This window comes from Mercenaria mercenaria, chromosome 2, assembly GCF_021730395.1.
Source record: "Mercenaria mercenaria strain notata chromosome 2, MADL_Memer_1, whole genome shotgun sequence".
NCBI lineage: Eukaryota > Metazoa > Mollusca > Bivalvia > Venerida > Veneridae > Mercenaria > Mercenaria mercenaria.
Window position 1 is genome coordinate 43,657,409 of NC_069362.1, and position 288,358 is coordinate 43,945,766.

The 288,358-nt window shown below is 35.4% G+C and overlaps 10 protein-coding genes and 2 long non-coding RNA genes across 28 annotated transcripts; 5 read left to right on the forward strand and 7 right to left on the reverse strand.

The window, feature by feature from the left end:
• Positions 1–1,830: 1,830 nt before the first annotated feature.
• On the reverse strand, positions 1,831–5,737 carry LOC123563819 (uncharacterized). The gene is made up of 4 exons (XR_008369784.1): positions 3,557–5,737; positions 3,185–3,301; positions 2,595–2,731; positions 1,831–1,968 (listed from the first exon to the last, which is right to left on the reverse strand). It is a non-coding gene; the product is annotated as an uncharacterized LOC123563819 (long non-coding RNA).
• Positions 5,738–18,056: 12,319 nt separating this feature from the next.
• Positions 18,057–79,583, reverse strand: LOC123563814 (von Willebrand factor A domain-containing protein 5A-like). Of its 3 annotated transcripts, XM_045356852.2 has the most exons (18): positions 79,427–79,583; positions 73,969–74,171; positions 70,941–71,160; positions 68,927–69,096; positions 64,711–64,819; positions 63,143–63,247; positions 61,883–62,009; positions 60,886–61,030; positions 54,606–54,691; positions 52,253–52,367; positions 51,558–51,728; positions 49,492–49,675; positions 36,903–37,111; positions 36,235–36,273; positions 35,130–35,346; positions 33,491–33,556; positions 31,181–31,302; positions 18,057–25,052 (listed from the first exon to the last, which is right to left on the reverse strand). In XM_045356852.2, the coding sequence occupies exons 1-18, from the start codon at positions 79,488–79,490 to the stop codon at positions 24,873–24,875; spliced, it is 2,532 nt and encodes an 843-aa protein (XP_045212787.2). In that variant the 5' UTR covers positions 79,491–79,583; the 3' UTR covers positions 18,057–24,872. The 3 variants fall into 3 exon arrangements, with proteins under 3 accessions (XP_045212787.2, XP_045212788.2, XP_053392406.1); XM_045356853.2 differs by lacking the exon at positions 36,235–36,273; XM_053536431.1 differs by lacking the exon at positions 18,057–25,052 and having other exon boundaries at positions 31,176–31,302; positions 35,074–35,346.
• Positions 79,584–87,467: 7,884 nt separating this feature from the next.
• On the reverse strand, positions 87,468–88,238 carry LOC123562151 (uncharacterized). The gene is made up of 2 exons (XM_045354801.2): positions 87,969–88,238; positions 87,468–87,575 (listed from the first exon to the last, which is right to left on the reverse strand). The coding sequence occupies exons 1-2, from the start codon at positions 88,236–88,238 to the stop codon at positions 87,468–87,470; spliced, it is 378 nt and encodes a 125-aa protein (XP_045210736.2).
• A 6,259-nt stretch (positions 88,239–94,497) lies between these two features.
• LOC123563822 (von Willebrand factor A domain-containing protein 5A-like) lies at positions 94,498–128,804 on the reverse strand. 4 transcript variants are annotated; one of them, XM_053536428.1, is made up of 18 exons: positions 128,672–128,804; positions 120,579–120,781; positions 119,536–119,755; positions 116,585–116,754; positions 114,323–114,431; positions 112,986–113,090; positions 112,482–112,608; positions 111,499–111,643; positions 108,394–108,479; positions 107,561–107,675; positions 105,668–105,838; positions 104,691–104,859; positions 103,975–104,193; positions 103,347–103,405; positions 100,942–101,137; positions 99,753–99,866; positions 98,794–98,915; positions 94,498–97,456 (listed from the first exon to the last, which is right to left on the reverse strand). In XM_053536428.1, exons 1-18 carry the CDS (start codon positions 128,751–128,753, stop codon positions 97,277–97,279), a joined length of 2,592 nt encoding a protein of 863 aa, XP_053392403.1. In that variant the 5' UTR covers positions 128,754–128,804; the 3' UTR covers positions 94,498–97,276. The 4 variants fall into 4 exon arrangements, with proteins under 4 accessions (XP_053392403.1, XP_053392405.1, XP_053392404.1 ...); XM_053536430.1 differs by having other exon boundaries at positions 103,975–104,169; positions 104,691–104,862; XM_053536429.1 differs by having other exon boundaries at positions 99,753–99,860; positions 104,691–104,862.
• On the forward strand, positions 128,802–149,297 carry LOC123563823 (uncharacterized). 2 transcript variants are annotated; one of them, XM_045356861.2, is made up of 13 exons: positions 128,802–128,957; positions 136,011–136,136; positions 137,286–137,489; positions 138,747–138,928; positions 139,477–139,636; positions 140,031–140,154; positions 140,741–140,864; positions 142,118–142,292; positions 142,715–142,890; positions 143,807–143,941; positions 144,712–144,894; positions 145,436–145,549; positions 146,928–149,297. In XM_045356861.2, exons 2-13 carry the CDS (start codon positions 136,040–136,042, stop codon positions 147,090–147,092), a joined length of 1,839 nt encoding a protein of 612 aa, XP_045212796.2. In that variant the 5' UTR covers positions 128,802–128,957; positions 136,011–136,039; the 3' UTR covers positions 147,093–149,297. The 2 variants fall into 2 exon arrangements, with proteins under 2 accessions (XP_045212796.2, XP_053392410.1); XM_053536435.1 differs by having other exon boundaries at positions 128,844–128,962.
• LOC123563824 (ectoderm-neural cortex protein 1-like) lies at positions 149,287–154,517 on the reverse strand. Its single transcript, XM_045356862.2, has 2 exons — positions 154,376–154,517; positions 149,287–153,660 (listed from the first exon to the last, which is right to left on the reverse strand). The coding sequence occupies exon 2, from the start codon at positions 153,651–153,653 to the stop codon at positions 151,539–151,541; it is 2,115 nt and encodes a 704-aa protein (XP_045212797.2). The 5' UTR covers positions 153,654–153,660; positions 154,376–154,517; the 3' UTR covers positions 149,287–151,538.
• Positions 154,518–154,519: 2 nt separating this feature from the next.
• Positions 154,520–155,191, forward strand: LOC128555075 (uncharacterized). Its single transcript, XR_008369783.1, has 2 exons — positions 154,520–154,829; positions 155,103–155,191. It is a non-coding gene; the product is annotated as an uncharacterized LOC128555075 (long non-coding RNA).
• A 170-nt stretch (positions 155,192–155,361) lies between these two features.
• Positions 155,362–170,028, forward strand: LOC123563825 (ADP-ribosylation factor-like protein 16). The gene is made up of 5 exons (XM_045356863.2): positions 155,362–155,521; positions 159,202–159,263; positions 162,484–162,603; positions 163,480–163,598; positions 165,561–170,028. The coding sequence occupies exons 1-5, from the start codon at positions 155,455–155,457 to the stop codon at positions 165,727–165,729; spliced, it is 537 nt and encodes a 178-aa protein (XP_045212798.2). The 5' UTR covers positions 155,362–155,454; the 3' UTR covers positions 165,730–170,028.
• Positions 170,029–179,259: 9,231 nt separating this feature from the next.
• LOC123563826 (coiled-coil domain-containing protein 96-like) lies at positions 179,260–192,142 on the forward strand. The gene is made up of 11 exons (XM_045356864.2): positions 179,260–179,312; positions 181,260–181,392; positions 181,862–182,152; positions 182,590–182,765; positions 183,156–183,446; positions 186,047–186,200; positions 187,343–187,536; positions 187,782–187,901; positions 190,287–190,379; positions 190,984–191,121; positions 191,824–192,142. The coding sequence occupies exons 1-11, from the start codon at positions 179,298–179,300 to the stop codon at positions 192,067–192,069; spliced, it is 1,851 nt and encodes a 616-aa protein (XP_045212799.2). The 5' UTR covers positions 179,260–179,297; the 3' UTR covers positions 192,070–192,142.
• Positions 192,143–194,075: 1,933 nt separating this feature from the next.
• Positions 194,076–233,739, reverse strand: LOC123563827 (LITAF domain-containing protein-like). 11 transcript variants are annotated; one of them, XM_053536436.1, is made up of 7 exons: positions 233,587–233,738; positions 230,127–230,195; positions 228,375–228,404; positions 225,522–225,551; positions 221,966–221,995; positions 198,717–199,014; positions 194,076–197,943 (listed from the first exon to the last, which is right to left on the reverse strand). In XM_053536436.1, exons 2-7 carry the CDS (start codon positions 230,185–230,187, stop codon positions 197,835–197,837), a joined length of 558 nt encoding a protein of 185 aa, XP_053392411.1. In that variant the 5' UTR covers positions 230,188–230,195; positions 233,587–233,738; the 3' UTR covers positions 194,076–197,834. The 11 variants fall into 11 exon arrangements, with proteins under 11 accessions (XP_053392411.1, XP_053392412.1, XP_053392415.1 ...); XM_053536437.1 differs by having other exon boundaries at positions 233,632–233,695; XM_045356874.2 differs by lacking the exons at positions 194,076–197,943; positions 198,717–199,014 and adding exons at positions 206,659–207,871; positions 217,548–217,743 and having other exon boundaries at positions 233,587–233,724.
• Positions 233,740–246,141: 12,402 nt separating this feature from the next.
• LOC128555074 (baculoviral IAP repeat-containing protein 5-like) lies at positions 246,142–260,720 on the forward strand. Its single transcript, XM_053536445.1, has 4 exons — positions 246,142–246,399; positions 253,215–253,324; positions 256,473–256,590; positions 257,604–260,720. Exons 1-4 carry the CDS (start codon positions 246,211–246,213, stop codon positions 257,685–257,687), a joined length of 501 nt encoding a protein of 166 aa, XP_053392420.1. The 5' UTR covers positions 246,142–246,210; the 3' UTR covers positions 257,688–260,720.
• A 5,387-nt stretch (positions 260,721–266,107) lies between these two features.
• Positions 266,108–286,638, reverse strand: LOC128555076 (protein transport protein Sec24C-like). Its single transcript, XM_053536446.1, has 24 exons — positions 286,493–286,638; positions 285,270–285,428; positions 284,731–284,845; positions 283,826–284,042; positions 283,394–283,456; positions 282,450–283,110; positions 281,995–282,248; positions 281,200–281,308; positions 280,254–280,381; positions 279,724–279,862; positions 279,220–279,335; positions 278,690–278,817; positions 278,295–278,373; positions 277,693–277,805; positions 277,167–277,377; positions 276,119–276,289; positions 275,255–275,351; positions 274,292–274,576; positions 273,334–273,528; positions 272,431–272,534; positions 271,892–271,979; positions 270,969–271,072; positions 270,355–270,444; positions 266,108–269,805 (listed from the first exon to the last, which is right to left on the reverse strand). Exons 2-24 carry the CDS (start codon positions 285,412–285,414, stop codon positions 269,665–269,667), a joined length of 3,753 nt encoding a protein of 1,250 aa, XP_053392421.1. The 5' UTR covers positions 285,415–285,428; positions 286,493–286,638; the 3' UTR covers positions 266,108–269,664.
• Positions 286,639–288,358: the final 1,720 nt, after the last annotated feature.

Consider the following 288,358-nt stretch of genomic DNA (forward strand, 5'->3'; position numbering starts at 1 on the left):
TCTAAGTTAAAAACTTAAAGGGACATAAGTCTGTCAAAATTCAAATCAGAGTTATGGGAATTTGTGTCTCCTGGTGTAGACTTTGATAGTAAGTAACTATTTTGAGTTTCAAGTCAAAAGCTTTAACAGTAACAGAGATTTGACTTCTAACAAAAAATTCTAAATTAAAAAGGGGCAAGATTCTGTCAAAATTCAAACCAGAGTTATGGATATTGTTCCTCCTGGTGTAGACTTTAATGATAAATAAGTATTTTAAATTTCAAGTCAAAAGCTTTGATAGTAACAGAGATATTTGACTTTATCAAAAACTTTAACCAAAAATTCTAAGTTGAAAAGAGGCATAATTCTGTCAAAATTTAAACCAGAGTTTTGGGAATTGTGTCTCTTGGTGCATACTTTGAATGTATATAACTATTTTAAGTTTCAAGTCAATAGCTTTGGTAGTAACAGAGATATTTGACTTTATCAATATTTTTTTTAAAAATTCTAAGTTAAAAAGGAGCATAATTCTGTCAAAATTCAAATCAGAGTTATGGGGATTGTTTCTTCTGGTGTAGACTTTGATAGTAAATAACTTTTTTAAGTTTCAAGTCAATAGCTTTGGTAGTAACAGAGATATTTGACTTTATTAAAAACTTTAAACAACGGCGACGCGACGGACAGTTCAAATTTGAACACTATTAAAATATTTAAAATTTCAATTCTGAAACTGATTGTTGATACTGACTCTTGCTGGATATTTAAATGAGCATAAAGATATATTACCGTTTAAATCATTAGCAAAAAATTCAAAAAACGAGCATGCCTCGGACATAAGCATGCATTTTATCTCTAGAGAATGGAAAACTACATATTACAAATGCAGGATTTCTCAAGTGTCTTTAAAACCATACAAACAAAACGAACAATGGCTTTGTGTAAATTTGCAAAGGTTAAACCATTGTCGTCTGTATTTGTCGAACGATGTCAACATCATCGCTTTAACACATGCCGTCTAATATGTTTGATGGAATAATACTAAATTAAAGAAAGGGCAAATCTCCAAAAACATTCGAGTTGGACAACTCCAGAAAAAAAATGCGCTTGTATAATTGAAGTTGGTGATGTTTACTAAACATTTCACTTGAACTTGAGAGGAGTCGAGCACAGAATGTTACGCTGCAGTTGTGATATTTTTACAGGCCATAAAAAGAGCCAAAAATCGTTCATCAAAATTTTGATAATATACACATATCCACTTTATCTTTATTTCCTTTGAACTGACTACACTATGTTCTTATATAGCTGTAATGTTTCAAAGTCCGAAAATGGCAATGTTTTTTTTAAAAGAATCGGACATAAAACTCCAGACAAAATGTACAAGTGCACTTCACGTTGATGATGTACACAAAGTTTCATTTTTATTTAAGAAAAGCTGTAGGAGTTGAGCACAGAAAAAAATATGACTGACGGACGAACAGACATACGGAATGACGGACGGAAAGTTTAAACTCTATGTAACTATGTCTCGCGAGTGTTTGACGCCGTTGATAAAACTGATCCTAACCAGTACTTAAGCATATAAGACCGAAGTCAATTTTGTCTCTCACCATTATATGAATCGGCGACTCCAGACAACCGGTCAAATGCTCAACCATGATAACCACGTTACTTTGCCATTTGTGTAAACACATGTAGTTCACGAATATATGTGGCAAACATATACAATATGTATTTGCGAGAAGAACTGATTGCCACAATACCATGTTTTTGGAACTATTTTTAAACAGCTGCAGACAGCGCAATTCTAACATATCATACATATGATCTAATATTTCTCTTTACCTGAACAAAGTCTTCGTCCGAGGGGGTTTCTCCGTTGGTTGTGTACGAGGTGTGAAACAGCTGTCTACTATCAACAAGACGGGACAAATACAGAAGAAAGGTCCGCCAAGGCTTTGATTCCACTATAACCATGCACTATCTTGCCTGTCGAAAAGTGATGAAAAATAATTTCTTACATTTACAATTTTTTATTGCACTATATGAAATGAAAGAATATGACACTATTAACCCCAAGAGCAAGTTCATAAATTGCCAAAAAGTTCATAAATTGCCAAAAGTTCATAAACTGCCAAAAGGTGCACATACAGAGCACGCGCTTCAGTTGTTGTTTTTGTTATTTCCGCAAAAAACGGCTTATCAATTTAAATTGCCTTTGATTTGTACGTTAAACAATCCAATGTAAGTGTATATAACGTTGACAAATAAGTTTCAATATATATCTTATTAAAGGTTACTCTAGCCTTAAGTCTTTCGCTACCTGAGTCGTCTAATATAAAAGAGCATGTGTCGTCTAAAAATAAAGTTCTTGTCACAAAACCAGTTGTCTATACCAACAGTAGCTTTCGGTGTGCTTGTCACATTTATGTTGTTTCAAATACATCGACAGAATTCAGTTCTCTAACCCTGGGTTTCAAACCAGTACAGATTAGCTCTTCAACAATCACATGCTTAGGTCAGCTACAAAAAGTGTATCTGTCACCCATTTATACAAACTGTGACTACAACTCGCGTCGCATAAATCATAATTTTTGAGTAATTTAGTAGCTTACCTTGTTGATAACGGCTGATTACGATGGATACGCAGGGGTTCGATAGGGTTTCAATGCACATCTGGTGACCGGCTTCGTTAGGGCACCAGCAAGGAAGTTCTACTGCCACTATTGTTCAATCAACTAACAGTTTCTTCCTATTGATACAATAAAGTAAATAGCCACATTGTTTGTTTTTTCTTTGGTTTCTCACCAGTACTTATTTACATCAAATCAACGTATGGAAAGCTGGGCATTTTTTCAACTTTCTTAAATATGAAAAGACACTTTTTCCTGTTTACTCTTTACTGAATAAAATTTAAAGTTCGTATAAATATGTTACAATTTGTAAAACCGCGTCTGAAATTCACATAGCGGTGATCACGAATTCGAACCCCGTCTCAAGATAATATTGTCGCAAACCTTTGTCTGATTTAGACCACATCACTACAATGAGTCAAATAAAGTGGTGTTGACATAAAATTACACTAATAATGAAAATCTTCGAATTTATACATCTACCAGTTAATGCAGTGTAACCACATTGAATTTCTGTCATTCCCTATACTGACTTGTATCCAAAATGCGTGACAGATACAGTAAGTCCTTACGTGTATTATCCAAGAAATTGCTTCTCGTAGGATATTTTGAGTATTTCTTTCACCAAAACCAGGGTCCACATTCCTACGCCATTGGAATACTCCAATTGGAAAATTGACCTTTGCTTCCTAAATGTTAAAAGTTATGCTCTGCTGACTGAATACTGGTAGACAATCATTATACAATTAACAATAATCAGGTTTAAAATAAAAAAAAAAAATGAATTAAAACTATGTAAATTAAAACAATGTAGACCTACATAATAACTAGAATTTATCCAATTTATAGAAAATATATTGAAATGAAAATGAATGTGTGTAATTTGGCTGAAAACTACACTATTAATATAAAGCTAGCAAAAGATGTACAGACAAATTATATACCTCAGTGCGTCCGAGAAGAACCAATGTGCGTCGTCCGCTAAACAATTGTCGCATCTACAGCATGACATTTTAACGCGTGTCTGTACAGTCAACATCAGCTGCGCTATCTTCACCATCCATTAGACCATTGTGTCATCTACAATGTGACATCTTTACACCTGCTTGTATTCAACTTGAAAATTCTGCAAAGAGATTCATTCAAAATAGCATATAACATAAAAAGCAACATACGCACCTGTTCGTGATAAACAGTAACCCAAATTTTGTCTGGTATGCATCTTCAATATCCGTCTGCGTCTTCATTCTTCGCATACCCAATATTCTAGTAGAAAAAAACAATGAAAAAAATGAATAAAAAGCAGAAATAAAACAATGGCGCACGCTTCCCAGTCCAATCTGTCGTCTGCACATGATGCCTATTCGTCTGCATATATCTTGATATGTGTTTCCGGGTATCTAAAATTTGCTGGACAAGTAAAGAAATCATAACACAGTGTAATATTGAAATTAATCTAATAATTTTCTACAGTATACAAAGCGAGTAATAATACATTGGTAACGGCAGAAAGAAAAACACCATGACGAAGAACCCAATACAACAAACAAAACGCACAAAATACCCGTTTTCAACAAAACAATACAACCATCAAGAACAAAACCGAGAAGACCACACTGAAACCACCACAGACACCTCCATAAACCCAAAAACACCACAACAAACACAACGACAAACAACACCACAAAAACAACCAAGTAGTCACTGTAAACAAATCTCTGACAAAACAGCCAACACTAAACATACAGTATTACGAAGCGAAAATATACAAGACAGATTAGGTGCTCTCTAAGTGCATTCACTTATTTTGCTTTTGTTTCAATTTTGCCTGACATTCATTTTCAGGTCTTAGCAAGGCTTAGATTATTTAAAGCTAAGCCTGTAGCACTTTATCGACAGCTGGATTTCTTTCTTTGCCGGAGACTTGAATGTCGGTCATCAGTTTATACCATTGCCTAGATGAAGAGGTACGTTTCCATGGTAACTCTGTTGGGTGTATAGATAGAGAAATGCATGTGTAAGAACACAACGAAACATATACTAGTATAATCTTAGTACTACATTTATACAAATTACGCATCAAAGAAAAAGTAAATATACACACCCTTTGCTGTATAACTTAGTGCAGCTGAACGTCGGTCATCCATTTATACCATTGCATTGACGTGGACATGCGTTTCCGTGCTAAACCTGTTGTGTGTATAAGATACAGACAGGCATGTGTAAAAACAGAAACAAACATATTAACATAATGTTGCCAAAAGGAAGAAAAAGTAAACATACACACCATACATGTTTCACCTCCTGTAAAACTTTGTGTATCTGAACGTCTGCGGTCCGTCTATATCATTGCCTTTATGTATTTATACGTTTCCGTGGTAACCCTGTTGAATGCATAAGATACAGAAAGACATGTGTAAAGACAGAAACAAATGCATTATAGTGTTACAAGGAATCAAAAGTAAACATGCATACCATGTATTCACCAAAATATGCTGTATAACTTTGTAGATCCAGATTTCCTGGATGTATGTTTCCATGGTAACCCTGTTGAGTGTATAGATGTAAAAATGCATGTGTAAGAACAGAAATAAACATATCTACAGTGTGGCAACAAGAAATGAAACGTAAATATACTCACTTTTTGTACTCCAGAATCTGCCGTACAACTTTGTAGATCTGAATGTCTGTTTTCCATGTGCACCACTGCCTAGATGTAGAGGTACGTCTCCATGGTAAACCTATTGAGTTTACTGATACCGAAATGTATGTGTATAAACAGAAACAAACATATCACAGTGAAAAGAACGGAAAAGTAAATATACACACCCTACATGCCCCAACATCTGCTGTATAACTGTACATCTGGACGTCAAATACTTTTTGAGCTACATGTGTAACAAGGTGAAATTGTGCAGTTTTGACACTTTCAGGGAGGATAACTCTAACAAGAGCTGTTCGTAAGACAGCGCGCTCCACTATTCGGGGATTTGACAGTAAAATTAATATATGTCTTAATAAGAGACCTCTACTTTAAAAGGAAGGTACACCAAAGGGAATAATTCCATCAAATACACAAATTTGAGTTATAAGAATTGTTAAAACACATGCAGATGATGATGATAAAGATATATTTTGAGTTTCAAGTCATTATCTTATATAGCACCAAAGTTATGCCCAGAAAACGAAATTCGTAAAAAAAAAAAATGAGTATAAAAGGGGCATAATTCAGTCAAAAATACAAATCAGAGTTATGGGGATTGTTTCCACACATGCAGATGATGATGATAAAGATAAATTTTAAGTTTCAAGTATTTATCTTATATTGCATTAAAGTAATATCCAGAAACCTAAGATTGCACAACAGTTTAAGTATAAAATGGGCATAATTCTGTCAAAAACATAATTAGAGTTATGGTGTATGTATAGCCACACATGCAGATGATTATAAACAAACACGTTTAATTTCAAGTCATTATCTTTTAAAGTACAAAAGATATGTCATAAACAAAGCTTTCGGAAAAAAAAATTAAAATGAAAATAATTCAAAGTATAAATCCTTGGTGACCTTGACCTTGGGTATAATGGGCTCAGCCCCTACACATACTTTGTTTGTATCCTAGACAATGTTTATGTGAACTTACGGTATGATATAAGGTAACAAAGATATGACAGAAAAGCAAAGTTTGCCGAAAAGCTTTAACCTTAAAAATAACCGAAGTATAACACCTTGGTGACCTTGACCTTGGGTATAATGGACTCAGTTCCTACACATACTTTTTTGTATACTGGACAATGTTTATGTGAAGTTACAGTAAGATATAAGCAATAGTTACAAAGATATGGCAGAAAAACAAAGGTTGGCGAAAAACTTTAACCTTAAAAATAACCTAAGTATAACAGCTTGGTGACATTAACCTTGGGTATAATGGGCTCAGCCCATACACATGCATTGTTTGTATACTGGTCAATGTTTATATGAAGTTACAGTAAAATACAAGCAATAGCAACAAAGATATGACAGAAAAACAAAGGTTGCCGAAAAACTTGAACGCCGGGGCGAGTAGTATAGCCCCCTATTCTCCGAAAAGTGAAGCTAAAAATAGTGGGCGGAGCCAGACGGAAAATACGAGGTGCGCAAGTTCATATGATAAAGACTAATGCAAGGTTTCATCTATCTATATCAAAAACTTTTTTGAGCTAGGCATGTCACAAGGTGAAAATATGCATTTTTTACTATTTCAGGGGCCATAACTATAACAATAGGGGACGGAGCCAGAAGAATAGGAGGTGTGCAAGTTCATATCATGATAAAGACTCATGCAACGTTTCATCAATTTATATCAAATACTTTTTTTCGCCCCATGGTTACAATTTGAACAATCTTGGTAGAGAACTACACGGTAATGCTACCTATCGAATATCAATCGCCTAGGTCTTGTAATTTCAGACAAGAAGATCTTTAAAGTTTTTTTCCCATACAAGTCTATGTAAAACTTGGGACCCCCGAGGCGGGGCCTCTTCACCCCAGGGACATAATTTGAACAACCGTCATAGAGGACTATTAGATGATGTCACATGCCAAAAATCAAGGCTCTACACCTTGCGGTTTTGGAAAAGAAGATTTTTAAAGTTTTTTCTTTCGGTTGACATGGCAACCATAGTTCTGCATGGAATTCAAATCTTTGAACAATTTTGAAAGGGGGGCACCCAAGGATAATTCCTGTGAAGTTTAGTATGATTTTGCCGTTTGGTTTTCAAGAAGAAGATTTTTTTAGAAAATGTTGACGGACACACGACACACAACGGACGACTGACAACGGACGACGGACATTGAGCAGTCACAAAAGCTCACCATGAACCTTTAGCTCAGGTGAGCTAAAAACATGATTGTGTTAAACTTGAATATCTCACTTGCCATAAAACTGTTTAATAAAACATGTTTTCATGACAACCACTTTTATTAGACAAATGACTCAAAATCAATGAAGGCAATCCATGAACAATATTACAGAATCGGTTTCCATAATAACACTGTTGACTGAAAAAGGCATGTGTAAGAACAGAAGCAAATATAAATCAGTTTGCCTTAAAAAATCCAGACAAAAAAATGGGGAAATACATACATTTAATATTCCATATTTGAAAACCACATTCACCCGTGATCTGTTTCTTTGATCTTGAACTTTGTCACTTGAACACAACCTACATAGCAAGAGAACAGAAAACATAATGTTGCTCTGCCTAAATATATCTTCTTCTTTTTTTTGTTTTCGGTTTAACGCCATTTTTCAACAGTATACCAGTGTTCCTGGATTCTGATCAGTGCAAACCTGTTCTCCGCAAGTAACTGCCAACTTGCCTACAAGAATCAGAGGTGGAAAACGAATGATTTTAGACACCATGTCTTGAAATCATCAAAATTTGAAATCGTCACGGAGAACATACGCCCCCGTCACGACCCCGCGATCTGTAAACCTACGCTCTCCCTATCAAGCTAAGCGTGCGGGTTTCTCATTTTGTATTTAAAACTATTCTAAAGTATTTACTTCCATGGCAACGCCTCGACAACCAAAAGTAATACTAAAAATCAAATATAGGTCAAATATTAATTCAGCTGAACGTCGATCATCCATTTTATATCATTATCTAGATTTTCGTTTTCATAGTAACCTTACTAAGGGTATGAAATACAGAAAGGGGTGTGTAAGAACAGAAACAAATATTTATCGTAGTGTTGCCTTTAGAAATTTTAAACACATAAAGCAAGGCAACATACGAACCTTTTTACGTTACAGTAGAAATTTGAAAATGCGTGGTCCCATCTATGATCTTATATACAACACCTTATCTCTGCCACTAAGACGCAACCTAAAAAGCAACAATACTTTGTTAAACATAAATGTCTCAACTGCAATTAAAACTATCAAAGTTATTTTAAAACACTTGTTTTCATTGGAACAACACTTATACAAAAGGCTTGACAATCAGTAGAAAGACTCACAGGCTATGTAGATCAATCGAGAACAACCAAACTTACAAAAAAATAAATTCAGGACTGACCGTTTTCACATGCAGGATAAGAAAACCCTCAAGATTTGACCAAGATATTTTTGTTATTTGTCAAAATACGATGTGAAAGCTTCAATCAGTTAGTAATAAGGAAGTTTCAAATAAACATTTTCTTCGAATTAAAATATTTGCATTTTGATGATAGACAGGGGTTGGGGCAGGAAGTTATACCATGCGTCCCCAAAAACACTTTTTTATGGGTGCAAGGTTGTTTGCGCGATCAACAATGTTCCCATTAAAAAAACACATTTGTACTAAGCATAATTTGGCTGTTTCCATAGTTATCGTTCATTTCTGAAAATACGAACCTGTACACGCGAAAATTCCATCATATCTACGTCAGTCTGAGCATAATCATGGTCTCTTTCCCGATAATTTTCACTCTGAGTCAATCAATTAAAACTATGAAAATTCTGATGTATTATTCTTTTTTATCATTCCGCAGAACTGAGAAAGCAGTAGCATTAGCTATTTCTCTAGAAATAGTTTCCATTGTTTACAGCACAGTCGAATTTGCACGATTTTTATCACAGGTAAAAACATGTGGTGAACACAAAATGAATAACTAATAAATATAACGGAAGAAAAGAGAAAAAGAAGAACGACTGAAACAGAAAGAAAATAGAGAAAAAATTAGAGGAAGAAAAAATGTACATACCATTTTAGACGTGTCAGTTTGAATATCCTCGCTGGCGCCAACAGTAACAATATGTAGTCGTGAAAATCACATGCTAAGTGAACTGAACATAGGCATTGCCCCGGGGAAAACGCGTTGATTGATTTACAAAGGATGAGTGAATTGTGTAAGACTGTGTCAAACATGTTTTGTACGAGTTCATTTGACTTACCGGGTCGTTGCACCGCAACGCTGTGCTGTGTAACAATTTGAGCCGCGCTATGGGAAAACCAACATAGTGGCTTTGCGACCAGCATGGATCCAGACCAGCCTGTGCATCCGCGCAGACTGGTCATGATCCATGCTGTTTGCTGATGGTTTCTCTAATTACTATAGTCTTTGAAAGCAAACAGCATGGATCCAGACCAGACTGCGCGGATGCGCGCAGTCTGGTCAGGATCCATGCTGTTCGCTGATGGTTTCTCTAATTACTATAGTCTTTGAAAGCGAACAGCATGGATACTGACCAGACTGCGCGGATTCGCATGCTGGTCTGGATCCATGCTGGTTGCAAACCCACTATGTTGGTTTTCTCATGGCGCGGCTCATTTATGCCTTCCCCATTTACCAAGCTGATTTTCTCACGTTACATCATTTATGGAGAAAGTTATTACAAGTGCCGATTAAACTTGATGATGATATACTATGGCCAGTGGCTGTCCATCAGTCACAGTTGCTGTACCTCATATGGCAATAACTTTAACTGTGCCGGTGTAATAAAGTATTTCGACCCCCATAGAATAACGACCTCCGGTCATTATTCTATAGAAAATGTGACTCCTTTCCTGTAAAATATTGACTCCCCTTATAAAAAACTGACTCCCTTTGAAAACTCTATAGAATAACGACACCGCGGTCATTATTCTATAGAAAAACTGACCCCCTCCAAGTAAAATACTGACTCCCTAAAGATGACTCCCTTCGAATCTCATAGAATAACGACCCCGTTTATTATTCTATAGAAAACGTGACTCCTTCCCTGTAAAATACTCACTGCCGAAATTACTACATTCGAACTCTCATACAATATCGATTCCCGGACATTATTCTATTTAAAAAAGTTACTCTTTCCGTGTAAAACACCGGCTCCTAAAAGACTTTCGACGATAGTATCTATTAAAAAGTGATCCCCACCAAACCTAACGGACAATTTTACTAGATCTACAACTCTAATACCCACCATTGCCAATAGTTAACATTTTGATTGTACTACTACTACTGGTGCCGCTACTTCTATTGCTATTACTACATGTACTTCTTCTTCTTCTACTACTACTACTACTACTACTACTTCTACTACTATTACTACAACTGCTACTACTGATACTACTACACCTGCTTCCACTAATACGTCTTGTACATCTACCTCTTCTTCTCCTGCTGCTGTTGCTGCTGTCACTTATTCCTCTGCTGTTGCTGCTGCTTCTGCAACTGCCACTACCACTGCCACTACTACTACTACTACTACTACTGCTACTACTACTTTCTATTGTTGCCGCTACCGTACTTTACTGCCACTCCTAAGTATTGCAATTTCTATTAATACTAAGTTCTATGCTAGCAGTTTCTTGTGCAGTTTTCTTCTGAAGAATTACTTCATACCGAAGTTTGCAGGGATTATTGACACTGGTGTGTTTTGCGAACGTATTATGAATTGTTATTTTCTTGAAAAAAATATTTACACCAAGATACAGCGTCTAGAAATAGAATCCCTTTTCCTGTTGCGGAATGCTCTGATTTCTATGTCAAGTGATGGTATCTGGGGCTAATGGTCAAACGGAAGGACGGACGGACGGACAAGGGCAAATCTATATGCCCCCCTCCCCCGAGTGGGGGCATAAAATGCAGCAATTAGGCCTTAGATACATGAGTTATCACTGAATTTGACCAAATGACCGGGGGTCGTTTTTTATGGGAGTCAATATTCTTTGTGAGGTTCAGTTTACTTCACGTGGGGGAGTCATAGTACTATGATCTGGAGGTCATAATACTATGACCGGGGGTCACTTTTTCTATAGAAAAATGACCGGGGGTCATTATTCTATGGGGGTCGAAATACTTCATTACACCGGCACCTTTCTTCAATATTTAAAAATCCCAATTCATTAAAATCAACAGATCGTAAAGATGTCCTGCAATTAACATTATTAGCGAATCTTAAAACTTTGTTTTGTGCAACCTGCAGTTTACTCGTTGCTTACTAATTCCATTGCACCAAGATGCACATGCGTAGTCAAAATGACATTGAATAAGAGAATTGTACAGAGTAACGCGCATTAATTTACCCGGAAGCTACTCTGCCTGTACAATAATTACTTTGTCTACAATATTATTAACAACAGAATTTCCATACAAATCATTATCAAGTACAGACCAAAGATATTTAACTGAGTTTTGGGCCTTGATATTTTGATTATTGCACGTGACAGTGAATTCTGGTATCTTGAGAAGCCTTTGTTTGGAATCAAACAGAATACATTCAGTTTTGCCCAGGCGAAGGGAGAGTTTATTGTCAATCGACCACTCACTATAATTTTCCAGCTCTTTACCCAGTACTTCACTGATAATTTTGTGGTCTTTATGGGGAAAGAGAATGGCACTGTCATCTGCATATTGTATAAGTTTACATTTGGATCTTATACTCATATCATTAACATAAAGAAGTAGAAGGGGCACCGAGTATACCACCCTGTGGCACCCCGCACACTATATCTCTAAATTCAGATGTAGCATTGTTAATATGTACAGACTGACTTCTGCTATAGAAGTATGAGTGCAACCATTCCACTGAGTCAACGACCATGTTCTGTAATTTCTAACACATCTTTATAATGGAATGATCTAATGTATCAAAAGCTTCCTGTAGACAGAGCATTATCATTCCAGTAGGCCTAATATCAATTTATTTTATTAGTTTATACATGCAGGGTCGTAGTAGGGAAACTTTCTGTACGTTTTTAACTCATTTTTGTAAAAATACACTGAAAGAGGGTAACAGTAACATGACCAGTACACCCCTGGCAAATTGTTAGTAGTTCCCTGTCTTGACGTAGGGGCTCAATATGGTACCAAGAAGCATCTACCAGCAGGGGCTAGTCTAGTTCATAAAGCGTAGTGATTTGGCCCATTCCAGGACAAAATCCTGACAGTTTTGTTTATGTACCTCATTATCGTGTATCTGCATTTTCAAAATGAACTATCATTAATTACGAAACGAAAGTTATCAGGGTTAAATGTTTCTGAACGAACATCTTTCCAAAAATTATTTCTGCATGTCTTAAACCCGTTGACAGCGGCAAATTATTATTTATAAACAAAACGTACCTGGATTTCCATTTACCGTTTTCAAACCTAAAGGTTTACGCTTATCCTCCTTTTTCTCTGCCATAACTTATGATTATTAATTTGAACTCAAGGCATTCGTACCGGAAGTTTTTATCCAGTGAAATTATGACGAATAAAGATATTCGTCATCACCATCCACGTTATATATCAAGATACGGTTTGATTAATATAACATGTTAACGTATGCCCATTAGCTAAATTCCTACAAAAACATATAAAACAGAGATAAACAAAGATCAAGCATCTTAAAGGTGTGTTTAAGCATATTTGTCTACTGTTACATGGTCCACGCGAGGGGTTCTGCAGAGACCGGAATATTGATAGATGGATAGATATAAAACATATAAGTAATTTAAAACATTATAAGATTTACATTGAAATACTAGTATTTATGACAAGGTTGAATAAGACAATTACAAATCAAAGTATTGCAAGTACAAAAAGGCTGGCACCTGAAATTGACGAATCAAGGGTGAGTTTGCGACGTCTGAAACATAGTAGATTTTCCATATCAAACAATGGGCAGGTAGGGTACTGCTGAGAGGAATGATCTTAATACACTTGAGAGAGGTAGTGTTAGGATATTACATACTACGTATTGTGACAAAACAGATTGGCCAACACAATTAGTGAGACAAAACAAGTACATCACACCTGGGAATCTTAAAAACAAGGATTTATCCCATATAACTTCTTTTTTTTATTTCAATATTTAGGCTCATACATAATGAACAGCAAAGCATCACAGTAAAGAAAAAACATTACAAACAATATCAATGGCGGTAACATATGTATGTTTAGTGCAGCGATATATTAGGAAACGGCAGCCTAATTTATTATACACTATATAATTATTTGTTACATGGATCATAAATGTATGTATTGTTTCTGAAGACAATTTAGATTATTTACCAAAATTAAAATTTATTTGTTTACTATTGTAGCTTTCCAAAGGCTTTACAGTTTCCTTCATGTTGATTATTAATGAAAACTAGCTAGTATTAGGGAAACGCCAGATTATCTTCTGTTTAAATGGTTTCTAAGATTATGATTCATGTAACCAAGAACATTCATTCAAAAGATACATGTATACAAATACTTTTCAGTACATCACAAATTTACCATTACAATGATTCATGTTACCAAGGACATTGCTATAAAAGATACATCTAGACAAATAGTTTTTAGTACATAACAAATTTACCATTACAATACAATGTACTAACAAAACAATAAAATAATTCTATTTCAGCGTAAATGTATCAGACAATGAAATAGTATTCCAGCATATACGTATCAAACAATAGGGTACTTTTCACAATATATAACAATTATACAGTTTGCCTTAAACATTTATAGTTTTCATTATCTTATTCATAAATAAACTTAAGTTCCTAAGATCTTTATAGTTATCATTTGATAGTAATGATTCAAATTTTATGATATTTGGTCGTTGGTAATACTTCTTGTCTATATATTTCTTTCTTATATCATTAAAGTGTGAACATACTAATACATAATGTAATTCATCACCAATATCATTACAGAATAAACATTTTCTTTCGTTTGAAGGTGTTCCTCTCCATTGGTAAACGATGGTTTCTTGTTAAAAATGACATCATTCTTTTACATAAATATGTAGGTAAAGTATTGATATACGTGCTTCGTTTATATACAGTTTTATAGAGCTTATACATATTTGTATTTGATGTTCTTTCTATTTCCGCATACCATGTTTGTATGAAAATATCTCTTAGTTTTTGAAAACATGATTTAATTAACCACTTGGGATTTGAAAAACTTTGACTATACCATATTCCTGAGTATCCTGATGTACAAAGTATATTTTTGATATTCTCAATCCATTTGGATTTAGTTTCTTTAGACGCATGTAATTCATAAATCAACTGATAAATTTTAGATGATACCTTTTGTTGGGCTACATCACCAGTGTTTTCTACAAGTTTTGTCCAAAAAGCTACAATTCTATTCTTTATATCTACAGAAACTGGAGTGATGCCTAATTCACCATAGATTATATAGGATGGTGTCGACCTTTTTAAACTGAAAACGTACTTATAGAATTTTAATGGAACTCTTTCTATAACATCAATATTACCAAAGCCCCAGATTTCACTTCCATATAAAAGTATTGGTTTTACTGTTTTTTTCAAAAAGATCTATCTGCATGTCAAAAGGTAGTGATAAAGTTGTAATCTTCCTCAAAAGACAGAATTATGCTTTGTTTGCCTGTTCGGCAATATGTTTATTGGCTTGTAAAAAAAGCTCCGCTCCTGCAAAAATATATACCAAGATATTTATAATTATCGACTATTTCTACAGTATCATTTCCAATTTTAAATTGTAGATTTCTTGGCTGTCTTCCTTTGCTAAAGATTACAATTTTTGTTTTATCAACATTTATTGAAAGTTTCCATTATCACAATATATTTTGAAACAATCTTATGCATGTTGTATATCCTCTTTATTATCACTAAAAACATAAGAGTATGTATGGTTGTGTGCATGATAAACATATCCACAAAACATGGACAAAGGAAAACGAACAATTGCATGAACTCAGTCGGGCATCGCCTTGCAACAGTCAGTGGCAAACACACCACTGAACACGCAGTTATATGTATAGAAAACTATCTTAAAGACAGTAACATTGTTTACACTGTGAAAGTTGAAAGGGTTACAAGACTCAGAAAATGGAAAATATTGTAAAGCAATACAAACTCTCCTACTGGGCGGGAGTATTGCAACGAAAATAGGAATTATAAAGAACAATAACAAGAAGCAAAGGAATTAAAAAGGAAAAAGTAGCATGGAATGTAAAGTTTAAATATTTTTTAAACTACGTTCCCAAATCAAGCCTCTGTTTATGTAACTCTCAGCTTTTACTCCTGAACTTTGATAATGATTTTGCACATTTTACATAGGTAAATAAGTTCCATATTAAGGCTTTTAATTTTATGTGAAAAACTAATCGATGTTACTCATAATCATTGCATACTTGGAGCGGCCTTCTGCGCATGCCCGAAAGTGATTATCAATTGTAGCGCACGGCAAAAATATGCATATTTTTACATGTCCGCATGCATTTAGTGTACAATATGCTTAAAGTATTGACTAAAGGTTAGGGTTAGTATCACCATGGTTACAAAAAATATACATTTAAGATATTTTCATTCAAATTTAGTTAATCCGGTATGTACCGGAGTCTGTAATTTATACCGGCGCTCCAAGTCTGCATTGAGTCACAGTCAAAACTAATAACCTGTACGAAATTAGGACCTGTATTATACCTGTAAAACGTCTGTAAAAGACCTGTATTTTGAAATTACAGCTGTAAAATACCTGTAAGTGGAAAATGACCAGAAATACAATTGAAAACATGCAGGGTTTTTTAATACAGCCATAAAATAACAGTTGTAAAATGATAATGTCTCAAATTTACAGCTGTAACTTTTTTGGAGGGAAACATGAGTATTATGTCAGCCATCTTTAATGCATTTTGACGGGATATAACAGAAATTCACAGTGACACCACATCCTCTAATATATTGCAATTATTACCGTTAAGGAATAAATACAAGTGTCGGTAAAAAAGCTATACATAGCTTGTGTTAATTTGTTGAAATCTCTCCGACAACAAATAAGTTTTGATTTGATTTGTTTGATTAAATAATATTGTTGTAAAATGACATGTGTAAGTACATACATTAACTATTTACACTGCATTTGAAGCTGATAATTACAAGACTGTCATAAAATTATGTTTTCATGACAAATGAAGTTTTATAAACAAGATCTGATGCATAGTTTCTGATTAATATTCTATCCTACTCTTTCATATAGTTCTTTACGTACTAGATCATTTATTTTGCCAATTTTATAGTAGATGCTACCCTTTCTAGAGAAGTATAATTAATCCTAAATTTTTTATACCCATGCTTTCGTCCCTTAAAATAATGCAAATTTTCAACACATGTAACATTTCTGCAGCTGTAACTTTTTCATTTTACAGCTGGATCACATTTGCATAATTCGAACTGTTTTACCGTCGATCGTTTTACAGTTGTAAACTGACATATACAGCCGTAAAATCAGTGTTGTTATATAAAATCTACAGGTGTAAATTTGAAATAATCATGACTTTTTTTTAACAAGAATACAGCTCTTTTACAGCTGTAAAATTTGTACATGAAAGCAGCATGCTGTCCAAAAAGATGTTAAACATAACTACATCAGGTTAGAAAAGTACTGCCGTCAATACACCACATGAATTTATACAGTTAGAGCCATAAAAAGAGTTTATTAAAACAATCAAAACAATTTTAGTTTCTTATATATTTAATAGTAGTTTATCAGCATACGTTTGCTGAAAATACGATTCAACAAGAAATTAGTATATATTATGTCCCTAACAAAATATGTGACAGTCACGTTTTAAACAAAGGCATTATGACCTTTGATATAAATAACTTTACAGTCAAACTCGCTTTATACGAACTCATCCGGACCTAAGAAATATGTTCGTATCAAACGAAATTCGTATTAATGAATGTATGAGCAGATAATTTGTCCAAACAATTTTGGCAGTATCACCGGTATCATCGGTGAATAGATTTCGATATTATGTTACATGAAAATAGTTAATAGTTTTAAACTGATTAAGTTAATTCGTTCAGATAACATTGAAAATACTCAAGAAAAGTCATACTTAAACAGGTAAAACTGTATTAATTTAAATTTTAATGTGCGGTCGAGGTCAAGAGCGCCAAATTATATCCACCGCCAACATTGAAGCTTGTACTATATAACAAACATTCTAAGAGGTATAAAAGTTCGTATATTTTGTAAGAATCAACCTACCTGTATCGACACTAGAACGTCAATAATGTGTTTAAAATTATTTACACTTCTTCAAATTTTGACCTGTCAACTGATTAAATTGTTTTATATTGACATGATACACAAAGGACCGAGTGTTTGTTTGTGAATAAGTGTGAACTACTCCATTGTCCAATTCCCACGCGGCACAAGCTTGACCATATTATTATTTTCAACACATTTTATAACGGCCCGACTTCTAAAATTAATTCGTATCAAAAGATGGAAAAGTATAATATTTAAGCTTATTGGGACTTCCACAATGTGTTCGTATCTACCGATTATTCGTATCAAGCGAGTTCGCTATTACCGAAATAAATTTACAAAGAAAAAAGAAGGACTCGGCCGGGGAATTCGGACTTTGTTCGTTTAATCCGAAAATTCGTACCAAGCAAGTTCGTATTAAGTGGACTCGACTGTATATTGATATTTTAAATATAAGTAACAAACTCAACATTTATCTATACTTTAATATCTCATATCCCCGAAATTATATTGGCACATTAAACAGGTTTGAACAAAATTGCAAATTGTGATTGTGAATTGAATACAATAGTAATAAACTATTATCATACCAAAGCGTACACACTAATAGATAAGCGTGTCAAAATTGCATAATTTTGTGTCTCTGTCTTGGCTGTACTAATTTTATTACAAATCATTTGGTATTAGTCTTACACTGTGTAAATGCTTGGCTAACCAAAATTCATAATAAAGGACCAGTTGCATTACCTAATTAGTTGTGGGATAAGTTAACTGTACTTAAGTCTTAAAAAAGTAAAATCTGTATGTTGCCTATAATGCCCCTTTCAGTCACTTCTATGCTGAATTGTGATTCTTTTTCAACTGTCTTGATTTTGTAAGACTTGAACGTCGACTGAAATAAATACTTCAGTCATTGGTACATAACATTTTATTGCTTATACATTCAATCATAAATTGTCGCAAACTTTAACCACAAACGTTACCTTCATTAGCTAAATTATTTGGAAGTGAAACGAAAGTGAAAACTTTATATTTGCTATGAGAATTTCATCTCTGCGTTACGTTAATATATCTTTGATAGTTTAGTGTAGATAATAATATCAATTATTTCGCAAACAGTTTAGATATTTCAACATAATATAGGACTCAAAATATTGTTCCAATGTCACGTTTTTATCTGTGTTGTGTGTAAACAGTATTTCAGTTATGTAACGGCGGGCAGTTAACCTAACCAGTTTCCTGGATTCTGTACCAGTACAAACCTGTTCTCCGCAAGTAACTGTCAACTTCTCCACATGAATCAGAGGCGGAGGACGAATGATTTCAGATACAATGTCTTTCTTCAAATCGTCATGAAGAACATACCCCCGCCCGGGAATCGAACGTACGACTCCCCCCACCCCGCCCCACCCACCTATTGAGCTAAGCGGGTGGGCTGGACCTGGGTTGTGCGCCCTGTAAGCCGAAGTTGTAAACAACTGGTGCTAGTTTTATGAAAATTTCCCAGCAGATAAGAAAATATGGAGCTGACATGATGGACGGACGGGAGTTAAAGACAGTCGGACGGTCTAATGGCTCCACTATTTCGTATCTGTTGTATAAAAACTTGACGTTGGATACAGTAAAACGCCGCTTGCTACAGCATAAATGGCTGCCGATTTGCTAATTCAGTTTTTACAGTGCACCAACACAGTACAGGCTATAAGCGCCATAACAGGACTAAAAACTGGCCTCACATCTCATTTACATTAAGATAAAATATAACGTATGGAATTAACATTTTAAACCTGCTGTAATAAGTACTAATCACGGAGATAGAGCAAAACAAGGTGTTCAGACCGTATTAGTAGTCTTTAACAATCATGTAATTATAAGACAGTTGTTCCAATTCTTTTTATACACAAGCTGTCCCAGAACCACATGGGACGCATAGAATTCATAATGTACAAGTCTTTTTTCATAAATTTTCTACATTTACACTGCTCGGAACCATGGAAAAGTATTTTGCTCACTCTTTTGTGATCTCGACCCAAATACGTTTTACTGTACAATAAAACAAATGAACATCCACTCATAAGATATTCTCCGATAAACATTTAAACAAAAGGGCCATGGTGGTCCTATACCGCTCCCTGCAGTTAAGTTGCTTGCTTGAACAGTTAAAAGTTTCTACATAATAAATATAGGCAGGAAATGTGTATGTCTGTTTTTTTCTTTTGGTTTGCTTTTTTGGGGTGGGGGCAGGGGTTGATATTGGGGAAATGATGCTATATGACAGTATCAAACATGAAGATTTTTAAAGTTTTCACTACAGAAATAAGGGGTAAAAAGACCACACCTACTGATGAAACAGAATGATATAATTTCTACAATCTTCGTAAAGGGTCACTCAAGAAACATTTGGGTAATATTATTTTCAAATTGGGCCTGCTGTTTCTTACAAGACTATTTTTAAAATTTCCAATATATACACTCAGGAAAAAGAGGTCACGCCCCTGGAGGTCATGTTTTTGACGAAACAAAATAATCTGAACAATCTTGGTACAGGGTTACACAAGGAGCATTTGTATGAAATTATTTCAAAATCAGGCAAGCAGTTTCATACAAAAATATTTATTACGTTTTCGCTATATACATATAAGAAAGTAGCCTTACACCCTTGTGGCCATGCTTTTTTGCAAATCTTAACAATTAAATAATCTTGGTAAATGGTCACAAAAGGACCATTTGTGTGAAACTATTTAAAAATCTTACCAGCAGTTTCATACAAGATGTTTAAACTTTCCACTATATAAATACAGGGAAAATAGACCACGCCATGATTACACAAGGACTACTTGTAAGAATTTATTTCAAAATCAGACCTGCAGTTTCATAAGAGAAGATTTTTAAAGTTTCAACTACTTACATGTAGGGAAAAGAGATGACGTCCCATTTCGACCATGTTTTTTGGCGAATCGTGATAATTTGAACAATCCTAGCAGAGGGTTACATAAGAACCATTTGTGCGAAATTATTACAGAATCGGGCCAGCAGTTTCATACAAGAAGATCTTTAAAGTTTCCACTATAAACACATACGGAAAAGTGACCACGTCCTCTGGACGAACTGTAATAACTTGAAAACAACCTTGACAGAGGGTTACATAAGAACCGTTTGTGTGAAATTATTTTGAAATCGGACCAGTTGGTTTAAGAGGAAATGTTGTTAGAAGATGTTTCTATGTGCAACCAAGCGGAACCGTCTGAACAATTTTGAAAGATGACCACCAAAGGAACATGAAGGCCAAGTTTCATCAACTTCCACCAAATGGTTTCTTTGAAGGAAAGTGTGGACGGACGGACGGACAATGGACGATGAGCAATCACAATAGCTCACCCTGAGCAGAAAGTGCTCAGGTAAGTTTTAAACCAAAACAAATAAATATTACTGAAAGAAAAGATAAGCATGGTTGTGAAGTTTCATTACAATTTGAAAAATGTTTAGAAACTTCGATCATAAACTATATTGCATGGTTAAATGAATGCATAAAATGTACTATTACCAATGCTACACTATACATACTATATTATATATAAGCATGAAAATAGCAAAATGTAACTAGAGCTATCACTAAAGGTGATGAATGTACCCCCCGCATGCACTGACACAGTACATTGCAATTTGACGCACACAACATTGCATAGTTATGTGGACTGTATGTATACAGTATAGTAACAAAAAACAAAGTCCCATAACTATGCAGAATATTTATCTAAAAGAATGTAACGTGTACCATGCACAACTAGGGTTGGTACTGATCACTTGTGTGAAGTTTCATTAAATTGTGTGTAAGGGTTTGGTAGATTAGGCACGCACAAGATTGCATATGCAGACTATATGTACATAGTATGGTAACAAGAAACAAAGTCCCATAACTCTGCAATTTTTGTCGCTGAAAGAACCTAACATGCCCCATGCACAACTACTGTTGTTACTGATCACTTGTGTGAAGTTTCATTAAATTGTGTCAAGGGGATGAGGAGAGATGGTGCGCACAAGATTGTGTCTATGTATATAGTATAGTAACAAAAAAACAAAGTCCCATAACTCTGCAATTTTTTTTCTAAAAGAACCTAACATGCCCGATGCACAACTACTGTTGGTACTGATCACTTGTGTGAAGTTTCATTAAATTCTGTCAAGGGGATAAGGAGAGATGGTGCGCACAAGATTGCGTCTACGGACAGACGGACAGACGGCCAGACGGACAGACAACCTGAAACCAGTATACCCCCCTTACAACTTTGTTGTCGGGGGGTACAAATATAACAATGAAAGACATTGTAACAATAAAATATAATATCATATAAAACAACATAGATAGGTTAATTGCTAGAATAAAATATTTATTGTGGAACGAAATATTTCTAATATATCCTATGACTTACAAACTAACGCCTCAGTAGCCTTGTGCAGGAACGACTTTTCCTAATGCTGGAGGCCATAGATTCGCTCCCAAGCTATGTCTCACCAAACGCTTGATAAATAGTCACAGTATACCCCCTTGCTAGGTGTTCAGCATTGAAAGGAAAACTGGCTGCTCTCCTCTCACACTCTCAAAGTGAAAGATACAATCAAGAATGAGGTGCCAAGAGTGGTTAATAAAAGTCATAAAAGTTGTAGAACTCGATTCACCACTGACCTCAAATAAATTAGTATAAACTAACTGTTCACTTCCTGCACAATTGTGAAATATAAGGCCTTACCAAGTTTATCGAAATAAATATTTTAAGTACAGGTTTAAAAACGCAATAAAGTTTGCAACACACGCATGTTGCAAAAGTCAATGAAAATTATAGTACATGCACCTTTAATATAAGAGGTGAACAGAAACAAAATTTAAAGAAAAAACAAATATTGGGAGGTGTCAGGTGGGAGTGGGGGAAGGAGTGTGCGCGTAAGAAACTAAACGATTTTTTTTACGGGGGAGGTAATGGGGGTTCAATACATTGAATGGTTAATAGGTTATGTTCGGACACGAAATATGGCGGACAGGCCTTTGAGTTTGTGACCTTACTTTCGGACAAAAGACCTGGTTTATAATCTCTGCACATCGTGTCCTTTCCACCTACCTACATGCCAAGTTTGAATCAATACCTTGCATGGTTATTTAGTTATGCTCCAGACAAAAACATGATAATCTGTTTTGACCTTTTAGCTCATTTTGCGACCTTGACCTCTGACCTATAGAACCGGTTCAAGCGCTCTGCACATCGTCTCATCGTCATCTACCTATATGCTAAGTTTATAGTCAATGCCTCTCATTGTTGTTAAAGTTATGTTCCGGGCGTGAAATATGATAGACGGACAGACAGACGCACATGCCATCACATATTACGTCCGGTTTTTCTTATCAAAACGGGCGTATAAAAATGACAGTACATATATGCTTGAAACGTCACACCTTTTGGTCAATAAAACTTGCACATGTATGTTTGACAGTCTTCTAAAAAGTTTACACAAATGTCAAAAGTTCTATAAAAATAAAACATACAATTCTATAACTATAACATATGAATATACTATAAAACTATGACATTCATACAGTCAGTAATAATGCTGGAAAATATAAAACATTTACAAAACATTTATACCTGAACTGTTCTAGCAATCAAAACTTAATTTAAAATGTTTGTCAAAATTGCAACAAATTAACATAAGAAATGTCAAAAATGTCTTAAACATACGACACATTTGTTGGAATGTCTTTAAGAATTACAACATATAAACAAGAGCTCTCCGTAAGACAGCGCGCTCCACTATTCGGCGAGTTGACAGTAAAATTAATATATGTCTCAATTAGAGACCTCTACTTTAAAAGGAAGATACAAAAAGGGGCATAATTCTGCTAAGAACACAAATTAGAGTTATTGAGGTTGTTAACACACATGCAGGTGATGATGGTAAAGATATATTTTGAGTTTCAAGTCATTAGCTTGTATAGTACCAATGTTATGTCCAGAAAACGATTTTTTTTAAACATTTAAGTATGAAAAGGGCATAATTTGGTCAAAAATACAAATCAGAGTTATGGGGATTATTACCACACATGCAGATGACGATGATACAGATACATTTTAAGTTTCAAGTCTTTATCTTAAATTGTACCAAAGTTATATCCAGAAAGCAAAGATTGCCAAAAAACATTTAAGTATGAAAGGGGCATAATTATGTCAAAAATACAATTAGAGTTATGCAGATTGTAACCACACATGCAGATGATGATTATAAAGAAATATTTTAATTTCAAGTCATTTTAAAGATATGTCTTTAAACAAAGCTTTCGAAAAAATTTAACCTGACAATAATTCCAAATATAACAACAGATAGATATAGGCAATAGTAAAAAAGATATGACAGAAAAACAAAGATTGCCAATGCCGGCGCCGGGGCGAGTAGAATAGCCCCCCTATTCTCCGAATAGTGGAGCTAAATATCGTGCTGTTTATCCTACGAAAATTACAAGGCAGCTCAAATTTCTTAAGCATATTGCAGTGATACTTTGTAACTATGTGATAAGAAATAATTCTGATATAAAATAAATTAAGGGAGACATCTATTTATCTACAACATGCACCTGTTAAAGAAATCTGCTAAATGGCAACAGATATATACATATAGTTTTAAATAAATATAAACAAATAATGAAAATAAACATAAAAAAGACATGAAATTGATGAATATTGGAAAGTATATAATAAATATAAAGAAATAAACGTTAGAAAGTATAAAGTATATGATAAACTAAAATATATCACAACTAGTAGAACTATTTATCCAAAAGCAAACATGTATCAAAAAAATCTTTAAAATATTTTTCACAAATGATCATGGTTTGTAGCTATGAATATGTACACTAGACTCGACAACAAACATAAACAGCCACGGGTCATAACTCCAAAACTGATAAAATGTTAAATGCCAATTTTGAGAGAGTGGTCGGAAGTGGGGCGAGCATGTACAAACATAACAACATTTATATTTCAAAATATTTACAAACATTGCAATGAAATTATTCTATATCTTGATATATTTAACACTTTGGAAGAAACTTCAATGCCAAGATGGTCACATTTATTGCATATCACATCTTACTTTTTTATCACCATTTATCCAAATGTAAAATATTTGCAATACAAAAAGTGACAGAATACAATGATTCAGCAGTTCAAATTATAACTGAAAGTTTACTTGGAACATATTTTTTCTCGAACAGAATCTCCCTTTCAAAGTTTTTTTTTTCATTTTGACCAGAGAGACTGTATCGTCTGTTGTATGATGTCTTCTACTGACAAAATGAGATTCTGTGATGCCAGCCAGGCTAGCGCTTTAGTTTCTATCATCTGCCACTCCTCATGTCGGTGTGAAAACTCTTTCTTTAACCAACCTAGTACAATCACTGTACACACAACACTTGGCACCTGCAAACAAAAAGAACAAGAGTAATGTCAACATTGTATAAAACATGCTCCGTGAGAAATCTTGATAGCACAATATTATACGGTCAAAATTAGAACATAGCTTAAAAAAGCTGTTTGTAAAACATATTTTACCCCTTAAGATGGCCTGTCCAAGGCAAGTGTGTATGTAACTTTGTATGTTATTGCTTTGACCTTTGACTAATATCTCAAAAGATAACAAGGGTCGTCAACTGACAACAGGCAAACATCCTATGAAGACGGTCGGTTCAACCTATCTTTAAAAATCAAGTTGAAACAGTCTTTAGTCTAGGGTTCAGTGACCTTAATCTTTAAATTACTGACCAGAAATTGTGATCATCTATATAGGCAACCATCCTATGAAGTTTAATGACCAAAGGGCAAAGTGATCTTTAGTTATGGAGCGGAAACTGTTTCCAGTCTCAATGTTACTGTAACAACCTTTGATTCACAGACCTCCAAAACAACCGGGTGATCCACTGATCACAGGCAATCATCCTATAAAGTTTGAAGACTGCAGGTCAAAACGTTCATTACTTATTTAGTGGAAACTATTTTCATTCTCACAGGTAAAAAGATCTTGCCCTACAAACCACCAAAACTTCAGGGGTCATCTACTTGCCACAAAAGGCATCAACTACTGACCACACACAATCATCCATTGAAGTTTGAAGAAATATTTTATGTTCTTCTTTCCTTCTTTTTCTTTGATTACAAATCCCTGTACTGAAATTTTTCGGTCAAACAATTTCTTCGTCATTCGCGTTCAAATACCCATTTGAAATCTGTGAGGGAAAACCATTTATTATTATGTATCACTGAATGATACAGGACGATTTTTATTTTCTATCAACTGCTATTGCAATTTCGATATATCTTAATTATGGACAAAAGCTGTCGTAAGATATCAACGCTCGACTATTTAACAGCCTTGTAAGTTGAATGAAAGTAAGTTGAAAAGGGGACATAATTTTGTAAAATTGCAAAACAGTGTTACGGAACCTGTAAAATACATATCAGTTCATGACAATGGACAATGGTGTGAAGTTTCAATCCATTCCCATTAGTGGGTACTTATATACCGGTACCAGCTTACATACAAAAACTTAACCAAAAATGCTAAGTCAAAAAAGGGATAGATTTTGTAAAAATGCAAGGCAGAGTTATGTTAACTGTGAATTACATGTCAGATCATGACAGTGAACAAGTGTGTGAAGTTTCAATCCATTCCCATTTGTGGGTACTGAAATACCAGCTTACATATAAAAACTTAACCAAAAACTGCTAAGTCAAAAAAGGGGCATAAAAATGCAAAGTAGAGTTATGAAACCTGAGCAATGCATGTCAGATTATGACAGTGAATAAGTGTGTGATGTTTCAATCCATTCCCATTAGCGGGTACTGAGATACCAGCTTACATATAAAAACTTAGCTAAATCGGGATGCCGACGCCGACGCAGACGCCGACGAATGAGTGAGTCTAATAGCTATACCTATTCTTTCAATAGTCGAGCTAAAAATTCTACAAATAAATACACTTTAACTTTCGATATGTGTATCTATGACTCAAAATCTAGTGACCTTTCATTTATTATTTGAATCTCTCACTAGATGAATGTGGTTCGAGGGTAACTGTTTTGGCGGTAAAGAGGTTATGCGGAGTTACTATCAGAAACAGATTTCTAAGAGCTGACCATGTCCATTTACACATACAAACAGTGATAGTTTCTTTTTCTTGCATCCCAAACTCTTAAAGTAATGAAGAAATGAAATAAACAAGACTGTTTTCCGTTTGAGCACTAATTTTATTCCAATATGCACTCTTTCATAAATTATAGCTTTTACCCTTGGTGTTAGGCGAGTTTTTCCAGCACCAGTGAAAATGCTGCCCAGAAAGCAAGAATATCTTTTTCTATTATCAATTCTCTGTACAACTGGTTGTTTTGTTTTTGTCTGTTTCGGGTTTAACGCCGTTTTTCAACAGTATTGCAGTTAACCTTACCAGTGTTCCTGGATTCTGTACCAGTACAAACCTGTTCTCCGCAAGTAACTGCCAACTTCCCCACATGAATCAGAGGTGGAGGACTAATGACTGCAGACACAATGTCGTTTATCAAATAGTCACGGAGAACATACGCCCCGCCCGAGGATCGAACTCGCGACCCCGCGATCCGTAGACCGGCGCTCTACCTACTGAGCTAAGCGGGCGGGGCTGGTTGTTTTTTTTTTCTCTTCTTCTTCTTCTTCGTACGCAACTACACTGTCAGACCAGTAGCCTCAATGAAACTTGCGGTTTGCCGCAGATCCTCAATGCCTCCATACAGTTTCTGGTGGATTGAGGTATCTATGGCCAAGTCGCAGCACGCTCCTGGCCATGCCTTTTACATCTCTGGAGTATATGCTCCGTAGTCTGATCTTCCTCACCACACGAACAGGCTGGTGATGATGCCAGTCTGTATTTCTTGTACATGTGAACATGTTGTGCCCTGAGCCAAGCCTGACCAGCATCACTTCTCCAGACCGATCAAGGAGATAAAAAGCATATTCCTGTATCCTTGGTCTCGTTAGTGCCTTGATGATGGTGACTTTCTCCTTGTAGCTGATAGCTGTTGTTGGTTGTTCTGACTGAGCTCCTAGCTTAGCCAGTTGGTCTGCCTATTCATTGCCTGCAAGTCCACAATAGGATGGAATCCACTGAAGTGCTACTTTGCAGGTAATACTCAAGCCCTGCATTCTCCTGGCTCGCTGCGGAGCTTTATTGTTAATCAGAGATTCCATGACAGACGGTGCATCTGTGAGAAAGATGACTGAGGAGCTTTCTTCTGCGGAGTCTTCAATCATTGAGACGGCCTTCATGAGTGCTTCAGTCTCCGCCTTGTAATTGCTGGTGTTTTCTTGTGGCTGCATGTAGTGTTTCTCTCTTGCCAGATAGGTACTGAATGAAAACTCATGTTCCTCCATCTTTGATGGCGCATGTGGCTGATCCATCTGTATAGACATGAGTCCATGTTTCCAGAGGATAGTCTTCATTTATTATAGCCAGTGTGAGGCTCTTCCGAATACCTTCATCCTCTTGCTTCTCGCGGTCAAGATGAAGAACAGTAAGTCTCACAGTCACTGAGGACAGATCATTCGCAGGGGTTTTTTTATGTCTTCTCTACCTTGGGAAGTCGTTGGTATGCTCAGCTCAGTTTTGAACTCTCGATTGAGTTTCTTTGCCCCGTGAACGAAGCTGCTACGTTTGAGTCGATTTTTGACGTAGAAAAAGATTGAATTTTGTAAGATGCAATAATGAAATGATTTTGAAACATTCATATCCTATTAAAGTAAAATTTCGCTCAAAACATAATTAGTTTAATTGCTTGCTCATCCGAAAATCGGGTACAATTACCACTTGCTGCAATTTCAATTATCTAATTAATTTATACATGTGCTGAATCAATACACTTCAGTTTATTTACATAGTTTTAACTGAATGAACAATCAGTAATGCCACTTGATATAAACAAACAATAAACAATCAACTTGCCATTACTCGATCACTTATTTTGTATTTCACACGTCTGTGCCGCATGTCGTAAACCGTCCTTAGGTAATGTTGCAAAAAGATACAACAACAACAACAACAACATTTATTCAGCAATTAAGCATTTTTATAAATGCTTCTAGCCTAAACAGAGTTGACATGTAGCGAGACATATTTAACATTTAATATTATAATACAGATACTGAGAGAAGCATTGCAAGATTATCATTATTACATCCAGAATATTCTAACATACAATAACTATGTTAAATGGAAAATGGTGTTGCTTCTAAAATGAAACTAACTTTCAATATCTTGTCTTAGTCTATTCGCAAAATAAATAAATTTTGAGAGATTTAGTAATTCCTTTCTATTTTCCGTAGACATCAAATTATCAAATTTATTCAGAGTGGGCCATCTACAGTAATATGGTTTTAAATATTTTCTTCGTAATTCTATATATAACGGACATACAAGAAGAAAGTGATATTCATTTTCTAAAGAATTAAGATTACAAAATTTACATTTTCTATCATTTCGATCCGCGTTGTTATATCTACCTCTTTCTTTTTCCAAATTATGTGATGATAACCTAAATCTACTAAGAGCAATTCGAAACTTTTTATCTTCAATTATATTTAAGTACTTTTCAAAATTAAATGAATGTTTAAATCTACTGTAAGAGAGTAATCGTTGAGAATTGTTAATGTTAGCATACCAAGTTTGATAATAGTTGTCTAATATTCTCTGTTTTATAGTAGAAAAAGAAATACAGTTACTATCTTGACTTATCCATATATCCGACAATCCCAGGTTTTCTAACAATATCTTTATTTGAAACGCCCAGTTTGAATTATTATATGTAATATTATTATTCGCATCGTTACGCAGCATATGATAAATTCTTTTTTGTAATGGGTTTTCATTAGAATTCAGTAAACGAAACCAGTAGCGTACCATATTTATCTTTCTATATATTATTATGGGAACTCTTCCTAGTTCTCCATACAGACCAATCAAGTCGGTTGATTTATTAACGCACAAAAGTTTACGACAAAACTTGGTGTGAATAATTTCAATGTCTTTCCGATCATTCATACCCCAAATTCCAGAGGAGAAGTAGTTAAGAACAGTAGCAACTAATGAATCAAAAAGATACAGTCCATGCATAACCGCTAATTAGTTGAAACTCGATAATTGTTGAGCAGTCGCATTAAAGAGACCAAGTGGTCGTATTACGTAATAGCGGACCGGTCGCATTTTCGGACCTTGCGACCATTAAATTATAGAGGAAAAAAATCGGTTCTTTAAAAAACTGCCCTTATTAACAGAATGGTCTCATTTTCGGACCGGTCGTTAAGTGGAACTTTACTGTAAGTACACAAAGTTTAAAGAAATTCTGCCAGTAGGAAAATGTTTGCCCTATATACATATAGGCAACTGTGACATTTACCTTTAAGATTTAAAGTTTAAAGATGAAGTTCACATGAGGGTCAAGGTCATTTATATATAAATCTGTTTTAAGGTCCTGACACAAGAATTTTTCAGTGTGAGTATAAACTAAATTAGTTTATTAATGTGGCCTACAGACAATCTGGTTCGTACAGAAAGATGAAGGCCAAGGTCATCTATATATAGGTCAGTTTGCAGGCCTTACTACAAGGTTTGTCGAGTGTGAGTATGAACTAAGTTGGGTCATTTATGTTGGCCGTAGGAGCAAAATTGTTGTTCATTAAGGTTTTAAGTTTGCTGAGTGGGAGTATTAACTAATTTAAAATAGGATCATTAGTGTGGCCTGCAGGCGATCTTATTCGTACGAATAGATACCTGGACGTTCTTACGAACGGACCAATTATTGGATATTTCTATTGTTATCAATTACCAAACAAGTGCCAGTACCCACAACGACAGGAAGTACCCAATAAGCAATACGGAAATAACTGAATTTACCGTTACATATTGTCCTTAGTACTACCCAATAACTGTTCTCTCGTTTGCCCGGACAAACGGATGGAGTGACAGATCGACATTTAACACTATATGCCCCGGGGCATAAACTTCACATGCTGACTAAAATTCTGATAAAGTTCGATGGCCCTATGTTACTACATTTTCAGAAAGTGCAACATAAATTTTTATAGACACTTTATACTAATTCTTGACTGTCAATGGTCATAACTCTGCTCTTACTGAGTGAAATTCCAAACAAAATACCAGGTGCATTACATCACATTCTTATTAATAATTACAATGTTATGCAGTTTCATAACACTAGATTAAATTACTTTTTAAAAGATACATGACACAAATTTGGACTGACTGACGGACGAAAATCTTAACTGACGGACAGACATACGAACAAGGGTAAATCCAATAATTAAAAGCATGGTTATCTTTTTATATTTTCATATCTGCCATTCAAAACTAGTCCTATTAATATGCTTCTAAACACCTGATTAGCGATTTAATATTCTTAAGTTTCTTGTAAGCTCCTAAAATCTGTTTGTTTATTCATCAAATCATAAGCAATTGACAAACCTATGATCTGCTAATGTTTTATTCTGAAAACTTTCTTTATACTTACCTCCGAAAATTTCTGTTTATCAAATTCTTCTTTTGGAACACCCAATAGCTTTAACAGTTGTTCAGAAACCTCCCACTCGCCATTTAGTTGCTGTAAGGCTATTACAGACATCATCTTGTCATCTACAAACACATCAGATTTTTATACTGTGAAATTATTAATATTCACTGAGGACAATATTTTTGATTTCATGATTGCAGCAATCAAAGCAAGAAAAAATCCATTCATTTAAACTTCAAAACTGGAATTCCCTAAATCCATTTCCCTACGAAAGATCCGTTTTGGCCAAAACCATGACATTTCACATTAACAAAAATAAACATTTTACAGTGTTTATATGTATTTCTATATAGTCAGACAAATCTAATCGTGGACTGTGACCGAGTCGTATCATTACTAATGCCCCATTCAAGAGTCAAATTCTTGAATGCAGATTACTCTGCATGTAAAACACTCTGAAAACAACAGCTGTCAATATAAATTGACATATGCCACCACCCCACCCACCGGAAGTGCCGAAGTGTATATTTGATACTGAATAGGGATGCAATTTTTTTAGGTGACTTGATACACAGAAATTTATTTATTTATTTATTTGGGTTTTACAGCGCACCAACACAGTATAGGTTATATGGCGCCAAACACGACTACAAATTTTGGTTTCACATCTCAATTACATCGAAATAAAAACATGAGGTATGGAATCAAAATTTGTATATCTGCTAGAATCACAGCGTTACAGCAAAACCAAATGACCTTATTAGTCGCCTCTTACAATCATGCAAGGGTAAAGCAGTGGTTCCTATTCTTTCATACACAGATCGTCCCAGAACCACATGGGGCATTTACACAGCAAAGCGCTAAGCGATAAATAAACATGAGTAAGTAAATTGCTGATCTGGATTTTACGACGCACCAACATAGTAAAAGTAATATGGTGCTAAACAGGACTGAACATTTGGGTTTCCCACCTTATTTGCATTACAAAATATAATGTAAGGAATCGGAACTTTTATATGTGCTGGAATCACAGATACACGTATATAGCAAAACCAAGAGCCCCGACCCTTTTAGTCGCCTCTTGTGATTTTTAAGGGCATGACAAATTGTCCTGGAACCATATGAACGGACTATTCAGTAATGTATAACAAAGGAAGTACATAACGTTTCACTACCTTTAAGAAAATATAAAATCCCGTAAGGTTTAAATCTTGTAGGCCAGGGTGTTCTTCGTCAAAGGAAACCAATTTTCAGCTCAAGGTCACTAGTACCTTGAACTCTGACCAACTGAACCCTAAAACTACATCGCTCATCTACTACCCACATGCAATTTTCCCATGAATTTTGATGACTGTAACCCAAAATGTTCTTCAGTTATTGATCAGAAAACTATTTTCAACTCACCGTTACAGTGAACTTGACCTTTGACCTACTGACAACTAAAGCAAGAGCCGTCATCTACTAGCCACAGGCAATCATCCTATGAATTTTGATGACTCAGCTGAAGGTTACTGTAACCTTCACCTCCGAACTAACGTTTAGTCACAGCCAACCTGCCTACCAAGTTCAAGTTTTTGTGCCTTCATGTTCTTGTGTTTTAGCTGTTAACAACTGGAAACCATAGGGACTGACAGACAATGCCACTCCCTGTGGCAGGGGGAGTGGTCACAAAAATAAATGATGTTACGATGATAGTTCTGGTACAGTGTACACTCCACTCCTTCTCTTCATCGCAAGAACTATCAGCTTAGTATCAGTTATTTATGTGACCACCCCCCTCCCCACTGCCAGAGGAAATAGCATCTAAGCTTGAACCACCTACTACCTTTATTCATAGCTTGAAACTCAACTACCAGTATTCTAAACCGCCTCGGTAGTCTAGTGGTAATGCGCCCGCTTCGGGTGCAAGAGGTCGTGGGTTCGATTCCTAGCCGCGTCATACTAAGTACATGAAAAATGGTACCAGTAGCTTTCTTGCTTTGCACTCAGCATTTATAAGATAGTGCTAGGTCTTGTCAGCCAAGTGTGATACTCCACCAAAGCAGCACTATAAAGCTGAGTATTGTGCTCACTGCTAAAAGTAAATACCGTCGTTTATATGACTGAAATATTGTTGAAAATGACGTTAAACCCATAAAAATATTCTAAACCTGAAGCACCACCTACCTATGTTCCAAGCTTCGTGTGTTACTTCCTAGATTCCAAGCTTTTATTTCTTGCTGCCCTTCAGGGGCATAAAGATTTCATCAGAACTTAAAAATTATAGATAAATATGTTGATTCTACAGTACCAACTTTCAAGAAGTCTTACCTGAAGAAAATTCTACAGCTGAATTATCATCAGACTCGTCTTCCTCAAGATCATAATCTGCTTCCACTGAAAGTGTAAAATGGCTAAAAAACCATTGCAATAAGAATATTTGTTATACAAGTAATATCAAAATATCTTTTACCTGTGGATATCAGATTAGGGTATTTTGTTTGTTGTTTTATTGGGTTTAATGTCGCACTAAAACAATTATATGTCATTTGTCAACTTTGCAGTTTGATGACGGCGGCAGATCCCAGGTAACCCTTTGTGCATTATGTCACCATGAGCGGGCACCTTGGTAAAACCACTGACCTTAGGTAAGTCAGCTGGATGGCTTCCTCAAATAAAGAATTCAATGCATGAGTGAGGCAAGTAATTTGAAATTAGCGACCTTAATCACTCAGCCGTGGAGGCCTCTAAAGGCAAGCTTTAATTCTAACCACAATCTGTCCATTTAAATTAAGAAACAAAACTGACATGATGGCCATGTAATGCTCTCCTGAGCTAGTTCATGCAACTGATGACCTCCATATTTTGATCTCCAATTCGACCCAGATTTCATAAAAATAAATATTTTGAACATGTTTTATGTAAATTAGGCAGAATGTGTTAACCATGTTTTTCTATGATACTGACCCAGTGGCCTTTTTTGTTGGGTTAAACTTCGCACGGACACAATTATATGTCATATGGCCACTTTCCAGCTTTGATGATAGAGAAAGACCCAAAGTGCCCCTCCGTGCATTATTTCATCACGTGCGGGCACCTGGGTAGAACCACTGTCCTTCCATAAGCCAGCTGGATGGCAGCCTCACATGCAGAATTCAACGCTGCGAGTGAGTCTCGAACCCAACATCTTCAATTTGAAGTCAGCGACCTTAACCTCTCAGCCAAGGTGGTCCCCGATCTAGTGGCCCAGTCCAACATGTCTCAGTAATACATTCATATGGGATTTTATTGAGGATAACAGTCTAACCCAGTTTCATTGATATACAAGTGGAGACTGACTCTGATCAACTACTAAAATCACTTATAAAACCTGTTCTTAACATTGGTATACATGTGTAACACCATTTTTAAAAATATTTCATTTATTTACCTCCAGTAAACTAGTGTAATCAAATATCATAGCTCCCATACAAATGTTATGTTCTCTTTCATCTGACAAGTTCCCTTCATGAGAAGAAGTGAAGGACAATTGAGCGTCTGTTTAAAATCATCATACAGAATATTCACATCCCCTATAGACCGATCTTGCAGCTTCTACATTCAGATATTGATCTAATGGACCAAAATAGTTTGTGAGACCAGGCTCTGCGTATAAACTGGTCAGTTTCAAATTTGTGTTGAGAAACAACCAATCAGATGCTGGGATTTTGTGACTTGTTTCCAATTTCTGTTTCATAACATTCGACCATGGTTATTTGAACGAGCATATCTTGTAGATGTAAATAATGAGGAAGACATTTCAGACGAAAAAGGAAAACATTACAGGAAATGAAAACCCAGAATGCAATCTTGCCTTTGATCAATTCCCAATCTGTGCTGAGAAATGGGACTTTGTAATTAGTCTCCAAACTTACTTTTAGACCGTGTATGACTAAAGCAGCACACGATGTTTCAGAAAAAAAGGCATTACTTGAATCTTCATAATCCTTGTCCTTGCTCTTCTTTGAAAATAATCCACCAAAAGATGGAAACTTGAATCCTCCAAATCCATACCCTTTTGCCATCTTTTTACGCGCTGGTGCAGCTTTCCTGCTGTAAAACTGGTTGCTCCCCGCACTAAGTGCAGACTGCAATACCAAGTCATCTAATTTCTCCCCTCGATCCAAAACTGCGTCCATACTGCAACACTAGAAAATGTTCACACATACATATTTCAGTGTGCAGTGGGTGAATATTTTCAAGATTTCATCTGAATAGCAAAGTTTTTAGTACTAACCAACTTCACATAAAAGAAGTTCAGCTAAAAGTTTGAAGCAAATTGTATTCAGATAAGATTGTGCATCTCAGATACTTTAACATTCCTTTGACACTAAATTTCTTCACTTTGGCCTATTTTGTGGAATTAAGAAAGGGGCATAATTCTAGACGAAATAGCCACAGAAACAAGAGTGCTAGACTGTTACAAAATACGCCCGTCATAGAACTTTGACTAATTAAAGGGCCATAATTCAAGAGTGCCTGTGGCGATTTGGATTTGATATTATGCTCAAGAACATTGCAAGCAAGTTCGGTGCAGATCGAATGAAAACAATTCGACTTAGAGAGAGGACATACTTTTGGACGCCAACTGCCGCCCGCCTGCCACGGATGTTCACATAATATGCTCAGCTCTTTCAGAGATGGGGGTATAAAATGTTCATTATTTATGGTCATCCTCACATTAAGGTCTTTCATATGTTATACTTTCAAGCACAGTCTTTCAATAGTGTCTGAGGAGCTGGTGGCACACAAGCCGTTTCTCAATATTCTATATATCAAGACTATCAAAGGGCCATAACTGTGGTAAAAATGTCACAGAAAAAGTTCCTTCCTTTATGGTCATCTGCACATTAAGCTTGTTCATTTGTCAAAGTTTAAAGCAAATCAGGCTAAAAAGTGTGGAAGGAGTTAGACACACAAGATTTTTCTCTACGTTTTATATAGCAAAACTACCAAAGGGCCTTAACTATAAAAGCTTGCTATTAGCAATGCAGCACTTTCACAGCAGTATGAGAAATGTAAGTACTATACTTTACCATCATAGTCTGAGGGCTTGCATATGAAGCAAAAATTTTCTAAAAGAAAAATAGATAATATTGGTAACATACATAACAATGTCCATGACACATTGTTCTTTAATTCACTTGTTTAACAATGAATATGTTTGACATTTACCGATTCTGCAAAACAGTGTACCTGACAAATGGAATATTAACGACTTCGATGTTAAGATTAAAATTTTGCATTTCTACTGTTACAATAACTGTTAAGACTTTAATAGTTTGACAACCAACTCATAACTGGGCTGCATGCAAGTATTAGGTCTTAACATAAATGTCATGGTCACACATACTGGCCAAAGCTGTGAAACAGTAGATAATGTACAGTGAATTTTCTTTGACCTAAAAGTTTAACAGAGGCATATAATCTAGATCATGATCTGTACTGTTTGCCATTCAGTCAGTATCATTAACAGTTTATGAAACTGTCTAAATTGGAAGATGGACAAGTTCATTATAGAAATTTAGCAAGGTAAGGGTTAAAACCTTACTTAATTATCAAGAAACTCCAACCTTGAGAAATAACTTACAAGGTGTGTTCTGAAAGTTACTGTGATCAGTGATAACTAAAGTTTTCAGTCTAGCAACTAACTTCTAGAACACCCCTTAAAATGCATTCATTAACACAGTCCTTCAAAACTTACAGGTTGCAGTCCACTCATAAATTCTTCGGACAAAGTAGGTACTGGACATGGTCTCTCAACAGCTTTATCCTCAACTTTCTTTCCCTCTGTATCTATGGCAACGAATGCTGAATACTTCGATACAATATTGCCATGACGACTAAGATCAACAATTCTCTGTCTAAATGTTTTGATTTCCTGGCCCAAATCTGGAGAGATGTGATAAGTATCTGAAATAAACAGTGTTTGAGACTTCAATTTTAAATATAATACTATGAAATATTTTTCCTTGGTTACTACTTTCTGTGGAGTTTGTGGCTGGATCAATCCACAAAACTAAACATCGGCAATCTGAGAACATCTCCATATATCTTATCTTTAAAATTAACAAAATCATGTCTCCAAAAAGTATCATATCATTTTGACTAAATGAATGCACATGATCATCTGTGAACTTAGTACAAATTATACAATCTCAACTGCTCTAATACCAGCTTTTTTCTGTATGTTTACAGTTTATTACAAACTTGTGTAAATAAAAAACCTTTTGACTGGTGATAAGGAATTATGCTGAAAATGTCTGAAATTCAACCAGAATGTGTGAATGCACACAGTTTCACGACTAGGCAAAGTGAAATATTTTAAGACATATGCTCCTGCCTGGCTTAGTAAAATCCCAAACAGAACACCAGTTGCACAACTTCACATGCTACATAATAATCCACCAATGTTTTATGACTCTAAGTGAAAACTTGTTGAGATGCATGCTATACAGCCTTACATGCCCTTTATGCGTATTTTTTACTAAATCAAGAGCCATAGCTATGGTCTGACCAACAGAAATCCCAAACAGTAACCCAGGTGCAGAACTTCATATGCTGAATAATATTCCTATAATGTTCCATGACACTAGGTCAATTTGTTTTAAGGCACATGCGACACAATTTTTTTCTGCCATTTTATGCATATTTTTGAGTAAGTCAAGGGTCATCAGTCTGGTCTTGCTGAGTGAAATCTCAACAAAATCCAAAGTACAAAACTTCACATGCTAAACAATATTCTTTTAATGTTTCATAATTTTAGGTTGAATACTTCTTGAAATACATAACACACAAACTTTTTGGCCCTTTTAATGCATATTTTTACTAAGACAAGGGCCCTAACTCTAGTCTGGCTGGACAACTACACGTGCTGAATGACAATCCTGTGAGGTTTGATGACTCTTGGAAAAACATTGTTTTTGAGATTTGCATAGTATGCATGACACTACTTCGGACGGACGGACAGACATATGGACATGGGCTACTCCAAGTGCCACTATCACATTCTTGTGGTGGGGGACACAAAAACGGTTCAAGTTGCGTATATCATATGAAATTTAATTGGCATACTAGTAATATGATAATAATATAATGTGCATAACCATTTGAATTTGATGATAATACTGGTGTAAAGCCCCATTTTTACCCCAGTCAGTTTTTTCCCTTCATTTTTGTACACAAAAGGGGAGAAAAATCAAACTAGTTGGTTTTTTCTCCCCAATAATTATTTTTATGCCCTCCAAAGCTGGGCATATTAAATAAAATTGTATTGTCCGTCCGTACATCCATGCGTGCGTATGTGTTAATTCTTGTCCAGGCTGTTCCTCTACTATCCGTAAAGGGATTTTGAAGTAACTTGACATAAGAAAGAACCAAAAAGTCAGTTTCTTCCCCCTGCACTGTGTATTATTCAGCCAGTCATTTTCTTTCCCCTTCACCGCCTATTATTCACACATGTAGATACATACATACTAGGGGGGGGAAAGAACCAACCAATCAGTTTCTTCCCTCTTCACTGCCTATTATTCACACATGTAGACACATACATACTAGAGGGGGAAAAACCAACCAGTCAGATTCTTCCCCCTTCACCTCATATTACTCACACATGTAGATACATACACACTAGGGGGAAAGAACCAACCAGTCAGTTTCTTCCCCCTTCACTGCATATTACTCACACATGCAGACACATACGTACTTTGGTGGGGGGGGGGGGGACCAACCAGTCAGTTTCTTCCCCATTCACTGCCTATTATTCACACATGTAGATACATACATTCTAGGGGGATTAGTATTATTTTTAATATAATGATATTTGTATAACTCAATCATTTTTTGTTGAGCTTCTACATTTTGCCATCATCTTGCTAATAAGTGGAAGTTTACATGACCAAAAATCTAAAGAACTATGATAATTTTACTGCTTTTTTTTTCTGTGTAGTTTTGGATCATCCCTTCAATTTGATTAGGAAATACTTCGTTTTACTTGCTACTTGCACCGTGAAATCATTAATATTTCTGGGGAATTTATTGTGCAACCAAGATGTGGCAAAGTGAGATGATAATTATTTTTCAAACTTGCATTTTTAATGAATTTCAGCAAAATATATAATCGTTAATGCAAATCTTTAACAAATATGACAATACAAGAGGGTCATGATGACCCTGGTTTGCTCACCTAAGTAATATGAGCTACATGTTTCAAATGTCAAACTGATGATAAAATACTAAGAAAGTCAGCAGGTTACATTCATGGCCAATGAAATTCAGTTTTACGATTTGTGTGCAAAACTGTGTATGGGACCCCCAGGGCAGGGCCACTTTTCACCCAAAGGGTACAATTTGAACAATTTTGGTTGAGGACCATCAGACAATGCTACAAACCAAATATCAAAGGTCAAAGTGTTGTGGTTTCAGACAAGAAGATTTTTAAATTTTTTTTCCTATACGTCTATGTAAAACTTGGAAACCCCGGGGAGGGGCCATCTTTGATCCTAGAGGGTTAATTTGAAAAATCTTGGTACAGGACCAATAGATAATGCTACATACCAAATTTCAAAGCCCTAGGCCATGTGGTTTTGTACAAGAAGATTTTCAAAGTTTTCCCTATATAAGTCTATATAAACCATGTGACCCCTGGGTTGGGGCCATATTTGACCCTAGGGGGATAATTTGAACAATCTTGGTAGAGGACCACTAGATGCTACATACCAAATATCAAAGGCCTAGGTCATGTGGTTTTGTACAAGACGATTTTCAAAGTTTTCCCTATATAAGTCTATATAAACCATGTGACCCCAAGGGCGGGGCCATATTTGACCCTAGGGGGATCATTTGAACAATCTTGGTAGAGGACCACCAGATGCTACATACCAAATATCAAAGGCCTAGGCCATGTGGTTTTGTACAAGAAGATTTTCAAAGTTTTCCCTATATAAGTCTATATAAACCATGTGACCCCTAGGGCGGGGCCATATTTGACCCTAGGGGGATAATTTGAACACTTTTGGTTGAGGACTACTAGATGATGCTACACACCAGATATCAAAGCCCTAGGCCATGTGGTTTTGGACAAAAAGATTTTTAAAGATTTTCCTTTCAGTTGCCATGGCAACTAGAGTTCTGCATGGAATTATTCTTTGAACAATTTTGAAAGGGGGCTACCCAAGTATCATTACTGTGAAGTTTGGTGTAATTCTGCCCAGTGGTTTTCAAGAAGATTTTTTTAACAAGAGGGCCATCATAGCCCTATATCACTCACCTGTTATCATTGCACTTGGGGACAAGACGGTTCTCAGAAAAAAATCTAAGTCCAAAGGACAGAAACAACAAAGGGAAGAAATTTAACAAAAAAGAAAAAAAAAATCTTAAAAGGTACAGATATGTCAAAATACACCTAAAAATTGGAGGTACCATCCATGTTGTGTCACAGGAAAGTGGTCTCGGTTTTCCCTACGGCCAATAATAAACAAGAGGACCATGATGGTCCTGAATCGCTCCCCTGTCCCCACATGAACTGAGTATGCCGTCGTTTTTTCTATTATTTGACATAGTGACCTAGTTTTAGAGCTCACGTGACCTAGTTCTGAACTTGACCTAGACATCATCAAGATAAAAATTCTGACCAATTTTCATGAAGATCCATTGAAAAATATGGCAACTAGAGAGGTCACAAGGTTTTTCTATTATTTGACATAATGACCTAGTTTCTGAAGGCATGTGACCCAGTTTTGTACTTGACCTAGATATCATCAAGGTGAACATTCTCACCAGTTTTCATGAAGATCCATTGAAAAATATGGCCTCTAGAGAGGTCACAACGTTTTTCTATGTTTAGACCTAGTGACCTAGTTTTTGACCGCAGCTGACCCGGTTTCAAAACTGACCTAGATATCATCAAGATGAACATTCAGACCAACTTTCATACAGATCCCATGAAAAATATGGCCTCTAGAGTGGTCACAAGTTTTTTCTTTTATTTGACCTACTGACCTAGTTTTTGACCGCACGTAACCCAGTTTCGAGCCTGACCTAGATATCATCAAGATGAACATTCTGACCAATTTGCATGCAGATCCCATGAAAAATATGACCTCTAGAGAGGTCACAAGGTTTTTCTTTTATTTGACCTAATGACCTAGTTTTGGATCGCACGTGACGCAGTTTCAAACTTGACTTAGATATCATCAAGGTGAACATTCTGACCAATTTTCATGAAGATCCATTGAAAAATATGGCCTCTAGGGAGGTCACAAGGATTTTCTATTTTTAGACCTACTGACCTAGTTTTGGACCGCAGTTGACCCAGTTTTGAGCCTGACCTAGATATCATCAGGATGAACATTCTCACCAATTCTCATCAATTTTCATGCAGATCCCATGAAAAATATGGTCTCTACAGAGGTCACAAGGTTTTTATATTATTTGACCTACTGACCTAGTTTTGGACCGGACGTGACCCAGTTTCGAACTTGACCTAGTTATCATCAAGATGAACATTCTGACTAATTTTCATGCAGATCCAATGAACAATATGACCTCTAGAGAGGTCACAAGGATTTTCTATTATTTGACCTACTGACCTAGTTTTTGACCGCAGTTGACCCAGTTTCAAACATGACCTAGATATCATCTAGATGAACATTCTGACCAATTTTCATGCAGATCCCATGAAAACTAGAAAATGCTTTTGTAAAAAAGCGCATGTCTCCCCCAATGCAAAGTCCTATAGGCAAGAAGTCAATAGGGGTCAGGAGCAAAAGTCAAAGAGACACCGATGGTTGGCTGCAATAGGGATCATCTACTTTGCATGTCCAGTCATCCCGCTAAATTTCAACACTCGTGGCCTAGTGGTTCTCAAGTCACTGTTCAGGCTCCTGTGACCTTGACCTTTGATCAAGTGACCTCAAAATAAATAGGGGTCATCTACTCTGCATGTCCAATCATCCTATTAAGTTTCAACATTGTAGGTCAAGTGGTTCTCAAGTTATTTCCAAAAAATGATTTTACATGAACAGGCCACTGTGACCTTGACTTTTAATAGACTGACCCCAAAATCAATAGGGGTCATCTACTCTGCATGTTCAATCATCCTATGAAGTTTCAACATTCTGGGTCAACTGGTTCTCAAGTTATTGATGGGAACTGGTTATCAATGTTCAGGCCCCTGTGACCTTGACCTTTAATGGAGTGACCCCAAAAACAATAAGGGTCATTTACTCTGCATGAACAATCATCCTATGAAGTTTCAACATTCTGGGTCGAGAGGTTCTCAAGTTATTGATTGGAAATGGTTTTCCATGTTCAGGCCCCTGTGGCCTTGACCTTTAACAGAGTGACCCTTAAATCGTTAGGGTTCATTTACTCTGCATGACCAATCATCCTATGAAGTTTCATCATTCTGGGTCAAGTGGTTCTCAAGTTACTGACCGGAAATGGTTTTCAATGTTCGGGCCCCTGTGACCTTGACCTTTCACAGAGTGACCCCAAAATCATTAGGGGTCATCTACTCTTTATGACCAATCATCCTATTAAGTTTCAACATTCTGGGTCAAGTGGTTCTCAAGTTAATGACCTGAAACGGTTTTCAATGTTCAGGCCCCTGTGACCTTGACCTTTAATGGAGTGACCCCAAAATCGATAGGGGTCATCTACTTTGCATGTACAATCATCCTATGAAGTTTCAACATTCTGGGTCAAGTGGTTCTCTAGTTATTGATCAGAAATGGTTTTCAATGTTCAGGCCCCTGTGACCTTGACCTTTGATGGAGTGATCCCATAATCAATAAGGGTCATCTACTCTTTATGACCAATCATCCTATCAAGTTTCAACATTCTGGGTCAGGTGGTTCTCTAGTTATTGATTGGAAATGGTTTTCAATGTTCGGGCCCCTGTGACCTTGACTTTTGACGGAGTGACCCCAAAATCAATAGGGGTCATCTACTCTTCATGACCAATCATCCTATGAAGTTTCAACATTCTGGGTCAAGTGGTTCTCTAGTTATTGATCGGAAATGGTTTTCAATGTTCAGGCCCCTGTGACCTTGACCTCTGACGGAGTGACCCCAAAATCAATAGGGGTCATCTACTCTTCATGACCAATCACCCTATGAAGTTTCAACATTCTGTGTAAAGTGGTTCTCTAGTTATTGATCGGAAATGGTTTTCAATGTTCAGGCCCCTGTGACCTTGACCTTTGACGGAGGGGTCGTCTACTCCAGCAGCCCTACAACCCTATGAAGTTTGAAGGTTCTAGGTCAAATGGTTCTCCAGTTATTGCTCGGAAATGAAGTGTGACGTACGGACGGACGGACGGACGGACAGGGCAAAAACAATATGTCTCCTGGGGGAGACATAAATACTGCCTCTACAGAGGTCACAAGGTTTTTCTATTATTTGACCTACTGACCTAGTTTTGGACCGGACGTGACCCAGTTTCGAACCTGACCTAGATATCATCAAGATAAACATTCTGACCAATTTTCATGAATATCCATTGAAAAGTATGGCCTCTAGAGAGGTCACTAGGTTTATCTATTTTTAGACCTACTGACCTAGTTTTTGACCGCACGTGACCCAGTTTCGAACTTGACCTAAATATCATCAAGATGAACTTTCAGACCAACTTTCATACAGATCTCATGAAAAATATGGCCTCTAGAGTGGTCACAAGGTTTTTCTATTATTTGACCTACTGACCTAGTTTTTGAAGGCACGTGACCCAGTTTCGAACTTGACCTAGATATCATCAAGGTGAACATTCTGACCAATTTTCATGAAGATCTTGTGAAAAATATGGCCTCTAAAGAGGTCACAAGGTTTTTCTATTTTTAGACCTACTGACCTAGTTTTTGACCGCATGTGACCCAGTTTCGAACTTCACTTAGATATCATCAAGGTGAACATTCTGACCAATTTTCAGAAAGACCCCATGAAAAATGTGACCTCTAGAGTGGTCACAAGCAAAAGTTTACGCACGCACGGACGGACGCACGGACAGACGCTGCGCGATCACAAAAGCTCATCTTGTCATTTTGTGACAGGTGAGCTAAAAAGTTACTCAAAATAAGCTGTTTATACTAACGTAAAGGGAAGTAATTAAAAAGAAAATTATTGTAAGTGAACAAAAGAAGGATCTGCCAAATAAATCTGTTGACATAAATGAAATTTCAGATCAGTATCTTCGTTAGTTACAGAGATATACCCATTTTAATTTGAACAAGAGGACCATGATGGTCCTGAATCGCTCCCCTGTCCCCACATGACCCAGTTTTGAACTGAGTATGACATGGTTTTTTCTATTATTTGACATAGTGACCTAGTTTTTGAGCTCATGTGACCCAGTTTTGAACCTGACCTAGATATCATCAAGATAAAACTTCTGACCAATTTTCATGAAAATCTATTGAAAAATATGGCCTCTAGAGAGGTCACAAGGTTTTTTATTATTTGACCTACTGACCTAGTTATTGACGGCATGTGACCCAGTTTCATATTTGACCTAGATATCATCAAGGTGATTTTTTTTGTTTTGTTTGTTTTGGGTTTAACGTCGTTTTTCAACAGTATTTCAGTCATGTAACGGCGGGCAGTTAACCTAATCAGTGTTCCTGGATTCTGTACCAGTACAAACCTATTCTCTGCAAGTAACTGGCAACTTCCCCACATGAATTATCACAGGTAAAGGACTAATGATTTCAGATAAAATGTCGTTTATCAAATAGTCACGGAGAACATACGCCTCGCCCGAGGATCGAACTCGCGACCCCGCGATCCGTAAACCAATGCTTTTACCTACGGAGCTAAGCGGGCAGGCTATCATCAAGGTGAACAGTCTGACCAATTTTAATGAAGATCCATTCAAAAGTATGGCCTTTAGAGAGGTCACAAAGTTTTTCTATTTTTAGACCTACTGACCTAGTTTTTGATCGCAGTTGATCCAGTTTCAAACTTGACCTAGATATCATCAAGATGAACATTCAGACCAACTTTCATACAGATCCCATGACAAATATGGCCTCTAGAGAGGTCACAAAGTTTTTTTATTATTTGACCTACTGACCTAGTTATTGATGGCACATGACTCACTTTCAAACCTGACTTAGATATCATCAAGGTGAACATTCTGACCAATTTTTAAGAAGATCCATTCACAAGTATGGCCTCTAGAGAGGTCACAAGGCTCTTCTATTTTTAGATCTACTGACCTAGTTTTTGACCGCACGTGACCCAGTTTCGAACCTGAACTAGATATCATCAAGATGAACATTCAGACCAACTTTTATAGAGATCACATGAAGCATATGGCCTCTAGAGAGGTCACAAGGTTTTTCTATTATTTGACCTACTGACCTAGTTTTTGATGGCACGTGACCCAGTTTCAAACTTGACCTAGATATCATCAAGGTGAACATTCTGACCAATTTTCATGAAGATTTTATGAAAAATATAGCCTCTAGAGAGGTCACAAGGTTTTTCTATTTTTAGACCTACTGACCTAGTTTTTGATCGCAGTTGACCCAGTTTCAAATTTGACCTAGATATTATCAAGATGAACATTCAGACCAACTTTCATACAGATCCCATGAAAAATATGGCCACTAGACAGGTCACAAGGTTTTTTCATTATTTGACCTACTGACCTAGTTATTGACCGCACATGACTCACTTTCAAACCTGACTTAGATATCATCAAGGTGAACATTCTGACCAATTTTTAAGAAGATCCATTCACAAGTATGGCCTCTAGAGAGGTCACAAGGCTCTTCTATTTTTAGATCTACTGACCTAGTTTTTGACCGCACGTGACCCAGTTTCGAACCTGAACTAGATATCATCAAGATGAACATTCAGACCAACTTTTATACAGATCACATGAAAAATATGGCCTCTAGAGAGGTCACAAGATTTTTCTATTATTTGACCTACTGACCTAGTTTTTGAGGCACGTGACCCAGTTGCAAACTTGACCTAGATATCGTCAAGGTGAACATTCAGACCAACTTTCATACAGATCCCATGAAAAATATGGCCACTAAACAGGTCACAAGGTTTTTTTATTATTTGACTTACTGACCTAGTTATTGAGGGTACGTGACTCGCTTTCAAACCTGACTTATATATCATCAAGGTGAACATTCTGACCAATTTTCATGAAGATCCATTCACAAGTATGGCCTCTAGAGAGGTCACAAGGTTTTTCTATTTTTTAGACCTACTGACCTAGCTTTTGACCACACGTGACCCAGTTTCAAACTTGACCTAGATATCAACAAGATGAACATTCAGACCAACTTTCATACAGATCCCATGAAAAATATGGCCTCTAGAGAGGTCACAAGGTTTTTCTATTATCTGACCTACTGACCTAGTTTTTGAAGGCACGTGACCCAGTTTCAAAACTGACCTAGATATCATCAAGGTGCACATTCTGACTAATTTTTAAGAAGATCCATTCAAAAGTATGGCCTCTAGAGAGGTCACAAGGTTTTTCTACTTTTAGACCTACTGAGCTAGTTTTTGACCGCACGTGACCCAGTTTCAAACTTGACCTAGATATCATCAAGATGAACATTCAGACCAAATTTCATACAGATCCCATGAAAAATATGGCCTCTAGAGAGGTCACAAGGTTTTTCTATTATTTGACCTACTGACCTAGTTTTTGAAGGCATGTGACCCAGTTTCAAACTTGACCTAGATATCATCAAGGTGAACATTCTGACCAGTTTTCATGAAGATCCATTGAAAATTATGGCCTCTAGAGTGGTCACAAGGTTTTTCTATTTTTTGACCTACTGACCTAGTTTTTGGCTGCATGTGACCCAGTTTCGAACTTGACCTAGAATTTACCAAGATGAACGTTCTGACCCATTTTCATAAAGATCCCATGAAAACTGTGACCTCTAGAGATGTCACAAGGAAAAGTTTACGCACGGACGATGGACGCTGCGCCATCACAAAAGCTCACGTTGTCACTTCGTGACAGGTGAGCTAAAAAAAGGGAGGTAATTTGACATAAAATCAGTCCATAGATATCTACCCTGATTGGCTCAGTCCAACTAATGACAATGATGAAATTTCAAATAAGTCCTATAAGTACTTACTGATATAAATCCATTTTGATTACAATCAGGGGAGGTAATCAGATATAAAATAACTCTGGAACCTACGACTGGATCTGAGTTGTCATGGAAAAAGTCTCTATATGGCTGCAAAAGCCAAAATAGCCAATTTTGGACCTTTAGGGGGCCATAACTCTGGAACCCATAATGGAATCTGGCCAGATCAAGAAAGGAACCAAGATCTTGTGGTGACACAAGTTGTGTGCAAGTTTGGTTAAAATCAAATCATAAATGAAGCTGCTATTGTGCAGACAAGGTCAAAATAGCTAATTCTGGCCCTTTCAGGGGCCATAACTCTGAAACCCATTATGGGATCTGGCCGGTTCAACAAAGGAACTGAGATCTTATGGCAACACAAGTTTTGTGCAATTTTGATTAAATTCAAATCATAAATGAAGCTGCTATTGTGCAGACAAGGTCAAGATTCAAATCATATTTTGGAAGTTTGTATCAAATAAAACCATAAATGAAGTCTCTATATGGCTGCAAAAGCCAAAATAGCCAATTTTGGACCTTTAGGGGGCCATAACTCTGGAACCCACAATGGAATCTGGCCAGATCAAGAAAGGAACCAAGATCTTGTGGTGATACAAGTTGTGTGCAAGTTTGGTTAAAATCAAATCATAAATGAAGCTGCTTTTGTGCAGACAAGGTCAAAATAGCTAATTCTGGCCCTTTCTGGGGCCATAACTCTGAAACCCATTACAGGATCTGGCCGGTTCAACAAAGGAACTGAGATCTTATGGCGACACAAGTTTTGTGCAAGTCTGATTAAATTCAAATCATAAATGAAGCTGCCATTGTGCAGACAAGGTCAAAATAGCTAATTCTGGCCCTTTCAGGGGCCATAACTGTGGAACCCATAAAGAAATCTCACCAGTTCAAGAAAGGAACCATGATCTTATAGTGATACAAGTTGTGTGAAAGTTTGGTTAAAATAAAATCATAAATGAAGCTGCTATTGAGCAGACAAGGTCAAAATAGCTAATTCTGGCCCTTTCAGGGGCCATAACTCTGGAACCCATAACGGAATCTTGCCAGTTCAAGATCTTATAGTGATACATGGAATCCAAGATTTATTGTTGTTGAAGATATTTTGGAAGTTTGTATCAAATAAAACCATAAATGAAGTCTCTATATGGCTGCAAAAGCCAAAATAGCCAATTTTGGACCTTTAGAGGGGCCATAACTCTGGAACCCATAATGGAATCTCGCCAATTCAAGAAAGGAACCAAGATCTTGTGGTGATACAAGTTGTGTGAAAGTTTGGTTAAAATAAAATCATAAATGAAGCTGCTATTGTGCAGACAAGGTCAAAATAGCTAATTCTGGTCCTTTCAGGGGCCATAACTCTGGAACCCATAAAGGAATCTGGCCAGTTCAAGAAAGGAACCAAGATCTGATGATGATACAAGTTGTGTGCCAGTTTGGTAAAAATCAAATCATAAATAAAGCTGCTATTGTGCAGACAAGGTCAAAATAGCTAATTTTGGCGCTTTCAGGGGCCATAACTCTGGAACCTATAATGGGATCTGGCCAGTTCAAGACAGGAATCGAGATCTTATGGTGATTCAAGTTGTGTGCAAGTTTGGTTAAAATAAAATCATAAATGAAACCACTATCGTGCAGACAAGAAATTGTTGACGGACGGACGGACGCACGGACTGATGACGGACGAAGGGTGATCACAAAAGCTCAGTCACTATGTGACAGGTGAGCTAAATATGTCCAGTAAAAATCTAACTTGTATAAAACACAAAATTAATACAAATAATTTTGAATAATCAGACGCTCAATCTGCGGCTTGACCAAAATCTGAACAAAGAAGTGTTATAAAAAAACATTATATTTTATAGCTCTTTGATCTGAACAATAACATTTTAGACTTGAAATCCATGGCATTTTGTGAAGTCTGATGGTAATAGGGGCAGTACTTAAGAAGATAAAGTGAAACTAAGAAACTTGCTAAAAACCATTAATCTGAGTATAATGCCGATACCAGGGTACATGTAAAAGCTCTCCTTATTCTTTGAATAGTCAAGCAAAGAATTGGCTAACACTCACTGAATCACAATTTTTAAACTTAACAATTACAAATAAAAAAAAATCTTTTTCAAAAGCTTTTACATAAATCTGGCCAGCAGCTTTTTAACTATAAATACCTTCATTTAACTTTGCCGATTCCTCATCCTGTAGAAGCTTTATTTGCGCTTTTGTTGCTAAGCGATGAACAGGTGCTGAGACATTGACCTCTGACGATTTACCAAGGGCAAAAGTCAAACTGTATGTTACTGGTTTTCCATCTTGCTGACCTTTCAAGGTCACTGAACTTTCAGGATAATTTTTCTGCAAATAAATTACTTAATCTTCATTTAATACTGATATATTGCCGATCATTTACTACTGAAAACAATCACAATATTTCAATTTCTAAATATAAACCAAATTTCAAACAAGCATTCTCCAGTTTATAATAAGAAAATGCTAATATTAAGCCTATAATGTAACTGTGACCTTGACATTTGACCCCTAAAATAAAAGGGATTATCTACTAACCACAGGTAATTATCATACAAAGTTTGATATCCTACGAAGTATTCTCTAGTTACTTGAAGTCACTGTGACCTTGACTTTGAGCTACTGACCCCAAAATCAATGACACTGACCAAAGACAAACGAAAGTATATGGATTTCTCCATTTACAGATCTACAAAATGTTTTTAGTCTCAGGGTCATGGAAATCTTGACCTTTCACTCTACTTATTCCCAATTCGATAAGGGTCATCCGCTGACAACAGTCAATCATCCTATCAAGTCTGACAGTCCAAGGTTTCAAGGGTTCTCCAGTTATGAACCATTTTCAGTCTTGAGGTCAGTGTGAACTTAATTCTTTAACCTACTGACCCCAAAATAATATATATTATACCAGATTCAACGAGAACTGTGTCCACTGGACACGGATGTCCCCATATACTGTGCCATCCAAAGTTTTCAGTAATTACCATCTTCACAAGAAGGATATTCATCTAAAAGTTTGAAGCAAATTGTATTCAGATAAGGTTGTGCATCTGAGCAACTTTGAACCCATTCCTTCAAAAAGTGTACGAGGCACAAGATTTTTCTCTATATTCTATATAGCAAAACTATCAAAAGGCCACAACTGCAGTAAAACAAGTCACAGAAAAAAATCATTTCATTCCTTTATGGTCATCTGCATATCAAGTTTGTTCATCTATGAAAGTCTGAAGCAAATCAGGCTAATAATGTGGCAGAAGTTGGACACACAGGTTTTTTCTCTATATTCTATAGTGTAAAACTATCAAAGGGCCATAACTGTGGTAAAAAGTCAAAGAAAAAATCATTCCTTTTTAGTCATCTGCACAGCTAGCATCTATGGAAGTTTGAAGCAAATCAGGCTAAAAAAGTGGGAGGAGCTGGATACACAAGATTTCAGGACGTATGTACGGACAGCAGCAACGCTTTATGCCCCCACGTGAATGTGTGGGGGCATAAAAAGCACCCATTTCATGAAAAACACTTTCAAAGTAATTTGAAAGCAAGATAATAGGGGTCATCTTATGACCATTTGCAACCAGCCTATGAAGACTGAACGCCTACCAAGTTAGTCATCCAAAACCATGTTCCATTTAAAGATCAGTGACAGTGACCTTTAGCTTACTAACCACTAAAATGATAACGGTCATTTACTGACCACAGGTAAACCTAACATGAAGTTTGACAGCCATAGACCTAACTTTCTTCCAATAAATTAAATGGAAACTGTTTTAAGTCTTGCGGCCATTCTGACCTTAACACTAACAGCTGCAGGCTCAGGCATCTCGAGTTATTGGTTGGAAACTATTTTGAGTCTAGACATTGAACTTGACCTTTGACCAAAAACTACAGGGGTCAGCAGACCACAGTCAATCAGCATTGCAGGTTAGCAAGTATACGCCCAAGTGTTCTCCATTTACTGATTGGAAATTAAATGGTCTACTGATGGACAATCATGAAAGGGGACAATTTGATTGGCTGAATCGCTCAACTCTTTTCACCTGGCCTCAAAATGAGACTGTATCCAATATTCAAAACAAGTTGTAAGCATAAGGTATGAAACTTAAAAATCAGGAAAAATAACCCTGCTTTTGTGAAATCATATTGCCAATTGGAAGGCATGTACCTCCCGCTGTAATTAGGAAATTTGAATTTCTGTCCTGTAAAACCTCACCTCTTTATCAACTCCTTGCAAGATGGCAAATAAAGTTAGTCTTTCCCCAGCAGATATAATGGTTGGAGGTTCAGTTGGTATGGAAACAGGGGTCACATCAGGTGGCAGATGCCAGCTGATGGTGACATCTGTAATGGCTGGCTGCATTGCACACTTCAGTAATGAAACAACCTGTTGATGACAAAAATAACAGTGCAGAAGCAACTAAGAAAACTAAATTTAATGTATATTACACCTGTTTTTCATGCAAACTGAGATGTTAGATTTTACATTAGTTTTCTCTACATCAATACAATATCTTGCCAAGTACAGCCACTAAAGTATCTGAAGTTATGTTGAGGACAGTTATAGCTAAACTCTCTATTACATGGTATAACCTAAAATATAACCTAAACTTCAATTCGAAACTACCATTATGTTTTGGTTCATACATGCACAAAAACTTATAAGAACATGATGCCTGCAAAGTCAATGAACATTTTAAATAAACAGAATTTTTGAGGAAACAGTTTTAGGAAATGCATGTAACATATAAAATAACAAATTGTACAAAAACTGGATAGTAAACTCTGGATTTTCACAGATTCTCAAAACTATAATACTGTAAAATAAATTTCATGTTTTTGTTTATTTTAAAACCACTCATCATAATACATCCATAATACTAATACTATACACACTTCTGATAAACTTACCTTTGACTGCACACGGTCACCTCCAACAATAAATTCTGCCTTACCACCTCCATTTTTTGCTATTCCTTTCACTAATGCAGTTGACACTCCATGACCAATTCCAAGGGAGAATACTCTGGAATTATAAAGCAAAGAAGATAGTTTCTTGCGTACCAGACGAGAATTTCTTCTTTTTACCGGTGCTGGAAAAATCCATCTTACACCCCTGGGTGTAAGATTACTCTCGTGCAGTAAATGACGTATTACGAACTACATATATGTGGACGATTAATGTAGTATTTTATATTTAATTTCAAAAAACAGAATAAAAGTCCAATACCTTGACAGTTCCTCTGTATTCCTGATAGTGTATTTCTCAATTCAAAAAACATTATTTTATCAAAAATTCATAACATTACGCTGCAACTGATCAAACAAAACCGGAACTAAACATTATTTGTCTTTGAAACATCATGATGTTTTTCCTGTTTATGGATGTTGGTTTCCCACGCTTTGTTTAAATACGCTGCTGTAAGAAATAGTTCTAAAAACAAAGCCGTTCGATTGATTTTATTATTTCTTGAATATGATATGCAAGAAAAAGATTCTATCACTGGTTGTAGATGCAGATGGAAATATCCGGCTCTCAGGTTGCTATTTAAGCGGTAACTCGGCAGAGCCTCGTTACCACCTAAACAGTTACCCTTTAAAGCCGGCAATTCCCATCCTCACAAACAACCAGTGAATAAATCTTACAATAACTGCATCTGGGGTGCTTTTGCTGTCATTCAATGGCAAACAGTTTAAAAAATGGAATTGAAAAGAAATCCCATAAATTTCCCTTGATTTTCACTATATTTTCCATCAAATGCTACCAAATGCCATTCAGTTCCACAAAAAATAATGATTTTTTTTTAATCTTTTAGTAATGCTTCATTCAAATATTCTTGTAGAATGAGCGTCTCTTCATGCTTTTCCAAAATACAATGTATGTAAAAATATGGGTTTGTGACAAATGGTCAGTTGGCCATGTTTTACACCAAGTCATCAATATTATGTCAATAAGCAAACACTGCAAACACTAGGTAATATATATTGTCCAGGAAAGTGAACTATTTTACTGACATGTATTTGATTTAAAACAATTAAAAGTTATCTAGTAAAACTGTGAATTAACACATGTTTTCACACTGATCCGGTAACAGTTCAGTGGTACTTGCCCAAGGCTGCATGAAAATATATAAATTTACTCACATCATATTATAATGTTCCAAATCAAACCAGAGCTATCACTAAAGGTGATGAATGTACCCCCCACATGCACTCACATAGTACATTGCAATTTGATGTACACAAGATTGCATAATTATGTGGACTGTATAGTAACAAAAAACAAAGTCCCATAACTATGCAGAATATTTATCTAAAAGAACGTAACATGCACCATGCACAACTAGGGTTGGTACTGATCACTTGTGTTAAGTTTCATTAAATTGTGTGCAAGGGTTCAGAAGATTAGGCACGCACAAGATTGCATATGCAGACTGTATGTTAACAAGAAACAAAGTCCCATAACTCTGCAATTATTGTCGTTGAAAGAACCTAACATGCCCCATGCACAACTACTGTTGTTACTGATCACTTGTGTGAAGTTTCATTAAATTGTGTCATGGGGATGAGGAGAGATGGTGCGCACAAGATTGTGTCTATGTATATAGTGGTGTAACAAAAAACAAAGTCCCGTAACTCTGTAATTTTTTTTCTGAAAGAACCTAACATGCCCCATGCACAACAACTGTTATTACTGATCACTTGTGTGAAGTTTCATTAAATTGTGTCAAGGGGATGAGGAGAGATGGTGCACACAAGATTGGTCTATGTATATAGTAAAGTAACAAAAAACAAAGTCCCATAACTCTGCAATTTTTTTTTGAAAGAACTTAACATGCCCCATGCACAACAACTGTTGTTACTGATCACTTGTGTGAAGTTTCATTAAATTGTGTCAAGGGGATGAGGAGAAATTGTGCGCACAAGATTGTGTCTACGGACGGACAGACGGACGGACAGACAGACAACCTGAAACCAGTATACGCCCCTTACAAGTTTGTTGTCGGGGGATACAATAATTTCATATTTGCCTTGTTACTTGTCTGAGGAGGGTCGTATCAGCCCAAGGTTGAACGTCAATATGAAATCACTTGATTAATAATAATTTCATTATTCAATCTCAATTTAACCATTAGTCCCATTTTCTCGTATGGGCCCTGAGTTATTAGTTCAGCTGAGTTTGATACTGCCTCCATCTGTTTCATTATAATATGCACAATTGATAAAATACTGTGTCCAATATTGCACAGTTGAATAATAATACCTTGTACTGGTTTTCTGTGATTGTGTTTTCACAAGCCCAAGCACCTGATGTGTATTGCTCACTTCACCATCTGTTAACACAAACACCTGTAATTATAATTAAGAGAATCAATCAATATTATATAACAAGAGTGCAAGAATGTCACAATATACGCCCGTCACAGCAAATTTCTTTACTCTAGCACCTGTATTTGCAAATGGAATTTTAATTTTGTGGTTGTTTAGTAATAACTAAGTGTTTTGTTTTTCTAAGTCCACAAAAAAACTCCTTACCAGGTAGAGATACCTTAAAATACACCTAAAATTGGAAAGTAACATCTATGTTGTACCACAGAAAAGTGGTCTTGGTTTTTCCCTACGGTCAATTATAAAAAAGTTACAATATAAGTTATTTATAGTAAAAACTAAGGGAAGTTAATCTTAAAAAAAAAAAAAAAAAAAAAAAAAAAAAAAAAAAAATTGTAAGTCCACACAAAAATCTTTACCAGGTAGAGACTGGTCAAAATACACCTCAAAATTGGATGTAGCATGCATGTTGTACTACAGAAAAGTGGTCTCGATTTTTCCCTACGACTAGTAATGAAAAAGTTACAATATAAGCTATTTATAGTAACAACAAAGGGAAGTAATTCTAAAGAAGGGAACTGCGCATGACACTTCGTCTCATGATGGTGTATAATTGTGTCAAGTTACATCAAAATCCCTCCATGCATGAAGAAGAAATGCTTCGGACAAAGTCATTCTTGTATCTGACCTTTGGCCTCTAAGTGTGACCTTGACCTTAGACCTAGGGACCTGGTTCTTGCGCATGACACTACGTCTTGTGGTGGTGAACATTTGTGCCAAGTTATATCAAAATCCCTCTATGCATGAAGAAGAAATGCTCCGGACAAGGTTTTCATTCTTGTATCCTTTGACCTCTAAGTGTGACCTTGACCTTAGACCTAGAGACCTGGTTCTTGCGCACGACACTCGCCTCATGGTGGTGAACATTTGTGCCAAGTTATATCAAAATCCCTCTATGCATGAAGAAGAAATGCTCCGGACAAAGTTTTCATTCTTGTATCCTTTGACCTCTAAGTGTGACCTTGACCTTAGACCTAGGGACCTGGTTCTTGCGCATGACACTCCTTCTCATGATGATGAACAATTGTGCCAACTTTCATCAAAATCCCTCTATGCATGAAGAAGATATGCTCCGGACAAAGTCATTCTTGAATTTGACCTTTGACCTCCAAGTGTGACCTTGACCTTAGACCTAGGGACCTGGTTCTTGCGCATGACACTCCGTCTCATGATGGTGAACAACTGTGCCAAGTTTCATCAAAATCCCTTCATGCATGTAGAAGATATGCTCCGGACAAGGTTTTCATTCTTGTATCCTTTGACCTCTAAGTGTGACCTTGACCTTAGACCTAGAGACCTGGTTCTTGCGCATGACACTCCGCCTCATGGTGGTGAACATTTGTGCCAAGTTATATCAAAATCCCTCTATGCATGAAGAAGAAATGCTCCAGACAAAGTTTTCATTCTTGTATCCTTTGACCTCTAAGTGTGACCTTGACCTTAGACCTAGGGACCTGGTTCTTGCGCATGACACTCCTTCTCATGATGATGAACAATTGTGCCAACTTTCATCAAAATCCCTCTATGCATGAAGAAGATATGCTCCGGACAAAGTCATTCTTGAATTTGACCTTTGACCTCCAAGTGTGACCTTGACCTTAGACCTAGGGACCTGGTTCTTGCGCATGACACTCCGTCTCATGATGGTGAACAACTGTGCCAAGTTTCATCAAAATCCCTTCATGCATGTAGAAGATATGCTCCGGACAAGGTCTGTGGACGCCGCCCGCCCGCCCGCCCGCCCTCCCGCCAGGGGCGTTCCCATAATACGTCCCGTTTTTCAAACGGGCGTATAATTACTGACTCTTGAGCCATTTGATATTGTTAGTTACAGTTTGCTAGTGACAGATATGGGATATACCCTGTTTTGACAGATATGGGATATATACTCTGTAATCAAACAAGAGGACCGCCTGCAGGTGGCATCGCTCATCTGCAAGTGCTGGACAATATGTCAGAAAAGTGTTCTTGTTCTTGGCCTTCATACTCTAAGCTATAGTAAGTATTTGAGAAAAGTGAACATAAACAAAAAACAAACAAGAAATACTGATTTTCTAAGTACAACAAGAGCTGTCTGTAAGACAGCACACTCGACTTTTCTCAGTGCTTGACTCTAAATTAGAGCTTTGCCAGGAAAAGGGGCTTAACTCAATCAAATATATATTTAGAGTTATGGGGACTGTTTCTTCTGTTGTAGCCATTGGTAGTAAATAACTGTATTATGTTTCAAGTCAAAAGTTTTGATAATAACAGAGAAATTTGACTTTATCAAAACAAGAGGGTAATTGACCCTAAAGCGCTCACCTGTGTACAAGGCTTCAAGTGTGTTTGTATAACGTAATGGTACAAGTACAGAGTTAGGTTTCTTCTATGTTAGCCTATATTATATACATGTCACACACTTTTTTGAACCTATGGCAATAATTTGAACAGCTACTTATGGATTCAGAAAAAAAGATTTTCAAAGTTTCTTATATATAAGCCTTTAGTAAGTACATGTCATACACAGGGACGTGGCCATTTTTGACCTTTGGGCAATTATTTGGACAATTATGGTAGAAAGTCAAACCCTTATATCACATGCCAAATATCAAAGCTCTAGAGAAGAAGATTTTTAAAGTCTGATAGCTGAAAACCTATTTTTAACCAAAAAGACTCATATGTTCAATGAACCGGAACCATTTGAACAACACTGAAAAAGGGCTACCCAGAGATCATTTGTGAAAAGTTTCATCAAAATCCTTTCAGTGGTTCTGGAGATGTTGTTTAAAGAAATTGTTGACCAAAAGTAACCTAGCCCTTTGGCAACTATGCTTTTTAACTAATCAGAAAAATTTGAACACTATTTGTCCAAGGTCACACAAAGACAATTTGCGTGAAATTATTTTAAAATTGGGCTAACAGTTTTATACAAGAAGATTTTATAAGTTTCTACACTATACATACAGGTAAAAAGTGACCAAGTCCCCTAGCAGCCATGTTTTTTGACGAATGAGAATAATTTGAACAATCTTGGTAGAGGGTCATACAAGGACCATTTGTGTAAAATTATTTTAAAATCGTGCTAGCAGTTTCACACAAGAAGATTTTTAAAGTTTCCACTATATTTTTAGTGAAAAGTGACTACGCCCCCTGGTGGCCATGTTTTTGAAGAATCAAAATAATTTGAACAATCTTGGCAGAGGGTCACACAAGGATCATTTGTTTAAAATTATTTTTAAATCAGGCCAGCAGTTTCACACAAAAAGATTTTTAAAGTTTCTACTATGTACATATAGAAAAAGGTGACCACGCCCCCTGGCGGCCATGTTTTTTGACAAATCGGTATAATTTGAACAATTCTGGTAGAGGGTGACATAAGGACTATTTGTGTGAAATTATTTCTAAATCGGACCACTGTTTGATGTCATTTGAAGATTTTTCTATATTTAGCTCTATGGCCTCTATGTGCAACCAAGCGGAACCGTTTGAACAATTTTGGTAGAGGACCGTCCAAGCAACATCCAGGCCAAGTTTCATCAAAATCAATTCAGTGGTTTTGGAGGAGATATCGTTTAAACATAATTGTTGACGACGGACGACTTGACGCACGCACGACGGACAACAGACACAGCGTGATCACAATACTTCACTATCAGCACTTTGTGCTCAGGTGAGCCAAAAATCTAAAGTAAAAAGAAGCATAACTCTGTAAAAATTCAAAGTTAAAAAGTGGCATAACTCTGTCAAAATTCAAATCAGAGTTATGTGGATTGTTTCTCCTGGTGTAGACTTTGATAGTTAATAAGTATTTTAAGTTTCAAGTCAAAAGCTTTGACAGTAACAGAGATATCTGACTTTATCAAAAACTTTGGGTTAAAAATTCTAAGTTAAAAAGGGGCATAACTCTATCAAAATTAAAATTAGAGTTATTGGGATTTTTTCTCCAGGTGTAGACTTTAATAATAAATAACTATTTCAAATTTTAATTCAATAGCTTTGATAGTAACAGAGATATTTAAACCAACGCCGGGGCAAGTGCAATAAGCTCTACTTTTTGCTTTAAAAAGTTGAGCTAAAAAGGGCCATAATTCTGACAAAATGCAGGTTAGAGTTATGAGTATTGGTCTATTTTTTAACCTTATGATGATTAATAAGCGCACAAAGTTTCAAAGCTGTAGCTCTTACAGTTTTTTGGGAAAAAGTGGACATTAACAAAATTTTAACTAAGAAAATCAAATTTTCTAAGTACAAAACGGGCCATTATTCTGACGAAATGCAAATTAGAGTTACGGTTCTTGGCCTACATAGTCAGCTATTGATGATAAACAATTGAGCAAAGTTTCAAAGCTGTAGCTCTTATAAGTTTTAATAAAAGGTAGACCTAAACAGAAATTTTAACCAATGCCGATGCCGACGATCAAGTGATGACAATACCTCATAGATTTTTTTTTAAAACTCAGACGCCTAAAAAGGGAAACAAAAGTCTAACATGGATTTCCAATACAGGGTGTATCACATATCAAGTTACCAACAATTTTGTTTTGCTGGAAACTTTTGTTAATTATCTGACTTAATCCATCTACACTCGCAATGTGACAGCCATTTTGTTTAAATTAAAATCAATATATAGGACATTTACTAGCCAAATATGGCATATATCGGGTCAGCATGAGATGCCTTACACCTACAACAGGCAAGATACTATGTGATATTCACCAGGAGAAGACAAAGTTGAATTTGGAAGAGCCTTGTTACCGCTGAAAGAGCTACCCTCGATGTTCCCTTATATCTACACAATGCAAAATATTTTTATATTATGTAATACAGTATTTTGTTATTTAGTTTACACATTTGATGAAATATTGATATAATACACTGTAATTCCATATATATAGAGATTGCTATTGAATTCATCTTCAAAATCCATTTAAATGGAGGAAATTTCTCATGCAAGTATTGGCCTTTTATCATTTTTTTAGTTGCAATCTTGACTCCATTTGTAATAAAATTCTTTCATTACATCTTAGTATGGAAACAACATGCTCATACAAAGATTTTGATAACATTTTCAAAGCTAGAGCTTTAACTAGAAATGAGACACAGATGCCCCCACTACATAACAAAGGACACAAATTTTTTCCTAGGTCAGGGGCCATAACTCCTACAATACTGAATGAATCCGGATGCGAAACCCCAAGTGCACAACCGCAAATGCTGATAAACATTCCTATAAACTTTGGTGACTCTAGGTCAAATACTTTTGGAGCTATGCGCGACACAACATTAAAATGACCAATTTTTAACTAAGTCAGGGGCCATAACTCCTACATGACTGAATGAATTTGGACGCGAAACCCCAGGTGCACAACTGCATATGCTGTCCAACACTCCTGTAAACTTTGGTGACCCTAGGTCAAATACTTTTGGAGCTATGCGCGACACAACATTAAAATGATCAATTTTTAACTAAGGGGTCATAACTCCTACACGACTGAGTGAATCCGGACACAAACCCCAGGTGCACAACTGCACATGCTGACCAACATTCTTGTAAACTTTGGTGACTCTAGGTCAAATACTTTTGGAGCTACGTGAGACACAACATTAAAATGACCATTTTTTTACTAAGTCAGGGGCCATAACTACTACACAACTGTATGAATCCGGACGCAAAACCCCAGGTGCACAACTAAACATGCTGACCAACATTCCTGTTAAGTTTTGTGACTCTAGGTCAAATACTTTTGGAGCTAGGCAAGACACAACATTAAAATGACCAATTTTTACAAAGTCAGGGGTCATAACTCCTACACGACTGAATGAATCCTGACGCGAAACCCCAGGTGTACAACTACACATGCTGACCAACATTCCTATAAAGTTTAGTGACTCTATGTCAAATACTTTTGGAGCTACGCGCGACACAACATTCTCGGAAGGAAGGACAAGGGCAAATCTATATACCCCCCCAAAAGTGGGGGCATAAAAATGGTCTTTATATAGGTCTAATTTTCTTAATGCCAACATGGGTGAGTGCAATAGCTCTATCTACTCTTAGAGAAGTCAAGCTGAAAAGTTGAAATCAAAAATCTAATCACTGATACTAATTTTTTCAGGGAACAGCCAATATGTATGCTTGTTATCATTTAACATTTAGGATTGTTATAACTTACTCTTCTAGGGTGCCCTTGCATCAACTTCCTCTTAAAAATATCCTCTAATGGTGATAAAATCTCAGTCCCTCCCATGTCAGCATCCATTTTCTTTTGCAATTTAACAGCTTTTCCTAAGTTTTCTTTAGTGTACTCCTGGCTGCCACTTCAATTTAAATAATAACAACCTTATTTCAGAACTCTTATACACCTAACAAATGTTTAACACAGTAATATGCAATGATCTAATTTTTCACACAATCGTCTTGACCTACCTATATGTAATGCAGTCTATAGCCGACACTGAAAGCTTAAATGTTACATGTCACCTTGGTGAAGTGAATGTTTATGTAAACTTATATGTGTTAACACTAGATACAAATAAAAAAGATGCACAAAAAATCCCTTTAAGGATTGTTGAGTTACAAATGAAGTCCATTTGGCCTTTGACCTGTTAGTATGACCATTACCTCTGAGTCTAGTACATGGCACCTTGTCGTATTATAGTGAGTTTTCCAGTTCTCCGTCTGAAGTTAATATTTTCTGCTCCCTTTTTCACTTAGAAAATTTGTTGAAAGTTTTCAATGTAAGCAGATTTCTCAGAAACGCCTTGACCATCTATTATCAAATTCTATACACATCTTTAGCACCATGAGATGTTCTCACTTGGCAGGTTTAATTTTTAACATTTTGGCAAAATCATGCCCCTGTTTATACTTAGAAATGTTGGTGAAAGTTTAGCATGTAAGCAGGGTTCTCAGGAACTACTACTGAATGTTTTCAAACTCTTCAAGTCTTTGGCCTAAAGAAATAACCATTCTAAGCCAGGTTTCAATCAACTCCTACTTACAGTTTATAAAATACTGCTCCCATTTCAACCTAGAAAACTTTGCTAAAGTTTTTGTATGTAAGCCAGTATTAGGTGGAAGGGTCTTAAATAGATGAGCGTGCCGTTATTATACATGTCATGTTTAATCTGTTGAAATATTAGTTTGACATGTGCAATGATTTATCTTACTTGGAAAACAGGGAACTGTGAGTAGAACCAAAACTGACAATATTGAAATAACAACCAGGTGGCAAGCTTTTCAAAAACAGCAGGAGGGCCTCCTTGGCATTCTTTATTTCATCACCTCCCATACTGCCTGAAAACACAATTAATTGTAAATAGAGAAAGCCAACTAAAGGAAACAATAAAGGCTCCTGATATCAATGACTGTCTCTCTTGGAATTAATGCCTTGTTTTATTATGATGCTAATTAAACATCATTTGAGCCATGCCATGAGAAAACCAACATAGCGGCTTTGCGACCAGCATGGATCCAGACCAGCCTGCGCATCCGCGCAGTCTGGTCAGGATCCATGCTGTTCACTTTCAAAGCCTATTGCTATTAGATAAACTGTTAGCGAACAACATGGATCCTGACCAGACTATGCGAATGCGCAGGCTGGTCTGGATCCATGCTGGTTGCAAAGCCATTATGTTGGTTTTCCCATGGCACAGCTCATTTTACTAAGTACATACTTTCTAATCTTTATAAAGTCAGAATATCTGTGAAGTGAATTTTCATTTAATTTTATAAACAACTAGATAAAATTTGAATCTTTCTGAAGTTGTCTAATGTTCTTTATATATATTTGTAGATTTTAAGAAACACAAATAAATTTCAGCTATTAACATGAACACTATTTCATTACTTGCCTAAGAAAACACTGATCCATAATTTTGTTAACTGTTAGAATTACACTATCATAGACAGAGGTCTAGGCTTTCTTACAAGAACAGTTAAACTGGTCTGTCAAGAGCACCCTCTTGTAACAATTAAAGTATATATTTTTGAAAGATGGTCTCTCTAACAGGTAAATTTACAGTATCTATGTCTATACAGGAAGAGTTGATAATGGCCTTTAGGGTTTCATAGTAGTGCCCTATATTCAGCAGTGGAATAAGCACAGGTATAAAAGTATTAACTTTATCAAAGGTGAAAAATGACCCTTTTTTTTTTTTTTTTTAATTTACCAAACTGCAAAACAGAATATTTGAAAAAAAATCCCTGCTGGGTCCACAACAGGTGACATATTTACATCCCGAGCACACAGTCAAGATGACACTGCTGGAAACAGCACCAATGTAAGTGAATCACCCAGCACTGAAGACACTAGTCCAGCTGGTATCTGAGTCACACCTAGGAAGTCTGTATGAATTTAATATTGACATCTTTAGTCTTTTTCAACATAAAATATTCCAATACTTTTTTACAGTACACATCTAGCATACCTGATCTATCAATAACAAAGATATATTCTCCACTGGTTGCCATGGCAACCTCTTTCAGATCCGGATGGAAACTGACCATCAACATGTCTTCTTTCAACAATCCCTCTGAAAACATCAATGGTATAACCACTATGAAATGTACCAAACATATGAAGAGAAAATTTTCATACTGACAGACTACACTGCACACCAAATTTACAAAAAAATAATGGCTAAATCTCAAATATTAAGATTAATTTTTCATATTAATCTCATTTACTATGGCTTAATTGACCTGGTCAACTATTTATTATTAAACTTGTCCTAATTTGTCGTCTGCTGTCCGTAAACCTTGACGATGCATGCAAGTCACGTGGCATATAGGTATAAATGTAAGCAACACCGTCTTCTATCCTCTTTCAATACCGGTAAATCAGAGACCACCCTCCGCATCTAATTTTTTTATATTATTAGTTATACTAGTTTGTAACTGTATAAGGGAAATGTAGTTCAATTTTCTGCCGTTGAGATTTTGTATATTTCAATTTGTTTTTTCACAATGTATGGCAAACCCGGCATCTCTTGGCACTATAGTTGGTATACAAGAAGAAAGATGAGTTTATTTTGCTGGATCTCACTGAGAACATAATCTGCATACCGAAGCCGACCATAGTTGAGCAGTAAGACTCGTGGAATAAATACAACAGTGTCTCAGTGAAATAGGAACTGTAATATATTTAAATACTTAACAGTCGTTTAGTTCAGATTTCGGAGGAACTGAGGCAACAAGACATTGATATACCATTGTTATTCAAGGAAAGTATGTCTAACATTTGCAGAACTGTAGCAGAAAGATATTTTGTTTGGCCATTCTGTAGCAAAGCAGTATATTTTCATGTTGCACTCTTCGTTGGATTAATAGTTACTGCGGTGTACCTTGCAGTTATATCAATCGACGAGCGGTAGCGAAAGTAGCACTAATAATGCTTTGCAGTTCTATCTAGCGCCCTATCAATGAGTAGCAAAGCAGTATAGCAGCACGATTGCACTGGTGGTTGGATAAACAGGTACTGTGGCGTACCTTGCGGTTATATCAGTTGTCGAGCGGCGGCGTGAGTAGCACTAGCAATGCTTTGTATCTGGCGGTGTCAATGCGGTGCAGATTTATTACAGATATATATGACCCTGAGCGGCATCATTAGTACAACAGGGGTGGGGGGGGGCTTCCCGGGGTTCTTGTAATTAGTCCGCTCTTGGTCGCTCCTATGCGTATGTCTTTCCATAGTTATAATCTATGGATCAAACAAACTTCATCAGTGTCGTCTGATGAGGTTTATCACGTTCGTCATGACCATATACGCCATTCATATCTTCAATTGCAATCTTGTCAATACTTTTTAAAAGTAAACTTGCTGGAATTATTTATACGTGGCAATGCAATAATCGTCAATAGAAATATGAACTATCACATGTCGTTGTTGTCATTGATATTTATCAATTGAGTCCTAGAATATGTAAATACATCCTTTGGCAAATTTAATCAACTTGTTTATTAACATGTATCAAGTGTTAAAGAACCAGTTACAAACCAGCCTCTGGGTTTCCTGTTTCAAGAATGACTTGTGGTGAATATGGCATCTCATACTCTACAAGCAAACCAAGGTCATGGTCAAACTTGAACTCTTCATTTACAGCAACCTGTAATTCATTATAAACAGGTCATATTCACTGTTTTCTTTAGCGAAGATAGAATTAATTTAGTATGGTTTATATAAGACATTTGATTTGCTTCATTGATAGAACCACCAATCATAGTCAGGTAGATGACTTCTCCGTTTAAAGCCAAGTGTGACTTAAACCTGCATCAATCAGTAACCTTGACCTCCTGACTACAGATCCTACTGTCTACTGTGAGTACTGGAGTAAGAGCCTTTATACTAAAACAATACAGAATTTAGCAACATCCGTCAAACTTCTGCTTCAGTGTTCTACATAAAACCATTCATAAACATACTATTTTCATGAATAAATCTACAATTATAGCCAGATTTCTGGTCTTTTTTAAAAGGAGTTCTAAGGCCAAATGAATATGGCTGCTGCTTTCAAATCACTTTCCCCCCTTAAACACAACTAACAAGAGATCACAGAGTGATCTTGGCGCCCACCATTGAGCCATTTTTAAATGTTCCAAATTTCAAGACTAGCTCAAGGTCAAAATCAAGGTCAAAGGTCATTTCGGTACAGAGAACTGTGCCTGTGGTCAAAGCATGTGGTCCAAATTTAAAAGCTGTAGCTTGAGAAATGTGAAAGTAGGTCACTAGATTAATTTCAAGGTCAAAGTTTATTTCAGTACACAAAACTATGCATGTGCTTCAGGTTTGAAGGCTGTAGCTTGAGAAATGTGAAAGTAGGTACTAGGTAAAAAGCAAGGTCAAATTTCAATTCAGAACACAAAACTATGAATGGGGTCCAAATCTGAAGCCTGCAGCTTGAGAAATGTGAAAGTAGGTCACTAGGTAAAAATCAAGGTCAAATTTCAATTCAGAACACAAAACTATGCATGCAGTCCAAAGTTGAAGCCTGTATTGAGAAATGTGAAAGTTGGTCACTAGGTAAAAATCAAGGTCAAATTTCAATTCAGAACACAAAACTATACATGCGGTCCAAAGTTGAAGGCTGTAGCTTGATAAATGTGAAAGTAGGTCACTAGATGAAAATCAAGGTCATATTTCATTTCGGAATACAAAATTATGCAAGTGGTCCAAATTTGAAGCCTGTAGCTTGAAATATGTGAAAATAGGTTACTAGGTCAATTTCAAGGTCAAAGTTCATTTTGGTACACAAAACTATGCATGTGGTCCAAATTTGAGGGCTGTAGCTTAAGAAATATGAAAGTAGGTCACTAGGTCAAATTTCATTTTGGAACACAAAACTATGCATATGGTCCAAATATGAATCCTGTCACTTCAGAAATGTGAAAGGTCACTAGGTGAATGTTAAGGTCAAAGTTCATTTCGGTACACAAACCTATGCATGTGGTCCAAATTTGAAGGCTGTAGCTACAGAAATGTAAAAGAAGGTCACTAGGTCAAGAGCAAGGTCAAAGTGCATTTCAGTACACAAAACTATGCATGTGGTCCAAATCTGAAGGCTGTAGCTTGAGAAATGTGAAAGTATGTCACTAGGTTAAAATCAAGGTCAAATTTCATTTCGGAACACAAAACTCTGCATGTGGTTCAAATTTGAAGCCTGTACCTTCAAAAATGTGAAAGAGGATCACTAGGTCAATGTCAAGGTCAAAGTTTATTTCCGTACACAAACCTATGCATGTGGTCCAAATCTGAAGGCTGTAGCTACAGAAATGTGAAAGTAGGTCACTAGGTCAAGATCAAGGTCAACTCATGTCAAGGTTCATCTTGCCACTTAAAACTATAAATGTGGTCCAAATTTTAATGTTGTAGGTTATGGGCTAGAAGATTTTTAAGTTTTTCCCTATATAAGTCTGTATAAACCATGTGGCCCCCCGGGGTGGGGGTCATATTTGAACCAAGGGAATAATTTGAACAATCTTAGTAGAGGACCACTAGATGATGTCACATACAAAATATAACAAGAGGGCCATCATGACCCTATATCGCTCACCTGATTAGAGTTGTTTGCTAGAACAAATTGCTTAGCTAAAGCTTTAAAAACAAGAAAATTAGGACAGTGTGTCAAGGTAAAGATTATGCAAGATGAAATCTGTAAAAAGAAATATCAGGTGGTCCAAATCCTTTTGCTGTAGCTTAGAAAACAAGAAAGTAGGTCAGTAGGTCATACTGATAATCACTGGAAGTCTGTTTAAAGATCGGCATGCAAAAATATACATGTCATTCAAATTTCAAGGCTGTATCTTAAAAAAAAGAAAGTAGGTCAGTAGGTCACATTCATGGTCACTGAAAGTCAGTTTTAAGATTGGTGTGCAAAACTGTACCTGTCATCAAAATTTCAGGGCTGTATCTTAAAAAACAAGAAAGTAGGTCAGTAGGTAAAGGCTACAGTCAAGTGACCCCTAATTACTTGAGGTCATAAGGTAATTATAATAAAACAGTCTAGGAAATAAGAACAGATTATTTTATAATTATTTTTTCCTATATAACTTATATAAAAACTATGTTACCCTCGGGGCATGGCCTCTTTTCACCCCAGGGGCATAATTTGAACAATGTTGTTAGAGAGCCACTAGGCAATACTATATACTGAAATCAAACGCCTAGGCCTATACAAAACTTAGGACCCAAGGGCAGGGCCTATTTTTATCCCGGGGGCATAATTTGAACAATCTTGGTAAAGAACCAATAGGCAATTGTAGTTTCAGACAAGAAGATTTTTTAATTTATCTTCCTATATAAAACTTGGGACCCCCAGGGAGGGGCCTCTTTTCACCCCAGGGACATAAATTAATTTGAACAATCTTGGTAGAGAACCACAAAGCAATGCTACATACCAAACATGAAACGCCTAGGTCTTGTGGTTTCTGACAAGAAGATTTTTAAAACATTTTCCTATTTGTCCTATTTGTTAAACTTGAGACCCCCGTGGTAGGGCCTCTTTTCACCCCAGGGGTATTATTTGAACAATTTTGGTAGGGAACCAAAAGGCAATACTACATACCAGATATCAAAGGTCTAGGTCTTTTGGTTTCAGACAAGAATATTTTCCAAGTTTTTTCCTATATGTCTATGTAAAACTTGGGACCCCCGAGATGGGGCCTCTTTTCACCCAAGGGGCATAATTTGAACAATCTTTATACAGGACCATTAGATGATGTCACATGACAAATATTGAGGCTCTATGCCATGTGGTTTCAGACAAGAAGATTTTCAAAGTTTATGTAAACCATGTGGCCCCCCAGGGCTGGGCCATATTTGATCCTAGGGGAATAATTTGAACAATCTTGGTAGAGGGCTGGGCCATATTTGACCCTAGGGGAATAATTTGAACAATCTTGGTAGAGGACCAATAGATGATAATACTTACCAAATATAAAAGCCCTATGACCTGTGGTTTTGGACAATAATATTTTTAAAGTTTTTCCTTTTAGTTACCAGGGCAACCTGAGTTCTTTAAGGAATTCAATTCTTTGAAATATTTTTAAAGAAGACAATCTAAGGAACATCCCTATTTTCATCAAAATTGACCTGATGGTCTAGGAGGAGATGTCGTTTAAAGGAAAGTGTGGACGGACAGACGGATGCCGAACAGTGAGTGATCACAATAGCTCACCCTGAGCCACCATAGGCCCTGTGGTTTTGGACAAGAAGATTTTCAAAGTAGTTTTTCCCTATATAAGTCTTTATAAACCATGTGACCCCCGTGGTGGGACCTTATTTGAAGTTAGGGCAATAGTTTGAAAACTCTTGGAGGAGGACCACTAGATGATGCTACATACCAAATATCAAAGCCCTAGGCCCTGTTGTTTTGGACAAGAAGATTTTCAAAGTTTTTCCCTATATAAATCTATGTAAATTATAAAAATAAACTCACTCAGAAATTGTTGAACCAGTCTGCTTTTCAGGGGGACACAACTAGGGTACCAATACATCATTCTGACTTGGAAAAATCCCCCAATTAATTTCTAAGGAGATGCAACAATGAGAAATTGTTAACGGAAGGACAGAAGGACGGACAAACCATGGATGCAGAGTGATTTGAATAGCCCACCATCTGATGATGGTGCTATCCTGTGGCTGACTAATATAAAAAGATGATGCTGCTTATATCATTTTTATATCAGTTTCTTTCTCATTATAAAATCATACCTACCTTTGCTATCTTATTATTCTCTTCATACTTTACATCAAATTTCATTCTATCTGACGTCACAGAGGTAACTTTATGGTATCCCTTCACTGTGGCAGTCATACTAAATTCATACGGAACTTTGCATGGTGGGACATAGGTGGCGCCCTCTGCAGCTGTTAGTCCACCAACATCTACAATACAAAATGTATATTAAAGCCATGCTAATTTCCACTTTGTTTCTGACATAGGTACAGACTTGTATTAGGGGGGACACAACTAGGGTACCAATACATCATTCTGACAAAGTTTGGTTGAAATTCCCACAGAAGTTTCTGAGGAGATGCGATAACGAGAAATTGTTAACAGACGGACGACGGACCATGGATGCAGACTGATTTGAATAGCTCACCATCTGATGAGGGTGAGCTTTTAGTAGACCTTACTACTCAGATGGGTTAAAGGTCAGGTATGCAAGGGGTAATGATGATGATGGTAAAAATACCAGTACATATTTTGAGTTTCAAGTCATTATCTTATATAGTACCAAAGTTATGGCCAGAAAGTTTGTCAAAACAATTAAGTATGAAAGGGGCATAATTTAGTCAAAAATATAAATTAGAGTTATGGGGATTGTTACCACATGTGCAAATGATAATGATAAAGATACATTTTAAGTTTCAAGTCATTATCTTATATTGTACTAAAGTTATATCCAGAAAGCAAAGATTGCCAAAACACTTTAAGTATGAAAGGGGCATAATTCTGTCAACAGTACAATTAGAGTTATGGGGATTGTAACCACACATGAAGATGATGATTATAAAGAAATAATTTTAATTTCAAGTTATAATATTTTAAAGTACGAAAGATATGTCTATAAACAAAGCTTTCGAAAAATTAACATGAGAATAATTCCAAGTATAACACCATTGTGACACTGACCTTGAGTATAATGGGCCCGGCCCCTGTAATACTTTGTTTGTATGCTGGACAATGTTTAGGTGAAGTTACAGTAAGATATAAGCAATAGTAACAAAGAAATGACAGAAAAACAAAAGTTGCCAAAAAACTTTAACCTAAAAAATAACCTAAGTATAACACCTTGGTGACCTTGACCTTGGGTATAATGAGCCCAGCCCCTGCACAAACTTCTTTGTATGCTGGATAATGTTTATGTGAAGTTACAGTAAGATATAAGCAATAGTAACAAAGATATGGCAGAAAAACAATTAAAGGTTGCCGAGAAACTTTAACCTTAAAAATAACCTAAATATAACACCTTGGTGACCTTGACCTTGGGTATAATGGGCCCAGCCCCGTCACATACTTTGTTTGTATGCTAGACAATGTTCATGTGAAGTTACAGTAAGATATAAGCAATAGTAACAAAGAAAACAAAGGTTGCCGAAAAAATCAAAATAGCTCACGCCAACACTGGAGCGAGTAGAATAGCCCCCCCCCCTATTCTCTGAATAGTGGAGCTAACAATAAGTATCATATCTGTTAAATTTTACACTGACCATAAAATGGATTTTTCTTATGACTAACTTTAACTGAATACTACATGTATTGATATAATTAATATCACTAATTCAGATAGACTAGTTGACACTAAAATAAACTTTTCTATACTAGCTGAATCTTTCTACATTCTCCTCTATGAATTCAATCTACAGATGACCAGGTACTGTTTGTCATCTAACAATTTCCTCAAATAATTCAGAGAAAAGAATAATTGCATAATTGAATTTAGATATAAAGCCATTGCCAAATCATCAAAACTCATATTCTATGTTTTTTGCTCAAATAAATTAATTTGCTAGAAGGCAGGTTCAAGGTTATAAAACTGAATACTGGAACCAGTCTGAGAAAACAGTCTTGCCATTGGTTAATTCTAAGACTGAGCTGAAAACCAACCAATCAGATACTTTAGTTTTAAGACTGATCTCTAAAATTTTATCACAGCTTGCAATGTAGCAGAAACCCTATCTACATCCACACCACAGTTATGTAACAGCTTTTACATTACGATTACCTGGTGAGTATCTTGGATTAAGTACAGTGGGAAGTGTAAATCTCAGTCGACCATCCACCTCCTGTGGCAGTTCAATCACATATTTCATCACAAGTGAAGCCTCACTCTGAGGAGGAAGATTTCCCAGCTTGCAACTGAAGATATCTCCAGCAGAGTTGTCTTCCTTTAACAGCATGGCAGTTTGTCCATGTTCTATAGCATCTTGGTATGTCAATTCTGCCTGTCAGGTTAAACTCAATAATATATTATAATAAAATATTTCAATGACAGCTGCCATTTAAATACTAATAACAATTTTAAGAGGGCCATCAGGCCCTATATCGCTCTCCTGTTATCACTGCACTTAAGGACAAGGTCAAAAAATCATAATCAACAACAATCAAAAGAATTATGAGAAAATATAGTTGAAATTTTCTTAATCTTTAGCCTGCTGGGGGCAAATATTTCTGCCTTTGCGACCAGTGCAGACCAAGATCAGCCTGCACATCCATGCAGTCTGATCATGGTCTGCACTGTTCGCTGTTCAGTCAGTAAATTTTCAGCAAACACCCCTTTGAATAATAAGTAGTTTTGCCCAAATTGAATGACTGACCAGTCCATTTTAGAAATTCAGCAGGGTAAAGGTTAAAGTTACTTCAAATAAAATTATTTTCAAATCAGGCCAGTAGTTTCATACAAGAAGTTTGTTTTCTGTATAGCCATATGGGAAAATGAGCCCCTCCCCCAGGCAGCCACTTTTTCAATGAATCAGAATTATTTAAAGGAATTTGGTAGAGGGTCACCCGAGAAACATTTGTGTAAAATTATTTTGAAAACGGACCAGCAGTTTCTGACAAAAAGATTTTCAAAGTTTTATATAGGCATATAGGGAAAATAAGCAAAACCCCTTGGGGGCCATGTTTTTCGCTGAATCAAAATTATTTGAAGGAAGCGTATAAAAAGGAATCGAGATCTTATGGTGATCGATACAAGTTGTATGAAAGTTTGGTTAAAATCAAATCATAAATGAAGCTGCTATTGTGTAGACAAGGTCAAAATAGCCAATATTGGCCCTTTCATGGGCCATAACTCTGGAACCCATTATGGGATCTGGCCGGTTCAAGAAAGGAATCAAGATCTTAAGGTGACAAAAGTTTTGTGCAAATCTGATCAAATTCAAATCATAAATGAAGCTGCTATTCTGCAGACAAGGTCAAAATAGCTAATTCTGGTCCTATCAGGGGCCATAACTCTGGAACCCATAAAGGAATCAAGCTAGTTCAACAAGAAACCAAGATCTTGTGGTGATACAAGTTGTGTGCAAGTTTGGTTAAAATCAAATTATAAATGAAGCTGCTATTGTGCAGACAATGTCAAAACAGCTAATTTTGGCCATTTCAGGGAAAATAACTCTGGAACCCATTACGGGATCTGGCCGGTTCAAGAAAGGAACCAAGATCTTATGATGATACAAGTTTTGTGCAAGTTTGATTAAAGTCAAATCATAAATGAAGCTGCTATTGTGCAGACAAGTCAAAATAGCTAATTCTGGCCCGTTCAGGGGCCATCACTCTGGAACCCATAATGTTATCTGGCCAGTTCAAGAAAGGAACCAAGATCTTATGGTGATACAAGTTGTGTGCAAGTTTGGTTAAAATAAAATCATAAATGAAACCACTATCGTGTAGACAAGAAATTGTTGACAGATGCATGCACAGGTGACGGATGAAGGGTGATCACCAAAGCTCACCTTGTCACTTTGTGACAGGTGAGCTAAAAAGATTTAATCTTCCCAGTATGATATTTGATGGTTTTGATCAAAGTGACAGAATGGTGAATTTGAAATAAATAGAATTTTATTTGGTTGTTGGGATTTAATTTTTCAAAACTCAAAGCAGTCTATATTCCAACATAAAAATTGCTGTTCTTGTCACTTTTTTGGGGTGTTATAACAGGAAAGAAAACATGTGTTAACAGAGAGATTCTCGTGCTCACGTGCTGTTAAAACACCTTTTTATAAATGTGTGTTCAGTGGAAAAGCGGAAACGCATTATGGCCCCGAAATGGATATTCAAAAGGGAATGACGTCAACATGAAAAACCAACACTGACATTGCCATGCTTTTAATGGAAATATTATGACGTTAAGGGATAATTTATTTGTTTAATGGTTTTTTACGCATTTTATGTTAGAATAGGGTTAACACATGTTCTTTAAGTGTTACAACATCTACAGAATCCCTCAGGAAACGTTGGTACTCTTGCCCTACCGGGCTTGGGTACCAACCAATCCCTCTGGATTCTGCAGATGTTATAACATGAAAAAGCAAAATCCCCAAACAATAACAATGATTTTGAAATATGTCGAAGAATAAAAATGTAAAATACTAAATTTCACGTAACAGCAATAACTACAGATAACTTCTTTCAATTTTCACAGCTGGCATGGAAAATTTCTTTTTACTTTGTGTGAAAACATGAAATATTCTAAAATCATAAAATATGGTACAAATTCTAGCTTTGTTGTCTGTATATTGTCTGCGAAAAAGGCCACATTGAAACCAAATATTCATGAATTTTAGATGAAAAAGCATTTGACAAAAATTATTGTCTTACTCCTTATTTTTTCCTTCCTATTTGTTATAATAATGACATTATTGTGAAATAATTTAACTTTGCTGGCATTAAAATTTGTACAGTCAAACTTTGTTTGTTCGAACTCGATGGGACGGGCAAAATTAGTTTGAATTATCAGTAGTTCCAGCCATCGAACAATACAGTATATATTAATAGGGATTTTGGGATTTTCTGTAGTTAGAATTTGTAATTCCAGTAACTCTGGCAATTTTCAACAAAAAGCTGGGAACACTGTTACAGTAGTAACTGCACAAGCACATTAATAGTAGAGTGTCAATTTTACTGCATTTAAGTTAATTTGCAGGCATTATAAGGAAATCAGAACTTGTCAACCTAGAAAAATTTCATCTACACTCATGAGCCATCTATTCATGATTCGTCACCTCCATGTTAAATCAGCTCATCACTAGTACCTGTTCTTTTTCCTGAATTTCCGCCACTATGTGACGTCCATCAATATCAGCTTCAAACTGGAAAACTGCACTTCCATCATCGACTGGGAATGTAAACACTGCCTCAACTGGTGTTTCCTCTGCATTGAAATATGTCAGTCTTGACGAAACTTCAGCAACATAACCAATTATGTGTACATCCACCTTAACTGATTTTAATGGAACTGAAAAGAGAAGGAACAACTTCCCTAAAATGACCTCACTAAGAACAACTCTCTAAAATAAACTAACTGGGAGCATCCTCTCTAAAAGGATCTCACTGGGAACAATCTCCCTAAAACGTCCTCACTGGGGGGAAACCCCTCTAAATGACCTCACTGGGAACAACTTCCCTACCTCACTGGGAAAAAACTTCCTTCAACGATTCAATACTAACAACTACCCTAAACACCTTCACTCAGAACTTCTCTAAAATGACCATACTGCAAACAAACTCCTTGAAATGACCCATTGGAAAGATTGGAATATGTTTTTGAACGAAAAAAGAATTAAGTCTCTGAATAAAATTTTAAAGCTGTGCACAGGTGTTTTACTTTATGACACAGAGTCCAAAAACCATTTCAGTCTCCCGGACACAGTAATCTTGACCTTTGACCCTTTGGCCCCCAAAAAATCAGGCATCTTCCTCAAGTGGTGCTTAGTCATATGGTAAAGTTTGAAAGCCCTAGTTAATACATTTTGTTTCTTACAGCCCTGAAACAGAAAAAAAAATATCACAAAAACAAACTTCACAGAATTAAGTTACCACTTTCAAGCCTAGTTGTGTATAGTGATGGTTCTGGGATTTTTCCTGTAGTTTTGGCCCTTAATTTCTGGCTTTTTACAATATCTGCATTGTAAGCCGTGGGAGACTGGTCAGTCCAGGAAAGCTCTGATTTTCATACGATGACATGTAAAAATTAAGACAACAAACAAATATTTAAAACATACCCCTATGTCAGAATGTCTGTCTTCAAGCAAGTAAAAGAATGACATGATGATTTATCCAACAATTTTAAGTTAAAATGCAAAAACTATCAACCTATCCTCTATACCCTAAAATCTGCTATACCCTTAGGGCCATTTGTGCCTCAAAATTTAGTGTTCTGACACCATGGTTTTACTCCTTTTTATCATAAATACCAGGGCACTTGTTTGGCCATTTTTGGGGCCGAATATGGGTACTATTCCCCTCCTAAAATAATATGGTTTTTTCCCCTTTCTCAGAAGAAAATTCCCCTGATGATAGGTTGTTTGACACAAATAGATATGATTCTTTCTTTTAATATTATATAGTGCCTCTAAGGAAGATTACTGTTGCAATATAGTCACATCAGTTAGAAATTAGTATTAATAAGTGTGAAAAGTAGTTACATATACATGTCTTAAACTTCCCCTTTTCGTCTTAAAATGTAGAAAAATTCCCCTTCCTGAGGGTATGGGTACCTGTCCCCAAAAGTTGTCTAGTGCCCTGAATACAAGGAAGTGGCTAAGGAGTCTGGTAACCGGACTGAGTTACAGGTTTAGTTGTTTGATTAGGAAACTCACTTGCAGTGTGCACTGAATCTGAGCTGTTCAAAGAATAAGGAATGTGCAGGCTGATCTGTTTGCTATTCAGTCAGGAAATTTTCAGTGAGCGCCCCTTCAAATAATAAATGGTATAGTGGACGCAACTTGACCCCGATGGTTGACCTTTGTATTATAATACATAATGAGGCACAACCTATTATTGAAAAGGAGTGTACGTAAAACACAGCTGCATGAGAAAGTGGAAATATAAATGTGTGCAATTATAAATTAGTGTATTGGAATGTTTTAACTGATCAAATGCAAGTATACATACTTTGATACTGCACTGAATACAAATATATTCCATATAAATATACATGGCTACCCTCATCACCCTTTATTTCTACAATGAAATATTCGATATGAATAATCAGCCAAAGTTCAACCATCGCGGTCAAGTTGCGACTACTATACTGTCCAAATTGACTGATAGACAAGTCCATTTTAGAAATTAAGCAGGGTAAATTACAGAGTCTAAAGGTCCAGTAATCAATATACTTGTAGTATTATGTACTGTGTTACCTGTGTATATGATAATTGCAGGGGAAAAGCTATAATTCGTGGTCATAACGTTGCTGTTATGATGTTATTTTGTAAGTATTTTTGTAAACAGCCCTTGCTGGGGTTGGAGACATATTGAACATGAAATTTTAACGGCAATTTCAGTATATTGAATATATTGAACAGTATTGAAAATGAATTTTTAATGGCAATTTCAGTTAGTCATTAACTGTTCTTTATTTTATCAGTAATAAAATCTGTAAAAAGATCCTTTGGAAACAAGGAATGCAACCAAGAAGAATAATAGCAGACTCGGTTTGATTGAGTCTGTTGAAACCCAATTCAGCAAATTATGAGCACAATCTTAGTGTAAAATACTAAAGATAAAGCATACGTTTATATATTATAAATCCTTCAAAAATACATGCACAAATGGCCAGTTACAAGTAATATAATTCATTAATTTAAAATTCATGATCGTGTTTTTCTCAAGATTAAACGAATATTAAATACTTTTTAGTTTTGTTTCCGGTCTTTTGCAATGTATTTAAAACAATAAAAAAGAACGAGCGCAAATTTTTGAAATCATCCCCTAGCTGTATTTGACAGCTACATGAAAGTTTCCTCTCTGCAAATACGGGCCATTTTCAGTATTCATTTCGATTATCATACCTCTAGTCTAAATAACGAGACCTCAAGTAGACCGATTTTTTGTTGTCTGCCTTAGAAGGGGGATTTCGACCAGTCAAAAAAATATATAATCAAAATACTAAATACGTATTTAAATGTTACGCTTGGTAATGGGGTATATCATGCTTTCCAACTCTCAATTTTGAAACATAAATATACCTGATTATCATTCAAAATCCCCAATTCGAAGAAATTACAATGTTATGTATATCAGATAGACACAAGTGTTGATCTAATTCTGTGTTAAATAGGTTAAATAAAAAATGTTAAATTACATGTTTGAACAAAAATATTCAAATATTAAAAATTATCTTTTTAATTCATTAACTTTAAATTTATGATTCACATATATTTTTGCCCTTAAAAGATATAATCAAAAGATTTTAAAAACATATTTAAAAGTTAGGCTGAGTAATGGGACTAAACATGCTTCCAGACTCAAAGTCAAACCTGATTATCATTCAAAATCACCAATTTGAGGAAATTACGATACAATGTTATGGTATGCATGCTGCAAATTAACCTCGGACAAGATATAAACTCTGCTTGTGTACAAAGTTTCATTCCATGTGGTTACAATAACAAAGCCAGATTAGAGATATTAAGAAGAGATTACCAAAAATCAATACTCGCGTTAAGATGGACCCTTTCTGGCCCTTTTTTCCCCTTTCTACACGTTTCTTTCAGTGGTCTAGGATACAGGTACTTATTCTCAGGGGACTAGGTTTTTGTCGAGCCCGCTTGCATAAGAGTGAAGACATAGTTGTCCAAATGGCAGTTCAGTGTATATGCGTGTGTCAGTGTGTCAGTGCGTGCATGCGTTCATCTGGATTTCTTTGTCCAGACCATAACTTTGACATGCAATGCAATCTTGTTTATATTTGGCATGGATGTTAAGACGGAGTGTCATGCGCAAACCCCAGGTTCCTATCTCAAAGGTCAAGGACACAGTTGGAGGTAAAAGGTCATGTCAGATCTTGTCCAATCAATAACTTGGACATGCATTGAGGAATCTTGTTTATATTTGGCATGAATGTTAACCTCAGTGTGGCGGAGTGTCATGCGCAAACCTCAGGCTCCTATCTTAAATGCATTGAGGAACCTTATTTATATTTGGTATGAATGTTAACCTCCATGAGACGATTGGCGTGCGCAAACCCCAGGTTCCTATCTCAAAGACCAAGATCACAGTGGGAGGTCAAAGATCATATCTTGTCCAGCCCATAACTTTGACATGCATTGAGGAATCTTGTTTATATTTGGCATAAATGTTTAATTCAATGAGGTGGACTCTATATGTCAAAGGTCAAGTTAGGGGTCAAAGGGTGGGCTTCACATATGTTGCCCCTGGGCATCTAATGTTTTACACTTGTCACAATTACCAGACTGTAAACTTCTCTAATTTTTACTTTTCTGTTTTACTCCTATCAAGCTTCTTGTATCTAAATGTATCTTAAACTTATCTATTATTATCATTATTATATTAGAATTACTTTTATGTTTTCATTTTCTTTTCATTTCTTTATAATTTAAGCAGTCTTATGTATACTTTAAACCTTTCCATAGATACTAGATCTAGCTGTTTAAAATTATTCTAAAATCTCTTAATATCTTACTTAATATATATTTCAAATATGTTTAAGCACATTAGTATTATATTATTATGTTTTCCTTTTTAGCTGCTTTATCATTGTTAATCTCTGTTTTATATATGTTTGTCAGAAAATAGCTCATGATTGACATGAGCTAATGTTGACTTGTTATATTGTACCCAGTGTCACAGGGTGAGAAAAATGTGCAGTCAGTCCGGGGCTCGAACCCGGGACCCCTCGCTTACAGGGTGAGTACTCTACCGACTGAGCTAACCAGCTGCCTGTCACATCTTCTCCTCTAACGTGACTAAGTCCGTACTGTGACATACACCTGCACAGATTGGAAATTCGTCCTCGAATTACGGAGGTACATAATATTGCAAGTGTCATAAGACTGGCCAAGCAAGCATGCCACGGCCCTACGTTGGGCCCCAAATGTCACAGGGTGAGAAAAATGTGCAGTCAGTCCGGGGCTCGAACCCGGGACCCCTCGCTTACAGGGCGAGTTCTCTACCAACTGAGCTAACCGGCTGCCTGACACATCTTCTCCCCTAACGTGACTAAGTCCGTACCGTGACACCAGCGTAAAATAAAGCTTCTTGTATCAATCAAATTTAAAACAATTTGGCTTAATAATCAAGGGACAATACTCTTCAAAACACGGTCTCATTTCTGGACATGGTGTATGCACTACCTTGTCCAAATAATAGGACAGTGTGATAACTTTTGACTGTCACTGTCTCAGTCTCAGCTTAGAGGGATGACAACTATAAAATATCAGATCATAAATTAAGTTAAGCTAATGCACAACCCTCATACCTGACATTTCTCAAAATTGTATTTTTGGTTTTTTTTTCCAATGGTATAAACGCATATTTGTGGAATTTTCAATTTTACTGTATCTGCTCCCATTATCTTAAACCCCATTATCATGTTTCTACATTTTCCAAATAAATAACCAATTAATTATAATTAAGTATCGGGAAAAAAAAAGAATGTGAAATGTTTTGGAACGAACATATTTCTACAAATGATAACTGCAAGCCTTAAAACTGTTGACAGCAATAAACTATAGCAGAAATACGTACCTGGATTTCCATTTTCTGTTTTCAAACCCAGTGGGTTACGCTCATCCTCTTGTTTCTCTGCCATAACTTATTATTTTGATCCAAACGAAGTAAACAACTTTCGTACCGGAAGATTAAATCCGGGAAGTTATGACGAATAAAAATATTTGTCAACATCATCCGCGTGTCACAACTCATTTCTATTAATAGATAATTTGTACTGATTACTGGACAACTTGTCTTAGTATGCCCACTTTTAAGCTGGAGATTGGTGCTTATCCTACCATTGACATTGATTGTAAAAAGACTGCGTGATAGTTTGGTACTGATCCTACAAAGGGCCGGGTCTACATTTACATGTTTCAGCCTAAAAAGCCTAAAAAACTTCTTTGTTCATTCCAGTCGGATTTTTTTTTTTGGATTTTTTATATTATGTGAGACTTTCCGTAAATTATTTTTGTGTCAAAAAATGAATACAAATAAGGGGGTTATGCCTTTAGAGCATCAGTAAGTTGATTTCTAACATCACTGACCATGTTTAAAGCATACAAAGTGCAGTTTTTGCAACTTTTTTGTTAAAAAGTTGAACAAAATATTCTCCAAGGCCATAAAAACACTTAGGGTCGGGCCAAAAATTTAGGGTAGGTCGGGATACCGGGAACAAACAATTCTGTTTACCCCTTATACTCCCGTGCAGTCGTTCACGATTATGACTGGTAGACGCGAGTCTGGAAAAACAGTTAGTCAAAACAATTCGACGTTCAGATTGTTTTATATTTGTGACGGGCGGGTGGGGATATTGCCCATATAAAAAAAATATCTCAATATTTCCTAGGACCGCGTTAAATTAGTTGGACTATAGAGAGTTGCTGCTATATATGTCTGTAACAACCGCTTTTCTGATAGCGTAACTAAAATGATTCATTACCAACTTTTAGTAACATCTCGAAACCGATAAAGCGGGACATATCTACCTATCATAAAAATCAATAAAACCAATAATCCAATATCATCGCTACCGGGCCGATTCGTTGATTTCCGTACTAATTGTTGTTGTTGTAGTAACACGGGGGAGAAATCGATAATTAACATCCTTGGTCATTATCTGCTGCATTTACAGGCGGGCGGTTTGCTAAACGATATGTAATAGTTATAGTATGTGTGAGAGTGTGTTACCAGGATATATCAGAGCTAGGGGTACATCGAGGGTATTTTTCTCTGCACATATCGTCGAGGCCGGTAGGCCGAGACAGATATGTGAAGAGAAAAATAACGATGTACCCCTAGCTCTGATATATCCTGGTAACACACGAGCACTACATATTATAACTGTTTTATCGCATAGTTTATCATTAAAATTTATATATCATTTTCATTTAAATTTGTTTATTATTATTTTTACTATTTTGATTCCCTTTCTGCGCCTCGCTGACTGAAACACTAAAACTTCTGTTTTAGAAAATGTGTTCCCCAGATAAAAGTACCCAACAAATTTCTGCATTGGTTTTAAATCTTTGCATTTCATTGGCCAGACATATTGTAAAACTTGTTGTTTTGTTTGTAAAAAAAAAATCAAAGAAAAAGAAACATTTGAGAAATCTCAGAATTTCATATATTTCATGTATTTCTGAATTTGGCAATAACTATCAAGTTTTTGAAATATTCTAGTTTATTTATTCTTTTACTTTATAAATGTAGGTGTTTGTGACAATTCTTTCTCTGTGAACTGTAAATTGGAGCTAAAATCATCTTTTCTTTGAAAGGAAAAAATTATACTCCCATGATAGGGCCTCAATAGAGAAAAAGTGTTCCGATATATATCGGAACAGTTTTACTGTGCTGATAAAATCGGAACACTTTTTTCTTATGAAACTCCATAGAGATTTCCGTGTTGATATATATCGCAACAGTTTTGTAAGATATCAGCACAGTTTTGTAGTAATAATGTGTGTTACTATGTATAACATGCTGCAAAGATCAAAGGAAAATTGCCGCACTATGCGATAAGTAATAGTTATAGTATGTGTGAGAGTGTGTTACCAGGATATATCAGAGCTAGGGGTACATCGAGGGTATTTTTCTCTGCACATATCGTCGAGGCCGGTAGGCCGAGACAGATATGTGAAGAGAAAAATAACGAGATGTACCCCTAGCTCTGATATATCCTGGTAACACACGAGCACTACATATTATAACTGTTTTATCGCATAGTTTATCATTAAAATTTATATATAATTTATTTTCATTTAAATTTGTTTATTATTATTTTTACTATTTTGATTCCCTTTCTGCGCCTCGCTGACTGTAACACTAAAACTTCTGTTTTAGAAAATGTGTTCCCCAGATAAAAGTAGATCTACCCAACAAATTTCTGCATTGGTTTTAAATATTTGTATTTCATTGGCCAGACATATTGTAAAACTTGTTGTTTTGTTTGTAAAAAAAATCAAAGAAAAAGAAACATTTGAGAAATCTCAGAATTTCATATATTTCATGTATTTCTGAATAGCACTTGTACGATATCCAGGTATGCATACGTCACAAAGCGATGCGGTCATTCTAATTATAGTACAAAAGGTCACGTGGTCAAGATTTCGGACAAACATTATCTCAGAATTATCAACAATGGCAGCGAGTGAACCTTTTCAATACATAGAATTAAATGAAAACGAAGTGCCTGGGGCAAAGTTTGTTTATGAGTCTATTGAAAAACATTCAAATACACAATTAAGTAGGTGGCTGGAATGCCGAGGACTACGTAAAACTGGAAATAGGAGTGAAATCTTGAAGCGGTAAGTCAACTTCTTTGTGTTAACTCTATGCCGTGTACTACATCTGTTAGTAGACTGTACATTGTTAATGTGATGTGTATTGTGGATGCAATGTGAACTTGTTCATTGTAAGGAACAGGCAAGTGTAAATTAATGATCGTTAATTAAAAATTACATGAAAAAGCGTAACTCTCGTGTATATGCATGTGTATTTGTCTGGAATATTATATTACCGAAACAGTAGTGCGAACTGAACCGAAAGTAACATATTTACAGTACTGCAGTAGGGTACAGTACTGTAGATTTGTTTGAAATAATGCGTAGTCATTTGTGGTAAATGCTAGATCATTTATTCAGTTAATTTCAAACAAGTGCCATCCATATATTCATTGTACCTGTTAACTAGTATGTATGGATGGGCTACTTTGACACACTTACTCAACTTATATGTTCATTATGGTATGTATATATATTAAGCCGGCTACCTCGACCAAATATGGCATTCGAGAACCCTGAACTTGACTTACATGTTCATATACGATGAATATATAGAGCCAACTACCTAGCCACTGCCTACATTAAATTAATCAGAGATTTTTGACAAGCGTTAGGTAGTTTGCCTCATAAATTTTTACCAGTATTTTTTTGAAAAATTATTTCTATTTTGTTTCTATTTGCAGAGTTCATAGTTGTATCAGTGCTGGCAAAGACAAGGAATTGATGTCGGGGTAGATTGTGGGAAATGGTATGAACTGAAAAAGGAAAGTAAGCTACAACTTGCAGGAGTGCCTTCTCGTTCCTCTGCTACCATACTGTGGATGGGGAAAGTTCCCATCTTGTCAGGAGAAAATGCCAAAACTTTTCAATAAGGGCCACATTCACCACCACATTGTGGAATCAGTTCAGTTTGTGAATGCCAAAGATGTAAGTGATGAAAGTGATGATGATATTGAAGATCTTCACACTGCAAAGCCAATGCAAAAGGGGTTAAGTTTTTTGAGAGCGGACATGTGAAGAAAATGCAGGACTGTGTCAAATCTGAGCACTATTTTTTAAAGAGCAAGGTAATGGCTTCCATGCGGACAAATGTGGAATATGATGTGACAGTGACATTAAGTGTACATTCTGGCTTTGTTAAAGATGCATCTTGCACTTGCATTGCATCCGCTATGGGACGTTGTAGTCATGTGATGGACTGTTGTATGCGTTGGAAAATTTCTTGTCATTATCGGGTAAAGACCTTACCAGCTGCACTTCATTACCCTGTACATGGAATAGAGGTCGTCAAAAACAGAAAAATCCAAAACGTGTACAAGAATTATCATATAGCTCAAAAAAACGTAAAATTAATTCTGTAATTGACTTTGATCCAAGGGGGCCATCAACAGTAAACAAAGACAAAGATAATGTCAAGGACAATTTTTTGTGGAACTTGCAAAATAAAGAATTAGTTCATCAATGTGGAATTCTATTCTAGAATTCAGTTATGAGGATTATGAAGTGACTAGTGATCAGATAAATGTAATCAAAGAGTGGAGAGAAATATTTCTAGAACATCTCAAAGTGCCTTCGCAAAACAGTTATCCAACTCTTTTGGTTGAGGATCAAAGGAGCGATCGTTGGTTTACCGAAAGAAGAGTTAGGCTAACTGCGTCAACTTGCCACACTGTAGTTCACCTCCAGTCAGGGATTGCCATAGGGAACTTCCTGTACAGAAAACTCTGGAGTACAGAAAAAGTGACATCAGCAGCTCTTAGCTATGGTGTCAAGAATGAGACAGAGGCTATTAAATGTTACAAAGACTTAAAAACAGTGAACGTCTGAAAACAATAAACACAGGTCTTTGGGTAAATGGTACAAATCCTGAACTTGCATGTAGTCCAGATGGATTAATTCTAGATCTGGATGAAGCCCAGTGCAAATATGGAATTTTAGAAGTTAAATGCCCCAAAATTTTGGAAAATCTTAAAATTTCTGACTTCAAGACTGTGCTTAAGCCAGCACAGGTGAAAACATTCTGTTTAGAAGATTGTAACGGGGAAATAACATTGAAAAAGAAAATGCGTACTTCTATCAAGTTCAGATGCAAATGGGGGTAACAGGCTTAAAGTATTGTGATTTTGTTGTTTGGTCAAGCAAGGAGACTTTTATTCAAAGGATTAGGTTTGATGAAACTTTCTGGTTGAAATAAAGGAAAAGTTAATAATTTTCACCACTCTTACATTTGTCCGGAATTATTCGAAATGAGGACACCACGTGAGCTTAGCAGCTTAAAATTATATAAACTTGACAATGAATGTTCTGTTCAAGTGAGGAAGTTGTTAAGTACTTGTGGAGAACAAGTCAGTACTGGTGCAGAATCTATGTACACTGGTTAAGTGCGGCTCGGACACTTGTTATCATCCTTCGGTATATATGCATAATGTTTATTTTTTTTACAGTGGAAGTTGTTAAGCACATATGTTTATTTAAGAGTGGAAGTTGTTAAGTACTTGTGGAGAACAAGTCAGTACTGGTGCAGAATCCGTGCACACTGATTAAGTGGGGCCCGGAAAACTTGTTACCGTCCTTTGGTGTATATGCACATATTTTTATTTTAGAGTGGAAGTTGTTAAGTACTTGTGGAGAACAAGTCAGTACTGGTGCAGAATCTATGTACACTGGTTAAGTGCGGCTCGGAACACTTGATATCATCCTTCGGTATATATGCATATATGTTTATTTTATTTTACAGTGGAAGTTGTTAAGCACATATGTTTATTTTAAGATGGAAGTTGTTAAGTAGTTGTGGAGAACAAGTCAGTACTGGTGCAGAATCCGTGTACACTGATTAAGTGGGGCCCGGAAAACTGTTACCGTCCTTTGGTGTATATGCACATATTTTTATTTTAGAGTGTAAGTTGTTAAGTACTTGTGGAGAACAAGTCAGTACTGGTACAGAATCTGTATACACTGGTTTAGTGCAGTTTGGAAAACTTGTTATCATCCTTCGGTGTATACGCACATATTTTATTTGAGTGGAAGTTGTTAAGTACTTCTGGAGAACAGTCAGTACTGGTGCAGAATCTATGTACACTGGTTAAGTGCGGCTCGGAACACTTGTTATCATCCTTCGGTATATATGCATATGTTTATTTTATTTTAGAGTGGAAGTTGTTAAGCACATATGTTTATTTAAGAGTTGAAGTTGTTAAGTACTTGTGGAGAACAAGTCAGTACTGGTGCAGAATCTGTGTACACTGGTTAAGTGTGGTTTTGAAAACTTGTTATCATTCTTCGGTATATGTGCATATATGTTATTTTAGAGTGAAACTTGTTAAGCACTTGTGGAGAACAAGTCACTACTGGTCCAGAATCCATTTACACTGATTAAATGGGGCCTGGAAAACTTGTTACCATCCTTGGTGTATATGCACATATTTTTATTTTAGAGTGGAAGTTGTTAAGTACTTGTGGGGAACAAGTCAGTACTAGTGCAGAATCTGTATACACTGGTTTAACCAGTATCTGTTATACATTATAAGCAATGTATGAATATAGTGAAAACAAATATTTATTATTGTTAACTTTACACATGATTTTATTAGTATTGTAGTATTAACTGAAATCATTATTGTAACATATGTAAATACATGAAAAGTAAATACAAATTTAAGAGTGATCATTGACTTTTCTCTTTTCAAACGAATTGCCTGTGTTTTTATGGGACAAAAGTTGAAACTGCAGATCATAAGGCCAAAAAAATTCTTGTTTCCGGTAACATGCTCAAAAAATTAGGATAGGTAGGTTGGAAATCTTTGGGGGAATTTTTTTTTATAAGAGACTTTTCAGAAATTATTTTTATGTCCAAAAAGTAATTTTTACAAGTAAGGGGGTTATGCCTTTAGAGCATTTATATAATAAGTAAGTTGGTTTCTAACATCACTGACCATGTTAAAGCATAAAAAGTGAAGTTTTGCAACTTTTTGTTAATAAGTTGGAAAAAATATTCTCCAAGGCCATAAAAACATTTAGGGTAGAGCCAAAAATTTAGGGTAGGTCGTGATGCCAGAAAACAAACAATTTTTTTACGCCTAATTGTCATTTAACTAGTGGGTCTTGAAAATTTACTAAGCAAGCTATAACAAAAACTAGTTGTGAGAAAACTGGCTGCAAAGCCTGTGGTATAACTCGCTGAAGAATTTTAAACTTTTTTATTCTTTCAATTGAACGCTCGACATGAATTCTATGTTTAGCAATGTCTTTTTGTCAAAGCTTCCTCCTGCGGCGTAAACTGATGCCTAGAACCAAGAAATGGTGGTCTAATCAACTTAACTTGACATTCATTTCACATATCGTCTATCAGAAACCACGATCTGCCATTATAACATCACCTGGTTCAAGAATTCTAAAAAATCTGATTGTTTTACAATCTCCTTGTCACTTATACTGCCTTCAAACGCATCGCTTACATAAAGTATAGCGCCATTTGGTGCAACTGCAACAAGAAACTTATATGAAGTGTATCCTTATAAGAAGAGTACTGATTTCCCTGGGCTTCAAAATTTCCTGGGGATTGCACATGAACTTCAGTACAATCTATTATACAGCGTATATTTTTATATTTCTTAAAACATCTTGGCAAATGTTTTCGGACTTTCCTTCTGGAAGCAAACATAAATTCCTTTAACATCGAAAACTGTTTATAAAGTAATTGAACCCAGGTTATTATTATTGTGGAAACTTGTCTCGTGTTTGTTTCGAACCTGTACGCCAAATCTTGGTGTAACAATCCAAGCCGAACTCGCATGAGAAACATAAAACAACTGATTCTGTGGTGAAATAAGCCGCTTACGCCCTGGTCTACGGCTAGGAGTCTTGTCTGGATTGCTTACACTGGAATTCCAAAAATTTATTTTCTGTGTACTGTCTCCCAAGAAGTCCCACAGGCACAAAAACTGAATGCATGTCAAACCAGTGTAAAACTTAAACGCTTTGTCATCGTTCATATAGGTGTCCACACTGAAGGCCTCAGTGACTCTTGCCTTTTCTTCAACTGTATTTTGTTTCTTTGGCTTCTGAATCTGGAACAGATCTTGAGATGAGACTTTGAGATTGTTTTCTAAAATTCTGTTCTGTATTTTAACCGTACAATATCTGATGACACAGTTTTTTCTGTCTGACTTTCCTTTCCTGTACATCTGGTTTACAATTAACTCCTGTACTTGTGAACAACGTTTTTGGAGCATTATTTGCAACAGTCTCAAAGCCCTCATGTGCATTTTCACTCACGACAGGACTGATAGTATCAGTCATTGGTAACTCATCATTGCTTGGGCTGCTTCATTTCTTTCTGTACGCTGCTGTTTTGGTGTCTTGTATGGCAGGCGTTCAGCAGGTCTTTTTCTCTTTCTGGTAACCTGTACATATAAAAGTGGAGTTCAGTTAAAATCATGCACAACAGAATCTGAGTGAAATATGCCGCGTACGCCCTGGTCTACGGCTAGAGTCTTGTCTTGATTGGTTATACTAGTAAGAATTTCAAAACTTGATTTTTAACAAGGTAGTCTACAACACCCCACCCACCCACCTTCTCAAACTTTTAGTGGCATCCATTGATTATTATTATTTCATTGTTTCATTACTGTGTATTCGATTCAGTATTGGTGCATACACATTCTAAGTACATTATCAAATAAGATTGTATTATTTCATTATTAAAATCAACGCGTTTTCATATGTTCGGCAGACGGTCATTTACATAATACTGACTCAATACTCAGTAATAGTCTGTAAATGAAACACGGTTTTACCTCTGTTCCACATTTGATCGGGTCTGGATTTTCTTCCGTCGGACCTTTCTCGCCGACGAAATGCAGTGAACATATATAAGTATCCTTGTTAACATTGGCGATGGTAAAATATTTCCGTCCACAGTTTTGCACCCAACGCATGCACTTTTCACGATCTGTTTTGGGCTTTGGAAATCCATTTCCAAAACCAATGAAAAAAATTCCATCATTATTCAAAGTCCTCGAGTCACTTTTACAATCTCCATAACAACAGTGTTTAGTTGTTACCATGATTTATCCATTAATTTATCTCCAGAAATATTTAATCTTGAGCTTTGTTTACATGTACATTACAGTTTACTCAGTGCGATTCCGAAATGTTTGTCCGAATCTCCTGACGTCACAGACTGCTGATAAGAGTGCCAGCTATAAATAGAAACGGCCTAGATATCGTACAAATGCTATTTGGCAATAACTATCAAGTTTTTGAAATATTCTAGTTTATTTATTCTTTTACTTTATAAATGTAGGTGTTTGTGACAATTCTTTCTCTGTGAACTGTAAATTGGAGCTAAAATCATCTTTTCTTTGAAAGGAAAAAATTATACTCCCTTGATTGGACCTCACTAGAGAAAAAGTGTTCCGATATATATCGGAACAGTTTTACTGTGCTGATATATATCGGAACACTTTTTTTCTTATGAAACTCCATAGAGATTTCCGTGTTGATATATATCGCAACAGTTTTGTAAGATATCAGCACAGTTTTGTAGTAATAATGTGTGTTACTATGTATAACATGCTGCAAAGATCAAAGGAAAATTGCCGCACTATGCGATAAATTTGAATTGAATGAAGTTTTGATAATTATTAAAGTGAAAATCGGAACAAGTCGAAAATTTATATAATACTTTATTAATTGTCAAATAAAGTAATATTTATGAATATGTTAGGCTATCTAAAATATTTAGAAATCGTTACATTTTATACATCGAACACATAGATTTACTTTCTTTTTAATACATGAAACATCATGCTAACGTATATCTATGTACAGAAAAGAAATATTTACGCACCAGAAACTGTCTGTAAATAAAATAAATATTCAAGAATATGAAAATGTTATCTAAAGTATATACATCCTCTATACGCGCTTTCTTTCACATATTATGAACATTAGAATGTGAGCTTTTGATTCTAAAATATTTTCAAAATTCTAAACCACTAACGTTTTTCGATTTTCATCGTAAAAGGTAGTAAAATCAGCAAATTCTCATGTATTACCATAACATAAAGTTTGTCAGTAATTTAAAAGTTTTGAAGCCTTCATAAAAAACATAGCTTTTTTTTTCAAGATATCTAAAAGTATTTTTGTTCGCGAACGATCTGGAGGCCGGTTGCTGTAAAGAAAAAGAAGTATAGAAATAAGACTTATACTTTTAAAAGGAAATACTTAACCATTACCATGCTGGACACGACTGGTTCTTCCTTTGTAATCAGTGTAGATCATAATCAGCCTGCACATCCGTGCAGACTGATCATAATCTGCACTGTCTGCCATTCAGCCAGTAGGGTTTTTGGTATGCACCCTTTTCATAATTAATAGCACTGTCCAAATTGAAAGATAGACAAGTTAGCATGGTAAGGATTAAGTTTCTTATATCGTGTCTAAATAGAAATATCATATTTGCGTGACTTGAATAGGTACTGCTGACAAATACTACTACAACATTAAATAACTTCATCAATATCTCAATTTTAGAATAGCAGACTTAACTAAGTAATAACTTAATATTTTTCGTGAACTTTGGGCCAGGATCTTTACTCAGTAACTATTTACGGATCAACTCTGTTAATTAACGATGTGAATTCTAAATGTGTACTGATTCTTTCTACTGTCATACGATTCATGAAATAAGGGTAAAAATCGTAAAAACAAATTTCATGAAAGAAAGGGAAAATACTATATAAAGACAGAAGAAAGTGAAAGACATATATTACAACGTAAAAACCATAAAACCATAAAAATACCTATCACTTATAGTAAGTGGGGTAACATATCTTTTATGACCCGCCTTGAAACAACACTGACCGGATATTGTTTACCCTTAGGCAATATTGTAATACACAATAAAAGTCAATGGGTAATTTTAAGTTATTTGTTACAATTAAATCAAATAATAGATATCGCATTTTTTTTAAAACGAATGATTAAAGAATGTACCAAAACATGCATTAATTTAAGAATACAGAATAATATATATAAAGGAGGTTCGGAAAGAAGCAGAATTATCTGTACATCATGGCTATCTTTCAAATTAACGTTTGGTCATATTATGAATAATAGAAAATGATTATTTAAAAAAAAAAAACTTATTAAAAAAGTCCTATATGAAGAAAAAATGAGGACCGCGTCGGAGATCGGACCCGGACCGCCGCGGCAATAAAAATGTCTCCAGATCCTTCGGCAAAAAATAATAAAGGTAACTGGAAATTAATAAATTAATCGTCGTTATATTTCCTAAGAATGCTTTGAAACTCAATTACTGACAGACTATATTTTACGGAAAGACATGAGAATTAGTTGCTTTAAGTATATTTTGCGATGAAAATTAAAAGCATTTGTATATTTAATGCGAATTGAACACTAAATCCTCCCTAGCGTTATTTTAAACAACAGCGGATCTAGGTTTCGGCGTTACTGAGTTCAACAATCAATTTGTTTTAAATTGTGTAATTACAATTTCTTTTTTTTTTTTTTTTTTGTCAATGTGAAGTTGCCTACAATTTATAGGCTTTGACCTATAACAATTTGTACCGACAAAGTCAGACTAGCAGACGACAATATTTTCCGTAACAGCTTCCGAGTACTTACGGATGACGGCGGAAAAAGCCGGAATATTTTAAGAAATGCTCACTGTACACACTAAAATGCAAAAAGGACCAAACAAACCATTATAAAATTTAAAACAAATTACACATAACGAAAACTGAATAATTTTTCTACATTTTTAGGGGTATCGAATTTTTGATTTTTTTGCGGAAAATATCTCATTTTATCTGTTATATTTGAAAAAGTCAGCTTCTTTTTACCCGTTTCCTACAGAGTCTATATGAACTAAGGTGGGTCTATTTAAAGCCAAAAAGGACCAACCAAATATTAAAATATTTTTTTTTAAAAAAAAAATATTCATAATATCCGGAATAAATTAAACTTTAATTTGTGGGGTATCGAATTTTTTATTTCCAAATAGAACTTTTCTATTTAAGTATTTTTTTCCTTCTTTGTTTATATAGGCAAAATTATCGATTTTCCAATAGATCGATGTTACTAAAAGTTGGTAATGCAAGAACTCCAGTGGAAGTCTCTAGAACATCGTAGAATTCAAAACTTTCTTATCTTTTTATATAAAATTCAGTATAATCTTGTCTTTGTTGACCACAACCACCTGATACAAACAAGAAACCTAAACTTTCTCATACCCCAATCACGCACCCAGTATCACTCAAATTCTTTCTTCCCCAGAACTATCAGATACTCTAATGCTCTTCCCATATAATATTATATTCAGTCAAGCCCCAGTCTAAATGTCTTTCCTGACAGACTGGCCACGGTCACATACTAGAGCTCAGTCCCCCCTTGTTTTTATCCTTCTTTTAGCACACTTCATAATGTTACGTAACTGTTTTAACTTTGCATAATTATTGTAAACTAACACACTGTTTTTCTAGTCCAACTAATTTGACGCGATTCTAGGGAAATATTGAGATAATTTTTTCATATGGGTAATATTTAGGGTTGTCAGACTATTCCCCCACAAGACAATTCCCCCTCAAGACAATTCCCCCCCCCCCCCCCCCCAAGACAGTTCACTCCCTGACAATTCCCCCCACAATGTTATGTAAGGGTGACAGTTTCCCCCCATATTAAAATATGATTAAAGGGTTGTAAATTTTATTAAATACTGAAAATATATTCATATTGATAACAAATCAGATATATGTCATAACTTTATTTTTACTTTTCTTTTATAGTTCAGGTTATGTAAAAAATATAGACATAATAAAAATTGTTCATATTAATAACAAATCAGATATAAGGTCATAGGTCTTTTGCGATTGTTACTCCAAGATAGCTGAGTCGGCAGTTTTTAGTTCTAAGCAGAGAGTGATTGGTTCTACCACTGAACTGATGATGGTAAAGCCCTATTAAGCTTTGATATAGTTTGGTACTGACAATACAAGGTTTAGTTCGGAATTGATATTTATCATATCAGTTAGTGTTGTCCATTAATTGGTGCCAATCATAAAAAGTGTGAACTTGAGATTATTTCAGTTCCTACTTAGTTGAGCTTAAGATTGGTTTGATTCTACAGAGGTTGAACAAGGGATTAGTACAGATCCTACCCAGCTTGAACTTTGGATTGGGATGGATACATTGCGATGATACTCAATATGGAATGAGGCAAACACTCAATCAGTCACTCTGCTTAGTGTTGATACATACTACAAAGACTGAGCTTGGGATTGCTACAGGGCCCGGCATTGGTATAAATCCAACCAAGTTTGAGTTTGGAATGGGTACATCTCCTTATTCGATCTATTCGCGAACCACGAAAGGCTGAAAACTTCTATTCACTGTTGTTGTGCTTTTCTGACGGAAAGTGCGTTACGGAAATTTAAATGGAAAACCCCATGCAAACCAGATGTTAGCATTTTCCGTAATAGCGGGTCTAACCGCACCCCCCCCCCCCCCCCCCCCCCCCCCCCCCCACAAAAAAAAAAAAAAAAAAAACGAAATATTTGAAGAAATGCTCTCTGTGCTCACTAAAATGCAAAAAAGGACCAGACAGACCATAATTAACTTCAAAACATAACACACATAACAAAAAATGAATCATTTATCTACATTTTAGCCTTTAGGGGTACCGTTTTTCTTATTATTTGCGGAAAATATCCCATGCTATATTTAAAAAAGTCATAGTTTTCATCCCGCTTCCTAGAAAGTCTATATTAACTAAGGTGGGGTCCATTTAATTAAAGACAAAAAGGACCAACAATATTAAAAAAATATTCATAAGATCTGGAAAAAATAAACATTAATTTATGGGGTACCGTGTATATATATATATTTTAATAATTTCCAAATAGGCCCTTTTCTATTCAATTTTAATTAATTTTATCCTTCTACAGTTGTATCAATTTACCATAAGTTCGATGTTACTAAAAGTTCGTATTGTTTGTTTTAATATTAATTTAATTTTTTAAACATGCGGCATGTTTTTCTTTTATTTATACAATTATTAAAGTGTAGGAAAGAAATCGTCCTTTAATTAAAGCATACCGGATCAGGCACGAAGTGTGCCGAAGTTGATTTCACATGACAGATACCGCTCGTTGCGGATGATAACATTAACACGGCAATATTTTGGCACTTTTAAACAAAGCAGCAGATGAAATTTAATGAAATCTAATTTAAAACTGGACGATATTATGCTCTGTCAAAAAAGTGGTCCGGGCCCAGCCGGATCGTTCGCGACGGCCTTGTCCTACCATGTTTGAGCTCCTACAAAGATCAAACTTGGAAGTTGTATGGGTCCTACCAAGACTGAGCTTGAGCCTTGCACAGGTCCTACCAAATTTGAGCTTGAAATTGGTACAGGTCGTACTAAAATTGAGCCCGAGATTAGTAAAGGTCCCAGCAAGACTGAGCTTGGGAATAGTACATGTCCTACCAAATTTGAGCTTAGAATTGGTAAAAGTCCTTTCAAGACTGAGCTTGAGTTTGAATTTGGTACAGGTCCTACCAAGTACAAGCTTGAAATTGGTACTGGTCCTACTAAATTTTAGCCCGAGATTAGATAAGGTGCCATCAAGACTGCTCATGAGCTTGGGAATGGTACATGTCCTACCAAATTTGAGCATGGAATTTGGTACAAGTCCTATCAAGACTGAGCTTGAGACTGGTACAGGTTCTACAAAGCTTAATTGACTTTGAATTTGGTAAAGGTCCTACCAAGTAAGCTTGGAATTGGTACAGGTCCTAATAAGTTTGAGCTTGGGACTGGTGCAAGTCCTACAAAGACTGGGCTTGGAATTTATACAGATCCTACAAAGTTAAAACGCGGGCCAAGTTTTAGCTTGGGAATGGTACAGGTCTTACCAAGTATGAGCTTGGTACTGGTCCTAAAAGTTTGAGCTTTGGACGAGTATTGATCTTACAATATGTTTGACTGAGCTATGGATTTGCTTAACCTAATATGGCTATCAGGAATCAATAAGTAAGTGGCAGTAGCATCAAGGTGGGTAGCAATTGCAGCACCAAGGTTATGAGCAATTCAAGGTTTGAAGAATAGTAGCATCAATGCTAGAAGCAATTACAGCGTTATAGTTAGGAGAAACAGTCAGGGGAAATTTTGCCACTGTTAAATAATGATGTTATATCTTGCTTTTTTAACAGCATGAAATAAGCTGTTAGAAAGTAGTTAAAATCTTCTTTAAGAATTTACCTTAGCGAATAACACTGATCCAGGAAACAACAACACTCCTATTCAATGTCACAATTTTTTATTTATTTTTAAACTTTCAAAAGTTTTAGATTTCTCAATCATACAACTTTTTATGTTTTCATAATACAGGCTAAAAACAAAACAATGTAAATCTGTTAAAACAAAACATATATAATTTTTTATTGTATAAATATCTAAAATGATTTTATTGCACTTTACTGGAACACCATCTTAAACAAGGGCTCTGTGGTTTGTCCCCCACCTATGTGGGTTCAAAATTCTTTGAGAAAGCCATCCAGCTGGCTTATAGAAGGTCGGAGGTTGTTACCCAGATGCCTGCCCCATGCCTGAAACAATGCCCGAAGGTGCACCTGAGGTCTTCCTCCACTATCAAAAAAAAATATAGAAAAGTTGCCATATGAACTAAATTTTGTCAGTGCAACTCTAAACACAACAAAAACAAACAAAAGGGCCATGAAGGCCCTGTATCGCTCACCTGACCTATTGACCTGAAGATCATCAAGATAGTTTCATTAAGAAATGGTCATAAATGTGACCTTTTCAGCGTTAATTAAAATTTTTCCTTTGATTTCACCTTGTGACCTAGTTTTTGATCCCATATGACTCAGATTCGAACTTGACATAAAGATCATCAAGATTAACATTCTGACTAAGATTCATGAAGATACAGTCATAAACGTGGTCTCTAGCATGTTAACAAGTTTTTCCTTTGATTTGACCCAGTGACCTAGTTTTTGACCCCACCTGACCAAGATTTGAACATGACGTATAGATCATCAAGACTGACATTCTGACCAAAATTCATTAAGATATGTCATAAATGTGGCCTCTAGAGTGTTAACTAGCTTTACCTTTGATTTGACCTGGTGACCTAGTTTTTGACCCTACATGACCCAGATTCATACTGGACTTTGAGATCATCATGAGTAACATTCAGACCAAGTTTCATGAAGATACAGTCATAAATGTGGCCTCTACAGAGTTAAAAGGCTTTTCCTTTGATTTAACCTGGTGACCTAGTTTTTGACCCCAGATGACCCAATATTGTACTCATCCAAAATTTTATTAAGGGTAACATTTTGACCAAGTTTCATTAAGATTGGGCCAAAATTGTGACCTCTAGAGTTTTAACAAGCTTTTCCTTTGATTTGACCTGGTGACTTACTTTTTAACCCCAGATAACCAATATCTAACTCGTCCAAGATTTTATTAAAGGTAACATTCTGACCAAGTTTCATTTAGATTGGGCCAAAATTGTGACCTCTAGAGTGTTAACAAGCTTTTTCTTTGATTTGTCCCAGTGACCTAGTTTTTGATCCCAGATGACCCAATATCAAACTCACCCAAGATTTTATTAAGGGTAACATTCTGACCAAGTTTCATTAAGATTGGGCCAAAATTGTGACCTCTAGAGTGTTAACAAGCTTTTCCTTTGATTTGACCTGGTGACCTAGTTTTTGACCCCAGATGACCCGATATCAAACTCGTCCAAGATTTTTATGAGAGTAATATTCTGACCATATTTCATTAAGATTAGGCCATAATTGTGACCTCTAGAGTGTTAACAGTCAAATTGTTGACAACTGACAGACAGACGGACAACGACGGACGACAGACACAGGGCGATCAAAAAAGCTCACCTTGAGAGTCAAACTTGACCTAAAGATTATCAAAGTTCACATTCTGACCAAGTTTCATGAAGACACAGTCATAAATGTGGCCTCTTAAAGTGCTTACTAACATTTCCTTTGATTTGACCCAGTGACCTTGTTTTTGACCCCACATGACCCAGATTCGGACTTGACCCATAAATCATCAAGATTAACATTCTGACTCAGATTCATCAAAATAAAATCATAAATGTGGCCTCTAGGGTGTTAACAAGCTTTTCCTTTGATTTGACCAAGTGACCTAGTTTTTGACCCACCTGACCCAGATTTAAACTTCACCTAAAGATCATCAAGATTAACATTCTGACCAAGCTTCATTAAGATAAGGTCATAAATGTGACCTCTAGTGTGTTAACTAGCTTTTCCTTTGATTTGACCTGGTGACCTAGTTTTTGATCTTACATGGCCCAGATTCAAACTGAACCCGAAGATCATCAAGATTAACATTCTGATTAAGTTTCATGAAGATACAGTCAGAACTGTGGCCTCTATAGTGTTAACAGCTTTTCCTTCGATTTGACCTTGTGACCTAGTTTTTGACCACAGATGACCCAATATCAAGCTTGTCCAAGACTTATTTGAGGGTAACATTCTGACCAGGTTTCTTTAAGATTGGGCCTAAATTGTGACCTCTAGAGTGTTAATAGTCAAATTGTTGATGACGGACAGACGGACGGACGATGGACACAGGGCGATCACGAAAGCTCACCTTGAGCACTGAAGTGCTCAGGTGAACTAAAAAATGTATAAAATTTTAATTTTCAAAACCCGTAAGAAAATAAGACAAATCTGGAGTTTACTGCTTTGCTGAGTTTTCATTTCTTTGGTTGATACAACTATAAAATCCACAAAAGTTAATCTCCCAAGCATAAAAATGACTTTAAGTATATCAACATTTTACTACACTGTCCAATCAGAGCACATAGAAGTTTTTTCTTATCTGCAAGTGCAAATATAAATGCCAAACTTTGTCATTATACCTAGGAAGTTTCCTTTCATTTATTACTTTAATCAAGCTTGAAAACAATCCATCCAAAGATATACTATACAACTAGTTCTGGAAACCATCAAAATATTGTAATATTCAAAATCTTTATATTCTTCATATTTTTCACAAAAATGTATTAAGCTAATCGCGCCAAAGAGACTTGGTTGTCTGCTGAATGATATCTTCTTCTGATGGAGAGAGATTATGTGATGCCAGCCAGGCTAGGGCTTTAGTTTCTATCATCTGCCACTCCTCTTGTCTGTGTGAAAACTGTTTTCTTAACCAACATAGTACAATCACTGTACATACAACATATGGATCCTGGAAAAAGAAATAGAAAAAGTATGAACAACATTAGATTTTTTTACAATGATTGACAAAAAATCTTAGTTCTTTTGAGAAAGTTCCCTTGTCAAACTGCACCATGTTGACCATGTAAGAGACAGGATTATGTGCCATTACTGACTTGTTTTCCACAAGTAAATGACAACTTCTCCATCAGAGGTGCAAGAAGAATAGCTCATTTAAACTTTCTTATGTCAAAACATCATGTAGAACATTTGTCGCAATTTGACAGTAAAATGAAATTATGTCTCAATATGAGACCTCTACTTTGAAAAGAAGATACACCAAGAATATAACAGGACCCTACTACTCAGAGGCGTTAAAGGTTAAGTAAGGGGTACTGATGATGATGTGAAGATATACTTTGAGTTTCAAGCCATTATCTTATATAGTACAAAGATTGCCAAAAAACTTTAAGTATAAAAGGGGCATAATTCTGTCAAAATACAATCAGAGTTATGGGAATTGTACCACACATGCACATGATGATTATAAAGAAATGTTTTTTATTTCAAGTCATTATCTTTTAAAGTACTAAAGATATGTCTATAAATGAAGTTTTCGAAAAATTAATATGAAAATAATTCCAAGTATAACACCTTGGTGACCTTGACCTTCGATATAATAGGCCCTGCCCCTGCAAATACTTTGTTTGTATGCTGGACAATGTTTATGTGGAGTTACAGTAAAATATAAGCAATAGTAACAAAGAAATGACAGAAAAACAAAGGTTGCCAAAAAAATTTAACCAAAAATAACCTAAGTATAACACCTTCATGACCTTGACCTTGGGTATAATGGGGCCAGCCCCTGCACATACATGTACTATGTTTGTATGCTGGACAATGTTTATGTGAACTAACAGTAAGATATCAGCTATAGTAACAACGATATGACAGAAAAACAAAGGTTGCCGAAAAACTTTAACCTTAAAAATAACCTAAGTATAACACCCTGGTGACCTTGACCTTAGGTATAATAGGACATGCCCCTGCACAATGTAAGATATAAGCAATAGTTACGAAGATATGACAGAAAAACAAAGGTTGCCGAAAAACTTTAACCTTAAAACTTACCTAAGTATTACATATTTTGTTTGTATGCTAGACAATGTTTATGTGAAGTTACAGTAAGATACAAGCAACAGTAACAAAGATATGATAGAAAAACAAAGGTTGCCAAAAACTTTAACCAAGAAAGGGCACGCCAGTGCCGATGCCGGGACAAGTAGAATAACTTCTGATTCTCTGAATAGTGGTGCTAAAAACTGTGTGTATCAATGGGAGTATAAATGAAATTATGTGAACACTTACATCTGAAAAATTCAGTTGTCCAAAGTCTTCCATAGTTACTTCCAGTAATGTAAGGAGTGTATCAGAAAGCTCCCATCGTCCGTGTAACTGTTGTAGTGCAATTACAGACAGCATAGCATCATCTATAGAATAGAAACAGAAATAAACCTTGGTCGTTTCATATCTGTCACAGAAACACTGGTTTTCAGTTGTGCTGTTACAGAATAAACAAAACGACACAGAAAAGAGCCATTCAAATATCTACAGTGACTGTCAAACCTATATTAATCATTAGCCTGCTGGCAGCAACTGATTTTTCCTTCACGACAAGTGTAGACCAAGATCAGCATGCACATCTGTGCAGGCTGATCATGGTCTGCACTGTTTGCTATTCAATCAGTAAATTTTCAGTGAACACCCCTTTGAATAATAAGTGGTGCTGCCTAAACTGAATGTTAGTCCATTTTAGAAACTTAGCTGCACAAAGGTTAAGCAGCAAGATGTGGTGACAACTTAAGGGCTGAAAAAAGACCCCAAAAACCATTTAGGAAGTTAGCTGACTGGCTGTTTAAGACAAGTGACTCCTTAATTGAGATGGTCATCAAGGCAGGCACAACTGTATATTGATATTTTGGAGTACACTGTTGGGAAGATTTCTATGGGTTTTTTTAACAGAGATTGTTGCTTTGGACAAATTTGTTCACTAAGGATTAGAAAATATCAGTCTTAAAAGACTGTTAAAAGTTATTTTCTTATGTCTTTAACAGGTGTTATACACTCATTTGAAAATACTTCAAAGCCAAATTGCCAATCTGTCTCAATATATGCCCATCACAGCAAATTGCTTTTTACTTTTCAAACAGTCTACTTACATATCAGACTAGTTGTAAAATTTTTCAATGACTAATTAAAGGGCTAAATTGTTCAAGGCATACTTAATAGAACAAACAAAAAGGTAGCACACATCCACAGCTTTATACCTGATGGCAGTTTACTAGTCTCTGTCTTGTCCTCTGGTACGTCTGTTACACCTGAAGTACTACTGCATGCTTGGGCACTATCTGAACTACCCACAGCTCCCATTTGTTCTGCAACTACAATTGTGTTTGGCAATCATTCTTCAAAAATCAAATTGCAATCATGTTACATTTATGCTAACTAACACATATTGAAACTTTTTTAAAACTCCATCAACAAACAAAAAGAAGGTACGGTATGTATGACCTTTGACCCCTATGTCTGACTTAGATCTTAAATCATGCCATCCGAACATGCCTCTAGGTGGTGAACACCTGTGCCAAGTTTTTTTTAAAACCCTTCAAGCATTTAAAGAGTAACATTGCAGACACAAAACAAAGTCATATGACCTTTGACCCATAAGTTTGACCTTGACCTTGAAGCAAGGCATCCAAGTCATGCTCTCTCACATTGTCTCGATGTCGTGAACATCTGTGTCAAGTCTCTGTGAAATCCTTCAAGGGGTTCAAAAGTTACAGAGTGGACATGAAATTGCTAACGGACAGACGGACACCGACTTCATAAATAATACGTCCATTCGGGAGCATAAAAAGTTCCCTCTGCATATGAATTGTATGGTCTCATGATTTAAGAGCAATCAAGGAATCATCCAATACAGAAAAGACCACAGACATAGTTTTACCTCTACTAATACTGTTAAATTATTTCAATGGAAAAAGAAGGTAAGATATTATTTTAAATGAAAAAGGCCTAAATATCCATTAAATTTTAATTTTAAAGATGTCCTATGGTTCTTTTCTTTTGGTGTTTTTCTTTTACTTCCTCGAAACTGTCACTGAATTTAATACTATCAACATTTTTATTGTAAAATATGAAATTACTTATATCTATATGGGAATTATTTTCATGGCTGAGTAAATATATAAAACCAAACCCCAGCAAACAAGTAAAATTCAACTCATTTACAAATACACATGGTTCTGGCCTTAACCGCAAAACTTAATGTCCAAAGAATTTAAAGATGTACATATGACAATGAATAATGAAACAAATAAAATCATAAATAAATATCAATGAAAACATGTTGTTATTGCTATGGAATGGAAAGAAATATTTGAAACTTTCTTAAGAAGCTAGTGCAAATGTGTAAAATACTCAAAGTAGTTTAACAAAGCAAATTTCTTCACTCACCAGATTTTTTACAAGATACAGGCTCTTTGCTTTTTCTCTTCTTTGAAAATAATTTACTGAACTTCGGCAGCTTGATATTAAAGCATGAAATTCCTTTGTTCTTCCCCGTTTTTCTACCAAACCCTGACCTGCTGCCATCTTTCACACACCAGTCTTCATCATCATCAAGTAACTGACAGTGTCTTTTTGTCAATTTCTGTTGTAAGAAAAGTAGAGCAAGGACTTAACATTCTTCTTACATCCTATTGGCATGAATAATTCAATGTCCTAAAAATAAAAGTTCTTAACTGTTAATTATGACCTTATATGACCTATAAATTTTCTGAAACTGCACTGAAAAGGTCATCTTCTGAAAACAAGGCAGTCTGAAAAAAAGCTAATTACCACGCCACTGTTACGGATAGTGAAAGGGTAAAGCTTTGATCTTTAGCTGTGACATTGACCTTAAACTGACGTGGCTGTCTCATGAATTCTGCACAATGTCTTGATGAAGTTTCATGAAAATCCGTTGACTTTTGCATCTGGTGACCATGTAGGAAGATTCTTGACAAATTTTATCTATGATGATGACAGCAAATAATTCTAAGTTATTGACCCTCATTCATAAATTCATGAAAATCACTTGCAAAGAGTATCTTGTGAGAATATAGAGCGGACAAAAAATGCTAATTAAGGCTCACTAGATAGCTAAGTAATTTGCCACTTAGCTGTGACATTGACCTAAGTGTTCTATGATCTCAGCATGGTCTGATAGAAGTTATGAACTTGACAGGATGGTACTTGGTTCTGCAATTGTCTGATGGATCATTTGACCCCAGTTCATGAATCTTCAAAGATTTTAGGATATAGACGACACAAATGGAAGCTCAAACTTTGACCCTGTTGACCTTGACTTTAGTCATGTGATGAAGTGATCATTTGACAGTCAACAGGGTAGTAGGACACAAAAGGTTACAGACGTGGAGGAGAAGAGGATGGATGAGACCATTCTTATACCCCCACCATTTGTGGTGGGGAATTAATAAAACCATTGTGGTGGGGAATTGATAAAACCATCTAATGAGCCAAAATAACATTTACTTACAATCCAGATTTTGGTAGATTTTAGAAATATTTACTGAAGGGAAAAAGGTTGTTACTGCCATGTACTACCTTTTAAGATTGCATATGATGTGATGTTTGGATACAACAATTAAATAGTAAATAGGAAGTAAGTAACAAACCTGACCTTTTATTATTGATGACTGTAAAACAGACATGTAAACAATTACTTAAACATTGTCAACTCAGTAAGTATATCACTATCGGTAGGTTCCTGTTTAAATGCTAAGAATTTTAGTATGGATATAAATAGATCCGGTTTGAAATCCTTGAAACAAAATATAGAGTTTTGTTCAGTTTTCTCAAAAGTACTGTTTTTCACTTACATATTTCATTTCCCGGACGCCAAACTGGGAGTACAGGTAAGGTTTGAGATAAATAGTTCTGTCTTGGGATTATTCAAGAGAACAAAGCCATTTCAGAAAAAAACTTTAGTAAATCAGTCTGACAAGTGCATCCTACATGCTTGATTACTGGAGCACAGGTAGGGCTGAGTATTCAGTATCCTCCCTGAGAAACTTTGAAATTCTTCCAGGTGAAAAATGTATCTTTTGATAAAATCTATTAGTATATGAAGATCCTTTGGAAGCAAAGAATGCAAGCAAGCAAAACTAGAAGGTATTTTTGTCACAAAAACATGTCTCCCTCCCAGCCAGAGGTCACAATTTTGACACAATCTTAATGAAACTTGTTCAAAATGTTACTCTCAATAAAATCTTGGACTAGTTCGATATTGGGTCATCTTGGTTCTAAAACTATGTCACCAGGTCAAATCAAAGGAAAAGCTAGTTTACACTGTAGAGGCCACATTTATAACCATATCTTAATGAAACTTAGTCAGAATGTTAATCTTGATGATCTATAGGTAACAATCAAATCTGGGTCAGATGGGGTCAAAAACTAGGTCACTAGGTCAAATCAAAGGAAAAGCTTGTTAACACTCTAGAGGCCACATTGATGACTATATCTTCATGAATCTTAGTCAGAATGTTAATCTTGTTGATCTTTAGGTCATGTTCGAATCTGAGTCATGTGGGGTCAAAATCTAGGTCACCAGGTCAAATCAAAGGAAAAGCTTGTAAACATTTTAAAGGCCACATTTATGTCAATATCTTAATGAAACTTGGTCAGAATGTTAATCTTGATGATCTTTAGGTCAATAGGTCAGGTGAGTGATACAGGGCCTTCATGGCCCTCTTGTTTAAATGGAAGTTATTCTCAAGAAAACAGCTTGCAATCTGTGCATTTCAGTGTGAGTATTGACAAATACTGCAAAAATATGTAAAAAATTGGAAGGCCCTTACCATATGTTGTACACAAGTTTTCCTTATGGCTGTTGAATACTGGCTTGGGTCTGTCACCCCTATGTAACATGGAAAATTATTTTATAACAGACTTACGTCATGAACCAAGAAAAACCAAACATCAAACAAGTATACCTTATTCCATTTAGATTTTAATCTGGAATTAACTTTTAAACTGAAATATTATAGGATTAAATTTCTAATTTCAAAACACTTTCAATACTAATATTTCAACAGTATTTCAGGAATCTTCACCTAGCCTGACTGAAACAAACAAAAAAAATGATATGTTTTATTGTTCAAAAAATGATACAATGAATTTACAGACATTTGTCACAAAACATTTTTCTTAGCTGAGACTGAGTTTGAAATTTTGACATCAATATTACTAAAACTGCATGGTTAAATTCCAACTGGGCCTAACCATCAATACTGAACAGTCACTTGGAAATACTTGTATGTTAACTTCAAATTTAGTTTTAAACATGCTATTTAGATATGAATAGCATATAAAGTTTTATTATCAAACTCAGCCGAGTCTGAAAATGTTTTGTGAATGAGGAGCCTGACAACTTTGAAACTTTTTATGGGATAGGTTGTTAAGTAAATTCTGAAGAAAAAACAATACCTTGTTTCATTAACCTTGCATCATACATGCCATCCTTATATTCCGTTGAAACCATGGGAACTGGACATGACCTTTGACTTAATTCACCGCTCACTTTCTTCCCCTCTGTATCTATGGCAACGAAGGCTGTATACCTTGACACAATATTGCCTTGACGACTAAAGTTAACAATCTTTTGACGTAGTTCAGCATCTTCTATTGGATTGAGAAGTAAAATATCTAAAATAATCAACATTTTCATTTTTCATAACATGTCCAGTGCAAAGCAACATGAAACAAAGGTTTACAAAACATGTTTTCCAATGGCAACCTGTCCTAGTCTACAGGGTATTTAAACTGTTGAGAGATCAAGTCACCTACCAACCATAGGCAAATAATGTACCGAGTTAACTATCATACACCTAAGTGCCCTACACTTCTGCCAGTCTCCATGTCACAGTAAGTGATCCATATACCAAACATATAACGGAAAATGGCCATGGACTGCAAAAAGTCCTCGAGTTGGTCTCGGTAATTTTATAAGCCATCTATATTTAGGCACGCTGCTTTCAATGTAGTTATTAGCCTCAAGGTCACCAAAGTCACATGAGAAAATCAAAATAATTTAGATATTATATACAGTATAAATGATGAAAACATTTCCTGCAGAACCAGGAGCATCTAAACAAAGTATGTTTAAGTAATAAAATATATAAACTTTACCAATGAAAAATCACCTTCAGCCTCCATATCCTGTAGCAGTTTAATTTGTGCCTTGGTTGCCAAGCGATGAACAGGTGCTGATTCACATATTTCATCTTCCTTACATAAGGTGAAGGTCATTCTGTATGATACTGGGGAACCATTCTGCTGACCTTTCAAGGTAAGAGAACCAGCTGCAGTGCTCTGCTGTAGAAATAACAGTATGTCTGTAAAACCACTTATTTCCTCCTATCACACAAGGTAAATGTCACTCTATATGATATTGGGAATATATATAATGTAACAAAATTAACTGCCTAGCCATCAGTATTTCTGCTGCTGTCCAACACAGAGTTCACCTTCAGAGTACAAGGGAAAGGCCATTCTATAGAGATAGACCATAAAACTTTAAAAAATAGAAATACATTAAAAAGAGTCTAGAAACGGATGTCTATTTAGAGTCCTTCAAATAACCAAAAATAATTTACAAATGTGAAAATTATTAAAGTTTTGTTTATACCAATATTATTAGTTTAATTTAAAGTTGAGATCTGCAAAGAATGACAACTCTTGCCTTTAATAGTCCAGTACTTACAAGTGTTTAATTTACCCTTCCAAAACTGCTTCTTATGTTTTTTGTCAGCTTACAGTAATACTTACAGTAAACAATTAACAGTTAACTGGACGACAATAAAATGAAATACCAGTAAGTATTTTATAGCAAAGATAATACAGTTTTACTTGTATTAAAATGTCACAATGGAACACAGGACAGGTAGGATTAGCAAATTATATTTATCTCTATTTCCTATGTCTACATGTTAGATGGTACTTTGGCACCTTTAAACCACTAGTCTGCTGACCCTTTCATGGCAACAGAGGTACAGTCCACATTGTACATTACACCACCTGTATTAACCTTATCATGCTGAACATGACAGATTCGCGACCAGTGTAGATCATGCAGTCTGATCAAGATCTGCAAGGTTTTGTTGTGTAAGAATTTACTTACATTGGAACCAAGTCCTTTTAAGATGGTAAACAAAGTCAGTCTCTCACCAGCATATATGCTGCTGGGAGGTTCTGATGGTATGGAAACAAGGGTCACACCTGACGGAAGATCCCAGTCAATGTTGACATCTGTAATAGCTGGCTGCATTGCACACTTCAGTAATGATACAACCTGTGTAAAAACATGTAATTGTTATAAATTTGATCATGACTGTTTGTAGCCATTTACTGAAGCAGAAGTATGCAGGGTTGTCAAGAATTAATGGCACATGGTGATAGTATGTATAACAGCTTGCCAATATCTATAGAATATAATATTCTTTGGTAGCAACTGACATCTTCCCCACATGCATACAATATAAAATTCTCTGGAATTAGCTGACATCTTCCCCACATGTATAGAGCATATTATTCTCGGCAAGTAACAGATAACTTCCCACATGTATAAAAATAAGGGAAATAATGACTTTCAATGATCATTTTTATTTGTCAGGTTAAATTCTGTTTAATTCTTTTGCTAGAACAGACTTTACGTAACACGGCAATATTTCAGCTTTAGCCTTGAATGAGAATTCAGGTTGCTCTCCAAAAGTTACTTCAGGTACAGCCAGGTGCATAGGTAGAACCAAGATAGGTTTCTTATTAGAAAGAGTTTTACATTCCCAGACTCCCAGTAGGATTTAAACCCACAGAGGCCCCTAAAGTCATAAAAGACAACAATCCCCTTGTAGGTATGGGATTGAACTTTATTGGTTAAGTAGTCTGTACAAAAGTACAGAATGTCTGACTAAATGGCAAGATACTAAAATTTAAAACTTGTGTTATACCTCTTAATAAAAACATTTCCATAAGATATTTTGCTTGACTATTCAACAACCTCTTCATGAAACATGGGTCATATCTTGACAAGACTCCTGTAACTGAGTTGTTTTATTACTATTTAATGCAAATTAAAATTTTATTGTGACGATGATAAACTTGTATGCAAAACTTCGCCAAGTTTTCAAATTAGATTCATAATTAAAATTGATTTCCTCAAAACTTCTATTACTTGATTATATACAGTACAATAGCAATTCTACGAAAAGCCAAGGGACCGGCCGTTTTTTCGTAATATCGCATTTTTGTTCAAGTGTAGCATAGGAAATTTCGCTATACAGCACCTTAATATCTTCACGTAATAACCCATGATATCTAAACATGAGATTTTTGTATCGAAGTACATGTATACCAATTTTATATATACTACAAATCTTATTCACAGTACATAAAACATATACAGGGTACATTGTTGCACAAGAACAAAAATCAAAATTGCATATTTCGATACCCTCAGCTACCCTTTACTGAATTGTTTGGAATAATAAAACGACAATATACAGACTTAAATATTTTTCTATTTTCTTTATGAAGTGATATAGACGTATAGATATCAAAGCAAGTGTGACTGGTATGCCATCCGATCTGATAGTTATAGGAGAAAAAATTAAACACTAACTTTTGTCACACAGTGTACAACGTATGTGTTTCAAATTTAATTACTAAGTTTTCACACTTTAATTACTCTGTACGCCCAGCTAAATGACTGTGACACTTTCCACTCTAAAGCATTTTCATGCCATTATGGAAGGTGTGGAAACTTAGAAGATACAGGTATTTGTAAAATCGCAACTAAAACAAGTTGGAAACAGGCTTTAGGGGCATCAAAATACATTTGTAGGAGCACATTTTTCGTAAAATTGTATTTTTGTAAAACCGCGACTTTGTAACATAGAAAAAAGAAGGAAGCAGCCAAGAGAACAACACCTTTTCGTAGTATACCGAAATACACTCGAACAGAAGCTGCACGCAAAATTCGCTGTTCTCAGAATGGTGAACTAAATGTCTGATTTACCTTAGATTGTATACGTTCTTCTCCATCAATGATTTCTGCTTTCCCACCTCCATTACTAGCTATGCCTTTTACCAAAGCTGTTGACACTCCATCACCAATACCAAGAGTAAAAACTCTATATAATATAAACAAAGAAAAAAGACACTGAAATGATTTAAATGTACAAAAGAATATCACTTCTTTTTTTAAGAATTTAAATGTAAACTTGTTTTATAAGGGGGTCTGCAACTTAATAACTGGGTTCATGTCCATGCACCTCATATATCAAAAGTAATTTTTTTTGTTAAGAAAGTACTGTAAATGCACAAATTTTTGATGGGTCAAAATTTTATGAATTTGAAATTCTAATTTTATTTCCGAGGTTTGATATTCGCAAAATTGAAAAACTTGGTATCCTGCTTGAATTTGCATTACACTAATGGTGAATATTTAGACAAGGATTAATTTTTGCAACATACAGGGCCTCATGAATAAAGCAAAAATTATACCCTCGCAAAAATTTCTGCATTTATAGTAAGTCCCAAAAGAGATTCATTTAAGCTTCAAGCTAAAATCTGACTAATAAATATATGTAAAAATAATCCGACACAAATTTCTTTAATGTAAATAACTAGCTAGCATTGGAAAAATGTTTTTCAGACACATAGTGCTGCCATATTTGTAATGATTATATACATGTAATACAAGAATCAAAGTTGAGTTTAGAGACCAGTCAAAGAGCTCCAGCATCTGACTGGTTGATTCTCAGCTAAATCTGAAACTGACCAATCATCAAGGTTCCAATCTTAGTCTGGTCCACAACTCATTTTATAATCTAGGAATTTGTAAAATACCTTGTGTCTGTGTTCTGTGTGTTTTCTTTGACCAATCTTGTCACCCATCTTATGTCATCCACCTCACCATCTGTCAATACAAACACCTGCACACACAATGAAACAGTAAATAGCTTACTGACAGTCATAAATAAACATTTTTTTTATTCTAACTTAGCTCCATTTGATTGCCAGTTAAACAAGAGCTGTCACAGGAGATAGCCGCTCAACTATTTCCATGCTGGATAGTGGAAATGGGCACAATGAGGAAACTGAAGCTGTCACTGGATTGTTTAATGACTCCATTGGTAGATGAAGATATTGCACAAAAGCTTGAGTCTGTGTCAAAAATATTAAGAAATAAAAAAGGTAAAGATAAAGTGTATCAAAACACTATACAAGTATAATTCTAAGAAAAAGGGGGCAAATTCATAAAATATTGGTGCAAGAGTTATGCACCTTGCGTCATATGATGTGGGTGATGATGTGGAACAACTATTTCAAGTTTGAATCAAATGTATTTTGTAATAACTGAGATATAGTGATAAGTGAAAATGCATCAAAATTAGCCTTAAATTCTGAGTAAAAGGGGTCATAATTCATGAAGAATTGGTGCCAGAGTTATGCATCTTGTGTCAATGAGTGATAAGGTAATAAGAGAGGTAAAGATAAAGTGTATCAAAACACTTTATAAGTATAATTCTAAGAAAAAGGGGGCAAAATTCATGAAGTATTGGTGCAAGAGTTATGCACCTTGTGTCAATGAGTGATAAGGTGAAAAAAACTATTTTAAGTTTGAATCAAATCCATTTAGTAATAACTGAGATATAGTGAAAGTGCATCAAAACTTTAACCTGAAATTCTAAGTAAAAGAGGGAACAATTAAAAAAATACTGGTACCAGAGTTATGGGCCTTGTTGTCATGCAATGTGGGATGTGGATGCGGAACAACTACTTTCAGTTTGAATCAAATCCATTTCGGAATAACTGAGAAAGTGTGAAAGTGCATCAAAACTTTAACCTGAAATTCTAAGTAAAAGGGGGGATAATTCATGAAATACTGGTGTGAGAGTTATTGCCCTTGTGCAGTATGATGTGGCTAATGATGAGGAATAACTATTTGAAGTTTAAAGCAAATCCATCAAGTGATTACAGGGCTTAGGAAAAAAGAGAAAGTGTAAAAAAAAAAATTTAACCTAGGTGGGGATGTGGAAAGACGCCAATGCCGATGCCGATGTCAGGGTGAGTAGGATAGCTCTCCATATACTTCGTATAGACGAGCTAACAAAGTTAAATGTTAAGCTCTGAATATTCTGCAACAAACAAGGGTTGATGTACAGATTGGTAAGAGAGCTTTATGATGTCAATTATGACATCAAATTGCCCCATGACATCCAGTTCATTACTACTCGGATAAAAGATACCCAGCATAATTTCTAATCAAAATATTTTAAAGAATATGTAAGAATGGAAACAATCTTCTGTGGCTTATAATCTAATATATGACAGTTCATCAATTTCTTCAGAGGTTCAGATATTTAACTACTTGGATTAACACCCTTGTGGTTCAATTCCTGTATATCTGTACTCTGAACCAGGTAAATTAGATGACAAAGCACTTGAAGGCCTTGATAATTAGTTATACATATGATGGCCTGAATAGTTTGTTTTAAGAGTTCTTTTAGCTGCATTCAACAAGTCAACCTATCTGCAGCATGAGCTTTGCCTTGCTGTCACTCAGGTTTGCAAGATGTAAATCATTAGCCTCCAGTTTTCAAAAGCAATTATCACAGGAAGACCTAGAGTCATACCTTCTAGGACAATTTAATTCAATTTGCTATGAACTTTATGTATTTTGAATAGAGACAAGACAATCTCCCATAAAATATTAAATTTTCACAAAACATGAAAGACACACAGCATTATTTGTGTATATGAAGGGTGTTTGAAAACTCTTGCAAATGACATTTTCTCCGAGATATTAATCAAAAGTTGATAATTATTTATCATGTTACTTTGAAATATTCACCTTCAGCCAGAACACAATGTTTCAATCTTTTAATCCACTTTTTGAAACAATTTTCATACTGATCTTTGGGTACACCCAAAAGAAACTGGTGAGCTGCAGACCCAGTCGCACATCTGAACCTATATCTCTTACCAGATAGGTGTTTTTTCAAATTTAGTAAGCGGAAAAAATCACAAGGGGGAAGGTCTGGACTGTAGGGAGCATATTTCATCATGTATAGGGAGAGTGCAGCAATACATTGACCTTTCCTGACTTCAAAAACTGTACTAAGTTGAGGATTTGTGGGCTGGAGCATTGTCACGTAACAAATGGATATGCTGGAGACAGGTTTTTGGACGTTCTTTTCTCATTTCTGTTCACATTTTTCAGAACCACATCACCAGTTATGAGACTATCAAATACCTTTATCTGATAATTTGAGCATTTCTTCAGAAGTTGCTTTGCCATTTGCACCCTTATATGTTTCTGTTCATGGGTAAACAAATGCGGGATCTAGTGAGCACTTAACTTATCTTCCTAACCTTAAGAATTTTTTTCAGAATGAAGTGGACAGATGCTTAACCCAAGTTTGTCATTTGCACCAGCTGTTTGACAGTGAAACACACATCTTTCTAAATAATGGACTTGATCTTATCATAATTAATGTTAGATTTGGCAACTGCAGACCTGGGTCTTCCTGAATTAGGGGTATCTTTGACTGATTCCCGATGGGAACTGAATTTTGTAAACCAAGTGTAAACAGTGGAAAAGACATGATTTTGTTTATCCCCATAAACAACACATATCTTATAATGTATGCTTTTGATACTCAATCCCAACTTACAGTGGGCTTTTATATAACCTCCGATTTCAGCAACATTTTCCTATCATTTTCTAACCATTTTCATGGCAGTGTTTATGAATACATATACACCTGAAAACAATCGAAATTGCAAATGAACCAGTTTGTGGATTTCAATATATATACACAATATACAGTGATGAGCAGCCATCCATTTCATATTGGTTTTATACAGGTAAATTGTGATATTCAAATTTACAGTGCATTTGCAAAAGTTTTCAAACACTCCTTGTATAATTTGTCATAAAGCACCTACTCTTCTAGGGTGTCCTTCTATAGCTGCCATGTTGAAGACATGAGTGAGAGGTTTCTGTATCTCTGTTCCATACATATCTGCTTCCATGCTCTTTTCCAGTTCAATAGCTTCCTCTAAACTTTCTGTAGAATATTTCTGGCTCTCTCTGAGTTATAAATCAAAATAAAAAGACATGATTGAGAGGGTGTAAGTCCTGTATGCCTGTCTTATACACACTTGCATTCAGCAGTTTCTTGTTAATGAAACGTTCTTCAATTATTGAGCAAAAACAGTTTTCAACCTCAAAGGCATTTTGACCTTTACCTCTGACCTACTGACCCACAGTTAGATAGAGGCCATCTTCTAACCATAGTCAATCATTCTATTAAGACTGATGGCTTTAAAGCATTCTCAGTTAGTTATAGATTTTAGCCTCTTGCTCACATTGATCTTTGATCAAATGATCCAGTAACAATTGCAAAACTTTGGCATGTTAAAGGATATTATAAATATAAACAGATGAGTCATAGGTTTCAATAATCCAAATGAATTTACTGGTTGCCCTGGACTAAAGAAAAAAGGATTTCTAAAACTCTGACCAAATGCCCTATATACAATGAACACATGAGTCATTCATATTGATTCTGGCTGCCTTCCTTCTATGAGCAATGTCATGTGAAAACCAACATAGTGCATTTGCGACCAGCATGGATCCAGACCAGCCTGGGCATCTGCACAGTCTGGTCAGGATCCACGCTGTTCGCTAACAGTTTCTCTAATTGCAATAGGCTTTGAAACCAACAACATGGATCCTGACCAGACTGCGCTGATGCCCATGCTGGTCTGGATCCACGCTGGTCGCAAACACATTATATTGATTTTCTCATGGCATGGCTCAATTATTTTCTATGTTTCGATCTTTTCATACTCTTCTCATCAATTAAACAGTTACATGTAATTTCATAAATAGAAATAGTCATATCTAAACAACTAAACAAACTTACATGGGAAAAAGTGGTTTGAAAATTGAACCAAAACTGATGATGTTAAAGTAGCAATCAGGTGGTAAACTCTTCAGAAACAGCAGCAGGGCCTCTTTAGCATTCTTTATCTTATTTCCAATCATACTGCCTGAAAAAAGTGAACATTCAATATGGCTGAAAGTAGATTACTAGCTATAAGTATAGTCCAATATACAAACATAAACAAACTGTTGAAGCAACAAAGGTTATAGGAAAAATATCAAAAAATGCAGTTTTACTGTATTTAAACGAATGTATTTTAGCTATATTGTGAAGGAATTTTGAAGATAATTTGAATAACTCTCTAGACTGTTTCCTGGGAAATATGAGTCATGACCTCAGTAGGGTTTGAAACCACTGCTCCCCTACAGCATTACTGACATAAAAACTACAATTTAACCAGAATCAATTCATAAAGCATGGCTGTCAAGAAAAAATATCAGTTAAAAAGCTGAAGTTTAAGTAAAAAAACAAAAACAACTCTACCTGATCTATCAATGACAAAGACATATTCTCCACTGGTTGCCATGGAAACCTCTTTCAGGTCTGGATGGAAACTGACCATCAACATATCCTCTTTTAACAATCCCTCTGAAATAAATTTTAAAGACTTTCAATACCTGTGTCCAATCACTTGAGATTATCTAGCCATCTTGATATTTTCAGAGTGTTTATTCCATTCAGAGAACTTTCTTATATCTGAGTGGTTAAGTTTTCTGGCCACTAGCCTACCAATGCTGTGAGTTAGAGTCTCACCAATTATGTCAAATTATTTTCATTGAGGGAAGCCTTCCAGCTGGATTATGGAAGATTTGTGGCTCATTACTTAGGTCTTCCTCTACCAATAGCTGGTTTGTTGCTGTATAACCTAAGATCTACATCAGTATCAGCAACCCAACAAAAACAAAATCAGTAATTTTCTGCCTGCTGCTGGTTGGCTTTTTATTACAAAATCAAAGTATATCTTCATAAGACTATGTTAAGTATACTGATAAATCAATATCACAATACATAATGTGAACCCTAACATAAGGGCTTCCTAAAACATACAGAAATACCAGATAATCTAGCAGTAAGCCGGCTGTTAAAAATTCTGTTCCTGTTGGATAAAAGTGATGTATTGCAGTGCCTTTTCTTCCTGACAATTTTATTTTCACAAATATTTGCAAGCACTTTACTTTGCAAAAAGTTAGAAGAGTCATAAGTATTAACCATCATTACCTGTATCTCCAAAAATATAAGAAATCAGGAAATAAAAGTGAAGCAAAATACACAAAATGTTATTTATTTATTTGGTTTAATGTCACACTGACAAAATTATAGATCATTTGGTGACTTTCCAGCTTTGATGGCGGAAGAAGATCCCAGGTGCCCCTCCGTGCATTATTTCATCACAAGCGGGAACCTGGGTAGAACCAGCAACCTTCCATAAGCCAGCTGGATGGCTTCCTCAAATGAAGAATTAATCACCCTGAGTGATGCTCGAATCCACATTGATGAGGGGCAAGTAATTAGAAGTCTGAACCTCGGAGGCCCCTAAACAAAATGTACATCAGATAGTGTACTACATGTACTTCTATGTTCATCCAGTGGAACACCCTAAACAGAACAGCACCTGGATCAAAGGGAAAGTTGAGCTTTGAGAGGTGGTTTTTTTCAGTTTTGAGTTGAAAAACCTTATTCTAGACCAAAACAATTGTTCAATTTGGATTGATTGGGGTCTGGATAAGTGAGGTGACACTGTAACATTAAACTAGTTGGATGTAACTGATAAACTACATGTGTTTAATACACATCAAAGTAAACAGAATCATCATTCCTACCAGCTTCAGGATTTCCTCTCTCCAGGACAACATGTGGACTATACGCATTCTCGTACTGCACAAGAAAACTGAGGTCATGATCAAACTGGAACTTGTCACAAAGACTCACCTGTGAAAAACAATGTCATCAAAATGTTTATCTTTTCTTTAACTAAAATCATTTTTTGATTGTACAAAAATGAATAACATATTCAATTATATCAAAGATATAAAATTAGAAAAAAAATATCTAAGTTTCTTTGATAACGAAAAATTCAGCTTTTTTGGTAGCTCATACTGTTTTTTAGCAATGGTTTCTGCTATGTAAGGCAGTCAGTCAAATGACTCCACATTTCTTACTGATACTAACTTCTTCTCGCATATAAATTGAATTATACAGAACAGAGAGAAAAAAAAAAAGACTTAATATCATTGGCAAATGCATTACTCAGAATATCTATCCTGTCAAAGCTTTACACTCTTAACATCTGTTCTGACCAAACTTTACACTCTCAATATTAATCCTATCCATGATTTACACTTTTTAAACATCAATCATGTCAAACCTTCATGCTCTCAACATTTATTCTGTCAAAGATTTACACTCTCAACAGCTATCCTGTCCAATGCTTTAGAATCTCAACAGCTATCCTGTTAAAAGCTTTAGACTCTAAACATATATCAAGTCCAAGCTTTACACTCTCAACATCTATCCTGTCCAAAGCTTTACACTCTCAACATCTATCCTGTCCAAAGCTTTACAATCTCAACAGCTATCCTGTCCAAAGCTTTACACTCTCAACATTTATCCTGTCCAAAGTTTTACACTCTCAACAGTTATCCTACCCAAAGCTTTACACTCTTATCACCTATCCTATTCAAAGCATTACACTCTAAACATCTATTCTGTTCAAAGCTTTAAACTCTAAACATGTATCTTGTTGAAGCTATACACTCTAAACATCTATTCCGTCCATGCTTTACACTCTTTCAAAGCTTTAAACTCTAAAGATGTATCTTGTTTAAGCTTTACACTCTAAACATCTATCCTGTTCAAAAGTGTTTACACTCTTAACATCTATTCTGTCCAAAGCTTTACACTCTCAACAGTTATCCTACCCAAAGCTTTACACTCTAAACACCTATCCTATTCAAAGCATTACACTCTAAACATCTATCCTGTTCAAAGCTTTAAACTCGAAACATGTATCATGTTGAAGCTTTACACTCTAAACATCAATCCTGTCCATGTTTACACTCTAAACATCTATCCTGTCCAAGCTTAATACTCTAAACATCAATCCGGCCCATGCTTTACACTTTAAACATCTATCATGTCCAAGCTTTACACTCTAAACATCAATCCTGTCCATGCTTTACACTCTAAACATCTATCCTGTCCAAGCTTTACACTCTCAACATCTATCCTGTCCAAGCTTTACACTCTCAACATCTATCCTGTCCAAGGTTTACACTCTTAACATCTATCCTGCACATGCTTTACACTCTCAACATCTATCCTGTCCAAGCTTTACACTCTAACATCTATCCTGTTCAAAGTTTTACACTCTAAACATCTATCCTGTCCAAGCTTTACACTCTTAACATCTATCCTGCTCATGCTTTACACTCTCAACATCTATCCTGTGGAAGATTTACACTCTAAACATCTATCCTGTCCATGCGTTACACTTTCAACATTTATCCTGTCCAAGCTTTACACTCTCAACATCTATCCTGTCCAAACTTTACACTCTCAACATCTATCCTGTCCAAACTTTACACTCTCAACATCTATCCTGTCCATGCTTAACACTTTCAACATCTATTCTGTCCAAGCTTTACACTTTCAACATCTATCCTGTCCAAGCTTTACACTTTCAACATCTATCCTGTCCATGCTTTACACTTTCAACATCTATCCTGTCCATGCTTTACACTTTCAACATCTATCCTGTCCAAGCTTTACACTCTCAACATCTATCCTGTCCAAGCTTTACACTCTCAACATCTATCCTGTCCAAGCTTTACACTTTCAACATCTATCCTGTCCAAGCTTTACACTTTCAACATCTATCCTGTCCAAGCTTTACACTCTTAAGATCTAGCTTAGCAGTTCATCAAAATCTGATTTAAACTGGCTGAAAATGTTATGATACATTCAAAATCTTTTGTAAAACAAAAGAAAATCAAACAAGTAAATAATACTATATTTTAAAATCTTTTTTATTATCTACAAGTTTTTTGTGTACTCTATCTTCTGATAATAACTTTAACCTTCACCTTTGCTACTCTGTTATTCTGTTCAAACTTAACATCCAGTGTAACTCTGTCTGAAGTCGCAGAAATAACTTTATGATACCCCTCCACTGTTGCGGTCATACAAAATTCATATGGAATTTCGCATGGTGGGACGTAGGTGGCACCCTCTGCAGGTACTGTACCACCAACATCTGTCAAAATAAAATCATACTTGTATGTTTTCTACAAGTCTGTAATAATAAATTTTATCATACTTCATTTTTGCCAGGTTTTTTCCCCATAATATTAACACATAGATCTTTTTTTTTTCAAATACTATGAATATATAAGGAATACTGTCTTTATTTTGGCAAGTTATTGCCCTTGTTCTATTGGAAGCATGAAATAATGGCCGGTATTCTTCTCATGCTAACAGTATACGTTGTTTCACTAATTTCACAATGTAATATCTATAAACTAGCCCATGCATATAACACACACTTTTTCAACTTTGAAACAAAAGAAACAATTTTATTCAAAACTAAATTTGTTAAAACCTTTTTGTCAGTGAAAAGGCATGCTATGTCCCAACCTTTACAACAAGCCAGGCATCTACATCTGTATTCCAAGGTTTAAAGGTAATTTATAGAGGCCATAAACAACACTGTTTGTATTAACTCTTATCATGCTAGACACTATTTATTCTGCCTTTGCGACCAGAGTAGATCATGATCAGCCTGCACATTCATGCAGTCTGATCAAGATCTGCACTGTTCGCCATTCAGTCAGTATTTTTTTGGTAAGCATCCCTTTTAACAGTTAATGGTACAGTCCAAACTGAAAGATGGACAAGTTCATTACAGAAATTTAGCAGAGCAAGGGTTAAACCATAAGTCTGAAGACCAGTCTTATAATGCTCCCCCTTACCATTGGTTAGTTTCAAGATGGAGCTCAGAACCAACCAATCAGATGCTGGAATTGTGAGACTGGTTTACTAATAAAAATTATCCCCGGAAAATATTTTGTATTACCATAATAAAAATATCAGCTGCTTCTGAATAACTGCTCATCTCTATCTGTGTTCAATCTGTAGTCAAGCATTATTTGGCATCACGCTGGCAGTAAACAGCATTTTTGGCAGTATTCAGACAACAATTTAAAATAGTTCTTGAAGTCCTGCAACTAATGTTTGTTAATTTTCACAGAATGTCTCTGACCACAGCCTCAGCTAAACAGCAAAATGCTAACACACAAGACAGCCAGGTTGGCAATAAGCCACTCACCACAGTTTCACAGTGCAAACACAATGAACTGGTAACTAGTAACATTTCTGCCAAATTACTTTGAAAACTGGCCTGCAAATTCACAGAACATTTCAAAGATTCCCATATTGCCATAAAGGGAATATTAGACCATTCCCATGCAGCCACACTTTCTTCTAACAAATCTAAATGTTTTTTTTACAAATTTAGTAGAGGGTCATCCAAGGGACATTTCTGGAAAATTATTTCAAAATTTGACCAGTGGTTTTGGTAAGGACAGAGTTTGAAGACTTCTATTTTAGCTCTGGCAGCCATGTTTTTGACAAAAATAGATATTAAAAAGAACACCATTGGCAAAGAAACATGTGTTTGAAATTATTTTTAAATTTGGCTGGAAATTTTCTGACAAAAAGATTTTTAAAATTTCAATGCTACACAAACAGGGAAAAGTGACCAGACCTTCTAGTGGCCATGTTTTATTACAAATATGTCCACTCTGAAACAATTTAAAATGGACACCTAAGGAACATCTGTTTGAACTATTCTTAGAAAAAAATAATCTAAAAATCTTAAAATCAGGCCAACAGTTTTCTGACAAGATTTGTTATTGTTCCCACTGAATAAATACAGGGAAGCTAGTTGCCATGTTTTTTGACAAATCAGAGTATCAAAAACCCTGCTGCGAAATATTTCAAAATTGAGCCAGCAAGTTTTATCATAAAGACTTTACAATTTCCCACTATAAAAAATTCATTAAAGGGAAAATCACAACCATGCCTCCTAGCAGCCATGTTTTTTGAGGAATCAGAATAATTTGAATGATCTTAGGAAATGGCTGCATAAAGGACAGATATCTGTAACATCATTTAACTTTATTTCAAAAATAAGTGTGAGTACCAATTGTTTTTATCTTCCAGGTCAATTTGTGGGTACATCAACCTATATCTCTACAAAATGATAGTGACATTTACCCATCTAGAATAACTGTGAAAACACCTTTAAATACAAAATTTAATATCTGAGAAGAAAATATTTTGAATACCTGAAGAATATGTATGTGGTCACCATAGAGAGTTAAAAGGTAAAGGTAAAGGTAAAGTTTCTTGTTTAACGTGGGTAGTCGACGAAAGTTCCCACCTGGAATGGATGGAACAACTTATTTCCAGCCGAGCCCACGGCAGGTGTCATATTTACCTCCCAAGCATCCAGTCTAGGCTGATACTGCTGGAAACAGTACCAATTTAAGCAAATCACCCTGCACTGAACACCAGTCGGGATATCAGCCACGACCGGGAATCGAACCCGGACCGCTGGCGTTGTAGTCCAACCTGCTAACCACTGTTCCACTGACTCCCTTAAGTTGATTGTGTAACTGCTGTGTCACTTCTTCACTGGACATGCGTTTACTGGTTAGTCATGCAAACAGTAAAATAAGTTAGATGAAACAGTAGGCATTCATGTATTTAGAAATTAATTAAACCAAGTACACATCAAACAGACAGCTATATATGAATGTTACTATACAAACAACATGTATTTTCAAAACCTCAAAATTATGCATATTTCCAAAGTCTTTTTTTGCAACTATGACAGCTTAGAGCTGCAGTGATATTTAAGATTAGTGAAAAGTGGCAATAAACTTGTTATACTGTATTAAATAGTATCTTTCACTAATTCATGATTTTTTATTTAAGGTTTTATGCTTTTAACATATATGTTTTTTTTCTGTACCTGGTGAGTATCTTGGATTAAGTATAGTGGGAAGTGTAAATCTCAGTCGACCATCCGCCTCCTGTGGCAGTTCAATCACATATTTCATCACAAGTGAAGCCTCACTCTGAGGAGGAAGATTCCCCAGCATGCAACTGAAGATATCTCCAGCAGAGTTGTCTTCCTTTAACAGCATGGCTGATTCACCATGATTTATTGCATCTTGGTATGTCAGTTTTGCCTTAAAAATTAAATCCCATTGTAAATATATGTTACAATGAAGAAAACGTATAGATATGTGGAACACAGGACAACATTAGAACAAGAACGTTCATAAAATATGTACTACGAGCATAAATGAGATTCCCGCCCAAACCTAAAAAGAAAATTAATGCTACTGTAGAAGGCTAATTATACTTTGTGAAACAGAAATGAGCAAACATTGAGGCACTACTGTTTCTTGAGCCTTTTGCTTTCATTCTTTTTTTTCCCCTGTATTTCATTCATATATTTTAAATTTACATTTCAAGGAATATGTTAACTCCATCAAGCATCATTCAACCAGAAAGTACAATATACACTGCTAAGTATTTTACTAATCGAAGTATGTTTGTTCATTCTTCATCAATGAATAAATATCTTGTAAAAATTAGGTTCACATGTGCATGCCATCATATATTATGTATTTGTATGACAATGTACATAACGATGTACTATGTATAAGTCTGTAATAATATTTTGTTCTGTTCTATTCATATCCAATAAAAAGTATTTTTTGCATTCAGGTTTCAGTTCGTGGGTTGATAACTTTACTTGATAGTCATCAGTCATATTGTTGTTGTAAAGACTGTGTCCCATAGCTGCTCATATTTTTAAAGATAATGGTTGTTCATATTCACAACAATTTCAAATCTGCAAATAGAAATGTTCTAAAATTATCAATATTACCAAAATTAAAACCATCCTATCAAGAGTATATACTGGCGAAGTAATCTAGAAAAAAAATTTCTGATTGACAGGACAAAATAAAATTGTCTCCCTCTAAAAATGTATGTTTCATATACCTGTTCTTTCTCTTGAATTTCTGCCACTATGTGACGTCCATCAATATCAGCTTCAAACTGGAACACTGCACTTCCATCATCGACTGGGAATGTAAACACTGCCTCAACTGGTGTTTCCTCTTCATTGAAATATGTCAATCTTGATGAAACTTCAGCAACATAACCAATTATGTGTACATCCACCTTAATTGATTTCAATGGAACTGAAAATAAAACAGTATTAAAAATAATTATTTTATATATCATTTCCTCAATAATCATTGCAAAGAGTATTGTGAACTTTTAACTACAATATGAAACTAGAAGATGCTTTTGTAGAAAAGCGCATATCACCCCCAATGCATAGTCGTATAAGCAAGAAGTCAACAGGGGACAGGAGCAGAAGTCAAAGAGACACTGATGGTTGGCTACAACAGGGATCATCTACTTGGTATGTCCAATTATCCCACTAAGTTTCAACATTCTGGGCCTAATGGTTCTAAAGTTATTAACTGGAAACTGTTTTCCATGTTCAGCCCATGTGACCTTGACCTTTGATTGAGTGACCCCAAAATCAGTAGGGGTCATCTACTCAGCATGTCCAATCATCCTATCAGGTTTCAACATTCTGGGTCAAGTGGTTCTCAAGTTACTGACTGGAAAGCGTTTTCAATGTTCAGCCCCCTGTGACCTTGACCTTTCATGGAGTGACCCCAGAAATAATAGGAGTCATCTAATCTGTAAGTCCTATCACCCTATGAAGTTTGAAGGTTCTAGGTCAAATAGTTCTAAAGTTATTGACCGGAAATGGATTTCCATGTTCTGTCCGCTGTGACCTTGACCTTCAATACAGTGATCCCAAAATCAATAGGGATCACCTACTCTGCAGGTCCAATCATCCTATGAAGTTTCAACATCTTGGGTCAGGTGGTTCTCAAGTTACTGACCGGAAGTGGTTTTCCATGTTTGTGCCCCTGTGACCTTGACCTTTAACAAAGTGACCCCAAAATCAATAGGGGTCATTTGCTCTGCATATCCAATCAAAGTATGAAGTTTCAACATTCTGAGTCAAGCGGTTATCAAGTTATTAAGCGAAAATAGTTTTCCATATTCAAGTCCCTATGACCTTGACCTTTAACAGAGCGACCCTAAAATCAATTCAATAGGGGTCATTTACTCTGCATGTCCAATCATCCTATGAAGTTTCAACATTATGGGTCAGGTGGTTCTCAAGTTACTAACTGGAAATGGTTTTCCATGTTCGAGCCCCTGTGACCTTGACCTTTGATCAAGTGACCCCAAAATCAGTAGGGATCATCTACTCTGCATGTCCAATCATCCTATGAAGTTACAACATTGTGGGTCAAGTAGTACTCAAGTTATTGATCAGAAATGGTTTTCCATGTTCAGGTCCCTGTGACCTTAACATTTAACAAAGTGACCCCAAAATCAATAGGGGTCATCTACTCTGCATGACCAATCATCCTATGAAGTTTCAACATCCTGGGTCAAGTGGTTCTCAAGTTACTGATCGGAAATGGTTTTCCATGTTCGGGCCCCTGTGACCTTGACCTTTAATAGAGTGACTGCAAAATCAATAGGGGTCATCTACTCTGCATGATCAATCATCCTATGAAGTTGCAACATTCTGGGTCAAGTGGTTCTCAAGTTATTGATCAGAAATGATTTTCCATGTTCAGGCCCCTGTGACCTTGACCTTTGATGGAGTGGCCCCAAAAACAATAGGAGTCGTCTACTCCATAAGCCCTGCCAACCTATGAAGTTTGAAGGTTCTAGGTCAAATGGTTCTCTAGTTATTGATCGGAAATGTAGTGTGACATACGGACGGACGGACAGGGCAAAAACAATATGTCTCCCCCAGTGTTTATTATTGTTGCTTGATGGAGACTAATTTTCATGGATTTTATTATTGAACCAATACATGACATCAACTTTCAAAAAACACAATCATATGACAATGCAAATACAATAACTTTGGACAGAATACAAGTTCTGTTTATTCCCAGTTTAATTTCAATGTATATCTTAAAACTGAAAATAGCAGTAGTATTCTTTAGGATTAGATGTTCTCCTTTCAAGGGTGGACTTCAGGACATGTTTAACTATAAACACACAGTGAAGAAACTGACTGGCAAACATAATAAAAAGGTTGGCAGCTGTAACCTTTCTGTTACTTCCTGGATAATGGCCAATAATGTCTAAGTACAGAGATATTATCTGTTGTAAACAGAGTTCACCTTGAAAATTACAGAAAAACACAACTTATGTTCCTTCATTTACTGTCTTATTCAATTTGTGTATACCTGGATGTTTAAAGATAACACACAGTATACAGATATTTGTGAATAATAAAATATTTCTTAATACTTAAAAAGTTTAGTATTTTTTCTGAATTTGAAACACTACCTCTATCTAGGGTTTGACAAAGTAATTCTAAATGTTAAAAAAAAGAAACATGACTATCACAGCAGAAACACAGGTACAGCATAGTACATATTGTTGTTAATACCAAGCAGAATAATTTAATTCTTTCAGATTTAACACAAGAAAATATATAAACATTTTGACAGTTTAATCATTTAATAAAGGCTGCTCTAGCTAATGTCCACTCATTCTAAATTTAAGAATCTGATATTTGATAGCAGTCATCTCTTGGGACAGAAACTGTCAAAAGTTATCACCCACTAGCACCGCAAATTTAGCTTTGAGTGGCCTATTTTTATAAAAAGTTGCCTTATTTCTCTTGAGACGTAAAAAATAAGAAGGCACCATTTCTTTGATATTTCTTTATAAATTGAACAATAAGGCATAATTTTATAAAAACAGGCCACACAAACAGACAAACACTCATTCTCACGGGAATTGGGAATTTGATGTCGCCATACACTAAGTCCAACATGTGAATGTTATAATATTGATTTTGAAAAACAGATATCAAATACAAGGTGCAATCGACCCACTGGATGTAAAAAATTGTCCCAAAATCTATTAATGCATTAGAATTTGCTACATTACTGTGCAAAATGTAATGTTCGAGACTGTCGCCATTTACATTATTCTTCTTTGGGTAGATGTACTGATGTACAATTGGACATTTTAATGATGTATTTATCTTTGTTGCATATTTTGATATGTTACAAACAGAGTCTTATATGATTTCTTGAAAGAAATTGACGAAATAAATAAAAAATATGCCAAAACATGATGTCGCCAAATTTCTTGTTGCATTGTAATGTCCGCGATCAGTAATCTTATGTAATGCACAGTCCATTATATTTACACAACAGACATGCGAATTTCGTCACAAAAGGTGGTAAATTGATATGAAATATCAATTTAAAGAATATTGAAATATTACGACAAATTTTAAATCACAATTATAGTTTACACTGAGGCCTGTTAACTCAATAAGCTATATTACTGAACATAATGTAATGACCGCGATCCATTTTCTATGATAAAGGTAAATCTTGGACGTTGTATTTATTTCATCACTGAGTTACATCAAATGGCTGTACGGTGGTAGCTTTTGGTAAGTTAAAAACGCAATAAGGCTGATTTGTCAAGCCAATAACAATGGTGTGTAATGTACGCGATTGTAATGTTCAATACTATACTCATTAAATTGCAATTAAAAGACATTAAAAACACCTGTTAACTACGTCATTAATAGTGACGTCACAATTCTGTTCCAAGAATTTGTTTACTGCTAGAAAAGTACCCCGGCAGCCATTTTTTGTGAAGTTTGTTCTACGAAAATAAATACGATTTGGTAAGTAAATTCTTCTGCTTTCTTTTATATATTAATAATCGTTTATGTCTTTTGCAAATTTGTAATGTTGTAACCATATAAATCGGGTAAGCGATGCAAATATAAATGATGAAAATATGTGAATAAATACATGCTTTGTATGGCGTGTAATGTACGCGATCTTTGGTATCGAACATTACACATTTATATATTATTTGAAATACTTTAAGTACTTGTTTCTTTTGTGTTATATACTTGAATAAACAGCATCCCTCCCCTTTAAAAAGGTTTATCTATTCAGGGAAAAATATTTTTGATGAACATGAATGTTGTAGAAAATAATGCGTCGTAAAACATGTGTTATGTTTGGTATATTGTTCTAGCATTTGTTTAATGACATAATCCAAAAGGGGATATTTCTTAAGCAATTTATTACAATTTTACTAGAAACCAAGCCTTAAACTTGCATTTAATAGTTTTAAAAGCATATGATCCGGCGCTTTTATTGTAAAACTTGGTCTCGAACATTACATTATTATGTATCGAACATTTCATTGAAAATGGTAACGTTTTTCGTTTATATTTCAGGTGAATATGGTAAAGTCACGATCAGAAATATGTAAAGATTACAGAAAAAGGCTTAAAGAACAGGATAATGAGGCATATCTAAGAAAGGAACGAGAGAGGCGTCGAAAGAACTATGTCCCTTCTGGTGTATTAAGCTCATCTGAACGAGCTGTAAGACGGCATAAAGTACGTGAGGCCGTAAAACGATGTCGCGAGAGGAAAAAGGTGATAGCACAAGAAAGAGATAGGGCTGATCAACGTGAATCATTAAGCACAAGTGGGTATGAAAGTGCAGGTGGGTCTGCGGAAAATAGCGAGAGGTTTGTTGTTGCGATGCGGTTTTCAAATAGAGCAGTCGGACCAAGGAATCGAGTCACAAAGGAGTTAAAACGCGCCAACCAACAACTGAAAGAACTGAAAATGGCTAACTTAAACCTAATGAGAAAGTTAAAAACTGAACAGCGGAAACGACAAAGAATCGTCAAAAGACTTCATGGTTCACCGCAAACCCCAAGAACCAGTACGGAAAAGCTGATGAATCGAGCTGGACTTTCTAATATTCAGAAGAATAAAGTCAGAAAAGAAATCATATTTGGTCATGTAGTAGCTGCTGAGCTGAAAGAGAATGCAAAGGTTTGCAATAAGTCAACAATAAAGAACACTCACCGACTTATTGCGGGTAAAATAGTCAAGAAATATAAATGTCGTTTCGCACTTGGCAAAAAAATTGGACTGAACAAAAACACTGTAACCAAGTACTCAGCTAATGGTGTACGAGTAAACAAAGAAAGCCTGAAGAAAACAAGAAAGTTGGAACAAGAAATAACCCAATTCCTCGAACGCGATGATAACAGCCGAATGCAACCTGGGAAAAAGGACACAATAAAACATGCTGGAGAAGTCAAACAAGCAAGGGTTCTTACAGATTATCTTCAAAATCTTTATGAAAAATTTCTAGCTGAAAATCCAAGGAGCAACATATCGTTTGCAACATTTTGTAGAATCAGACCTAAACACATACAACTTTCCGCATTCATTTCAAGAAGTAGTTGTTTGTGCACTAAACACCAGAATATGGCACTAACGGCCAAAACACTGCGACGAGAAGGGGTCTCAACATCAGTCAACCCAGAGGTATTTTTAAAAGAGAACCACGATAGACAGGAAGTACTAGACAAAATATTAGAGACAATTGCTGTACCTCAATGGAAGAGAGTTGAAATTGAGGATAGAGGGAAAAAGAAACATGTAATGAGGATAACCAACACTGATATGAAAAGGGATGAATTCGCTGATCACATTGATAAACAGAAGAATGATTTTGGTGAGCATGTTGACAGAGTCAAAACCCAGTATGCCCAAATAAGGACACTTAAGCAAAACCTACCTGTAGACCACGCGATAATTCAGATGGATTTCGCCGAAAACTATGCCTGTAGATGTTCGGAGGAAATTCAATCAGCATATTTCAACCAAACTGGTGTGACACTACACCCTGTAGTGTTGTACTTCAAAGAAGACAACGAACTAAAGCACAAAAGCATCGTAATTGTGTCAGATACTATTTCACATAATGCACAGACTGTTGTTACATTCATGAACAAAATTGTTCCAGAAGTAAAGAAGTTCGTTCCTAACGTGAAGGTGTGTCACTATTGGACTGATAGTCCTACGTCTCAATACAAGAATAAACTGATATTTGACACAGTGGCCAATCATGAGAACATATACAACTGCGCAGCTGTGTGGAATTATTTCGAGGCGGGCCACGGGAAGGGCCCGTGCGACGGGTTGGGCGGCACGGTTAAAAGAATGGCCGATACAGCCATTAAAACAGGACGAGCCATGATTCAAGACGCAAAAGATTTCTTTACGTGGGCAAGTGAGGCATCTACGTTTGAAAATGTATCATTTATATTTGTTGGAGATCAAGCCATAACAGAGAAGGTCCGTGACATGTCACACATATTTGAAGATCTTCGACCGGTCAAAGGAACAATGAAACTCCATGCAGTTGTTGGAAATGGACAATCTAGCGTCTTAGTGAAAGAAACAAGCTGTTACTGTCAGCTTTGCTTGTCAGGTGAACGCTGCAACACATGGAGACAAGAACGAACACGTAAACGGAATACAGAAGTTGGAAACCAAACTGAACCCGAAAAACATTTGGACACACATATTGCAACACATACACATATTACCATTGATGATTACGTTGCAGCAGTGTATGAGACCGGGTGGTATGTTGGGAGGGTGGTGGATATCGATGACGAAGATGACGAGGTTGAAATATCCTTTATGGTGAAGAAAAAGGAATTATATCAGTGGCCGAGGCAAGCTGACAAGATATGGATTGCAATGAGGGATATTTTGTGTGCTATTCAAACACCTATAGGAACTGGAAAAACAAAGCGAATGTACAAACTAGTAGATACTGATGAGGAGAAATGTGAGCAGTTATATGCAAATAGAAGTTAGATCTTATAAAGGTCAGGTTAATTGATTATATGACCAACAAAACAACATATCTATTAATTTCTAGAATTAAGTAATGTCCGATACCCCAAAATTTTTATAAATGTTTAGCTTGTATTCATATTGATAGCTTTATGATTGAAATTGTTATTATTGTTGATTTGTTTGTTCGATGTTGTTGGCAAACCTGTTTCTTTTTAAAGTTTATAATGGAGTAGAAAACATAAAATATGTGTTAATTAGTGTAATAGTGTGTATATTTGCATTATCCAAGAGAATTCATGCGTAAAATGTTTACCAATAATGTTGCAAAACATATGTTAAACAATTGATGATATCATAATAACCAAATTTATGTGTTTGAATGGATATATAGTAATTATTAAATGGAATAACCGGTATAGTGTCTGTTACATAATCCATGTAATGTCCGATACAATTAGATCTAATATCAAAACGTATCAGTACAGTATAGGATACGAACTTTCAAGTATTCAAATGTTATTATATTCAATTATAAACCATATCCTATCTGTTTAAGAGGTTATTTTAAAAATTATGTCACATTCATCTAAATCATATACATTGAAACAAGGTAACTTTCAAATGTACACAATATTTTTATCAAGCACATTATATACACCTTCTTTGGATATTTCTAAATGAATATTATATAAATGTTTATTGTAAGATATCTTGTTCCACAACAGGCGTTGCTATACCTTTCGTTATTACAGTCGTTTATAGCCTACAATTATATGCTTCAATTACAGTATAAGGTATTCTTGTCAATACGTGTACATGTAGCGTACATTACTGGACGCAAAATAGGCAATCTCATGCTGTATTTTCAATGTGTCATAATTTTTTTGTTTTCTAAATGTTGTTCGAAAGTTTTTCACAATGTTTTATTCAATGTTCGATCAGTTAGTTCCATATAAAATAAATATATATGGAACAATTCCATTTTGTTGTTTTTAGGTATGGCCGTTTTCCCAATTCTCGTGAGAATGAGTGAAAGCAACATTTGCAGTCCTAGTGCCAGTGATATGGACCTGCAAAACATGTGATGGAAATAGATTTCTCAGTCTGACTGATAATAAAAAATAAAAAAATGATACAGAAACGTTGTATCATTGCCTTGTTATTCTGAGATTGTACAAGTAAAATCAAACCAATTAACTGCAGGTCTAACTTGATTATCAGATGATTACAGGTACGTAACGTCTAAGAACGAAACGCATAAACATAAATTATGCCTTATATTGCTATGACATAAAATGTCTTGGACAAGAAATACCTATTCTTCTGTTGTCTGATAATAATCCCAAACATCTGAAGGCATTTTTATCATCATTAGCCTTCAAAGTATTTTCTGGCATGGAAATTCTTCCACTGACATTGCACAAATTTTCAGATAATTTCGTACCCGGATGTTTACGTTTGGTCGGTGTTATAGTAAAATTTTCCTACACTTGTGCAACAATTACAAAATTAATTTCATTGATACAGTAGAAAGAATATGCTTCAGAGCATAATTTTTTATTAAATTGATAGTGACTTTATACGTCGGAACTGATTAATTTGTAAGGTGTGTGTTTGAGAGCGAAATTTTTAGTGATTTTAAATTTTTATTTTATCAATATCAGTTTATACATGTATTTCTCTGTTGTGTTCAAGTGTGAAAAATGTATCTGTCTGTCTGTTTTTTACAGGATTATTCTGACAGACGTATATTGTGACAGTTTGACATTCTTGTTGATTAAAGGGAAAGAAATTGTCCCTAAATCTTTCCCAGTTTCCTACAAAGATTTGTAAATTTAAAGGAAGTGGCTATTCGTACGGCCCCGTCCGAATAGCCTCTCAGGCTATTCGTATGGCTCTCCCATACAAAATAGTGAAATAGCCCACAGGTAGCTATTCGTACAAGCAGTTTTGTATTACATTGTACTGAAGTCATTCAACCAATATATTTTTCAACCGATTTCTTTACTTTTCAGCCGCAATTATTTCAGAAGTATTTAACAGGTCGGAGACTTCCCCTTGATTGAGAGACATTCTCTTGATCGAAACAACGTCTCTTTTCGAAAGGCAAAATGTCTTTCGATCGGAAGACTCAAATTAGCTTAAGCAATGAAAATCAATGAAAGAAAAATTAAAACTCTCATTTTAGAATGCGCAAATTTATTTCAAATATAATTTCCAAAATCCAAATTACTTGGGAATTTTGTTTAAGCATTATAAAGCTTTAAGGTGGCAGGGGAGTACAGATTTGCGAATTCCACATTGACGTGTGGGTACCAGTGTTGAAATATCCATAGAAATCTCGTTTTTGCTTATTTTTCTTTGAAACTACTATGGACTTTTGCAGACACTATAGACTACATAAAGACGACCCTCCGGTCCTATGCACCTGTCGCTTTCCATGCCAGATGTAGTGAAAATTGGCCAAATCACCCAAAATTTATAGACCAAAATTAGCCTAACCGGGCCTCACTTTGAACTCTGTCATTCATCCATTTTGTATTTTTAAATCCAATTTCGTAGCATATATGTATAGTGCTAACATAGATGCATACCCAGGTGGTGTGGAATGTGTCTCCCAACCACCACTTTATTTCCCTAATTTTCACTTGAAAAAAAGTGGATGGATAACAGCCGAGCGTCTGGTCGACTTTTTGTTCTGATGTTTATGTTTTAGCCTCAACCGGAAGTACGGAGCTAGGAATTTTAAAACACCCACCGTGTAGAATCATTAACCGTTCCTCATTCCCCAGATATATTAAAGAATTAATAATGATAAATAACCAGTAAGATAGATATGCCTTTATATCTACCCTGTCCTGTTTATACAGAAACTCGACCGGGGCCAAACTACGAAACCGCTCTCCTGCCACCTTAAGTTTTTAAGATGTTTAAATGAAATAAAATGTAACCTGTCCTGAATCCTAAGACACTTATAGTGATATCAACTGAACAAAAAGTGTTGCCGTACCTTGCAAGATAGCCGGTGAATAAGCCAACAAAAGTACCCACCCCTCCACGCAAAAGTCAGCCAAAATTTGCATTCTGAATCAAAGTAACCCCGAAAAACTACTTACTGCCTTTAAAGTTAATTTCACATGATATTTACATTTTAAAGCCTTTCAAATGTTTAAAAACCATGTACTTTTAACATAATTGTTGGTATACAAATGCAGATTACCGTAACTTATCCTATCGGGAAACCTTTAAAGGCCACCCATCCATCCTTTGGGGCCACCCCAGCCACTATATAGCTTAATGGCATTGCTAGATATAGACACATGTTTGCTTTTAAACAAAATAGCATGAAAAGTCATTATCTAGGCACTAATTTTTCTTTTGGCCGTTTTATGATACGAATCCTACTGGCTGGGGGTCCTTAGCTTCATTATTATATGGCCACCTACTGCCATTTTGGGACTCGCTAGCCGAATTTAGTACTCAGAAATGAATAAAAACCACTATAGGTTACAGTTTCACTCCGTAATGGGTTTAAATACATGCAAAAAGTCAATATTGAGTGGTTTGGAAATTTGTCTATTTTCCTTAAGTTTTTAAGATGTTTAAATGAAATAAAATGTAACCTGTCCTGAATCCTAAGACACTTATAGTGATATCAACTGAACAAAAAGTGTTGCCGTACCTTGCAAGATAGCCGGTGAATAAGCCAACAAAAGTACCCACCCCTCCACGCAAAAGTCAGCCAAAATTTGCATTCTGAATCAAAGTAACCCCGAAAAACTACTTACTGCCTTTAAAGTTAATTTCACATGATATTTACATTTTAAAGCCTTTCAAATGTTAAAACCATGTACTTTTAACATAATGTTGGTATACAAATGCAGATTACCGTACTTATCCTATCGGGACACCCTTTAAAGGTCACCCATCCATCCTTTGGGGCCACCCCAGCCACTATATAGCTTAATGGCATTGCTAGATATAGACACATGTGTTGCTTTTAAACAAAATGGCATGAAAAGTCATTATCTAGGCACTAATTTCTTCTTTTGGCCGTTTTATGATACGAATCCTACTGGCTGGGGGTCCTTAGCTTCATTATTATATGGCCACCTACTGCCATTTTGGGACTCGCTAGGCCGAATTTAGTACTCAGAAATGAATAAAAACCACTATAGGTTACAGTTCACTCCGTAATGGGTTTAAATACATGCAAAAAGTCAATATTTGAGTGGTTTGGAAATTTGTCTATTTTCCTTAAGTTTTTAAGATGTTTAAATGAAATAAAATGTAACCTGTCCTGAATCCTAAGACACTTATAGTGATATCAACTGAACAAAAAGTGTTGCCGTACCTTGCAAGATAGCCGGTGAATAAGCCAACAAAAGTGCCCACCCCTCCACGCAAAAGTCAGCCAAAATTTGCATTCTGAATCAAAGTAACCCCGAAAAACTACTTACTGCCTTTAAAGTTAATTTCACATGATATTTACATTTTAAAGCCTTTCAAATGTTAAAACCATGTACTTTTAACATAATGTTGGTATACAAATGCAGATTACCGTACTTATATGGCCACCTACTGCCATTTTGGGACTCGCTAGGCCGAATTTAGTACTCAGAAATGAATAAAAACCACTATAGGTTACAGTTCACTCCGTAATGGGTTTAAATACATGCAAAAAGTCAATATTTGAGTGGTTTGGAAATTTGTCTATTTTCCTTAAGGTGGCAGGGGAGTACAGTGCACCTGTCGCTTTCCATGCCAGATGTAGTGAAAATTGGCCAAATCACCCAAAATTTATAGACCAAAATTAGCCTAACCGGGCCTCACTTTGAACTCTGTCATTCATCCATTTTGTATTTTTAAATCCAATTTCGTAGCATATATGTATAGTGCGAACATAGATGCATACCCAGGTGGTGTGGAATGTGTCTCCCAACCACCACTTTATTTCCCTAATTTTCACTTGAAAAAAAGTGGATGGATAACAGCCGAGCGTCTGGTCGACTTTTTGTTCTGATGTTTATGTTTTAGCCTCAACCGGAAGTACGGAGCTAGGAATTTTAAAACACCCACCGTGTAGAATCATTAACCGTTCCTCATTCCCCAGATATATTAAAGAATTAATAATGATAAATAACCAGTAAGATAGATATGCCTTTATATCTACCCTGTCCTGTTTATACAGAAAATCGACCGGGGCCAAACTACGAAACCGCTCCCCTGCCACCTAAGGAGGTAGGTGACCTTCATATTTGTATGTGCGCATGCCCAACCGGAAGCTAACGTGACGATTTACGACGACATTTACGACAAACCAAATGTGTTTGATATCCATTCTTCAGGAAAAAAAATCATGAACCTGTCTCCGATCTGATGCTTAATAGTTTAATAATGCAGAAATAATCAATAAATTGCTACAGAAATGCTTCAAAACATTGTTGCTTTAAAATGACGTCATGACATCACGTGTCAGTTACCGCGCAAAATAAATAGCTTTTATTTTGAAAGTACGTAATTCTGTGCATTTTTTTTATTTGAACTATTTTTAAACAGCCATTATTTACTGAAATACTTTTTTATGTGTCTTTCGCTCTGAATAATAATCAATATTTTGCTTCTTCTATATAGTTATATTAAAATGTTATGCGGAATGTAAGAAAATGAATGGTGGTAACCAATGTTATTGGGAATATAGCTGGGTGAAAGGTTACTTAATACGGCCATTTTCAAATAGATATTGGGCAGTTTGATTTGTAATACCTATTTTTCAGTTTCCGTTGATAATTTGTTACTTATTTATTAAAACTAAGTTCTAAAACTGTTCAAATTTCACTAGAAAATTGTGGTTTCATGAATTAAATTGGTGTTTCCATGGAAACGAAGCCCGTGACCTATATATCTAAATATAAAATTCAAAAGCGTCGACACTGGTCTATTTAAGGAACACAGCTTCGGCATTTTATTTTCATTTCAACAATGTCCATAATAATAATAGCAACATGCAGAACGGTTTTTCCATAAAAAATGTCAGACGAGGGGTACTGCTGTTAGTATTTTAAGCTGTGAAATTTGTTTAAATAAATGCAAATAACACGAAAATATTACTTACGTTAGAATTAACATGTTTTAAAGCTACATTAGCAAGAAAGATTAATCTTATTTAATATTTTTTATAAGAAATTATGATAAAAAGCAAGATATAAGCTATTTTAAACACCTCTGTTGCTATGGTTACTTTAAACTTTAAGAAAAATAGGGTACCATGTAAAGTGCTTGGTATGTTGTTAATAAGATTTCCCAAATATTCCATGTTGGTCATTTACAGAATGGCACTGAAGCCATCGAAAAACCCGTTTTCATACATAGTTGTTTAAAAATGAGAGAAAATGCGTTACCACGGAAACACGAATCCCGCGACATACCAGTATATATTTTAAGCTTATATTAGAAAGCTAGCGCGCATGCTAGTAAAATTATTAATTATGCAGACTTCTACGGATAACAATGAAACCAAAATGCACTGAAAACTGTAAAATATACGTATTTTCCTTCTTCTTTCTATATAAAATACCTTTAGAGGGTCATGTTCTTCAAACCTGTATAAAAATTGTACTTGAAAGGGCCAGAGATAAAAGAAATTAAGTTTGTAGCACTCAAAACATTAAATTACACGAAATACAAAAAATTGCTGCGGTTAAACTAATTTGAATTTACCCTTGTAACAAGGTAACCTACCTCCTTAAGGTATTAGGGCACTAATAGTAATGTTTACAAAATGGCCTTTGCTTGGTATATTCTGAAAGGAAACCGTGTTTTGCACTATTTCGCAATTTTTAAACAACTTTTACCGTGCCGTTTTTTATAAATTTTGTATAACTTATGGTATCTCCTCAAGCTCAAGTAGAGACAAATTTCAAAGAGATAGCCACTATCCAAAACGTTTGCAGAGAACTCATTTTACCATTAATTTTAATAAAAGAAACATCAAACTGTTGGTAAACAATTATAAAACACAAAATAAAAATGTCAATGTCATTTTTTCTATGGTGCCTCAAGTAAACGAATTTAATGAGACAGAATTCATACTTCAACATTGAAAAAATAAGGTCGAATGCTGTGTTCTGTTTTGAATTTTGCTTACTCCATTTAAAAATAACCTTAGGGCAGACGTAAAACCTACCTAAATTTCTTCCACAATATATAATCTAAGAGTGAAAGCAAAATAGAGAACTTTCACTGCGTGTAACTCAATATTTTTAAATATGTATAACTCTACCCCTTCTGTTTAAGTAGTAAATTCACTTTGAACACCAAGAAATCGATTATAAGATTCATCTTTTTCCATTTTTGTACAAGAAATCAATAATAAGTCTTGAAAGAAGTAAAAACTTACTAGAAAAAAAGGAAAATAAGGAGAAAAAAAATTTGGTCCCAATAGGGCTTGAACCTACGCACCCCTAAGAATTGCAGTAAAACTAGGTTTAAAGTAGGAATTGAATACTCTTCAAAAAGGAGGTTCCCTATTAGTGATCTAATACCTTAAGCAAACTTCTATGACAAGTTTTGTTTAAATGAATAAATAATGCGACTGTAATGAAATGATTGTTTTTATAATGATTTCATGTTTTTTCAACACTTAAGCTAAATACAGTCTTTCGATTTTGTCTTTCAAACAAGAGACAGTGCTTAGATCGTGTCTCTCAATCCAGGGGAAATATCCCACCTGTTCAAAACTGTTTAATCTCAGGGAAAAATACGATCATAAATTCGATAAACAAAAATTGCAGTTTGTACTCTGAAATTGGAAGCTTTTATCAAATTCTCGCTTTTTTCGGGACCGATGAATTAAAATTGTTCTTGTGAAAAAAAGTTGCCATTATGTTACGTGTTTTTGTAAATATTTTATTTATAAATAGCTCTCACTCGGGTTGGAGGCTTGTTGAATATGAAATTTTAATAGTGTTTTATCGTTTTAGATTGTAAATGACAGAAAATAGGAAACAGAATTATTTATAATTATTTAATCCGGAGAAAAACACAATAGCAAATTTGATGAATTATTCATTTATTGATAGTAATTAGCACTTTGTATGCTGTAATCAGAACTAGATTTTTATTTTTTCGGTTTTGTATTTTTCTCAAGACTGAAGAATTTAGTTATTTTAATATGAATTGTGCTCATAAATTGTTGAATTCATTTTACTACTTGAGTACAAAGCTATCTATAAATAAGTTTTAATATTTCAGGGATTAAAGAGTTATAAATACTTCTGAAATACTTGCAACTGAAAAGTAAAGAAATCTGTTGAATGACTTCAGTACAATGTAATACAAAACTGCCATACGTATAGCCACCTGCGGGCTATTTCACTATTTGTACAGGAGAGCCATACGAATAGCCTGAGAGGCTATTCGGATGGGACCATACGAATAGCCACTTCCATATTTCAATGTAACAGATACTAAATGGCTGTATTTTCTGTACAAACGGGTAAAATTCCAGAAATATGTTAGTTTGTATCAACCATTCAGGTGTAGACAGCTCATTTTTAGGGAACTTATACTACATAGAATTAGTCTTATGGAAATGAAAAATGAAATTCTAAAACACTTAAATAATCTTTCATTAACAGTTTTTTATCTTTCAGAGTTCTAATTAACTGTTGGCAATAAACAAATGGATGTGAGTGTTGGAGCAAGTTGTGAAGCCCTGCAGGCAGTGGAAAGATTATATATTCATGTGAAACAAAACAAAGAGCAAATAGATGACACAGGTACATGTATATGAAACATTTACGTAGTACAATTGTACTACATGAATATTTAAAAAGTATTTGTGTGTAAGGAATAAACAAGTAGAGGAGAATGTTAGAGCAAGTAATGAGACAATTTGGGCAGCTTATATACTCTGGGGTATGAAGCCAGGGAGAAAATAGCTAAACAAAGGACATACATATATTTTAATACCTTTCTTTGTCCAGTTAGACTCCCTGCTCCCAAACTGCAAGCTGCAGCCAAATGGCTAAGTTAAGATCTTTTATATATGAGCCGCGCCATGAGAAAACCAACATAGTGGCTTTGCGACCAGCATGGATCCAGACCAGCCTGCGCATCCGCGCAGTCTGGTCAGGATCCATGCTGTTCGCTTACAGTTTCTCCGATTCCAATAGGCTTTAAAAGCAAACAGCATGGATCCTGACCAGACTGCGCGGATGCGCAGGCTGGTCTGGATCCATGCTGGTCACAAAGCCACTATGTTGGTTTTCTCATGGCGCGGCTCAAATTTTTGTATTGATTAGATTCTACAATGGCATTCAATTAGTGTCAGTGAATAGCTGAAACAACTAATTAGTCAGGATTTGAATTTCAAATTTTACAGGAAAGTAGATATCACTTTTTCATTAAAATCCAATTTTGTGGATTAACAAAGCAACAAAATCCTAGCAGATTAATCTGCAGAAATATCAGTGACTTCACAATTATTGTTAGAATGTAGAGAACCACTTAGTTCAAATAATGATCACACATAATTCTTTAACTCTTTTCTGTTTTTATTACATAAACATGTATCTTTTCTTTATCCTAAACAGGAAAGACATTAACAGTCAAACTTTGTCCGCTCAAACTCGGCGGGACTGTCAAAATTTGTTCCAGTTATCAGTAGTAGGAATCATCAAACAATTCACATTATATAGGGACTTTGCTGGGACCTGACGATGAGTTCAAGCAAAAGGCAGTGTTCGAAATATCCTAATTCAAGCAATTCAAGTTGAATTGTAGTTAAATCAGACCAGTCTTGTTGAATTGTGAACAGATTGTCAGGAGCGTTTATGTATTTGTGAAACCGAAATCTAACAAACCACTGAAACCAGTAATCTGATTTTTTTCCTAAACCTAAAATAAAATGACTACATATTTTGCAGTATTTCAGAAATGTGTGGACACACTAGAGAATCTGAGGTCTATCAAATCCAGCCTTGAAGGGTCAGAGGTCAAGGTCACAGCACCAGAGGTCAGCCAGTCATGGCTTCAAGAACTGAAACAGTTGACCTTGATGCATGTTCCATCATCTTTAACTGATACTGTCAGAGAAAATTTTACGCAGCTAATCAAAAAGTCTTTTCAGGGTAAGAATCTAAGTACACATTAAGTGATTTGCTGATTAATCTTTACCCTGCTAAATTTCTAAAATGAACTGATCCGTCATTCAATTTGGGCAATACCAGTTCTTATTCAAAGGGGTGTTCACTGAAAATTTACTGGCTGAATAGCGAACAGTGCAGACCATGATCAGCCTGCACGTCCATGCAAGCTGATCTTGGTCTGCACTGGTCGCAAAGAGAAAACAACTTGCCGCCCTGGCAGCAGCAGGCTGAAGGTTGATCACTGATTTGATAAGTCATCGTTCAATAGTTTTTTACATGACAAATTCTGATGTCTTATCAAATCATTAGATTTCTTTATCTTTTTTTCAGGGATTTTCTGAAATCACAAAGTGGCCAAAATAGACAGACCGGAATTTAACCTTTAGCCTGCTGGCAGCAAGTAATTCTGCCTTTGCGATCAGTGCAGACAAAGAACAGCCTGCTCATCTGTGCAGGCTGATCATAATCTGCACTGTTCGCTACTCATTCATTAAATTTTCAGTGAACACCCCTTCGAATCTAAATGTTAATGCCCAAATTAAATGATTGACCAGTCCATTATAGAAATTTAGCAGGGTAAAGGTTAAATATCGAAGCCAACAGTCCATGTTCATATTGTATCCCATCTTTGCAATTTATGATCTGATTATGACAATATGGCACAAGGTTCTGAAATAGTTTCCTACCTGGTGACTATAATTTCATCAAAAATGATCTTGAACAAAATATTTTTGGTTGGAAATGACCATTTAGCTTAAAGATAATGAAAAAAATATTTAAGTGGAAGAAGCCCTGATATTTTGTCTGCATTCACTAACTTTTTAATAAGAAACAGTTTACAATACGGATTTTATAGTGGATTTATTTTGTATATGCAATGTACATTTATGCTACCTTAATATTTGAAGGTCTTTGTAAACAGAATACTTCATTGTTTAAATTGAAAAGCTGGTCATTTGAATTATAAATCCAGTGATTTTCAGTCCATATTCAAGAGCAAGGAAATGAAACACAACATGCATACTGTTATCAGATTAAAAATTTTAATGGAAAATCCAGTGACCAGCTTATAAATTTAGTGAGGCCTTGAACATAAGTGAAAAAGAACGGAAATGAAAAGAACTGAAATAGCAAATGAACAATTTAAATTATAATTTACATTGTAGTAACAGTTTTGTTGATATTCAAATGAAATAAAATTTTGACCTTTTTATAAATATATGAAAAAAATTATTTCAGATGAAGAAGTAGAAATTGTGTTCGCAGCTTTGATAACTTGTCCTTGGTACGGATGCACCCAGAAGGAGCGAGGAGAGCATGCAAAATATAACAATCTATTTATAGTGTACCAATCAACACTTGAAAGGTTCATGGCACCGCACAGTGCTCATCTTGTAGAGCAGACCAATGTTGTAGATATGGTAACATAATTTCTTAAACTCACTTGTTTTATAGTTTGAAAGGAGCTAAGCCAGAGAATATTTTATATGCCAGTGAATCAGAGATTTATAAATCAAACTTCGAAGATTGTGTAAGTAGCAGTGACTCAGTTGTTAAGATTACTAATTTCTGATCATTTGCCCCCAGCTCTGTAAGGTCCTCATGTAAAAACTCATCAGGCTGACTTGTTGAAGCTGGGTGGCTCTATCCAGGCCCGCATGTCTGAAATAATGCCTTTAACCTTTGTCCTGCTAAATTTCTAAAATGAACTGGTTCATCATTCAATTTGGGCAGTACCATTTATTATTCAAAGGGGTGTTCACTGAAAATTTACTGACTGAATAGCGAACAGTGCAGACCATGATCAGCTTGAAGTCTGATCTTGGTCTGCACTGGTCGCAAAGGCAGAGTCACTTGCCGCCAGCAGGCTAATGGTTAAAGAAGCTAGATTGTACTAAATGACCCAAACTATGTTCATGTTAACTTCAAAAATAAAACAAAAACAATCTTTGGGGATTATTTATTTCAGAATTGGATGTATGCCTGTGAACTTTACCATTTTGTACAGTTTATTGCTAAGGGTAGAACTCGTAATGTTGAAGCACTCTATTGTCCGCAATCAGCTATTTTGTTTGAGACAGAACAATGGAAACAGCTGCGGTCTAGACTACATCATAGTAAAGTTACAGGTAAGATAATTTGTAGATACAGGATCCGATCCATAACTGACAGAACAATTAGAGGAGTGTCTTGGATTTTTTGTCATCAGTGTTTAAGATGGAAGGTTGCAAGTTTTTGTGGGACTTTAAATCCTGTTGAAACAAGAGCATTTATTTGTTCTTTTATATGGCTGTCATAAAATATCTGCCCAATATGTAATGTTGTCGTTCTTAAATATTTATAAGGTAAGGGACACTTGCCCGTGCCACAAACAGACTTGTCAGCTTAATATTTTGGCAAGTATCTGGTTTCTGTCATTTATTATATTTCAAGAAAATAGTGTTCTCTTACAGTAGCAAAAACTTAGATCGTTTTACAAGATTTAAAGGCATGATTTCTTACCGTGTATTGTTCATTTTTCAGGATTGAGGGGTTTTCTCGAGGCATGTCGGGGTCAGTCAGTTGGTGGTATTGGCAAAAAGGGGAAAGATGGAAAATTCCGAATGAAGGATTCTACCACCTTTAGAGAGCTGTGTGACTCATTCAGGTTTGTACTATAATCCAGCTCAATCAAAATCTCTGATCCATACATTTCGGATGGTGTTTACATATAAACTGATTTGTCTAAAAATAATAATTCACAGCCTCTTATGAGACTTATGTAATCTTCGTAGAGGTTTCTTTTGTTATAGTCTTCAATCAGTCAGTTGAACGCAAAGTCAAAAATGTGTACCAAAGACAAAGCAGTATTCAAAAACTTGTTTTCTGGTAGAAATTGTAAATCCTAGTTTTCGCAAGGATTCATTTTTGCCAAATTAATCAGAAACAATCAGTTAGCAAATGTTAATATGATGCAACTATTTCTGATTTTAACAGAAAAGTAAATGACCAATTAGGCAGGTCACAAGAAGATGAGCATAATGCTTGAGATACCCTGGATTTTGAGCAATCTGAACATAGAAAAGGAAAATGGTTGGAGACCAAAAATTGCTCCAGTGAGCCCATGTGCTGGAGCAGGCAGTGTTTCTCTGTAATTTTGGACAATTATCAGTGATACTCTACCATATTGTTATATGAAAAAATATTTCAGCAAACTATTTGATAATGTAGGAAATTGATTTTTACTATTTTAGGTTGATGCATCATGCACACAATAGTGTGAACAATCTACCTCCATGTACTGAAGAGTTTGAAGATCTCAATTCAACACCAGAAATAGCCCATAAGTCATTAGATATTCTGAAGTCAATGTATCAGGCAAGTTTTAAACAAATTCAATGTAAGATGTAACTTTTTTTAGCTATAGAGCTCAAAGTCAGATAAAGAGCTCTAATAGTACCACATTTTAAAAAGAGTTACTTCCCCTGATGTAATGGAGCTATTGAAATCACTTATTTTCAGAGTTAGATTTAACATTCCGCCTAAAACATGTAAATTGAATCACATACAGATATCAGTATTGACAATTAGCATCCTGGGTTAGTTTAATAAGTAAATCAGTTGTATTTGAAACAGTCACAGGTAAAGAATGTTAAATTCATCAAACCATTGTTTACAAAACTTAGGCAGATTCATAATGACCTTTCCAACAATAGTCATTTACCCTTTAATAAGGTATTTCTATTAACAAATGAGCCGCGCCATGAGAAAACCAACATTGTGGCTTTGCGACCAGCATGGATCCAGACCAGCCTGCGCATCTGCGCAGTCTGGTCAGAATCCATGCTGTTCGCTAACAGTTTCTTTAATTGCAATAGACTTTGAAAGCGAACAGCATGGATCCTGACCAGACTGGTATGGATCCATGCTGGTCACAAACCCACTATGTTGGTTTTCTCATGGTGTGGCTCAGATGTTAATGGTGTCAAAGTAAGATGCCTGATATTTATATGTATCAGTCTAGTCTTATAATCATGTGCAGTATATACCATACTACCTGCTCATCCTGTTTTGCAATATTATCACTCTGCAATCAGTATGTGTACATCCTTTGCCAAAAAGGTCATTTTATTCTATACATGCCCATTGTGATCAGTTGTTTTTTTAACCGAATTGCCAAACAAAAGTAAACTAGTCAAAAGTTCATTTCAGTGATTAATAATTGCTGTTGGATAAAATGAAATATTCCTATTCACATCTTTTATTGGTGTTAAAACAATTTCCTGTGTCATAAAATCTTGCTTAAACTTAAACATGATTGACCACCTTTATTACTGTAAAAGCAGAAATTTTTGCGAGTGTTTAATTTTCGCTTTATTCGCGAGGCCCTAAATCTCATTCAAATTAATCCTGGCATAAATATTCACCATAAGTATAGTTTAAATTCAAGTATGACACCATTTTTACAATATCCCGAATATTAAACCTCACGTACGTACTCAAATTTGCAAATTCGTGAAATTTTGACCCAGCGAAAATATTTGCTTTAACAGTATTAAATCAAATTGATGACAGACAGTGCTCTGGAGTGTTCTATCAAAATACTGTAATTTACTTTGAAATCTTTTCAGAACCCTGATGTTTCAAAGAAAGATGCTTTTGTAAAACTCTGTGAATGGAAAGAGGAAGTAGACAAGCATTTGACACCAAAATATAACTTTACAAAACCAGAGGAAGTTCATGGCATTGTGGGAAAGTGGCATATGGAAATGAGGCTGAAGGGCAGGACAATCACTCCAAATACATGTAGGTTCTGGTCTATCTTCAACATTTTCTTGATCCTTGATTTGTTTATATAGAAGTAAGCAACCAGTCTTGTACTGAAAATGAAAGGAAATAGTTAATTGCTTTGAAAAAAAAACATTGACAAAGAACTAGTACTGCATATAAGTTTATCATTTTACATTGATTGTAGAGAAAAAGTTTTTGCTATTTACATGAACTGTGCTCTATGACTGCTTCCTTGCCTTCTGATCAATACATGTGCCATGCTCAGGGATTATGGAGACCACAGTCAAATTCCACACTCACTGGGATTCAGACCCGCTACTACTTGATTGAACAGTCTCAGGCTCCTCTCCTGTACCACTGTGCCTCCTGTGTACTTGATGAAATACAGAAGAACTCATAGTTTCAATTCATTTTCCAATAAGTTTGATTTTTACCAGGTGTAAAAGATGGAATATCGGAGATGCTGGGTTTGTTGGAGGAGATTGGAGGACAGGTGGCAGGCCTGAAACCAGAGCAGATACTGATGATAGCCCGCGCTGGAAGCTACATGTATGGTCTCTCAACACCAACCAGTGATATAGACTATGTTATCATATATGCTGAAAATACGGAGGTATTTTACCGTTATTATAAACTCATGATGAGTCATCTCTATCATAACTACAGCGCAACTTCTGAAAAGCAAGCATTGCTTGGAATATTAAAATGAGTTAATTGTACAGAGGTTATCATGGGAAAGAAGACATCTGTCTTTGGAGAATGGAGTTTGTTCTTGAACTATGTCCTTACCGGCATTATACTGTTATTTCTGCACATCAATAAATACATAGTTCATAAATACAGTCAAACCTGTATTAAGCAGCCAGCTATGCTGCTTAAGACAGGTGGCCACTTAAGACAGATTGAAATTAGAACAGAAAGTCATTTTGGAAAATAAGCCTATTGCCTGCTTACACTGCTGAAAAATGGTTCCGTATACGGGAGTGTACGCATTCCGTATACTCCTAATATACGGGCATATACAGAAACATTTTTCCCGTATATGGAACATTCCATATACTGGAATCCCATATTCTTTAATTGGACATTCATGTTTTTCTCACATGGATCCGTTCATTCATACTTAGCATCAATACATTTCAACAGTTTATGTCAGTATTCAAAGTAAGGGATTGTCAAGGTCCAAAAGTATGTTTAAGGCGTAGGTTTTGATCATACTTTCAGGAAAGATACCTTTTATATGATATTCGTATATTAGACATATTCGGGACCGTATACTCCCGTATATGCACATATTTTTCGCAGTGTTAAAGGAAGCGACTGCTTAATGCAGGTGACAGCTAATGCAGGTTTGTAGTCAGTATGATAATCTGTAGCATGGTAAGCTTGTAATGCAAAAGTTAGAAGGTCCACTAACTTAATATAGACAGTAAAAGACCATGTAGTTCTTACTTAGAGATTTATGTTATATTTTATGTAAGTTAAAGTTACCAGTATACATATATTTGCATTTATTGATTTTTTTACAGACATATTTGACAGCTTGCAAGCAGTTACCAGAGATTATTGAGAACAGGGGACCAAATAAGCAAGTGGAGTATGGGGCATATGAAGCCAGATGTTTTGCTGAAATGTTGCTGAAGGGCAGTGTTGTCATCTTAGAGGTAATACATATTAGGAATCAGTTTCAAGGTTTAATTTTGATTTGTGGATGACAAATGTTTATAGATTTCATGGTTGTTATAAACACAATTCTAATATGCTTGCCTCTGTTAAAACACACTTACACTAGAATGATGTCACGTTAACATGCGATGACGTCAACGTTTTTGTTGTGACCAAGAACTCGGGCAGTAATACGTCGTACAAATAATTTCACCCGTCGTATAACAACCCATCATGCATAAATAGTGTTAAGGCACTCTTTTGCTATAAATTATTTCTTAAATAAAAGTCATTAAAAACCACTCATTTTGGTTTTTTAACTGTTTTAATCGATTAATTTTAACATCCACACAAAATACTGTAAAATCATTAATATTTGTGGGAAACTAATTTACATGGTTGAGTCAATCCACAAAATTAAGTCCCAAAAAACGGGTAAAATTCCGACTTATTTATGTTCAAAAGTTGAAAGGCACAAAATGTCCACCTTGGCTTAAATCATAAAATTGCATGCCTACAAGATTAAAGGATTTGTCTGTCTAATAAGTAAGTTTTTTGTGAAGCTGTCAGCTTGCTTGCGAAATATTTTTGGTTTTACTCAGGTGTCTGCCATATTGCCTGAATGGCCATTTTGGTTCTTCATCCATCATATAAACTGGAGACTTAAAATCACCATATTCTATGAATTGTGGTGGAGGCTTAAAACTTTTAAAAAGTGTAATCAAATTACATAAATACCAATAATAATACTTTTGTTTATGCATTATAGTTAGTTTACAAAGACGACCACAATTACATGAGCCCAGCATGGAAAGCATTGTGTCAGCAGAAAGAGAAGTTTATATCTGAGAGAGCCATTCAACAGTACATGGGCCTCATCAAAAACAACATAAGGATGATCAAAAATGAAAAACATAAAAATGCACCACAGGAAAGAAAACTTTTCTACCAGGTACAGATTTAAGCTCCAAACTACTTTTCAGTATGATAGTAAAATTACAGATTTATTCAAGTGTATTTGCAGATGATTCATTAGCTCTCTGTAGGTAGAGGGGATTGATTACCTGGCAAAATGAATATTCTCCTTGATGATTAGTCTTAAGGTAGAGGACCAACAATGGCAGTCAGTAATTTTACTTTGTTGCTTTTTTTTATTATTTGAAGCATAGCCGTTCAAAGTTGTCCAAAATCAAGTACTGTAAAATCATTGATATTTATAGGGCACTATTTTTTTTTGTTGATTTAGTTGCTGCATCAGTCAACAAAACTATAAGTGAAAATCTATGGTTACCTATGATAGCCTTTTGTGGCAAAGCCACGAAATTTCATACCCACAAAATTAAATGATTCCACAGTAAATTAGCTTTTTAGAACTGTTGTTTGCCCATAATTGATATATCTTACTTTAGTTTTAATTAATCAACAGTCTGAATTTTAGTGATAAATCTATTTTGAAAATTTGAGTGATTACTCAGCCTACATCTTTATTTCAGATATACCACAAACTAGACAGTATAGAGTATATGATGAAGAACGTTCCACCTCCGGTCAAATGTACTGGCTCAACTAGAGATTTTATAATGAGGGTCAGAACTGCCTCGTTAGAGGTCAGTGAAAAACCTGTAACAAGGGCTTTGCTGTAAAATTACTATTTAGGGACATTTGTTTACAAGTATATCACCACTTGAGTGTTTATTATACCTCAAGGTACAAAGTATTAAAGGCTACATAATGCAGACAGGTATGTTAATCTGTTGGTCTGTCTGCCTGTAATAATTTTCAAAAGGCATATCTCAGAAAGCATGTAATGGATTGTTCAGATAACTACACAAACATTTTACAAAGAGATACTGTCAAAACCTAGATCATTAGGTCTAAGGTAAAGGTCACACTTTAGGGTCAAGATTCAAATATTTTTCCACTCATAGCTCCTAAATCACTGGAAAGATTTTCATAAAACTTGCATCAATTATATACATATTATAGAGCACACATGCAGGTCACTGAGTTCAAGGTCAAGGTCATACTAGATCAAGTAGTTTTATTTTGTGTTCTTGCAATATCTTCTAAACTGCTGAAAGTATTTTTATAATACGAGCATCAGTTGTTTAACTCTTCAAGATGATACTAAGGGTAAAATCTTCAAGATGATATTCAGTGAACTTAACTTCCCTTTATCAAAGTGACATCATGGGGTATTAATCAGTTTCAGTGATAACTTTAGTTTTAACTGACACCAATTTGATTTTGCAGTGCAAACTCTTTAGAGTAAGACTGAGGTTTGTTTGTTGTGCACAGGTAGTTACTAAGGAGAAGTTAATTTTCAAGGAAAATCTTTAGTGTGTCCATAACATTCAAATTAATTTACAGGTTTATTCCTTCCTTTCATGTACTGTGCAATATGTATGTATGTACATAAATTACACAAGGGCCACCATCCAGCTGGCTTGTAGAATGTCAGTGGTTCCACCCAGGTGTGGGCCAGTGCCTGAAATAATACTGGGAAAAACACCTTCTCCATGAAAATCTGGAAAATCACCATATGTCCTATAATTGTTCGGTCATGATGATAAAATAACCAAAACAAACAAACGTAATTTACACACACAAAGTCTAACCACAAATTCAAACCTGCAAGGTGTGACTGATAGGAGATTGCCTCTGTACAACAAATATAATTTGAGCCGTGCCATGAGAAAACCAACATAGTGGGTTTGCGACCAGCATGGATCCAGACCAGCCTGCGCATCCGCGCAGTCTGTTCAGGATCCATGCTGTTCGCTTTCAAAGCCTATAGCAATTAGTGAAACCGTTTGCGAACAGCATGGATCCTGACCTATGTTGGTTTTCTCATGGCGCGGCTCATTTGGGCTTACAAGTGATGTTGCTCTAGAGTGGTTGCATTGTTTTTCTGCAGAATATCTCATTGCAAAACTGATTAACATGATATCGCAGATATTTTGATGCAGAGTATTTTTGTTACAGGGTGATCTTGACAGAGATGTGCTGTACAAGGACTGTATAAGCAAGGTGGATGATATCAGGGACCGTTTAGCAAATAGACCTACACGACTGAGGGAGAATTGTGATTTTGAATTTATAATGGACTGGATTATGACTGTTAGAGGCATAAGCTATAGAGTGACATAAAATTCCTTATACAGTTGAAACTGTGATAAAAAGCCATCTATGAACGCAGACAGATTGGTTCATTTCATTGTCGATATTATCATTTATATCGTAACTAGTGAATATTTTGGCTTCTTAGGGCATGGTGTTTGTATACGTATTGATGGTATTTTAGGTTAAAACATAAAAGTATAATATTTTTTTTTCATGAAAGTGTATACATTTTCAATGTAAAAACTGGTTGGACAGCACTTATAATCAGAACTTTAAGGAATGATGACTGTTAAGATAGGAAAAACTATTTCATTTAATAGCTTCATATTGTAAAAGTCTTTTGTTTCACAACAAGATTAACAGAGAACGGGTTTTACTGTATTAATCATGTCGAAAATATTTCAAGGTACAGTCTGTCTTAACAGTAGATACTGCAAAATCATAAATTTTTGCTGGGGACTAATTTGCATGAATTTCGTGGTTGAGTGTGAAATTGAGTCAATGCATGAAATTTAATCCCAGTGAGGCAGAAAAAATCACATTAATTTTATGTTAGAGGGGCCTCCGTGCCAGAGTGGTTAAGGTCGCTGACTTCAAATCACTTGCCCCTCATCAATATTGATTGGAGCCCCACTAAGAAAGCTATCTAGCTGGCTTACGGAAGGTCGGTGGTTCTACCCAGGTGCCCGCCCACGGATGGGCACCTTTGGTCTTCCTCCAACGTCAAAGCTGGAATATGACCTATATTTGTGTCGCCGCGATGTTAAACCCAACAAAAACAAATCAAAGGCCTGAATGGCCTGAGTCGGCTGATGATTGATGTACTGACAGTATAGTCTACCAGTTTCAGTTTGTTTTTAGTTTTTTTCTCAAAATTTCATAACACAGCTCGATATTTACCCAAAATATTATATCCGGATACGATTACACTTTTCTCCAGTTTGAACAATATATTTTACAAATTGTGATGATACGAAGACATTTAGCAGCAATTGGCAGTATCTGACATTGAAGTTTACGGTTAAATTACCTCTTATTTAAATCTTTTCATAAAAAAGTTATTTCGTTTCGCAGCCAAACATAGACGATCTACTTTCGATTTCAAAAACTACAAGAAAATACAATTTAATGTTTCGCCGATTTGTTTATTTCTCGAAAAATAAGAATTAAAATCATTTTTAATATCTGTAGTAACTAAACAAACCAGTAAGAGCTTCTTCTTCCGATAATTTATCCGTTTACTGACTGCAAAATTCATGTGTGTGTGTAGAAACCCATGCAAAGTTTATAAAAAATCATATGATGCGTGTATACGTTCAATGTGTGAGAATTAAGGCTGATCGGGATCGGCTATGTTACCTAACGCATCTAGACGATTCAGATTTTGTTTTTTTAAAAGCATTGTGTGCATTTCCGTAATTTTATATACGTTTTTATATGCTTAGAAATTATTAGACATGCGTATTTGCATTATTTCTATACGTAATTTACGCTAATACGCATCTTATCTGGAGCCCTGTGGAACTATTTTTTGTCTTTCGCTGGATGTTACGCAAGCTTTGTAAGCCTGCGCAATTCATAAAATGCACATTTATGCTTAATGAGTTACATTCGAGTATTGCACAATTACAAGTCATAAATATGACAGATTACATCGTATATTGGTCATAACAAAGGGAATTCACACAACTTAACTTCATTCATGCAGTGAACTGTTTGAAGTTTGAGAAATCTAATGGAACTACATCCCTTCACTGTGTTATTTGGTCCGTTTAGACTTAGAGAATCGTTGGATAGCAAGGACTCGTCAAAACGATTTCATCGTTTAGCCGACTCAAAAATCATTTTATATTTGTAATTTTATATCCCAACAGAACAGCCATTTTGACCCAAACCAGCAATTCTAGGCCCAAGATGATAAAATTGAGGAAAGAAGATACAATATCTGGTGCAATATATTAAATAAATCTTGCTTACATTACTGTGAAATGTTGACCAAATGATATTGTACAATATTATGCATGTGATAATAATCTACTATATATTGTTAATGTTTTTCTCAAAGATTTTTTAACTATTGCAGCTATTGTTGTGACAATATACGTTTGAATCTATGTAATTAATGTTTTTGCAATTTTTGTATTTATTGTACTTTATATCAGTGTAATACCTCCAAAATAGCTGTACAATTTTGATTTTAAACAAAATTAATATTAAAGTGATTTACATGTGTGCACTGTAAGTTGGTTCTTTTTTCATTTCAAGGGAACACCATTGCAGAGTAGTTAGTGGCTGACTTTGAATCTCATGCCCCCACACCATGGTGAATTTGAGCATGCTCAGGTCATCATGTTAGGATGTCAGCCAACTGGCTTGACAAAGGGGTCAGTGGTTCTACCCAGATGCCTGCCCCTGACTGAAAAAAAATGTACGGAGGGGCCTCATTCTCCGCCATTAAAGCTATAGCTAACATAAGTATGACTAAATTGTATCTGCATGATGTAATATGCAGTGCAAGTCAAAAAATGAAGCTGTTGTCATTTCAATGTAATCGTCCTCCTCTTGCCTGCAAAAGAAATAATCATACAAAATACATAGACTCAGTGATTATGAACAGTTTCTCATTGAAAGTTGTCTTGGTTCAGGGAAACTTAACTTTTACACAAGTGTTTAGCTACATTTAATTAGATGTCATTGTGACTGTTGAGTGCATGTCCAGATCATTGGCAAGGCTTAATTCAAAGACAGGTCTGAAAACCCAGATTTACAACTATGGACCTTGTTGATGGAACCTCAAGAAATATGTTTATGTTAATTAATGAAAAATTGCTACAAAGGGTTATAAAGCCTAGTGGTTTTTATACGCCTGTCTGAAAGACGGGACATATTATGGGAACGCCCTTTCCGGGCAGACAGCATCCACAAACTTTGTCCAGAGCATTTCTTCTTCATGCATGGAGGGATTTTGATGTAACTTGGCACAAATGTTTACCATTATGAGACGGAGTGTATTGCACAAGGAACAGGTCTCTAGGTCTAAGGTCAAGGTCACACTTGGAGGCCAAAGGTCAGATACAAGAATGACTGTCTGGAGCATTTCTTCTTCAGGCATAGAGGCCTGAGGGATTTTGATGTAACTTAACACAAATGTTCACCACCATGAGATGGAGTGTCATGCTCAAGAACCAGTTCCTAGGTCTAAGGTCAAAAGTCACACTTAGAGGTCAAAGGTCAAATTGAAGAATGACTGTCTGAAGCATTTATCTTCATGCACAGAGGGATTTTGATGTAACTTGGCACAATTGTTCACCATCATGAGACAGAGTGTCATACGCAAGGTCCAGGTCTAAGGTCAAGGTCACACTAATAGGTCAAAGGTCAGATACAAGAATGACAACTTTGTCCGGAGCAATGGAGGGATTTTGATGTAACTTGGCACAATTGTTCACAATCATGAGACAGAGTGTCATGCACAAAAATTGGGTCCCTAGGTCTAAGGTCAAGGTCACACTTGTTATCAAATATGTAACAAACAGCCGGTTTATTAAATATTTTATAAACACACTGATTTATGAAATGGCTTAAAAGCACATTTGTTTATCAAATGTCATAATAAACACACTGGTTTATTAAATATTCTGTTATGAAATATAAACACACTGGTTTGTCAAATATAAACAAACTTGTTTAACAATTTTATAAACACACTAATTTATTAAGTATCTTATAATTCATCAGTTTTTCAAATATGGCTGGCATGCCTACAGAAAAATATACAGATAAATGGAACAGTTCTTGTAACTACGTGTCTAGTCAATTAATCAATGAAGCTGAATTTGGCACGCTGTCTCTATACAATATGTAAACACCAGTACTATTGATGTCTTGAATATTTGATGAGGTACTGTAGATCACCTTGGGATATACATTTGTATTTTGTTTAATACCATTACAGGGGGAGTTAAGATTTTTATGAAATGCATTGATACGTATGTCTACCATTTTACTCAGATTAAAGAAAAGCACAGTCATTTTATTAAGCAATAACTTTCCACATAAAAGATGTTATCTGACATTTAATACAATATCAGAAAATATTTGGCAAATCATTCAGTCAATGAATTGAATACCTGGTAATGATAAGTACAATAAATTAAAATAGATTAAATTTGTTGTAAATGGCTTTCTACTGATGAAAAAAGAAGAAACATAATATTGCACACATTTTCATGAAAGCACTGACAGCTTTTTAACTGAATCTTTATTAGTTTAATAATGAAATTAATTTGGATCCGGAATTTTTATTTGTATTTAGCTTCTAAATTTTCTCTGAATGACAAGGGCACAAGGTTATAGACCCAGTTTGATTGGTTGATTCTGTTAACAATTTTCAAATTAACCAATGGGAGGGCAGGATTTAGAGACTGGTCTTCAACCTCTGTTTTATAACCTTGGACCTTGGTATTTTTAAGTTCAGTTTCTCACATTTGTCCATCTTGGACTGTAATTTTTTCTCATGGACTCCTCAACTGTCATATACTCATTAGTTAGAAACTTTCTACTGACATGCATTGAGCTTGCAAATAATTGATTTGTCTCCTTTTTGAATGGCAGTTTGAACTGTGATACTTTCACTTGCTTTTTTGTGTTAAGATCAAATTTGTGAATGGCGTCAGTTTCTCCAATCATGGAATAACCACCCATGATGTATATGGCATTTTGATGATACAAAGTAGCAAAACCCATAAGCTGAGACCCTTTGGTTTCATTGATAGTGCTTGGGGCTGAGTCCTCGTTGTAGTGAATCATTTTGCCATTTGGACATGTTATGTACACGTCTCTGTTCGAACTGCATGCCATCGCTAAACTAAGGGTGAATGGAAGATTATGATACAACTTTGTGCATGTCTGGGTGATAGTATCAAAACACTGAATGTCCTTGACATAAACTCCTGCTAAACTGCCAATTGAACCACCAAAAGTATAAACTCTGGACTTGATTGTTGTAAAGGCGGAGTCATAGGTCGGAATTTCCATGTTTCCAACTTTCGTCCAACATGTTTGTTTAATATCATACTTTTCAATACTTTGCAATACAGTGAAAGCTTCTGAAGACACACCTGAACCTCCAAGGACATAAACAGCGCCATCTACAAACCCAGTTGCATGTGAATGTCTTCCTGTTGTCATGTCTGCAAGCTGGGTCCATTTATTTTCAGAAAGGGAGAATTTGTAAAAACTGTAAGGAATTGAGGTCCCCCCTGACATGTAAATAGAATCTTCTGTTGAACAAGTAGAGAACCCTGTTCCACCTGCACATTTAGTGTTTGGTTCCATTGTATACCATTTCTTCTGCAATAGGCTATAGCACCCCACCTCTACGCCAGACAACATTGAACTTCTCTTTAACACAACAAAAACTTTTTCTTTTCTTGGATTACAAGTTGAATCCCCTTTCAAAGTGTTTGTATTTTTCTCTTTTAAAGCATTCTGAATCAATTTCTGACTTTCGACTTGAGATTTCACAAGTTTATTACTCTTTAAAATTTCCTCTAAGTATGTCCTATCTACCAAGGACAGTCTTACCTCGAGCAACAATTTACCAAGATTTTCTGGTTGATCATTGTTTGAAACCCAGCCAAGTGCAAATTGCAATACTTCTTTTTCATCATTTATGTTCAGATTATCTTCTCTCAGTAGGTTCTGAACATCTGTGACATTCATGTTTCTTTGTAGCTTTAAATGGTTTATGTTGTTGTAGTTTTCAACGAGAAATTTCCATGCTCCATTAGCAAGTAATGAGCAGTTGTATGCTGTCCCAAGTTTCCAGATATCAACACAGTTACTTGTGTCAATTTGCATTAAAAGGAATTCTTCGCACAAGTTTTGTAAGGTTTCTACTTGCAAATAAACTGCTGCCAAAAGCAGATCTTGTGCATTAGATATGTTCAGTGGATTCTTCCCAGTGTATATATAATTGAGCACAGTAGAAAATGTTTCAGGTTCAATCCCTTGCACAGTAATCACTTTGTCAGTTTCTTCTTTCATTCCAGAAGTGAACATTACTTGGAAATAAGAAGACATTGCAGCCAGCATGATTTTGTGACAGACATACAGTTTAGTTCCTATTCTAATAGTTACATCTGAACATAGTCTAGTGTCTTTCAATAATTTTGGAATTTCCATCTCGAAAACTAGATTCCGCAAATATTTTAGCTCAAGATTTACAACATTTTGTACAGACTCTCCTTTAGAAACTTTCTTTTTACGAATTCTTTGATCAACACATAAGTCAAGATGCAGTGATTTTATGATTTCTGTGACCCTGACTCCAATTTCAACATCCCCATCATACAGAAATTCCACCAGATTCTCAATATCTGATTCCCCATACCCATCTGCTGAAACCTCCCACTGTCCACTGCTGTTTTTATTAGACTCCCGAATGTGGGATGAAAATATGGCAAGTACAAGTTTATGAAGAGCGACAGGTTTTTGCTGGGTTAACACTTGTGCATCCAGAAGATACTGATCATGTCTTCGATCAGCAAGCTTCTTTGCTAAGTATCTGAAGTGTGAATTTGCCATCTTTATGCTGAAAATAAAATTGACAGATGAATTTAAAGTGGTCATTTGCTATAATATGAGCCATGCCATGGGAAAACCAACATAGTGGGTATGCGACCAGCATGGATCCAGACCAGCCTGCGCATCCGCGCAGTCTGGTCAGGCTCCATGCTGTTCGCTTTTAAAGCCTATTGGAATTGGAGAAACTGTTAGCGAACAGCATGGATCCTGACCAGACTGCGCGGATGCGCAGGCTGGTCTGGATCCATGCTGGTCGCAAAGCCACTATGTTGGTTTTCTCATGGCACGGCTCATATACATCAAAAAGTATTATAAATACTTATTAAGAGGTTTGGTATGTAGTCGCAAACTAAATTAAATTTCCTGTTGGAAATAAGCCATAAGGCTTTTACAGGTTATCCTGTGTTTCATAATAGTACACTATAGTCACCAAAAAATGGTTGTGATATCTAAACTGTGTTATGATATGTGCTATAGAAATGTGTGATATTTGTTGTGACAGTATGACCTATATATTTGCAAGAATAAATCTTATCTATCTATCTATCTAACCTGTGCAGCATTGTCTAAGATGAACCCATATAACCAGGAATGTCTAATACGTATCATTTGTTCCAGATATAACTGATGCAATCTATATGACTAAGTCTAAGTATTTCACCAATATTTAATTAATAATTAAATGTCAATGATAAATAACTTCAAAAAATATATTTGTTTACCAAAGTAAATATGGAGTTTATCTGTTTTTAACGTTTCCCTTAACACTAAATTCTGTTTTCTTTCTCTTTTTTTTTTTGTATTAAAACAAGCATGTAATACCAGAATTATCAAAACCGGAAATTTGACAGCTATTTGTTGACATAATCACCTAGGAGGCAGTAAACAGTTTTGAGCTGTTAGTGTCGAATTGGCCGGGGTGAAATTTACAAATAAGAGGCAATTTACGGAATGAAGTGCATATTTGAACTTCTAAATAATAATAATTGCTAGAATTGAAGTTTCAGCGGCTAGAATTGAGTTTCACTTATTTAAAGAAAATCAGTTGAGTAGCCTTGATCTTGATAGTATGACGTAATGACTTGCAGGAGCGTATACATGCTTCCTCTGAGCTAGCTGAAAGTGGGGTTGTCATTTTAGCAGGTGCCTCAGGAAAAGTGGAATAGTGAAAAAACGGTACGGAGGGCCCATATATTTCAGCTTATTTTCAGATTTTACAGTGTTACTGGAGTACGGAACAGTGTAGCAATTGTGGCTATCATTTTCAGGGAATTTTCTGCAGCGATTGAAAAATTGGCAAATTTAGCTTTTTTCGTCATCAGTTTCCGCGACCGGGAGAGCACAAAATTCAGGTCTTGTAAACAGAAAACTAGATATTAGAGATGTATTGCAGATGGTTTGTAACGATAGACATACAGTGATGTTAATGTTGCAATATCTTTATTTCAGGTGTGTGGTTACAGACTTTTGTGTGAGGTTTTGAAAGTTAGGTTGGCGACTCTAGGCCGAGAAGCTCAGAAAACTGTTTACTGCCTCCCTAGCACAAAAGGGGCGTAACTTTTCTCAATCAAAATATATAAAATACAGCCAATTTCCAAACCGATTGAGTATACAACACGAACTTTTTATTTCAAAGCAATTGTCAAAATATGATATGCAACTGCTTAATTGTTAAGGTTGTTTGGTACCAAAAGGCCCGCAATATTTTGTCAGTTACACAAGCAATATGGATTTTCACTTCCGGGTTACTAACAAAAACAAATCTTGTCGCATTCGTTGAAAATAACTGTAATTCTGGAAAATGTGTTTGGTTTTAGGTGCAACAGGAGTTGGCAAAACCTTGCTTGTGAAAAGACTAGAAAATTCTAGTATCCTTTACAAAACTGATGTTGTACAATACCGGTTTAGAATTGTGAAAGTAATATATTTCGGATACAGTTTTTTTTCGGATACAGTGTCGTTTGAGTCCAGATGTTTTCTCCAAAACTAATGCAGATGCTGGATTGAAACTCTGTATATATTTTTTACATTTAGGGAATATTCATGCTTCTGGGACAACAATTCATGCATATTGAAATGCTAAAAAAATATTTGCTAAAATTAACCAGGGGCAGAGGAGAGTGTGGTGCATATGGGGAAACCTGACCACACTTAGTGTCTGTTGCTCCACCCCTATTTCCAAAGTAATGGCCCCAAAATTGTCAAAATATGCCCATTTTCACCTAATGACATGCCTAGCTCAAAAAGTATTTGATGTAAATTCATGAAACCGTGCATGAGTCTTTAGGAAGTGTCGATCGGCATGACAGTCGTGCCGATTATTTTTTATTCGCATGATGGTCGTGCCGATTAGTATTCTTATCCACACGACGGGTGTTTCAGTAGCGTTTCTGTTTTTGGGGTAAGGACTGTACGAATAGCCAGAGGACTGTACGAATAGCCACTTCCAAAAATTTAAAGGCACGTACTGGCCTCCAGAGTCCAGGTCGTCGACAACAAAAAAAAGAAAGAAAAAATGGATATCAGGAAATTCTATATTTCTTGAAGCTTTGAAACTTAATTACTGACAGACTATACTGTTATTTCATGTATGTTATGGGAACATATTAGAATTAGTTGTTTTTGCTAATTTTTACGATGAAAATCGAAAAGCCTTTGTAACGCATTTCTCAAGGTCACTTAAAACTGCCTTAAAGGGAATTCCGATAGTTTTTTATGCGCATCTTTCTGCGCAGCCGACACTTTCTATGGAAAACTGAACTGAAGTCAACATTTGTTGAGACATGTTACAGACAGTCTTAAATATTAGGAATCTTGAATGAAATAACATTTTTGATAAGTTTTATCAGTAATCAAATGTTGATACCAGTTAATGTTGTATTGACAAGTATCATGCCTGACAGGTATCTTGCTATTTTTGTGGTTGTGTTTTCACATCGCATTTTAGTACAAAGACAGTGTTGTTCATATAATGTAAGATATTTGACTTAGTACTGATAAGACAATATCACCTTTCAGATTATTTAGTATACAATTATAGAAAGAATAAAGAATTTTTAAAACTTTTTTTAACTTCTGGCAGACATACATGTAATCAATTTGGCCAGGTTCTCGCCATTTTCCGTCCGAATAGGTGTTGTATTCTAGCGGTCTTAACATAAAAATTAGCCTGGTGACCCATACATTTTTAGCCATTTTTAGCTCATCTGATTTTTTGAAAAAAAATGATGAGTTATTGTTATCACTTGAGCGGTTGTCGGCGTCTGCGTCGGCGTTGCCTGGTTAAGTTTTATGTTTAGGTCAGCTTTTCTCCTAAACTATCAAAGCTATTGCTTTGAAACTTGGAATACTTGTTCACCATCATAAGCTGACCCTGTATAACAAGAAACATTACTCCATCTTGCTTTTTGCAAGATTTATGGCCCCTTTTGTACTTAGAAAATATCAGATTTCTTGGTTAAGTTTTATGTTTAGGTCAGCTTTTATCCTAAACTATCAAAGCTATTGCTTTAAAACTTGCAACACTTGTTCACCATCATAAGCTGACCCTGTACAGCAAGAAACACAACTCCATCCTGCTTTTTGCAAGATTTATGGCCCCTTTTGAACTTAGAAAATATCAGATTTCTTGGTTAAGTTTTATGTTTAGGTCAACTTTTTCTCTTAAACTATCAAAGCTATTGCTTTGAAACTTGCAACACTTGTTCACCATCATAAGCTGACCCTGTACAGCAAGCAACATAACTCCATCCTGCTTTTTGCAATAATTATTGCACCTTTTGGACTTAGAAAATCATTTTCTTGGTTGAGTATTATGTTTAAGGCAACTTTTCTCATAAACTATCAAAGCTATTGCTTTAAAACTTGCAACAGTTTTTCACCATCATAAGTGGACACTGTACATCAAGAAACATAACTCTATCCTGCTTTTTGCAAGAATGATGGCCCTTTTTAGACTTAGAAAATCATTGGTAGGACAATATTTCTATTATACAAAAAAAATCAGATGAGCGTCAGCACCCGCAAGGCGGTGCTCTTGTTATGCTCACAATACAATTATCTATACACAAGAAAAACAGGAAAAAATTCTATGAAAGAGTTTTTTTTTCAAAATATAAATAAAGTTTCTTCACTATGGGTATTTTTCACTGAAAAAAGTTCACAAAAGTAAATATGAAACAAGTTTTTTTTCATTTGTACCCATTATTATAAGGATAGAGTATTACAAATATGACTATGATATCAAATAAGTATATAATAAAATCTGTAGAAAGAAAAAAAACCTTAATGTGCTGTCTTGATGTATATTTTGGTTGGTATTTATAAAAAGGCAGAAAATTATGAAAATGTTGAAAAATCGCTAGCAGTTTCAGCAACAGTGGGTGTGTTCAAAACAATTTTTCACAAAAACAAGCCTGGTGACCTATTGTTTTTATTTGTTCATTGTTTTCAGTACAAATTTTCCTATCATATATGTAAATTTAAAAAATTTCTATGAAAGGAAAAAAACTATAGGATTTCTCTTTACTTATGAATATTTATATTTAACTCATTACAAAACGTAATCTTCTGTGGCGATATTGGTAAAGACAGCGGAAGAGTCTTTATTGCTACAGCAAAAAACTCATATATTCTAATGTTCATAATATGACCAAACTTCAATTTTAATAAAGAAAGATTTTTAGTCAAAATCTGGAGGTCAGTGCATGCCTTTAAAAAAGGGTCCATAATAAGAAGGAACGGATAGCACTGAAAAACCATTTAGCACACAGTTTTCATATAAAAACATTAAGTAACTGTTCTAATTGGGTTTTAGTGCTTCAAAATGATTAATTAGTGAAGAAGTATTAATATTTGATACATTTTAGGCTGATTTGGTCTGATGATATTATTATAATACATTGCCTGGGAATGCTTTCTGGTCGTGTATTTGTAGTACTGTGTTGGTGCGCCGTAAAACCCAAATAAATAAATAAATTTTTATCTAGCATTTCAACACATTTTGACATTTTTTCAGTATTTATACGCCCATGAAACTGGACATATTATGGGTAAACCTTTAGAGAGCAGGCAACATCCACTAATTTAAAGTTGTCCGGTCTCTAACTTGAACAATGTTACCCAAACTTGGTCACAGTGTTTATGTGCATAATACCTCAGCCAAGTTCGATAACCAGCTGGATCGCCCTTACAAGTATCTCTGGAGTTATGGTGCTTGCATCTCTAAAACTTGCCAGTGTCTACTCTCTAACATGAGTAGTTCTTATCTAATGTTCAGCAAACTTGGTCACAATGTTTATGGGCATAATGTCTCGGCCATGTTCAACAAGCTCAGGAGTTACAGCCCTTGAATTTCTCAAAATTGTGAAAATTAAAAATGTCCGCTTTGTAACATGAGCAGTTCTTATCCAATGTTCACCAAACATGGCCACTCTTGTTTATTAAGCAAACAGTTGTCTGTTCATAAATACAAGCTGCAGATTATATTACCAATAGGTAAGTTGTAAACTGGTACCTTTTCTTAATAATTTCTTTGACAAAAACACAGCAGATGCCATTAAAAAGGGACCGGATTTCAGCTTTGAGGACATGCCAGCCACAATAGCTACTGTAAGTATTCAGACTCATCAGGAATGACATTCTCATATGCTACATTATTGAATTGTTCCTTCACATGCCTGGGTAGTTATTACTTCCTTGCCCTATCAGTCAGGGGTGTAACTGTTTTAAGTTATGTAACCTATTTCAGTTACTCTTTCAAGCATTTTATAACCTGTATTAGTTATAAAATAAAGTTAACTCATGTAAGTTATTCAAAAAAGTCTTTTTGCTGTTATCACAAAGTGACCTTTAAAGTGAAATTAGTAGCAAACTGTGGTTAATCAAATTCTCTTTTAGTCTGAGCATGACCTGATAAGCATAATGTGATATTAAGAGTTTTATAGCTTTAAAACTTTTGCATAATACTTTACCAGCCTTGCATAAAAAAAATTTCTGCATAGCTGGAAACAGAATATAATTGCATTAGTCTCATTCAAAATGAGGAATTGGCACAGGCGGGCTTTGTAATATTTTATGATAACTGAAACAAGTTATGAAAGTTTAAGCAATAACTCAAATGGGTTATAAAGTGCGATAACTTGAAACAGTTACACCCCTGACTGCCTATAGAAATATCTTACCTAAACTAGCAGGCTTATATTATAAAGTGATGTCACTATAGAATTTAGCATACTGTAAAATCAGTTAATTTCATGGGCATTAAATTTCGTGGTTTTGGTCAAAATGGCAATTTCGTGGGGATATGAATTCGTGGATTTCGATTTTTGAACATAAAATGAATGGGAATTTTACTTGTTCGTTGGGATTAAATTTCAAATCCACGAAAATTAATCCCCCACGAATATTAATGATTTCACAGTACATTATAACGGAAAAACCAGATCTATTTGTCATTCAATCTATTTTAACCTAGTAGGCAAGAAGAAGGACCTTACGTGTCTGCCAGTGAATGACAGCTGTTTTCCCAAACCTCAGGACAGCATGGATTATTAACCATGCTAACGCTTAGGTAGGGAAAACCCAGTCTTACACAGGCAGGCATGTCAGATCCAAATCCTTTTAATCTCACAAAATGAGGGGATAGTCTCAGTCTTCAGCTAATAGATTGTCAGTTGTAGCATTCGAAGAGTGTGTACACAGTTTTTAGCTCGACTATTTGAAGAATAAGTAGAGCTATCCTACTCACCTTGGCATCGGCGTCACACCTTCGTTAAGTTTTTCGTACCAGTCCACATTTTGACAAAGTCTTTTGAGATAAAGCTTTGAAACTTTCAACACCATCACCATGTCCAGTTTTAGGCAAGAGGACATAACTCCATCAAGGATTTTGGCTGAATTATGGCCCCTTTTAACTTAGAAATCTTGATTAAGTTTTTCGTACCAGTTCACATTTTGTGTTAAGTGTTTGACATATGGCTTTGAAACTTTTATCACTTGTTTATTATAACAGTCTCTATCTGTAGGCAAGAGTACATGACTCTGTCACCTATTTTGGCTGAATTATGGCCCCTTTGGACTTGGAAATTGCTACAATTTTTGTACAAGTCCACGCTTTGTCAAAACTATTTGACATGTGGCTTTGAAAGTTTGAACAATTGTTTATCATCATGATTTCTATCTGTAGGCAAGAGTACATAACTCTGTCAAGTATTTTGGCTGAATTACCGGTATGGCCCTTTTTGAACTTGGAAATTGGTTCAGATTTTGTACAAGTCCTTGTTTTGTCAAAACTATCTGACATGTGGGTTTGAAACTTTGAACACTTGTTTATCATCATGATTCCCATCTGTAGGCAAGAGTACATAACTCTGTTAACTATTTTGGGTGAATTATGGCCCTTTTTATGCCCCCGAAGGGAGGCATATAGTTTTTGAACCGTCTGTCTGTCGGTCTGTCGGTCTGTCGGTCTGTCCGCATTTTTTGTGTCCGGTCCATATCTTTGTCATCGATGGATGGATTTTCAAATAACTTGGCATGAATGTGTACCACAGTAAGACGACGTGTCGCGCGCAAGACCCAGGTCCGTAGCTCAAAGGTCAAGGTCACACTCAGACATTAAAGGTTATTGCATTGATGGGCGTGTCCGGTCCATATCTTTGTCATCAATGGATGGATTTTCAAATAACTTGGCATGAATGTGTACCACAGTAAGACGATGTGTCGCGCGCAAGACCCAGGTCCGTAGCTCAAAGGTCAAGGTCACACTTAGACATTAAGGGATAGTGCATTGATGGGCGTGTCCGGTCCATATCTTTGTCATCGATGGATGGATTTTCAAATAACTTGGCATGAATGTGTACCACAGTAAGACGACGTGTCGCGCGCAAGACCCAGGTCCGTATCTCAAAGGTCAAGGTCACACTTAGACATTAAGGGATAGTGCATTGATGGGCGTGTCCGGTCCATATCTTTGTCATCGATGGATGGATTTTCAAATAACTTGGCATGAATGTGTACCACAGTAAGACGACATGTCATGCGCAAGACCCAGGTCCGTAGCTCAAAGGTCAAGGTCACACTTAGATGTTAAAGGTCTTTTTTTCATGATTGTGCATTGATGGGCGTCTCCGGTCCATATCTTTGTCATTCATGCATGGATTTTAAAATAACTACGCATAAATGTGTGACACAGTAAGACGACGTGTTGCGCGCAAGACCCAGCTCCGTAGGTCAAAGGTCCTAAACTCGAACATCGGCCATAACTATTCATTTAAAGTGCCATCGGGGGCATGTGTCATCCTATGGAGACAGATCTTGTTGCACTTGGAAATCAGTAAAGGGTTTCATACCAGTTCATATTTTGCCTAACCCGTTTGTCACATGGCTTTGAAACTTTTGACCACTTGTTTGCCATCATAGTCTTCATAGGTAGGCAAGACTACATAACTAGGACAAGGACTTTAGCTCAGTTATGGCCCTTTTTTTAAATAGAAATTAGTTAAGTTTCGCATACCATTCCATATTTTGTCTGAACAGTTTCATATATGGCTTTGAAACTTTGAACACTTGCTTAGCATCAAAGTCACACATTGCCATATAGTACAAGACTTATTCAAATCCACAAATGCAGGTACATTGTTTGTCTTACCTATTTTTTTTTCTTTTGTCTGAAAATCTCTGGTAATATTTTGACCCTATACTCCTAAAGACCTTACTTATACACCATTGAAATTTCAAGGATAAAGTTTTAAAGACCTTACTTATACACCATTGAAATTTCAAGGATAAAGCTTTATATTTCATACCTATATGCATCATTTTGTTGCAGGTTGGAACAAATCTTGTGGCAGTATCAGTCAGTCGTAGACAAGAGATCACTATGAGAGAACTAGGTGGATGTATGGGTCCAATATGGAAGAACTACTTCAAAGAAGCTGTAGCACTTATGGTAAAGTTTGATCCACTAGCCACTTACACTTTAGGGAGTTCTGTGTGCACTTTAGGTACTTCTACCTATACTTTAGGGAGTTTTGCCAACATACTAGGGAGTTGTGCCAACATGTTATGGAGTTTTGCCAACATGTTATGGAGTTTTGCCATCACATCAGGGAGTTCTGTTTACATTTAGACATTTTTTACATGTATGATTAAGAAATTTTAGATTACAAGTTTTTGCTGGCTTGTTTTTTTTTTTTGCAAGATATTTTATGTAATCATAAGTTTTTTCTTCATTCAATATTTTAAATTTTGTCCTCACTTTCAGACATATTTCTTTGGGAACATATTGCATCTGCCTGACTGTCTATGACTCTGCCATGTCTCAAATGATTTTGATATTACCTAGCACAAATGTTTGCCATTAGACCTTTAACTCCAAAGGCTAAGGCCACAACCTGTTTCTTATTTTGTTCATAACATTGCTTTTCATCATTGAATTTTGATATTACTTGGCGGTAATGTCCAAATAGGAAGATGTTGAGTTGTGCAAAAGATCCATGCCTGTAAGCTCAAGGTCAAGGTCAAAGTCACATTTAGAAGTTGAAGATTAAAAGTGTCTTTTCATTTCTAGTCTATACCTCTGTCATCTGTAGAGGAATTTTAGACCATATCATGCTGGACACGATTGATTCTACCTTTGCGACCAGTGTAGATCATGATCAACCTGAACATCTGTGCAGTCTGACCATGTTCTGCACTGTTTGCCATTCAGTCAGTATCATTTTAACCTTTTAACAGTTAATGGTACCATCCAATTTGAAAGATGAACAAGTTCATTATAGAAATTTAGCGGGGTAATGGTTAATTTTACAAATTTCTGTTTCAGTATGTGATTGACTTATCCAACAGGCTACAGGTAGCAGCATCATGTATACAACTTCTCACAGTGTTGACGGCAAAGACTTTATCTCCAACAGTTCCAGTACTCATTGTCTTCAATAAAATGTAAATTTCTAGTATTTATGATTGTACTATAAGTAATTTAAATGATGTTTTACAATAGTTAAGTTTACTTTCAAGTCACTGAAGGTAAAAATGTTGACTCCAATTTTTAGCTCCACTATTCGGAGAATAGGGTGGCTATACTACTCGCCCCGGCGTCGGCGTGACCCTTCTTGGTTAAAGTTTTTCGGCAACCTTTGTTTTTCTGTCATATCTTTGTTACTATTGCTTATATCTTACTCTAACTTCACATAAACATTGTCCAGTATACAAACAATATATGTGTAGAGGCTGAGCCCATTATACCCAAGGTCAAGGTCACCAAGGTGTTATACTTAGGTTATTTTTAAGGTTAAAGTTTTTTGGCAACCTTTGTTTTTCTGTTATATCTTTGTTACTATTGCTTATATTTTACTGTAACTTCACATAAACATTGTCCAGTTTACAAACAAATTATGTGTAGGAGCTGAGCCCATTATACCCAAGGTCAAGGTCACCAAGGTGTTATACTTAGGTTATTTTTAAGGTTAAAGTTTTTCGGCAACCTTTGTTTTTCTGTCATGTCTTTGTTACTATTGCTTACATCTTACTGTAACTTCACATAAACATTGTCCAGTATACAAACAATGTATGTGTATAGGCTGAGCCCAAGGTCAAGGTCACCAAGCTGTTATACTTAGGTTATTTTTAAGGTTAACGTTTTTTTGCAACCTTTGTTTTTCTGTCATATCTTTGTTACTTTTGCTTATATCATACTGTAAATTCACATAAACATTGTCCAGCATACAAACAAAGTATGTGTAGGGGCTGGGCCCATTATACCCAAGGTCAAGGTCACCAAGGAGTTATACTTTGAATTATTTTCATGTTAATTTTTTTCGAAAGCTTTGTTTATAGACATATCTTTGGTACTTTAAAAGATAATGACTTGAAATTAAAAGTATTTGTTTATAATCATCTGCATGTGTGGCTACATACCCCATAACTCTAATTGTGTTTTTGACAGAATTATGCCCCTTTTGTACTTAAACTTTTTTGCAGTCTTCGCTTTCTGGATACTACTTTAATGCAATATAAGATAAAGACTTGAAACTTAAAATGTATCTTTATCATCATCATCTGCATGTGTGGTAACAATCCTCATAACTCTGATATGTATTTTTGACCGAATTATTCCCCTTTTATACTTAAATTTTTTACAAACTTCGTTTTCTGGACATAACTTTGGTACTATATAAGATAATGACTTGAAACTCAAAATATATCTTTATCAACATCATTTGCATGTGTTGTAACAATTCTAATAACTCAAATTTGTGTATTTGATGGAGTTATGCCCCTTGGTGTATCTTCCTTTTAAAGTAGAGGTCTCTTATTCAGACATATATTCATTTTACTGTCAAATCCCTGAATAGTGGAGCGCGCTGTCTTACGGACAGCTCTTGTTAGCTTGACTATTTGAAATTTTTCAAGTAGAAAGAGCAATTGTTGTCGCCCTTTGGTGGGTGTCAGCATTACAAAAGTTATGCTTGTAAGCAAGTACTTCACACAAACCGAAGGCTTCATGAAACAACTTCAAAGGCAAGGTGACATCATTCTAGCTTACATTTTGTCAAAAGATTGACTCCTTTTAAGTTTAATAAAAAAAATTGATGAATTTTTTACATGTAATACTCTGACTTACTGTTATAAGTTATGCCCCTTTTGAGATGCTTTTGTTTCTAAGCTAGTATTATATAGCAGTGTTTCGAGTAGTTAAGTGAGTCAAGTCATTTTTTGCTGTGATGAAAAGGTGACATAAAACAGTTATTCTTGAAGACATGCAACTACACTGTATGTTGGTGTCTCATAAGCTAACATGGCAATAAACAAACACTTCACTTTACTTTACAAATACATTGAAAAAGTGAATCAGAGATAATGAAAAAGTACTTTCCATTATTAAACTTAACAATTCTATTTCAGGGACATGCCAGACAAACTAACACATGGTGAAATTGAGACATTATTTCGACTGAGTGACATTAAAAGTCAGTGCGGAAGATCATTTGAGCAAGTAGAAGTCAGTGCATGTACCGGACAGGGACTTTCTCAAATTGTTAAGTGGATGGAACAAAATTGTTTTGGAAAATGAAATCACAAAGTTGTGCAATAGAAATACCTTGAAGTCATTAGTATTTGTGGGGGACTAATTTTCATGGATTTCTTGGTGGTGTCAAGCCACTAAATCTAATCCTAACAAAGAAATAAAGTTCCCATATTTGTTTCATATTCAGAGGATGAAATCCACAAATTCATAACCCCACGAAATAGGTATAGGTTGCTAATTCCTAATCACTTGCCTCTCCCAGCTGTACTGTGGGTTTGGAACCTTGCTCAGGGTGTAGAGTTTTCATGCGAGGAAGCCACCCAGTTGACTAATTGAAGGTCCGTGTTTCAACACGTGTTCAGGTGCCTGCTGTGCCTGAAATAATATCGAAATAATACCTCCATCACGTAAACTTCTGTTGGTGTGACTTTAAAACCAACAAAAAATCAGCAAGAATCTCAAAAGATCGGTAGACTATTGATTGAGAGTAAACACACCTGGCAAGACTGACTTTCTCCGTGGTGATTTGACATAAAACAATATGTCTGTTCATTTTTCCTCGACCCTCATTTGTATTGGAAAGTTGTTGGTTAGTTTGGGAGAAATGATATTATTATGTTACACAGTCTAGGAACACTTGGTAGGTTAATTGACTGCATAACTTAAATACTGTTGAAAATGCCTTGAAACCCATATTAAACAAGACGAGAATCTCAAGTTTACTAGTTAAAGGTATTATATTGTTACTGTTAAATCATTAATTTTCATGGTAGACTTAATTTCATGCATTTCATTGTTGCCTCAATCAACAAAACTTGAATCCAAAGAACAAACAATTTATATTTATTTATTAATCAAAAGTATAAATCCATGAATTCATATCCCTTGAAATAGCTATTTTTGTTCAAAACCATTAAATATAAGAAATAATAAATCAGTTCCTATATTTTATCAGTTAATGAAATATTGGCAGGAGTTAGGAGGCGTAATAATTAAATCACGAGTGTGTAGCACGAGTGATTTAATTATTGGCCTCTGAACAACTGCCCAATTTTATTAACTTATAAAATTATTGAAACATATTTAGATCTATTATTTCAATTTAAACAACGCAAATAATTCGCATTTTACAGTACTACGTTTTCAGTGTAATACCTCATTCGGGTCAAATGCTGTTACATTTTACCCCCATGGTTAGAAAGTGTTGCATAGCCAACGGAACGTTTAGATATTTATTTAAAAAATTTTTCTTTTTTTATCAGAATTTGAGAAGTATTTAGTAACCTAACAGCTCGCAAACTATTTATGAATAGAATCATCACATTTTGTTACTTGATCCAGTGTTACGAGCTTAACTTTTGTGTGACATCAAATCATTATGACATCGTACTTTATATCATACTATTACGACATCACTGCTGAATCATAACTGAGGTATTTCCGCTCGTAGAGATCAAAATGTGTTTTACGGCCCTGCACATAAGTCAGTATGACTTTTTATCATAATTATGTTTTTGAAATGTTGTTAACAACCGTTTGGCCCTGGAATATTTCATATTTAATGGAACAGAAGTAGAATCTCTTGTGTTACAATCATAGGGGGTAATATGTATCAGCCAAATCATATTTCATCAAAGATTCAATCATATATAGGCTGTTTACTATATCTTTATGTAGCAATTAATGCGAGTCGTGTTAGAATTTATGAAAATAAATAATTTAACAGTATATTTAATCATATAGTATAAAAGTAATTGGTCTTCCTGTAAGTTTAGTTAATCAGTATTCATGATAGTTAACCAAAGAAATGTGAATACTAATTTGCACTAGGTAACCAAATAGATGTTAATTTATTGTGTAGTTGATCAGAAATTAAATAGAAGTTAGTGTTTTATAACTGACACTCAAAGTGTGGTTAAAATGTAGTTGGATCATGCTGTTTGCATTGAATTAATATTGTGTAAAACACATCTTTAAACTGTTATAAAATGACTTGCCCTTTGCTTATTTAAGAATGAAGATAATCTATTAGTATCTTCATTAGGTAGATCTTCATTAAGTTGTGTTAAAAAAAATTAACTTTTCACTTACAGTGGCATGTGCAATATTTGACAACACTTTACATGAAAGAGCTTGGTGAAACATTAAAAAAGGCAAAAAAATGAAAAAGAAGATATAACCATTTGAATACTACCAATGTAATGAAATAGTAGCTATTTTGGGCACAGTGACATCATCATTCTTTCCTGATAATATAGACAATACTATATTGAACATAAGTTCTACATTTAGTTGTATTAAACATAATTTTGCAAATAAGTACCATGTCTATCAATGCCTATATAATATAAGTATAACATACCAGTAATTGTGCACAGAAACGCTGCAGTCTTATAACAATTGATAATATGTAAATTGCGATATCATTTTTTGAGTCGGCTAAAGGCTGAAAGCCTTTTGACGAGTCGTTGATATCCAACGATTCTCTAAATGGACCAAATAACACAGTGAAGGGATGTAGTTCCATTAGATTTCTCAAACTTCAAACAGTTCACTGCATGAATGAAGTTAAGTTGTGTCAATTCCCTTTGCTATGACCAATATACGATGTAATCTGTCATATTTATGACTTGTAATTGTGCAATACTCGAATGTAACTCATTAAGCATAAATGTGCATTTTAAGAATTGCGCAGGCTTACAAAGCTTGGGTAACATCCAGCGAAAGACAAAAAATAGTTCCACAGGGCTCCAGATAAGATGCGTATTAGCGTAAATTACGTATAGAAATAATGCAAATACGCATGTCTAATAATTTCTAAGCGTATAAAAACGTATATAAAATTACAGAAACGCACACAATGCTTTTTTTAAAACAAAATCTGAATCGTCTGGATGCGTTAGGTAACATAGCCGATCAGCCTTAATTCTCCCACATTTAACGTACACACGCATCGTATGATTTCTATAAACTTTGCGTGGGTTGAATTTTGCAGTCAGTAAACGGATAAATTATCGGAAGAAGAAGTTCTTACTGGTTTGTTTAGTTACTACTGATATTAAAAATGATTTTAATTCTTATTTTTCGAGAAATAAGCAAATCGGCGAAACATTAAATTGTATTTCCTTGTAGTTTTTGAAATCGAAAGTAGATCGTCTATGTTTGGCTGCTTTCACGAAACGAAACAACTTTTTTATGAAAAGATTTAAATAAGAGGTAATTTAACCATAAACTTCAATGTCAGATACTGCCAATTGCTGCTAAATGTCTTTGTATCATCACAATTTGTAAAATATATTGTTCAAACTGGAGAAAAGTGTAATCCTATCCGGATATAATATTTTGGGTAAATATCGAGCTGTGTTATGAAATTTAAAAAAAAAAAATTAAAAACAAACTGAAACTGGTAGACTATACTGTCAGTACATCAATCATTAGCCGACTCAGGCCATTCAGGCCTTTGATGTTTGTTATCCGATTTTCGTAATGTTTTTGCCTGTTTTAACATTCAGTCTGTCTCTTTCTACAAGAGAGATTGTCAAATGTTGCATACTCTCCTTTGATTTCATTTTCCTTTCTGTCTCTATACCTTCTATATTTATGCATTAAAATAAGTATATTATAAGTAAGCTTTTAGCTACTCTCTTTAGCTCTTGATAATTTCATGTGTTTACATATTTGAAAAAAATATTGTTTTCAAACTAAGCTGATAAGTGTGCACTTTGTAATTTTACTATTGTGGTGAGATTAACCCTTACCATGCTGGACCCAATTGATTCTGCCTTTGTGACCAGTGTAGATCATGATTAGCCTGCACATCCATGCAGTCTGATCAAGATCTGCACTGTTTGCTGTTCAGCCAGTATCTTTTTGGTAAGCACCCCTTTTAACAGTTAATGGTACTGTCCACTGTGTCCAGATTGAAAAATGGACAAATACATTATAGAAATTTAGCAAGGTAAGGGTTAAAACAAACTTTAGCATAGAAAGTGTGATAACGGACCATTCCAATGTCTTCACTGAAAGTTCTGTTATATATAGTCGGTTATTCTCAATTTAATAAATGAAAACTTCCACACTAAAACACTAATACATTTCAAGACTTTATATATCTTAGTCCTGCTAGGTCTGTTGCATTTGAAGTGATGTCCTTGTATTTCATTGACATGCTGTTTTTGGTTCAATGTGAATGTATATGACATGTGACCTTGTATGTAGTTATTGACTAGCAGTTTAAATGGTTTTATAGAAATATGACTGATTCTGTAGAATTTATAACTTGTGACCTTGCATGCATTTTGTTTATGTATAGAGATTCTATATTAAAATCTGTTCTTTAAATTATTTGTCTTCTTCAGTTGTTTACTAAACTGCCCATTTTTGTATGCTCAGAGTGATATGTAATGGTCGGTGGGTCAAAGTTCAAGGTCACAGTGAGTTTTAGTGTAGAAACCGTTTCTGCTGTTTCCTGAGAATGTCTTGGCCCATGCTCTACAAACTGAGCAGACACATTTCTCTTAGGAAGATGATTACTCTTATTTATTTTTGAGGAAAGTGGGTAGATGGTCATGGTCACAGTTACTGGTTCCCATTAAAAATGTTAAGAACAACTTGCCCTACGATCTTTAAACTTGGCAAGTACATTGCTTATTGGCAGTGGATGAGTCTTGACCCTGTTGATGTTGACAGTTACTGGTACATCACTCTTTGAAATAAAATATCGTCAAATTACCATTCATTTTTATCTTCAAAAGATAAAATCTGCAAATTCATGTCCCCACAAAATAGCGGTTTTTGCCAAGTTAATAAAATTTCATGCCAGGTAAGTTAAAAGATTTCACAGTATCAGTATCAGTATGGTAATGTGGTTAGCTCTTATCATGCTGGACACAATTTAATCTGCCTTTGCGACAAATATAGATCATGATCAGCCTGCACATCGTGCAGTGATCATGATCTGCACTGTTGGCCATTCAGTCGGTATCTTTTTGGTAAGCACCCCTTTTTACAGCTAATGGTACTGTCCAAATTGAAAGATGGACAAGTTCATTTCAGAAATTTAGCAGGGTAAGGGTTAGAATTTTGGGTGTGTTTTACCGAGCTTAAATAGATAATCTAAGATAAAAGCAACGAATGAACTGTTGATATGTTGCAACCATCTTAAAAATTACGTAAATACCAGGCAATGTTATCCCTAGCTTAAAAGCTAATGTCTCGTCTCAGTACAAAACAAAACCACAAGAAATACGATACCAACTAATAAAGAAAGTTATTAATGGTAAAGGAGACGGGTATATTATTTTTCTCATGTCATTTGGTAAGACCAGCTGCCTGTCAGCCAGAAGACAAGTTGGTTTCCAATGAATAACCAGAGGCTTATATTGGCTTAGTCGGTCAATCTTCATACAGTGATTGCCTGTGGACAGAAGAAGAACGGTCAGTATCAAAGAAAATGGTGACTTACCTTTGGACTGAAAACGGTTTCTGATCAATTAAGCCTACTGGAGGATGTTTTTCTACAGTGGTCAAGTTTTTTTGTGCTCATTTTGTGCTTTCCTGTGATCATTAGATGACTCATCATTTTGGGATCAGTAGGAAAAAGGTCAGGACTGAAAATAGTTTCAGTTTGATAACTGGAGAATGTTTAGCTTAGAACTGTTAATCTTCATAATATATGTTTGCCTGTGGTCAGAAGGTGACTCGTAAAGATTAGCGGGTATGTCAAAGTCCTTGAGATCAAAGAGCTATAAAAAATAAATTTTATACTTCTTTGTTGAGATTAAGAGACCTTCAGACTAAAATTGGTTTATCAATAAGTGGAGGACTGGCACACTGATTTAGAAAGTTTGTTGGGAAACGTTTCCCCGACTTCATTTTTACATATTTGAGCTACCTTGAGGGAAATTTGTAGGCTAAAGAATCCAACTAGAACAACAATAACGTAATGAAAACGTTCTGTTTTTGTCCTTTGAAGCACTTCTTTAAGCACTTATGTTACAGAGAAAACTGGAATTGTGAGTTCTGAAAAGCTTTTTAAATTTACTAATGTGTGTCTAGATAGAGCGAAAATATTTTCATTTCTACATTTATAGATATTAGCAGAGATAGATTAAAAGAGATTATGTTGTGTTTCATTTCAGTGTTCGTGCTCGTCCTAATAATCATTTGTTTCAAACATATAACTGTCAACAAAAATGTTGGTGGCAGTGGATAATCCAAAAGCGGTCCCTATAGATGATAATCACTATTATCCGCACCAAATTAAAGGTACTAATTTAAATGTATAATTTATATTATAAAGATTATTTAGTTTTTGATCCATCAGCTCCACGTATATTCAGTCGAATGTTCTTAACCTTTACCATATATTAATTACTTTCTCTGTGGTGTGGACTACTCGAAAACTAAACTTTTAGACTAAAATTTCACAAACATTGTTTTTATAAATCATTTTACGCAATGCCTGTAGCCATAATAAATCGAGTGCCGGTCATTAGTAGAACTTATACCACGGGAGGGGATCCAACATATGTATTCCCAAATGGGCACCGCTTAAATTCATATGTTGTGCTTCCGGTAGTACATATGTGGTAAAAATTTCGCAGAAAAATAGGTGAGGTTTGTATTTGTGATTGAATTTTGCGGAAATGACATTGTTTTGCCAAAAAATCGCGATGCAGTGCAACCGAGTATACATTAACTAACCTGTATTTGTAGAAATGACAGAGAAAAACGTATCCTCCGTGAAGCGGTATGACTGAATATTAGCAATATTTTTATCAACAGATGGAAATATGTTGTAATTGCCCTGCGCTTGCTTAAATTTTGCCCTCGAAACCTTCCGTATGCAAAACCCCACCCAGAAAAAGAAAATTATGGTGATCACTTTGCTAGAAAAATGTTTTGGGGCGAAAAACCGAATGGGATACATATGTTGTGCATGGGCTACATATGTGGTGCATTAGACTTTTTAGAACTCCACAGATCTTGAGCTTAAATGGTACCTGGGTACAGAAACGAACTGGAAATACTTGCCAAGTATATGCCACATTTTTCCAAATATTATATACATGTATATTAAAGGGATAACATATTAGAAACGAGCACAGCTTTCAGCTTACATATGATGATGTAGAACATTGCCACTAAGGGTGTATAGCATATTAGCTGCCGATACGGTCTGCGTAATTATATGTTATTGAACCTAGTGTTCTTTTCGTGTTTGTTTTACTCGTTCATGTGCGCCTCTATATATATCTTCGGCGGTATTTTGCATCGTTAACTATGGAAATTGTCTGTCTTTGAATCATGTACGTGAACTGTGTTACAGAGCCAAATATCTGTGTCTCGGGCAACGGACTCGAAAATAAAATGTAATAAATACTTTAGGGTCTGGGATTTCAATTCAGGAAGTAATTTTGGTTTGCCCGATACAGAACTATTTGCCCGGCCGCTCCAATACATAAGATATTGTGGACCTGGCACTTATATGTGTTGAACTAAGCAGTAACTTTGCAAGCTAGACCTATATAGTTTGTGGCAATATAGGAGGGAGGATATACTGCAAGGTACTCGGTCAAAAAATTGTGTGAATATACCTGAGCATGGTCATTAAATTATGAAATAGGTCCCGGGCCCTTAATTTGATTAGGTTACCTACCAGACGCAGCTATGTTCTGATTATATGACCGAGTACCTTGCAGTATATCCTCCTACAAACTATGATAGGCCTAGACTGATGTGGAGTTGCGGTATACATGTAACAACGTAGTTTTACACAAGTGATTAAATGCCAGGTCCACAATATCATATGTACATGTATTGGAGAGGCTGGGCCAGTAGTTCTGTATCGGGCAAACCAAAATACCTCCTGAAACACATTGACCGTAAAGTATTTATTTACATTTTATTTTCGAGTTCGTTCGCCGAGACAGATATTTTGATCTATAACTCAGTTTACGGACAGACAATTTCCACAGTTAACGATGCAAAATACCACCGAAGATATACAGAGAGGTGCACATGAACGGGTAAAAGCAAACATGAAAAGAACACTAGGTTCAAGAACATATAATTACGCAGACCGTATCGGCAACTAATATACTATACACCAAACTATACATGCATATTTCCGACATAATCAACACATTAACGCCTTCGGATTTAGGAGAGATGCGTTGACTCCTAAGTGAAAATGTTCTACAACATCTAATATAAGCTTAAAGCTGTACGTGCTCGCTTATACGTTATCCCTTTCATACACATGTATATAATTTTTGGACTGATGTGACATATACTTGGCACGTATTTCCTGTTCGTTTCTTTATCCAGGTACCATTTAAGCTCAAGATCTGTGGAGTTCTAAAAAGTCTAACGACCACATATGTAGCCCATGCACAACATATGTATCCCATTCGGTTTTTCGCCCAAAAATATTTTACTAGCAAAGTGATCGCTAAATATTTTTTCTTCTGGAAGGGGTTTAGCATACGGAAGGTTGCGAGGGCAAAATTAAACAGGCGCAGGGCAACTAAACAACATATTTCCATCTGTTGATAAAAATGCTGCTAATTTTCAGTCATACCGCTTCACGAAGGATACGTTTTTCTCTGTCATTTCTACAAATACAGGTAAGGTAAATGCACTTACGTGCTAGTTAATGTATACTCGGTTGCACTGCATCGCGATTTTTTGGCAAAACAATGTCATTTTCACAATATTCAATCACAAATAAAAATCTCACGTATTTATCTGCGAAATGTTTACCACATATGTACTACCGGAAGCACAACATATGATTTTAAGCGGTGCCCATTTGGGAATACATATGTTGGATCCCCTCCCGTGTATACCGTCGCCAGCGCTACATTCATCTATATTTGTCTTTCTTTACTTTTCATTTTTCAGTAATGGAATAGGACTGAATTCGAACGGTTGAGTCTGAGGTGAAGCTACAAACAAACTCGATCTACTAGTATTTGAATAAAACTAATGCTTGGAAATTGTCTATTGTGCCTGATTTTCATTCCTTTTCTTTGGTGTTGTTGTTGTTTTGTTAATTGTTTTTGGTAGTTCACTATTTGATTTGGTCTATAAATTTTGGCTTTGGGGGTTATAGGGTTGCCAGTCTAGTTCTGTTTTTGCGGTCTAGAATATATATACATGTGACTGTTACGATATTTTCTTGTTCTAATTAATCATGCCTAAACATTAAGACCACATCAAGTGTTTCATATTTACAATAAAGTTGCTTACCAACTGCTGTGGTCTGAATAACACGCTTTTCCCGTTTAATCGACACTGATTTATTTAATGGACCTATCAAGTCTGACTCTCCGTGCATCAGAATATCTCATCATCAACTCTATTTCAGACCCAAAACAACTTGAACAACGTGATTTCTAGTAATTAGCAAAAAGCAAAGAACTGTGGGACATTAAGTCTAATTCTTGCTGGAGTCAGATTTTACATATTTCTAGAATCCTTGTCCCTATTACATTTAAATATAAATTTCAAGGAGAAATCATAAAACCAACAAGGACGTAAAATAGAATACAAAGACTAGCAAAGACAGACACAATGACATGCAAAGACAGTCTTAAAGACATGGAAAATCAGTCACAAAGACAGACAGCAAGACCTGCAAAGACGATCAAAGACAGACACGAAGACAAACAAAGACACAGAGACATGCGAAGACAGTCACAAAGACATATAAAGACAGACACAAAGACATACAAATCAAGAAACAAATGCAAAATATCTACGGGTGGTCTATTCTAAAGATCTGTCACAAAAAATAGTACAAAAGGCAACAACACACTGGGATACACTTTTAGAAATGAATACGTCTGCTTTTAACATCCCCCGTCTTTGCAATTCAGTTTGTTGTTTTGAAACACTTTCCAGGAGTGGTGCCCTATCTTTCTTTGATATTATCATTGGCTTTATTATGTCGCTTACCTGGAATGGCTTTCAGTAAATGATGTTTGAAATACTTTTAACTTTCTCTCACTTACATGTACCTTATTTTACACTTATATTCACATTCTCACATGTTAGCTACTGGGAACTTTCCCAAAAGTATTCTCCCTTGATTTACCTTGATGTTGATAGCCGTCTTCTGAGTAGAAACTCGTGTTGGCCCAATTTAAATCATACATTCACAATAAAAGTTTATATTACACATGTACGCACACATTAAGGCTGGTGAAATATTTTCATAGTCTACTGATGGGTGAATTTATTATCTTTATTTTTCCAATCTGTGTTTAGTGCACTCTTAAAGGCATTCACGTTTTCTGCTACTACTGTCTGTTGGGACATATTGTTCCAATTATTTACGACTCTGTTGGAAAACCTATGTTGACTCACTAGACTGTTTACGTGATTTTTGGATAGTTTGTAACAGTGACCTCTTGTAGACGTAGATGTTGAAAACTTTATGTTTGTAATATAGGATTTGTGATATCCATGCATTATCTTAAAAAGTTGTATAATATCAGCTCGTTCACGTCGATAATACAATGTGGGCAGGCCTAATTTCTTAAGTCTCTCTTCATATGTAAAATCCTTCATTCCGCTCACAAGTTTTGTAGTACGCCTCTGGACATTTTCAATTGAAATAATGTCTTTTTTAAATTTTGGGGTCCACACTACACTTGCGTATTCAAGATGAGGTCTGACAAAACTCTTGTACAGAGGAAGAAAAATATCAGCATCCAATGAAGTAAAGGTGTTACGGATCATCCCCAAAGACTGGTTGGCTTTTTTCACTTTTTGTGCAATGTGTTCATTAAAACTGAGTTCGTCATCGAAGATTACTCCTAAATCCTTTTCCTTTTTGATATTTTCAATAGGGGTATTTCCAGAGCTATCAGACATATAATACTGTGCGCCACTGTTGTTCTTCCCTAGATGCATACACTTGCATTTCCCGGCATTAAATTGTAGTTGCCATTTATCTGACCAAGTTGATAAAGCTGATAAATCCGACTGTATACTTTGTCTATCCATGTCAGTTGATATTTCACGATACAACTTAGTGTCGTCAGCAAATAATTTTACAATATTTTCAACAACCTCAGGCAAATCATTAATATAAATCAGAAATAATGTAGGGCCTAAAACACTGCCCTGAGGGATACCACTTTTAACTGCAGCCCAGTTAGAGTGCATATTACCGACGCGGACTTGCTGTTGACGATTGTTTAAAAATTTTTCAATCCACCTTAACACATTACCCCTAATGCCATAAGCATACAGTTTATTTAGAAGCCTCTTATGTGGAACAGTATCGAATGCCTTCGCAAAATCCAAGTATATGCAATCCAGATCACCACCCTTTTCGAGGATATCTGACCATTCCTCAATTACTTCCAATAACTGAGTAACACAAGATCTGTTTGACCTAAACCCATGTTGTTGCTTTGTAAAAAGATCAAAGGTTTCCATATGTTTCATAACTGCATCGCGAACAAACGATTCTAAAACTTTACATAATATAACTGTTAAGCTTACAGGTCTGTAATTCGCACATACATGTTTATCCCCCTTCTTAAAAATTGGTGTTACCTGTGCCTTTTTCCATATATCTGGTAAAATCCCAGTCTCTAAAGAAATTGTAAAAAGCTTGGAAACTATGTCACTAATCTCAGCACTACATTCCTTTAAAAACAACGGGTGAATCTGATCCAAGCCTGGAGATTTACTGGTTTTTAAAGCATTTAATTTCTTTCTTACACGCGATGCATCCATGTTAATACTAATTAATGGGCCAATGAACCCCCTATCTTCAAGTTCTGGAACATTATCCAAATCTTCATCGGTAAAAACACTTAAGAAAAACGAGTTCAAAAGTTCTGCCTTCTGTCGATCAGAATTTGATAGTGATCCATCCTCAGTTCTCAAATCGCTTATACCACTATGAGTTTTTGACTGTGAACGCACGTAATTCCAAAAGGATTTACTATCAGATTTAATGTTCTTTGCAAGAAGGCGTTCAAAATTTAACTTAGATTGACGACAAATCTTTGTTGCTTGATTTCTTTTAGCAGCGTATTTTTGATAGTTTTGTTTTGTCTGCCACATGCGATATTGCTTCCAAACCTTCTTTTTTGCCTGGATAGCGGTTAGTGCTTCCTTATCAACCCATGGTTTTTTCTTTGTTTTGTTGGAGGGATTTACTTTAGGAATGTTCGCATCGACGCAATCATTTAATACAGATGTGAAATTATCCCAGAAAGTGTTTATATAGTCTGACTCAATACTGTCCCAATTAAAATTTGAGAGTTCCTGCCTCGCAGAGGCGTAATTTCCCTTATAGAAGTTAAATCTTGGTTCACTTTGGACCTTTCTTGATATATAGCATGCGAAGTTAAAACAGAGACACGCGTGGTCACTAGCACCTATTGGTGGAAGATACTCTAGATCGTTAATCATATCACATTCATTAGTAAAAATCAAATCTAACCTCGACGGTGATTGGCCGTGCCTGTGCCTAGTGTTCCCCATCACATGCTGATATAAAAAGTTATCCTTGATGCACTCTGTAAAGTGTGAAGTGATGTGGTCAACAGAGTCATTAGACTGCAAAGCCTCCCAATCAATACTTCCATAATTGAAGTCACCAACTAACACAAAATGGGTGTCTTTACACTGAATTGCTTTACTAATAAGCTCGTGTAATAGTTTACTGTTTTCCATAGTGGAAGACGGACTACGATAAATATTCCCCAACAGTAGAGTGTCACTACCTTTCAGATTAATGCGGATCCAAATTGCTTCATCAAAATAAAAATCATTAAGAACTTCTACCGATTGGGCATATAAACATGTTTTAAAATATATAATTACACCACGCCCTGCTGTCAAGGATTTAAGTACAAAGTCATATCCCTCAATAACAAAGTCTAAGAGAGTAAGTCTTTTTGTCTTACGTTTCTTTTTAGGCAATATTTCATTGAAAATCACTATATCAGGGTCTTTTTCATTTAAAAGAGTTAAAATTTCCTCTTTCTTATTACAAATCCCACTGTCAAGATTAGCATATACAATTTTTAAAAAAGATAAATCATCTTCCTTATTTACATTATTAAAAACTGCAGATTGTTTTTTATTTTTACGCCTGAAATGAGTGGTCTGGCGAGGGATCGGAAATTTCCACTACCTCCCCATGCCGGAGTACAACATTTACCAGTATGTCCATAATACTCGAAAGAGATCTGCAACAGTGCACCTGTGCATCTGTTCATAATACCCGAAAGGTAAGTTGATAGATCGGTTCAAAAACACCTAGAGTGCTGATGTTGTATTGTTACTTGTCTTGCCGACTCAAAATAAAATTTATCTTATCTTATCTTAGATAGATATAGACAGTATGCTAATGAAAAGCAGGATTTACGAAGACAGTCTGATTTTCTAAATGTTCTTAGCTGAATGATTTAGAACATTTGTCTCTGCATTCCGGAATAAGTTTCAAAACTCAAATTTTTCTTAACCGATAAAGTCACATCACGAAAAATTGTTATAATCGATTTAAGCACGGCACGTACGATTAACCGGATATGGTACGATAGACAAACAGATTTTAAGCAGATTTCCTTAGCAACAAAATGGCGGATCAGGAGGTAAATAATCTACTAAATTATAATTTATTTACATGGTATAGCGTTGTTAGCAGTAAAACAACTTAGTTTACCTAATACAAGTTCAACTGTTACATTAACTTTGGAAATAAGTATCTATATCTGTTTAAAATTGAAGGACGCTGCATTAACACGGATAATAACTCTCAATTCGTCCTTTTTATTTTCGACCCATAAATCGATAGTATAATGTCAGCGATCTTTTCCAGATATAACATTGAAAAGTATATATGAACAAACAAGTAAACGTGTCTTAGCCCTTAGGTGGAATACTGGTAAACTTAGCAGGATTCTATGTCCATCTTATTTTAAAATTTTTAGCAGGAAAATCTTTCTTAGTTAGACAGGTTTTTTAGGCGGTTTCTTGCTTATTTAAGGCACAATCTGGTTAAGATTTTCATATGGCATTCTACTCACCCTGACATTGGCATCACATCTTGATTAAAGTTTTGCATGCAAGTACATATAGCTATCATTTAAAGGCATAATTATAGCTTTGGAACTTACTTTTTTCTTTTTCTATGACAATATCAGGGCCTCCGCTGCCGATCGCCAATGTCGCCATTTGCGATAATTTTAAGAATTTGGCGCTAAATTTTGCGAACTGGCGAAAATAAGTGGCGCATAGTTTTTTCCTCGGCATTTGTTTTTTTCCGTAGTGATATAAGCGGCCCAAGAATTGGTTCCCGATACACGTGTTTACCTAGACGCTGGTAGTGAATAAAATCGATAACCAGTCTAGGCGGTGTATTTGACAATTCGACTATTGAAGTTGGTTGACACTTTGAGAAGATAATTGCGTAATAATGTGTAAATTGAAGATTAATCAGTAATCAAAACATCTGCCAGCTTGTATGTTTGACCTCTGCCGAGAATTCACCAAAATTAACGCTGATTACGGTGTACTTTATGTGTTGCGATTTTTTACAAAAAAAAGATTGTCATGTTTGTGGCATGCAGTTGTATGACTGACGAATTTTAAATAAGTACGAAAGATACATTTAATTTGATACTTTTTTGCAAGATAATTTTTGATTCCTCAGTTTTCATAAAAGATTTTAACGATGGATCCGAAAATTAAAACACATCGGCCTCAATTTGCATCCTGGACCTGGTTAATTTGTTTGAAATTGAAATGTTCAGAAACTGGAACTTGGAAGATATCACTTGCTACCGTGGCTTCTTAAAAATCATTAGAAGAGTGTTCAACTCGACCTTTTAGAATAGAAAAAAATCCGAATTTTCCTTTCCGAAAATAAATGAGTCCTGAAATATTGGTAATTCTGACATGGATAGATATGATTCTTAAATTAGAGAATGATTTGTGTCATTTTTTATCCAACTACAAATTGAATTTACTTCTACAATAAACTAATACACCTTCAAAAGTTGTTATTATTCCTAATAAAAATTATTTACAATATTTTATTTCTCTATGCACACTATGACAGCCAACTAAAAGAAATAAAAGTGGCTCAGAACTTTGGCTCAAATATGGCTCTAAAGTGGCTCCAACTTTTTCAAATTGGCGAAAAGGTTGGCGACAAGTATGTAAAACCCAGAGGAGGCCCTGAATATCAACCTCACAGGATCAAGTCCCATAACTTTGACATGCATTTTGGCCAAATTGTGCCTCCTGGTTAAAGTTTTGTTTGCAAGTTACTATCTCAAAAACTGATGAAGATATTGAATTGAAACTTCACATGTGTCTTCGTGGTTATAAAACTAGGTGACAGCATCAGTAGTGAAAATTGTACTTACATGTAGCCCTACCCCTCTCCCATGGATATGAACCTTAGACCCAATTCGACCTGGATACAATCTCAATGCTCGAGCTGTTAGGACTGTTGATGGATTACTTGTGCTAAGCATACAGTACAATGTTAAATCATTAATTTCTCTGATTAGCATTGCACATTATAATTTCAGACAAATAATTCTGCTACCACAGAGGAGACCCCGGCACCAGAAGCCCAGGCTGAGGCTCCACCAGCTGAGGAGAAAGCTCAAACACCAGAACAAGCCCCAGCTGAGCAAACTGAACAGCCTGCTCAACAAACAGGTTTTATGCCTTGATTGATATATCCAAAAGTATTTCCTTTGAAAGAACCTTTTATCCAGCATTTGTATCTGTTCTCCAAGGAAAGCATTGGTCTTTTCAACATGACACTTCTGACCAATTAAATGAGCTTGCTTTTTGATGTCTATGCATTATAAGTATTAAAAGAGACACTGCAGATTAAATGATGTATACACGTATTTTGCATATAGAAAGGAAAACATGTTCATTTTCATGAAAACAACATTGTTGCAGTAGTATTAGGGGCAACCTTTTCAAGATCTATATAATTTTATGATGTACAACAAAAAATCAAAATGTCAACAGGAACATTCATTTATAGCTAAAATCTATCTTTCTTGCAGTAAACATTATAAATGAATCAACATTACTGTAATTATGATGTTGAACCTATTTGAAGTACATGTTTGTACCAACTTTATGTTCAAAATCTTTTAATTGCATTTTACAGAAGGGGAAGCAACTGAGGCAGCTCCAGCATCTGAAGAAACTGCTCAAGCTGAAGCCACACCCACAGAAGCAGCAGAAGGTGGAGCTGAGCAAGGAGCTGAGGCAGAGCAGGCTGCAGAGGGAGGGGCAGAACAAACAACAGAGGGAGAAGAACAGAAGACAGAAGGAGAGGGCGAACAGGCAGGTGAGACAGAAGCAAAACCAGAAGAAGGTGGTGAGCAGAAAGCTGAGGGAGAGGCAACTGTTGATGGAGAAGAAAAACCAGCAGAGGAAGGGGCCCCAGCTGAAGGAGGTATATGGAATTTTCCATAATAATCTTACTGGATGCCCTTACACAAACATACATACAAACAAATAAATTAAACAAATACACATACAACCAAATGAATGATAAGAGATTCATTGTATGAGTATAAATTACGTGTCAGCAGATTTCCTTGTATGACAAGTCTTTTATCATGTATCAAGGGCATAATTTGTACATTGTTTTGTTGCTCAATAGACCATACAACAACTTACATACATTTCATCTTATTGTCACCTATTGAAATGCTTATCGGATAATTTCTACTATTGTCAAATCAATTTGTTCATTTGTTGAACTTTCAGGTGGCAGTTCACTGGATTTTTTTCACACTCTTGGGCAGATAGCTCTGAATTTGGTCAACATGCCTTACAGTGAATATAAATTTATAGCATCTTTTTTAACTTAATGGGCTATCTTTGAAGGTGAGGAGCAAGAAAAGAAAGAGGGAGAGGAAGAGGTTGCAGCCCCAGCAGAGGGAGAGACTCCAGCAGAAGGAGAAGCAAAGGAGGGTGGTGAGGAGGGAGAAAAACCTGCTGGAGAGGGTGAGGAGGCTAAACCAGAAGGAGAGGCAGAGGTTTCTAAATCACCTGTTCCCCAGGTAATATAATGTGGCATTAGGAACCTTTGTAGTCATGTTTAAAATGGGACCAGACATTTTGGAAATATGTAATGAAGTGGCCGACAGTTGAGAAAAAACTCCTTAATTTGAACTAGAAAGACATCACATAGTGGTAGCCTTTGTGCCCTATGGATATATTTCTAATTTTAAGTGATCTAAATGAATTCAGTTCAAGAAGGCTATTAAAGACATCATCAAAATGATTGCTGATCTTTTGAATATATTTCTTAATTTTACTTATTAAACTTAGGATATGGAAGATAAAAAGAGAACATTTATCATTAATGAAAATTTGGTTCCTGTAATCGATTTCTTAAGGAATAGTATAATTACTTCAGATTTTTGAAAAATTGATTACTACTTTATTAGAGTGACACCTTTGCTGAGGGTGAGCGCGCTGAGAGTCCTGTGCCAGTAGGAGTCGGAGAAAAATTATCCAGAGAAGGAAGCCCTGTGGAGCAGGCACCAGTGCCTGTCCCAGATATCCTAGAACCCGGAACACCAGAGAGGTCACGACCCGGGAGTGCGGAGGGAGAGAAAGAGGGAGGACCTCTGACAACATTTGATGAAGAAGACGAGGAGGAAGAGGAGGAGGAAGAAGAAGAAGAAGAGGAAGAAGAACCCGAGTTTGATAGAGAAGAACTTATAGAGAGATATCATGTAAGTTTTTATATAAAGATGCCATGACTTTGTATAAACTGAAAAAAGAGATACAGTCAAACCTGTGTTAAGGAGCCAGTCTGGGGAACAATATTAATATGGCTATGGAAAGGCAGGTCCTGGTGGAAATTAGAACAAAATGGCATTTTGGATGCCGGCTGACTGGCTGCTTAAGACAAGTACTTTCTTAAAGCAGGTGACTGCAGAGACAGGTATAACTATAAAATACAAATTCTGACATGTAAAGGAACTTATAAGAAACATATCATCTAAGTTCATATTAAAACAGAAAACTTTGACTCCTTAAAGTCACATTGACCATTTTGGTCTTACAGATTATCTGTTTAAGCAAATTCTGGCTAGTCTGTGAAACAAAAATCATTCATGAATTTATTATTATAGGAAAACTTGACCTGTAGTTAAAAAAGATTAGTATTTTCAGTCTTTTTATGAATAGTAAATGAAGTCCAGTTTTATGATGGTTTTGAGTGCAAATTCTGTGTTCCATAGTAGACTTCTGTAATACTCTTTGCTAGCTAAATAGGTTTCTGTGAGATAAATATTTCTTAGTGAGTAATTTTCACAAAATTCTTGGTTGCATCCTAATCTACAAAGTTAAATTCCAGAAGAAAACTTAACTAATTTCCATTGGTGTTATCATTAACATTTGAAATCCACTGCTTGATGTCCCAGTTTTAGCCAAAAAGCGTAAAGTCTAATGCATACAAAAGTAAATGTTTTTACAGTATTTTTAATGGTATTAAAGGTGGATAATCAGATTTTGGCCATGTAACGGATTTGTTTGAAACTTTAGCATCCGATCATTTACACTCATTTATGTTCACTTAACACTTAATACAAATTAGATTTTCACTGGAGGTATTTTTAAAATTTCATTTTCCTATCCTGGTTTCCCAATCAAGATAGATTTATTTTATCATAAGTATAAATTTGATAAACATAATTTGCCTAAGGAAATGTATAAATATTAGACATATTGTAATATATTTGTAAAATATTTGCATTAAAAATTATGTATTTAGATGGAATTCATTAGAAACGCAAGTTTGAAAAATTATTATTACCTCCCTTTGCCTATCTTGGTGGTTGCGCAACCAAGATAGATTGGAAATAAATGAATTCAGAAGCTACACACAGCTTTTAAACTTGCATTTTGGTTCAGATTGTTCAATAGTTGATATGTCTATCAAATGCAAATGTAGAACTAGACATTGTATCGAAATAAAAAGAAATACTCAGCTTTTTATATACTTTCATATTTAAGGGGAGTAATTACAAAATTTTATAAAAATAATAAAATATACATTTCAAATAGGAATCTAACTCTATGTAATTGGTCTTTTTGTTCCTTAAATAATTCTCTACCAGAATATACAAAAAGTATAAAATGTCATTAAATGTTGTTTAAGGTAGTTCTGCACGTTTGATAAACCGGAAGTGATGGCGTAATGTCATTTATCCGGAAAAAGTAGAATAAAGCCTGGATTCGGCGTATGGAAATGAAAATAATTTTATGATTTAATCAAAACCTGTGAGTAAATTTATTACAATAGCACTGTTGCTATATTTCTAAAGCCAAAATATGATATTAAAACATATGACACGTTAAAAAATTCAAAATATGTCCTAAAATTAGCGTGAAATGTCTGGTTTACTTTAATCTTGGTCAAATATCTCAAAAATAAGCACACGGACCTATACATTTTATTTCACCAAATTATAGGCCATATGTTTATTTACAACTGTGAGAAGTTTCATCAAAATCTACATTGTAGAAAAATTTCTATTTGCAAAAATTTTATGAAAGTTATGATTTTCCCATAGACTCCCATTATGAAATATTGTTTGAGGTCCAAATTTTTCAAATCAGTCTAGCAAAAAATCAAGCACACGACCCTATCTTTTTTATTTGCTGAATTTTCTTGATACATTCTGAAGTTTTGAAAAATCAGTGCATAATCAAATTCTACAGTGTAGAAAAAATTTTGATCCAAACCTGCAGAACTACCTTAAATGTGATTGACCACCTTTAAATGGAAAAAAAATAGTTGGAATCAGTCCTTCGTTTTTATTGTAAAGTTACATAACATTAATATTAGGATGCATTAAAAAAGTTGCCCAAAATTTATTAAAAACCTGCTGCATTGCATGATAAATAAAATTTATTTTAATCAGGGGACACAACTTTAATACTGATCATATTTATAACCTCCCCATGTTTTACTTCAAGAGTTTTTTCCCTTTAATTATATGAAGAGTTGTTTCCCTTCCCATAGTTACAAAAATTACCTCCCTTGGAAAAAATGTTTTTATTAGTTACCTCCCATCCTTTTATGCATATTGTACAGTAGGTTTATGTTTTAGTAGAACAAATAACTGAATTTAGATTTAAAGAGAAATAACATACTTTGTTGAGACCAGCTTGGTCTTTACAGTAAAGTTTTAAAATGGCAAGCCCAGAACTTTGGCAAAAATTACTGGGAGAAGCTGCAGACCTGAAAAAGTATTTTATTAACATGGAATCTCTGTATGCTATAATGAGGAACAAAGGTTTAATTACCTCCCTTAACAAATTACAGCAAGCAATTGCAGAGAGGGAGCAACTGCAGCAGTCAAACTATCAGCTTCAGCACAAACTTGCAGAGTACTTCCGAAAGAAGAAGGCAGATGAAAGCAGACAAGAATATGATAAAAATGTCACTGACCAAGAACAGAGATATCTCAAATATATGGGTAAGAAATTACAAAATTTGATTTTGAAATCAATATAATTTTCAGCGGCTTCAGGAAATATTACATATTAGTAAAAAATAAAGTAGAATTCAATGTCTTATTTTCATTATTTCGTAAGTCATAAAATTTACTGGCACTTGTACATTACTGTCTGAATTGAAAATTAAACAAAAGCATAAAATAGAATTAAGAGATGTATTTTATTGGTGAACTTGTTTGTCTTATAACATACTAGAAAATTTCATTATAGAGTAACATCTTAAAATAAAATATAAATTGTACTAGAATAAGTTAAAATGTTTTGTACAAGTTGGACAATGTGTTCTTAGACAATGTGTTCTGATCACAGACTTTTTATTTATTTCACCATATCTTTATAGTTTGACTGCATTATTTGTTTTACTTGTGCTAAAGTTTATTAGATCTATCATGGGCAGTTACAGATAGACAGGTAGAAAAAACAGTAATTAGCACTTGATGACATCACTGTTGTTTGATATCACTGTAATGGTCTGGCAATATGTTTCTAACAATGGATAATAACTTAAATAAATGGTTGAAATAGTGAGAAAATAAATCTTATATGCCAGTTAAATTGTGGTAATAAGAAAACTATTATCAGTTTGAAATGTTTCTGGAAACTCTGTTGAACCTAATTTTCTGACAAAATCTCTACCTTGGTTGGGATTCCTTATCCACAAACTCAATGCTAAGTAGTTGATCAGTTGTATTTTATTGTAAGATATATCAGTAGAAACAGAACACAGTAACTGTTGTTGATAGGTGCTAGTTAAGTAATAGGCTGCCTTAAATTTGCACTGTATCATCTGCTTTGCAATGGTTCAGATCTGTAGGAATTGAACCATGAGAGGCTTTGCAGTATTTATTTTTAAAAGTACTGGTGTAACTTGTAAAAAAAATCAAGAAAAGTCTATGATATAAAAAGGAAAAAATTGATGTTCTTTATATCATTTGTACTAAATATAAACTTTAGTATTTAAACATCAATTTATGTTCTGAAGAATTTTAGATTTTGATGCTTATCTGAAGTCATTTTATATGTTATTTGTGTATCTGTTTGTAATCAAAGACATCAAGAGCCTGTTAATGCAAAAACCAACACATTTTGTTTGTATTCACAGCTCAACTTGAAGATCTACGAAGACAGGACATGCAAGAACGAGATAACTATAAACATCAGATACATGAGCTAAAGTCACGCTGCGAGGAGCGTAAGGAACGTGTGGATGAGGAACGTAAAAAGTTCATGGAGTTCAAGAAACAAGTTGCTCTCAATGCATTAAACAGTAGATCTGGTCGACCAATACCTCCAAAGGTTTGTATACATAAGTTTCTATCTTGCAAATGGGTGGATTTTTTTAAAGAAATCAAATGCTTATTTAGTTACTCAAACCGAGATATGGCATTTAACTGTGTACAAGAAGCAGGGTTTTGTTTCAACTTGCAGACTTACTTTTGATGCAACCCTACACTTACGTACTCCATTTCAGAACAGTAAAGATGAAATAAATAATTATAAACTAGCAATTCATGACAAAATTGATCTGTTTTCATTTGTAGGATATAGAACAGTATTTAGCAGGAGAAGCACGGAAAGAAGGGGAGGTCATAAATGTAAGACTGGAAAATATCAAACTGAAAAACAAACTCAAGAAGAAAGAACACCAGCTCAAGTCTAAGGTAATAAATCGGAGAATGGTATAACTTTGTTTCTTGTTGTTTTTTTCCCATTATTTTGCAAGAAACACATATTTTCCATATAAGCATAAATAGTACTATATGTCTCACAAGCTGGCCATGTATTGCACAAAGTTATTCCAACTCATGAATATAGTGAAGTTTTAGCTTAATGATAATATCTGATTTTTAGCTCACCTGTCACAAAGTGACAAGGTGAGCTTTTGTGATCGTGCAGCGTCCGTCGTCCGTCCGTGCGTCCGTCCGTTTCTTAAACTTTTGCTTGTGACCACTCTAGAGGTAACATTTTTCATGGGGTCTTTATTAAAATTGGTCAGAATGTTCACCTTATTGATATCTAGGTCAAGTTCGAAACTGGGTCATGTGCAGTCAAAAACTAGGTCAGTAGGTCTAAAAATAGAAAAACCTTGTGACCTCTCTAGAGGCCATATATTTCATAAGATCTTCATGAAGATTGGTCAGAATGTTCACCTTGATGATTTTTAGGTCAAGTTTGAAACTGGGTCACGTGCCTTTAAAAACTAGGTCAGTAGGTCAGATAATAGAAAAACCTTGTGACCTCTCTTAAGGCGATATTTTTCATGGGATCTGTATGAAACTTGGTCTGAATGTTCATCTTGATGATATCTAAGTCAAGTTCGAAACTGGGTCATGTATGGTTAAAAACTAGGTCAGTAGGTCTAAAAATAGAAAAACCTTGTGACCTCTCTAGAGGCCATACTTATGAATGTATTTTCATAAAAATTGGTCAGGATATTCATCTTGCTGATATCTAGGTCAAGTTTGAAAGTGGGTCATGTGCCATCAAAAATAGGTCAGTAGGTCAAATAATGAAAAAACCTTGTGAATCTCTAGAGGCCATATTTTTCATGGGATCTATATGAAAGTTGGTCTGAATGTTTATCTTGATGATATATAGGTCGAGTTTGAAACTGGGTCAACTGCGATCAAAAACTAGGTCAATAGGTCTTAAAATAGAAAAACCTTGTGACCTCCTAGAGGTCATACCCTTGAATGGATCTTCATGAAAATTGGTCAGAATGTTCAACTTGATGATATCTAGGTCAATTTGACACTGGGTCACATGCCATCAAAAACTAGGTCAGTAGGTCAAATAATAAAAAAACCTTGTGACCTCTCTAGAGGCCATACTTTTCATGGGATTTGTCTGAATGTTCATCTTGATGATATCTAGGTCAAGTTTGAAACTGGGCCAACTGCAGTCAAAAACTAGGTCAGTAGGTCTAAAATTAGAAAAATCTTTTGACCTCTCTAGAGGCCATATTTTTCAATGGCTGTTCATTAAAATTGGTCTGAATGTTCACCTTGATGGTATCTAGGTCAGTTTCAAAACTGGGTCACGTGTGGTCAAAACCTAGGCCAGTAGGTATAAAAATAGAAAAACCTTGTGACCTCTCTAGAGGCCATATTTTTCATGAGATCTTCATGAAAATTAGTGAGAATGTTCATCTTGATGATATCTAGGTCAGGTTCAAAACAGGGTCATGTACCTTCGAAAACTAGGTCAATAGGTCAAATAATAGAAAAACCTTGTGACCTCTCTAGAGGCCATATTTTTCAATGGATCTTTGTGAAAATTGGTTAGAATTTTTATCTTGATGATATCTAGGTCAGGTTCAAAACTGGGTCACATGAGCTCTAAAACTAGGTCACTATGTCAAATAAAAGAAAAAACGACATCATACTCAAAACTGGGTCATGTGAGAACAGGTGAGCGATTCAGGACCATCATGGTCCTCTTGTTTAGTATTTACTTGATAGCTGTGCAACAACCCAGTGTACACTCTGAAAGCGTTTATTTCTTGTCATTAAACATTACGAGGGCTGAGCGCGAAACTATTGTATCTTGTTCTTTATTCATATACAGTTACAATAGTTTCGCCCTCAGCCCACGAAATTTAATTGTTAAAAGATTTGTTGTTTCATTGATGCGGGTTTTATGCCATTATTTAACAATATCATAGCTCTGTATTAGCAGTTAACCTAACCGATGTTCCTCATTTCCATAACTAGAATTTACACACTGTGTTCTCTGTTAGATCCTTTTACAGAATGTATTGGTAAGCATCTCCAGGGTCCAAAGATCTAAAACTGAGTTAGGAGATCAGTCTCAGAAAGCAACCTTGCCATTGGTCAGTTTCAAGCTGGAGCTTAAGATCAGCCAATCAGAAACTCGAGTTTGGAGACTGGTCTACAAAACCTGCGTTTTATAACAGCGGCTTTGAGGATCAAACTTACAGCCTCTACTTGTAACCTACATATAATGCTAACTGAGCAAGCTAACTTAATTTCAGGTTTTAATGCAGAATTGCTCCTTTTCCTCAACTGTTGCTTTTGATATTGCAGGAGGAGCTAGCGGAAGGTTTACATTTGATAGATTTTGAACAGCTGAAAATTGAAAACCAGACATATAATGAGAAAATTGAGGAGAGAAATGAGGTATTTTTTGCTTGTTTATTTAGAATTTGAAATAGAAAGCTAGAGTAGAAATATTTTTTAGACAAGATTTATGTCGGTTTCAGTTTGGGGATAGTGGCGAATACTATAAAAAGGTTTGCAACCATGTTCTGCTTTAAATTGCTGCTAGCACTGTCATACATAGTAGTTGGCACAGAAGCCGACGTTTCATTATCATAACAAAAATGGAAAGATACAATGTTAAAAACATTCTGGAAATCTAAACTGCTTCCCACACTGTTGTTGTTGTTGAAGAAAGAAGATAGTGAATATGTGGGCTACCTCTAAACTGGAACCCTTCAGAAAAGGAAACATTGTTGTTTGGTGCAGAATAAGTTCTCTCTATATAAAATAGCCATCTGAAACCAGTAACCCCTTCTAATAGCCCTTTCTAATGGTTCCAAGACTTTTTCCAGTTACAGAATTAATAATGTATTGATCTATTTGCATTAGAAACAAAGATGTTAAGGTATTCATCTATATGATGCAATTTCCTATGAGCAGCATGTCTGTCCATCTGTCTGTCCTTTCATACATTTGTCTGTCAAACCAGTGCTAATTTCCGTAATTTTCAATATTTGTGTAGGAGTTGCTAAAGTTACGTAAGAAGATTACAAGTACGGTACAGGTGTTAACACATCTCAAAGAGAAGTTACAGTATGTCCAGGCAGAAAATCAAGTACAGAAACGTAGCCTGAGGGAGGTGGAGGCAGAAGTTGGTCAGGTAACATGATTTTTGATACTTAAGGAAATTTATATCCTAGTCTGGGAAGTCCTAGATAATGTATATGCTTTGTTCATAAAAAATCACCCAATGTGTATGTGTTAAACAACCTGCTAATGAGTGCCAATTGCGTGTCTGATATTATTGACTTGTCAATTTGCCAAAAGGAAAAGAAACATAGATATTGTCAGACTGTTATACTATATCATTCAAAATGGACTAATTTCAGTTGATGTCAAGTTTGCATTTGTTGAGAATTGTTTTTGATTTTGATGTCTCTTAAGATGTGTTTAGGGGCATCTGCAGCCAAATGATTCTTGTCTTTGAGTTAACCTTCAGTTCTGTGGGTTCAAAGCCCTACTATGGTGTGTAATTTTTTTCAAGTAAGGAAGCTATCCAGCTGGCTGTTTGAAGGTCAATGGTCCTACCCAGGTGTCTTCCTGTATTTGAAATTATGTCAGGAGAGGCACTCCTTCACCATAAAAGCAGTAGTTGGTATTCAAGTATCATAGTTTATGAGGCTCCTTCTTTCTTTCCTGAAATTCACTTTAGATATAGAAAGGTCAGTAAGACTTGAACTGTTTGGATCTTTCCAGTGTATGTTGTATGGCTTGAACTCAGAATTACAAGAAAAACAATTGTTTTTTGTTATCTTTTATACATTTATTACATCTTTCATAATAAGCCAATTTCTGATTTCAGAAAAGAGACATTTTATCAAGGACCAAACAGGCGCGAGATGCTTTAAGAATCGATAATCAGCGTTTAAAACAAAATTGTGGACTTTTAGGAAATGAATCGTTACTGAGAGACTTTGAAGAGCGCAAAGACGAAAGTGACGACCTTCGTAATAAACTTGAACATCTGAAAATGCAACATGCTGAGCTTACACTTCATTGTAATCAAGTGAGACGTAAAATTGAACAAGCTCGAAGTGGACGTGCGTAAATTTTATCAGTGATGCAAGCCATGTGAAACTTTCTGAAGGCATTTATGCTTAAAATTGATGTGTATTATTGCACATAGATGTAACGGATGACTGGAAATTTTTTTTTTTCAATTTTAGTAGATGTTTTTGTAAGGCTATGTAAGTTAATGTCAGCAGTATCCTGTTTTGTTATGATGCTATTGTAAGTAATGCATGACTGTGATATAAGTAATAAAAAGTATTACTAACTATCTGTATTGTTGATATGATACAGAGCATACTCAAGTTATTTTGCTCAGTGTAAAATCAGTATATTTGAGAGAGACTATTTTTATGCGCCCAGAGGGATGTATTATGTTATGATGCCGGTGTCCGTAGGTTAGCAGTTTCGCGTCTGCTCGAAGATACTTGACACAAATGTTAACCACATTGAGACGAGGTGCAGAGCGCATGTTTTGGATGACGCACTTCAAGGTCAAAGTCGCACTTAGAGCTCAAAGGTCATGACTTTGTTTCGTTCCTGCTCTGTAACTCTTGAACTGATTGAAGAATTCTAAAGGAACTTGGCACAAATGTTCACCACATCGAGATGATGTGCAGAGCGCACGTGTTGGATGGCTCGCTTCAAGGTCGTCACACTTAGGGGTCAAGTCATACCTTGGGGCGTATATTGCTCAGCATTGCGTTGCTCTTGTTTGTGGATCTCATGGTTGTGAAAATTCAAAAAATTAAATTCGTACTTGTAAATGAACAAAGTTCTTATTTATTTCATCTTCGAAATTTGAAATCGACTTACTCATGTACCCCAAAATAGTTTCTTTTTTGTCACAACCATGAAATTTATGTACACAAAATTAAATTATTCCACAATCTAATGATCCAGAATAAGTATAGAAAAGAAAACGTAATGACCTTTTCATCGAGAGGATAATTAACGATATAGATAAAGTAAATAAAAACAGAAATTTTATTAAGTGAAAGCATATTTTATTATATATAAAGCAAGTTATATATAAAGCAAGTAGAACAATTACAAACAGTTAAAATGCAACCAGAGTGAAAATTTCATATACAAGTAAATCAAAATTTTGATTGGTTATTTATATTTCTGTCTCGTCATTTCACACAATATATAGAAACAATTATAGAGTATAAAACATACAAAAGTGTACATTGTAAATCACATACATGATCAATGAGAGAATAATTTCAACAGATAGATGGAGATGCATTTACAGGTAAAAGAGAACAAAATGTATCCTGCTTAGGATCATCCAGCTTCTATTAATTTATTGCTACACTGATTTATTCGAAGGTGAGAACCAGAGTTTCAAAGCTTGTTCTCCTTACCTTAAGTAACAAGTGCTAGTTGTAAAACACATATGCCCATCATCATTGTAAAACACATTATGCCCCCCATAATGGCCTGTCCGGGGATGGTGTGTATGCTTAGTCTTCGACTTTTGACTCCATAAAACAACTGTATGTACCTGTATGCTAAAAGTCAAGGTCACAATGATCGTGAGACAGAAGAAATATTCTAATAAATAGCTTCAGTGCTTGAGCCTATGGCCTTCAAACATTGTAAGTGGTCTGTGGTCAGTATATGACACTTATTTGGGGGTCAGTATGACATAGGTCAAGGTCACAGTAACCTTGAACGGTTTCCAAGCAATAACTGGTGAACACATGGACTTAAAGTGGCCAAACTTCATAGGATTTTCCTGTTTTAAATTATCATTATTTGGGGGATCAGTATAAAAAAAGGTCAAGGCCAATGTGACCTCTAGTCTGAAAACTGTTTCCAATCAATACTGTAACTGAAGATGACTTGGGAGCTTATGACCGTCAAACTCCATGGAATGATTGCTTGACCCCTATTGTTTTTAGGGTAAAAAAATCACAGTTGCATTGAGGCTGAAATATGTTTCTTACCAGTAACTGGAGAATACATGGACCTACAGCTATCATGTTATCCTGTGGTCAGAAGTTGACTTGTTTCTCTTTTTTTTTTTTTTTGAGGGGGGGGGGGGGGGGGGGGGTCATCGGGTTACAGATCAATGTCACAGCATATTTTAAACTGGAATTTACATACCTAGTTAACACCAACAGCTCATATTTGGGTTACATGAACAACGATTGTCAGTTTCATAATGGTGTGACTGGGTTTAATGATATATTCACAAATATTGACCTCCAAAAATGAACAGACAAACTGTTAAACTATGTGAATAAATCTTACAATTCATGTCCCAACACGTTCTGGTATTCCGTCATTCCAGACATTAACAACCATGCCTGAAAGAGCCAAAAACTGGTCTTGAATTGCAGCTAGCCTTTAATCTAAATACATCGTAAATGTAACACTGGTCTTTTGAGCCAGCTGATCTTTGGTCAGGACTTTAGCAAAGGTGTGTCTTTAGTCTCAGTCTAACACATATAGTACTGCAGAGATTCCATTTGAAATTTAAAAATTTAGGAACACGAGATCTATTGCGAGGCTCTGGTAGAACACCCGGTGACATTACAGGATCTCTGATAAATGGAAATGGCAGAAACTGTGACATCACTGACAACAATATGAGTTTGTTATTGAATACTGTGAAAGCAGAAATTTTCACGAGGGTTTAATTTTCGCTATATTCGCGAGGCCCTACATCTCACGAAAACTAATCCTTGAAAATTGTTTTCCACCACTATATTCTATTTAAGTTTATTTCATTTTAAAAATTTCGCGAATATTAAACCTCGCAAACATACCCAAAATTTCAAATTTGCGAAATTTTGACCCAGCGAAAATATGTGCTTTTACTGTAGGTGTATTCATATAAATCTTCTATAAACATACACAAGTATAGTATCTAGTTTAGTAATAAAACTATTGAACACTCAAATACATAACATACAATATATGACTAGATGATTTGGTAGTATTGCACAATAAATTGAGAAAAAATAAGTTGTTTCTACTACAGTTGAATGTATCGTGAATTCCAATGGACCAAGCCTTTAAGATGACCAAACTCGACTTAAAAAATTGAACTTAATTCACTGACAGGTGTTTTCCTGATCAATTTACAAACAAACGTGACATATACATTTGAGAGTACATGTACTACGCAATCTGAAACATATTTTTTCATGGTTCTTGTTTTTTTTTGTGTTTATTTTTCATATTTTCAATGCATTATCTTTCATCCAGAACTCATCGAGAGGTTCCACTCTCAGGACTTCAGTTTCAATTCAACAAAACAGAAATCTCAGTATGTCAAACTTGATTTAAACAGAGTGAAAATATATATACATAATGATTGAATTTTAATGGCTTTAACTTCAAGACAGCTAGAATTTTGAGATAAGCAAGTTCAAGATATTAATTTGTAACCGTCACCTGATGATATTCACCATCATGTCGCATACGGTAATAAATCATTCTTGAAAACTGTTTTGGATTTCTATGTTGGTACTTTTTTCATATAAATACCATGTATTATAGTAAATGTACTTTTCTATTCATAATTTTGTTGGAAATGAAATGTGTGCTATGATCATAAACAATTTAAACCTTGAACTTTTTGGTATAAACATTACCTTGAAATTATTTTTCATGAGTAAATCGTAGGTCTTGAGATTCTGGTATTAAATGGCAAAAAAGAAAGAACTTAGTTCTTTTGACCAAACATGTAAAGAAATTTTTAAGACTTTAAGACAAGACTTAGTGGTTTATGGGCCCGTCTTATCAAGATACTTACGAGAATAATATTTCTCGTATCTTTCTTGTAAGTATCTCGCAAGTTTCTCGTAAAGTTACGATATTGATAAGACAGCCCCTATATCTGTAATCCATTCAGATTCAGTTTCACCAACATTCTAAGTCTAAAACTAATAGTCTCAATGACTTTAAAATGCTAAAATTTCTTTCTTGGCATATTCCGGTAAAATTGTAACATTTTAATTTAATAAAACTTTGCATGTATACAGCTCCTACTGAAACCCTAAAGCTCTGTTGTTTCAGCAGTTATAATGCTCTGTGAAATCATTTAACTTTTTAAAGTTCCTGTTTTTGCCCAAAACGGCTATTTTGTTGCAATACAAGTTTGTGGACTTCCACCCATTACCATAAAAGAATGGAAGCTTTGCTTGTTAGTTTGGATTTAAATTTATAGGTTGAACCAACCATGAAATCCAGGAAAACTATCTCCCACAAAAAAATATATTATTTCACAGTTCGCACAAACTTACGGGAAGTCTGAATATAAGACTCGAAACTGATGAATGTGGATCCCCTTACAGAAGCAAGCCTCTGTGGCGTACATGCTGCGTATTTGCTGTGTATATACCGCGAACACAGTAGTATGCCAGAGGAGTACATTTTACATACACCGCATGCCGCGTACTATTTCGACGAGTACACAGCATGTACGCAGGAGGTCACTAGTACACTTCAAGTACGCAGCACAGACTCTGAAAATTTAAGGAGTACACTGCATGTACGCAGGAGGAACTTGTACAAGAAAATAGTACACTGCATGTACACCGCAGACACTTTGAAATTTGTGCAGTACACTTCATATACGCGGGAAAGACTTGTACAATTTCTTTTGGCATTTAAACTTAGTTTTTTTTTTATAAGTTAAAGTCTGAAGTAAACTTCATATACGCGGGAGGGACTTGTTCATTTTCTTTTGGTGTTTATACTTTGAATTTTTTTAGGTAAAAGTCTGAAGTACACTTTATGCAGGAAGGATTTGTACATTTTTTTTTTTTTTTGGAAGCAAGAACTTGATTTCCGAGTAACTTTTATCTTAATAGCATAGAATAGTTCAGATTACCGGTATTCTGAACAATGAAAATTTGTCAAACTATTTGCAATGTTCATTTGTGAAGCTTACATCTTAGTGATTTCTGAGCTGCACCTTGCATGCAGTGTAAAAATATATTCTTTTTCATTTTGAATTAATCCTGGAGCTTTCTAACTTGGATAATTGAAAAGCCTTATTTGAACTTCGTTGCATTACATTTTGTAATACATGAAATAATTACCAAGATAATGCCTCAACAGCGCCCGAATGAGAAGAATTAATAGCTCTCACTGTTATTTGAATACTCTTAAGTAAAACACCATTCTATCATGTTTTATAAAGGCTTTAATGCTCATTATGTTAACCCATTAAGGCCTCACCAAATTAAAAAGTTGTTCATCGGATTTGCCGCTCGTATATTTTCAGAATGTTTTTGGCTAATTGCGCTCGCCCCATTGGAAAAAATCAATCCAAAATTTTTTGGTGCGCTACTTTTTACGGACGTAAAAGTGTATAAATGCTTATATAATTCCAGTCCTAGATTGTTCTCAGATGGATTTTAATCAAAATAAATTTGCATGTGAAAAGTGTATGTGCCGCGTACATGCTGCGTACTATTTCCTGCATACTAAATTCCTCCAGCGTACAGATGTGTACTATGTAGTCCACAGCATGTACGCAGCAAGTAGTACGCGGCAGAGCTCATTTGCATGTCAAAAGTGTACTACAAACGTACTATCGGTGTATGTGCGGTGTATATCCTGCGTACTATTTAAAGCCCTTGATTTCAGTACACATCATATACGCATCATATACGCTGTATGTACACAGCAAGAGTACGCAGCAGGCCTTTTTCTTCTGTAAGGGTCCCGAACAGCAGTGAAAACGAAATGCTGAAAGGTTTACGTTAAAAGATTTCCAAAACAGAAAGTTTTATGTCTGTGGATAGAACATGTTGTCTAGCAACTTCCACTTTACCCACACTACATCCTGTTCCATCTGTATATAATTTGTTTGCAGTTGGGACAGGTGTGAATCACGTCCTGGCAAGCATCACAACAGAATGGAATAAGACAACAGCCTGCATCGCAACTGAAAAAAAGGACAATCCGATAGAATAATGTTAGATTGGGTGTTATCAAGTATTGAATAGAAACCTTTTTTCAATACGAATTACGACAGCCAGCTGTTCAACCCTAGTTATTTGTGCCAGTTTTATAAGAGATTTGATGTTCAAGTGAAATGATTGTGAGGTCTGTAACGAAACCAATTTTTTTGTCATGTAAAAGTATGGATTTGTGCAGGGCTTGCGATATATTTCACTAAGAAATCCTAGGTGTCTACACTCAGATGCAAAATTACAACCAAATTTAGACAAACATGTTTTTATAGTCACAATTTAAATCCATATAATGTAGCCACAGTAAATTTTATGTGACAGCAATCAATTAGCATGTAATTTTTGATGTTGTGAAACATAATTTTATCAAAATAAACCCAAAGAATTCACCTCCTTTTTGATAAATTTTCATTTTCAAATATATATGGGAAATCTTTTTGTTGAAATGAGATATCAACTGCAGTTTGCAAAGTAGTCCTTTCCCTTTTTTGGAAACCCTTTATATCAAATATGTCGTCTAAGTACATACAAAGCCACTGTTGCTTAATATTTATTAATTAAAAAAAATTCTAAGAATTTGGTTCATATTTATATATCATATAAAAGCCAACATGCCAAACATGCCAACTAATTACTGGGGAATGTTTCCAACTTCAAATCATTCAGTATATGAATCATTTATTTGACAGACCAATTCTTCATTTGATCTGGGAAGTAAAAAATACAATTCATTTGAATAACCTACCCAAATACACACAGCAAAATACAGGCAACCCATGCAAGAGTTCCAGTTTCATAACTTGTTGCTGTGACCACCTCAGCTTGGCAGTGCGGACATTGTGTATGGACTGGAGTCTCGCGGTACTGAAATGCAGCCACGGTAGGCTGGGTCACTATTACTGTTTGGGTTGGTCCAGGACTAGGGTATTGTCCTTGATTTGGGTATGGCCCCGAAGGATATGCCCCTTGGTACTGGCCTGGTCCCGCTGGGTAGCCGCCTTGTTGGGGTCCTGGTCCTGGGGGGTATCCTCCCTGAGGATAACCTGTAATGAAATACATTAATATGCTACATTCACAATCAATGCCAGAATTTCTACAGCAGTACCTGATCTGCCTGTGAACTTCCACAATATGTCATTTACATATAAATAGTTCACAGGATTGTCAACTTCTTCAGCTGCATGCATGTGTTTCTGAGAAGTATAAATTCTGTAAACAAGAGCTGTCCGTAAGACAGCGCGCTCCACTATTTGGCGATTTGACAGTCAAATGAATACATGTCTCAATAGGAGACCTCTACTTTTAAAAGGAAGATACACCAATGGGCATAATTCTGTCAAGAACACAAGTTAGAGTTATTGGGATTGTTGCCACACATGCAGATGATGATGGTAAAGATATATTTTGAGTTTCAAGTCATTATCTTATATAGTACCAAAGTTATGTCCAGAAAACGAAGTTTGTCAAAAAAATTTAAGTATGAAAGGGGCATAATTTGGTCAAAAATACAAAGCAGAGTTATAGGGATTGTTACCACACATGCAGATGTTGATGATAACGATACATTTTAAGTTTCAAGTCTTTATCTTATATTGTACTAAAGTTATATCCAGAAAGCAAGATTGCCAAAAAACATTAAGTATGAAAGGGGCATAATTCTGTCAAAAATACAATAAGAGTTATGGAGATTGTAACCACACATACAGATGATGATTATAACGAAATATTTTTAATTTCAAGTCATTATCAAAGTACCAAAGATATGTCTATAAACAGCTTTCGAAAAAATTTAACATGAAAATAATTCCAAGTATAACAACTTTGTGACCTTGACCTTGGGTATAATGGGCCCAGCCCCTGCACATACTTTGTTTGTATGCTGGACAATGTTTATGTGAACTTACAGTAAGATATAAGAAATAGTAACAAAGATATGACAGAAAAGCAAAGGTTGCCAAAAACTTTAACCTTAAAAATAACCCAAGTATAACACCTTGGTGACCTTGACCTTGGGTATAATGGGCCCAGCACCACGCACATACTTTGTTTGTATGCTGGACAATGTTTATGTGAAGTTACAATAAGATATAAGCAATAGTAACAAAGATATGACAGAAAAACAAAGGATGCCGAAAAACTTTAACCTTAAAAATAACCCAAGTATAACACCTTGGTGACCTTGACCTTGGGTATAATGGGCCCAGCCCCTGCACATACTTTGTTTGTATGCTGGACAATGTTTATGTGAAGTTACAGTAAGATATAAACAATAGTAACAAAGATATGATAGAAAAACAAAGGTTGCCGAAAAACTTTAACCTTACAAATAACCTAAGTATAACACCTTGGTGACCTTGACTTTATGTATAATGGGCCCAGCCCCTGCACATACTTTGTTTGTATGCTGGACAATGTTTATGTGAAGTTGCAGTAAGATATATGCAACAGTAAGAAAGATATGACAGAAAAACAAAGGTTGCCGAAAAACTTTAACCAAGGAAGGTCACGCCGACGCCGGGGCGAGTGAATAGACCCCCTATTCTCCAAATAGTGGAGCTAAAAATAAATCTAATCTATGAAATAAGCCTGTAGGAAAAATAATGAAGTTTGGTGGAAATGCCATCTATTGAAGCTTAGTTTTACTCACCTATTCAAGAGGTTTAATAGGGTACCCGTATACATTGAAATTATATTAACCTTTTAAAAAAAAACATCAGAAATCAATAAGATTAGTTCAGTTAAAGGTGGTCAATCACATTCGAGCAACATTTTTCACATATTCAGTTAAAGATTTATTTAAGGAACAGAACGACCCATTACATAGAGTTAGATCCATAATCGAAATGTATATTTTTTTTCATGAATTTTTTTATTACCTCCCTTTAATATAAAAGTATTCAAAAAGTGGACTATTTATTTAGTTTTCAATATCTAGTATTTCTAGTTTTACATTAAAATTTGCATTTGATAAACATTGTGATATTTAAACTATCTGAAACAAAAAGCAAGTTTTAAAACAGCATTTAGCTTTGGAATTCATCTATTTTCATGAACTTTTTAATACCTCCCTTTAATATAAAAGTATTCAAAAAGCGGACTATTAATTTAGTTTTCAGTATCTAGTATTTCTAGTTTTACATTTGCATTTGATAAATATTGTGATATTTAAACTACCTGAAACAAAAAGCAAGTTTTAAAACAGCTTGTAGCTTTGGAATTCATCTATTTTCAATACATTTTGGTTCCGCAGCCAAGATAGACAAAGGGAGGTAATAATAATTTTATAAACTTGCATTTCTAATGAATTTTGGCAAAATATATACTTGACAATGCAAATATATAATAAATTAAACATAATAGTAATACTATTCCTTAAGTAAAATATGTTTTATTAGATTTATACTTATGCTAAAATAACACTATCTTGGTTGGGCAACCAGCATAGGAAAATCAAATGTTAAAAATACTTCCAGTGAAAATCTAACAGGTATTATTAAGAAATCAATGAACACATAGGTAAATAATTAGTTGTTAGTTTTTAACATTTCCATTGGTTGACCAAAATCTGATCAACTACCTTTAAGGTTTAAACATTTGCCAAATATTTCAAAAGACATTATATTGATTATTACAGGGCACAAAATATATCATTCTGATAAGTTGTGCAAACAATCCAATGTAACTTGAAACCATCTTTATTTCTACTTAATGTTTGAATTACAAAATATACCAGTTTCGTAATTTTTGTTTTCCCTTGATCTATGTTTAAATGATAAAGAATACCACTGGTTTAAACAGTATTTATTTTGGTATTCATGCACCAATAAATCTCTACATCTCAAGTTATCCTCAAAATTAATGATGATTAAAATGAATTAATATTGAATATTTTCCGGTGTAAATTTAGTCATAAACATTTTTAAAAATTTGTGATTTGACTAAACTGATGCAAGACACTGCAAAATAAAATGCACTTTTTTTTTGTTTAACACAATGTTAATCTGGCATTAATTATTGTACAATGTTCTATAAATAGGGTAAATTCATTTCTGTATTTGGTAGACAACAGCCACAACAAGAGCTGTCGGTGGACAGCGCGCTCGACCATTCTCAGTGATTGATAGTATAATATAAGCAATGAGTAAAACTTTAACATTACAATAAGCATATTCTAAGTCAAAAAGGGGCCATAATTCAGTCTAAATGCTTGATAGAGTTGCCACCTCCTTTTTACAGACAGGGTTCATGATGGTAAACAAGTATGCAAAATATGAAAGCAATATCTCAATGGACTTTGAAAATATTTGGGGTGGTACGCAAACTTTAACATTTATTCTAAGTTGAAAAGGGGCCATAATTCAGTCAAAATGCTTGAAAGAGTTGCCTCCTCCTTTTTACAGACTGGGGTCATGATGGTAAACAAGTATGCAAAATATGAAAGCAATATCTCTATGGACTTTGAAAATATTTGGGGTGGTACGCAAACTTTATTTGTGTGACGCTCACGCTAACGCTCACGCCGGGGCGAGTAGGATAGCTCCCCTATTCTTCGAATAGTCAAGCTAAAACTGAATTTGCACTTTTAAGTATTTACCATTTGCACCCGATTACACTATTGTTAAAGCCCACTAGTGATTTAAATTTGTGTGCCACTGTTTGTGAAAATAAACCATTGTAAACATTCTCCTATCTACCAACAGTACATGTACTTCCTAGTATCGCCTTCTCATAAATATTTATTCTATTTTAAACTAGTGAATAAGCGTCATACTGTTTCTGTGTACATACTGACAGTTCATTGTAAAACTATTGCTTGTGTATATAAAAAATAAAGGTCAAGCAGTTCTTTTAAATGTACTATTGAAATGTGGTATTACATTGCGGGGGGGGGGGGGGGGGATATTTAACTGTTCTTAAAAATAGAATGAAGAAAAAAAGGTGTGTTCCATTAGTTTCTCGTCTTTCTCATTGCTGTATGACTTCATCTGTAACTGAAATAAATACACATCATAAAATAAATCACCAATTAAAAAAGCTCGAAACTTCTCACTTCTGCCATAATAAAGTGTAATGAAAAAACGCAATAAGTATTTACAATGTATCAACATAAGACTCATAAGCCAATATAAAGCAATTCCAGTAACATCAGTAGGCTGTATACATTTACTGCGACTTAGCTAAACTAAAACATAACCAGGCTATTGCCTAATTTTTCTTTTCTCCCAGTTAAAGAAACAAATTTTCGAACGAGCTTCACAAGTTCTGCTTTAGTATTATTTTTTTTTTGTCTTACTATGTCACCGACACTCTATATAAGCAGCAACGTCAGTGTACAGTCAAACTTGTATAAAGCATCCAGCCAAGGGACCAACCTTACCTGGCTGCTTAAGACAAGTTGAAATTAGAAACAAAAGTTAGCCAACCCAACAAGTGGTTCCTTAACACAGGTGACCACTAAGGCATGTTCAACTGTATTAGGAAAGATACTAGAGAATTACTTCATATTGGCAAAACAAAACATTCAACTTGGAAGTCAGAGGCATGGTACTTTCAATACTTAGATCCAAAAAAAAAAATGTTTTCCACCACCATATCAAAATTTTCAATTTTAAAACTTACCATAACATTTCAAATGCACTTTGTAAGTGTCTAGATGAAGTCTCCAGTATTGCTAATTTTCCATGCAAACCTGTAGAGCTGTAGTGGCAAGTGGACTAAATAGTGCAAGTGGATATAATAATATTTTTCTTTCCAGCTTTGGTCCACTGGTAGGTTCTGTCTGATAAGGGTGTTGCCCAACAGTATCTTAGGTGGAAATGGTTGTGGAACAGGGCAGTAAAAATGTGAAATAAGTAGATTGTAATTATTTATAGTTTATAATCATCGTTTCACCGATGTTAATTTGTTAATCTGTAATTAATCTGTTACCTTGACCTTTGACCCCCCAAACCATCAGAGATCTTCTAGTGGTAGTTTGTTATTGCATAAAGTTTGAAAGCTGTAGCTATTATTATACGTGTACTTCAAGAATCCAGAAACTTAGCTCTAGTCCCTGTGACCTTGACCTTTGTTGTCAATGACCAAAAAATATCAGGGATGTCCAACAGCAGCAATAATTAAGCCACTGTGTTAAGTTTGAAAGTTGTCTTATAGACTATTATACTTTTTTTTAGTCAAGAAATGTCAGAAAGCTAACAAACATAAAATGCAATAATATGTATTACTAAATCCTTCACAGGGTTATAAAGATAGAGCAGAAACAAAATAATCCTCATTTGATCCCAACATTGAACAGACAACCAAAATTTGCCTTCTGCATGTCCTCTAATTTTGATTTACATTCATGGAAAGTTGTATGAAAAGCCATCCTGGGGGTAAAAAGATTTATAACTGAAACAGAATATTGAACTGACACCACTCTTAAAGTTGCATTCTACTAAGTCCCCTTATTGGCGTGAACACTTGTGGTAAGTAATTTGAAAACTTATTTGTCACCGAGACATAGACAAAATACACATTTCCGCGAACATTTTCATGTATTTTCTTTCTGTACCCCCCCCCACCCACCCCCCGAGTTATGAATGCTCTGAGAAAGTTGTAATGTACTGGTTAAAACAAACTTCATGTTTGTTTTGCAGATCCACTTAGTCTAGTGACCTGCTTTTTTCATAAGTTCATAGCTGATAACTTTATTGAACACAGTTAAAGGTACTATGGTATAGGAGTTTTGTCAACAGTTTTTCAACTTGGCTGTTAACCTTGCTTATCCATTAACATTTCAATCAATACTCAGTTACTTCATACTTGGAAATTCTCAATTCTTCTTTCTCTTGGATTATGGGTGTATTTAATATTATTTCAGTATATATTTAACGAAAATTGAGAGACATTCTCACTCTTTGAAAATTTCATATCTGACACATGTGAATTAAGACTAGGCAGTTTTAATATTTGTTTTGGACTTAAACAGAGACAAAGATAACAGGGTATCTTTACTTTTGAAAGCTGACAATTTCTCTTTCTGCCACAATACCCCTATAACCTTTTCTTATACTTCGAACTTTGTCAACAATATCTCAAGATTCTTTACATAAACATCTTTTATCTTTAAAAAATTTCCCATTTATTCCAAAAGAACGATCCTACCGAGTGGCTTTACTAGCAAAGAACACTTTCTACTGGTTCTAGAACCATGTTTAAACTTAATGATCGCAGCTACATAAGCCATAGTTTTGAAAAACTGTGCCACCGCTTAAAACACACTAATCTTCACCGCAGCTGAAACTATTGTAACTGATTATAGATAAAGAAGCAGACAAAACAGTTTTGAATATGGTGACAAAGCATTACACTGAAACAACTTCTGCTCAAATAATTCGAGCTCCTGAGCTCACTTGATCAATTTATGTGGCCCCTGGTAGTGCTATCCTGGATAACTCTGGCATTTCGCTCATCCCCTTGCGACCTTAACTGTAGTAATACTACTTCCTAAAACACAAGGATCAATGTTAGCCTCCATGAAACTTTGACACAACCAGTGGTACGTACAACAAACAACACATGATGACCTGTCAGAGGTTACTAGGTGCTTTACGTCTCCAGTATAATGGTGGCCTTGACTTTTGTACCCCAAAACAAAAACTGACCATTATAATCATACTACATAGTCGGATTGCCTTTTGGCCAAACAGAACTCCGGTTTAGTCTCAAGGCCACAGGGATATCGAATTTTGACTTCCTAACAAAATTCTGACAACAGACTATCATGCTATGAAGATTTAATGGATTTAGGCCCAATCATTCTAAAGCTATTGACAAACTGTTTTAGGCCTTCCATTCTCTATGACCTTGACCTACTGACCTAAACAGTAAGTGTAGTTACTAATCATACAAAGTTTTGCCAGTCTTAGAAACATCCTCTTCTTATTTATCTGAAACCATTAAATCTCCCTATCAACATTACTTTAACCTGCTGTTTATAATAGTAGCTGTTCATCTATTGAGCATACAATTGCTGTGCAATTTGATGGACATGGGCCTAAGCATTATCAAGCTCTTGATTAGAAACCATTTTAGCCTATATCAGTAGTCACTGTAGCCTTGACCTTTGGCTAACTGATCCCTAAAAAATGTCATTTTTTTACCATAAACTATAAATCTTTTAAGGTTCAACAGTCCTAGACCAAAGCATTCTCAAGTTGTTGAACAAATTAAGATCACTGTGACCTTGACCTCTGACCTCCAATACAATAGGGGTCACCTACTGTTCACAGGCAATCATTCTATTGTTTGACCACTGTTACAGACCTAAGCATTATCAAGCTATCAACTGGAAACAGAATTTTCATCTCAAGATCACATGACCATGTCACTGATTCCAAAACAATGGTGGTATTCTGCTGTTTGCAGACAATCATCCTAGAAAGTTTGACTACTGTAGTCCAAAACCATTTCATCAACCAACCAACCGACAGACTGAAGGAAGGATGGCCGAACAGAACAACCAATATGTGCAAAACAATTTATTCTCGCTTTCGACAGGATGGAGTGGGGGAGCATAACGAAGATGCATCACTTGCACTCAGCATAATTATTATGCAAATTAAACGTGGAATGTGAACTTTACCACTTAAATGAACTGAATATACAATACTGTGACAGATATTAAACAAACAATAAAGAAAAACTTAAAAGAAAGAAGTTTATTTCCAGATCAATAAAAACAATCAGTGGATTTTACATTAAAATTATATCTGTGCAAATAATTTTTTTTCAGCAACATTAAAATTGTATAGGAAAATATTTCTATTGATAAGCTTGTCCTTTGACTTAGATGATTTTCTAGAACTCATTATCATTGTCTGAATTTGTGTCTTGTATGTGTAGTGATAAGGCATTTCAATTTTTTTTCTCGATTTAAGGACAAAGTTTTTAAATATCTTATTACACAACATTTATCACAGATAACAGTATACATCAAAGAAGAAAATATGCCAATTTACACAATTACGCATGTGGAGTAAATACCAGTAGGCCATTTTGTCAATTAGATTTTGTAGGATAGTTTCACTTCTTTCGGAGGTAAATCGGATTTCAAAAAGGAGACAATCAGAAAATGCCCAAAAAGATTCCCGTTCTTTTCTTTTTGGACTTAATGAATCATTTTTATACACTTTTAGGCTGTTTGAATGGTAGATCAGTATCATGATTTTTGAAAAACCAACTTGAAGATTATCACAGACACAGTTGTTGAAATTTGTCATGAGCTATGATAAAAGCATACAAACTCTTGAATAAAATAAACACAATGATCACTACAAAATTACTGGTCCAAATAATATGAAAACGGAATAAAAGGGGAAAATGTAAAGTTAAAAATATTAGTCTTGCCAGACATCTGCTCTTTTCTACATATGTACAGAAAATAAAATAATATCAGAGAGAAGAAATGAAAAATTCTAAGAAACAATTACAGTTACAATGATAAAAATATAGGAACTTTTTTTGTTTCAGTAAAACAAAAACCTTGTACAACACTGAATGTTTTAATCCTACGATCACAGTTTTTTTTTTACTATAAAAATGTAATGTTTACGATTTAAAAAGATATCCGAGGCCCTTAAATAAAAGTTACATAATATATGTATTTTGTATCACATGGCAATTAATGTGGCGTAACCTTTGTTAAAGCTAAGTAAGTCCGATAATGTACATAAAAACACATGCTTCTTTAGTGATATGTGGCCTCATGTAGATTGTAGAAGCAGACTGCCATGTGTGTGCGCTGTTCGTTACATGCGGTTGTAACGGCCGACCTGCTGGTGACAGTTGGGGCACTGGTGAACGACGTCTTTGCAGGCGTCCATGCAGAATGGGATCAGACAGCAGCCCAACCAGCATCTGAAACGGTAAACAGGCAGCATGCAGTGTACTGAGCAAACAAAAAAGAAAATCTATCTAAATAAATTAAAGGGGCATGCCTCTGCATGTATATCACATGATGTGTATTTCATTTTGTTATACAACAACATCTATCAACAACTATAAAGTATCTAAAACCCTAGATCGGTATCATTTAAGTCGTTTTATTTGTCTGATAAATTGTTTTCATTGAAAAACACAAGATTTACTGTCTGGCTAACACAGAAGGAAGCCTTACTGTGTCCTGGAAACTTACAAAAGTACTAGTAGTTCTGATTTCTTACAAATGGAAGTACAGCTAAAACTCAGTATCTTGAGTTCTAAGGGATCAAGCATTTTACTTTAAGATAACTGAAATTTGAATTAAATTGATATTTTGTGCACAATCATGTTTTCTGGACAAGACTTGAAAATGTTTTTGAGATGGTGGGAATTTTTAGATATGTGACCTCGAGATACTTGATTTCAACTGTTAATTTATTTCAAAATTTCAAAAACAACTGATAATACTCTGGAGGCATACCCCTTTGAAGAAAAATTTATACAAAGCAGAAAAAGGCAAAGCGAAAATGCCCTTTTGCAATTAAATGGTCTTCAAGCCTTTAAACACCTGTTTATTTTGACTAATTTACAAAGACAGAAAAGGAGGGAGGGTATAATACATGTGTCTGGCATGTGATTGGTTGATTTATTTATTTTGTTGGGTTTAACGTCACACCAACACAATTATAGGTCATACTACTTTCCAGCTTTGATAGCAGAGGAAGACTCCAGGTGCCTCTTCGTGCATTATTTCATCAACAGCAGGCACCTGGGTAGAACCACAGACCTTCCTTAAGCCAGCTGGATGGATTCCTCACATGAAGAATTCAACGCCCAGAGTGAAGCTCGAACCCACATTGTTGACGGGCAAGTGATTTGAAGACAGCGACCTTAACCACTCGGCCATGGAGGCCCCTGCAATTGGTTGAAGAAGTAGGACAAACACTTAATATGTAACAGTGACTGTAAGAATTAAGTGACTTAAGGTTTTGTTTATGCTTTCAAGGGCCAAGGTGGATACTTTCTCGTCTGTTTTATATATATTTTGACTGTGAATCACAAGACAGCTTCCTTTCAAAACCATGTTACAAAGCATTTAAATAATTATATTTTTAGTTTTATCTAAAATAGCACATTTTTTTTTGCAAATTCTAAGGGCAATTGAAATACTGAATCATAATGTGTAAGCAAAATTGGATACAAAAAAAACAAAATAAAATTCACAAAACGAATAAAATAATTTAACTACTGCCACAAAGGTACAGTAACACTCATGATCAACATATGAACTATAAAACAGCAACATCAACAACAACATTAACAACAACGAGGACTGGCATTTTAATACATCTGACTTGGAGCCACAGTATCTTGAATAAGAAATGATTTGAAATGATTATCTCACCCTGCACACAAATGAAACTCTCTTCCCCATACAATGTATCTCTCTCCAAGACTCACTCCAAAATGCTCACCATCTGGCCCCATTGAAGGTCTCACTCCAAAGTGTGAGGTAATTGCAAATTCTCACTCAATTCTAATCTTTCTAAACAAAGTCCTTCAAAGTTCCCACCCTCCAAAATAATACTTCACATTGCCTTTCAAAAGTCTCCAATCCATGACTACTTTCCAAAATCTCACATGGTGACTACATTTCAATATTTCACTCCAAAATCTCACATGGTGACTACATTTCAATATTTCACTCCAAAATTTCACATGGTGACTACATTTCAATATTTCACTCCAAAATCTCACATGGTGACTACATTTCAATATTTCACTCCAAAATCTCACATGGAAACTCCAAAATCTCACATGATGTCTTCTTTCCAAAAATTAACTACAAACTCAACACTGCATCTCCTTTCAAAATTTTCATTCTAAAACTAACATGAAGACTCTTTTCAACACTTTCGTTCCGTATTTCTTGTTGATTCCTTTCAACACTTACTACATGACTCCATCTAAATCTTTCTATTTAATCATACCTGTGGAATTTTTATGTATTTGTAGACTTTTACATTGCACACTAACAATTAAAGGAAATATGGCAACTTTCAAGCTTTGACAGTGGAGGAAAACCCCTGGTGCATATCTATGAATTATTTCATCACGGGCAGGCACCTTAGTAGGACCACCAACTTTCCGATGGCTTCTCAATGCCGAGTGAGGCTCAAACCCACATTAGTGAAGGGCAAGTAATTCGAAGTCAGTGACCATAACCACTTGGTTATGGAGCCCCCTTACTTGCACACTCCTTTGTACACACAAAATCTTACTTATGGGCTCTTTTTCAATGCAACTTGTAGGCTCTTTTGAACATTTTCACCCTAAATCTTGCTTGCAGGACTCCTTTTAAATCTCATTTTGGACTCTTTCCAACAATATCACTTAAATCTCACTCTAGGGCTCCTTTATAAATCTAACTTGTGGATTCCTTTCAATATTTTCACTCTAAAATTTACATTGCGGACTTAAACCAACATTTCACTTTAAATCTTACTAGACATTCTAAAATTTACTTGACTCCTTTCAAAATATTTCTTCTTAAACTCTTCTTCATACTTTGTGAAATATTAATAGAAAAGTGCACATTTAAAATTTATCACCTCTAAAATGACAGAAGATTTATTTTACGTTAAAACAAGAGCTGAATTCTGACTTAAAGTTTTATTTTTGAAGGCAGTTCAGTAGGAGTAAAGAACTCCGACATTCTCTTGTACTATCTGTTCCTAAAAATCAAGTTTTATATGAACTGTTTTCCATATAAAACAGCAAGGAAACTTAATGCTGACATAGAATTTGAACCTCTCTTTTCAGTGTCAAAATGCGTATCATTTGACCTAGATTTTATCTTCATAAAACTAGTACACTACCCAGGGTAAACAGTCTTAAGGCACATTCCTTTTAGTATTATTTTTATCAACATGAATAAATAGTTACAAGCGAAAATGAAAATATATGAATCTGAAGTGAAATTCAATTATCTTATATGAGCTATACTGTGTTCTTTAGACCAGACTCTGTAAAAGCTCTAACTCTGAAAAGATCTCTTTATGTGCCTATGAAATGAAGGTAAAACTAAGCAAGCAAGACTGTAGAGCATCAAAACTGAAAACTTTATAGCTAACCAAATTCATAGATGAAATGGACATTAGCATGAACTTCAAAAAGTAGGCAAAAAAGAACAAGGCAGGAGTTGCTTTATTGTTGGGCTTAGAGTCATACTGACACTAGTGAAATGGAATGGCAACTTTTCCCCATATATACAGGAAGACACCACGTGCTCCCAGAGCAATGCTTCAGACTAAATTGGGCACCACTGCAGATCTACCGAGCTTCTGTAAACAAGTTGGATGCTTCCTCACATCTAAGCAAGGTTTCAAAACCACATAAGTGAGTGACGAGTGACTCAGACAGTGACCTTAACCACTTGGCCAAGGAGGCACACCATCCTGTCCAGACTAACTACTTAATATCTGAAGTAAGATTTTTTTATTCATTTTTACCTTCAGACTATGAGCGTTCATTTTGTAAAATGCTTTCTGTTGAATATCTGGCTGTATTATCATTACATTTAGCAGCAAGAGACCTTAACCATGTTATAACTAGGTTGGGAAGTAATTTAATGGAAGTATCAGAACCATGATTGGCAAATTTAAGGACACTGACCAATCTAAAACGTGCTTAGCCTGGATATTTGAGGCGCGCCATGAGAAAACCAACATAGTGGGTTTGCGACCAGCATGGATCCAGACCAGCCTGCGCATCCACGCAATCTGGTCAGGATCCATGCTGTTCGCTAACAGTTTCTGTAATTGCAATAGGCTTTGAAAGCGAACAGCATGGATCCTGACCAGACTGCGCGGATGCGCAGGCTGGTCTGGATCCATGCTGGCCACAAACCCAATATGTTGGTTTTCTCATGGCACGGCTTATTTGCATTTTTCATGATGAGCCTACATAGAAATAATACAACCTCCTTTCTCAAACAACACTGGCAAACTTTGGCAAAATTCTGCTTTAAAATATGTAAAAAATTGAAACAAAATGAAAATATCTATTCTAGATATAAACATGCTGATGCATATTATTAAGTGCAGCAAACAAAAGAAGCATTTTTGAAAATAGGCTTTTAACTGCCAGTTCTCTTTCCTGTAATCACAAAGTGTGGTATGGGTCTTTTCTCTTGTTAAGCTTTTTTCTTGTTAAACTCTTCTTTTAATAAGCTATTGGAAGCAAGGAGGAGCATATTTATATGAGCAAAAGCAATTTTACATATTTTAAAAAGATGGTCAAGATGAACCTATATCGCTCACCTGTTAAACTTAGCCTTGGAATCATCAAGATAAACATTCTGACCAAGTTTCATGAAGATAGGGTCATAAATGTGGCCTCTACAGTGTTATCAAGCGTTTCCTTTGATTTGAGTGGTGACCTAGTTTTTGACCTCATATGACCCTGTTTTGAACTTGGCCTAGGAATCATCAAGATAAACATTCTTACAAAGTTTTATGAAGATAGGGTCATAAATATGGCTTCTAGTGTTAACAAACTTTCCTTTGATTTGAGCAGGTGACCTTTGACTTCACATGACCCAGTTTGAACTTAGCCTAGGAATCATCAAGATAAACATTCAGAAGATAGGGTCATAAATGTGGTCTCTAGGGTGTTATCAAGCTTTTCCTTTGATTTGACCTGGTTGCCTAGTTTCTGACCCTACATGACCCAGTTTCAAACTTGGCCTAGAGATCATCAAGACAAACATTCTGTGCAAGTTTGTATCAAAGCAAAGCATAAATGAAATCTCTATATGGCTGAAAGGGCCAAAATAGGAAATTTTGCCCCTCTCAGGGCCAGTAACTCTAGAACCCACAATGGAATCTAGCCGGTTTTCGAAAGGAACCAAGATCTTATTGTGACTTAAGTTGTGTGTGTTGTTAAAATCAAATGTAAAATTTCACTTCTATCTGGTTCACAAGGTAAAAATTAACAAATTTTGGCAATTTCATGGGTCAAATCCTGGGCCCTAACTCCGGAACCTGGACTGGATTCGGCGGATTCATCATGGAATTCAAGATCTATAGTTGTTAAAGGTATTTGGCAAGTTTGTATCAAATCAAACCATAAACTAGAAAATGTTTTTTAAAAAATCGCATGTCTCCCCCAATGCAAAGTCCTATAGGCAAGAAGTCAATAGGAGTCAGGAGCTAAAGTCAAAGAGACACTGATGGTTGGCTGCAATAGGGATCATCTACTTGGCATGTCCAGTCAGCCCGCTAAATTTCAACACTCTTGGCCTAGTGGTTCTCAAGTCACTATTCAGGCTCATGTGACCTTGACCTTTGATCAAGTGACCTCAAAATAAATAGGGGTCATCTACTCTGCATGTCCAATCATCTTATGAAGTTTCAACGTTCTGGGTCAAGTGGTTCTCTAGTTATTGATCAGAAATGTTTTTCAATGTTCAGGCCCCTGTGACCTTGACCTTTGACGGAGTGACCCCAATATCAATAGGGGTCATCTGCTTTGCATGTACAGTCATCCTATGAAGTTTCAACGTTCTGCGTCAAGTGGTTCTCTAGTTATTGATCGGAAATGGTTTTCAATGTTCAGGCCCCTGTGACCTTGACCTTTGATGGAGTGACCCCAAAATCAATAGGGGTCATCTACTCTTCATGACCAATCATCCTATGAAGTTTCAACATTCTGGGTCAAGTGGTTCTCTAGTTATTGATCGGAAATGTTTTTCAATGTTCAGGCCCCTGTGACCTTGACCTTTGACGGAGTGACCCCAAAATCAATAGGGGTCATCTACTCTTCATGACCAATCATCCTATGAAGTTTCAACATTCTGGGTCAAGTGGTTCTCTAGTTATTGATCAGAAATGGTTTTCAATGTTCAGGCCCCTGTGACCTTCACCTTTGATGGAGTGACCCCAAAATCAATAGGGGTCATCTACTCTTCATGACCAATCATCATATCAAGTTTCAACATTCTGGGTCAAGTGGTTCTCTAGTTATTGATCGGAAATGATTTTCAATGTTCAGGCCCCTGTGACCTTGACCTTTGACGGAGTGACCCCAAAATCAATAGGGGTCATCTACTCTTCATGACCAATTATCCTATGAAGTTTCAACATTCTGGGTCAAGTGGTTCTCTAGTTATTGATCGGAAATGTTTTTCAATGTTCAGGCCCCTGTGACCTTGACCTTTGACGGAGTGACCCCCAAAACAAGAGGGGTCGTCTACTCCAGCAGCACTACAACCCTATGAAGTTTGAAGGTTCTAGGTCAAATGGTTCTCCAGTTATTGCTTGGAAATGAAGTGTGATGTACGGACGGACGGACAGGGCAAAAACAATATGTCTCCCCCAGAGGGGGGGAGACATAATAAAGTATATGGCTGCAAAAGCCAAAATAGCAATAATTTAAGGGGACATAACTCTGGAACCCATGATGGGTCAGATGGTTCTCTAGTTATTGATCGGAAATGTTTTTCAATGTTCAGGCCCCTGTGACCTTGACCTTTGACGGAGTGACCCCCAAAACAAGAGGGGTCGTCTACTCCAGCAGCCCTACAACCCTATGAAGTTTGAAGGTTCTAGGTCAAATGGTTCTCCAGTTATTGCTCGGAAATGAAGTGTGACGTACGGACGGACGGACAGGGCAAAAACAATATGTCTCCCCCAGAGGGGGGGAGACATAATAAAGTATATGGCTGCAAAAGCCAAAATAGCAATAATTTAAGGGGACATAACTCTGGAACCCATGATGGGATCTGACCAATTTTCAGAAGGAACCAAGATATTATGCCAATACAAGTTGTGTGCAAGTTTGAATGAAATCAATGTCAAAATATGGTCTCTATTGTGTAAATAAGATATTGTGCAACTCGGACGATGGACGATCATAAAAACTCACCTTGTCACTACATGACAGATGAGCTAAAAATAAATATTTATTGCAACATGCAGCTTAGCATTATTAACAAGGGTGCAGAATGTCACAATATACGCCCGTCACAGCAAATTTGTTTACACTAGCACCTGTATTTACAAATGGAATTTTAATTTTCTAGTTGTTTACAATGTTGTTTTTTTTAGAAATTATTGTAATTCTTTTATTTTTCTAAGTCCACAAAAAAAATCCTTACCAGGTAGAGATACCTTAAAATACACCCAAAATTTGAAAGTAATATCAATGTTGTACCACAGAAAAGTGGTCTTGGTTTTTCCCTACGGTCAATTATAAAAGTTACAACGTAAGTTATTTATAGTAACAACTAAGGGAAGTTAATCTTTAAAGAGAAAAAAAAAAAAAAAAAAAAAAAATCGAAAAAAAAAAATTACAAGTCCACACAAAAATCCTTACCAGGTAGAGATAGCTCAAAATACACCTCAGAATTGGATGTAACATGCATGTTGTACTACAGAAAAGTGGTCTCGATTTTTCCCTACGACTTGTAATGAAAAAGTTACAATATAAGCTATTTATAGTAACAGCAAAGGGAAGTAATTTTAAAGAAGGGACCAGTGCATGACACTCCGTCTCATGATGGTGTACAATTGTGCCAAGTTGCATCAAAATCCCTACATGCATGAAGAAGAAATGCTCCAGACAAAGTCATTCTTGTATCTGACCTTTGACCTTTAAGTGTGACCTTGACCTTAGACCGAGGGACCTGGTTCTTGCGCATGACACTCCGTCTCATGCTGTGAACATTTGTGCCAAGTTGTATCAAAATCCCTCAATGCATGAAGAAGAAATGCTCCGGACAAAGTTTTCATTCTTGTATCCTTTGACCTCTAAGTGTGACCTTGACCTTACCCCTAGGGACCTGGTTCTTGCGCATGACACTCCGTCTCATGATGGTGAACAATTTTGCCAAGCTACATCAAAGTCCTTTCATGCATGAAGAAGATATGCTCCGGACAAAGTTTTCATTCTTGTATCCTTTGACCTCTAAGTGTGACCTTGACCTTAGACCTAGGAACCTGGTTCTTGCGCACGACACTCCCTCTCATTATGGTGAACAACTGTGCCAAGCTACATCAAAATCATTCCATGCATGAAGAAGATATGCTCCGGACAAAGTCATTCTTGAATTTTTCATTCTTGTATCCTTTGACCTCTAAGTGTGACCTTGACCTTAGACCTAGGGACCTGGTTTTTGCGCATGACACTCCGTCTCATGATGATGAACAATTGTGCCAACTTTCATCAAAATCCCTCCATACATGAAGAAAATATGCTCCGGACAAAGTCATTCTTGAATTTGACCTTTGACCTCTAAGTGTGACCTTGACCTTAGACCTAGGGACCTGGTTCTTGCGCATGACACTCCGTCTCATGATGGTGAACAACTGTGCCAAGTTTCATCAAAATCCCTCCATGCATGTAGAAGATATGCTCCGGACAAGGTCTGTGGACGCCGCCCGCCCGCCCGCCCGCCCGCCCATCCGCCCGCCAGGGGCGTTCCCATAATACGTCCCGTTTTTCAAACGGGCATATAAAAAGAGGAAGCCAAGGAGTTATATACAACTATTATTCTGTTTTTCTTGTCTGCTGTCTGTGATAAGTGTAGTAAGCCTGTTCATGAACTTATTCTTATTTTTAAACTGACCCTGCAACTTAAAAAAATTTAACTTTCAAATAAAGTACGTTTGAAGGACAGGTTCTGTTCAGTTTGTTTTGTTTTGGGTTTAAAGTCACTTTTTAACAATAGGGTGGGCAGTTTACCAAACCAGTGTTCCTGGATTCTTTACCAGTACAAACCTGTTCTACACAAGAAAATGCCAACTACCCCACACGTCAGAGGTCAAGGACATGATTTCAGACAAATGTCTTTATCACAGGAGATCAAACTCACGATCCCAGGATCTGTATGATAGGCACTTAGAATTTCAAGCACAAACAAATTTTAGGCATCTTCCTATAATGGCAGACCATTAGTTTCTTTCCTAGCAAACTTGTTTCTTTTAATAGTCAATTTAACTTCTCTAATGACACAACCTTTGTATCGCAGATATAAATGTATCTGCATTTTCCTTTATAGCCGAATAAATACGGTATCAGTTTTATACATTCTCAGTGCATTATAGACCTACCATACAGCTATGTATAAAATTTTCCAATAATGTGGATTGATGGAATCCTGTTTCCCTGGACAATAACTGAACTTCACGCAGAAACAACATGTGATACAGAAATATTATTGGTTTATATTTGACACCAGTAACATATGTAATCACATCATGCTGCAAAATGTCAATCTGTTACGACTTTGAAATTAAAGCAAGTGTTCACATAAGCACTCCATTATGCAGTATGCAAATGCTTCAACTAGGTGATTTTTTTCAGCCTCCGTCTCTGAAACTTGCACTTTAATTATGCAAAAATTTGTCAATTTCCCTCTTTATAACCACTTGCACCTTGACCACCTTGCTTTAAATGAGCAGGTGTTACTGTTTACCACAATAGGTAGTACAAAGTGATTCATTATTTCAAGGCAATAAACAGTTCTTATACCACTTATCTCTGTTAATGCAATGAATGAGAATGATTCTTATCTTTGACGTCACAGATCTGTACCATGCCTCTGACTTACCCAACAATAGCGATGACGAAGCAGGCCACCCATGTCAGGGTACCTGTCTCGTAGTAAGTGGATGTAACCACGTCAGCCTGACAGAACTGGCACTTGATGCGCACTGGGGACTCACGGAAATGTTGCACCACTGTGTAAGCAGGCTGGGTGACGACCACTGTGCTTGTGTTCTGCCCATATGGAGTGTTATATTGGGCTAAAAATAAACAACTTATATGATTAATTCATTCATATGTACAGCATTACTTTCATTTATGAATTGCAGAGAATTCAAACATGATGGTACCTGAAATAGCCACATGTAAAAACATGAGTTTGTATACGATAAAACATTAATTTATCATTTTTTCTGGAAGTGATAAAACTTATTTTCTAATTATTTTTTCAGTGCTATCAGTTATAAAAATATTGTCAATTCATGCAGCAGATTTGAACACTTTTTGTCCATATTATCAATTCAATTACTCTATTCTGCTCATATGTTAACTTTTGAATATAATTTGTTGATAGAATAATACAACTATGGAAGGAATTTCAAAAGCTGCAAGTATATAAAGCTTCAACTTCAAATGCGTAGAATGTCCTGGAATCAAATAAAGGAATTCAAGCTTTAATATCACATGCATCTAAAAATGCCTGACATCTAAAAATGCCTAAACTTTAACCCTTAGCCTGCTGGCGGCAAGTGATTCTGCCTTTGCGACCAGTGCAGACCAAGATCAGCCTGCACATCCGTGCAGTCTGATCATGGTCTGCACTGTTCACTATTCAGTCAGTAAATTTTCAATGAAAACCCCTTTGAGTAATAAGTGGTACTGTCCAAATTGAAAGATGGACCAGTCCATTATAGAAATATAGCAGGTTAAGGGTTAAAAGGTACAAAAAAGTTGGTGTAGATTCTTCTGTCTAATCATTACATTTCACATATAGGTAGTACCTACATTAGAACATTAAATGCTCATTGCATAATTTTTTTTATCAAAAGTTCAAATCTCTTTGAAATCTGTAGAAACCTAACATAAGAAAACATTTTGCCATGAAAAGAAAAATGGACATATGAATAAAATGTATCACAATATTACACAGAACCTGAGAAACTATTTTTTTGTAGCCTAAGTGATTTACATACAGAAGTCTGTGTCACATTTGCTTCATGATTTGACAAATAAAAAGAATTATCTGCTATAATAAGAGTTCTCCCTTCGTTATGGTTTATACTATTATGACATAATTATACAAATAATGTTTTCATTATTCATGATAGTTTTTAATTCGTGTGGTTCACTGAGTGCTACAATTAGCTAAAATAAAGGAAGTTTAAATGCTCATGAATATTACTCAACAAACAATATCAATATTAAATACATACAAACATGACATAATGTATTTCATTCTACGGTATGTCTGAACCTGAAAACTGAGAAAACTGGCTTTTTTTTTTTTACAGTACCCCTTTAAACTTTAATAAGATAAATTTATAACATGAGTTGAATTTCCATTTTTTGAACTGAACAGGTATTATCTCTAAAAGTAAGGTACCTCTCAATAAAACAAGAGGGCCAAGATGGCCCTAGGTCGCTCACCTAAGAAACACTCCATAACAGTGTAAAACATGTTTGACCTAGTGATTTCATGGAAACAAATATTCTGACCAATTTTCATTAAGATTGGACCAAAAATTTGGTCTCTTGCGATAAAACAAGCATTTTCTTAGATATGACCTAGTTTTTGACCCTAGATGACCCATGTTCAAACTCGACCTAGATTTTATCAAGGCAATCATTCTGACCAAAATTCATGAAGATCAACTGAAAAATACAGCCTCTATCGCATACACAAGATTTTTCTTTAATTTGACCTAGTGACCTAGTTTTTGACCTCAGATAACCCATATTCAAAACCGACCTAGTTTTCATCAAGGCAATCACTCTGATCAAATTTCATGAAGATCAATTGAAAAATACATCCTCTATTGCATACACAATGTTTTTCTTCGATTTGACCTAGTGACCTAGTTTTTGACCCCAGATGACCCATTTTTGAAATCAGCCTAGATTTTATCAAGGTAATCATTCTGGCTAAATTTCATGAAGATCAGTTGAAAAATACAGCCTCTATTGCATACACAAAGTTTTTCTTTGATTTGACCTAGTGACCTAGTTTTTGACCCCAGATGACCCATTTTCGAACTTGGTCTAAATTTCATCAAGGCAATCATTCTGACCAAAATTCATGAAGATCAATTGAAAAATACAGCCTCTATAGCATACACAAGGTTTTTACGTGATATGACCTAGTGACCTAGTTTTTGACCCGAGATGACCATTTTCGAACTCGGCCTAGATTTTATCAAGGTTATCATTCTGACAAATATTCATGAAGAAGAATTGAAAAATACAGCCTCTATCGCATACACAAAGTTTTTCTTTGATTTGACCTAGTGACCTAGTTTTTGACCGAGATGATCCATTTTCGAACTCAGCCTAGATTTCATCAAGGTTATCATTCTGACCAATATTCATGAAGATTAATTGAAAAATACCACCTCTATCGCATACACAAGGTTTTTCTTTGATTTGACCTAGTGACCTAGTTTTTGACCCGAGATGACCCATTTTCGAACTCGGTCTAGATTTCATCAAAGTTATCATTCTGACCAATATTCATAAAGATTAAATGAAAAATACAGTCTCTATCGCATACACAAGGTTTTTCTTTGATTTGACCTAGTGACCTAGTTTTTGACCCAAGATGACCCATTTTCGAACTCGGCCTAGGTTTCATAAAGGTAATCATTCTGACCAAAATTCATGAAGATCAATTGAAAAATACAGCCTCTATAGCATACACAAGGTTTTTCTTTGATTTGACCTAGTGACCTAGTTTTTGACCCGAGATGACCCATTTTCGAACTCGGCCTAGATTTCATCAAGGCAATCATTCTGACCAAAATTCATGAAGAAGAATTGAAAAATACAGCCTCTATCGCATACACAAGGTTTTTCTTTGATTTGACCTAGTGACCTAGTTTTTGACCCGAGATGACCCATTTTCGAACTCGGCCTAGATTTCATCAAAGTTATCATTCTGACCAATATTCATAAAGATTAATTGAAAAATACAGCCTCTATCGCATACACAAGCTAAATGTTGACAGACGACGGACGACAGACGACAGACGACAGACGACAGACGACGGACGACGGACGCCGGACATCGAGCGATCAGAAAAACTCACCTGAGCATTGCTCAGGTGAGCTAATAAGTTTATATCTTCCTGTTACGACCATGCAGGAAAGATCAATACCAGTACTGCTTAGCTCATACTTTATGTAAGTATTATTTTACCTAATTGGGAAAATGCCAAACAACCTAAAACTCATAGATCTATAATGGTATTTCATGTAAGTTTAAATTATTAATCAATCTTTGACAAAATGGTTAATAACTGGTGAAGTAAAATGGGTATTTACCACTTCCTGAAGATGTTTCTTAATCTTTTTAATTGTGCGCTGCTATTACTTGTGGAAATATTTCTGTTCAAATATGAAAATCAATGAACATACTCTCTGACTTTTTTTTTAATCATAATTATATTCATTATAAATTTATAAGTTCTATTTAAACGTTCTAATACAATATCATGCAACATTTATTCTTACTCAGTACTCTATCAACATGTGAAGCTAAGAATCATGCATGTGTAACTGAACCTTAATCATACCAGTCAAACACTGTTCATAAATTTAATATGCAAGTCACCATCTTTCAATGTTCTTACTCTTTTAAACTATTTTGAATTCCTTTCACACGTACGGCCTACTCTTGAACATGCATATTTAAGGCATCATTTTTCATATTTTCAGGAACTTTTCATAATCATGCAATAAACAATTAAGTTCTGGTAAAGGGACATTGGTTTCATGCTGTGGTTAAGGAAAATTCATGTTATTCTTTTTAAGAACTGGGTATTCATAAAATCAAGTATATCTATCATGTAAAAATTAGTTTTAAAATCTTCAGTCGCATTTCCCAATTTCAATACCCTTTTCTTATTTCAATCAATTACACCAATCCTGCATAGGAAAATAGCACTTTTTACATGATTGGTGGCATCAACCCCTACCCCCACTCCCCAAAATAGGCATGACAGAAGTAATTTGGTGTTGTTTTGTTTGGAAAATTGGTGACACCAGTCTTCACAAAAAGCAATACAAGGTGCACTTCTAATACCACACAAGGTTCCGGACAACTAAAACATTTCTCTTCACAACAAAAATATCTAAACCTGTAAAATTTAGAGGTTACTATTGAACTCTTTAGCATTTACAGAGTGCAAAAATTTTACAAAATTTCAAAACAATATTCTGAGATAGATATACTTATCGGCAGGGGTGTGATAAAATTAACCTTGTTACCTGGTTGGTACTGCTGAGCTGGATAAGGAGCTAAAGAAAATATACAGAACAAAAGATAAAAATTGAAAGAGAAGAAAAACTAACAAAACAAAAAAACACTCTCATCTGAATGACTAGTCTTAAATGGATTAAAAAATGAAAATAAAATTGGACAACGTCTATTTTTATGTTTGTTTAAATAATGAAAATGCTAAGAAAGTGAATTGTGTAATCCCTGTTTAACTTTTTTTTTCCTCCATGAGGTAAACTGTTCATGTGATATAACTTACAAAGTCTACACCAGTTGAAAAGAAAAGTGTTTTTCTTATGCTTCAATTATCATTATTACCAATTTTTCTATGCTTGAATAAACTTTAAAGGTCCATTACTAAGGGAAAGTGAGTTGGCAATTTTTTTTCATAGCCAGTGCATAAACTTCTGCAAGACACTAAATAATGAAGATTGGCAGGTCAAAATTTACAGAAGGTCTTTGGAACTCAAAGAAATGTATGTGTATTATATTGAAATTTCAATGAATTGACAGAATGACCCCCCAGGTCTTTTTAACTTTCTTCATACTTCATAGAAAAATAATTGTACATGTACTGCGATTTATTTTGAATTTCTACATACCAACTTTCATTTTCCAATAAAATGAATAAGTTTCTGTGCTTTTTAAAAGAAATTAAAATGTTCACTTTCCTTAGTATTGGACCTTTAATGAAAATTTACACAAATGTTTAAGCTGAAATATATCTGTCACAGTGTATTATATCTTAAGTAAACAGATTTTCATGAAAGTGTGCTTTCAAACACTGAATACCTTTAATGTGCTGAAGGAACAAAAAATTGTGAAGATTTGGAAGAGACAGCATTTGATCAGTAACAACAATCACCAATTTCTGCACATACTTGTATTTTGAGAAGACATGATTGTGCTATTTTGCATTCTTTGGTCATATCTCATACCAACGTAAGGCATAAATTGCATTAAATAATGTTGAATATTACAGTTTTGTCGACTGTCATTATTACTCTGTCTGTGGTTTATGGGTTATTTTTAGACATCCTTGTTACAGCTATAATAAGAAATAATAATTACAGCAAAAACTCTCACTTCTAAAATCATTTTAGGATAGACATATTTTTTTTTTTGTTGTTGAACGTCTACACAATTTTATAAGCCATTTTATGGTAATTTCTTTTCCAGCTATTTTTTTTTAATGATATTACATACCCTAGAGGGCATTGCTTCACGCAAGGATGGGCACCTGGGTAGTACGACTGACCTTCAAGCTAGATGGATGACCTCCGAACATGAATAAATCTACCCCAAGGTAAGTTCTGAACCAATATTAGTGAAGGCAAAGTAATATGAAGCAGGTGACCTTTACCATCCGGCCACGAAGATCCCAAAGCCAAAACTCATTTTTATGAAAGTAAAGTCTTATGTAACTGCAAAGAACCTAACTTCAATAAATTATTTCTGTCTCAAAGGAAAGCCTTATTCTAACTGAAACAGCAAACTTGAAAGAAAACATTAGTAGTGATCTACTAGTGTACTTGTCAAATTACTACCCTAAGAGCAAATTAGCATACAAACTAACAACATCATTAATTTAGTGATATTCTGAATATATGTACATGTACTTTCTTAATATTATACTGTGGAATTCTGGTACATTCAATGATCTACTTAGATTAGCAACTTACACAACTGTCTAAACTAACTTTCAACTTTGGAAAAGTGACCATTATTAGCTTGATCAGTGGCAATATTCCCTGTAACAAAGGCAATTTCTACGTCAGTCTGATAGCACAAACAACAGCATGTTTTAATTGTATTTTCCTTTTGTCATCTTTATTACAATACAAACTACAATGTCGGATAGAATTTTCTTAAAATTCCATCTCTAAATATGAAAAATTGCTGTGACTTTATTTTGTCACTTTTTTATGCTATGTCAAAATTTAGTTTTTTTCCCACTTCTTTCTGTCCATGGTGTTTATTCTACAAAAGATTGGTAGGGACACTGAAGAAGAGTGTAGGACAAAATCCCCTGCGGACAAAACCCCCTTCGCTCATTTTTGCATAGGCGGACAAAACACCCTTCATTGTTTTTCCAAAGAGGACAAAATCCCCTTCGCTGAGTTTTACAAGGAGGACAAAAACCCCTTCATGTTTTTTACAAGGAGGACAAAACCCCCTTCACTGTTTTTCACAAGGTGGACTTATAAAAGTTGAAGGGGGTTTTGTCCTCCTTGCAAAAAACGTGAAGGGGCTTTTGTCCACCTTGTAAAATTCAGCGAAGGGGGTTTTGTCCTCCTTGTGAAAAAGATGAACGGGGTTTTGTCCGTCTGTGCAAAAATTAGTGAAGGGGGTTTTGTCCGCAGGGGATTTTGTCCGGATCCCACTGAAGACAATTATACTGAATAAAATTACAATAAAAGTATAAAACTATAAATGCTTGACCTTCTGACCTATGTTCTCATTTCTACTGCCAGGTATTAAACTAATGCTTATACATGTATTAATTAAAGGTTAATTGATGTGTTATTATTTTAAAATGAAAAAAGCAATAATTACATTCAAATATGCATAATTATCTTTTAAACTAAATACTACAAGAAATTACTGATAAATAAATTCAACAAACTGTATCAGAATGTATAATGGATTCATACCAATTTCTGACATTATCTGACAGTTTGATAATCAACAAAGTAAAATTATTTATTTTCTTATTGTCAATTTTAAATTAATAAAATAACTTACAGATTACACTCACAACCTTTAAGTTGATGATCTTGAACTACACATAAATTGAACAAAATAACACATTGATTTTCTCATTGCATTTTACATTTTTCTCATCCATTTTTTCTCAAAAATGTATTTGTTGCCTTTCAGATTACGCTTTACTCTCTGTTTTAGAAGTAGAAATATTTCGGTGTATGAAACTGAAAATGGCAAAAAAAAGTTGCGTTTTTTTTTGGCCAAAGGGCACTTACGTCCTTTTCGAACAACTACAATACTTCAATTTAAACCAACCCCCTTAACTTTAGTCAACATTAATGAATAAGAACCTTCACTCCAATACAGAACCACTTGGTTGGCATTTTTAAAATTGTTAGTTTTCACATTTTAAAAATATTTTAAAGATTAATCTGGTAAAACGTATATAATTTGAGTTTGCATATATGTATATTTGAAGTCAAAATATAGGAAATAAGTATTGTCACTAACACTTGTGAAAATGTGTGTGTGTGTGTTCAGGTTTGATGTCTTTTTCAACAATTTTTCAGTCTGTTTAACTGTTAAATTCAATTTTCGATAAAGTTGGTCCCTGGTTATTGAAGTGATGGCTCAAACATGTGAATATTAACAAAGCTAATACAAATCATGCATACTCTTGTTTTTTCTTTTTCATTTCTATTATTGCCAATTACATTACAGTATTTTCCTTTTATTAGCAGTGGAAAGAAGTCTAGCGAATTACTGAATTACTTCTAGATGTTTTATTTAGAAACTGCAAAATAAGAAAACAACAAATTGTGCAACAGACACGTGTCTCACCTGGCTGTCCATACTGTGCCCCATAGCCTGCTGTTTAATAGAGCAATAACAAAAATTTCATAATTCTTTCTGAGTAAAGGCACAAGCTAGCCTATGTGTGGAGTCAACAAGAAGTACAAATATAGCCTGCATAAATTTTTTTTCAATACCAAACCAGTTGTGTGAGTAGAATTACAAGCTCAGAAGGATGTGTCCTTAAACATAAATGTGTACGAACATTTTCAAATTTGGAGTGACTGTCAGAAAATTCCAATGTGCTAACAATACCCACCAAAATAAGCGAAAATACAGTGTTATGTAACTGTTCAGTCAGCAAATCAAAGTCTTGTACACACAATTTAAGGTTTTATATTAGTCCTAACAATGAGATACTGAAAGTCCCTGACATCATGTTCCTCATTTGCGAGATGTTCCAATTCTGACTATAATTTACACATCTGATACATGTCATGATAATTAACAAATCAGGCTATTTTTGTACTCAGTAACCAACATGAAAATTTTTACTCATTCCCAACACTTAAATTTTGCATTACTATGTAACTATGATAGGTGAAATCTAGCATTTATAATCATAATATTCCACGCTGCATTAACGAACAATTTACACATGACAGACCTGCTGTTCCTGCATTCTTCCCATTCCCTTAAACAATTTACTAGTGCTACTAAATTTTTCAGAAACTGTATCTTTTACATTTTACTATTATTCCAAGATTTTTCTTTTTTTCCTCGGTAAAAATGACCGTATCTATAAGAAAAAAATTTCTACAGATATGCGAGACTTCACCCAATGCCTTATATATATATCAGTAAGCAATGATTATGAATATAAAATTAAGGTAGTTCTGCACGTTCGGATCAATTTTTTTTTCTACAATGTAGAATTTGATTAAATTCTGATTTTTGAAAACTTCAGAACATACCTAGACATTTCAGCAAATAAAAAAGATAGATCTGCTTGATCTTTTGCTAGACCGATTAAATAAATTTGGACCTCATGCAATTTTTCATAATTGGAGTCTGTGGGGAAAATCATAATAACATTAAAGGCTAATAGAAATTTTTCTACAATGAAGATATATTAATGAAACTTCTCAGTTGTAAAACACATGACCACTATTGTGGTGAAATAAAATGTATAGGTCTGTGTGGTTATTTCTGAGATATCTACGTTAAAGTGAACTGCACATTTCACGCTAATTTTAAGACATTATTTTGAATTATTTAACGTGTCAGATGTTTTACTATATTTTAACTTAAGAAAGAAAGTAACAGTGCCATTGTAACAAATTATCTCACAGGTTGCCATTAATTAAAACAAGAGGGCCATGAAGGCCCTGTATCGCTCACCTGACCTACTGAACTAAAGATCATCAAGATTAACATTCTGACCAAGTTTCATCAAGATATGTTCATAAATGTGGCCTCTACAGTGCTAACTAGCTTTTCTTTTGATTTGACCCCGTGACCTAGTCTTTGACCCAACATGACCCAGATTCGAACTTGACCTAAAGATCATCAAGTTTAACATTCTGACTAAGTTCCATGAAGATACAGTCATAAATGTGGCCTCTAGAGTGTTAACAAGCTTTTCCTTTGATTTGCCCCCATGACCTAATTCTTGACCCAACATGACCCAGATTCGAACTTGACCTAAAGATCATCAAGTTTAATATTCTGACTAAGTTTCATGAAGATATAGTCATAAATGTGGCCTCTAGAGTGTTAACAAGCTTTTCCTTTGATTTAACCTAGTGACCTAGTTTTTGACCCCAGCTGACCCAGATTTAAACTTGACCTAAAGAGCATCAAGATAAACATTCTGACCAAGTTTCATTAAGATATGGTCATAAATGTGGCCTCTACAGTGTTAACTAGCTTTTCCTTTGATTTGACCAGGTGACCTAGTTTTTAATCCTACATGACCCAGATTCAAACTGGACCTTAAGATCACCAATATTAACATTCTGACCAAGTTTCATGAAGATATAGTCATAAATGCGGCCTCTACAGTGTTAACAAGCTTTTCCTTTGATTTGACCTGGTGACCTAGTTTTTGACCCCAGATGACCCAATATCAAACTCGTCCAAGACTTTTTTAAGGATAACATTCTGACTAAGTTTCATTAAGATTGGGCCAAAATTGTGACCTCTAGAGTGTTAACAAGCTTTTCCTTTGATTTGATCTGTTGGCCTAGTTTTTGATCCCAGGTGACCCAATATCGAACTCATCCAAGGTTTTATTAAGGGTAGCATTCTGACTAAGTTTCATTAAGATTGGGCCAAAAATGTGACCTCTAGAGTGTTAACAAGCTTTTCCTTTGATTTGACCTGGTGACCTAGTTTTTGACCCCAGATGACCCAATATCAAACTCGTCCAAGACTTTATGGAGGGTAACATTCTGACCAAGTTTCATTAAGATTGGGTCAAAATTGTGACCTCTAGAGTGTTAACAAGCTTTTCCTTTGATTTGACCTGGTGACCTAGTTTTTGATCCCAGATGACCCAATATCGAACTCGTCCAAGATTTTACGGAGGGTAACATTCTGACCAAGTTTCATTAAGATTGGGCCAAAAATGTGACCTCTAGAGTGTTAACAGTCAAATTGTTGACGACGGACGGACGGACGGACGGACGACGACGGACGCCGGACACAGGGTGATCACTAAAGCTCACCTTTGAGCACTTCGTGCTCAGGTGAGCTAAAAATGATTTTCATTTCCATACGCCAAATCCAGGCTTTATTCTACGTTTTCCAGATAAATGACATTACCTGCAGAACTACCTTAATAGCAAAATGGAAAGGGTTATATGTGAGCCACTACACATCTACAACAGAAAGCCTTACCAGGGCCAGGCTGCTGTGGGTAAGCTGGGTCTTAAAAGAAAGTAGAAACATGTTTATTAACTAGATCAGATATAACTAACAATAAAATGTATGTACACATCTATTTCAAAATGACCTTTCTCAAGTTTCTGGCAATGATTGTTTACCCTTATTTAAGGTTAAATGCCACAGTTGCTTGTATGTAAATAGGCAAAAATTTTCCTACATGCAGAATTTCTTTAAACTTTGTGTACTGACTGAGAGTCATGTTAAAACAGAAATATGTATTAAAAATCACAGTTACCCAGGCTTAATATTGAATTAATGAGTGGCAAGTAATTTGAAGTCAGCTACCTTAACCACTCGGTCACGGAGGCCCCACCACCATTCTGAAGCTTAATTCAAAGTTTATTTCTTTAGCCTGCATACTCTGAGCTCCTTCTTGTTTTTCTTTATAGCACAGTTTGTCATTATTGACACAGGTTTTAAATAAATATACACACTGGTCAAAAACTGGTTTAGCCACTGAGACACTTACATATAACCTACATGTACACTTAACCATGTGGATTATACAGCTGAAAACTTCTCAAGTTCAAACTAGAAGATGCTTTTGTAGAAAAGGCCTAGGTCTAGTGGTTGTTCACAAGTTATGAATTGGAAACAGTTTTCCATGTTCAGGCCCCTGTGACCTTGACCTTTGATTTAGTGACCCCTACTCTGCATGTCCAATCATCCTATTACGTTTCAACATTCCGGGTCAAGTGGTTCTCAAGTTATTGACTGGAAAGAGTTTTCTATGTTCAGGCCCCTGCGACCTTGACCTTAGCTCAAGTGATCAAAAAAAAAGACAAGGGTCACCTAAACTTTAAGTCCTTTCAATCTTTATATTCTTTTAAGTTTGAAGGTTCTAGGTAAAACAGTTCTCAAGTTATTGACCAGAAATTAATTTCAATGTTCTGTCCACCTTGACCTTTAATAGAGTGACCCCAAAATCAAATCAATAGGTGTCATCTACTCTGTATGTCCAATCATCCTATGAAGTTTCAACATTCTGGGTCTAGTGGTTCTCAAGTTATTGATCGGAAATGGTTTTCCATGTTCAGGCCCCTGTGAACTTGACCTTTGAGTGTGACCCCAAAATCATCAGGGGTTATCTATTCTGCATGACCAATCATCCTATGAAGTTTCAACATTCTGGGTCAAGTGGTTCTCAAGTTATTGATCGAAAATGGCTTTCCATGTTCAGGACCCTGTAACCTTGACCTTTAACAGAGTGACCCAAAAACAATTGGGGTAGTCTCCATAAGCCCTGCCACCCTATGAAGTTTGAAGGTTCTAGGTCAAATGGTTCTCCAGTTACTGATCAGAAATGAAGTGAGACGTACGCACAGCACATACAGGGCAAAAACAAGTTGGGGGGGGGGGGGGGGGGGGGGGGGAGACTTTAAAAATGTCAAATCGCAATTCTATATTTTTACATGCATTTTGTGTGTACACAGGCTTTTTCCATGATTTTTAAGATTTTTAATTCAAACACTGGTATATTTTCAAAAATGTTAATACCTGTATGACAAAAAAATGACATTAGTCTTAGACATCATAAAATGGGTATATGACGAATATGCCGATGTAGACCAAGTATTCCGCCAAAATTGCTTTTTTGGTAATTTACTGAGGTAGTAATAACTTCAATAAAATTCACATTCAAAATACTGGTTGTATTAATCAGCATCCAAGAATAACTTGAAGTGAATTAATATATATACTCACTAGGTGGTGGTGGTCCTCCCTTCTGATCAGTAGTTCCTGGGTATGGTGGTGGAGCAGCCATATTTCTTTCTGAAGGAAAAAGCAAACATGCATGCATGCATGCCTTCAAAATATTTTAAAAAATGAGCGGATGACTAGCCTAAAATTCTAGCTAGTGCACGACTAGAAAAACCTACACAGGACAGGCTAGACATATGTGAGACATGAAATAAAAAGATATGATATGCATGAAATACACTGGATCATTTAACAAATTCCTTTTTTACACAATTTGCATCTAAAGTTTGCTCAATATTTCAAATTTACACTAAAAACACAGAAATACTTTTCTTTTTTGTTTTTGAAATATGGAACAAAAGTAGGCAAATTACAACATCTTTTGTGCCAATGTTGCACATAGAATAAATGGTATCAAGGCTTCATCATCCTGTCTTTTACTCAGAGAATACTATACGATGACCTTTGAGCTAGGGGCCTGTGTGTTAGGCGTGACATGTCGCCAAGAAATATTTCAATCCTTGAAAAAATCAAAATGATTGATTTTAGGTAAACAAGTCACACTCTGTCAACCAAAACATACGGCCAAATATCACCACATGTCAACAAGACCCTACACATGTATCTTTCCGACTCTGGGTAGATAATTTAATGTTGTTGCTCATTTCTGAGAAATAAGTATTTTAAAATTGAAAAAATATGACACTGTTTTACTAATAAACGATGATGGCTATTTGAATGTCACAAATAAACGGCCATTTACATGTAAAAGCTTCTACAAATAAAATACAACCACATACATTTAAGTTATAAGAAATTATTATTGTTACGGATGAGTGATCTAATTCAAACAATTATCACTTTTGAAAACCCACTTATGACTAGCCTGTCCAATATTGAAATTTTACACTGGTTGTATGGAACCAAGTGACCATTGCTATGTTTAACAGTACGTCGCCTTAATTCCAGAGTGCCGTAAGTCCATTTTTGGCAATATTGAGATTTTAGTGCCATTAGGTACATCTCTATGATATCTCTTGGATGGTGAATTTGTGGCCTTGTAGAGCAAACATAAACAGGGCTAAATTTTAGTTCAACAAGTCTGTAAGTAGTGTGAAGTCATTGACACTCAAATCTTTAAACGTCATTTCCCAAAACTATCAAAAAGCAAGTTACGGCATTATGGAAGTAAGGGGACGAGTATTCTTAAAAGAAAATGTAATACATCCTCTTTGGCAGATCTGCTTTACTATGAACTTCTCAATTTTGTGAACTTCTACTAGTTGCACATGGAAGTGGCTAGGGGTCGGGTAACAAGACTTCTAGACCAGGAGTCTAGGACCTCTAGACAACCCGTACAGGGCAGGCTAGAGGTCCAGTAATCAATATGAATACTGAGAATTACCAAGAGCAGACTACATTTCATCTAAAAAAAAAAACGGGAGAGGATTTCAGAAGTTTTTTCCATATTTTTATCATTGTTATAAGTTTTAGATATATATGGTAAGTGACAGGAAACAGAAGAATTTATAATTTATACTTTAATCCCAAGAAAAATACGATCACAGATTTGACAAATAATTAATAGCAATTTGCACGCCGTGATCAGAAGCTTTTCTTGTTTTTCTCTTTACTGATTAATAAAAATAATAAACTCAAGCAGTAAAATAAATTCAACAAATCATGAGCACAATCCATGTCTTAATTATATACTAAACATGCTAAAGAAAAATAAGTTCATTATTTTAATTCATCAGTCCTGAAAAACCATTAAAGCTAGGGCTGTCATTGATTGGGTCTTTGTCATATCGACGATACTGATATATCGGAAGACAGATATCGACGATACATCGATATATCGATTATTAAGTTAGTGTAACAACCTATTTGTTCATGTACATGCTATATACCTTCTTGTTAATGTTATTTTTAGTTTAATTGCATGCTTTTCATGTGTTTTATTTGTATTTATGTATTTCCCCATACACGTAGTGCCGACTAGTTGGAAAAGACTGCTATGGGACAAGTTTAGACATGACCTTTATTGACAACTTCCGTTACTTAGGGCGCATTTTTGCAGGCAGAAAAGTTGTTTTAGAGGGTCTGAGTGTTTATCTGGATAGTTTTTTTTTCTCTGTGTAAAATATCGATTTTTAAAAATGGGAATCGATAATCGATCGACCAAAAAATATCGTTGATACATCGATATCGTTTCTATCGATGACAGCCCTAATTAAAGCTTGCGATCACAGCGTACTATTTTTTGTCGAATTTGTGATAGTATTTTGCCGGGGTTAAAGAATTATAGATACTTCTCTCTGTTTTCTGTGACTTATCTATAAATCTATAAATACTGCATGACACCCTTGCGAGTATTGTATGCAGGTGCGTGCCATGTATCTAAAACAACAAGAAAAATATGAAAACAAATGTTTGAAATCATTTCCTGATTTTAAAGATAACATATATAGTCTCCAAGCTCTTTGTAAATACCATTCTCAGTATTCATATTGATTACTGGACCTCCAGCCTGCCCCGTGGTCTGGTTACACCAAACCTCTAGCCACTTCCATAAATAAATAAATAAATATTCAGCTTCTACTTAATACTGAATTAAGAAAACCCATATATGGCCCAAAAACAGCACCCCTGCACAAATCTCTGTATTTGTTACCACACTATGTCTTTGGTAACTTTTGGTAACCTTCAATCTCCAGAAAGTTTTATAGAAATAACCATAAAAAAGAAAAAAAAACTCCTCTATTTGTTACCACTCTATATCTTTGGTAACTTTGGTATCTTTTGGTAACCTATGGTCACCAGAAAGTTTTATAGAAATAACCATAAAAAGAAAAAAAAACTCCTATATTTGTTACCACTCTATATCTTTGGTAACTTTGGTAACTTTTGGTAACCTATGGTCACCAGAAAGTTTTATAGAAATCATCATAAAAAGAAAAAAAAACTTATATTTTGTTACCACTACAGAGCTTTGTGCAGAGGTGCTGTTTTTGGGCCATATCTAAGAAAACCTTCTGACTACCTAAAACCAGAGGCTAATGCTATCAATTAATGTTTTAAAATTATTATTTTTTATTGTAACATATTAGGGACAAGGTTCAAAATCTGTGACATTAAAATTCACCAAAAAATGCAATAATAAATAATTTCTGATTAGTAGTCTGGACTAAATTATAATTAAAATACTATACAAACATACAAATAATTAAGAGAATTCAATAAAATCAATCAGGTTACACTTGTAATTTTTATAAAATGTCACTGTCATTTCGAAACCCACAAAAATTTATTCTTTTTCCAGGTGACTGAGGTGTGTCACAAGCAAAATATTTCATCTTTAAAAGAAGGTTTAATCAAATAGATACAGGCATGTTATAAACATATACTAGATAAACAAAGTAAAGAATCGTGTAAAGTTAAACTCAGCAAGTTTTATGTATACCTCTTGTTTTAAATGGAAATAATTTACAGAATAATCTTATCCAACTTTCCTGTGTTTGTTTATTCTCTTCCTATTAAGAGCGCATGCTCAGAAGTGCCGTGTGCAAAAGATAAAATTATGCACCGACTTTTAAGGTTTAGGAGTATATCACCAAAACACAGAAATATTTCATAAACGAACAACATCGTTACCAATATTTTACCTGACCATTACATGCTCTGCCTTACTGTCCCGTACTGAAAATATTCTGAAAAAGTTGTCCCCCCTTTGAAAATGAATGCCATTTGTAAAGAAATAAAAATAAACAATTGCCGAAAACTGTGTTCCACCTAGTTATGTGAAATTTCAACACTCGCACGCTATTGCAAATGCATCAAAACAAACATGTGTAACAGTTCCTTGAAAATGGTGAGTTTTTAAAGGCGTTTGACTGTCTGGAAGTGGGGCGTCTTTAGACAGTCCTTTTTCGGAATTCAATGCTTATATCAGTATACTGACACTTGTTTTATAGAGTAATATACACGCTATCATAACAAAAACTACAAAACAAGTGTCAGTATACTAATATAAACCAAAGAGCTATAAAAATAAATGTATTTTATACTTCTTTGTATAAACATTTAATTCCAGAAAAAGGATTGCCTAAAGGGGCCCCACTTCCGGGCAGTCAAACGCCTTTAAAAACTCACCATTTTCAAAGAACTGTTACACATGTTTGTTTTGATGCATTTGCAATAGCGTGCGAGTGTTGAAATTTCACATAACTAAGTGGAACACAGTTTTCAGCAATTGTTTATTTTATATTTCTTTACAAATGGCATTCATTTTCAAAGGGGGACAACTTTTTCAGAATATTTTCAGTACGGGACAGTACGGCAGAACATGTAATGGTCAGTTAAAATATTGGTAACGGTGTTGTTCGTTTATAAAATATTTCTGTGTTTTGGTGATATACTCCTAAACCTTAATATGGCGGGAAACTTAAATTTTGTTTGTAGCTGTCAATCTAATGGGCTAATATAAGTGTTGTATAGCCTATACTGTGGGTAGGCGATAGTCATAGCCTCTATGCCGTCTAAACAGCTGAACGCATGTATTGACTGAGGCCCGATATGGGTGACCGAATTCAGAGCTCTATGTATAGATCTAGGTAGGCGATTGCTTACTTCACAGCTGGGAGACGAAAAGTTCACAGTCGATCCGTATGCAAACAGACGCCTTTACTTGACAGCCTAAAAAGTTACCCTCACGGTTTTTAGAAAATGAAAATTCATGTGCTACTCATTGAACATTGGTCCGATATTCTAGAACAAGGAGGTGATATTGACTGTATATATTTTGATTTCGCAATGGCTTTTGATACAGTACCATACCAGAGACTTTAGCAAAAACTTTATGCATACGGTCACAGGTGGCAGTAGCGTACCTAGGATACAGTATGGGTCCATGAGCCATATACACATAAATATATTACAATTATTATGTTTTCTAAGAAAAAAAATGCCAAAAAGTCACTTTGATTTTTTTTTGCTCTGTGACAATGAGCCATAAGATTACATTTTATTGTAGTGAGTTTTATTTGAATTTATCTCAGTAACCATATCCATCCAGTTACTTAGTGTTTTATTCTTTTAGAACAGACATAATGTTTTGCGTATTTACCCGATATCCGTAAAAAGCAACTACTAATCATTCAGTGACAGGGTGCCCTGGTGAAGGTTTTTGTCGACGTATAGGTGTTCAGTAAATACTCGGAAAATGCTCTTATTCAAAACTCTACGAAAGTCATAAAGAAAAGATGGAGACAAAGAAATGAATGTTCAGCAGATGTGCATAAATATATTTTATTTGGAAAAATAATAAATAATGCTACTGACTGTTACACTAAAATGTCGACTTTTCGACGGTTACACTAAAATGTCGACTTTTCGACTGTTACACTAAAATATCGACTTTTCAAATATACAGCTGCAGTTAGAGACCAAATTTTCAGGAGGCAATTATCACCGGACTAAGGCGCACACTCTGCATACGCCTGGATTAAGCTCCTTATGTTCTGCTTAAAATAGCACTTATTTCCCATGTTGATATTTGATGTTTCGTTTGTAATTGGTCATTTATCATGTTTATAGGTATGATAAATTCGACAGAAACCTAATGCTATTTGATGTGTGTATATAGATCTATGCCGTATAAACACTAATAAAAGTCTTTTAATTGTATAGAATACAAAATTATACATTTTTCATTCCATATTGTCATGATTTTTGAAGTAACCCGTCTTCATTATTTTTCCGTTACAGCTTCCTTTTGTTGTTGGCCTACTTTGCGATGCATGGCTCTATGACTGTGTTTGGGGTGCTCTGTGCTACCGGGAAATCTACTCTTACCTTTGATGCTAATACTGATAGTCTGATACTTCCAATGAAAGAATGTTTGACGTGTATCAGGGCTTTAGGCTCAATCAAACCGACACTACAACAATTTCTTTTTATAAAAAAAATATGTTAGAAGATCCTGTGGAAACACAGAATGCAACCAAGCAAAATAATAGCAGACTCGGTTTGACTGAAACCCCTATCCCATAGCACCGGCTTAAGCGGAATTCTGTCACAGTAAAATTGTGTGCACTCCATGATCACAAAGGACTAGAAAATATAACAAAAACACTTAGTCCAAGTACGGGGAGACTTTTTACCGCCGCCACGTGGCACTTAAAGACTGCTGTTGTGATAGTAAATAAAATCAGTTAGGAGATCCTTTGGAAGTACAGAATGCGACCAAGCAAAACTAGAACTGTCACAAGAGTGATGAATAATACCACCACAATACGGCCTTGTCAAGAAGTATGGCAATTTTAAGTTGGAATTGGGCCATAAATTCGTCAAAAAGAAATGCTGGTTATGGCCCCTTTCCAACTTAAAATTTGCCAAACTCGTTTCCGGACAATAACTCATGAAAGGTTTGACATATTTGAATAATGTTTAGTACAAAAGTGTAACATCATAAAACACAGGTCAAGTTCGACTTTGACCTGTATTTTATGAAGTTACACCTGTGTACCAAAATTTATTTAATCTCAGCCTTTCATCGTTATGTCCGAAACTGAAACTAGCGACCGACAGACCGAACTCATTCCTATTACCCACTCTTGTGGGTATATATGCAACTCGTTGATGATTGTTCATGAGAGAATGAAAATGCCACTCTCTCACGCCCTCCCCCCCCCCCCCACTTCAACCTGTCAGTTTGGCGACATGTTGTTTCACTGTGCTATCCGAATCATATTCTCTGCATTATGCTGTCGGTGCTAGTAAGACCTAAATGCCTCCCATTCATAATCATTAACTATTCTTCGGAAATATGAAGTAGAAATAAGACACTAGAGAGTTTGAGATTTCAACCTTCGCCTTCCCCTTCAACGTCTCTTGCGAAGTTAACGTATGAAGTTGAAGTTCGATTAAAATTCCTTGAGATTTCAAACATTAGAATGAACCTTACTTCTTTTAATCCGCCCATTCAATTTATCCGTAATTATGATCGTTTTTTTCGTGCATTTTGATACCAATTGTCCGAAAGGGCAGGAATTTTACAAGAGGTTTTAAATGAAAAAAAAAACCATTTCAATTAATATAATCATTGCATGGATATTAGAGCGATTACCTAAAAAACAAACAAACAAAAACAACAACAACAAAAAAAAAGCACGATAAAACCATGTGAACAATGTAAAAACTCGTTAGTGTTGCTCTAAACATTTAGGTTTTATATAAAATTATATCAGTATACAATGCACGATTGTAAATCATACACGAGAGGAAATAAAAATGATTATTACATACCTAAAAAATTATTTTCCATTGGGTTTCAATGGACCGCGATCGTGCAATATTTTTCCATATCATGACGTTGAACGCTTTCATATCGGACTAGTCCCAATCCGTGACTCTAGTTACCTCCCCTGACGGTCCGTCCATTGCAAATCTCGTTTCTTTAGATTTGTGTTGCTATTGTGTATTTGTTTAATTTGTAATTTATGCAAACATTTTGTTTACTTTTACACTTTGATAGGGTAGGGTAGGGTAGGGTCACACCGAGTTTCAAGACTGACTTTCTTTGTAAAATGTAAGAATCAAAGGGGGAATTAACCCACGATGTCTCTCTGCCAGGCTCTGGTTCCGTGCATTTAAAAAATGAAGTTATACCATACGGCTAACAGGAAAAGTCTCTCATCATGATATCATAAATCTGAAATTGTCTGATACTTCAAAAGAATTTTCCGTCTTACTAGTACCATTTTATGTTAATAATTAAAACGCAATTGTCATATTAAGTGTCCGACAGAAACAGATGATTTTATTTGGATGTGAAAATAAAATGTTCCACCAAATGATAATGGCGCGTAATTATTTATTTTTCAAGTAAAATGACTGTCATGCCATGTGCCTCCATCCAGATTTCAGTCTTTGATGCCGAGTATTTGGATAGAGGAGATGTAAAAAGAATGAAGTTTCGACTTTCGTGATATCACATCTTCGGACGTTCAAAACTTCACTTCATACGACAAAAAGGCATATCTGGTATAATCGATATCGCCTTGGGACACAAATATGCCGTAGAAGTTAAAGTTTGAACAAAATCTCAAAGTTTCTCAAAATCAGTTGATAACTTTATACTTCCAGGTCCAATTCAATGTGTTTAGTTAAAATCATTAGCCATACAAAACTTCATTATTCTTATACCTATTGATAGTGTTTCGCACCAAATTTAGTCTAATTATATATATGGATAATCAAATAACTTAATAAGCAGAAATCCTGAAACTAAGCTTTTTATTTCGCATAGTAATAAAGCGAAGTCTTAGGTTTACGTGATATTGCATGGAAAACTTTAGTAGCAACGTGTGATTTAAATAAAATACACGCATATCGGTGACGTTTTACCAAAAACATATATGAGAGACGTTGAAGGGGAAGGTGAAGTTTGAAATCTCAAACTCTCTACTATTGGCCATTGTACTTGACATGAGCTCTAGCTACAAAGAACAAACTCGCTGGCAGCGTGCTGCCGCCGTTCTCTGTTGTCCAGTTATGTACGTTATATTTAGATACTCAAAAATAGGTAAAATTTACACGAACAAAATTATAATGTCATTACCTGTGTCTAGGTGGACTGCTGATTGGAGCAAGATTCATCATAGTAGTCAACATAAAACTCGATACTACCTTCATCATCCAAAGTTTACAAGCTATTGATTTGGTCCAGAATTATGCAAAACTGCCATAACCTTTCTAGCTGTCTCGATTTTTCTAGTTTATATATACTAGTAGATTCATTCAGCCTATCTTCCACGACTAAAACAAAATCTTGAAAATTGGACTAAGTTTTGGTTGTACTTTTACCTTAAACCTGTCAGAGAATGTTTCAGCATTTAGCATCTGTTTTCGTCTGTTCCACGTCTGAAACATATCTCACCTGTGATCACTTATCCACAAAATTCATAAGATACACCTTCCCCCTCGATTGTGACCATATCAAATGTACGTGCTCCGGCAAGTTACTGACCTGCTTATCCATTACCGGCGGTAGTATATGCCACTTATAAATATCCATTTTTTGTCCTAATCTGTAGAAATTGCCAGCCTGCATTTGGAGTTTGCTTTTTTCCATTTACAATACCTTTTCCAATACCATGTAGTATTATTTGCTGTGCCTGGATTTTTTTATAACGTACTATCCACTAATGTGATGACATATAAACAACACAAGAGCGAGATTTATAAATCTATTCTAAGAATTGAACCCAGCGTCCGGGACAAATACTTATATAACTACATGATATACAGTCTGTTTCAATAATTTGACAGAATTATCTTACACTTGTAGTATTGCAGTTGATCAAATTTTAGTGAGGGGTGTTACACTTTACGATGCCAAGCTGAAGGAAATCTCACTTTTACACTTACATCTACTATTTCAGCGCTTGGTAGTCTAGTGATAGCACGCTTGACTGTCAATCCAGAAGTTCGGGGTTCAATCCTGGTTCAAGGACTGGAAATGTCTGATCGAGATACTCTTGAGCTTGCCGGTATCACGGTTTTAGACTAATATTTAAAATGAAAAAAACTCTGTCCGAGAAAAAGTCAAAGCTTTATCTTGAAACCTTAACACAGGTAAAAACCAAAAAATGTTGATCGCACGTTCAAATTTCGAATAAAGATGGTGTCAAACGTTGGTAATCAAGACTCGATACAGTGTTCGCGCGGTATGGTCTTTGATATTTGTCACTATCCGACCTCAATGTTTTAATTGCTTTTGATCGAGACCGACTGCTTTTCATTTGTATCAACAGCAGACTTAAAATTGATAATGTAGCTAATAAATGTTTTAAATGCTTATATGCTATATGCTACGATAATTTTGTATAAGCATTTTGAAAAGTACAATGATTTTGTATAAATTATGAAAAGTTGTTACCTTACAAAAGGTAGAATCTAGTTGCTCGCGTAAATCACTTGATATTATGAGCAGGGCCGCCAACTCATGTGTTTTGTTGCCGTACACATGGGAAAATCGCTATATTCCGGTAACATTATATAAATGTCATATTGCAGCGTGTGTGACATTGATAATGTCAACCCAAGGGCAGAATGTCACCCGAGGCGAAAGCCGAGTGGTGACATTCTGTTTCGAGGGTTGACAATATCACTGTCACACACGCTGCCATATGATATTTATTTTATTATACCGAACAAAATTTAATACATAAAAATGTTTAATATTTTTTTTAATTCATTTAATTTAACAGTTTCATTTTTAGCGCAGTAATCGCCTGTGTACACATTGAATAGCGACGTCACTACTATATGTGTACAAGGGAGGCAATCATATGGCTAAAAATGAAGCAGTTTAATTGCCCTTATATGATATTCAAAATATCAGCGCAGTCACATGACCTGACAGTCACTTTCGCTTGGTCACGTGTCAAAAAGGTTGGGGGGTAAGGGGGACCTCCCCCTGAAATTTTTTAAAACAGGATCATAAATGGCGAGTTCTGATGCATTTAAGGGTACTGAATTGCATCTCAAGTCTCCAGTATTTTCTTACTATTTACATGACTATAAGCAAAATAAAGCTTAATAAACTCTTTTAATTAATAATGTATAACGCAATACAAAGAATGCATGTATGTTTTTTTTTTTTTGTATTTAATGTATTGAACAATAATCATTCATGTTACATTCATTTCTTATTTTTATTTGAAATATCATTTTTTTAGTAAAACCATTTTATGTAATTAATTCCTTACATCTAAGCGGTGTGATAAATCTTAACACTTACCTCTTTCATTAAATAAAAACATGATAATTATTTTTCTGAATTTTATAAGTTAATACCTTAGATCTTTGCGGCTAGGTATAGCTTAAACGTTATATTGACTAAAGACATGCCAATTAAAAACATGCTGATTTGTTCATGCGTAATTAAGTCCAATCACGGACACGTGTGTATGACTCCAATTCACACCCCCGATCGTGTCACCGTCACCACGGTAACACACTAATCTGGACAGCGTGTATTGTTTAACGCGAAGCAAAATTTAATATACTATACAAAATATTTGGTCCGCGGACCTGCGACTCCAACTTATGAATTTACAAAAAATCGTGCGGCCCCACGTCCGACGCCCCTGTTCTCGGGTAATGGGATTTTATCATTGTAGACAAAAGAGAGGTATAATAAATTGCTTATAACTTCCTTACTATTTGACTGATTATAATGATCTTGAGAAGAAACATTTGAGCAGAAATACTGAGAATGTTTGCGGACACTTTGCGCCCAGTAATCAATGATTATACTTTCTTGAACACGGTATACTTTATCAAAATAATTATGCCAAATAGTAAAGAAATTTTCTGTTACACGGTGTGTGATGCCGCCCTTGTATTACCCATCGAAATTTAAATTAGATAATGATCAGATATAACATATAATCATCTTTTTTCATTGTATAGCTACTTACGGTGACCGGTAAAACATTTTTAATACATTGAGATTTCAGAATTGGCGGTACTTGAGGCTTTCTCTTACTCTGTCCCACTGGTCAGATCGCTCTTTGCCAATACAGGTAGAGGATGACTTTGGCGCCCTGGGTGGCTGCCTTTGTATATAAAGCGCATCTGAACAGAAAAGGCGCCATATAAATTTTGTGTAATATATTACACTACAAATTTTTTATATTTACATTGCATATGCATTTTGTAGAATTTTTAATAAAGCAAATAGACGTTACACAAAATCCAGTGCAACTTCTTTCTACTGTCATAATTTATTGCATTCAGAGCATGTCACTTTCGTTCTTCACTTCGTCGAGACATGTATTTCAGTATATATTTCTTAGGAGACATGGATTTGGGCTATTTTGGCGGGTATACCGGTATAGTAGCATTCTCATAATTTCCTTTACAGAGTTTCCGCAGGTTTTTTGGGAAGGGCCGTCATCTGATGTTGTAAGAAATTGTGCCCCGACCCATTTGCATATTTATTGTGTTTGTAACATTGTTATATATTCTTGTAAATATTAAATGAGCAATAAAATATGTTTAAACTAAGTTTTTGCAGTACTGTGGATGATATGTAAACTAGACTGCAAAATACTTGGCGCCAAATATCTACGTCCCCGTCGGAAGATAGAAAGATATATAGGATATTCGCTGTGTGTACGCGTTACGTGGAGACTGTGAGTGGCGAATCTCAAATATTTAAATATGGATAATAAATATATGTTTTTAGAATAGAAAGTAAAAAACACTCGACTTGAAGTTGAAAAGAAAGCATACACCTGATATCTATTTGACTTAATATACTTCTTCAACTGTCGGACTTGCAAGTGCAGTGCACGTTTATTTAAGTTGGCTGTCAGCATACAGAAGTCAACACATATATATCCAATCCTTTTCAACGCTACAATTGTTTTAAGTTCGGGCACAACATTTCCATGTACAAAGGAGAGTACACTTGTTCATAAATCAACTAAAATTGTCATTCTCATTTGTACCCGTCACCTGTGCTTTGTGAATAGCGAAGAACAACAAATTCAAGCAAAACAACACAACTTATTGATGTGTTCACTCAAACTGATCAAGATACTTAGCGTGCTTCTACCTATTTCGGAAGCCAGTAAACAACCTATAATTATGTTGGAAATTCTTCAGTCTAAATCTACAGCGCGATCGTAAATATATTTTCTATACAACACGTAAAGTAATTAATATCGATATAATCATTAAATTTAGACCCTAGACTAGAAAGTGCAAAAAACAGATCAGAAAAACATTAAAAAATGACAAAATGACAGCAATTTAAAAATATAGAATAAAACAAAATTGTTAAAGCACTTTGAATGTTTAGCGCATATAGAGTAAGCATATTTATCGATATGACACAATTATGCAGTAGGCGTGGCGTGTAATCTATAAATAACCTGTGTACTGTCAACAATCGGACGTATATAAAGGCTATGTTTTAGACGTGTTTTTAAAGTTTTAATGTTTTTAAAGTTTAATAATAAAATAAAGCTTAAGAGTATAGATGTAGTTCATGGTCAGTGGCAGTTTTTCTCAGGCGCTTCAGGAGTGTTAGTAAGGTAGTCGCGGCTCTTACCCTGGATGACTAAATTTAATAAATTTAAATATATATTTCATAACCTATTTATTATTTCGGAAATTTAGACACAGTTTAGGGGGGTATAACATTTAAAAACAATACAATAACAATAAATACTCCAGCCAAGACCCAGACATGTTCCAAAATAACACCCGGGCCTTGAATTAATGTCCCTTTTTAACTATATCATATGAATCTAATTCTTTGGAATCGATCCAGGCGCCGACCTGTATCTGGCAACAGGTCTCAAAATTCAAATCTCGCTGGGCCTACGATTGATTAGTTAGACTGGAAACAGTCATAACTACGCAGCGCAGCGTAAACAAATAAAAATGAATAAAACAAAACAAAACAATCAATCTAAATCTACACCTGCAAAACAAAAGATATCGAATCTCAAGCACAACGAAGTACTAGTGACCCTTACCAAAATGAAAAGTTTGCGGCAAATTTGCCGCAAACATTTTAGTTCACCAGAACAGAGTAATAAATGTTTGCAGGAGTTCGCCGGTAGCGGCGACCTTTCGGCAAACGTTTCGGTGACTTTGCTGCTAACTCACCACAGACTTTACTGAATTAAGATTTTGCCATAACATCGCCAGAAACTTTATCACATGATTTTGTCCACCAAAACGTCACCAGAATCTTTTATCTATATTTTCTTCTCCAAAACATTCGCCATATGATCTTTTAATTATCTGACCAGATGTGAAAGTTCGCCAGTGGATTACCAGAACAGTATCACATGACTTCTTCTCTTTTTTTATTGGCTGCATAGAGTTTGGCTCCATTTTCAAACTGCCAAACAGTAGTTGAACATCGATGTATTTACATGAATTATTTATGTTTCTTTACTAAACAAAAACTCCCACAAAAAGATGGATAAATCATCGAAGTATACTGTGTTTAATTCCGTGGATAAATGTTGCGATGTAAGGTTAGTTTTCACATTATTACGCATGCAAAACCAGAATGATTTTTTTTACGGTTAGCCTTTGTTTATTTCAGACATGTGTCACCTAAATGCCATAAGATACAATAGATTGCAATAAATAATTTAGTGAATCTGCAAATTTATTAAGGCATTTGCACACAGAGGAAATTTTTGCAGATCAGTTATCAGCTTTCACAACGGTTCCTTTAAAATATTTAAAGACTTTCAAACCCATGTAAGCATAAAATATATTTACTAACGACATACTTCATCATAATGATCTCGTGCATTTGTAATTTTTCTTTATATTCATTTAGAAAAGATAAATCATTATTAGCAGATGATATTTTGCTAATTTAATAGACCTTTCTTACTTTTCTTGAAAATATATTCTTTGTTCTTCAGAAATAAAAGGTCTGTTACTTTAGCGCCAAAAGTTTGCAGCAAATTTGCGGCAAACAAATTTGCATAATTGTTTGCTGCAAAGTCGCCGCAAACTAATTTGCATAAATAGTTTGCCAAAAGCTCGCCAGAACATTGTCAGAAGTTCGCCAGAAAGGTTTTGGCGAATTTGCGGCAAACTTTTACCATGCAAATTAGGTTTGCCGCAAATGTGCTGCAAACTTCATTTGCATATTTATTTACATAAATTGTTTGCGGCAAATTTGCCGCAAACTAATTTGCATGGTAAAAGTTTGCCAAAAGAAAGTTTGCGGCAAATTCCACAAAACGTTTGCGGCAAATTTGCCGCAACGTTCGCCTGAAGCCTGATATTTTGGTAAGGGAAACCCCCTAAAAAGGAAATGAAACAATGCCGGCAATGTGGAGATGGGGTCAAATATTTTATGTTATTTTTTAATATATGATAATACTTAAATAATACTTTAAAATAATACTTAATAATAATAATAATAATAATAATAATAATAATAATAATAATTTTCAAAAGCATAATGTGAAAGGAAATGAAATGCAACTCGATCTAAACGTATTAAAAACGATTAAGGGACTCCGGCTGGTGAACTCTTCGGACGAAGAGTACAGGGCTGCCTAGAGGTCCGGTAGTCAATATGAACACTGAGAATAGTATTTACAAAGAGGAGACTATATTTTATCTTCAAAAACGGGAGAAGATGTCAAAAGTTTGCTATCGTATTTTTCTTGTCGTTTTTAAATTGTAAGCGACAGGAAACAGAATTATTTATAATTCTTTAATCCAGAGAAAAATATGATTGCAAATTCGATAAATAATAAATAATTTTATATAATAAATATTTTTTTTTCCTTTTCATGAATAACTAAGAATGTGTTACACATTAGTTTAACAGCCATCCATAGTATTGTAAATATTATCTTTCCGGAGGTTGACTCGATAAGTATTTCATTACTTCCGTCAATATCCTATTGCTTGTGTTGTTATGTCTGTCTGTATGTGTATGAATGTATCTTGTGTAACATTTGCAATAAAATATTCTTAAACCAAATAATAAATAACAGTTAGTACGCCGTAATCAGAAGCTATCAAATTCTTGTTTTTTTTCGGGACTGATGAATTAAAATAATAACTTTTATAATGTTTCCCTTAGTATTTAAGATATGTATTGTGCTTGTTGAATTCGTTTTATTGTTTAAGTAAATAAATAACGGTGACTAACAGAAATCGCTGTTAAAATTTCATATTCAGTTATAATAATACGTACAATACATAGAAGTACACCTATTTTGATTTCCGGTACCATGGCCAATTCCTAATTTAAATCAAACTTGCCAATGCTTTTTAGTCGAAGCGAAAGTTAGCCTTCAGTATTAGCTGTTTATATTGAAATTGCTCAATTTCACAGGGTATTTATATATTTTTTTCTCATCTATATAATTTGTTCATTTTTTTTTATTCATTTACTTTTGCTAGTGCGGTTTTCAATTTTATTCACATCATTTTACTCTAACCGGAAGTGGGCCAACAACGTCAGCTGATTTACAATTTATAGTGTACCCGAAATCGCCGCAAATTTCAAAACCAAAATATGTCTCGAAAAACAAAAAAAGGTTCCAAGAAAAACAGCCAGAAAGAGAACATAATTAAAATTGAGCATGAACTGTCTGAGTATCAAAATTTTAAGAAGGAGGAATATACCATGCTCTTCACCAATTACCGATTGAAAACATTTTCGGAATGGCCGTTCGATGGAGACAACTCGTGCAACCCACAAGCAGTAATATTTTTTAGATAATAATAAGCGTATTTCTATTATGTAGTACAGTGAACTCGCCTATTCCAAACCAGTCTGTAAATTGACTCATTTCCAAGCTTTTAAGCAGCTGTCGCGCGTACATCAAGAAAAAACGTAAGCTATGTTTTAGTTTTATATCTAATGCATTGAACTAATAACTCATTGCTGGTAAATGTTCAAGTTATTCTCACATAATCCATATTTGCAACATTGTCCAAATGCTATATTTTTTCTTACGTGGAAATTTGACGAATATAAACAAAAAGTCAGATTCAAGAAGCGCTTACGTTCTAGTTTCTTAAGGAAATGAAACGAAAGGGAGATTAAATAGAAGGAAATTTTACACTCTTTCCAGTCGTATATGCCACATTAAAAACAACTTGACCATTGAGATGCCTAAAGAGGCATACATTGTGCCTATTCCGAATCACACATTTTCAGTTCTGTTCTGCTGCATGTTGTTTAAAGATTGCAGAAAAAATATCGATTCAATATGTCCAAAATAATAATTTATGTTATTATTTTTACCAATGGCTAGATTTTAAAGCAAAAGCGGAGGTATTATTATACAATGTGATTATTTTATTCGCTCAAAGGACAAGACCGCCCACATGACTCTTTTAAAACAGCATATTTCAATAATGCCAGAGAAGAATGTCACGCCTATCGTTTTAGTCTTTTAGATGGCCTTAAATGCGATTATTTCTATTACTAACATAGAATAATTTCAGTTTTCGATTCAAGATGGTAGTTTTATGTTGTTGTGGATAGTAATAAGAAAACCATTTCAGTTCATTTGTGGTGATTCGGAATAGGCGAGTATGACCCGGATTACGCACAGTACCAGTCGAATCAATTACAGAAATCTGTTACAAACAATGTTTTGTTTCGAATTTCTTTTCATGCTTTTTTGATCTTGCCATATTTGTCCAGCATTTAAGATGAAATTTATATTTTAGATATAAACTTGACGAAGTAAAACCATAAAAAATTAAAAACTGGTTCGGAAAGGGCAAGTTTGCTGTATGTGATAAAGTGCAGAAAATTCAGGTCTCCTAGACTTCAGTTTTTAGGATAATCAAAGAGCTATAAAATATTTTATACCTCTTTAGGCTGATGCAAATAATTTTATTTGGCAGTGGTTAGGCAAAGAAGTATGAAATACGCAGAATGGCAACTGGCTGTGAGCTCGTGTCAAAGCGTGATTCTGCATTATCTTACCAAAAACAAACATCGGCGAACATGGAGTTACAATTTGTACCTTTAAAACTACATTTAAAATACATGTTAGCTTCTAAAACAAAATTAGTTTAATTTGACATGGTCTTAAGACACGAAGTACACGTTTTTTTTTTTTTTGCCATCGAAAGAAGCGTGGTCATACGGTAAAAATTATTTTACCGATGAATAATTGCTTTCGCATACAAAATGGCGCGTGGAGAAAGCGCCACTTCTGGTAAACGAGATCTGTTTTTTTTGTCACAGGAGGTTGGCGAGATTTGCTCTATATACCTTTCAAGTTGCCAGTCTATTTATTTTTATAGCTCTTTGGGTTAGGGTAGTCAAAATAATTCGACGTTCAGATTGTTTTATATTTGTGATGGGGCAATCTAACGGGCAAAACTTTGAAGGACCAAAATAATGGAGGATTAATCACAGTACACAGTCATGCAGGGGTTTTTTTTACGACTGGGGGAAGAGGCCCCAGCCTGTCATTGGGGGAAGAAAATAGCGCGCGACGAGCAGTTTTGGGGGATTTTTTCACTCAGGGGGAAATTTACAATTATGCATAATAAACACTTTAAACTATGTTTTTATTACATATTCTTGCAACTTTTAGCAACTATACACACTGTCACTTAGCAATAGATGGACTTGCACTAATGTTCACTTACCATTGTAACAAGGTGGGTGGGGAGAGTTGAAATGCTCAAATCATTGAATATTTAAAGGTCACATGCTTTTATTCACAAAAAATGCTTTAAAATAAGAGTTGCTTTTGCAAGAGTCATCATATTATTATTAAATGCATACTTTTGTTGGCTTTTTATTTCAATTGTACTAGAAAATCTTGTAAGAAAGGATAAAAAAGTCCGAAAATCACGATCGCGAAAACGTGCGACAAATATGAAAAAACGAAAGCAAACATTAAAAATTCTTGATAAAATACCCGTTTTAAATTTCATCTTTTTCACCAGAACTATTCCATACTTATAATAACTGATTACTTAAAACATTTATATTTTATTTTGCTCTAGCAAAATACCTCGGCAAAGATAATAAATTTGCGTAACGGCCGACCGGCTTATTTAATCGAATCAAGCACAAATAATTACTTTAAATTAACAACACATATTACACAATACAGCATAAGCTGTTACCGCTAATAAACAAGAGGTTCAAACACGATAATCTGACGCTGCATTGTTTATCAATCATCTATATTACATACTGATGATAACCACGTGTCAGTCGGCGCGTGGCGTGATTGACATCTGTCAGTAGCTAATTAACATACGACGCTCCGCCTACTGTCATACTTACGCTGGTGTCGACAAACAGTATGAAGTTCACTGGATTTTGATTGACAAGGGGCAGAGCTTTCGAACTCGTTACGCATCAAAGAGTATTACCGCGAGACAAGCAGACGCCCACGGCATATTATGTGCGGGTCAGATACGAGTTTTTATCGATTTTCGCTGGTCAAAACCGGAACTTCGGGTCCACTGAACGCTCTTCTAACATTTTTCTACTATTTCTAAAGGTTTTCACACCCATTGAAAATTGTGAAAGACCGTCTGCAATTGTGAACGGGTCCGATATTCGGTCGGGAAAATCGCTGGGAGTAATCTCCATTGCTTTGTTTACGATTTTGGAGGGGGGAATTTCGGACGTAGGGGAATTTCGACTGCGGTAGGGGAAATCCTTGGCTGTGGGGGAAATCCTCGGCTGGGGGACGAGGCCGATATTTGGCCTCTGCTATAGAATAAAAAAAACCCCTGTCATGTAAAGTTATTGGTTTTATCGCTTGCACATATTGGCGTGTGGACACGGTAAACGTTAATCGTGTACAGTGCATATGACATATTTTATTCCTGTAATCAAAACTAACAAATAGTGGTGGTTGTTGCTAAATATGTTAAGCGCAAATAGACAATCTGCGTGATTTACCAAATGCGCAGCACATATAACAAATTTTTTTCTGTTGGTTATCTGCGCGCCGATTTACCAGTCGTTGCGCAGGATAGATTCGTCCTGCGAAATTTACCAAATGTGCAGTGCAAATAAAAAATGCAACTATAAATATCTGTAATTTGTGCTGCGAATGTGGTAAATTCTGCAATTAGTAAAAAAGTTAAAAAGCATTATGACATATACTTTTGATATTGTTGTCATTTTAGAATTTTCTAACACCTGTGACTAGTGTCAGACATGATATGGTCTTTAAAAGAAATAGTCCAGAAATTACCAGGGACATAAATATCTCATTGAAATTACTGCATTAATATATTGATCTACTTTTAAAAAATATTTCTAGTTCTTTTCAGACACAACAGCCAGGTATTCACACCTTCACCCATGCCTGATCTCTGTCAGTTTTATCATTGAACAATTTATGTACAAGTCCTCTTACGAAATTCAAAACCAAACCAAACACACAAGGTAGTTAGCCTGCACGTATAACAAATTTAAATAAGTTTGCACGATTTACAAATCGTTGCACAAACAGCAAATTGGTTATATGCGCGTAACACATACATTGGTTTAAATCACCAGAAAATTCGTAATTTTGGATATTATTTGATATTGTTTAAAATCAACGAGGAATTGAATCCCCTTTCAATAAATTTAAGTTTTATTTCAACTTATGGCCAATTCGTGACATAATCAGCATTTAAACCTATAGTAAGTAAAGCGTTGGCAGCGAGGAAAATTTCATCGGAAATTGCTTCCACTATTTTGGTCTTTTGAGTGTTTGACGCGAGTGGGGATATTGCCCATATGTAAAAAATATCTCAATATTTCCTAGGATAGCGTCAAATTTGTTGGACTATGGCTAGGGGTCCGGTAACCAGTATGAATATTGAGAATTGTATTTACAAAAACAAGACTATATATTTTGTAATAGTCTCAGGAAAAATGTGCAGCTTGACTGGGACTCGAACCCCGGACCTTTGGCTTACCATGCCAACGCTTTACCAATTGAGCTAATGAGGCCACCCGATACGAGAACCGCTACAAATTTTATAAAAAACGAGAGATGATTTCAAAAGTTTGTTCTTGTATTTTTGTTGTTGTTTTAAATACATGGTAAGTCACATGAAACAATTATTTATAATTCGGGGAGAAATACTGTATGATTGTAAATTCAACAAATATTTAATAGCAGTTTGTATGCCACAGTCAGAAGCTTTAAGTATTGTGGATGACAGGAAACATAATTCTTTAATCCCGAGAAAAGTACGATTGCAAATTCGATAAATAATAAATAGCAGTTTGTACGCTGTAATTGGAAGCTTGATTAAATTCTTGTTTTTCACAGGACTAATGAATTAAAATAGTAAACTTTATGTTTTCTTTAGTATTTAAGACAAGGATTGTGCCTGTGAATTGTTAAATTTGTGTGACTGCTTGAGTAAATAAATAACGATAACCAGACCTCTGGCAGTCTAGATCAGCAGTCTTGAGGTCTGGTGTAATCAATACATGTACTATTGCATACTCAGTCTGACTAAAGTACTTGATCTTCTAAACGAAGATCTGAGAATGACCCATTCACATTCGTCTTTTGTATATTTTGGATTTCCAATATTGCTATTTTTATTTTCGCAAATCCATTTTTAGCTCGACTATTCATAGAATAGTGAGCTATTGCACTCGCCCATGCGTCGGCGTCCGCGTCCGCGTCCCGATTTTGGTTAAGGTTTTGTATGTAAGCTGGTATCTCAGTAACCACTTGTGGGAATGGATTGAAACTTCACACACTTATTCACTGTGACAAACTGACTTACATTGCACAGGTTCCATAACTCTATTTTGCTTTTTTACAAAATTATGCCCCTTTTTCGACTTAGAAATTTTTGGTTAAGGTTTTGTATGTAAGCTGGTAACTCAGTAACCACTTGTGGGAATGGATTGAAACTTCACACACTTATTCACTGTGATGAACTGATCTACATTGCACAGGTTCCATAACTCTATTTTGCTTTTTTACAAAATTATGCCCCTTTTTCGACTTAGAAATTTTTGGTTAAGGTTTTGTATGTAAGCTGGTATCTCAGTACTTACTAATGGGAATGGATTGAAACTTCACATACTTGTTCACTATCATGATCTGACATGCACTAAGCAAGTCCCATAACTCTACTCTCTTTTTTTTCAAAATTATGCCCCTTTTTCGACTTAGAAGTTTTTGGTTAAATTTTTGTATGTAATCTGATATCTCAGTATCCACTAATTGGAATGGATTGAAACTTCACACACTTGTTCACTGTCATGATCTAACATGCACTGTGAAGGTCCCATAACTCTACTTGGCATTTTTACAAAATTATGCCCCTTTGACTTAGCAGTTTTTTGTTAAGTTTTTGTATGTAAGCTGGTATCTCAGTATCCACAAATTGGAAAGGATTGAAACTTCACACTCTTGTTCACTGTCATGATATGTCATGCAGTACAGAGGTTCAATACCTCTACTTTGCATTTTACAAAATTATGCCCCTTTTTCAACTTTTGTATTCATTCAATTGACAAGGCTGTTGAATAGTCGAGCGTTGCTGTCCTCCGACAGCTCTTGTTATTTGAACCAATCAGACGACTTGTTCAAATGTCAAAGAGTAAGAAAAATTGGCAGTCAGTCCATGGCTCGAACCCGGGACCCCTCGCTTACAGAGCAAGTGTCGTACTGACTGAGCTGTCTGACATCTTACGACATAAGAATTGTAGATATCAGAAACCAAGGCTTTTTTAAGCTTGCAGAATGTAAGTTACTTTTTGATTGGCTAGCGGTAGGGTTGTCAGAACGAGGCTATCAGTAGCTCGTGTTCAGATCCTAAGCGTAGCTTAATAGGAGATGTACTTTAGTCAGATTGATTGCATACTGTAATACCAAGGTATAAGGTAATTGCTGGTAAAAGTTATGATTAGTTGTCATAAAGTTGCCTTTATTACGTTTGTTTTTGTAAATATTTAAAAAAATTTTTTATATAATTAGCTGTCACTAGGGCTCGAGGCATATTGAATACGAAATTTTAACAGCGATTTCCTGTAGTCACCATTATTTATATACTCAAGCAGAAAAATGAATTCAACAATTCATGAGCAAAATCCATGTCTTTAGGACTTAAATACTAAAGAATGTTAATATAATAACTGTTTCAGCTCATTACTTTCAGAATGCCTTGACAATCCTCAAACTTGTTTATACACATTGCCAGTGGGCAGTAGAACTAGAAGAACCCTATTGATTTCGAAGTCAGTTGGTCAAAGGTGAAGGTCACAGAGATTGTTTGTACAAAAACCTGTCCCACTCATTATTTTGAGAATTGACTGGACACTTATGACTTAAATTTTGCAGGCACATTGCTTTAATATAGGCAGCAAATGACCCTAATTTTGAGATTAATAGGTCTAAGGTTGATATTACAGTGACTACTAGTTTAAAAAAACATATACCAGGATACTCTGTTGATTCTGAATGTTTCATAGTCAAAGGTTATGGTCATGACTGTGAAGACACGTTTATAGAAGACTTTGTATTTGAAATCAGACTTTCTAGATATTTATTGTAACTTCAGCTTGCAGCAGCAGGATTCTACCATATTCCAACAAATACAGAGCCAGATGCCACACGGTGTTTCTGTTGTTACAAGGAACTGGATGGCTGGGAACCAGATGATAACCCTTGGTAAATATCATTTCACAAACAACTTGTAATTCTACAGAAGTGTCATAAATACTTCAACTTGTTTTGTAGACTTGTATTATTAGTCATTGTGCATTTTTAGGCCGGTCCTTTTTTGGCAAATGCTCTTTAATGATTACTCTTTCAGACAGTCTGTTTTTGTCCAGACACTTGTGTGTCTAGACTGTAAGATTCAGTTGTAACCCCTATTTCGATTTTTCATTGGATTAGTTAGTACTTTAAGAGAGCTTTAATGGTTAGGATAGAATGACCACTGGTCACTCTGGTGAAAGAGACTTGATATGTTGCACTTTCTTGTGCATGCTGTTACTTTAATAGTTTAATTTAAGTATCTGTCACAAGACTGGTGGTATGCATTGTACATGTTTTTTAGGGAAAATAAAATTTGGCCTCATTCCCCTCTCAAAAAAGTTTTTCCCGTTGTGTTTAACAAAAATTCCTCTCCAAAAAATGTTCTTTCTTATTCTAATCTGAACTCCTCTTACAAAATGTAGGTAGTTCTGCACGTTTGATAAACTGGAAGTGATGCTGTAACATCATTTATCCGGAAAACGTAGAATAAAGCCTGCATTTGGAGTACGGAAATGAAAATTATTTTATGAATTAATTGCAACCCGGGAGTAAATTTATAACAATGGCACTGTTACTATATTTCTAAGGTTACAGTATGATGTTAAAACATCTGACACGTTAAATAATTCAAAATAATGTCTTGAAGTAGCTTTAACCTTAGCCTGCTGCTGGCAAGTGATTCTGCCTTTGCGGCCAGTGCAGACCAAGATCAGCCTGTACATCTGTGCAGGCTGATCATGGTCTGCACTGGCCGCTATTCAGTCAGCAGATTTTCAGTAAACATCACTTCAAATAATAAATGGTACTGCCCAAATTGAAAGACGGACCAGTCCATTTTAGAAATTTAGTAGGGTAAAGGTTAAATGTGCGGTTCACTTTAATAATGGTCAGATATCTCAAAAATTAGTCCATGGACCTATACATTTTATTTCACCACATTATAGGTCATATGTTTATTTACAACTATGAGGTTTCATTAAAATCTACATTGTAGAAAAAATTGTATTTGCGAAAATGTTATGAAAGTTGTAATTTCCCATAGACACCAATTATGAAAAATTTCGTGAGGTCCAAATTTTTAAAATCAATCAAGCAAAAAATCAAGCACACAACCCTTTCTTTTTTATTTGCTGAATTTTCTGAGAATAACTTGAAAAATCATGGTTTAATCAAAATCTACATTGCAGAAGTACCTAAACTTTACCCTGCTAAATTTCTTAGATGGACTGGTCCATAATTAAATTTAGGCAACACCATTTATTATTCCAAGGGGTGTTGAGAGAAAATTTACGGACTGAATAGCGAACAGTGCAGACCATGATCAGCCTGCACAGACGCTCACCATTCCGGCGTCTGTCTGTCCACACTTTCCTTTAAACAACATCTAAACCACCAGGCCTATTTTGATGAAACTTCACAGGGATGTTCCTTGGATGGTCTTCTTTAAAAATTATTCAAAGAATTGAATTCCATATATACAGAACTCTGGTTGCCGTGGCAACTGAAAGGAAAAACTTAATAAATCTTCTTGTCCAAAACCACAGGTCATAGGGCTTTTATATTTGGTATGTAGCATCATCTAGTGGTCTTCTACCAAGATTGTTCAAATTATCCCCCAGGGTCAAATATGGCCCCGCCCCAGGGGTCACATGGTTAACATAGACTTATATAGGGAAAACTTTAAAAATCTTCTTGTCCAAAACCACAGGTTCTAGGGCTTTGATATTTGGTATGTAGCATCATCTAGTGGTCCTCTACCAAGATTGTTCAAAATATCCCACTAGGGTCAAATATGGCCCCGCCCTGTGGGTCACATGGTTTATAAAGACTTACATAAGGGAAAACTTTGAAAATCTTCTTGTCCAAAACCACAGGGTCTAGGGCTTTGATATTTGGTATGTAGCATCATGTTATGGTCCTCTACCAGGATTGTTCAAATTATCCCCCTGGGGTCAAATATGGCCCCGCCCAGGGGTAGGGGGGAGCAAATGGTGGTTTATATGACTTGTACAGGGAAAAACCTTTAAAAAAATCCTGTCTTAAACCATAAGGCCCAGAGCTTAGACATTTAGTATGTTTTATGCTCTAGTGGTTCTCTACCAAGATTGTTCAAATGATGACCTGGGTGGGGGGGGGGGTCACAATAGGCCACGCCCGGGTGGTCCCTTGTTTTACATAGACTTTTTTGTTTTTGAAGCAGTGGCAAAGAAATTTGGACCACAAGCATAATTTTTGATACAGACTTCAATATTCATCTTAAATTGTCCTAGTCATGACCTACAGACCTACTTTCTTGTTTTTGAAGGTACAGCATAGAAATTTGGACCACGTTGCCCGTTTATAACTTTTGATACTGATTCAGTACTCATCTTTAATATTCTTAACCCTGAACTACTGACCTACTTTCTTGTTTTTGAAGCTACAGCAAAGAAATTTGGACCACCAGTTTATTTTTTAAACAGATTACATTAGTTATCTTGAATAATCTTTACCATGTCCTACTCGCCTAGTTTTTGTTAGTGAAGATCAAGCAAAGAAATTTGTTTAAGCAAGCAACTAAACTCCGATGAGCAATATAGGGCCATCATGGCCCTCTTGTTGTAGTTACTACATGGCTTTCCCCTCCTAATGGGCTATATGCAACCATTTCCCAAAAAAACTGAGAGAAAAAAAAAACACTGACAAACAAATCTTGAAATACGGCACTTTTATGTCCTAAACATACCACCTTATTGACACCACTACTGTGAAATCGTTTGATTTCTTTTGTGCAGGCTAAAACATTTCAGTGTGATAAGAATTAAAGGATTTCAACTTGTGAAAATAAAATGAATCAGAATTTTACATGTTCATCTGGATTTAGTTTCATGGATTGACTTTGCCACAAAATTTATGAAAATTGTCTCCCACGAATATAAATGCTTTTACAGTACAGTGCTAGACAAATGTACTGATTTCACATACCTAACAGGAACTACTATACTCACTTATCGAAAATCTGTCTTTGCTGTCAGAGCTTTGTGTAATTCTAAAATCGAACTGTCATTTTTCATCGTAGGGAAGAGCACCAAAAACACTCTCCACACTGTGCATTTCTGACTTTGAGTAAATCAGTGGAAAAACTAACAGTGGACGAATTCCTGAAGTTAGAATGTGAAAGACAGAAAAACAAAATGGTAAGTACTGGCCTGCTAAATTTCTAAAATGGATGGTCTATCATTCAATTTAGGCAGTACCGTTTATATTATTCAAAGGGGTGTACACTGAAAATTAACTAAGTGAACAGTGCAGGCCACTGTGCAGGCTGTTCTTGGTCTGCACTGTTCACAAAGACAAAATCACTTGCCACCAGCTGGCTATAGGTTAAACTTAGCAGATGATGTTTTAGCATTCAAGCTGCTATTATGATTTTGTGCAAAAGTGTTCAGCAGCAGGCCTTTTCATTATTCAAGTTATGAGTCCTGATTCACTGTCAAAATAACAGCCAAAATTTTTGTCCCCTGCCTTCTTCAAAGAAAAAATGGGGGACAGAGAAATGGGCTACATACTTCTATCCATTAGTCAAAGTCACTGTGTCTTGTCCATGACTCTGCCATTTGTCAAGGGATTACCGATAGATATTTCTTGGAAAAAATGTTCCATTTACTGAGGCAACTTGTTACACACAAGACTAGGTCATGGAGATCCTAGGTCAAGGTCACACTTAGAGGTCTAAGGTGAATAAGAGTTAGGTTCACATCTCTGACTTTTAAGGGACTTTGATATTACTGGGCACAAAAGTTCATCTTATATCAAATTAGAGAATGTTTCATGTACAAGGCCGTGGTCCAAGGTCAAGGTCATACTTAGGGTTAAAATGATAACAGGGTCTGTTTCTTGCTTGGACAGTAAGTCTGCTATAGGTCTTGGGATTTTGATATTATTTTCCACAAATGTGCCCCACAGGAAAGGATGTGCCACAAAAGATTTGTACATCAAGCCAAAAGTCAAGGTGACAGAGGAGAAAGATTTTAAGTTTTCCTTATTCTGTCAATAATTTTGCTATCAGTGAATTGGTATTAAAAAAGCTTGCTGCAAGTATTCACATTAACATAATGACGAGCATATTCCCTGTTTCAAGTTCACCATTTTCAAACAACTCTTGTATCTAAATATTGGTAATTGTTTAAGTGTTTCCCTATTTTTACAGAAAAAATATTTTCACATGAAAAAAGAGGAACTGAAACAACATGCAGGGAATGTTCGTGCGGAGATGGCAAAAATAAACCGATGATCTGAGCCAAGCAAAGCTCAGAACTGTGACTGTAAAGAGGGAATGTGAAGACTAAATACATGTGAAGCTGTAATACAGATATTGGTGAAGAACTTGAATTTACTGGTGCAATAAGGCAGTGTAAATGTGAATTATATCTAAATGCTTGCTGTGATGAATGAAAGGCATGGAAGACAGGAAAGAATGCATTTAATATGATCAATGGGCTATTTCACATAATATCAAAACTGAACTATAAAACATAACCCAAAAGAAAATGAGCACAATTTTGGTTACTGAATTCAGTCTGAAAATTTTAAATGTGAAAAAGGTCTAATTTTTCAACAAGTGGGTCGATTTATACATTCTTGCCAAAATATTCAGATACAAATTTAACTTGTATGTAAAAGCTCTGGCCAATTCAGAAAAAACAACAAAAAAACAATATTGGTTTGGACTCGATTTTGATCTCATGAGTGTTTGAAATAACTTCATTTGTATACTTGTGGGATAATTGATTAGAATTGTTCAGATTTGCCAATGATACGTTTATGTATGTAATAGGTAGAATTTTTATTTGTTTAGTACTTTCCTTTGTGGCCCTTCACTTTTTATACTGAGATGTTTTACATTTTAACCCTGTTTTGATTATTAAGCAGACAGAAGTAATTAGTGGTGTCTCTAAAGAGTACTTTTGATATCATATTTTCTGAGTGTAAAGCAAACTCCCAGGATGACGGAGACAGACAAAATCCCTTCTTTGGTTTTGTTAAATAAACTCTTTAAAATATAATAAATCTTTTAAGATGATATTTATCATCATTGAAAAATAACTTCATTATTTAAAGCCAACGAAGTAATGCTAAATAGTTTCACTGGAAATATGATAGCAAAATTTGCCAGCAGTTTAAACCAGAATGACCAATCTTATGTTGGAAAATAATGACAATATATGAAATTGTCTCTCCTTTGGACTTATGTTTTCATGAAGTCTGTTCATGTTGTATCTCTGAATGTTGTAGGTCTGAATTCATATGTGTTATGTCTGAACCTGACCTTGTAATGTCTGAACCTGTCTGTGTCATATCTCTGAACCTGTCCATGTCAATGTCTGAACCTGACCTTGTAATGTCTGAACCTGTCTGTGTCATATCTCTGAACCTGTCGGTGTCATATCTCTGATCCTGTCGTGTCATATCTCTGAACCTGTCCGTGTCATATCTCTGATCCTGTCCGTGTCATATCTCTGATCCTGTCCGTGTCATATCTGATCCTGTCTGTGTCATATCTCTGATCCTGTCCGTGTCATATCTCTGATCCTGTCCGTGTCATATCTCTGGACCTGTCCGTGTCATGACATATCTCTGAACCTGTTCGTGTCATATCTCTGATCCTGTCTGTGTCATATCTCTGGACCTGTCCGTGTCATATCTCTGATCCTGTCTGTGTCATATCTCTGAACCCATCTGTGATCATCATTCTTTTCATCAGTGTCTTTTACAAGAATGGTTTCATTTGTCTACCACAGATTATTACAACAGGGTCTGTAAGTTAGTTTATCCGTGTGATTGTTTTAGAATTTGTCATGGATTAACATCACAAGACATGCCGAGCTTACCATTATTCAGATATTTTTATACTAAGCATACTTGCAAACTTCTATTTCCATCTTTAAGCATCTTTTTACAGATTTTATTGGTAAGAACCTGGCACTTACTGAGGCTTGAATATTTCAAATGCTTAAAAAAGGGCACTTGAGGGAATTTCTCCTTAAAATTTCTGATAATTTGTTCATGGATAAAGATGTAAATCTGAATGGAAGGTATTTAATGAGAATTGTTATTCAGCATGTGAAGTTGTGCATCTTGGGTTTTATTTGGGATTCCCTCTCCCACAAAAATAAATAAATAAATATTTTGTTTTACCATTTCAATGTTTCTTGATGATGTTTTGTATTACCCATACCCACTATGTGGACTCCCACCCTAAATCCATTGTAATATGAAGGTTAATTTAGTCTTGAATTAGTCTCCCCCTCACTGGGGAAGACCTGTCCATCCGTCCGTCACACTTCATTTCCGATCAATAACTGGAGAACCATTTGACCTAGAACCTTCAAACTTCATAGTATGGTAGGGCTGCTGGAGTAGACAACCCCTCTTGTTTTGAGGGTCATTGCATCAAAGGTCAAGGTCACAGGGGCCTGAACATGGAAAACCATTTCCGATCAGTAACTTGAGAACCACTTGACCCAGAATGTTGAAACTTCTTAGGATAATTGGTCATACAGAGTAGACTTCACCCTATTGATTTTGGGGTCACTTGATCAAAGGTCAAGGTCACAGAAGCCTGAACATTCAACATGGAAAACTGTTTCCAATTCATAACTTGAGAACCACTAGGCCTAGAATGTTGAAACTTATAGTGAGATGACTTGACATGCCAAGTAGACGATCCCTATTGCAGCCAACCATCCGTGTCTCTGACTTTAGCTCCTGTCCCCAATTGACTGCTTGCCTGCACGACTATGCATTGGGGGAGACATGCGCTTTTCTATAAAAGCATCTTCTTGTCGGCAAGTAACATATAATTGTATAGTGACAGGAAGTTTGAGTACTAGTGCTCTATGGACATGCATGTACTTTTGTTCTCGACCCATTTTATAAAAGAAATTCATGTATATTCTGGGAGCTTACCAGTAAATCAGTTAACCTGAAAGTCTCTTGTTTTACTTCATCTCAATTTTTTCAGACAGTTAAATCATTTATTGCATAGCTTATTGAGGGAAAACTTCTGAAGGTGATGTATAAAACAGTGCAAGATGCATATAACACAAAATAACAATCACTTCAGGCGTTCACAGAAGCTCACCACTTGCAGAATTTCATCCTTTTTTAACGGAATGCAGATGGAAAGAAGCACACTACTTACACTGGGTATTTATAACTGTAAATAGTACCAGTAATATTTTATTTTTGAATGCTTGGCTGTAACATTACTTTTGTTTATATCAACATGCTTTAATAAAGAATAAATTGTTCTGCTGATATCTGACTTACCGATTACAGTCTTCATTTTGCCAGTTTAACAGTCTCATCACCTGCTCCCTAACTGGTCTACTCGTGAAGAACATTTCCCCCATGATGCCAGTATTCAAGTAAAGAAGTAAAACAAGAGGACCATGATGGTCCTGAATCGCTCACCTGTCCCCACATGAACTGTGTATGACGTCGCTTTTTCTATTATTTGACATAGTGACCTAGTTTTTGAGCTCATGTGATCTAGTTCTGAACTTGACCTATATATCATCAAGATAAAAATTCTGACCAATTTTTATGAAGATCCATTGAAAAATATGGCCTCTAGAGAGATCACAAGGTTTTGCTATTATTTTACATAATGACCTAGTTTTTAAAGGCATGTGACCCAGTTTTGTACTTGACCTAGATATCATCAAGGTGAACATTCTCACCAATTTTCATGAAGACCTCATGAAAAATATGGCCTCCAGAGGTCACAAGGTTTTCTATTTGTTGACCTAGTTTTTGACCGCACATGACACAATTTCAAACTTGACCTAGATATCATCAAGGTGAACATTCTCACCAATTTTCATGAAGATCCGTTGAAAAATATGGCCTCTAGAGAGGTCAAAAGGTTTTTCTATGTTTAGACCTAGTAACCTAGTTTTTGACCGCAGTCGACCCGGTTTCAAACTTGACCTAGATATCATCAAGATGAACATTCAGACCAACTTTCATACAGATCCCATGAAAAATATGGCCTCTAGAGTGGTCACAAGGTTTTTAGCTCACCTGTCACAAAGTGACAAGGTGAGCTTTTGTGATCGCGCGGTGTCCGTCGTCCGTGCGTGCGTCCGTCCGTAAACTTTTGCTTGTGACCACTCTAGAGGTCACATTTTTCAAGGGATCTTTATGAAAGTTGGTCAGAATGTTCATGTTGATGATATCTAGGTCAAGTTCGAAACTGGGTCACGTGCCGTCAAAAACTAGGTCAGTAGGTCTAAAAATAGAAAAACCTTGTGACCTCTCTAGAGGCCATATATTTCAAAAGATCTTCATGAAAATTGGTCAGAATGTTCACCTTGATGATATCTAGGTCAAGTTCGAAACTGGGTCACATGCCATCAAAAACTAGGTCAGTAGGTCTAAAAATAGAAAAACCTTGTGACCTCTCTAGAGGCCATATTTTTCATGGGATCTGTATGAAAGTTGGTCTGAATGTTCATCTTGATGATATCTAGGTCAAGTTCGAAACTGGGTCACGTGCGGTCAAAAACTAGGTCAGTAGGTCTAAAAATAGAAAAACCTTGTGACCTCTCTAGAGGCCATATATTTCATGAGATCTTCATGAAAATTTGTCAGAATGTTTACCTTGATGATATCTAGGTCAAGTTCGAAAGTGGGTCACATGCCTTCAAAAACTAGGTCAGTAGGTCAAATAATAGAAAAACTTTGTGACCACTCTAGAGGCCATATTTTTCATGGGATCTGTATGAAAGTTGGTCTGAATGTTCATCTTGATGATATCTAGGTCAAGTTCGAAAGTGGGTCACGTGCCATCAAAAACTAGGTCAGTAGGTCAAATAATAGAAAAACCTTGTGACCTCTCTAAAGGCCATATTTTTCATGGGATCTGTATGAAAGTTGGTCTGAATGTTTATCTTGATGATATCTAGGTCAAGTTCGAAACAGGGTCATGTGCGGTCAAAAACTAGGTCAGTAGGTCTAAAAATAGAAAAACCTTGTGACCTCTCTAAAGGCCATATTTTTCATGGGATCTGTATGAAAGTTGGTCTGAATATTCACCTTGATGATATCTAGGTCAAGTTTGAAACTGGGTCAGGTGCCTTAAAAAACTAAGTCAGTAGGGCAAATAATAAAAAAACCTTGTGACCTCTCTAGAGGCCATACTTTTCATGGGATCTGTATGAAAGTTGGTCTGAATGTTCATCTTGATGATATCTAGATCAAGTTTGAAACTGGGTCAACTGCAGTCAAAAACTAGGTCAGTAGGTCTAAAATTATGGCCTCTAGAGTGGTCACAAGGTTTTTAGCTCACCTGTCACAAAGTGACAAGGTGAGCTTTTGTGATCGCGCGGTGTCCGTCGTCCGTTCATGCGTCCGTGCGTGCGTCCGTCCGTAAACTTTTGCTTGTGACCACTCTAGAGGTCACATTTTTCAAGGGATCTTTATGAAAGTTGGTCAGAATGTTCATGTTGATGATATCTAGGTCAAGTTCGAAACTGGGTCACGTGCCGTCAAAAACTAGGTCAGTAGGTCTAAAAATAGAAAAACCTTGTGACCTCTCTAGAGGCCATATATTTCAAAAGATCTTCATGAAAATTGGTCAGAATGTTCACCTTGATGATATCTAGGTCAAGTTCGAAACTGGGTCACATGCCATCAAAAACTAGGTCAGTAGGTCTAAAAATAGAAAAACCTTGTGACCTCTCTAGAGGCCATATTTTTCATGGGATCTGTATGAAAGTTGGTCTGAATGTTCATCTTGATGATATCTAGGTCAAGTTCGAAACTGGGTCACGTGCGGTCAAAAACTAGGTCAGTAGGTCTAAAAATAAAAAACCTTGTGACCTCTCTAGAGGCCATATATTTCATGAGATCTTCATGAAAATTTGTCAGAATGTTTACCTTGATGATATCTAGGTCAAGTTCGAAAGTGGGTCACATGCCTTCAAAAACTAGGTCAGTAGGTCAAATAATAGAAAAACTTTGTGACCACTCTAGAGGCCATATTTTTCATGGGATCTGTATGAAAGTTGGTCTGAATGTTCATCTTGATGATATCTAGGTCAAGTTCGAAAGTGGGTCACGTGCCGTCAAAAACTAGGTCAGTAGGTCAAATAATAGAAAAACCTTGTGACCTCTCTAAAGGCCATATTTTTCATGGGATCTGTATGAAAGTTGGTCTGAATGTTTATCTTGATGATATCTAGGTCAAGTTCGAAACAGGGTCATGTGCGGTCAAAAACTAGGTCAGTAGGTCTAAAAATAGAAAAACCTTGTGACCTCTCTAAAGGCCATATTTTTCATGGGATCTGTATGAAAGTTGGTCTGAATATTCACCTTGATGATATCTAGGTCAAGTTTGAAACTGGGTCAGGTGCCTTAAAAAACTAAGTCAGTAGGGCAAATAATAAAAAAACCTTGTGAGCTCTCTAGAGGCCATACTTTTCATGGGATCTGTATGAAAGTTGGTCTGAATGTTCATCTTGATGATATCTAGATCAAGTTTGAAACTGGGTCAACTGCAGTCAAAAACTAGGTCAGTAGGTCTAAAATTATTAAAATCTTTTCACCTCTCTAGAGGCCATATTTTTCAATGGATCTTCATGAAAATTGATCTGAATGTTCACCTTGATGATATCTAGGTCAATTTTGAAACTCGGTCACATGCGGTCAAAAACTAGGCCAGTAGGTATAAAAATAGAAAAACCTTGTGACCTCTCTAGAGGCCATATTTTTCATGAGATCTTCATGAAAATTAGTGAGAGTGTTCACCTTGATGATATCTAGGTAAAGTTCAAAACAGGGTCACGTACCTTCGAAAACTAGGTCAATAGGTCAAATAATAGAAAAACCTTGTGACCTCTCTAGAGACCATATTTTTCAATGGATCTTCATGAAAATTGGTCAGAATTTTTATCTTGATAATATCTAGGTCAAGTTCAAAACTGGGTCACATGAGCTCAAAAACTAGGTCACTATGTCAAATAATAGAAAAATTGACGTCATACTCAAAACTGGGTCATGTGGGAAGAGGTGAGCGATTCAGGACCATCATGGTCCTCTTGTTTATTATTTGACCTACTGACCTAGTTTAAGACCGCAAGTGACCAAGTTTCAAACTTGACCTAGATATTATCAAGATCAAAATTCTGACCAATTTTCATGCAGATCCCATGAAAAATATTACCTCTAGAGAGGTCACAAGGTTTTTCTATTATTTGACCTGCTGACCTAGTTTTGGACCAGACATGACCCAGTTTCAAACCTGATCTAAATATTATCAAGATGAACATTCTGACCAATATTCATGCAAATTCCATGAAAAATACGGCCTCTACAGAGGTCACAAGGATTTTCTATTATTTGACCTACTGACTAGTTTTAGACTGGACGTGACCCAGTTTCGAGCTTGACCTAGATATCATCAAGATGAACATTCTGACCATTTTTCATGCAGATCCCATGAAAAATATGACCTCTAGAGAGGTCACAAGGATTTTTTATTATTTGACCTACTGACCTAGTTTTTGACGGCAGTTGACCCAGTTTCGAATTTGACATAGATATTATCAAGATGAACATTCTGACCAGTTTTCATGCAGATCCCATGAAAAATATGGCCTTTAGAGAGGTCACACGGTTTTTCTATTATTTGACCTACTGACCTTGTTTTGGACCGAACGTCACCCAGTTTCAAACTTGACCTAGATATCATCAAGGTGAACATTCTCACCAATTTTCATGAAGATCCATTGAAAAATATGACCTCTAGAGAGGTCACAAGGTTTTTCTATTTTTAGACCTACTGACCTAGTTTTTGACTGCACATGCCCAAGTTTCGAACTTAACCTAGATATCATCAAGGTGAACATTCTGACCAACTTTCATAAAGATCCCATGAAAAATGTAATCTCTAGAGTGGTCACAAGCAAAAGTTTACGCATGCACGCACGACGGACACTGCGCGATCACAAAAGCTCACCTTGTCACTATGTGACAGGTGAGCTAAAAAATGACCATTTCTCAAAGCATTTGAATGACAATAAACTACGACTGTTGCACAAAGGCAAAATTTTACGAGACTAGTTTATCAGCCAGTGTTCATACATTCCATTCAAGTACCTCCAAAGATGGAAATTTAAACTTCCATATAACTGGACCCATTTGGAATTTAATCAAATTTACAAAGAGCTCTCAGTAATGATTAATGTATGCCCCAAAAGTGGAGATCCCATTTGTACAGACAGAACGTGCTGGAGATGCATCTCATCATGCTTACCATTTGTGTAAAGTATTGATGAATTGCTTAAAGCTTACAAAATGATAAACCAATGTGTACTATTGTGGCAGAATGGTTAAGCTACTCGACATGTTGGCAATTGAAGTGAATGTTTTGACCGAGTTTGTTACACGTTCGACCCTGCCAAAAATGTGGACAGTGTTGGCTTGTTCCCAGTCTTGAACAATGAGAAAAGCAGAACGAGAACCAGTAATTTGTACTGATGGCTTTTATTGGCAAATTACATTAACTACAATCTATACCTCGATAGCAATGATGTGAATGGCTGAACACCCAAAAGTATGTCCAAATGTTTCAAACGATGGAACTTTTGTACAGTGTTGATGACTAAATAACTATTTCTGGGGGCATTAAAAGAGAAAAACAACAAAAATATTTAAACAAATAGTTTATTTCATTTGACATTTTGATGTACAGTCTTCCAATTCCGTAATGAGTAAAACAACTTTTGTTCAGCTTTAAACTGAAACATCTAGTACTATAGAGAAATAAATAGAGCATGTATGCAGTGCTTCAAATATCACCATCTTAACAAAACAAATACTGAAATCTCATTCTCTCATTTAATGATAAAAAGTCAATATTTTACAAAGCTTTCAGAACCTTGAATTATCTATTTAACAACTTAACAATTGCAAAGCATTTATTAAAGAAATATGTCATGTCTGAACAATGAACAAACAGTTGAACCTGGGTAAGACTGTAGGAAGCTCTTTACAGACTGAAGAGCAAGCAGTGCAGGCTGATCTGGGTCTGCAACGGTCACAAAGGCAAACTCTTTTGTCTCCAGCAGGCTAATTATTAATAAATTAAGGAGACAAGTCGCTCAAGTAGATGAAGAAATATATAATCTATACAATCTAATTAAATAAACCTGAACTTTTATTGGGGCTCAAAAAGTTTTGTAAAACTACCTTTATCTATAGTGTAAAACATTCATTCATGTAGAATAACACGAGTATATACATTATGAAATTGTCAGATAAGTCTTGCTGTACTTAATTCTGCTGCAATATTTTTCCAGCTATTGTCACCCTTGAATTGCACTGATCAGTGTCATAAGAATGCAGGACAATTTGGTATTAGGGACGTTATTTCAACAACAGGTATTAAGTATGGTAAAACTTCTGAAATAGAGTTGCTAGAACGCTGTTTTATAGTTTTACATGAATAATATATGGACGTATAGACTATAATAACACTAACAATGAATGCCATAGAAACTTTTTTCTGCAAATAAGTATTTGTATACACTTTAAATCTCATTTAACAAAGTTAACCCTACTCAGTACTGAGAGAGTAAAACAAAACAAATGTCTTGTACAAGTGTGACCACAGAAGATGACATAAATTACATACTAGAACAGGGACACTTATTTCTGACACAAGTTTTTTAAAATGATATCAGGAATTTTCTTCTTGTACATATCCACAACCACTTCATATATGTTGACAAATATAGTGTAAAAACATGGCACTGTATAGGTGGTTCAGGGAAAGAAGCATCATTAAAATTACAGAAAAACAATGATCACTCTAGGTCACAATGCTATGACCAAAATGCTGGAGTTATATTACAGAAAATATATGGAAAACGGCCAAGGACCATGTAAATGGCTTAAGAAAGCCTGGGCGCTCAAGCCACCGATGCTCCAGTTGGCGGCGTTACAGACATTTTGTTTACATTTGTCTGCTGTATCTTGTTAATTCATTAGCATTATAAAATGCCATCTACAGTACACACTCTTTTTTGTTACAAAAACATCTGAATGATTTAAACATGGAAGTTTTCAAGAGTTTAGTAAAGAGTTGATTAATGGTCAATGTAACAGTGAACTTTGGCCACATAGATTTTGTTACAATTTTTTATTGAAGAAAACTTTCCAAGTTCCACAATTTATTAGATGATGTATGAAAAGAGAGGAGAACTTTTCTTATTCATAATATATACTTAGTTTACAGTGAATCCATGCGTAAGCTAAATATATGATCGCTAATATACATGAGCTGCTAGCATATACAGAAAATGATTAAATTACTGGAAATTAATACGAATTAGAATTTTTGGTTAAGTAATGTAATGCTGTACAAATCACGTTCCATCATTGTGACTGACTAGGCATTTACTGGGTCTTTGTGAAGCTGCCTTTAGATCAGCAGTATCTGGTCGATGTCTTAAAAGGCAGCAACATAAAATAATATTAAAAGGTATTTTCCTCTTGCAAATATAACCATTTTATTTCTTGCCAGTTTTATCAGAAAATCATTCAGAGCACTCGCTGTGAATGATACAGTTTCTGTTATTTTTTCTGCTCGATTGTTTTCTTCAGTAACCACAAAATATAAAGAAATTTTGTTTGGTTTTCATAAATAATCTGGAATATATCTTGCCTTATTGCAACGACACAGATGGTGAGTCACATTAATGATGGCAAACCGCCCTTCAAAAGACATAGTACAATATGAAGTCAGTTCAGAAAAAATGGAGGAATCACACACTGGTTCTTCTATCATGGTTGGTCGCTGTCTGCATATTTTCAATACTTTGAACACATAAATTACTTAAAAGGAAGTAAATTCATTATTAGTTAGAACATTTCAATTTGTTTACAATGTATGTATGCATTTTTACTGTTATTTTCTGACTGAAACACAGATTTCCTAGCATTTACCGATTTATATACTAGACGCTGCATTAGTTAACAAAAATAAATACACTGGTTTGAAGATTACATCATATAGTCTGACTAGCACTTTAGTAAAGATTGTTATACATGTTTAGTCACTTTCTTTACAAAATGTACACAATAATTCAACAGGAAAACCACACTGAAGGGTGTCGCAGTACTTAAAGTGGAGTGCATTTGGCAAAAAAAAAAAGGCACTTGGTGCCTTACGTATTACCCTTTCATATGCAGTAAATCGAGGTCTTAAATAGTTACAAACAATGCTTTATGATGACTATCAAAACATCTTGTTTACAGATTTTAAATAATCTGTACATCCCTTTCATGTTTTTGACACCTATCTCAGATTCAACTTACCCATGGCTTGTAGCACGCTTCATTGACCTCAACTGATCAGGCCAAAACATCCTTGTTTTGGGGGCTTTAAAGTCATATTGACTTACTTTAGGTCACTTAAAGACTTCTGAGCTTCAATGGTGAAGGAGGACCCCAGGTGTTTCTATGGAAATTATTTCGCACATGGCATGCTTTGGGGTGGAAATAATGACCTTCAGTAAGCCAGCTGGATGGCTTCCTCACATGTCCACCCAAGCAGGGTTTGAACCAACAGAGCTGGGGGACAAGTGTTGGGAAATCAGAGCCCTCAACAATGTTAGCCCCTCCCGAACGGCTTTGAGAACAATTGCCACTGACTGGTTCTCACACAGACATGTCACAGCTGAGAGCCGCAGTAACTGGTCAAAGTAAAATAATGTTTCACCCAAACAGGCCATATCATTGTCAATTAATTTTTAATTTTACAAGGGTGTGTGTATAACAATAATGTCATTTGCTTTCATTTGCAGGGTGTAAAAATTACCTTCCCAACTACGTAGACAAATTTCAACTTGAGAGATGTTACAAAACTCTTATGCATAAAACTTTTCCTTTGGTGTATGAAAAAACACAATCTCTTCTTTGTGTAGATGATACCATAAAACATACACATCTATTAGTACATTTCCTGTCAAATATAATTACTGTGTCAGATTCACAACTATACCATTAATGTGACCAAAAATCACAACTGTACTATCTTAAGTGTCAAAAACACAACAGTACCATCTTTCTAATTTTTATTGCCTGCTGTTTAAATCCAATCACTTCTGCTTTTTCATTTGGCAATCTCAGCAGAACAAGCTGGTCACAGAAATTTTGAATCAAAATATCACAATATATTATCAAGTTCACACAGTGACTATCTAGCTAAGTAAGTTCCGTATTTCTTTATGAATATGACACAAGAAGTCTACGTATGAAGCACTGCCATTCTGTCCTTTGTCTTCAACCAGGAAATGATTGAACCACGGCTCCAGTTTGTCTCGCTGTCTCACAATAGTTAACTAAAACAAAATATCAAACAATTTTCATTAAACATTTATTATTTGAATAACTAATACATAGAAGATAACTGTTTCATGACTGGCTGAACAGTTAAAATCAGGTGTACTGCCTGAAATGAAATTTTATTCCAAATTTAGCTCTTTTTTTTCCCAATGGTTTTAAACATATTTCACCCATTTTGCCACTGTAAAACCTACTAAAATGATATTGGAGTATGACAACTAGTACATCTGAGGCAAGGGCAGAAGGGCGTGTGTCGGCAAATTTGACTTCAAACACCTAACATTATCTCATCTTTAATATCTGAATGCTTTGCAAACAAATCAGAAACTGACTGGATATTGAAAGTAAGAGCATCTGCCTTGCTATTTTATCAAAATTAAAGTAAACCCATGTCTGGAATACTATTATATTAAATATACTAGCCTTGAAGTATGGATATTCTTGCAGCTTCAACAAGTGTTTTAGTTATTTAGTATTTTATGACTCTACAATAGGCCTATTTGATGTTTCCACCAACAATTTATTTACTGTAATATAAAACTGACCTTCATATATCTGTTTCTTTGTGCTCGGATCTTGTGTAATACATCTCTAACAACATGTGACTCCTCGTTCTCTAGATGCAGCAAACAACACTGAAATAATACAAACATTGTGAAACATAAAATCTGCTAAAATTTACATACCTATCTTCACAAAATTTTATCAAGCTTTTGTGCTTAACTGAAGTTGCTTTGAATCAAATGACTTGATTTTTAAATCTTGCTTTAAATTTCAACCATTATCTTAATTCTGTTTTTCTGTTGTCATTTCCTCCGAAAATGAGGAAACTTTGCACAGTATCTTTGATCTATGTACTGTATTGTAATACCCGTGATAGTTCTTGAGTAAGAAATTTTGATGCATGACAAGTGTACCAATAAATCTGATGTTCCCTTAAGGAACTCCAATGGATCATTTTAAAGTGTACACATACAAAAACATAGTCTTTGACAATTTTACAGCTTCAGTATGTGGTGGTTGGCTTGTCCATGAAAATGGCAATCCAGAAATTTTTACAGGTGTGCTTTTCAGACCAATCAATTTAAGATATAGGGGACAAAACCGTGTGATCTACCTACTGCACTAACAATGTAAAGATGTAAAATCTGTCTCGTACCTTATCAATATCAATCTGTGCTGCACTCTGTACACTGAACACATTCTGTACCCACTCTGGATCCACACTGTGTCCTATCCACATAAACATTGACACACCATTCTCTGTAATACATGTGGGTCATAAAAAACATTTATAGTACTAAAACTGTTATAAAATGTATAAATTATGTGTACATATGATATACACACAAATACTTATGTTTATTCATGCTTTCAATACTTGACATGATAAATGAAATCTATTTTCACGTGTGCCTGAAAATTTCCAGACATTTTTTTTTTTATCAAAGCCGAAGCAAAAGAGAGTAAATAAGTACATAGGAATATCGCTCCCTCGGGCAACGATGGTTCAAGCACCTGGGTTTACTCCAGCAATACACCTGGTCCAAAGCTGATTTCCCTTACCAGTCTGTTAAGATAGCTCGTAACCCTTGATACTAGAGCATTTCTCTCACCTTGCAACCTTAAGCGTGTTTAATTGTAAATCACAATTTTAGAAATATTTTCAAATATTCACAAGTTCAAATTTATTGCAACTGTCTAAATCAGAAATGAAGCTAAAGGTGTTATGCACCAGTTTGTTTCTGTTCACAAGTAATCTTTAGCACACGTCTGTCTGAACTTTTTAGTGAGTACATTTCCCCATGTTTGCAGAAAACAGTTAAACATGTGCTTAACACCACTAGTATAAAACCTGCTTATCGAGGTCACTACTTTCACTTTCTATTTAAGCATTTACAGTGTAAATTTACCAGTGTTGAGAGAAATCAGCAAACGCCATTTTTTCATTTCCCAAGGGCTGTCTTTACAAACCAGTTTTACTGCACATAATTTTACATAAACAACATAACTCTCACAAAATAAGAAAACTTGAAGGTTATTTTCTAGTACAAATAATAAAAGATCAGGTGGTATACATACCTAACAAATAGACACCATTGTCCATTAATCTTTCTGACGAGCATCTCATTGCAACAGGTATTTCCGCTGTCTTTGGATCTAAATTGTGCTAAAAAAGGGAAAATAATATTTTACAGAAAATTTAAAATTGGGATATTAACCTACATTATGTAAATAAATATATTCAGCAACAAATAGCAAATTAGTATGCAATGTGATTGATGCTGACAATTATGAAATGTGTGCAAAAAAATTGCACCTACAGTTAAGGTAGTGGACCCGTAATGATACATAAATCTTTGATAGATTAGGTATTCTCAGTGTGATTTCCACATTCCCAGTAAGAATGCAAGTCAAGGGTGCTTGTATGCGCTACACTGTCATCTGATTCTGAGAAATGCTGAATCACCTTACATAGAAACATAATCTGTCATACTGTCAGTATGGGTCCACTACCTTCATTTACTACAGTCCTTTACACTTGTATATTCACATTAAAAATGAGGCCCATCATTTTCCATACTAATGTGTGTAAATTTCATAAGGGAAATATGTCTTACCAATGGTATAAGCCTTGGGTAGAAGAAAGCACAAGATGATTTTACATCCATGGCATTGATAAGGTGCATCAGATAGCTGCGATCATCTGTGGATATGTCTTGACCTAAAATGATAATAAATAAATCAATATGTCTCCCTATTTCATCTATGTGACATAATTACACTCTATTCATTAGGATTACTACAAAGTGCCAGCACTTTTTTTTTTAAACAAAAGCAAAATTCTGTCCTGATAATAATCTAACAAGTGAAGTAAAGTGTTTGTCAAAATAATGGAGCAAAGCTCCCATACCAGTCAACAAATTTGAAATAAGGAAAAAGTCCCATCTAAAACTGACCTTGAGAACTCACTTCTGGCATTTATTATAGAATGTGAACAAAAAGTTCTGACTACTTAATAATGATTTTTGTTTGTTTGTTTTGGGTTTAACGCCGTTTTTCAACAGTATTTCAGTCATGTAACGGAGGGCAGTTAACCTAACCAGTGTTCCTGGATTCTGTACCAGTACAAACCTGTTCTCCGCAAGTTATTGCCAACTTCCCCACATGAAATATCAGAGGTGGAGGACGAATGATTTCAGACACGTCTTTTATCAAATTGTCCCGGAGAGCATACGCCCCGCCCGGGGATCAAACTTGCGACCCTGCGATCTGTAGACCAATGCTCTCCCTACAGAGCTAAGCGGGTGGGCTCACTTAATAATGAAGCACTTGTTCAACACTGACAAGAATATATATCATATGCACTCCTCTGATTAAAGCAAAATTTATACAAACTGATACTACCAGTATATCAGAGTAGATAAATTCGCAAGACTTCCTACTTGATACATTTGGCCTTACCACAAATACAAAGCATGTAAATAAAACAATAAAAGTAAAGCATCGAAACAGCATATTACCTCCTTGAATTCCATCACTTTTAATGACGCAGTTACCATAGAGAGGTAACAGTTTCATACATTCTGGCAGAATAAGCTGACCGGCTGAGGATGGACTAGCACAGTTCTTCCTATAGCATGCCAATACATTAGCTACTTCTGTCATAATGTGCTCCCTTGTCTCCCGTGGGCTTTTGTGTAATGTATTTCTAATAGCTGTTCAGTAGAAAAGTATAAATATAGAAATTTTGATGCTTTAAAACCATGTAGTGTGTTGAATCTAAATTTTAACAAATATCTTAGGAATCCTGCTTCATATATTTTCAACAGTAACAAATGCCTTTCTCATTTTTAATGATTTTTGAACAATGGTGCCTAAATTGATCTAAAATTCATCAATCCTTTTTTCTGTATGATTTAGAGTTGATTTTGGTTTAACATCATTTTTCAACATTCTTCAGTTATGAAACGGCAGGAGTTAACCCAGCCAGTGTTCCTGGATTCTGTACCAGTATATGTTCTCTGCAAGTAAATGTCAACTTCTCAACATTTACCCGAGTTGGAGTCAAATGATTTTCAATGTCTTTAATCAAGACGTCAAAGAGAAACTGCTTTGCACAGGGATCAAACATGTGGACACCTCAGCTGTACATCTGCGCTATCCCTTCTGAGATAAGCGGGCGGGTATTTATATCCAAAATCATTTCATTACAAATCTTCACAAATTCTAGTTCTATTTTCAGATGTGTTCAGTGAAAACCATGGTCCAGTGATTTTGGAGACCAGTCTCAGAATACAAATATACCATTCATCAATTTTCAAATCTGAGCTCAAATCAACCAATCAGAAACTAGGATTTCAGACTGGTCTCCAAACTCAAGTTTTATCTGGGAACCTAGAACGTGAATCTTGTATCTTTTGTTAAGTTGTAAACTTGGTAAATAAACAATGTTCAGAGCAGATCATAATGAATACTTACCAAATTTTGACATGTAATTTATAAAAGTATCCAATTCACAATTTCGGAACAAGTCTGCCAACTGTGTACAACAATTGAGTGCTAAGTTATGTATTCTTAAACGTCTCTGTCCACTAACACTAGTAAAAAGCACTGCCACTTGAACAAACGCCCCTTCCTGTTCATTAAGTTTATCATCATGTTTAACCTCGACAGATATCGCCTGATTATTGTCCACAGCACACATTTCTACATCTGTTGTGTTTGACATATAGAAGTTTCCTAGGAAATCCACCGGACGAATACCTGTGAGTGAAAAATATAGCTTCATCATATAACACACGTTTTCTACAGCTAAATTTCAAAATATATGTTTAATAGGAAATTGCCTATTTCATACATCTACTTATTCATTTCTGTGTGAATGTACTGACATAGTTCTCTAATTAACAGGAAGTTTTGACATTGCAGAGTTGCAGTTTCAAGCTGTAACTGGGCAACAACAACCCTACGACACCATTTGTGGTTTCTGATTGTCCCAGAAAAAGTCGCATTATGTTAACTGAATTGCAATAATTTGATTTATACAAACCAAAACAACACTGAACAATTCTAGCAATGCTGAAAATAACAACATTTCAAAAGAGGTATGTACCTATCATTTTTATGTCAACTGTTACACCAACCTTGCTTCACTATTTTTTTTGGTTGGGCTTAACGTTGCATCAACACAATTATAGGTCATATGGCGACTTTCCAGCTTTGATGGTGGAGGAAGACCCCAGGTGCCCCTCCTTGCATTATTTCATCACGAGCATGCACATGGGTAGAACCAACGACCTTCAGTACGCCAGCTGGATGACTTTCTCACATGAAGAATTCAACACCCCAAATGAGGTTCGAACCCACACTGGTGAGGGGCAAGTGATTTTAAATAAGTTCATGTTCTAAATACATATTTCACAGATTTTTTGAAATGCTCACCTTGACTTGTTCTGACCCTAATGATGGCATCAAATGCTTGCTGACTCTGAATGTTATTCTTCAGATCTTCTATAAATCTCTCACCATCAAGGTCCGCCTGTAACAGATACACATTTACATTTTGTTATTAAACATGAATAATTTAACGAAGCCAGACAAAATACCTTTCAATATTTTATGTTTGGTTTTAAGTCCAACCCATAAAATTTAGATAACATCACAACTTCCCAGCTTTTAATGGTGAAGGAAGATCAAAGGTCTGGGCTTTATTTCTGACATGGGCAGGAACCGCCAACCTTCCTTATGCCAGCTGGATCACTGGTGCTGAACAGAATTTTTCCTGATATCAAATTATAGAATACTATTTCTTTATTATATGTTGAAGGGGAAAGTAACATTCTGCAACTGAGAACTGGATGGTTTCCTTACATAAAATACAAGAGCTCCTCCAAGCGGGGCAATATATGTCTGAAGGGTTATATGAGAGGAGGACAGAAGGCAAAACTTTAAGAAAAAGCAGTCTAAAGAATTTTTTTTTATTTTTGGTGCGGAGGCGGGGTAAGCAGGTGGTGTGTGTGGTAGTGAAACAAGATACTAAAGGGCAAGAAACTAAATGAAATGGGAGAGGGGAGCGGTGTAATGTAGATTGTTGCAGTGACCCGAATTCCTTAATACTGTAACAGCATTGATTTATTCTCTGTATTCTAACTGTAACTAAACACTTGAATCAGAGGTGTGTGACCGACAACAGTCTTCTGTCAAATCATCAATAATTTGCGACCTCTGGTTTCATAGACATTTCCTCAATCAGCCAAAGCTTACAACTAGTAACAAGACATGCGCATAATGTACAGGAAATCTCACCTGAAAGTAGCTGTATTTATACATGTTGCCTGAAGTGAGTCTACAGATCTCTGAGATTGTAGCTACATCACAGTAAGAGTTTGGGAACAAGAACATGTCTACACTACAGCCTGCTGCCACACATTCCTGACCTAACTGACTGTAAAACTTTGTCTGTGGAGTCAATATTGTCTGAAATATAAACATAGTAACTTCATGCTGTATGTGTTGTAAACCTGAATATATAACAGGAAGTATTAGTAACATGCTTGGTGTTTAATACGCTGAGTCTACAAGTGTATTTCTAGTTTTAAAGTTCAAAGAAAAATAAAACCTAACTAACTTCAATGGCCATGAACCAGTTCAGTAAGTTGGAAGCAAACTGTGAAAACAAAAATCTGAAATAAAAAAACCTAAAATCGAAGGAACATGACAGTAAGTTTTAAGTTGTTAAAATCCCAAGTATTAAAATTACTGTTTTACAATACTTTTCACCCTTTTCATTAATCTCGATGGAATATTTACTGATCCTTATGGCGATATAAGCAGTCCAAATTTTCTATATATCAGAAGTAGGGCTGTCATTGATTGAATCTTAGGCGTATCGACGATACCCATATATCAGAAGACAAATATCGACGATACATCGATATATTGATTATTAAGTTAGATTAACAACCTATTTGTTCATATAATACTATATACCTTCCTGTAAATGCTATTTTAAGTTTTATTGCCTACTTTCCATATTTCTGTTTGATTCTGTTGTACTTGTATTTATGAAATAAAAGAAATACATAAAAATTAATAACATCTTTCATTTTTATTTTGCCTTCACTCCTTTTTTGCATTCATCCAAATTTACAACTTTGTGAACTTAAGTTGTTTTTTAGGGTCTGAGTGTTTATTTGGGTAGTTTTTTCTCCCTGTAAAATATGGATTTTTGAAAATGGGAATCGATAATCGATCGACAAAAAAAAATCGTTGATACATCGATATCGTTTCTATCGATGACAGCCCTAATCAGAAGTGTAGCTGACTCGTTTTTGTTTTTTTTTTTAATTTTTACCTTTTCTTTGTCAGTCCCCAATAGTTTTCTATCATCTCTGTTTTTCAATTTGCCTGGAGCCTCTCCTATTGGCAAGGAAGTATGAAATATGTACAGTTTGCCGGCTCTGTCTGCAGACTTCAGTGCATCCAGGCCTGCCTGAATCACTGGTCCTAGAACTACCTCCGTCTCTCTAGACTCACAGAACATCTGGGGGATCTGTGCTAGTAAACTGTTCAACAAAATATAAAGACAACTTACAATGAACTCCATAAATTTTGCAATGAAACAGTGAAAACATCTGTGTCTACAGTATTCTATCAGAATCATTAACTTATCTGAAAACATTCATATCTGATTAAGTTCTTTTTTCCCAAATCATCATTACCTCGCCATTACCCCCAAAGTATTGCAGATGTCGTAAATTTGCATCATTCTGTGCGATTTATTCTGTCAATTTCACTAATTGTATTACACTAAATTTTAATTTCATGTACAATGGTAACCTTTATTGTTCATACTTGAGCCCTCTTAAATATATACCAACCTGTCGATGACTGATTCGGACTCCTCCAGTGTAACAAAGAAACCATCTAACAATGGTACAAACACGTCCTCTACATCTGACACAACTAACATCTGAGGCTGGGCTAATGCTCCCTGAAATAAAACACAATGCAAGCAGCTTTAATTTCAATTTGTTTGGGTATCTGATTTGGGGTAAATGCTGTTTTCTTTCCAACAGTATTTCAGTTATATAACCAATTCTAGTTAACCGAAAAGTTCTTGCATTTCTGAACCTGTACCAACTTGTTTTTTACAAGTAGGTGACAACTCTGTAATATGTAGCAGAAAATCAGATATGGTGGGACGAAAACATTAGTCTGGCCCGAGAATTTAACTCTCAACCCTTCAATTCATTGTATTAATTTCCATTTATGTGCTTGCTTTGCTACCTATCATAAGTGTCTGTAACACATGCTTTAGTTTAGTGTTAAAAGAAAAGTGTTGTTAAAACTAAGTTTTCTTTAAGCAAAGTGTTTTAAAAAGAATATAAAATGCAGGAAATATACACAAAAGTTCAGATATGAAACCAAACTTTTCCCATTCTACTTGCTCAAAGCATTGATACAAAATAAGAAAACATACCTTGACATTGTAGAAATGTATCTCTTTCCCATATGTCACAAACCCAACTCTGATTTCTGACTGTTCAGCACCTAAATCTCTATAAAAGACAAAAAGAGCAAAATAAATCAACAATCCTATCACGTGTTAAATATTTCTGCACTTTCATGAAATTCTAGTCCCAACTATGTTAAATCTGAATGTATTTGATATCAATATAGTTTGTGTTTTATTAAAGTTTAAAGTAAGCTAGGGTCAGGTCACAACTTTAAATTCTTCCTGGTCGTGGAAAAACCTGGGTGTCCCTATTTGCATTATTTTTAACAAAGATGGGCATCTGCACAAAATTAACGCAAGTAATTTCAGTTTACAAACATGTTTTTCCTTTCATAACATATTTTATAAAGAATACATACTTTGGTAGGTTGACAAGTATATCTTTTTTCAATCTTTCGCAGATTAAATGTACCAATCCACTTTTCACTGCATTATAGGAAACATCTATCATAAATATGAAAGCTGGGGCATTTGGTAATACACTGTTCTGAAAAATCAAGGATAAATACTTATGCAATTATATTATTACAACTCATCAATAAAAACTTTATAGGATGTAAAAATTAATAGCTGATTTGTTACAATATTTGGACCAGATTTTTTCCTACCGTCCTTGGAGGCCATCTCAACAGAATGCATTGGGTTCTAGGTACAGTGTGATGTCTCGACAAAAATAAAATGTTTTTGTTATAAAGAGGTTGTTGCTCTGACTAGGTGAGTATACCAAGAATTTTATCTATTTAGAAGAAAATCCTGCCACTTAAAAGGCGTTAGCTATAAAGAGGTGTTATAAACAAATATCTTTTATAGTATATATGTATAGTTTTGATAGTGCATGTAATTTGGAATAAAATATCTTGAAATCATACATTACTATACATAAACTTACTTTACAATAATCTTTAGTTGCAACAAATTCGTAAGAACCTAGACACAGTTCTGGTCTGTCATAACTATCTACTCTTCTACCTGTGTGGTCTAGATGGGCAAAATATGCATCAGGCACTGCAACAAAAATATTCAAAAATTCTTATCAATATTATTGTTAACAAAGATATAAATTCTCAGCATTTAGTCTTAGAAAAATTGCTATATATTTTACCCGTTCAAATTAGTCCCTTAAACACATAAAATGGTTTAAATTCAACCACTGTATTTTACTTTCACTTTAAAACTTTAAAGATAGGAGAGTTACATTTTTTCTCTCCACTGATTTGTTTTTCTAGTGAATGATTAATTTACAACAAACTTCTCTCAAATGGAACCCATAAAAACCTGTAGCCCTTCTAAACTGAACAATTAGTCAAAATTAATTTCTTTAATTGCAAATAACCCCTCTAATTAAGCGAATGTTACTTTTGAAGGAGTTCCATCATATATGACTGGTACCTACCATCTGTTGCTGCCCCACAGAAGACACACTGAAATCTACGACCACCGTCTATAAACATCATGTTTGGATTCATGTATGCTTTACATCGTTTACATCTCACTGGACCCAGCTCTCCTAGGTTTACAATTGGTGGTGGATTCTGTAACACAATGAAGAGATAATGTGAAATTGTTATCATTTGTGCTGGATTTATCTTCATGAATTTTGTGTATACACGTTCTGAAATTCATATCCCCACACAATACTGGAATTCAAGATTTCAAATATTACAGAAGTAGTGGCCACTCCTACTTGAAACTTTTACCACATTTCCATCATTTCACACTTGCAAGTTTTTATTAAACTGGCAAGATTTTGAGGGAGAATTACATTATCAAAGCAAAGATAAGTGAATCATTTTAAAAGGCAAACTAAAGAAACAAAATACTTTCTAGTTAATCAGAGCAACTTTTCAATAAAAACATCTTTTGCGAAATAAATATTTATCCTTTGAAAATATTTTGCATAGAAGTACTGAAACAAAATATTACCTCTTCCTCTTGTAGTTTGGCAAATGGTGATATAGTTAAAGCAAATGGCAGATGACTGTTTTTGAGCATATCAGATGTGCAAGGGACATTGTACATGGTTGACCGCAAAAATGCTGGGTTGCAGTTTCCTGTAAAAAAAAACCCATTAAAATCTGTAAAAGCAAATATTAAACAAAGATAGCGTTAACATAAACAGATTTTCAGTTGCTTACCTAAACTTTCAAAGGTTACAATGATTTTTTTTTCTACATGGTATTTTTAACTATTTTATAGGGTTTTCCCCTTTAGTCACTAGTAAGATACATTACTTTTTCATCATGCATTTTAATATACCAGTTTGCATAACCCTTACAGCTAATTTTGGACAAAACATTCATATAACCAATGTAAGTTTACCCTAACCCGGAACCACAAATACTGTGATATCCACCGTGACAATAACATTAAAACACACTAATTTAAGCAGGGCTTTAAAAATCTGCTTGTCCACTCATAAATACAAGTAGAAATCAGCTCTGGTGAACAATGTAGATCATGATAAGGGTAAAGCGTAATTCGGCATAATAGGCGATTTTCTTTAACCCTTAGCCTGCTGGCGGCAGATGATTCTGCCTTTGCGACCAGTGCAGACCAAGATCAGCCTGCACATCCGTGCAGTCTGATCATGGTCTGCACTGTTCGCTATTCAGTCAGTAAATTTTCAGTGAAAACCCCTTTGAGTAATAAGTGGTACTGTCCAAATTGAAAGATGGACCAGTCCATTATAGAAATATAGCAGGTTAAGGGTTAATTAATATCAGATCAAATACAAATTCCAGGGAAAGTGAAAATTCTAAGCAGCTAATCCTGTGGGTGGACATATCTTCAAAGAATTTGCAGAATCATAAATGTGTCAATATTAACTGTCAGCAAGTTGAAAAGAAATTAAGTTTTGTTGTCTACATACCTTGATCTTGTGTTATGAACTGTGTGGTAACAAGTGGTGGGACACCTCCTTTAGTAGCTGTACTGAATATACCACTACGATTTCGTTTATCGTCCTCAATCACTTGAATCTGAAACAAAATTAAACTCTTTCTCAAGTTTTGAATGTTTCCTTGCTACATTATGATAGTAATGCAATTAAAACAAAACTAAACCTCTACAAACTCCAATCTGTAAGTTCCTGTCAACAAAATCAGATGATATCCAAGTAAATGCTATATGAAATGATATAAGTATTCAATGCTTATACAACAATAGACATTAGAAACTGGCAACAGATCATCTATACTCAAACTGACCTGAATCATAAATGCGCGACTGTAACATATTTTTGTAGCGCAAGTTTAATTCAGTAATAAAACTGCATCCATAAATCATTTTGAAGCAAGAGCTGCTTTGAGAAAAGTGCATGTCTCCCACAACTGCCTAATCATCTGAATAGTAGTATCTAAATCAACCAAAGACCTCAATTGCCTTATCAGACTTTCAGTGCTTTGAGGGCTATAATTCCGAAGTGGCTGGGGCGATTTACTAGTTACTGAACTTGGCCGAGGACTTAGTGACAAACACATTTTGTTCAAGTTTGGTGAAGACAAGATGAGAAATGTTCGACTTAGAGTGCGGACAAGACTTATGACACACAGGCAGACAGACAGGAGTAAATCAGTATGTCTCCCACACCACTGTGTGCTGGGAGACATTTATATAAATACTGAAGTGATTTTATTATTCTTTTCAAAAACAATTTCCAACTTACAGGACTTGGCATCTGATCAGGATCCAGCTTTTTCTGCTGTGGCTGCTGCATGCCCCCAGGCTGTATTCCACCTGGTGGCATACCTGGAGCCCCAGGGCGTGGTGGCTGAGCGCCAGGGTACCCTTGGTTGAACGATGGCTGTGGTGCACCACCAAACTGACCATGAGACATTTCTTGTGCCCCTGGGGCTTGGAAACCCTGGCCAGTAGGTGGAGCACCCGACATTGGTGGAAACCCTGCTGGCTGGTTGTAACCTGTAAATGCAGAGTTCATTGTTTCTGTATTTTATTTGCAACCAGTAAAATATTTACTGAATAAAAATCTTCATGAACTCACTTCATATTACTGTAAGTTTCTCTGTCTATTTCTTAACAAACACAATTGTTTAAACAACTTTGAATAACAAATATCTACAAGTTTACGTCTGAAATGTAATACACATGAATGTTAATTACCTTGACCCTGCATACTGGTTGGTGGCCCTTGTGGGGTCTGTCCCATTGATGGTGGCACTCCATAACCATGCTGATTTCCAAATGACCCTGGTGCACTTGATGACGGGGGCATTCCCATTGGAGGACGTTGCATACCAGGACCTGGTGGTCCCATACCTGGCCTAGGCTGCCCCATACTTGTTGGAGGTGGGGGAAAGCCTGAAGGCTGTGTTCCTGGAGGTGGTCCATATCCACCAGTTGATGGCTGACTGTAACTATCAGATGGTTGAGTAACGATATTAGAAACAGGTTGATGTGAGGAAGTATAACTGCCTCCTGCAACAGGGGGTTGCCCATGTGACACTGGAGGGGCCCCTGGTCCTGGAGGCATGCCATATGGTTGAGGTGTACTTCTAGGAGGTAACTGACCACCCATGCTACTTGGAGGTGCGCCCATACTACTTGGTGGTCCGCCCATACTACTTGGAGGACCACCCATACTACCTGAAGGTCCGCCCATACTACTTGGAGGACCACCCATACTACCTGGAGGTCCGCCCATACTACTTGATGGACCACCCATACTGCTTGGGGGACTACCCATACCTCCTGGAGGCCCTGACATACTGCTTGGTGGGCCAGGCATGTAGCTTGCACCTGAACTTGAAGGAGGTCCTACACCCTGAAAAAAACGTTGCATATAATAAAAGGAAGAGTAATTCATCAGATGAGAATGAAGCACAACATAATCTTACTGGGCATGTGATATTTTACTAATCTTACTTCTGTTCATTTTAAACAAACTGTCACGACACTTTTCCTACAAAAAATACCAGGAATAACATACACATATATATTGCATTCTCTGATTGCTGGGCTTAAAATTGGTAAAACATGTGTCACAATATGATGGTTGTATATTTCTGCCTATGCCCTAGAACAAACGAAATAAAGTATACACTTACCATTGGTGCCTGACCTCTCTGTGGTGGCCCTGAAATACTCAGGTTACCCATTTGGCTGTTCATCTGAAAGAAAATTGAACAGGTTATTCTGGTCATAACTACAGAACTTCGTGCTAATGAAGAACATATGAACAGGTTATTCTGGTCATAACTAACAGAACTTCATGCTAATGAAACTGATTTACTCCAAAAATTGTCCATCATATATATATCTTGAAAATCAGCTGTAACTTTCAGTATTTTAGGAGTGGTACAGTTTTACATTACAAAGTGTCATATATCCCAGGAGGACCACCTGTGACCAGCATATCCATGCAAGCCACTACTAATATTTAGTTTGCCCAGGTAGTGGTTTTGAGAGTGACAATACAGAATGCTAGCTCTTGTTAAAATAACATAAACTAATAATTGAATTTGATGAATTTCTCTTACCTGACTAGGCACTTGACCTGGTGTCATTTGAGGGCCTGGCCCTCTTGGCCCACCCATCTGTCCAGAAGGCATAGGGCCTGGACCTCTTGCTCCACCCATTTGTCCAGGAGGGGCTGGTCCTTGACCTGGGGTCATTTGTGGACCTGGCCCTCTAGGCCCACCCATCTGTCCTGGTGGAGCTGGCCCACGAGGTGGGATGGAACCTGGACCTCCTGGCCTGAAATGAATATTGTAACAAAGTGTTAAATTCTTCAGAATTGATACAGACAGACACTACTAAAAACAGCATTCCTTTCTTTCATGAATTTACAGCCCAAATAAAGCTGAAAAATTTATCATCTTGTCCTCATCCAAATACTCCTTGTAATCAAACAAAATGATCATATATATATATACAATGTATATATATATATATATATTATAAAAAAACAACAATGAAAGCAAGGATACACAGCTTGGCCATTTAAGTCATTGTCTGCCTTTACTATTGAAATGGCCCAAATTGATGCATTTTTTAAAACAAAAATGATGCCAGTATTGTATGATGGTTGCCCACTGAAAAAGCTTGGTAGAATATTATAAAGTCCAAAAAAGGATATAACTAAGAAAACAATCAGACACAGAACGCCTAACAAACTGTGCATGTCCCCTTAATGTTAATGATGTATGTGTAAAGTCGTGTATACCAAGTTTCATTTCAGTTGGATGGAAACTGTAGGAGGAGTTGAGTACACAAGTAGACTGTAGTGACAGACTGATAGTTCAATTACTATACAATTCCTCCCAGGTATCCTACACCAGGATCAATCATAAACAATCATAAAGGAACCAATTTTGAAATAAAGTAAACTGAATTGTTCTCATTCTTTTAAAAACATTCATACTTGTACAGCAAGTTTTCTTACCTTGGGGCACCATATTGCAAGTCACCTTGTGGACCACCGTACCCACCGGGAGGTAAACCCTGTGGTCCATTTTGTACGGGCATAGGCTTGGACGGGCCTCCATACTGACCTGGTCCTGAAAACACAGATTTGCACACAGTGGAAAAGTGTGGCAATTTATCATTTAACCAACACTTGAACTTCATTGAACAGTTTATTTCTGCTTTGAAAACCCATTTTACACCTATGTTATTTTTCTTTTGTTAATATAGAGTTTGGCAAATGGCAACTGTCCAATTGTGAGGAAATAAGCAATGTTCTATGGTAACAGGTATTCAACTAGCACAGAATGAATGACTTGTATCAAACTTTTAAATAAAACCATCAAAATTTTTACATATCTAGTCCTTGCGAAAAACAGGAAAAACCTGACTTACGGTTTGTCAACACCCATAGAACAGGTAACTTTGGTATTAACATGTTTTCTCTAATTACACATTTTCTCTCTTAGAATTTCTTTACTGATCGAATGAGTTCTATCAATATTGTAAATTACATACCCTGTTGATGCATAGGTTGTCCATTGTACATATTCTGTCCTGACCCAGTTTGTCCTGATGATGGAGGACCATACCCTGTAGAAACTGGGGCCCCGTAATCACCTGGCGACCCCTGACCATACTGTCCCGTATACTGGGGATTCATCACAGTTGATCACGCTGAAAACAATATCAAACCTGCTCACTTTAATTAATGACTCATAAAAACTCCCTTAAACACATAATACTATATAAATACACATCGTGTTACCTACTACCTAGTTGCCTAATCAAGACTGCATCAAAAGAGAGCCATGATACTGTAGCCAAACATTACCAGTCTGAATTGGAAAGTCACTTTCATGCATTTATTCTATTCATCAAAATGTTATAGGAGTTGCATGTCACTCCAGGACAGTCTGAAACTGAACTGACTGTTTTTCTTTTATAAGGTGGATAGGATGGAGCAGCTCTATTTTGTCATGAGTATCATTTCACTCTTGTCTGAAGGAAATGTAGAATTGTGCCAAAATCAAACTGAAAAAATAATTGTACACAGACAAACATTCAATAGCAGTAAATGTTTTATGCCAGTGCATGCACAGTGCAAAACTGAACTTTATAAACACTGCGAGTCATTCAGGTAATAGTACTGTGTAACAGTCACTGTTTTGGAACAGCTGTTTTCGCCTGGGAGTAATGTCATCCCTCAGTTCTCTCCCATTGTGCTATGTTATACCAGTGTTATGTCATACCAGGCTCTGCAATATATTTTTTTCAGACCCAGAAAATGACGACTTGGTTGCAGACAACTCATCAGCTCATGAAACCACAAACTGGTTCCTACCCTCTAAAATAATGGTAAAAAACAACAGACACCATTTTCATCATTTAATTTAAGTTAACAGAAATCACTTAATCAAATAGCATGAAAATATATCAACAAGTAGCAGAAGAACTGTAAATTATTAAACACAAATTGTACTTGGGTCGAAAATTCTTAGTACGAATTCCAATAATAATATTAGAGACAGCCATTATTTTAGGTAAATTAATTTCTTTACGCAAGTTACCTGGTTTAAAACGATAAATAAACACAACGCTGTTACTCCGAAAGCTCACTTTATCCACAAAATAAACACAAATGATATCAAGAAGGATGACAGTGACCGGCCGGATCGGTCCGCTAGTAAAATGGGTTCTTATAGAATCAATCTAAAATAAATGGCTGCAATGTATCTTACCATTAAATATATATTGCTTTAGGAAATGTCGGTCTAAATATAATGGTGATATGAGGTGATAAACAACACACAAACTTTGACACTTCACGAATACACGAATTAGATGCCACGTCCTGGTAAAACACTTCCGTCGGCGCATGTGCAGATCATGCCACGTAAACACGGAGAGGGTTGTTGCAAAAGTAATAAAGAGAAGTCAATTAAAACGTACATTATATATATAATAATGTTACCTGGTTTTGATTCTATATAGTCTAATAGATAACAAAATGTGGTTTTAAACATGTATATATATTGTATATGAAACTTATTAGTTACAATATTATATATAACAAAAATTAAACAGCAGCTATCATTAATCAAAGCGCTGACAGCACAGAAAGGTTGAAACCCGCATTTCATGTCCGCTGTAACAGTTTAAGTCACTTCCATGAAACAGTATAACATTCAAACCATTTGCATCCATGTTACATTATATACTAGAAATTCTGCTCTGACTAAAACCATTAAGTGTCTTGAAACACACTGACGAGCTGGGTAAGGAAACCCTTTATCGGCTTAATTAAAGAATTTACTATAATAATACCAATGAGAAATACAGTGTCTGATTCATTAAAACACAAATATTCACAAAGAGAATATAGGTAATAGAACTATTAGATCCATGTTTTTTTTATTCAAATGAACATTTAACAGTTACCAGTTTGAAAGATATAAACGTTACTTTACGCTAAAATCTACTTTATTATTATCATTTATTTCAGGACATAGTATAATACAGCAAGACAATCAATAAATTAATTTAGGTGTCACAGAAAAAGTTGCAAATATTAAGAATCACCATTAAAACAAGATATTATAAAAATTAAAACAAGTTCGGCAGTTTGCATATAAAACCTTAGTTCATAGCGTACTTTTACTCATGAACAAAAGGGAGATTACTAATAAAAGTTAAGAAAAATTGTACTATGTTCCTATGGATAAAATTAAGCTGAAGTCCTTTGTGCCCAAAGTTTGGATAAAAAAATGAATAATACATAAATAAAAAAATTGAAGTCCTTTGTCAAGATTTTGGTTTAAAACGGGAGTAAAAGTAGGCTCAATATGCATATTTAAAATGACTAGACAATAAAATACTGTTACATTATTAATACTGTTCAACAAAGATAAAATCACATTCAGTAATACAGAAAAGGATCATCAAACTCTCTCTTGTGCATTTCTTGTAAGTAGGATTTTTTAAAGTGATAAATGTTCTTCAAAGGTTTAATACTTTTAGGAAGTGAATTCCATTCTTTAATTCCATTAAAATAAAAAAGTTTGTTTAATTAAAGAGTTACAATGTGGTAGAACAAAGTTATAACCACTAGAACGAATATTAGCCTCATTACAAAAAATGAAATTTTCTCTAAGATAGACAGGACTATTTCTGTAATAAATCTTATGCGTACGGTTCAATCTCAATTGTCTAACTCTATCTCCTACGTTCAGATAGTTAACACCCTGGAACTCTTTAAAAGTAATGGGAGTTCTAGAGCTATAGCCTTTAAGGAACCTAATTACTTTGTTTTGCGTTACTTGCAGCTTCTTTTTCAGGTTCTTATTCAGACCTTCAAACCAAGATGAAGAAGAATAATCAAAGTGACATTGAATTAAGAGCAGAGCATAACAATTTCTTAGTATTAAAATCTAAGCAATTACTGTACATATATAAAAATTTAAGTTTACCATTAACTTTTGATATGATATTATTAACCATTGTATCACCAGACAGGAAATTATCAATATGGAGACCCAGATACTTGTCCAACTTTGTGCCATTAATCATATGACCATTACACGAAATTGAAACTTTACGTAACATTG

Excerpts from the sequence above, each read along its gene's own strand:
- LOC128555074 (XM_053536445.1), top strand. The coding sequence starts at position 246,211 with ATGTCTCGAAAAACAAAAAAAGGTTCCAAGAAAAACAGCCAGAAAGAG. Across the intron at positions 253,325-256,472 it reads GAACCAGATGATAACCCTTG|GGAAGAGCACCAAAAACACT; the intron begins GTAAATATCATT and ends TTTTCATCGTAG. Across the intron at positions 256,591-257,603 it reads AAAGACAGAAAAACAAAATG|AAAAAATATTTTCACATGAA; the intron begins GTAAGTACTGGC and ends CTATTTTTACAG.
- LOC123563823 (XM_045356861.2), top strand. The coding sequence starts at position 136,040 with ATGGATGTGAGTGTTGGAGCAAGTTGTGAAGCCCTGCAGGCAGTGGAA. Across the intron at positions 140,155-140,740 it reads GAGCTGTGTGACTCATTCAG|GTTGATGCATCATGCACACA; the intron begins GTTTGTACTATA and ends TTACTATTTTAG. Across the intron at positions 143,942-144,711 it reads GCAGTGTTGTCATCTTAGAG|TTAGTTTACAAAGACGACCA; the intron begins GTAATACATATT and ends TATGCATTATAG.
- LOC123563824 (XM_045356862.2), bottom strand. The coding sequence starts at position 153,653 with ATGGCAAATTCACACTTCAGATACTTAGCAAAGAAGCTTGCTGATCGA.
- LOC123562151 (XM_045354801.2), bottom strand. The coding sequence starts at position 88,238 with ATGGTAACAACTAAACACTGTTGTTATGGAGATTGTAAAAGTGACTCG. Across the intron at positions 87,576-87,968 it reads CGATCAAATGTGGAACAGAG|GTTACCAGAAAGAGAAAAAG; the intron begins GTAAAACCGTGT and ends TTATATGTACAG.
- LOC123563814 (XM_045356852.2), bottom strand. The coding sequence starts at position 79,490 with ATGGCAGAGAAACAAGAGGATGAGCGTAACCCACTGGGTTTGAAAACA. Across the intron at positions 49,676-51,557 it reads TGCAAGGAGTTGATAAAGAG|AAAAATTATCCTGAAAGTTC; the intron begins GTGAGGTTTTAC and ends ATTTATTTGCAG. Across the intron at positions 25,053-31,180 it reads ATAAACAGAAATTTTCGGAG|GTGCCAAGTGTTGTGTGTAC; the intron begins GTAAGTATAAAG and ends TTTTGTTTGCAG.
- LOC123563822 (XM_053536427.1), bottom strand. The coding sequence starts at position 128,753 with ATGCCAGAAAATACTTTGAAGGCTAATGATGATAAAAATGCCTTCAGA. Across the intron at positions 108,480-111,498 it reads TAGAAGGACACCCTAGAAGA|GTGTTTGTATTGACAGATGG; the intron begins GTAGGTGCTTTA and ends TTGTGTGTGCAG. Across the intron at positions 101,138-103,346 it reads AAACTTGTGTACAACATATG|AAATTGACAAAAAGACACTG; the intron begins GTAAGGGCCTTC and ends TTCTTACAACAG.
- LOC123563827 (XM_053536436.1), bottom strand. The coding sequence starts at position 230,187 with ATGGCTGCTCCACCACCATACCCAGGAACTACTGATCAGAAGGGAGGA. Across the intron at positions 221,996-225,521 it reads GGCACAGTATGGACAGCCAG|CTCCTTATCCAGCTCAGCAG; the intron begins GTGAGACACGTG and ends TATTTTCTTTAG. Across the intron at positions 197,944-198,716 it reads ATTTTGCTGTGTGTATTTGG|TTGCGATGCAGGCTGTTGTC; the intron begins GTAGGTTATTCA and ends CCTTTTTTTCAG.
- LOC123563825 (XM_045356863.2), top strand. The coding sequence starts at position 155,455 with ATGTGTTTGGTTTTAGGTGCAACAGGAGTTGGCAAAACCTTGCTTGTG. Across the intron at positions 155,522-159,201 it reads GAAAAGACTAGAAAATTCTA|CAGATGCCATTAAAAAGGGA; the intron begins GTATCCTTTACA and ends ACAAAAACACAG. Across the intron at positions 162,604-163,479 it reads AAGAAGCTGTAGCACTTATG|TATGTGATTGACTTATCCAA; the intron begins GTAAAGTTTGAT and ends TTTCTGTTTCAG.
- LOC123563826 (XM_045356864.2), top strand. Across the intron at positions 190,380-190,983 it reads AAATTGAGGAGAGAAATGAG|GAGTTGCTAAAGTTACGTAA; the intron begins GTATTTTTTGCT and ends ATATTTGTGTAG. Across the intron at positions 191,122-191,823 it reads TGGAGGCAGAAGTTGGTCAG|AAAAGAGACATTTTATCAAG; the intron begins GTAACATGATTT and ends TTCTGATTTCAG.
- LOC128555076 (XM_053536446.1), bottom strand. The coding sequence starts at position 285,414 with ATGAATCCCCAGTATACGGGACAGTATGGTCAGGGGTCGCCAGGTGAT. Across the intron at positions 278,818-279,219 it reads CAACTAAAGATTATTGTAAA|AACAGTGTATTACCAAATGC; the intron begins GTAAGTTTATGT and ends TTGATTTTTCAG. Across the intron at positions 271,980-272,430 it reads ACCCAAGGCTTATACCATTG|CACAATTTAGATCCAAAGAC; the intron begins GTAAGACATATT and ends TCCCTTTTTTAG.